The sequence below is a fragment of the Loxodonta africana genome, chromosome 3 (assembly GCF_030014295.1).
Source record: "Loxodonta africana isolate mLoxAfr1 chromosome 3, mLoxAfr1.hap2, whole genome shotgun sequence".
Lineage (NCBI taxonomy): Eukaryota > Metazoa > Chordata > Mammalia > Proboscidea > Elephantidae > Loxodonta > Loxodonta africana.
Genome location: NC_087344.1, coordinates 158623292 through 158911649, shown reverse-complemented (window position 1 = coordinate 158911649; position 288358 = coordinate 158623292). Strand labels below are relative to the sequence as shown.

General features: G+C 43.7%; 2 protein-coding genes across 3 annotated transcripts; both read right to left on the bottom strand.

The window, feature by feature from the left end:
- Positions 1 to 20515: 20515 nt before the first annotated feature.
- On the bottom strand, positions 20516 to 115737 carry CD58 (CD58 molecule). Of its 2 annotated transcripts, none has more exons than XM_064282373.1 (6): positions 115603 to 115737; positions 87032 to 87334; positions 78372 to 78635; positions 63701 to 63781; positions 61203 to 61262; positions 20516 to 20534 (listed from the first exon to the last, which is right to left on the bottom strand). In XM_064282373.1, the coding sequence occupies exons 1-5, from the start codon at positions 115667 to 115669 to the stop codon at positions 61210 to 61212; spliced, it is 768 nt and encodes a 255-aa protein (XP_064138443.1). In that variant the 5' UTR covers positions 115670 to 115737; the 3' UTR covers positions 20516 to 20534; positions 61203 to 61209. The 2 variants fall into 2 exon arrangements, with proteins under 2 accessions (XP_064138443.1, XP_010587901.1); XM_010589599.3 differs by lacking the exon at positions 20516 to 20534 and adding an exon at positions 59924 to 60540.
- A 27991-nt stretch (positions 115738 to 143728) lies between these two features.
- IGSF3 (immunoglobulin superfamily member 3) lies at positions 143729 to 267399 on the bottom strand. The gene is made up of 10 exons (XM_010589600.3): positions 266381 to 267399; positions 193487 to 193864; positions 191075 to 191485; positions 184579 to 184968; positions 180386 to 180787; positions 175867 to 176271; positions 160708 to 161118; positions 154711 to 155118; positions 149122 to 149586; positions 143729 to 147040 (listed from the first exon to the last, which is right to left on the bottom strand). The coding sequence occupies exons 1-10, from the start codon at positions 266421 to 266423 to the stop codon at positions 146790 to 146792; spliced, it is 3564 nt and encodes a 1187-aa protein (XP_010587902.1). The 5' UTR covers positions 266424 to 267399; the 3' UTR covers positions 143729 to 146789.
- Positions 267400 to 288358: the final 20959 nt, after the last annotated feature.

Sequence of the window (288358 nt, the reverse complement as noted above, 5' to 3'; positions counted from 1 at the left end):
TAGTATTTCTTTAATAAACTCCATGTTCATTTACCATTAGCTGGTGGTTGGAAAGAGCCAAAACTCCTGGCCTTTGTTCTTTGAGGTGAAAAGATTCTGCCAATTACTAAAATTCACCAAGTTCTACAAGTCTTTCTTGAGACCCTGGAGTTAATGAAGACTCCAGTGAGTCAGAATGTTGCCTGGAAGTTAGGAGTGAGCAGGATGTCTCCTGGATGGGTGATATTTATCTAGAACAGGGTCATGCATGCATTAATTTGTCACTAACCTCCCCCCGCAAAAAAAACCCCCAGTGCACTCAAGTGAAAATATGAGGGCTCTGAATATGACAGATTTTGATGTGAGGAGAGGTGGGTTGTACAGAAAATTTAAAACAAAAAGTTCATTAGAAGTCTGTATTTCACAGTCCCCAATCTAGGTATACACCCAGAAGAAGTGAAAGTAGGAATACAAACAGAAACCTGTACACCAATGTTCACTGCTGCACTTTTTACAATACCAAAAGCTGGGAACAACCCAAATGTCCATCAACAGACTAATGGACAAACAAATGTGTAGGTACATACAATGGAACATTACTTAGCCATAAAGAGAAATGAAGTCCTGACGCATCCCACAACACAGATAAGCCTTGAAAACATTATGCTGGGCAAAATAAGTCCATCACAAAAGGACAAATACTGTATGATCTCACTTATATAAAGTAAGTAAATTTATGGACACCAAAGGTGAAGTGAGGTGAAAGGGGAAGTTTTTGCTTAGGGGGCAGTGAGCTTATGTTGACGGTGCTGGGATAATAAAAAGATAGCCATAACAGCTGCACAACATGAGGAATGTAACTACTGAATAATCCATGTAGCACTTGCTGAATTAGCAAATGTTTTGTTGTATATATTTTCACCGCTATAAAAATAAAAAAAAAAGAAATCTGTGTCCTCAAACTCCAATTATCCGTTGCCGTCAAGTTGATTCCGACTCATCCCTCCTTCCAAATGGGGTGACGGCAGCAGCTCTGATACCTGCCTTGTGGGATGTGTTCTTGGGAATAACTGCTCCCCGATGGCTGTTGGATGATACGACCCCTTCTCATCCTTCACATCAAGGCTTAAATTTCACCATCTCCCAGTGGCTTCTTGGACGACTCTGTCTAAGCCAGATCCACCTGCTCTTCCTAACTAGGCAGAGGGGACAGCAGGAGCAAAGACTCAGAGGAAGCAAGAAAGAGCTTCACATTTCTAGGGTTGGCAGAAGGCCAGGGTGACTGGCCTCGGTGAGTGCTGCTGGGAAAAGTGACACAAAATAAGTTGGGAGAGTCGGAGAGTCGACAAGGACCCATCTGTACAGAAGCTGTGGGCCGTGGTAAGGAGTTTGCCCTTTATCCTAGTGTCCACAGCAGGGAAGAAGAACTTGCAAATTCCTTAAGCGTGCGTTGGTTCAATAGTTTCTGCCCTGATTCAAGCCGTGGTTCAGGGCAGCGCTCACCAAGCTGACTCCCCAAGCTCAACCATCTAGAGGGGTTAGTGGTCATTTAAGCAGATAAGCCCCTTCACAATGTGGCTCCAGCTACCAGGAGAGAGAGGGGAATAAGTAAGAGGGCTCCAGGGACCTCAGTCTTCTCAGGCAGCTTTAATCCTGCTCCTTCCTTTCTGGTGGCTGAAGAGACACCTGGTCTACCTTACCAGCTGTCCTGAGCTTTTAACCACCCCTGCTACCTTCCCCTTCTAAGATGCCCCACCCTCCTCCAGAACACAGAGTTCTCTGTGGACTCTGGGAGGGCCCCAGATCACGTGAGGGATGTGCTGAGGCAGGTGTGGGGGAAGAGAAGGAAAAGGGGAGGGTGTTCAAAGATGGAATGTAAGCAGAGAAAGAAATGGAACTCTTGTGGGATTTTCCCCTCACCCATGCTAACTTACTAAAAGCAAAGGAAGCAGGTTTTTAAAAGAAAATCAAATCAAATCGTGTTTGTTGGATCTGGCCAGGTTTTGTAATCCTACCTGACTTCTGCTTTGTCCATCTCTGCTTCAGTGCCACCACCTGTAGCAGCAACAACCACATAAAGTACCTAATGTGTGCCAGGCAGGTGGGACTAGGAGTTAGGATGGCCAACCATCCCTATTTGCCAGCTACTAAGGGACTTCCTGGGAAGCAAGGCTTTCAGTGCTAAAACTGGAACAGTTCTGGGTAAACGGGGGCCAGTTGGCCAGTTGGCCACCCTACTAGGACCATAGAGCAGATAAAAATATTTCTATTCTTAGAAAGTTATAAACAAGTTGGCATCACTTTCCATCGAATTTTGTTATATAGGGGTATCCATTAAGATTAGATTTGGTTGAATAAGACAGAAAACACAAAATGGAAGCTTAAACAAGATAGACATTTCTTTTTCTCTCATGTCAATGAAATCCAGATGTTGTTGGTCTGAGACAGGTCTGATGACTCCAAGCAGCAAAGTTAGTTGAGAGAAGGTAAGCCTCAGCACAATGTGATTTGTGGGGAGTGGCAGGAGAAATAAAGGAGCCTTGCGTGCCTGTCTCCAGGATGTCACCCGGGCCAAGCCACAGCACCTAGGATGGGCCAGGAGTGCTGTTGAGGCTGAGCTATCTTCGTTGTTTGCTTAAGGTTGTTCTCATTATATCAAGATGCCAGAGCCTGTCCACTAGGCTCCCCTAGGCGAAGGTCAGCTCAGGACAGGCTGGATAGCTTGCCCCTCAGGGCCTTTCTCTTGGTGACACGGACTCCGGCTTAGAACAAAGGCCCCTCGTTTTGCGTGGGTATGGTTTGTTGAACACGGGAGTGTTGCCACCTGCTGGCCACAGCAGCTGTTTTCGGTCGGAGAGCTGAAACCTTGGGTGGGAGGGTGGGCTGGTGAGCTCAGAGGCTCTGCTGCTGCCCAGGCCACAACGCTGCCTCCCAGAGTGTCCTGGGCCCGACCTCTAGGGAAAGAAGCTGGTGACCCCTAAAGAGTACACCTGAGGAGCACTGTAAGGCTCTCCAGTGCCAGAACTCTCTCAGGCTGGCCACGGAGTCCTAGGATTACCAGCTAGTGTGGGCACTCTTTTAAGATCTCTGGGTGGAACAAACAGTTTGCACTTGTACCCATGAAGCAGCACCACAGAAGAAAGGTCTGGCAATCTGCTTCCATAAAGATTATAGCCGAGAAAGCCCTATGGAGCAGTTCTACTCTGCAACGTATGGAGTCACCATGAGTCGGAATCTACTTGATGGCCATGGGCATGAGCACTCTTTTAGCTACAACTTTCTGGGGCTCGGTGGTTTGCTGGGACTGCCTGTGCTGGAGTTGATCATTAAATATTCAAAGATTTTACAAGCTGGTTCTTAGATGACTGGCAGCTTGGAGTTGGTCATGGTGGAAGTATTTACACCATGGAAATTGGCAAATGCTACAAATTAGCACCTCCCCACCCCCCCGCCCCCAGCTGGTTTGTCAGCACACCACTGCGGAGACCATCAAAATTCAATGCTATCCTCTGGGGGAGGTGTGAAAAATTCAGTCCATTAGCAGGGGTTTTCTTAGCTAAGCCACCAAGTATGGAACTGATCGTGGAGGACATACATTCTGATAAGAGGGAGGCCGTGGGGAAGGAATTTTTATTTTATTTTAAAAGAGCTGCAGGAATAACTAATGTAGTAGTGAAGGATCCTGGAATCAGAAACACTTAGATTTGAGCAACAGCTACTTGCTTACTGTGTGACATTGGGCAAATTGCTTCCTTTATAGCTACAGTTTCCCCATCTGCAAAAAGGGGATAATAGTAGTAGCTCCGTCATGGGGTAGTTGTGAGGTGATACATTTAAGTGCTTAGAATATGGCCAGGAACAAAGTCAGTGCTCAAAACACATTAGATATCATCAGCTATTGATTAGAACCTCAACCTCAGCATGTCTGAATCTGGTTTACCAACGCCCTACTAAGACCAGTTTCACCTTGAGATGTCTCTCACAGGATTGGGAGGTGGGGATTGGTCCATCCATCCTCCCCAGCAGCTGAAATTTGACATTAACCACACTTTTGGCTATTTGTTTGCATTTGTTCCCTGCAGTTAGTACATAGAGCTGAAGCAAGGTATCCCCCAGAACGTAGAAATAAGGGGACATGGTAATACCCTAAAAGTAATAGTATTAAGGATCTAAACAGTGGACGAGGGGTAGCCACCTGCAGAAGCAACCAGAAGATTTTCTGTCAATGTGTCACTGGCCAGTTAAGACGTCCAGCATGTAAGTTCAGAAAGGTCAGGACTCAAATCTGCTTGTAACTACAAGACCCAAATTCTCCTTAATTGTATGGCACCTGGTTTAAAGAAAGACTATGTTAACAAGAGGCAGGTTGTCTATATGGAATCTAGAAGAGGGAAAGTCAGAGAGCAGTGCCCTTCTAATGGAAGGAGACATAGGCTTAGAGGGCATGAGCTTTCTTATAACGAGAGAGAAGGCCTTGGTTGTACAGTAAGGAGGCCTTGTAAGGTTTCCATATAGCCTGATAAACTATGACTAGGGCCATGGCTATGGCCCTACAACTCTGTGCTCACCCCTCATTGTTGGATGAATAATTTGGCCTTTTGAGTGTTGAAATCCTTGAAGAAAGTGTCCCATAACAGATACAAATATTTCTATTCTTAGAACATTATAAATGAGTTGGCATCACTCTACTTTGAGTTTTGTTATATAGGGGTACCCATTAAGATTATTTTTGATTAAGATTAGATTTGTTTGTATAGGACAATCAATGAAATTCAGATATTGTTGGTCTTGGACAGATATGGTGACTCCACAAATCATCATGGTTTCTCATCTTTGGCTTCATCATTCTCAACATGTAGTTTTCACCTCATGGTTCAAGACGGCTACTCAAGCTCCAACCATCAAGTCTACCTTTTAGCCAGCAGGAAAAAAGTAAGTATTTTCCACAAGTCTGACACTTCTGCTTAAAGCCACTGGCCAAAACTTAGTCACGAGACCACACCTCCATGTAAGAAAGGTGGAAATGTCTTTATTGGGTGTGGGGATGAGAGGCATATGCGTGGCTAAAATTTAAGTGTTCTATTTTTAAGAAAGGAAGAGAAGATATTGAGGGACAACCCACAGTCTTTACCATAGTGGGTCAATTTCCCTAAGCTTCCTTGCTTCTTGACATCAAGGAACATCTGGACAACAAGCCCCTGGATAAGCTACATGTGAGCCCAGTCTGAGCAACATTCTCTCCTGCCTCCGTGTCACTTCAATCCCCACAGCCCATTGGTTGCAAAGCTCCACTTCAGTGCCTCAACAGCATCTTTCTAAAGTTTCCTCCTTTCCGATCCTGGCCTTACCACTCAAGTCCAGCCCTCCATGATGATGATAACCTCCCTCATTGTTCTTTCTGCCTTCACTCTTGCTGTCTTTCCAGCACCCCTGAAGACAGATTACCGTTCCTAAAATACAAATCCCACTATGAGCACTCTTCTGCTCAAAAATGTCCATGTTCTCCCAGCACCTGCCAAAAAGTCCAAATACCTTAGAATTCTGAAGACCTTCTATGAGTAGGACTCTGCCTTAACTTCTAGGCTCATCTCCCTTCTTCACACACTTGAAGCTTCAGCCACGAAGTGCTGCTGCCACTCCCGGAATATCACTAGTGTTTTCCTATTTCTTACCTTTGCTCCAGCTCTTCCCTCTGCCCGGCCTGCCCTTCCTTTCTCTCAGCATGTCTAAATCCTACCCACCTCACAAAGCTCAGTTCAAAGGCTTCCTCCTCCATGAGACCTTACCCATGCTAGAATTGATCTCGCCTCCCTAAGTGTTCTCACAGTACTTTGTTTCCACTAGGCCTCACTCTACAGGTATTTCTGCGTTCCCTACTGGAGTGTTGGCTTCTGTGGGGCTGGGGGCCATGCTTGCTTGCTCAGTTTTGTTTCCCCCACAGCAGATTCTAGCATTCCTGCCTGTCATGTCAGTGACATGCAATAGTTGTTTGTAGAAGTGAATTGCAGAATTCAGCTAGTGTTCCATGATAAAGGAACACTTGGGAACTAGACATGAATTTGAACAGCTCATGGAATGATGTGCCTAAGCCTACTGGGACTCAGAAAGCCAGGGTGACCATTTACACCCACTCTGGGAGCAAACATTTGGGCTGCATTTGAATATGCCAATGAAGAACCAAAAAACCAAAACCAAACACGTTGCCATAGAGTCAATTCTGACTTATAGAAACCCTATAGGACAGAGTAGAACTGCTCCATAGAGTTTCCAAGGAGCAGCTGATGGATTTGAACTGCTGACCTTTGGTTAGCAGCCACAGCTTTTGATCTCTGTGCCATCAGGGTTCCAATGTAGGTCCAAGTCCTCCTCAAAAGCGGGGCCCATTCTGGGCTTGTCTTTGAGGAGCTATGTAGGGGTTATGAGGTGGTACTTGTAAGGATTGCTCCCATTTCTCTCTTTTTTTTTTAATGCGCAAAGTCTAAGGGGCCAAGAAAATCAAAGCTTTTTTTTTTTTTAATATTTATTTCTATCGAAAGGAACATTTAAATTTTCTAGTTAACAATTCAATTTGCAGATGAGGAAGCTGAGACCCAGAGAAGCAAATTGGTTTGTCCAAAGTCACACAGAGTCCCAGTGTACTACTTTTTCTGCTCTATTTTTTTACCACACTAGCTACCCAGGGCAAAGACAACATCCATTCCCAAAGTCACATCTAATTTTGGAAAATAGGAGGTCATGAGGGTCAAATGTAGATTTCTGTGATGGTAATCTTTCTCATACTTGCCACTAGAGAGAGGTATGCAGTTAATTCTCAAAGTTTAAATTCCATTTTGCCATGTCTTTCCATCAGTTATTTAGATTTTTTTTCCTTTTCTGTTATCACCCTCTTGGGGAAGTTATCAAAATGGATTTTCCAATTATTTGTAGGGACTAGGAGGTCTGACTAGGCTGGCTCATTATCCCTCCAGTTTGTAACTGACTAGATTTGATTGTAGTAGATAAGACCTTGGACCCTCGACTGTTGAAAGGCCCTTTGTTTCTGGATTAGAAGCTGGTCACTCAGTTTATCCCATTTATTATTATTCATCCCTACTTTTATGGGTTGCAAGGTTAAGGCCTGGGGCAAAATGTTGGTGGAAGGAAAACATTAAGCACCAAGTTGTATGGTGTTTGTATTCATTCCAATCCACTTTCACCTCCCTTAGCCTGTGAAGGTTAGGACTACAGCCCAATTCTCTAGTGACTCACTCCAGGAAAAGACATGTGACAAGAACCAGGCTCTCATGGGACTGCTTGCCAGGGGTGCCAAGACAGAGATGGCATTGTTTGGGGAAGATGCAGGAAGTCAAACATCCGGAGACCAGTGTGCGTGGTCAACTCGCCCCACAGGCTAGAAGAAAACATATTCTTTATCCCTCTGATCAATCTGTGTATTTACCTCTGCAAGGGCACTCAGAGGACTTCTGGCATACCCATTCCCTTCAGTCTCAAATGCAGCACTCCCAGTGAGCCAGAGGGGGAGAGGGGACCAGCATGCCCTGAGGCCTAAGTGCTGAATGCCTTACCGGTTGTTGCATTTAATTCCATCCTCTCAATAGCTCTTTGAGATAAACACTTCTCCCATTTCCATTTTACAGATGAGGAAATATATGCACAGAGAAGTTAAGGAGTTTGCCCAGGCCTACCCAGCTACTCATAGCTCGAGTCGGAATCGACTCGACAGCACTGGGTTTGGTTTTTTTTGGTTACCCAGCTACTAAGTGGCAGACCCAGGATTCAATGACGACACTGACATTGAAGTGTGCTTCCAATGTCAGAGAAGGTTCTCATTTCCATGTTGCTGAATCAACTGGATGGCAGTGGGTTTGGGTTGTGGGTTTTTGCCTAGGCTTCCTCTGAGACAAGTGCCATTTGGTAGCAGCAACTGAGGAAGTTCTACTCTGCCCTATAGGGTCACTATGAGTTGCAATGGACTTGACGGCACTGGGTTTTTTTTTTTTTTTTTTTGGTACTGACGGAACGCTTCTGCTAATTTTGTCACTCTATTGTTTTTACTGCCTCCCAGACACGTCTTTGTTCTGATCTCTTTCTCTCCATAGATCTACCATTCAAGATTCAGTCAAATTCCACTTTTCCTCAGGAAGATTTCGTGATCAGCCAGTCCCAAGATATTGCTCTCTCTCTCTTTCATCCCTGTAATGCTCTCTGCTTGCACTCCTTGCTTAGCCCTTAAATAGATAAACTTTTCATGTGCATATGTAACTTCCAGGAGCCCTGGTGGCGTGGAGGTTAAGACCTACAGCTGCTAACCAAAAGGTCAGCAGTTTGAATCCACCAGCTGCTCTTTGGAAACCCTGTGGGACAGTTCTGCTCTGTCCTATAGGGTCACTATGGGTCAGAATCTACTCGATGGCAACGGGTTGGGTTCTTGGTTTTATTTAACTTTCAACTATACTCTAAACTCAAGGACAATGCCTCCAGTGATCCCTGAGAATGCTTAGTGTAGCAAATAATAGAGTAGTTACTGGTAAGGGAGTTCCTGGGTAGCTCAGTGTTGAGTGCTTGACTATCCAAAATGTTGGCAGTTCAAGCCCACCCAAAAGTGCCTCAGAAGACAGGCCTGAAAGGTACAAGGGAAAGATTAGTCCAAAGGACTAATGGGCCACATCTACCACGGCCTCCACCAGACTGAGTCGAGTACAACTAGATGGTGCCCAGCTACCACCACTGACTGCTCTGACAGGGATCGTAATAGAGGGTCCTAGACAGAGCTGGAGAAAAATGTAGAACAAAATTCTAACTCAAAAAGAAAGACCAGATTTGCTGGCCTGACAAAGACTGGAGAAACCCTGAGAGTACGGGCCCCAGACACCCTTTCAACTCAGTAATGAGGTCACTCCTGAGGTACACCCTCCAGCCAAAGATTGAACAGGCCTATGGAACAAAATAAGACTAAAAGGGCACACCAGCCCTGGGACAGGAGGGAACAGGAAAGCTGGTAATAGGGAACCCAGGGTTGAGAAGGGAGAGTGTTGACATGTTGTGGTGTTGTTAACCAATGTCATAGAACAATGTGTGTACTAACTTTTTGATGAGAAACTAGTTTGTTCTGTAAAACTTCATCTAAAGAATTAAAAAAAAAAAAAAAGAGAGACAGGCCTGGTGCTCTACTTCCGAAAGTTCACAGGCTCGAAAACTCTATGGAGCAGTTTCTAACTCTGCACACATGGCGTCACCATGAGTCAGAATCTACTCCAAGGCAGCTAACAACAACGACAACCATTGCTGATAAATATGTACTGGTTAACTGGTTCATTTTTAGAAGAAGCTATGGGAGTCCTGTAATTCTTTGAAGTAGGGAAACATGTAAGACAGGTGGTTGATATTTCTGTCTTCTCCTCTAGCCAAGGCTCTCCTTTGCACCACAGTGTATAATCCTTTTCCCAAATCTTTCTGGGTAGTTCAGAGGAGACTACAATTGCTCTACACTAACCAAGCCAAACCAAACCAAGCAAGTGCCTGTTGGGTAGATTCCAACTCCTGGTGACTCCAATTCCTACAGAGTAGAACTCCTCCACAGAGTTTTCAAGACGATGACCTTTCAAAAGCAGATCTTTCTTTCAAGGCACCTCTAAAAACAATACCTTAAACCCTCTTCCTGTTTTAGGGTAGACTGAAGCATCTTGCCCACTGTTCAGGAGGCTCAACTGAGCGTTTCAGGCTTTGCAGCAGCTTTTTCATTTCATGAGTTTTTTTCCGAAGTCCTCATCTGGGAGCCCACACCCAGCTCCTCCCCAGGCGGCCATTTCAGTCTTACCCCGGAGACTTAGTGACTATGGCCTAACCCCCTTGGCCACCAGCGCCACCTTAAATCTCCTCTAGTGACAAAACTGCCTGCATAAAACCCCAGATCTTGTCCTCTCCCCTCCTGGGATTTTGCCTAATTTCTTTCCCCTTAACTTATCGCCCCTCCTTCTCTGTGTGGCCTGTTTATCCCAGTTCTTTAAGAAGGAAAATTTCCAAGCATTGAATGGCAAATCTGCTCCTCCTGCAGATTCCTGGGCCATTTGGGGGCCTCCTCTGCGCCACTCCTCCACCCTCCTTGTACCATCCTCTCCAAGGCTGCCTTCTGCCTTTCCCGCCGGCTCTTCCCAGGTGTGGAGAGAGAGCTTTAACCACATTTAGAAACTGTCTTCTCCAGGCCCCGGTGCCCTCTACCCACACTTGGATATGAGCCTGTGTCTCAGGTGATCTGAGCATATGCCTACATGTCTCCCGTGCTTGGCTATGAGGGCCCCAAAGGCATCCTCACTTCTTTCTTCACCCCTGACACCGAGCCCTGTGATTGTCACATAGTAGGTGGTCAGTCAGTGTTGGTCAAATGCAGAAATGAATGGTGAATGAGTAAATTGTCTTGGTTCTGCTGTGCCTTGTGTTGCTAGTGAATGATCTGGGGGCTGGCCCCTTTATTGTCTGATTCTCAGATTCTTCAACAGACAGTTGAAGATGGTAATGCTTCCTTTATCTTCCAAAAAAATTATTTCAAGGATCAAATGGGAAAATGTACTTGTGTTTTATAAACTGTCAAGCCCCATACGAAATAACGTTGTATTATTATTTGTTCTTGATAAGCAAGCAAGCAACCAACCAGTTGCCATCAAGTAGATTCCAACTCATGGCGACCCCATGTGTGTCAGAGTAGAACTGTGCTTCACAGAGTTTTCAGTGGCTGATTTTCGGAAGTAGACCACTAGGCCTTTCTTCCAAGGTGCCTCTAGGTGGACTTGAAACTTCAACCTGTTGACTAGCAGCTGAGTACGTTAACCATTTGCACTACCCAGGGACTTCGTACTCATTGAATACTCAAATCAAACCCATTGTCACTGAGTTGATTCCTACTCAGCAACTCTGTAGAACAGAGTAGAACTGCCCCATAGGGTTTCCAAGGCTGTAAATCTTTACTGTGGAAGCAGACTGCCACATCTTTCTCCCATGGTGTGGCTAGTGGGTTCCAACCACTGACCATTCAGTTAGTAGCCAAGAGCCTTAACCACTGCACCAACAGAACACCATTTACTGATAGGTCGTGCTTATTTCTTTACCTGACACCTGCGTGTTTCCACCATCAGAAAGGGAACGCTCATAAATGTAAAACCACAATTTGAAATTTCTGGCCTAATCCTGTGTTCTTCAAGGTAAGACCTTCTGTCTCCATTTTCTTCTGTTTTTTCCTCTTACATCCTCCTCCAAGCTCTTCTCTGTCCTCTCCACATCCTCTTCCCCCTCACCCCCACACCAAGAAAGAAAGCAGAAGCAAATACGGTGGAAGGCAGGCCTTTCCCCCATGAGTATGGTAGCTACCTCACTGCTGGGAACCTTGGTGGAGTAGTGGTTAAGTGCTACAGCTGCTAACCAAAAGGTCAGCAGTTTGAATCCACCAGGCGCTCCCTGGAAACTCTATGGGGCAGTTCTACCCTGTCCAATAGGGTCGCTATGAGTCGGAATCGACTGGATGGCAATGGGTTTGGTTTTTTTTTAACCTGGCTGCTATCAGTCCTCACAAACCAATAGGGCTGCCCTCCTGTTATGTCTAACAGCTTTATTAAGATATAATTTACATACAGTAACATTTAATCACTTTGAATGTACAGCTTAAAGGAGCCCTGGTGGTGCAGTGGGTAAAGCGCTAACCGAAAGGTCAGAGGTTCAAGCCCACAAGCCACTCTGTGGGAGAAAGATGTGGCTTTCTGCTTCTGTGAAGAGGACAGCCTTGGAAACCCTATGGGGCAGTTCTACTCTGTTCTATAGGGTCGCTATGAGTCAGGATCAACTCGACAGCAATGGGTTTGGTGAGTTTGAAATGTACCCAGAAGTCCAGTGGCGTCGAGTCAATTCCAACTCATAGCAACCCTATAGGACACAGTAGAATTGCCCCATAGAGTTTCCATGGAGCACCTGGCGGATTCGAACTGCAGACCCTTTGGTTAGCAGCTGTAGCACTTAACCACTACGCCACCAGGGTTTCCTTGAAATGTACAGCTTAGGCAAATATCTACAGTCACACAACCATCACTATATTCAATATATAGAACATTCCCATCATCCGAAAAAGTTCTCTTATGCCCAAGGTGGGGGCGGTTTACAAACATCTTTGTCTCTGCTTTTTCCTCAACAGCCCCAACTATCTTTTTTTTTTTTAATTAACTTTTATTGAGCTTCAAGTGAATGTTTACAAATCAAGTCAGACTGTCACATATAAGTTTATATACACCTTACTCCCTACTCCCACTTGCTCTCCCCCTAATGAGTTAGCCCTTCCAGTCTCTCCTTTCGTGACAATTTTGCCAGCTTCCAACTCTCTCTATCCTCCCATCCCCCCTCCAGACAGGAGATGCTAACACAGTCTCAAGTATCCACCTGATATCATTAGCTCACTCTTCATCAGCATCCCTCTCCTACCCACTGTCCAGTCCCTTTCATGTCTGATGAGTTGTCTTTGGGAATGGTTCCTGTCCTGTGCCAACAGAAGGTTTGGGGACCATGATCGCCGGGATTCCTCTAGTCTCAGTCAGACCATTAAGTATGGTCTTTTTGTGAGAATTTGGGGTCTGCATCCCACTGATCTCCTCCTCCCTCAGGGGTTCTCTGTTGTGCTCCCTGTCAGGGCAGTCATCGGTTGTGGCCGGGCACAAACTAGTTCTTCTGGTCTCAGGATGATGTAGGTCTCTGGTTCATGTGGCCCTTTCTGTCTCTTGGGCTCATAGTTGTCGTGTGACCTTGGTGTTCTTCATTCTCCTTTGCTCCAGGTGGGTTGAGACCAATTGATGCATCTTAGATGGCCGCTTGTTAGCATTTAAGACCCCAGACGCCACATTTCAAAGTGGGATGCAGAATGTTTTCATAATAGAATTATTTTGCCAATTGACTTAGGTGTCCCCTTAAACCATGGTCCCCAAACCTCCGCCCTTGCTCCACTGACCTTTGAAGCATTCAGTTTATCCCAGAAACATCTTTGCTTTTGGTCCAGTCCAGTTGAGCTGAGCTTCCATGTATTGAGTATTGTCCTTCCCTTCACCTAAAGTAGTTCTTATCTACTAATTAATCAGTAAAAAACCCTCTCCCACTCTCCCCCCCTTGTAACCACAAAAGTATGTGTTCTTCTCAGTTTATATTATTTCTCAAGATCTTATAATAGTAGTCTTATACAGTATTTGTCCTTTTGCCTCTAATTTCGCTCATCATAATGCCTTCCAGGTTCCTCCATGTTATGAAATGTTTCACAGATTCATCACTGTTCTTTAACGATGCGTAGTATTCCATTGTGTGAATATACCACAATTTATTTAACCATTCATCCGTTGATGGACACCTTGGTTGCTTCCAGCTTTTTGCTATTGTAAACAGAGCTGCAATAAACATGGGTGTGCATATATCTGTTTGTGTAAAGGCTCTTATTTCTCTAGGGTATATTCCAAGGAGTGGGATTTCTGGGTTGTATGGTAGTTCTATTTCTAACTGTTTAAGATAACGCCAGATAGATTTCCAAAGTGGTTGTACCATTTTACATTCCCACCAGCAGTGTATAAGAGTTCCAATCTCTCCACAGCCTCTCCAACATTTATTATTTTGTGTTTTTTGGATTAATGCCAGCCTTGTTGGAGTGAGATGGAATCTCATTGTAGTTTTAATTTGCATTTCTCTAATGGCTAATGATCGAGAGCATTTTCTCATGTATCTGTTAGCTGCCTGAATATCTTCTTTAGTGAAGTGTGTGTTCATATCCTTTGCCCACTTCTTGATTGGGTTGTTTGTCTTTTTGTGGTTGAGTTTTGACAGAATCATATAGATTTTAGAGATCAGGTGCTGGTCGGAGATGTCATAGCTGAAAATTCTTTCCCAGTCTGTAGGTGGTCTTTTTACTCTTTTGGTGAAGTCTTTAGATGAGCATAGGTGTTCGATTTTCAGGAGCTCCCAGTTATCTGGTTTCTCTTCGTCATTTTTGGTAATGTTTTGTATTCTGTTTATGCCTTGTATTAGGGCTCCTAAGATTGTCCCTATTTTTTCTTCCACGATCTTTATCGTTTTAGTCTTTATGTTTAGGTCTTTGATCCACTTGGAGTTAGTTTTTGTGCATGGCGTGAGGTATGGGTCCTGTTTCATTTTTTTGCAAATAGATATCCAGTTATGCCAGCACCATTTGTTAAAAAGACTACCTTTTCCCCAATTAACTGACATTGGGCCTTTGTCTAATATCAGCTGCTCATATGTGGATGGATTTATATCTGGGTTCTCAATTCTGTTCCACTGGTCTATGTGTTTGTTGTTGTACCAGTACCAGGCCGTTTTGACTACGGTGGCTGTATAATAGGTTCTGAAGTCAGGTAGAGTGAGGCCTCCCAATTTCTTCTTCTTTTTCAGTAATGTTTTGCTTATCCGAGGCTTCTTTCCCTTCCGTATGAAGTTGGTGATTTGTTTCTCTATCACATTAAAAAATGACATTGGAATTTGGATCGGCAGTGCATTGTATGTATAGATGGCTTTTGGTAGAATAGACATTTTTACTATGTTAAGTCTTCCTATCCATGAGCAAGGTATGTTTTTCCACTTAAGTATGTCCTTTTGAATTTCTTGCAGTAGAGCTTTGTAGTTTTCTTTGTATAGGTCTTTTACATCCTTGGTAAGATTTATTCCTAAGTATTTTATCTTCTTGGGGGCTACTGTGAATGGTATTGATTTGGTTATTTCCTCTTCGATGTTCTTTTTGTTGATGTAGAGGAATCCAAGTGATTTTTGTATGTTTATCTTATAACCTGAGACTCTGCCAGACTCTTCTATTAGTTTCAGTAGTTTTCTGGAGGATTCCTTAGGGTTTTCTGTGTATAAGATCATGTCATCTGCAAATAGAGATAATTTTACTTCCTCTTTGCCAGTCCGGATGCCCTTTATTTCTTTGTCTAGCCTAATTGCTCTGGCTAGGACTTCTAGCACAACGTTGAATAAGAGCGGTGATAAAGGGCATTCTTGTCTGGTTCCCGTTCTCAAGGGAAATGCTTTCAGTCTCACTCCATTTAGAGTGATGTTGGCTGTTGGCTTTGCATAGATGCCCTTTATTATGCCCAACTATCTTTAACAGTGAAGATGTTTTGTAAAAGCTTCTACCTCCACTCCGAAAACATTCAAATATATTAATTGTCCAACATTGCTTATACTTAAAACTCGTAATTTCACTTTCTCTGCTTTGCATAATGCAACTCCTTTACTTCCTGGCTGACATAGTTTTTCATTTTCCCTGGTTAACGTTCATCTAAGTTTTATGACAGGTGGCTGTTAACCAACTGAACGAATCCCCTCAATGTGCACACAGCCAGCTCCCTTTGCCGCTGCCAGCTGGCCGGCCAAGAAACGGCTCTTGCAAAATGGTTTCCCTCCATACAGGCTCATGCCCCTTGGCTCAGCCATTAGTTCCAATCAGTTGTACAATCAGGGGCAGATTATCTAATAGTCATGGGCTTACTTGCGCTTACTTATGAATCTGTAGTGAATAATTTCACGTGACTTTTACCACGCCACATCAAAAAGTGAAACCCATGTGAAAGCGTTCACTACATATTAGTAAGTAAGCACAAGTAAGCCTGTGCTTGCCTTGCTTGTTGGATAATCCACCCCTGTGGTCAAATAACACCAAGCTGAATTTGGAGCCTCCTGATTTGCATTGCTAATTATTTAGACAAATACTGCTGATAAAGGGTTCCTTTTTACAATGTGTGAAAGGACACGCAAATGGCAGAAAAGCCAATGAAAAGAGGCATAATTACCTCTTATCGTCTGTACCTATCCCTCCTTCACCAACACATACACATGATTTACAAGTTTCATGATGACAGGTACCCTCTTAATTTTGTTGACGTTAGTGTCCCCAAACCCATGCATAAACCAGTTACCATCGAGTCAGTTCTGATTCATGACACCCCCATGGGTGTCTGAGTAGAACTGTGCTCCATAGGGCCTTCGTGGACTGATTTTTCAGAAGTAGATTGCCAGGCCTTTCTTCTTAAGAGCCTACAGCTGGACTCAAACCATCAACCTTCGACTACTGGCTGTGAGCGTTAATCGTTTACACTACCCAGGGACTCCCAGACCCCATGCATAGTTCTTAGATTAATAAATACCAGCTAAATGAGTTATGACTGCCAGAGTGTTATTTAACTGCTGAAGTGAACAGTTTTCAAGGACTGTGAAAACACTTGACGCTTTTAATGTTGTGAAGCCTACCTGTATGATGTTAATGAGGCAAGATTAGGGGCAGTTATGTTAACGAGGCAGGACTCAATCTGCACGATTAGGTTGTAGTTGAATCAATATCCTTTGAGATATAAAAGAGAAAATCAAGCAGAGAGGAATGAGATGTCCTACCACCAAGAATGAAGAACCAGGAGAGGAGTGTGTCTTATGGACCCAGGGTCCCTGTGCCGAGAAGCTCCTAAACCAGGGGAATATTGATGACAAGGAATTTCCCCCAGAGTTGACGGAGAAAGAAAGCCTTCCTCTGGAGCTGGCATCTTGAATTGGGACTTTTAGCCTCTTCGACTGTGAGAGAATAAACTTCTGTTTGTTAAAGCTATCGACTTGTGGTATTTCTGTTATGGCAGCATTAGATAACTAAGAAAAAAAAAAACACTGTCAAAAGCATTGCCTTATCCTGGCTTCAAAGCAATAGTGTGCTTTGCTCCTAAAATATCTTATAATTTAAACTTGCTTTTCTCCAAGCTATTTCTAATTAGTGAGGCTTGTACTTAGGCTACTAACCCCTATCTGGCATTGATGAGTCCTCCTTGAATACATGCATGCATGCATGAATGAAGAAATGAGTGAATGAAAGCTAGGATCCTGTCAGGTGGTGCTGGATTGGCAACTTCAGCAGTGTGACTTTTCCAATGACAGCATCAGGGGTGTGTGTGAGGTTGAGATGCTGCATTGAGGCCTGTCCTCCGCACATCACAAACCTGATATTGTACATCCCCGGCCTCCAACGTCCTTAATCTGACATAGACTCTTCCGGGCCCTCCTTGCTGGCATCATCTGTTGAATCTAGTAGGTTGTTATTGCTATTTTTAGCAAACGGCGGATGCCCGATGGAAAATTTAGCATTTGCTCATCCCTGTTCCATTTATGTCCTAGCTTGTACATCTTCTCTTCTTTATTAGCAGAGGCATTTACTGGAAAACTAGATGTCTGCTGTCACTGAGTGGTTTCATATGTTCCTTCTGTTTATAGCCCACCTGGAGTCAGAATCGTGACAGAACAATTGGTTGCTATGGAAATGGCTGTACCACCCCAGGCAGCAGCCTACTCCTGAGAGAAGGGGGGTTGCTGTATGTGGTTGGGGCAGGGTTAGGGGAGGTATTGCAGGCATCCTAAGCACGGCTTCTTATTGCTCCTCTAGTCCTCCTCTTACCCAAACTTTGTTAATGTATCTATATGTGTGTATATATGTGTGCGTGTGTGTGTGTATTGTTGTTGTTGTTGTTAGGTGCCGTCGAGTTGGTTCCGACACATAGCGACCCTATGCACAACAGAACAAAACACTGCCTGGTCCTGAGCCATCCCCACAATCATTGTTATGCTTGAGCTCATTGTTGCATCCACTGTGTCAATCCACCTCATTGAGGGCCTTCCTCTTTTCCGCTGACCCTGTATTCTGCCAAGCATGATGTCCTTCTCCAGGGACTGATCCCTCCTGACAACATGTCCAAAGTATGTAAGATGCAGTCTCACCATCCTTGCTTCTAAGGAGCATTCTGGTTGTACTTCTTCCAAGACAGATTTGTTTGTTCTTCTGGCAGTCCATGGTATATTCAATATTCTTCGCCAACACCACAATTCAAAGGTGTCAATTCTTCTTCGGTCTTCCTTATTCATTGTCCAACTTTCACATGCATATGATGTGATTGAAAATACCATGGCTTGGGCCAGGCACACCTTAGTCTTCAGACTGACATCTTTGCTCTTCATCACTTTAAAGCGGTCCTTTGCAGCAGATTTACCCAATGCAATGCATCTTTTGGTATGTATATATACGTGTGTGTGTGTGTATACATATATATATAATGTTTGAACATGTTATCAGGAGGGACCAGTCCCTGGAGAAGGACATTAGGCTTGGTAAAGTAGAGGGTCAGTGAAAAAGAGGAAGACCCTCAATGAGATGGATTGACACAGTGACTACAACAATGCGCTCAAGCATAGCAACCATTGTGGGGATGATGCAGGACCAGGCGGTGTTTTGTTCTGTTGTACATAGGGCTGCTATGAGTCAGGACTAATTTAACGGCACCTAACAACAACAACAACACACACACACACATCATTGCCATCGCCTCAGTTCTGACTCATAGTGACCCTAAAAGACAGAGCAGAACTGCACCGTATAGTTTCCAAGGAGTGGCTGGTGGATTTGAACTGCTGACCTTTTGGTTAACAGCCGAGCTCTTAACCACTGGGCTACCAGGGTTCTCTCCCTTTCTGTATACACACACACATATATATATATATATATATACACACACCTATATATACATGTATGTATATATATATATATATATTTGTTGTTATTGTTATATATATAAAGTGAAGTGCATATACAGTCCCTGGGTGGTGCAAATAGTTAAGTGTTTGGCTATTACCTGAAAGGTAGGTGGTTTGAACCCACACAGAGGTGCCTCAGAAGAAAGTCCTGGCAATCTGCTTCTGAAAGGTCAGGGCCATGAAAACCCTGTGGAGCGCAGTTCTACTCTGCAAAATATGGGGTCACCAAGAGGGTGATCGGCTCAATGACAACAGTATATGTGTATGTGTATATATATATATATATATATATTTCACTTACCCATATCCCCATATCACTGCTACTAACCACACCCGCCACATCTGCCCTATCTTCTCTCTGCTTCTAAACCCAACTTAGAGTTCACCTTCTCAGTCTTTGGTTAACCTGGCTCATCGCTCCTCCAGACAAAACCCTCCCACCTTCAGTGGCTTTGCATTTGATTTGTTTGAATGGAACTGCTTGCTTTGTTTCTCATGGTGCTGTTTTTCTCTTCTTAGCAAGCTCGACTACTTCATCATCCCAACAGCATCAGGGCCCCCTAGGGGCACATCTGGGCCAGGTGGTCTTTTCCTCTCACAGAGCCCGGCGTGGGCTTGCTTGATCACAGGGCTTGATGAGTGTCACTACCTGACTCACAGAGAGCTCTGCGGACGCAGGCCCCCGACCCAGCCAGTTAAACCTACTCGGTCCTATTTCTTGAGGGTCAATCAGTCTTGAGGAATAGGCAGCTCTGGATAGCATTTTGAACACTAACAGCCTAATGAAATGACAAAAACTCTAAAGCTTCTGTTGCCTAAAATACCCTCAAATGAAAAGTAAAAAATGAGAAAACATTGCTTTGTTATTTAGAAGGGTTTTATTTTTGTGGGTAGTAATTCATTTTTATGTTTCAAGTTTTTCTTTAGAACAATTGCCTGTCCCCTGGGACAAATGTGGAGAAACATTTTCTCCTGGGTCCATGAACCCCCTTAGGGTCAACGTGGCCGAGAGGCTCTTGAGCGTTTTTTACGCACAGCCCGGTGCCTATCTGCCCAGCCCGATGCAGCTGCCTCTTGGCTCAGAGAACCTGGACCTGCTCCATAGTGGTTTTTAAGCTTGCAAATGTGATGTGTATGGGTTTTGGGTCTCTCCTCACCAAATGGGCCCTGTCCCTCTCTCCTGAGCCTGGATGTGCTGGGTCAGTGAACACCCCTTTACCGCATGTATTGAAAGCAAATAGCTGTGCTGACCACATGGTGAAGGAGGCAAAGTTGATTTTGGTGTCCCCACTCTATTTCTGGAGCCTGGAGTCCCTGGGTGGTATAAATGGTAAATGTGCTCAGCTGCTAACCAAAAGGTTGGAGGGTCTGGTCCGCTCAGAGATACCTTGGAAGAAAGGCCTGGCAATCTACTCCTGAAAGATCAGCCATTGAAAACGCTATGGAGCACAGCTCTACTCTGGCACACACGGGGTCACCGTGAGTCAAAATCAACTTGCGGGCAACTGGTTTTTTGGGCCTTCATGTAGTCCCCCAAGGTGGGCGTATATTGAGAAGAGGTACCCCACTGAAGGAAGAATGAGGTGAAAGTTACAGAGCTGATTATTGTAATTGCTGTCAATAAGTCGTTCACCTGTAAAAAGTTGAACTGGCAAGAGTTGTGTGATAGATATATTTATAACAACAAAAAAGAGTAGATGCTAAGGCTGCTTTTGTACAACCAAAAACCTCATGGGATTTGGCTTCTTGGTTTGGAGGTTTAGGGCCATGGTTTCACGGGACATCCCAGTTAATTGGCCTAATAACATGCTTAGTGCTTCTGTTCTGCCTCCTAGTTCGGGACATCCCAGTTAATTGGCCTAATAACATGCTTAGTGCTTCTGTTCTGCCTCCTAGTTCGTTGCATAGTGCCTTGGGTCTTGAAAGCTTGCAAGAGGCCATCCAGGGCACAACAATTGGTCTGTATTCACCTGGAGCAACAGAGAAAGGAGAGTCAGGAATAAAAGGAGGATATGGAATATGGGGCTAATTTCCTCCATGAACAACTGCCTCCTTTGCCAGGAGACCAGAAGAACTGAATGGTGCCTGGCTACCATTACTGAACATTATAATCAAAGATCCTATAATAGAATCTTGATCAAAAGTGGGAAAATTTAGAACAGAATTTCAAATAGTCATAGACTCCAGACTTCCTGGAGCCATGAAAGTTAGATGAACTCCTGAAACTATTGTCCTGAGATGATCTTTAAACCTTCAATCAAAAATATCCCCTGAAGTCTTCTTAAAACCAAACAATAGTTTCTTAGTAAAATAAGGTCTGCCTTGAGCATTACCATACTTTTTGCAAATAATGTACCCCCACATATAACACACATAGCTTGCCTAGGAAAATAATACACAATTGTTGGCAAAATCATACAATGCAAGTGTTATTTGCATAAAATGAGGTATGCTGTTTTAAAAACTATATGGGATCAAATTAACAACAGGAGTTCGAAAGATTAGACTGGAAACTTAGGGAGCAGTGAGTTTATGTTAATGGGGGAGGAACAACCCAGAAAAGGAGGGTGAGGATGGTTGCACAACTCAAAGAATGTAATCAATGTCACTAAATGTTACATGTAGAAACTGTTGAATTGGTGTGTGTTTGGCTGTGTATATTCTCTCTCTACAACAACAGCAACAAAATAAATAAAATTTAAAAAGAAAAGAAAGAGGCAGCAGTCAGGGTACCTCTGGAGTGGAATCAATGCTAGAGCTGAACAACACATCACAGAGACCGTGAGGAAGAATCCCTCACCGTGCAGGCCAGCAAGGCTGCTCAGATGGAGCCAGCGTCAGAGAGAGCAAAATTCAGCTCTCCCCACACTAAGCCCATGGCTCCGTCCCCTCGTGAAGAGGGGCACCACGACTGGAAAGCACAATGAACCAGAGAAGTAATTCTGGTGTGGGGACAGGGCTGTGTGTGTAGGTAAGTATGGGCACGGGTGTGTGTGTGTCTGTGCACATGCCCAGTGGAGAGAGAAGACTTGGCTATGGTGGGTGCCTTTTTCCACTCTTGGGGCTGTTTCAGTGAAGAGGCGTCTCCCGGAGGCCTCAAGTGGTGTTGGGCAGGCCATTCTTACGAGGCAAAAGCTCAGAGCAAACCCTCAGCCTGTCAACCACTGTAGAACAGGTGGGCTGGCTCGCCTCCCCCCGCCCAGGTAGGAGGGCCCAGGAAGAGCTAGCTTTAGTCCAAGGTGGCTGAGAGAAGGACCTCTGGTAGGGAGACGTCATGAAGAAGCTATGACCTCCCCCATCTCATCCCAGCCTTGTCTCCCTTATGCCAGCAGGGAGACCATCGTGACTATACTTGTCCTTCCCAGCATAGGCCTGGTAAAGTGGGGAGAAGCCCTCTGACCCCCTTCTGCTCTGACTGAACTCTGTAGCCTGGCTTGAAGAGAGGGTTTGGATGGTCAATTTTAAGGTTCTTTCTAGCTCTACCCTGGCTGTAAAAGGGAAGAGGAACTGTCCCAGTGGCATTCCCCATGGAACAAAAGACCTGCCCGCTGCCCTCACTGGCTATATTTATTTAGCAGTTACTCACGGAGTCAAGTAGCCCTGGTGGCGTAGTGGTTAAAAGCCCAGCTGCTAACCAAAAGGGCGGCAGTTCAAATCTACCAGCCACTCTTTGGAAACCCTAGGGAGTGGTTCTGCTCTGTCCTACAGGATCTCGATGAGTTGGAATCAACTCGACACCAACAGGTTTGGTTTGGTTTTCAAGTTGTCAAGGGCCCTCTCCAAAATTGTCACTCACACCTAGAGGGCAAGGCTAGGCAGGTGGCAGTCGGGGCATTTCTGAGTTAGCCATTTTGGAAACAGAACCAGACTAGGGGTAGAGCTGAGTGGTTCTCACAGGGACTGACAAGCACTCAAGGCAGGCCTTCCTTCAGCATCTGGACAAGATGCATTGTCTTTGCCAAAGAAACAGTTTCAGTACGTTTTTCCCAGGTGAGAGGGAAAACAAAGCTCAAATACCAGAGTCGCAGAAATAGCCTGAGGCTGTTAGCTCTGATGGGCAGTGGTGCATCAGTCTCCAGTTGACAGCCCAGCCTCGGCCACAGACAGTGCAGGAAAGAAGGAGCCATCACAGCCAATGGGAGCTAGAAGCAAAATGTGCTTATTAGACTCTGGGGGCCCAAATCTAGGAGCTGAACACCACATCGCTGTGGTTCCTTAACAGCACATTCAGAAAGAAAGAAGAGGCAGGTTTAGAGGAGTCGAAAAGGGAGAAATGCAGCCAGGAAGAGGAAAAGGTCTGGAACCATGGGAGTACCTGCATCAGGTCTGGCTGGAGTTGGAGGTAACTACATTAAGGCAAAGACTGGAAGGTTAATATGAAACCAGCTGATACTGAAAGCGAACAATTAGGAAGGCTGAGGAGCTTAATATTAGATTAATGGCTGCTATTCTGGGTAGAGGATAAAGTCCGCAGCTTCCAGGAAAGAAGTCAGACTCAGAGAAATCTTCTTAGTTGATGGCTCTTGGTCCGTTTTCGTTGGGTTTTTTCCTTTCCTGTATTTAAGAGAAAATGACCATGCATTCACGTAAGATTCCTTCTCTTCTCTTCTCTTCTCTCTCCCCTCCCCTCCTTTCCTCTCCCTTTCTTTTACTTCTCTTTTTCTGTTTAGAGATGTCTCACTTTCTTCAGGTCCTAGAATGAATTTTGGGCCATCACTTGTTCAGTTTGCCTTACACCATATCATTTCGTCCTATAAGGGTTCTCTTCCTCGATGAGATTTGTGGCGCCCTATAAAAATATTTTTCTCCGTGCTCGTAGTATTTTTGAGATATTTTAGGCTAGTAAATGGATCAATAGTACAAGCCCAGGACAGGAGAGATTTTCTTTGACAATACGGGCTTAAACCAAGCACCGGGCAGCCAAGCTTATGGACTTCGGATGGGGTGGGAGTGGGGGTCCCAATGTTTCCAAACCTAGCAGCTCATCAATTTCCCCAGGCAGCTTTTTAACATAAAAATTCCCAGGCTAACAGAATTAGAATCTCCAAAGAGCCATCTGGGAATCTGCATATCCTCAAATTCCTCAGATGACCTAATGACTGGGAACGTATGGTTCAGGGGGTGCATGGAGAGAAGACAAAGCAAAGAGGGGCCATGAACTCCTTCATTGTTTGTACTTGGGTCATGTGTAGGATGTCGTATCTTCCATGACAGCTGGTGAGTTCCATGGGGCAACCACTTTATCTTACTCATCTTTATAACCCCTGCACAGAGTCAGTCGTATTCAACATGTGGGAACTGAATTAATTTTCAAAATTTCTCCTCTTCCCTGACCCTGAAACTTGGTTGTTTTCCAGTTGAGATCTTCAGAGGCCTGGCTGATGGAGACATGGAGACCAGGCCTGACCCCACAGAATTAGGTGCACGTCCCAAATAATCTAAGAGCACGGACGCCTGGAGCTGAATGGGCCCTTAGAGACCCTTCAGTCCAGTGGTTTCCAAACTATGTCCCTTGGAAATCTGGAGTTCCACAGAGGAGCCTCAGAGACCACTGAGTAGAAAGGGAGCAGGCCCAATGAGAGGGGCTTTGGGCCCTCCACTCACCTCCACCTTTTCAACCAGTGCAGCTCTGCTTTTGCAGCTTTGTATTAATATTACAATAACCTCGTAATTGGTTTCTCAGCTGCTCCCCTTGCCAAGGAGCTCTGGTGGTGCCGTGGTTAAGAACTACAGCAGCTAACCAAAAGGTCAGCAGTTCAAATCCACCAGCCACTCCTTGAAAACCTTATGGGGCAGTTCTACTCTGTCCTATAGGGCCACGATGAGTCGGGACTGACTCAATGGCAACGGGTTTACCCTTCCCAACCCCTATCCCCAACTCCTGCCTATTTTCCATTCAGTGTCCAGAATGATCATTTCAAAACATAAGGTTGGTCATGTCACTTTCCTGTTTAAGACCCCACTTTGGGTTTCCATTTCATTCAATAAAAACTCAAGGCCCTCACCACGGCCTACATGTCCCCACATAATCTCGCCTCACCTGCCCCTCTGCCTCATCTTCTTCCCCGCGCCCCTTACACGTCTCTTTCTGCCACACTGCCCTCTTTCAGTTCCTTGCACACTAAGCAAGCTCCTACCCCAACACCTGGACACTTCCTGTTCCTTTCACCTGAAACTCTTACCCAGATACCCACGTAGCTTGCTCCCTCTTTTCCTGACCACCCTGTGAAAAATGGTGCCCTGTTTCATCAGTCTCTAAATCCTTTATCCTGCTTTTTTGACTGTCTCCTGTTGTAGGGGAAAAAAACATCACAAAGTTTAGTAAAGCAAAAAGAAAGCTTTATTTGCCATATATTCAAAAAGGCAAAAGTGGGGAGCGGACAAGCATGTTGCTAGAGCCATGTCTGCCCAAGTCCAAGGAAATACTACAGAATAAGCAAGAATGGGAAAATGGACAAGCATGCTGCCACAGCCATGTCTGCCCAAACCCGAAGAATACTGCAGAGTCATCAGTGTGTATTAACACTACAAAATGGACAAAACCATGGAAAGCTTCATCTTTTCACAGATTGGCTAGAAACCGTGATCTTGTATTTTGAATTGCCTTTCTTAACAATCATCAGTACAGGTTTCAGTAACGACAGTCAGGAGGGTCTTCATTGGTCCAACAAATTTCTATTCACTAGATGCTAATAGAAAAAGATAAGAGTGGAAAGTCTTTTGTGTTCTGGCTTATGTGAAATGTTCCCCAAAAGATACCTTCCAAGATTATTTTAGCTATTGTTTTATATCTCAGGGCCAGGTCGATGTGTCCTTGTGAGTCCTTGTGAGCCCTTGTGAGCCCAGCTCCAGCTGGGGCATAGCCTCTATGCTCAATGACAGGGAATAATGACTCCAATATTATTTCCTAAATCACTCTCATGTTAGAATATAAGCTCCATGAGGCCAGGGGCTTTGTTTTGTTCACTACTCTATCCTCAGTGCCGAGAACAGGGCCTGGCACATAGTAGGTGCTCAATAGATATTTGTTGCCTGAATGATTCGTACTGGTTTTAAGTCTAGACTTTCAGTTTAAAATCATTCTGCACGTTTTCTTCTTCACATATTTCTGTTTCCAAATGATCTGCAGGAAGTACATATTACTCTTAGCGTCACAAAAAGCAGTAATAACATAGTCTTTTCTCCAGGACTATTCTTTGCGAGACCCGAAGCTGCTATAGAATGGCTTCAGAGGATGAAGGGGAGGAGATATATTTGGCTTAAGGTTAAGACAGGGCTTTCTAAGCAGTTGAAGCTGCTCCCTAAACAGGGCGATCCGTGAAGCCTGGACTATCCTTGTTTGGCCCCATCATGGCAGGCAGCAGTAGGTCCCTGGGCTCCAGTGTCAGAAGACGACACTGGGCATGGAAAGCAGCCAGGCTGACCTTGTACAGAAAACCCAGTGTGCAGAGAATGTCTCCAAAGGCTTTATGTGCACAAGAAATACTCCTTTGACAGGCTTGCTGGCTAGTCGGAGGGCTGTCCCCTAAAATACAAGTTTGGCATCTGTAAGCATTTAACAGTCATGTCATGTAAAGAGCTGCAGCAGTGCTCCCACCAGGGCCCGACCTGGCCTTGTATCCCAGAATCCCAGGGCTGCCACTTCCTCTAGATCAGGGACAACAGTGCCATCACTTGTGTGAGAGAGGCCTCCAGTGGACATTGGTAGTATTGCCGTCCCTAAGAGCAGCTCCTGAAATACCCTCAGGCTCCTGGGAGCCCCACTTCCCGGGCTGGGATTGTACAAGGCCATTCTTGTCTTTCAGTAACTGCTCCAGTCTTGGAGCTAAAAGAGTTCCGACCTTTTCAAGATCCTCCCTGAGGAAGGTTGATGTATGCCTGTTCTGACAATGTTACCATTTCACAGAACATGTCTGGAGTGCTTCCTTTGGACCAGGGCTTCAAACTGGTTCATTCTGGTTCAAACCCCTGTTGAGAATTTACATTTCCATCCCAGATATACTGAATCAGAGTCTACATTTTAACAAGATTCCTAGGTGATTCTTCCACATAATAAATTTAGAGAACCACTGCTCTACTAGTGGTTCTAAGAATTCGCCCCTCACTAGCAGCGTTGGGCGTAGTCTGGAAACTTATTAGACATGCAAATTCTCAGCAGGGGTTTGAACGGGAACAAACTGGTTCAAAGCCCTGCTTTGGACTTCCCTTCATGGCCTTTAATGTTCTTTTAGGGTCTTTTCTGTGGGGCAGGTCTGACTTCCCAGAGCAACTTGGCCTTTGTGGAGCTTTGTTCTAGCAGTCTTCAGTTCAGCTTTGCTCCAGGACCTGTTTTGTGGGTCCCCTAGAGGTATTAGTTTTGATTGTTGTTATTGCTTATTGTTTTTTATTTAAATTAGATGTCAAAATTAACATAAATCAGGACTCCCAGCATCTCTGGAAAAGTCATATCAAACAACACTTGCCCTGAGTGCCTTACCCAGCAGCCAATGGCTAAAGCTGAGGAGCTGCTGCCCCCTTTGGGCAGACAAGGATTCTCCAGTTTGCCACAGTTCCCACCATCCCCTATTTCTCTATTGTCTTTTATTACTTGCTGTGCTATATAGTTACATTACCTTTCTGGTCCCTATAGAAGCTTTATAGTTACATCACACATACAGAATAATTGCAGTAATAATAGCTGCCGCCACAGTTACCGGACCCTATGCTAAGCACAGTACATACATTCTCTCATTTAATTTGGTGAGATAGGGATCATTAGTCCCAATTTATAGATGCAGAAACCGGGGCTCAGCAGCCCTCAGCAGCTTGTCCATGGTCAGACAACGAGTACCTGGCCCATGCTGTAGTGGCTGTGGTCACCACCAACCACAAATGTTCCGCAGGTACCCACTGAGGTTATGGCAATGTACTCAGCAAGCAGTTAGACCAGGATTTAACTCCATGAGATAGTGGAAAATCAGATTACATTGACAGAAAATGTCTTTATAAGTCACAAGGGCTGAATTAAATTTCAACTATGCATATATATGCATTTTACCTTGTCAGGCAAGGGGCTCCTCTCATTGGTTTTGATGAGGTGACAGGCTTCACTAAGGCCCCAAACAATCACTAGGTTTTCCCTTTTTTCTATCTGTGATATATCCAAGAAGGCGCTCTTGTGGTACAGTGGTGAAGTGCTTGGCGTTCAAACCCACCAGCCGCTCTTTGTGGGAGAAAGATGTGGTAGCCTGCTTCTGAAAAGACTACAGCCTTGGAAACCCTATGAGGCAGTTCTACTCTATCCTATAGGGTCACTACAAGTCAGAATTGACTCATTGGCAGTAGGTTTTTGGTTTTAATACATTCAAGAATGGCTAGCCCTGGTCCCAATTATGAAGTAGGCAACGTATCTTTGGTGTTAGAGACACTGGAATGTTCCCCCTTTCTTCCTCAGGACTCCCTCTTCGCTCCCCTTTGAGCCAGGTGCCCAATTCCCTGAACTCTCCTCAAATGACCCAGGGACCCCCCACTATGACACTGTGCCTGAGCTTAAATTTTAAGATAGCACTTCAACCTTCTAGATTCTTTCCCATCTCATTTGCCTATTGAACTGTTCTTTGCCATGCCTATTTTTTCGAGCTGTCATGGATTGAATTGTGTCCCCCCAAAACATGTGTATGAATTTGTCTAGACCATGATTCCCAATATTGTGTGATTGTCTGCCATTTTGTCATCTGATGTGATTTTCCTATGTGCTATAAATCCTACCTCTATGATGTTAATGAGGTGGGATAGGCGGCAGTTAATGAGGCAGGACTCAATCTACAAGACTGGATTGTGTCTTGAGCCAATCTCTTTTGAGATACAAAAAGGAGAAGTGAGCAAAGAGACAGAGGGACCTCATACCACCAAGAAAGCAGTGCGGGGAGCAAAGCACATCCTTTGGACCCAGGGGTCCTCCTCGGAGAATCTCCTAGCCCAGGAGAAGATTGATGAGAAGCACCTTCCTCCAGAGCCAACAGAGAGAGAAAGCCTTCCCCTGGAGCTGATGCCCTGAATTTGGACTTCTAGCCTACTAGACTGTGAGAAAATAAATTTTTCTTTGTTAGAGCCATCCACTTGTGGTATTTCTGTTATAGCAGCACTAGATGACTGAGATACAAGCTCTGATTATATGACTGACAACTTGGTCTGATAAATAAATTGAGAGTTAAGGTGTTGAGGACTCATTAGTTCTTCCAACAACTACCTATTGAGTGTCCTTCCTCTCCTTTTAAAAACCATTCAAGGGCTTTCCTGTCCCTGTAGGGAACTGAAAGCTAAAATTTTTAGCATGGCCTAAAAGGCCTTTAAGCCCTGTGTCCTCTGACCCCTGCAGCCATCCTTGCCACCCTGTTCTCCACTCAACTTTCCCTCAGGCCTTCTTCCAGTTCCTCAAGGCCCCTCGACCCCTCCTACTACTGGGTCTTTACACTGACCATGTCCTCTGCCTCTTTGTCCTCCAGATCTCTGTCAGTCACAGCTTCATCAAAAAGCATTTCTTGACCCCCCTGTCCAGGTCCACTCCCACCATTGGTCACTGTGATGGTTAAGGCTGTGTGTCAACTTGGCTGGTCCAAGATTCTCAGTGAATTGGCAGTTATGATGTTGTTTGGCAGTCATTTGATGTTATGATCACTTCCAGGAGGAGATTTGATATAATCTGATCACCTCCATGATGGGATCTGCCATGAATAGCCAATCAGTTGAAAGAGAGTTTCCTTGGGCATGTGGGCTGCATTGAATATAAGTGGACATTCTGGTAAGGCTTATGGGTTTTTGCTCACTCTGGGTCATGCAGCCGGCTCCTGTTCATCGGAACTCTGGTGTTTGGGACGTGAGGTAGCAGCTAACCTGTGGTCTTGCCTGCCAGTCTTGGGATTCATTGATCTTTGTAGCCTATGAGCAAGAGCCCTGCTCTCTGACCTGCCAATCTTGGGTTTGCAGCAGCTACATGGATCCGGAGAAGCCTCTATCCTGACTCATAGATTTGGGATGTTCCAGCCTCTAGAACTGTGTGAGCCATTTCCTTGACGTAAATCTGTCTATATATATTTGTACACTTTACTGGTTATTCTTCTCTAGAGAACCCAGCCTAAGACAGTCACCACCAGTGATCCAAGTTTCCAAGGCCCATTGCTTTTCCACTATAAGACATTTTCCATTCTGGCATCATGAACCTTTCCTGGAGAGTACTCCTCATAGTTGTCATTTTCAATTGATTTATCTGATTAACATGATGCCATCATGGAGAGATGTTATCTGTTTCCCTCACTTTGGTATCCTTAGTCCCTAGATGTTTAATTCGTATTTGCTGAAGGAAGCGGGAGGTAGGAAGGAAAGAAGGGGGGAATTTCTATTGCCTTTCTATAATTGAAATGGAGAGAATCCAAGGTCACGGAGCTAGTTAGTGACAGGGCAAAAAGTTGGACTCAAGATTCCAAGGCCCATTGTTTTTCCATTCGCTTATATCATTCTGCCCTTCTGGGGCCTTCAATGACCTCTTTGGGCTGTGAAGAATAATCACACCTTGAAAATTATTATAGCCTTGGAGGCAAGCCCATGCTGGCTGAAGACAGATAGCACAATATAATTGAGCTGCAGCAGAGCCACTTTGCCAGGCACATGTAGGGACAGAGACAGCAGTGCTGGGCAGACCGGGCCAGATCTCTGGGTCTTATAAAGATGACTTCAACTTGACAGTATCCAAATGGACTCCTGGGGGACTACGACTGGGCTTAGCAGGAGAGTAAGATCTGGGATCATTAAACCCACTGTCTTTGAGTTGATTCCGACTCATAGCGACCCTATAGGACAGAGTAGAACTGCTCCATAGAGTTTCCAAGGAGCGCCTGGCAGATTTGAACTGCTGCCCTCTTGGTCAGCAGCCATAGCACTTAACCACTATGCCACCAGGGTTTCCCTGGGATCATTAGCCTGCTAAAAGAAGAAAAGCCACCATCTGTTGTGCCCTTATTATGTGCAAAACACTTTAAAGACACTATTTGGTTAATTCTGACAAAAGACCTGCCCAAGAAATATTATTTTCCCCATTTTACAGATGAGGAAACTGAAGTCCAAAGACTAAATTTCCCAGAATCACACAGCTAGTCAGTGTTAGAATGAGTTTTTAAATCCAAGTGTGTCAGATTCCTAAGCAAAATTCTTATTCCACTATGCAGCACAGTCTTGAGATAGAACAGAATGGTCACAGTACTTTATTAAAGTATGGAATATTCAAAAACCAAGACAACACAAAGAGGAAAGAGAAAACTAGAGGGAGTTAAGAATGAACAAACACTGTTGACGGCTCAGTGGAAGGCTGTGGTTTCAGGGAGCAGGGCCCAAGGCCCAAGGAGGAAAGGTTGGTTGGGCAGTAAAAGGCACAGAATGCAGAAGCCATCTGTTGAATCAGGAGGATAGAGGGGAGCTGGGACCTGGGCAGAGAAGAGCCTAGCCTAGAAGCTTAGAAGGCTAACCAAATTCAACATACTGTCTTCATTCTCAAGACTGTGCCCTTCCTCCTGTCCCCAGTCTTTTTAGCAAAAGGATTTATTATTTCCATTTTTCTATGGAAACATTAATTTCTGAGCAATCAGGTGTCCTAGATTTGAAAGAAAAAACTGGTGGCATCTCATACCACCTGAACAGTTAATAGGAAAAGGCACTGATGCTATCTCTGTTTTCAACGTTGTGTCTCTGACACTGGCTTCTTAGGGAGGGCAGATCAACAGGAAAGAGAAGCCTTGTGCTTCCCAATGAGGCAGAAAGGCTGAGGGGAAAGGGCATGGGCTGCCACCAGGCCCTCAGGTTTCTAACGTAGGGCACCTGATGCTCTGGGCTTCCATTTTCTCACCTGTAGATGAAGGACTGGGATCAGATAATCTTTAAAGATCTTTCATACTTTATGGCTTTAAACTTTTCCAACCTAGACCTAGAGGTAGAGGAGGAATGAGGTAAGAATTGAACCGTAGGGACCAGGAGTCATCAAAGGGATGGTTTAGGTGGCAACAGAGTAATCGAATAACGTGAGGTTATGTTTGAAGAGTATCTGTTCTGCATGTATTGTGCATCTTGAGATTTTCTTGTATTATAAGCAAGAAAAAATCATTGGAGATTTGAATAGATTCTGGGTGTTGTATTATAGAAAGGGCATAGATTTTGGTGTCAAGCCTAAGTTCAAAAGATAAGACCTTTGGTAGATAGCTTACTCTCTGTCTTAGTTATCTAGTGCTGCTATAACAGAAATACAAGTGGATGGCTTTAACAAAGAGAAATTTATTCTCTCACAGTCTAGAAGGCCAGAAGTCCGAATTCAGGGTGCCAGCTCCAGGAGAAGGCTTTCTCTCTCTGTTGGTTCTGGGGAAAGGTCCTTGTCATCAATCTTTCCCTGGCCTAGGAACTTCTCAGCACAGGGGCCCCAGGTCCAAAGGATGCGCTCCCTTCCTGTTTCTTTATTCTTGGTGGTAGGAAGCCTCACTTCTCTCTGCTCGATTCTTTAATATCTCAAAAAAGATTGACTCCATATACAACCTAATCTTGTACACTGGGTCCTGCCAAACAATTCAATCCGTAACAACCTCTATGAGTACCTGGTACCCTGTTTGTAAATAAGGATAGCACACACTCCACAGGGTGTCTGAGGGAATTAAATGTGTTTTATATATAAAGTGCATGGCACAGTGCCTTTTATCTGGTAGGATTCTTATAAATGTAGTCCATCCTCTTCCTCCTTTTGTTCTCCACCCCTTCCATTGGGGAGGCGAACAACCAAAACAGAGAATGGAATCAAACTGTGAATTCAAACTCACCAAGTACTTGTCAAGCATCTAAATGTGCTGTGCTAAGCACTTCTTAATATATAATATTCACAGCAACTCTGTGGAATAGGTGTTGCTTACTCTTCCATTGTACAGATGAAGAAACTGAAGGTCACAGAAGATAAGTGACTTGCCCCATGTTGCATAACTCATTAATGGTAGAAATGAGGTTTGAACTCTGGACCAGTGAACCAGTCTTTTCACTGACTCACAAATACATATCAGACGCCGACACTCTAGAAGAGAGATCCACTGGGAGGAGCTTCTGCTTGAGGAAGGCTTTGGAAAGTTCTATCGTGACATACAGTCATACTTGATACAGCCCCATGCTCTCATGTGTGGGGACCCTTTATTCTGGCTGGAATAGAACTGTTCATCACCTACCAGGGGCAAGAGCACCCCTCAACTTCTTCCTGTGGTTAGTTGGTCAAGGCTTTTATATCACCACTGCTTCAATTCATCATAAATGTTAATACTGATGTAGTGCTTCAATGTTCTATTAAGATTTCACACTGCTGTGAGGTCAATGGGGTATTACTATCATTATTTTGCAGTTTAGGGCAGGCTTGTGGAGGTTCCATGACTTTCCCTAGGCCACGCAATAAGGGCAGTGACTCAAGCCCATGTGGGCAGCCCAGACCCCACTGTCATGGATTGAATTGTGTCCCCCAAAATTATGTGATGTAAATCCTAACCTCTATGCCTGTGGTTATAGCCCAGTTTGGGAATGTGTTGTTTTTGCTATGTTAATAAGACAGGATTCGTGTATGGTATTTCTGAGTCAATATCTTTTGAGATATAAAGGAGATTAAACAATCAAGTAGAGATGGGGAAGAGAGATACCAAGCTACTTGAAGATCTTCCAGGAGCAGAAGCTCAAAGTGAAAAGGGCCTTCCTCCAGAGCTGACAGAAAATCTTCCCCCAGAGCTAGCACCCTGAATTTGGACTTCCAGGGTCCTAAACTGTGAGAAAAAAAAAAATTGTTAAAGCCACCCATTTATGGTATTTCTATTATGACAGCACTAGATTAGTTAGACAGAATTTGGTACCGGAAGAGTGAGACACTGTTCTAACAGATACCTAAAATGTGGAAGTGGTTTTGGAATTGAGTAAGAGAGACTTGAAGAGTTTTAAAATGCCTAATAGTAAAAGCCTAGATTTTCTCGAAGAGACTGTTAGTAGAATTATAGATGTCAAAGGCAATTCTGATGAGGGTTCAAAAGGAAGTGAGGCAAGCTATAGAGAAAGTCTCTATCATCTTACAGAATACACACGGTGCCAGCAACAGAATGCTGCTAGAAAATGTGGATGTTAGATGTGCTTCCAGTGAAGCTTTAAAAGAAAATGACGAACATGTGATTGGACAATGGAGGAAGGGCAATGCCTTTTATGCAGTAGCAAAGAACTTGTCTGAATTATGTTCAAGTGTTGGTGGAAGGTAAACCTTGTAAGTGGTGAACTTGAATATCTTGTTGAGGAAATTTCTAAGCAAGATCTTGTAGGGGCCACATGGTTGCTCTTTGATACTTACAGTAAAATGCACAAGGAAGGATATAGACTTAAAAACAAATTGTGCAAAGCGAAAATAGAACTTAAAGACTTGGAAAATTCTGTTGTAAAAACTAAGGACACATGTCCTAGACTGTTCACCAAGGATGTGGCTAAGCAATATTTTGTTAAAGAGATTAAGCCTGTGACTGATGGTTCGAACAAACTACCACAGCAGAAAATCCATCAGCTTAGATTGAAGGGGACAGAGAAAGAATGAAGGGAGGGAACACTGTCTGACTCTTGAAATTCTACAGGCAGGAAACAGGCCAAAGGAGCTAGATCTGTTGTCCTACAAGAAAAGAAAAGGACCATCTCTGGAGCAGCTCGGAGATCAGCAGAACTGTTGGAAGGAGCACGGAAAGCAGGACCTTCTCAGTTTCAGGGTGGGGCCATGGTCTTCTGGATCTCAAAGAGTGGGGCCACAGCCTCCTAGGTTTCAAAACATCAGGTCTTCTCCAACTTGGTTCTGGAGTGTGGGGCTGCCAGTCAGATGGACTAGGAGAATGGGGCTGCCCAAAGCCGAGGGAGCAGAGTTGCCCTCCCAGCAGGCCTGAAACTTGAAGCCCAGGGCTGAGGGGCTTCCACCCAGAATCCAGAGACCATAACCAATATCCAGAGTCTGGAGGGTGGGGGCATTACCCAGAAGATCTCACAGAATAAGGCTTGAGAGCTGATGTGAATTGTTCTACTGGGTTTGCAGAGCTGGCACCCTAAATTCGGACTTCTAGCCTCCTAAATTGTGAGAAAATAAACTTCTGTTTGTTAAACCAACCCATTTGTGATATTTCTGTTATAGTAGCACTAGATAACTAAGACACCCACATTCACCCATCTGCTGCTGCAGAAATGTCTCTTCCACCATTGCTGGGGCTGAGCCTGTGAGTTTCCTTCCTCAGGCTCTCTGTGCTTTGTCCTAGGCGTTCTTGTCACCCCAAGGCTGACAGGGGCCCAAGAGTCAGAGCACATGTGAATTCAGTGATAACAAGGCTGTTCATTCTCTGTTTTCAGGGACTAAGCCAGTAAGAGTAACTGTTTTTTAAATACACACTTCCCTCAACTTGCTGTGACATTTCACCATGATTAACAGCTGAGGGTGTGGCATGACATGAGGGTGATGAGTCACTTCACCTAAGTGCTTACATGTTCAGGATGGTGAGTCATTTCACCCAACTGGGTACTTACATCTGGGATCATGTCCTGTGATATCTGCACCCCTCCTGCAGGTCTCAGAACCTGAACAGCCTTACAGAAGTTTCCAACAAGGACTTTTCTGACCACCCCTGTTCCTCAGGAAACTGCACAACACAGGCTTCAGCTCTTCTGACATCTTTTCACTTCCCTTTTAGCATCTTCCCAGGTCTGGCTTAGAGCCCCCGTCTAAGGCCAGAGCTCTTTCAATGGCAGCCTTATCCACGCTATTTGCTCCTGAATTGTTCTCAGAACCAGTCACCTACCAGCTAAGGGCTTGGAGTCAGGCAGGCCAAATGTTGGATCTGCCATTTATTAGCTATGCAATCTTAACCAAACTACTATATCTTTATGGACTGTTTTCCCATCTGTATAATGGGAATAGTAGTACTACCTACTATTGATGGTGAAGAGTAAGGCAGCAGGCAAGGCACTTAGCATAGTGCTTGGACATAGTAAACGCTCAATGAATGCTAGTGTGTGGATGTGTTTTCATATCCCTGCTGAGTGCTTATTTTTTACCATATTTTATCACCACACACCAATTCATACACCACATGGTTCACATCATTTCCGTCTTAAGCATCCTAGTTTTTTGGTTCATCCCTCCTTTTTTCCTTGGTTTTCTAATTTCTTCTTCCATACTGGTTTTTCCATAGCCCTTTGTAGCTTTCGCTTCCTCTGTTCACTTCAAAGGGTTTATAATACCAGTATCTCAACATTTATAAAATTATTCCATGTTATCTAGCACAATAGAAGTTGGAAGCTGATGGGTTAATGACAAAAACTAATTAAAGCGGAGGTGAAGCCAAGATGGCAGGATAGACAGATGCTTCCAGCGAACCCTGTTTACAACAAAGACCAGAAAAAACAAGTGAAACAAGTATAGTTGTGACAAGCTGGGAGCCCTGAGCATCAAAGGCAAGCTTAGACAATGAACTGAGGGGCAGGGGGAGGAAGGGACTGTTCAGAAGTGGAGAGGAGTTACCAGACCTGAATCGCGGGGAGCCCTCAGACACAATTCCCGGAGCAGCGGCGGTGGCGGTACTAGCATTCAGTCGCAGTTCCCTCAGGGAGAAGCAGCCAGCCACAAAGCCTACTCACACCTCTAGAACCTGAGGAGAAGGGCGCTCTCAGCAAAAGCTAAGTACTTGTGTATATTTTACCGTGCCCCCCCACCCCCAAGCCGGCTTCACCGGCTAAATCCTGGGCCTGAGATAGACCCTGGTGAGCACCTAGAGCCACCCTCCCATCCTTGGAGAAGGAAAAAATTTGCAACTGGGGGAAAAAGATAATTTGCTAGTTCCATTAACTGGGGGAGCTCAGGACAGAAGTGGCTCCTGTCAGGCAAAAACTGTCCATGGACCTTGAGCACCTTTCCCTTCTGCATGGACCTGTGTGGGGCTATTTTGGGAGAATAGGCCCTTGTTGGTAAACTCCAACGATTTCAGCTGTGCGGTGGAGAGGTGGATGTTTGACGTTTGAGATTGCTTTGCCTATTGAACAAGGTTCTCACCTACCCACATCAGGGACCTAAGGGACTGGTAGCTCCACTCAGGTCACCCAGCCACCCCCAACAGGGGTCCAAAGATAACTGGTACCTCCCAGTCCTTACAACTAAAAACTTTGGGTGCCCATGGTCCCTCTGCAGAACCCACCTACCACCACGCTGTAGGGAACAGAGACATGTTTTCCTCAGAGACACTTGGGGGTCGGTTCTCAGTCCCCTGCCTTGTTCAGAGCGTGACCCCATGCTGCAATCAGATACCTGTATATATGCCAATCACCCCTGCCCCTCTAAGACTGTAGGACAGAGCCTGTACCACACACTTGATGATCAGCTACCTGGAAACCACAGCTGAATTCATACAAGAAAACCGAATGGACTCCTAGACTGATATACTTGATAACAGTTCTAGCCAGCTGGGGACAGGACGCCAGAGCTCCAAAGGTGAAAATAATCAAGCTAGCTCACTCAAGCAACCCACAGGGGTATACCAAAACAAAACAAAGCAAGCAGCTACGACACAGTAAGCAAGCACAAACGAATACAATACCTTATAGGTGGCTTGGGGACAACAGTCAACGTCAAGTCACATAAAGAAACAGACCATGATGACCTCAACAGGCTCTCAAAACAAAGAACCCAGGGATCTTCTAGATGAAAGTGCATTCCTGGGATTATCAGATGCAGAGTACAAAAGTTTAATATACAGAACCCTTCAACACATCAGGAAGGAAATGAGGCAATACACAGAACAAGCCAAGGAACACACAGATAAGGCAACTGAAGAAATGAGAAAGATTTTTCAGGAACACAATGAAAAGTTTAATAAGCTGGAAAAATCCATAGACAGACAGCAATCAGAAATTCAGAAGATTAACAATAAAATTACAGAAGTAGACAATTCAATAGAAAGTCAGATGAGCAGAAGTGAGCTAGAATTTCTGAACTCGAAGATAAATCACTTGACACTAATATATTTGAAGAAAAATCAGATAAAAGAATTTAAAAAATGAAGAAACCTTAAGAATCATGTGGGACGCTATCAAGAGAAATAACCTACGAGTGATTGGAGTACCAGAACAGGGAGGGATAACAGAAAATACAGAGAGAATTGTTGAAGATTTGTTGGCAGAAAACTTCCCTGATATTGTGAAAGACAAGAAGATATCTATCCAAGATGGTCATCGAACTCCACATAAGGTAGATGTTAGAAGAAAGTCACCAAGACATATTATAATCAAACTTGCCAAAACCAAAGATAAACAATTATAAGAGCAGCAAGGGATAAACGAAAAGTCACCTACAAAGGAGAGCCCATAAGAATAAGCTTGGACTATTCAGCAGAAACCATGCAGGCAAGAAGGCAATGGGTTGACATATTTAAAAAATTGAAAGAAAAAAATTGCCAGCCAAGAATCATATATCCAGCAAAACTGTCTCTGAAATATGGAGGTGAAATTAAGACATTTCCAGATAAACACAAGTTTAGGGAATTCGTAAAACCAAACCAAAACTACAAGAAATACTAAAGGGAGTTCTTTGGTTAGAAAATCAATAATGTCAGGTATCAACCCAAGACTAGAACACTGGGCAGAGCAACCAGAAGTCAACCCAGACAGGGAAATCCAAAAAAACAAAGCAAGATTATGTTAAAAAAAAAAAAAAGCCCAAAACAGGGTAACAGTGATGTTATTATATAAAAGAAGACAACATTAAAATAATAAAGAGGGACTAAGAAATGTAATCATACACCTTCCATATGGAGAGGAAGATACAGCAATACAAAGAAATAGAAGTTAATTCTAAATTTAGAAAAATAGGGGTAAATAATTAGGTAACCACAAAGGAGACAAACTATCCTACTCATCAAAATAAAATACAAGGGAAAAATACAGACTCGGCAGAAACAAAATCAACAACAACAAATATGAGGAAAGGACAATATATAAAGAAAATCTGTTCAGCACATAAAATCAAGTGGGAAAAAGAAACTGTCAACAACACACAAAAAAAGACATCAAAATGATAGCACTAAATTCACAAAATTCATACCTATCCATAATTACCCTGAATGTAAATGGACTAAATGCACCAATAAAGAGACAGAGAGTGGTAGAATGGATTAAAGAACAAGATCCATCTAGATGCTGCCTACAAGAGACACACCTCAGACTTAGAGACACAAACAAACTAAAATTCAAAGGATGGAAAAAAATGTATCAAGCAAACAATCAAAAAAGAGCAGGAGTAGCAATATTAATTTCTGACAAAATAGACTTTAAAGTTAAATCCATCATAAAGGAAAAGGAAGAACACTATATAATGATTAAAGGGACAATGCACCAAGAAGATATAACCATATTAAATATTTATGCACCCAATGACAGGGCTGCAAGATACATAAACTCTATCAGCATTGAAAAGTGAGATAGACAGCTCCACAATAATAGTAGGAGACTTCAACACACCACTTTCAGTGAAGGACAGGACATCCAGAAAGAAGCTCAATAAAGACATGGAAGATCTAAATGCCACAATCAACCAACTTGACCTCGTAGGCATATACAGAACACTCCACCCAACAGCAACCAAGTACACTTTCTTTTCTAGTGCACATGGAACATTTTTAGAACAGACCACATATTAGGTCATAAAGCAAGCCTTAGCAGAATCCAAAACATTGAAATATTACAAAGCATCTTCTCTGACCATAAGGCCATAAAAGTGGAAATCAATAACAGGAAAAGCAGGGAAAAGAAATCAAACACTTGAAAACTGAACAATACCCTGCTCAAAAAAGACTGGATTATAGAAGACATTAAGGATGGAATCAAGAAATTCACAGAATCCAATGAGAATGAAAACACTTCCTATCAGAACCTTTGGGCACTGCAAAAGCGGTGCTCAGAGGTCAGTTTATATCAATAAATGCACACATACAAAAAGAAGAAAGGGCCAAAATTAAAGAATTATCCCTACAACTTAAAAAAATAGAAAGAGAGCAACAAAAGAAACCCACAGGCATCAGAAGAAAACAAATAATAAAAATTAGAACTGATCTAAATGAACTAGAAAACAGAAAAACAACTGAAAGAATTAACAAGACCAAAAGCTGGTTTTTTGAAAAAATCAACAAAATTGATAAACCACTGGCCAAACTGACAAAAGAAAAACAGGAGAGAAAGCAAATAACCCGAATAAGAAATGAGATGGGCGATATTACAACAGACCCAACTGAAATTACAAGAATCATATCAGATTACTATGAAAAACTATACTCAAATTTGAAAACCTAGAAGAAATGCATGAATTTCTAGAAACACACTACCTACCTAAACTAACACAAACAGAGGTAGAACAACTAAATAGACCCATAACAAAAGAAGAGATTGAAAAGGTAATCAAAAAACTCCCAACAAAAAAAAGCCTTGGTCTGGACAGCTTCACTGAAGAGTTCTACCAAGCCTTCAGAGATTTAACACCAATACTACTAAAGGTATTTCAGAGCATAGAAAAGGACGGAATACTCCCAAACTCATTCTATGAAGCCACCATATCCCTGATACCAAAACCAGGTAAAGACACCACAAGAAAAGAAAATTATAGACTTATATCCCTTATGAATGTAGATGCAAAAATCCTCAACAAAATTCTAGCCAATAGAATTCAACAACATATCAAAAAAATAATTCACCATGACCAAGTGGGATTCATACCAGGTATGCAGGAATGGTTCAACATTACAAAAACAATTAATGTAATCTACCACATAAATAAAACGAAAGGCAAGAATCACATGATTTTGTCAATTTATGCAGAAAAGGCATTTGACAAAGTTCAATACTCATTCATGACAAAGACTCTCAGGAAAATAGGAATAGAAGGAAAATTCCTCAACATAATAAAAGGCATTTATACAAAGCCAATAGCCAACATCAGCCTAAATGGAGAGAGCCTGAAAACATTCCTATTGAGATCAGGAACCAGACAAGGATGCCTTTTATCACCACTCTTATTCAACATAGTGCTGGAAGTCCTAGCCAGAGCAATTAGGCTAGATAAAGAAATAAAGGGCGTCCAGACTGGCGAAAAAAAAAAAACAAGGAAGAAGTAACAGTATCTCTATTTGCAGATGACATGACCTTATACACAGAAAACCCTAAGGAATCCTCCAGATAACTACTGAAACTAATAGAAGAGTTCAGCAGAGTATCGGGATACAAGATAAACATGCAAAAATCAGTTGGATCCCTCTACACCAACAAAAGGAACATCAAAGAGGAAATCACCAAATCAATGCCATTTACAGTAGCTCCCAAGAAGATAAAATACTTAGGAATAAATCTTACCAGAGATGTGAAAGACTTATACAAAGAAAACTACAGTACAATTCTGCAAGAAACCAAAAGAGGCTTACATAAGCGGAAGAACATACCTTGCTCGTCGATAGGAAGACTTAACATTGTGAAAATGTCTGTTCTACCAAAAGCAATCTATACATTTAATGCAATTCCGATCCAAATCCCAATGACATTCTTTAATGAGATGGTGAAATAAATCACCAACTTCACATGGAAGGGGAAGAGGCCCCGGATAAATAAGGCATTACTGAAAAAGAAGAACAAAGTGGGACGCCTTACTTTACCTGATTTTAGAACCTATTATACTGCCACAGTAGTCAAAACAGCCTGGTACTGGTACAACAGCAGATACATGGACCAATGGAACAGAATTGAGAATCCAGACATAAATCCATCCACATATGAGCAGTTAATATTTGACAAAGCCCCCAAAACAGTTAAATGGGAAAAAGACAGTCTTTTTAACAAATGGTGCTGGCATAACTGGATATTCATCTGCAAAAAAATGAAACAAGACCCATACCTCACTCCATGCACAAAAACTAACTCAAAAAGGATCAAAGACCTAAACATAAAATCTAAAACGATAACGATCATGGAAGAAAAAAATAGGGACAATGTTAGGAGCCCTAATACATGGCATAAACAGCATACAAAACGTTATAAAGAATGCAGAAGAAAAACTAGATAACTGGGAGCTCCTAAAAATCAAACACCTATGCTCATCCAAAGACTTCACCAAAAGAGTAAAAAGACTACCTACAGACTAGGAAAAAGTTTTTAGCTATGACATTTCTGATCAGCACCTGATCTCTAAAATCTACCTGATACTGCAAAAACTCAACTACAAAAAGACAACCCAATTAAAAAATGGGCAAAAGATTTGAATAGACACTTCACTAAAGAAGATATTCAGGTAGCTAACAGATATATGAGGAAATGTTCACGATCATTAGCCATTAGAGAAATGCAGATCAAAACTACAATGAAATTCCATCTCACTCCAACAAGGCTGGCATTAATCCAAAAAACACAAAATAATAAATGTTGGAGAGGCTGTGGAGAGATTGGAACACTTATACACTGCTGGTGGGGATGTAAAATGGTACAACCACTTTGGAAATCGATTTGGCCTTTCCTTAAAAAGCTAGAAATAGAACTACCACACAATCCAGCAATCCCACTCCTTGGAATATATCCTAGAGAAATAAGAGCCTTTACACAAACAGATATATGCACACCCATGTTTATTGCAGCACTGTTTACAATAGCAAAAAGATGGAAGCAACCACGGTGCCCATCAATGGATGAATGGATAAATAAATTATGGTATATTCACACAATGGATAAATAAATTATGGTATATTCACACAATGGAATACTACGCATCGATTAAGAACAGTGAGGAATCTGTGAAACATTTCATAACATGGAGGAACCTGGAAGGCATTATGCCGAGTTAAATTAGTCGGTTGCAAAAGGATAAATATTGTATAAGACCACTATTATAAGAACTTGAGAAATAGTTTAAACTGAGAAGAAAACATTCTTTTGTGGTTACGGGAGGGGGGAGGGAGGGTGGGAGAGGGGCATTCACTAGATAGTAGATAAGAACTACTTTAGGTGAACGGACACAATACAGGGGAGGTCAGCACACAATACAGGGGAGGTCAGCACAATTGGACTAAACCAAAAGCAAAGTAGTTTCCTGAATAAACTGAATGCTTTGAAGGCCAGCATAGCAGGGGCAGGGGTCTGGGGACCATGGTTTCAGGGGACATCTAAGTCAATTGGCATAATAAAATCTATTAAGAAAACATCCGGCATCCCACTTTGAAGAGTGGCATCTGGTGTCTTAAACGCTAGCAAGCAGCCATCTAAGATGCATCAATTGGTCTCAACCCACCTGGATCAAAGGAGAATGAAGAACACCAAGGACACAAGGCGATTACGAGCCCAACAGACAGAAAGGGCCACATGAACCAGAGACTGCATCATCCTGAGACTAGAAGAACTAGATGGTGCCTGGCTACAACTGATGACTGCCCTGACAGGGAACACAACAGAGAACCCCTGAGGGAGCAGGAGAGCAGTGGGATGCAGACCCCAAATTCTCATAAGACCAGACTTAATGGTCTGATGGAGACTGAAAGGACCCCAGTGGTCACGGCCCCAGACCTTCTGTTGGCCCAGGGCAGGAACCATTCCCGAAGCCAACTCTTCAGACATGGATTGGACTGGACAATGGGTTGGAGAGGGATGCTGGTGAGGAGTGAGCTTCTTGGATCGGGTGGACACTTAAGACTATGTTGGCATCTCCTGCCTGGAGGGGAGATGAGAGGGTGGAGGGGGTTAGAAGCTGACGAAATGGCCACAAAAAGAGAGAGTGGAGGGAGAGAGCGGGCTGTCTCGTTAGGGGGAGAGTAATTGGGCATGTGTAGCAAGGTGTATATGGGTTTTTGTGTGAGAGACTGACTCGATTTGTAAACTTTCACTTAAAGCACAATAAAAATTTATGAAAAAAATTTAATTAAAGCAATGAATTTTTTTTTTTAAAAAAGAAAGTAAGAAAATGATCAAAGGATACATAGGCAATTCACAGGAAAACAAGTCCAGCTGGTCAAAAAGCATACTCAAAGATTTCAGACTCTGGTAATCTGGGAAATACAAATCTAAGTAGCAGGGAGCTATCTCTTCACCTCTATCAGAATGACCAAAACTAAAAAGACTTATAATACCTATTGCTGGCAGGGATGCAGAGAAAAGGTTACTTCAATAATTGCTCATGGATGTTATAGCCTTTTTGCAAAGCAATCGGGCAACATTTATTAAGTTTAAAATTAAAAATACATATACCTTTTCACCTATCAGTTCTACTGCTGGGAATCTACCCCACAGAAATAAAATACCAGAATATAAGGTCACATGCACAAGGCTGTATAACGAATTATTGTGTGTAGGGGAAAACAAACCTAGACACAAAGCATATGTCCTTCAAATAGACACTAGTTGAATATAGTATGACATACCATGGAAGAGTCTGCAGCTATTTTTTTTAATTGTGCTTTAGATGAAGGTTTACAGAACAAATTAGTTTCTCATTAAACAATTAATACACATATTGTTTTGTGACATTGGTTGCTAACCCCACAACGTGTCAATACTATCCCCTTCTCAGCCTTGGGTTCCCTAATATCAGTTTTCCTGTCCCCTCCTGCCTTCTCCTCCTTGCCCCTGGGCTGGTGTCCCCATTGAGTTTCATTTTGTTTTATGGGCCTGTCTAATCTTTGGCTGAAGGGTGACCCTCGAGAGTGACTTCAGTACTGAGTTAAAAGGGTGTCCGGGGGCCGTACTCTCAGGGTTTCTCTCGTCTTCGTCAGACCAATAAGTCTGGTCTCCTTGTGTGAATTAGAATTTTGTTCTACATTTTTTTCCAGCTCTGTCCAGGACCCTCTATGGTGATCCCTATCAGAGCAGTCTTTGGTTATAGCCAGGCGCCATCTAGTTGTGCTGGACTCAGTCTGGTGGAGGTTGTGGTAGTTGTGGTCCGTTAGTCCTTTGGACTAATCGTTCCCTTTAGTCTTTGGTTTATTCTCCCTTGCTCCAGATGAGGTGGGACCAGTGGAGTATCTTAGATGGCCGCTCACAAGCTTTTAAGACCCCAGACTCTACTCACCAAAGCAGAATGTAGAACATTTTCTTTATAAAATATGTTATGGCAATTGAACTGGATATCCCCCGACACAGTTTGCAGACTGAACACAAAAAAGTAGAGTTTTAGCAGGGGGCTCATAGAGATTCATGAATAATTGATGAGAAAAGCAAAATGTAGAAACGGGTATAAATTACCCATTTTTAAGAACAAATAATGTGGCCCCCTTACCTACATTTATGTATGTGAGCCAACATACATAAGCATGGAAGAAAAATGGGAGGATATAGACCAACCCATTAACATGAGCATGGGGGGTAGTCACTGCTGTGGTTGGATGGCAATGGAAGAAAATGAGATGCAGCGAAAGGCAGAAGGAAAAGAGGAAAAAGATTGCATTGAAATTAATCACATAAATACTCATATTTATGTATTAACATAAAATTATATATGTGTGTAAGTAGATATAATAAGAGAAGTTTAAATTATACGTAAAACCCATTGCCACTGAGTGGATTCCAATTCATAGAGACCCTATAGGAGAGAGAACTGCCCCACAGGGTTTCCAAGGAGCAGCTGGTGGATTCGAACTGCCAACCTTTTGGTTAGCAGCTGAACTCTTAACCACTGTGCCACCAGGGCTCCAAATTATATATACGTACCTTAAACTTATTTTTTTTTGTCAACCTAAAACAAGTAAATGTATATTCCTTCACCAATATTTTGACATAGAGCCAAGTTCTTTTCATTGAGAATGAGTCCATTTTTAGGACTTGGGCTCCACCCTGTCTTTCGTACAAAAATCACACACTTCATTCATCCTCTGCAGTTTCTAATTTCAATTTCTGAAGAGTGGAGTAAGAATGTAAAGACCCACACAAAGCAATTTTAGGGCAGGACCCTTCTAGATGTTCTGTTTTTAACCCTAATCTTTTCTGATGTCTTGCCTACACCCAATTCAACAGCAATCTTATTTTAGCATCTCCTCTTTATTAAGTCTTCCCAAAACTGTTCACTTGGGTTTTTTCTTAGATTAGGAAATATTTTTATTGAGATTAAGCAATTTGCCCATGTCAGTGAGTAAACAAGTTGGATTTTTAATTTCAGGGCCTGTGATTTCAAAGCCCAGTGTTTTTGTTTTGTTTTTATTGTGCATTAGGTGAAAGTTTACAGAGCAAATTAGAGTTCCATTCAATAGTTTGTACAAAAAGTGTTTCATGGAAATGGTTTCACTCCTCACAATGTGTCAGCACTCTCCCCATTTCCGCCCTGTGTTCCCTGTTTCCTTTTGTCTGGATTTTCTAACCCTTCTTGCCTTCTCATCTTTGCTTTTGAGCAAATACTGTCCTTTTGATCTTGTATAACTGATTGTTCTGAGCAGCATGTTCCTCTCGAGTGTTATTCTTTATTTTATGGGCCTGTCTATATTTGGCTGGAAGGTGGCCTATGGGAATGGCTTCATTTCCAGGTCAAAAGGGTGTCTTACAGCCATAGCCTCGGGGTTCCCCCAGTCTCTGTCAAGCCAGTAAGTCTGGTCTTTTTTGTGAATTGATTTTTTGTTCTATATTTTTCTCCCGCTCTGTCCAGCAACCTTCTGTTGTAGTCCAAGTCAGAGCAGTCAGCAGTGGTAGCCAGGCACCATCTAGTTCTTCTGGTCTTGAGGTCCTGTAGGCTGTGGTTCATGTGGTCCATTAGTCCTTTGTGCTAATCTCTGCCTTGAGTCTTTGGTTTTCTTCACTCTCCTTTGCTCTGGATGGGAAGAGACTGATAGCTGTATCTTAGATGGCCACTCGCAAGTTTTTAAGACTCCAGATGCTACTCACCAAAGTAGGATGCAGAATGTTGTCTTTATGAATTATGTTGTGCCAACTGATGTAGATGTACCCCCAGTCTACAGTCCTTTGCCTTTGAGCCAAGGAACTTCATCCTGCGAGGTGTTTGGTTATATCTAAGAGATTTCCCTGACTGAGCCCCCTTGTGTGCTCTATTGTCTATATTAATATATGAAGAGCACCTACAGTCATGTGTGTAGATATATCCACCACCAAACGTGTATCTTCTGGTAGGTGTGCTCTCTTAACATTCTCCCACGCCTCTTGGCATACACCCTCCCACACCTCTTGGCATATCTATCTACCTACGTATCCGTTCGTAAACTGGTGTTTGTTAAAACTATTGTTGCAGGATTGTCTAAGCTACAGTCATTACTGTAGTTTCTCTTTATTCTTGTGTTCCTCTCAGTGTCCTCTCTTGCCTTGGTCATGTTGTGCTGATATTGTGTATTGCCTTTCCCTTCACCAGTATTAACACGTGTCTTCTATTTGGTAATTTTTTCTCCCTCTCCCATCCCTGTTGTTGTTGTTAGGTGCCGAAGAGTTGGCTCTGACTCATAGTGACCCTATAGGACAGAGTAGAATTGCCCCGTAGAGTTTCCAATGAGCCGCTGGTGGATTTGAATTACCAACCTTTTGGTTAGCAGCCAAGCTCTTAACCACTACTCCACCAGGGCTCCCTCCCATCCCTGGTTTTTTTTTTTTCCTGTGTGTAAACCTTTTGTTGTTACCTTATAATAGCAGTTCCATACAATATTTTTTGTTTTGTGATTGACTTATTTCACTGAGCATAATGTCCTCCAAATTCATCCACACTGTGAGACATTTTGTGGATTCATCATTGTGTTTTATCACTGTGTAGTATTTCATTGCATGTATGTACCACAGTTTGTTAATCCATTCATCTGTTGATGGGCCCTTAGGTTGTTTCCATCTTTTCGCTATTGTGAATAATGCTGCAATGAACATGGGTGTGCATATGTCTATTCGTGTGACGGCTCTTATTTCTTTAGGGTATATGCATAGGAGTGGGATTGCTAGATCGTATGGTATTTCTATTCCTAGCTTCTTGAGGAAGCATCGTACCATTTTTCATACTGGTTGTACCATTTTACATTCCCACCAGCAGTGTATAAGAGTTCAATCTCACCAATATTTGTTAATTTCTGTTTTTTTGATTAGTGCCAGTAATGTTGGTGTGAGAGAGTGTCTCACTGTGGTTTTGATTTGCATCTAATTGCTAATGATGACTAGCATTTCTTCATGTGTTTGTTACCTGCCTGAATATCTTCTTTAGTGAAGTGTCTGTTCATATCCTTTGCCCATTTTTTAATTGGATTGTTTGTCTTTTTATTCTTGAAATGTTGAAGCTTTCTATAAATTTTAGAGATAGGTCTTATCCAAAAATTTTTTTCCAATCTGTAGATTCCCTTTTTATTATTTTGGAGAAGTCTTTTGTTGAGCATATTTGATTTTTAGGAACTCCCAGTTATCTAGTTTTCTTTTGTGTGTTCATTTTTAGTTATGTTTGGTATTCTATTTATGCCATATATTAGGGCCCCCTAGTGTTGTCTCTATTTTTTCCTCCATGACCTTTATAGTTTTAGATTTTATATTTAGGCCTTTGATCCATTTGGAGTTAGTTTTGGTGTACAGTGTGAGCTATGGGTCCTGTTTCATTTTTCTATAGATAGATAATCCAGTTTTGCCAGCACCATTTGTTGAAGAGACTGTCTCTTCCCCCATTTAATGAACTTTGGCCCTTTGTCAAAAATCAGCTGTCCATAAATGGTTGGATTTATGTCTGGGTTCCCAATTCTGTTCCATTGGTCTGTGTGTCTGTTGTTTTACCAGGCTGTTTTGACCACTGTGACTGTATAGTAGGTTCTTAGATCAGGTTGTGTGAGGCCTCCTACTTTGTTCTTCTTTCTTCAGTAATGCTTTACTTCTCCAGGGCCTCTTTCCTTTCCATATAAAGTTGGTGATTAGTTTTTCCATCTTGTTAAAGAATGCTGTTGGAACTTGGATTGGGATTGCTTTAAATCTGTAGATGCTGTGGGTAGTATTGACGTTTTCACAAAGTTGAGTCTTCCTGTCCATGAGCATGGTATGTTTTTCTGTTTATGTACATCTCTTTTGGTTTCTTACAGTAGCGTTTTGTAGTTTTCTTTGTATAGGTCCTTTACTTCATTGGTTAGACTTATTCTTAAGTATTTTATTTTGGGGGGAGCTATTGTAAATCACATTGTTTTCCTGGTTTCCTTTTCAAAGTTTTCTTTGTTGGTGTATAGGAATCCAACTGATTTTTGTATGTTGATCTTGTATCCTGCTGCTTTGCTGAATCCTTCCATTAGTTCCAGTAGCTTTCTTGTGGAATCTTTGGAATTTTCTATGATAGGATCATATTGTCTGCAAATAGGGATCGTTTTACTTCTTCCTTACTAATCTGTATGCCCTTTATTTCCTTGTCTTGCCTCATTGCTCTAGCTAGGACTTCCAGTGCGATATTGAATAAGAGTGATGATAAAAGACACCTTTGTCTACTTTCCGTTCTCAAAGGGAATGCTTTTAGGCTCTCTCTGTTGAGAATAATTTTGGCTGTTGGTTTTGTATAAATGCCGTTTATTATGTTGAGGAATTTTCCTTCTATTCTATTTTGCTGAGAGTTTTTATCAGGAATAGGTGTTAGATGTTATAAATGCCTTTTCTGCATCAGTTGAGATGATCATGTGATTCTTTTATTTATGTGGTGAATAATGCTGGTTGATTTTCTAATGTTGAACCATCCTTGCATGCCTGGTATGAATCCCACTTGGTCATGATGTATTACTTTTTTTTTTTTTTGATATGCTGTTGAATTCTATTGGCTAGAATTTTGTTGTGAATTTTTGTGTCTGTATTCACAAGGGCTATGTATCTGTAATTTTCTTTTTTTGTGTTGTCTTTGCCTGGCTTTAGTATCAGGGTTATGCTGGCTTTGTAGAATGAATTTGGGGGTATTCTTTCCTTTTCTTTGCTGTGAAATAATTTGAGTAGTATTGGTGTGAGCTCTTCTCTGAATGTTTGGTAAAATTCTCCACCAGGGCTCCCTCCTGGTTCTTGAATTGTAATTTTTTTTCTTCTGCATTAATACTTCATCAGTCTATATGACATTTATTAAAGTACAGCTGCATAAAAAAGGTTTGGGAACAAACACATCTCACAATAGGCAACACTCACATCAACAGGCAGAAGCAGGTGTATGAGGGCACCCTGGAAGGTCTGAGCACCCTCTTGGCCTCAGCATTTGGGGAGCCAGAAGTGACAGTATTTTCATAGAGAATGGACTGGGGGTAGGTAAAATAACTGATGAATCAGTTATTTTTCACCTAGCAATTCCACTCCTGGGAATGTACCCCATAGAAATAAAAATATCAGAACGTATGGCTATATGTACAAGGATGCATAATGAATTACTGTGTGTGCTGGACAACAAATAAAATCTAGAAACAAAGTAAATGTCCTTCAAAAGGGGAATGTTGAATATAGGTAGGACATACCGTGGAATACTCTGCAGCTATTGAAAAAAATAGAGACCTGGAACTTCATGGAAAACCCCCATGTGCTATGAGTTGATGAGTAGTTACCAGGCCTGTTGAGTTACATTCAGCTCTCTGATTATGTCACTCTGACAGTTATTCTGTGATTGAAATATCGAAGGATCTCAGTGGAGGTGGACATTGGGGGGCATGGAAGATTACATCTTTCTTTTTGTAACATATCATGTAGCTTTTTGCTGATACGTCAAAAAGTCTGGGGTAAGTGGCTTGGCTGGGGTGGGGTAGACCACCAGCTTACACTCCTTTCTCGGGACAGGTGATGCAGTGCCAGGACAGGACTCCGGCCCAGCTTCAAATCCCACCTTCTGCCCTTACCTGGCAGGTGACTTTGGACATGCCATCTTATGTCACTACGTCTATTTCCTTATCTGAAAAATGGGGTCACAGTACCTAATTCATGGAGTTGTTTCAAAACTCAAATGAGATGTTTATAAAAGTATTTGCCAAAATGACAGGACCATCTTGGGTTATATTCAGGCTAGTATATCTTGTACAACATCCATAGTCATGAGGTGAGGGACCCCATTCCTATCCCTACAACAAGCAGCAAGGTTCACAGGAATGAGCATATGTACTGGAGGCAAGGCAGACAGGGATCTGGGTACCACTTTCACCAGGAGTTCACTGTGCATCCTTGGGCAAGTCACTTAATCTTTCTGAGATTCAGTTTTGTCATCTGGAAAATGGTGAATAATAATAATGGACAACTAATATCTAACTTGAGAGTCCCTGGGTGGTACGAACAGTTAACATGCACAGTTGCTAACTGAAAGGTTGGAGGTTCAAGTCCACCCAGAGGCACCTACCTTGAAAGAAGCCCTGGCAATCTACTTCTGAAAAATCAGTCATAGAAAACCCTATGGAGCACAGCTCTACTCTGGCATACATGGGGTTGCCATGACTCAAAGTCAACTCGAAGGAAACTAGTTTAAGATCTGAAAGAAATGCAATGGCCTCATTTCTACAACTCGACATTACTCAGTTCTTATTTTGATTGGTTGGTGGAAAACTTAAACCCTAGCCATGATGGGGAGGACCCTGCCCTGGTGTTGTGAACCATGATTCCATACTGACAAAGAACTAGGGCTGGGGAGTGCTTGCCCTCCCACCCCTCATCCACACAGGTTGCTGCTGGGATGTCCATTGCCCTGTCCATCTGTCCTAGGGCTCTCTGTTGCTTCCAGGACATGCTTGGAACACACAATTATTTTCATGGCTGGAGGTGCAGAGCCAGGTAAACAAATAAGTGCAAGGCAATAGGGAGGAGAAGGGCCTGTGGTGAACTGAAGAGCAATGCCCATCCTAAAGCATCCAAATTCAAATTAAAACACCATGAGGACCAAATAAAATATCCCTGTGGGCTAGTTTAAAGGATCTCTGGTGGCACAGTGCTCTTCTGCTAACTGAAAAAGTCGGCTGTTTTAACCCACCAGCTGCTGCACAGGAGAAAGATGTGGTAGTCTGCTTCCATAAAGATTACTGCCTTGGAAACCCTATGGGCAGTTCTACTCTGTCTTATAGGGTCGCTATGAGTTGGAACCAACTTGATGGCAAAGGGTTTGGTGAGCTGGGCTGGACCTTTTCACTGCCTTGTGAATACGCCAGGCTTGCTCTCACCTTGGAACCTCTGCTGGGAATGCTCATTCCCAGATACCCCAGCTATCGCCCCTTCAGAGCTCTGCTCGTGGTCCCCTCAGTGACATGTTTCCTTGCTTGTTCTGACACTCCCCATTTCCTTCCCCATTTTATTCTCCTCTATAACCTTCCGTTCTCTACTTTTCTTATTCATCCTATTTAATGCTTATCTCTTCCCACTAGAATGCAAGTCCCATGAAGACATTTTTTTTCTTCATCTGTTCTGTTCACTGTTAGATGCCAAGGGTCCAGAATAGTGCCTAACACATAGTAGGCACTCAATAAGTATGAGCACAACGATGAAGACTCATTCATTTATCATGCAGCAGCATGATAAATGAATGAGTCTTCATCGTTGAATAAATTAACTGGTTTCCTTTCTTCCCTTCCTACAATATATGCAGTGCACTATCAGAAGATTCTCAGCAGCAGTGAGACAACAGTGAGATGAGTGAGGCATTCGCCTTGGACACAAAATTTAAGAGGAACAAAAAACTCAGTGATCAAGATAAATATTTTAAAGCAACATTTTTTTTTTTCTGTTTGCAAAAGCACGTTTTTGTAATTTTTTATTGTGCTTTCAGTGAAGGTTTACAAATCAAGTCAGTTTCTCATACAAAAATTTATATATACCTTGCTATAAAAAAAATTTTTCTTTTTTTATATACTCCTAATTGCTCTCCCCCTAATGAGACAGCACACTCCTTCCCTCCACTCTCTATTTTCGAGTCCTTTCGGTCAGCTTCTGACCCCCTCTGCCCTCTCATCTCCCCTCCAGACAGGAGATGCCCACATAGTCTCATGTGTCTACTTGATCCAAGAAGCTCACTCTTCACCAGTATCATTGTCCACTCCAATTCCTGTCTGAAGAGTTGGCTTTGGAAATGGTTCCTGTCTTGGGCTAACAGAAGGTCTGGGGATCTGGACCTCTGGGGTCCTTCTAGTCTCAGACCATTATGTCTGGTCTTTTTACATGAATTTGGGGTCTACATCCCACTGCTCTCCTGCTCCCTCAGGGGTTCTCTGTTATGTTCCCTGTCAGGGCAATCATCAGTTGTAGCCGGGCACTATCTAGTTCTTCTGGTCTCAGGCTGATGTAGTCTCGGTTTATGTGGTCCTTTCTGTCTCTTGTACTCCTAATTACCTTGTGTCTTTGGTGTTCTTCATTCTCCTTTGCTCCAGGTAGGTTGAAACTCATTGATGCATCTTAGATGGCTGCTTGCTAGCATTTAAGACCCCAGATGCCACTCTCCAAAGTGTGATGTAGAATGTTTTCTTAATAAACTTTATTATGCCAATTGACTTAGATGTCCCCTGAAACCATGGTCCCCAGACCCCTGCCACGCTGGCCTTCGAAGCATTCAATTTATTCAGGAAAATTCTTTGCTTTTAGTTTAGTCCAGTTGTGCCGACCTCTCCTGTATTGTGCGTTGTCTTTCCCTTCACCTAAAATAATTCTTTTCTACTATCTAATTAGTGAAAACCCCCTCCCTGGCTCCCTCTTTCCCTCCCTCTCTGGTAACCGTCAAAGAATATTTTCTTCTCTGTTTAAACTATTTCTCCAGTTCTTATAATAGTGGTCTTATACAATATTTGTCCTTTTGCAACTAATTTCACTCAGCATAATGCCTTCCGGATTCTTCCATGTTATGAAATGTTTCACAGATTCATCATTGTTCTTTATCAATGTGTAGTATTCCGTTATGTGAATATACCATAATTCATTTATCCATTCATCTGTTGATGGGCACCTTGGTTGCTTCCATCTTTTTGCTATTGTAAACAGTGCTGCAATGAACATGGGTGTGCATATATCTGTTTGTGTAAAGGCTCTTAATTCTCTAGGATATATCCCAAGGAGTGGGATTGCTGGATCGTACAGTAATTCTATTTCTAGTTTTTTAAGGAAGTGCCAAATCGATTTCCAAAGTGGTTGTACCATTTTACATTCCCACCAGCAGTGTATAAGGGTTACAGCCTCTCCGCAACCTCTCCAACATTTATTATTTTGTTTTTGGATTAATGCCAGCCTTGTTGAAGTGAGATGGAATCTCATTGTAGTTTTGATTTGCATTTCTTTTATGGCCAATGATCATGAGCATTTCCTCATCTATCTGTTAGCTACCTGAATATCTTCTTTAATGAAGTACCTGTTCATATCCTTTGCCCATTTTTTAATTGGGTTATTTGTCTTTTTGTAGTTGAGTTTTTATAGTATCTTGTAGATTTTAGAGATCAGACACCGACTGGAAATGTCATAGCTAAAAACTTTTTCCCAGTCTGTAGGTAGTCTTTTTACTCTTTTGGTGAAGTCTTTGGATGAGCATAGGTGTTTGATTTTTAGGAGCTCCCAGTTATCTAGTTTTTCTTCTGCATTGTTAGTAATGTTTTGTATACTGATTATGCCATGTATTAGGGTTCCTAGCATTGTCCCTATTTTTTCTTCCATGATCTTTATCATATTAGATTTTATACTTAGGTCTTTGATCTATTTTGAGTTCATTTTTGTGCATGGTGTGAGGTATGGGCCTTGGTTCATTTTTTGCAGATGGATATCCAGTCATGCCAGCACCATTTGTTAAACAGACTATCTTTTCCCCATTTTACTGACTTTGGGCCTTTGTCAAATATCAGCTGCTCATATGTGGATGGGTTTATGTCTGGATTCTCAAATCTGTTCCATTAGTCTATGTATCTGTTGTTAAAGCAACATTTTTTAAAAATCAAATAAATAATCAAAATTAACATGAAAAATTTGTGATGTACAAAATACTAAAATTTAAAATAAAAACAGAATCCCAAAGTAGTTTCAGTGAGCTTAAGTTCATTAAAAATTGTTTAAGATCTTCACTTGGTCAAGGAAAATTGTCAAACATGGCAATGTTCTCCATTAAAAATAAGATAAACAAAGAAGTATATTTAAAATTTTTTTATGAATGAGTTTTCTGCCATTAAAGCCAGTAATGTAAGATTATAATAAATTGTGTTTTTGGTATAAATAGAATATTTGAACTTAAAACAATGTTGTTTCAATATACACACTTTCTAATTTTTCAATATTTTTTCAGCTACAATAATTTTCTGTGGGAAAAAACCTTTAAAAAATACATAAAATATGTATATAGGGCGCCAAACCAAAAAAAAAAAAAAACCAAACCCAGTGTCGTCGAGTCCATTCTGACTCATAGCGACCCTACATAGGGCACAGCACACAGTTTTTCTTTTGCTTCAGGCCCCAGTACAGGTCAGCAGGGCACTAGGTTCTCAGTAAATACATGCTGATTAAGTGGCTTCAGGAGTCATCCCTTCTAAACAGGCTTTTGTGAGTTGTTGTTTTTTTTTTTTTCTCTTGTACTTTAAAGATTTCGAGAGCAAACTAATTTCTTACTAAACAATTAATACACATATTGTTCTGTGGCATTGGTTGCCAACCTCACAACATGTCAACACTTTCCCCTTCTCGACTTTGGGTTCCCCATTACCAGCTTTCCTATCCCCTCCTGGCTTCTCGTCCTTGCCCCTCAGCTGGTGTGCCCATTTAGTCTCATTTGGTTTTATGGGCCTGTCTAATCTTTGTTTGAAGGGTGAACCTCAGGAGTGACTTCAATACTGAGCTATAACGGTTTCCAGGGGCCATACTCTTAGGGTTTCTCCAGTCCCTGTCAGACCAGCAAGTTTGGCCTTTTTTTTCTTTTGGTGAGTCAGAGTTTTGTTCTGCATTTTTTCCAGCTCTGTCCAGGACCCTCTATCATGATACCTATCAGAGCAGTTGGTGGTGGTAGCCAGGCACCATCTAGTTGTGCTGGACTCAGTCTGGTGTAGGCTGTGGTACCTGCGGTTCATTAGTCTTTTAGACTAATCTTTCCCTTGTGTCTTTGGTTTTCTTCATTCTCCCTTGCGCTAGACAAGGTGAGACCAGTGGAGTATCTTAAGACGGCCACTTACAAGCTTTTAAGAGCCCAGGCGAAACTCACCAAAGTAGGATGTAGAACATTTTCTTTATAAACTGTTATACCAATTGAGCTAGATGTCCCCCAAGATCATGGTCCCCTGCCCTCAGCCCAGTAACTCGGGAGTAACATCAGGGAGTTTGGATGTGTCTATGAAGCATCCGTGACCTTGCCTTGGACAAGTTGTTCTGGCTTCCCCAGTATTGTGTACTCTCTTACCCTTCGCCAAAGTTACCACTTATCTATTGTCTATTTAGTGGTTTTCCCTCCCTTTCCTCCCCTCCCTCGTAATCATCAAAGATTGTTTCTTCTTGTATGTAAACCTTTTCATGAGTTTTTATAGTAGTAATCTCATATAGGCTTTTGTAACTTCAGCAGCCTGTCTAGCTTTCATCCAAAGAAGTGAGAGATGTGAAGATTTCAGGAGGCAGGTGAAGGAGATGGTCTCAACTGAGAGGCTTCTCTGTGATCAAGCCACATAGGCCTAGTCCACTTGGGAACTATTTATCCTTTGCATGGAAGGATCTTCAAACCGAGGGGAATATTTTGGATTGAACTGTCCTTCAAAAGATATGTTGAAGTCTTACTCCTGGTATCTGTGAACATGACCTGGTTTGGCAATAGAGTCTCTGAAGATGTTATCAGACAACACGAGGTCATGCCAGAGTAAGGTAGGTCCTGAGTGTTGTCCTTATAAAAGAGAAGAGACACAGAGAGAGACAGACAGGGGAAGACTTCCACATGAAGATGAAGATGCACCTACAAGTCTAGAAACGCTAAGAAATGCCTGGCACTACCGGAGGCTAGAAGAAATAAGAACCTTCCCCAAGAGCAGAAAGAGAGAGCATGGCTCTGCCCATGCCCTGATTTTGGAGTTCTAGCCCCCAGAACAGTGAGACAATAAATCTGTGTTCTTATAAGCCATCCGATTTGTGGTCCTTTGTTACAGCAGCCCTGGAGAAAGCAGGGAATGTTGAGATTGAGAAGAGCCTGGGGACAGAGAAAGGTCTCTTATTCCTCAGTAGTGAGATTTTATCACAGGAAGCCTGGGCAACCCACAGATTTGCTCGTTTGGTTTTCTTTTCTGTCGTCAACCACACCCATCCTGGACCTAGAGGAACTCATGCAGCCAACACTGGCAGTACCACAAACTGTAGCCAGGCCTTCTCTAAATGGCTCTAGTAGACAGTGCCATGTTTCCACAGGCTCATGCACCTGACACTTACCAGGTGGTTTTTAAAAACTAAGGGTGGTTGTTCAGAGGTACCCTCGTACTGTGGAAAGAGTGGTACAGTGGAGGTCAGAATATTGGGATTCCTCCTTTTGTCCTTCCTCTATGATACTTCAGTCCAGTTACCCTCTCTCTAAATGTAAGTTTTCTCATCCAAAGAAATCTCTGAAGATCAATCCTGCCTGAAGAGTCTAGAAGATGGCACAGCTCGATATAATATTTGGTGCTGAATGGGGTTCTGAGGTAGTGGAATCAAGAGTTTCTTGTTTTGTTTTTTAAAGACAGAAATGACACTATGTTTGTATGATCCAGTATAAAGGTAAAAACTGATGATGCAGGAGACAATGACAGGAGTAACGAGAGGAGGTGGGATCCTGTGCACAACGGAGAGAATGGCTTTAGGAAGAGCAAGGAGAATTTATCCATAGTATCAGTTGGAGGTCTGAGGGGAGGTGTGAAATAGTTTCACAGGACAGTGAGAAGGTGAATAGACCAGGGCAATTCAATGGGAAACAATAAGGATCCATTTAAGGTTTGTGATCACTGATGTGAAACCAAATCAGCCTGGTGGTGTATTTTCTCCAGGCATGTTTAGCAGCCCAGGTGCAGGGAGGGAACTGGTAGAACTGATTACAACTACAACTGGGATTTGGCCAAGCAAGAATGAACAATTGAGAGGGCAAGAGAGTGAAGGTGAGAGAGTAATGTTAATGATGACCCATGGAATCTAAACCAGGTAAGAAGGAAAAGTGAGAACTCAAAGGAGTTGAGGGCCACTGAAAAGTTCGTAGAATCGCTGGCTTCTAAGTTCTGGTGGGGTTGAAGAACTTTTGGAGTTGGGTCCCTCAAGGGAGCAATGGGAAGTTAGGAAGTGAAAGCTGGAGAAGAGAATGCTTGTAACTGAGGCTTTAGAGGGGCTGATGGAACCCGTAATGGAAAGGCCAGGAGTAGGATCACAGGAGCCCCGGTGGCCCTGTGGTAAGATGCTTGGCTGCTAACCAAAACATTGGCAGTTCTAATCCACCAGCCACTCCTTGGAAACCCTATGGGGCAATTCTGCTCTGTCCTATAGAGTCACTACGAGTCAGAATCGATTTGATGGCAACGGGTTTGGTTTTTAGGATCACAGGAGGGACTGGCTGAGAAAGGGTGAAGACAAGGTCCTTGGAGGAGACTGTATCTATTTCCTAGTGCTGCCATAACAAAATACCACAAATTGGACAGCTTATGAGAAAAGGAATTTATTGTTTCACAGCTCTAAAGACTACTAGTCTGGATTCAGGCTGTTGGCAGGGCCATGTTCTCTCTGAAGGCTCTAGGGGAAGAATCTTTTTCATCTCACCCAGCTTCTGGTAGCCCCAGGCATTCCTTTGCGTGTGGATGCAGCAAATCTCCATTGTCACATGGCCGGTTTCCCTGTCTGTGTCTGTTCTCGTTTATATGACACCACTCAGATTGGATTAGGACCCACCTACCCACATACTCCAGTATTGGAGCTCTGGTGGTGCAGTGGTTAAGAGCTACAGCTGCTAACCAAAAGGCTGGCAGTTCTGATCCACCAGCCACTCCTTGGAAACCCTATTAGGCAGCTCTACTCTGTCCTATTGGTCACTATGGGTTGGAATCTACTCAAAGGCAGCAGGTACTCTGGTATCACCTCATGTGATCATCTTCAAAGACCCTATTTGCAAAACAGGCTTCAACAAATATTTTGAAGGACACAATTCAATCCATAACAAAGACCATGCCAGAGTATTGGATTTGTAGATCTTGAAAGCAGTCAGGTATCTTGAAGGGAGTAGTGTGAGTGACTTTGAATCCTCTAAAACATTTAAGGGATGAGAAAAAACAGAGATAACCAGAAAAGGGGATGCCAGCGGTGATGTTCTGCTGGTGTAAGCATCGAAGCTGCAGGAGAAGCAACAGTCTGGAAGCAGGAAGGAGCAAGAACACCTCCCTTCCCTGTTGGCCCAGGATACAAAGACACGGGATAGAAAACAGCTACTCCTTTAGAGCGCTGCAGGAAGCAGCATCCTTGGAGACAGCTGGGTTTCAGTTACAGCAGAAAGGGGAAGGGGGCAATTGTGGAAGAGGCCGAGGATCTTGGTAATACTGCTGTTGGTGGATGGGGTCAGAAAGGAGGATACACAGAACTAAATAGGGACAAAAATCTAGAAGATGAAGGGTATTTGGGGAGTCCCTGGCTTCCTCTAGAGCCTGTATGGTTTGTTTCTAAGGCAATTTTGATAGGAAGCTACATCACCTGGAGGTAGGGGAGTGGGGAGATGTGCGGGTCTTCCGAGGAGCACTCAGAGCTCCAGGGACCCTTCCTCACTCTTGCTGAAGGCTGTAGGGAGGCTGGAGAGAGGTCATCTGATTGAGAACACATGTAGCCAGAGAGCCCCTTCTCACACACCAGCCTTGGAGTTAAGACACACATCCCTCCTTTTTCAGACTGAGACTCACGGGATGGAAATTCCAGAGGTCTTGCGGGCTGAGGAACTAAGGCCTTTGCATGTTGACTCTGCAGTTTATGTGATGGTGCCCGAGGCAACTGGGGCTATAAGCCTCCTTAATCAAGAGGAGCAGCTTTTCCATATTCATATATTACTTTATGATTGTGTCCTCTGCTCTTTACCTCCCAATGTGACAGCTAACAAATACAATAAACTTTTTTGTGTATGTGGGTTAAGAGATCTTAATGAGAGAAGTCTCAGTGCCGCACCCATGTGATACATCTGCATTTGGATGATGGTGATCTGATCTCTACGAAAGAAACAAGAAAAGGCCTACATGTTCACTTGCTGTCTGTCTGCCTGTCCCCTCCAGTTAAAGGGCATGGAACCAACAGGCAAACGCACTTGGTCCCTCTTCTCCCTCATTCCACTGCTGGTCCTAGAATGAATTCTTTTTCCTCTAAAATGAGGAGAAATGTAGTATAGATTCTAAAAAGCCTTCACTTTCCCTATTTTGTTTTTCTAACTTAACATGAAAAAGTCAAACCACTTAGTCACTTACATACAAAAACAGATTTATTTACAAAAATCTACACCAGTGCAATGAAAACAGTGACAATGCCATCGAGTTGATTCCTGTTACTTTCCAAATAGAAAAGTTAAATCCTTATTCATATATTCTCCTGGTGAGATAACAGAAGCTAATGCTTGTTAGTTAGTATTTCTGGACTTCCAAAACTCCTTCGAGGATGATGTAATGTTCAGGTCATAAATCGATGGCTTTTCAAAGTTATTTATGTCAAGAAAATCTGGTACTGTTAGGAGTTAAAGGAAAAGGAGTTTCACTGACAGACAATACTGTTCAAGAGGAGAGGGCATATATACATCTTTAGCTTAAAGTCCTTTGAAACGGGAAAGTCAGCCACTTGGCTAGGAAGAGTTACTATCTAGGTGACTGGAACCAGCTGGTTTGGTTCCTGACTACATTTTTTTTTTCCCAAGAACAAGTTGTTTACATCTTAACGCATCTGTCCCAAGTGGTTCACATTCTGACCTTTTGCTTCCTGAGAATCCATTTTGGTATTCTTATGTCGGTCACTCCGGCCTGAATCTTTCCCATTTCCATTTAATAATTTAGTTATAATACATTCTCCTTCATCTTCTATCAACTGGAGCTGTGAAAAATATTTTTGATATTAATAACTTGCAAAATGCAGTACATCTGTGCAGCAGACCAAGAGTATTACCCTCCTATTCTACTGGAGCCCTGGTGGCGCAGTGGTTAAGAACTCAGCTGCTAACCAAAAGGGCAGCACTTCGAATCCACCAGTGGCTCCTTGGAAATCCTACAGGGTAGTTCTACCCTGTCCTATAGGTCACCATGAGTTGGAATTGACTTGACGGCTATGGGTTTGGTTTTTTTTGGTTATTCTACTGTGAGTAGCCCTTTTGTCAAAGCCAAGGGAGACAGGGAGCAACCCTCATGGGAGCGTAGCTTGAGTTCCATTTGAAGCAAGACCTTTAGTATATAGCAATGTGACCCTGAGATGTTACCTGAATTCTCTGAGCCTCAAGTTTCTCACCTCTAAACATGAGGTAATAACACCCCCCACGCAAAACTCATTGGAAGGGTTCGATGAGATGATACGTGAGAAGTGGCTAGTGTGGTGCCAGGCACACGCTCAGTGCTTAATGAACCATGGTTGGTATATCTGCCATTGTTACTTCTTATTATGCTAAAGGAAAACAACAAATGAGTAGGATCTCGCTCTCCAAGTAATGAGCACTCTCCGTCAGGGCTGTTCTTGTTCTCCCACATGATACACAATTTACTCACTGCTCAGTCAATGGGGTCCTTGCTTGATTTCATGCGCTTTTCTGCGATTTCTCAGTATACCTACAAAAGAAGAAATTCCCAACTCAGTTAAAGAACTGAAAAGAGAAGTGGAAATCTGGGGCTACTGACTACCTATTAGTGAGAACTGAATTTAGAAAACTCAAAACCAGACCCCGGAGTTGGTATTTTCTAATATTCTAAATGCTCAAATCAAACTAGCTGCAGAGTTGGTACAAAGAGTTGTACAGAAATCTGCCAGGTGACAGAAAAACAATAACAACAACAAAACTGTTGACAAAATGGTCAATTTTTTAGTACTTTGTGCCTAAGGCTAAAGAAGAAAGGGAAGCTAGAATGGTTTGGACTAGCACTCCGCAACAGAAATATAATGTAGGCCACATAAAAAATTTAAAAATTTAATTGCCACCATAAAAAGTAAAAATAAGTGAAACTAATTTAATGACATATTTTATTTAACCCAATATAGTCTTATTGTTTCAACATGAATCAATATAAAAAAAATTCATGAGCTATTTTACATTCTTTTTTTTCATACTAAGTCTTAGAAATCCAAGTGCATATTTTACAGTTACAACACATCTCAACTTGGGCTTCCCACAGTTCCGTGTGGCTCGTGGCCACCATTTTAGAAGCTTAGGTTTGGACTTTAAGGCACTCATTCCTGCACACGTATTCCTCAATGTTCTCCCCATGAAGGCATCAGCCCCAGCCCAGAGCTATACTAGTGGTCCAGGCTTCTAGCCCACAGGGTTACCTGGGACTTCTGAGGCTGGTTGGCAGCTATGACTAGTCAGCTGGAGCTGTTCCCATCCAGCTCTTTCCCCTTCTGAGGGTTCCATGTCAAACACCTGATCATCTTCCAACATTTCTCAGTTAGTGACTTTAGGGCTGAGATGCTTCCTTAAGTAAGTATTTTTATGGGACAAAAATTTTCCAAGTTGTACAGGACTAACAGTACTGAACACTGGAGTAACTTTTCCTCTGCTGAATGAACTTTTTATTTTAAAAGCTAAATCAACTAATGCTTCTGAAGTTATATGGCACTCAGCTGTATCTCCTTTTCGCTTCAGGCGTCCTGGTGAGAGGCCCCCAACAACACGGAGGGAAAAATGATTTTAGTTTTTGGGACCAACCTGTTAAGGAGATGGTTAACTATAATAATGATATTTGGGGATTAAAAATGACTTTTTAAAAAACACTTGAACTCCCCAAATATTTTGGTCATTGGGTAATGATGCCTCAAAACTTTCCTCAGCTGATTTTTACAGCACTGTTCAGAGGAAAACCAGCTGACTAATAATCTATTACTTAGGGATTTTCATGGTATTTATAGCCTATAATATGGAAATGGCATCCTTGGAAAATTATATTCTAATGCCAATAGAATAGGCTAGGTCAGTACTGACCAAGAGAATTTTCTGGAATGATAGAATTGTTTTATATCTGGGCTGTCCATATATGCTTGGATAGCACTTCAAATGTGGCTAGTGGGACTGAAGAACTGAATTTTAAAGTTTATTTCACTGCAACTAATTAAAATATAAATTCAAATAGCCACATGTGGGAAGTGACACTGAAGAGTGCAGGTCTAGGGAAACTGGAATCTAGTTTGCGAACTTGATTCAAGGCACGAGTGTGAAATGAAACAGACCCTAGATGCCACCCACCTTGCAGAAAGTCTGTTCTTTCACATGCCTATGGCAGTGACAAATTAGTCTAGCAAATTTCCTTTTGGTGAAGGCTGATAGGAAACTGTTGGGACATCAAGAACATCTATTCTTCATATTCGCAGCCTGGTCAATGTCTGGGCACCTTCTCACCAGGAAAAAACAGGCTGGGAACACATCACCAGCTCTGTAAAGTGTATGGGTTGCTTTCTATGCTGGCCGGGTAATAACAGCATAGTAATTAAGCACTTCAAGTCATCCAACTCAACAAAAGCTCTTTTCCTACCTGGGAGCTCCACCTAAGCTAGAAGACATGGAAATTATGAAGATGGCAGGTAAGAGAAAGGAATCTTTGCAAACTCTGGTTTGAAGTAATTCATGGAACAGTTCCCAGGAACATTAGGTTGTATGTTCCCAAGCCTGTAAAGCTCTCTGTGGATTCATTTCATCTTAAGATAATGCAGAACCTTTGCAGGTACATGACACACTCGGCAATTCCAGGCAACAAATAGAATAAAAAATTTTGTTTCTTTTCAAAGGACTAAAATTTCAAACTTTGTCCTCATCTTTAAACTATTTATTTTCTGGCCTTTGAAAAACCAATTCAAGTTAGAAAACTTGTTTTTAAAAGTATACATAAGTTAACGGGGGAAGAACAACTCAGAAAAGGAGGGTGAGAATGGCTGCACAACTCAAAGAATGTAATCAGTGTCACTGAATTATATATGTAGAAACTGTTGAATTGGTGTATGTTTTGCTCTGTACATTCTCAACAACAACAAAATAAATGTTTTTTAGAAGTATACATACTTTTTCTAAACAGCATGAGTAGTAAAATTACTATTGATGTAACGACTGCTATTATAACCAACCACCTGTGCCTTGAGCGATCTGTAAAAAGAGAAAAGAAACACAATTAGCTAAACTGATCAAAATAGAGATTATTTCCAAACTCATACGCATAGAGTTGATACATATCAGGACCAGTGTTACTTATTAAGAGAAGTAAATATTCCACTAGAAGGTGGTTTCTGACCATTCCACGCTGCTGGGAAGCATAATTTGATATCCTGTCTTTGGCAGGGCAATTGAGCACTTGTATGTAAGAGCCTTAAAAATCGACATTAAAAAAAAAAAAATCAACATCATAAAGCAGCTAGGCACTGTGCTAAGTGACATACTTAAACTCTCACTGAATTATTACAATGGTGGGTAAGTGTCTTAACCACCTGGTACCTCAGTTTCCTCCTGGGATAACTGTAAATGGGACTAATAAATATACGTGCAGTTGTGAGCATTAAATGGGTTAATTCACTTAAGAAAAGCTGTGAGCTATTATCATTAATGTATAAGTACATACTACTGGTATCTCTGTTACTATCCTTTGGTTAAGCACTCGGCTGCTAACCAAAATGCTGGCAGTTCAAATCCACCTGCGGCTCTGCGGGCAAAAGGCCTAGCAGTCTGTTTCCATAAAGATTACAGCCAAGAAAATCCAATGGGGCAGTTCTACTCGGTAGCTATGAGTCAAAACCAACTTGATGACGCCCAACAACAACATTAATATCTCTTGACCCTGCAATTCCACTTTTGAGATATTAGGGAAAGCATCAGTAATGTGCCCCCCACCAAATAAAAAGGACCCAAAGATATTTATTGCAGGCCTTCTTACAATACCAAAAAGCTAAAACAACCTAAGTGTCCTCGAACAAAAAAATCTGGTATGTTCATGACGTGGACTTACCTAGCTAATAAAAATCCAAAGGCAGAATACTTAAAGATAAGGGAAAATGTTTACAAATGCAGTGCTAAGGGAAGGGCAAAACGGGTCAGTAACAGCAAGTGCTACATGGATGAGTGAGTGAGTGAGTGAGTGAGTGAGTGAGTGAGTGAGTGAGTGAGTGAGTGAGTGAGTGAGTGAGTGAGTGAGTGAGTGAGTGAGTGAGTAAGAGAGAGAATGGAAGGATGAGAATACAAACACGCTCTTTGCTCTTACAACACAGGTAGGCTGGAACAGACTGGCAGAGTCACCTACTGGTTTGATTTGAGAGGCCAGAAACTGCTAGCTGCCCCTCAACAGCCATTCTCCCCTCTTCAGGAACAGAATCCGGAATTTTAGCAGGGCATACTGCCAGCCACCCAAGTAAAGATGTAAGTCTCAGCCTTTCTTGCAGATTGGTTTGGCCACGTGACTAAGCACTAGGCAACGAGATGCAAGAAGGGTTGTGTGGTATTTCTGAAAAGTCTCCTTATAAGGCATGCCACTCTCCCCTTTCTGCATTCTGCTGCCTGAAATGGGATGTATGGGTGCATCTCTAGCAGTTACTGCCTCGGGAAGGCAGCAGGAGCTGGATTGCACCTGGCTCTGACAACTTCATAAAGCAGCAAGACACCTGGAGCTGCCTACCTCCAATTTTTTTTTTCTTTAAATGCAAGAGGAGCATTCTACACTTTTAAGCCACTGGGCTCTCCCCCCCACCCTACCCCCCCCCCTTTTTTTTTTCCAATTTTATGCAGCTGAACCTAACTGATACAGTCCCCTCGAAAACCTTCTCTCCCATGGGGTACTGCCCAATGCTATTATCCCTTAGATACAGCAGATATTTGAGGAAGATGACAACATTAAACCAAAAAACAAACCCACTGCCATTGAGTTGACTGACTTATTGTGACCTCACTGTAAGTTCTTAACTGTTCTTCCTTCTTGACCTGTCTATTGCATTGACAGTTGATCCCTCTCTTCACTTGGCTTCTGAGAAACCACATTCTCAGGGTTTTCTTCCCACCTCCCTAGCAACTCATTTCAATCTCCTTGATGGATCCTGTCCAGTACACTCCTCTCTGACATGTGTTCTAAGTGATCTCTGCTAGTTCTACGGCCTTAAATGCCCACTACACTCTAGTATGCCCAAACACATCTCTCTTGCTCTGGTCATACACCTGAGATTGACTCATAAATCTAAGTGCCTTACTTGACATCTCCATTTGAAGTCTAACTGGCATCTCAAACTCAATACAGTAAAATCTGTGAAACCCAGAACCTGTGTAAGGCAGAAACCTGTCAGAGAAGGAAAACTCAAGTATTTTCCTCTAATACCAAAAAAAAAAAAAACCCCAAACCCATTGCCATTGAGTCGATTCCAACTCATAGTGACCCTATAGGATAGAGTAAGAACTGCTCCATATGGTTTCCAAGGAGCGCCTGGTGGATTCGAACTGCCGACCTTTGGGTTAGCAGCTGTAGCTTTAATAGAAAGTGATTTAAAAAAAAAGTGGTAAGACTTCCTGTTAAAGGCAGAAAACTTGCAAGACGGGGAAAAACAAGGCAATCACATTCAGTTCCGGCTGTCACAGGTTTCACTGTTAGGTCCAACCTGGATTTTTTACTTCCTCCTCAAACCTGCTCTTCTCCAGTCTTCCCAGTTTTTGTACATGGTGACACTATTTATTCAGTTGCTTGGGCCAGAAATCTAGGAGTCATCTGAGTATTTCTTATTAGGCACCTCCCTGCACCACCCAAACCATTAAGAAATTCTCTTGGCTCCATTTTCAAAATATATCCTGAACTGAACCACTTCTCCCAACCTCCAATGCTACCACTCTAGTCCAAGACACCAAACTCTCTTGCTTAGACTAAGAGTTTCCAAATTGGGAGCATGAGCCCCAGGGAATACATAATATGATCCACTCAAAAAAATTAGAACCTCAACTTACGTTTATCTCTATCGTTCTTTGAAATTTTTTTTCCTATTCATATACGTTTTCAAATGGATGATTCAAATTATATTCATATAGTGGCACACTGTGGTAGAAGCTCCTATAGTACCCCAAGACCCAAACTTGCACCTTCTTCCTTTGGCAATAGAACCTCAGTGTTTTAACTGGACACATGACCAGCCAGCTGAAGAGTAAATTTCACAGCCTCATACCTCAGCCTAGGTGAGGCCATGAACTCAGCTGTGGCTATGGGAATATGCACGGAAGTCACGTGTGCGACAGGCGGTTGGCTCTTAATGGTAAGAGCTTTGCTCTACTCTTGTCTTTTCCCACTTGCTATGAAGCCCATAGAGACGTGAACCAAAAACCAGTAGATGTTCAGTTGACTCCAACTCATAGCAGCCCATGCGTGTCAGAGTGGAACTGTACTCCACAGGGTTTTTCGTGGCTGATTTTTTGAAGTGAAACTGCCAGGCCCTTCCTCTGAGGTACTTCTGGATGAACGCAAACTACCAACCTTTCGGTTAGCTGCTGAGCACGTTAACCGTTTGCACCGTTCAGGCATAGAGATGTGAACCCATCTATTTGACTCTGGGGAGCACAATTTTTAAGCCACAAATATTTCAGCATATATTTCAAAAGGTAAGGATTACTTTAAAGGCATGACCGTGCCATTATCATACCTAAGTGATTAATGTGTTTAATATAATCAAATACACACTCGCTGTTTAAATTCACCCAAGATTTTTTGTTTTGGGGGGGTGTTTTTATTTATTTATTTATGTTTGAATCACAATCAACGAAGGTCCACATTTTGCAATTAGTTGATATGATCCTTAAATCTCTTTATTCCACAGACCCCCAACTCTTTTTCTTCCCCTCAGAATTTATTTATTGAAGAAATCCGATCACTGGTCCTGCAGAATTCCCTACCGTCTGCAGTATCATTTAATATGTTCCCCTGACCACTGTATTTTGGCAATTTTTTGGCAATGATATTCCCAAAGAGGCTTTGTATCTTTCCACCAGATGGCATATAATGCCTGGTTGTGCTAACTGCCACTGCTGATCACTGTCTAAGTCCCTTATTTTACTAAGGGTTTACAAAAATGACAATAGTCTATCATTCCTCTTTATATATTAGCAAAAAATATTTTTATAATGAGAAACTTCCCCTCATCGACAATGTAGTTATTCTGAGGTACAGTTTGTATAAGACAGAATAAATGCTTGATCGCTTCTCTTTATTTACCAGTTTTCAAAACAATGAGTTGGCTCCTAGGCATCCTCTAAAGCTGACCAATGAGGAGTTTTATTTGATTTTATTTTTATTATGAACTCACAGACTGAACATAATTAATGTGTCTCAATATACTGTAGTTGGGATTCTTATCAATGTTCAAGCTGTCCCACTGGGCTGGTGGGAACTTCTTCACAGTGGCTCCTGAGTCCTGTTGATACGAGTCTTGGATGGCTTCTTGACTTGTGGTAAAATAAGAGATTCCAGGTTCATCTTAATAAGTTTCATGCCCCAGACATGGAATCAGCCATTTCTCAAACAAGCCTAGGTTTGTTTTGGTGGGAAATGATAATCAGAGATCATAAACTGGGCAAGGGTGACCAACCATCCTGGTTTTCCTGGGACTAAGGAATTTCCTGGGATGTAGGATTTCAGTGCTAAAACCAGGAAAGTCAGTTAATTGAGGATGAATTGAGTCATCCTAATCTGGGTGGAAGGGGCACACTAATTGCTATTGGATTGGTTCTTTTTTCTAGAACTTTTTAGGACAGAACTAGGAAATACGTAATTTTTTAGAAAGATAAAATACATCATGGGTTCATATTGGCATTAGGTTGAATCCTGTTCAATTGTCAAGATTTAACTGCTTTTGATCTCAGAAACAGAAATTTCATGATTCAATTTAATACTTCCAAATAAACCCAATCAATCTTACATCTAAAGCTTCTTTCTCCCATGACAAACCTCCCAGTTTTCAATAACACCAATATAACTATTCAGTTGCCTTTTCCTACGAGACACACTCAACAGTTGTCTCACAATATCAACATTACCATTAACTATATAATTACTGAAAACAGGTTATGATTTTTTCCTCTGAAGTTCTTTTTATCCTTAGAGTGTATCTCAATGGGGTGTGCAGTCAAATTACTATGTTTAAAAACACTTGGAATAGTTCCTCTCTTTGGGGTTATTCTACCAACTTAATTCACAGTTCAGTTCATTTGCTTCATTTGGGTTTATAATTTCAGGGATTATTTTTAATTCAATTTTGTTTTATAATTACATATTTACAAGGTCAAATCTAGCATAAATATTCAAAAGACGGCTAGCTTAAGTCTCTCTCCTCTCTATCGCAATCCCTACTCATACTATAAAAAACCAAATCTACTGCCATCGACTTGATTCCAACTCATTAGCAACCTTACAGGATAGAGGAGAACTGCTCCACAGGGTCTCCAAGCAGTGGCTGGTGAATCTGAACTGCTGAGCTTTTGGTAAGCGACCCAGATCGTAACCATGGCACCACCAGTGCACCACTCATACTAGAAATTAATTGCTGTTGAGGTGGTTCCAACTCATAGTGACCCAACACGACAGAGCAGAACTGCTCCATAAGGTTTCCAAGAAGCAGCTGGTGGATTAGAACTGCTGACCTTTTGGTTACCAGCTGTAGCATGCTGTAGCTCTCAACTACCGCACCAGCAAGGCCCCACTTACACTACAGGTGACCTTTTTAAAAAAAAGTTCTGGTTTATCCTTACATTTTTCTTTAATAGACTTTACTTTTTGAGCAGTTTTAGGATACAGAAAAGATGTACAGAAAGTACAGAGTTCCCATATACCCACCTCTGCCCTCTGCATACTGTTTATCCTATTATTAACACCTTGCATTTGTGTGGTCCATTTGTTACAACTGATGAACCAACACTGATACGTTACTATTAACTAAAGTCCCCAGTTCACATTTGGGTTCACTCTTTGTGTTGTACAGTCCCATGGATTTTGACAAATGCATACATAATGTCACATGTCCACAATTACAGTATCTCAGAGAATAGTTTCACTGTGCTAACAATGCCCTGTGCTTCACCTATTTCTCCCTCTTCTCCTCTCCTGGTAACCACTGATCTTTTTACTGTTTCTACAGTTTTACTTTTTCTAGAATGTCATATAATTGGAATCAAACAGTATATAGCTTTTTCAGACTTGGATTTTTTTAATATAAAGATATGCATTTTTATATACTACACACATACTAAGCACATATATACTTTTTTTTTTTCTTCCCTTTCTTAGATAAACTTTAACCTATGATACACAATTTTTCTCCAGCCTGCTTTGTCACGTAACATCATGCCTTGGTGATCATTCTACAGCAGTCTACAGAGATGTTCCTCATTTCTGTTTATAGCTGCATACATTCCATTGAGTGGATTTACTGTATCTTATTCAATCAGTGCCCTACTGATGGACGTTCAGGGAGTTTCCCTCGAGTCTTTTGCTATGACTAATGGTCATTCAATAAGAAGTCCTGTACATAGCCTTTTTGTATTTTTAGGATAGATTTCTGGAAACGGGACTGCTGATTGAAAAAGTACATGCATACGTAATTTCGTTCAATAATATTGATAAATTCCCTTCCATGGGGACTCCACTGTTCTGTATTCCTATCAGCACTGTATGAGAAGCCCTGTTTCCCCTATAGCCAGGCCAACCACGTGTGCTGAGTATAGTATCTCAGTGTATGTTAATTTGCGATTCTCATTATGAGCAAGGCTGAACTTCTTTTCATATGGTTAACAACCATTTGTATATGTATGTGTGTATATGTGATTGTCTATTCACACCTCTGATCCTTTTTCTTTTCCTACAGCATTGACGGTCCTTTCTTTCTGAATTTTTAAAAGCAGAGCCCACATTCTTAACCACTACCCTTCTCAGTGGAAAGTCAAAGAAGCCACAAGAGACCAACTCAACCACTTTAAAAACTTCCCTAGTACTGTTTCTGCCTTCTTCATGGTATTTGGTTCAAAAATTGTTCAGAAAACCTTTTTAACATTCTTCATATCAGTCTTCAAAATAGAATATCCTACTCTGTATTTCTTTCCTTCTTCTCCTTTTTCCTATTCTCCACATTTTTGTGTTATAAAGATGAACTTTTCCTTATCGCTCACACTTATTTTACGGGTATGACCAGAATGTTGTTACTGAGACTTTACCATCAGGCCCTTCAGGGACTCCCCAGAGGTAACACAATGTCCTCCCTGGCTATGGCAGGAAGACCACCTAGCTGACCTCAGAATAATGTTTCCTCTGAATAACTTCAGGTAAGAGCTAAAAAATGCTTTCTTTACATTTTTGGTCCATGAATGTGGATAACTGATAAGAAAACTCATGCCCTAAAGAATATCCTCCTGCCTACCCCCTCAAAAAACGTGCACCAGTTCATTTCCCCACTCTGCACTTGTCCTGGAATCTCCTTAGAGTACTTGCTAAAGTGGAAGGACTTATGCCACCCCATCTCTTCCCTCTTCCTAACAACTACCCAAGACAAAAGGTCAAAGGCCCTTGGGAAGAACCCTTGACTTTTTAGGTCCTCATATTTCTACTCTCTTTCCATCCTTTCACAGTTAAGCATATCAAAGAGATAAGCTATATCAACTGGCTTATTTGACACCTCTCCCTGCTTAACCCAGAAATCTGGCCTCTACCCTCATCCACTCACAAGACTGGTCATCAGTGACCTCCTAAGTGCCAAATCCACAGGCTTCTCCTATGTTATTCTCCTTGAACCCTTTGTTGAACGTGATGCTACACTGAGCATGCTCTCTTCAAACTTTCCTCCTATGCTTCCTGTATCATGAATAATAAATATACTTCAGTGACCAGCCATCATCAACACCGTTTCCCATCCATTATTTCACTTTATTCCCCTTGCCCCTGTAAAGTATGTATTATTACCCTCATTGTCTGGGTAAAGAAGCTGAGGCTCAGAGTGGCTTATGTGGCATCATTGCCCACATTCACACTGCCAATAGCAGTGAAAGTGGGTCTAGGACACAGGTCTTCTTGTTCCAAACCCCAAGTTGTCTCTCCAGTGGTTTCTCCTGCCTTTGACATCTCCATTTTCTGAACTGCGTAGGCCTGTCCATATTCAGGTGCTGCCACAACCAGCCTTCTGACCTTGCAGAAGCCATTTTGCCTCTCTGAGGATCTGTAACACGGGCATAAACCTTCATGCTATCTACTCTCAAGGTAGAGAAGGAGGAAATTAGACAGCATGATACAAGGAATAATCACTCACAGGCTTTCCTACCAGCTCCGAACACATCAATCCTCTGCTCTGTGACTTGCAAATGTTTAACAATTCAAATAAATGCCCAGTTTTGGGTCACAATTGCACATCTCTTATTCATCTTCACACTTCCACTTTACCGATACCCACTGCTGTCGAGTTGATTCCAACTCACAGTGACCCTATAGGACACAGGGCTTCCAAGGTTGTAAATCTTTATGGCAGCAGACTGCTACATCTTTCTCCCACAGAGCCACTGGTAGGTTCGAACCACCAACCTTTTGGTTAACAGCCGAGTGCTTAATCACTGTGCCACCAGGGCTCCTTCCACTGATACACAAGGGAAGAAATGGGTACTTTGTATCAGGATAGAGCTGGATGTCAAATCCTGGCTTCGCCTATGAATAAACATGTACCCTTGGGCAAGTGATTAGCCTTTCTCTGCCTCAAATTTCTCATTTATAAAACAAGGGAAAGAACCCTACTTCTTGGGGTTTTTGTGTGGATTACATGTGGTATACAGATGTAGGACATTTGGGAGAGTTTGACATAGAGCAGGCCTTCAGTAAATATGGGTTTCTTTACCTTCCTTGATAGATCTGAGGTGGACAAGAACCCTGTCTTGGGTCTCAACTGTCTTTAGCTTGGAAATTTTTTAACAACTTAAGTTTCTAAAAAGGTAATGACTTACATCCATTTCTGGGATGTGGTGACTGTATGCCAAAAGACGGTCATTTACCATGACCAAAATGACTACAAACCACAAAAAGGCCTTATTAGACAAAAGGTTGCAAGAAACAAAACAATGGGGTTGAAAAATTAACTTTTATCTGACCCGTATCTACATATATCAACACAGTATAGTTTTTTTACTATCTGATGCCTATGAATAAGTCAATTTTTTTTTCCTTAATTTGATTTAGTTTGAGACATGCAAAGTCAGGATACTGTTATGAAAAAATCTCAAAGACTTTCTGGAATTCTACGAACTAAATTTTATCTCCATTACTTAAGTGACCTTGGGAAATCACCCCACCTGGCTGAGCCTGTTTCCCCACTGTTAAAAAGTAATTAACAACACCTGTCCAGTCAATCTCAAATGGTGGCGAGGAGGGGCAAATGAGTGACTTATTTGGAAGGGTATGCTAAAGGACAGCAGGTATGTCGATGTGAGTTGCCATTACTATGGTTCATTGATAAAGCATTAGAAACCCTGGATGAAAAATCAAAACCTGAAGAAGTAAGATCTAGTATTTTAACTGTTACACCTCTAGTATTTTAAGTGTTACACCTTCATGGATTTACATCTGCTATGATGAATGGAAAAAATTTTATTTATTTATTTATTTATTTTTTAATGATGAATGAAAGGGAGTCTTGGTGGTGCAGTGGTGAAGTACTCGGCTGCTAACCGAAAGGTTTGTGGTTCAAACCCACCAGCCACTCCTCGGGACAAAGATGTGGCAATCTGCCTTGGAAGCCATATGGGGCAGGTTTACTCTGTCTTATAGGGTCACTATGAGTCGGAGCTCACACGACAACAACAGGTTTTTTGTTTGTTTTTTATGATACATGAGGCTCCACACAAAAGCATTCAAAACTTATCACAGAGAATAAAAAGGTCGTAGGATTTTACTGTTGAAAAGAACCACGAAGATCATTAAGGTCAGTCCTCTAGCTTTACAGAAAAGGAAAAGGTTCTCCAACATTTGGTTAGTGGAGACCAAGGACGGATCCCAGATGTTCGTTTCACATGTTGACATTACTCCAGGTTTTAAAATGACTGGAAAACTATCAAGCAGTGTTTCTCAAGCATTTGAAGCCATCGATTTTGGGAACTTTTTTAAAAAAAGTAAATCGCAACTATCTAACAGCAAAAGCGTTTGTTTTCAAATTAATAACAATGATTTCATATCAATGATAGAAATGTTATTGTGACAATCTACTACTAAGGTAGCTACAGAGAAGGGCATCCTACTTGGGGATTCAGTTCTACTGACAAGTGCAAAGTGAAAATCGTGCAAGGTCAAAATCTTTGAAAAATCCCTTAAAATATACCACATAATAATCCCTTAGTAGTACTGTTACAGGTTGAATTGTGTCCCCCCAAAATGCATGTCAACTTAGCTAGGCCATGATTCCCAGTATTGTATGACTGTCCATCATTTTGTCATCTGACGTGATTTTCCTGCTTTGTAAATTCTACCTCTATGATGTTAAGGAGGTGGGATTCGCAGCAGTTACAATAATGAGGCAAGACTCAAACTACAAGATTAGGTTGTGTCTTAAATCAATCCCTTTAGAGATATAATAGAGAGAAGCGAGCAGAGAGACTTGGGGACCCCATACTACCAAGAAACAAGAGCCAGGAGAATAGTGTGTCCTTTGGACCTGGGGTCCCTGTGCTGAGAAGCTCTTAGTCCAGAGGAAGAGTGATGACAAAGACCTTCCTCCAGAGCCTACAGATAGGGAAAGCTGTACCCTGGAGCTGATACCCTGAATTTAGCCTTCTAGCCTACTAGACTGTGAGAGAATAAACTTCCGTTTGTTGAAGCCATTAACTTGTGGTATTTTTATTATAGCAGCACTAGATAACTAAGACAAATACCACGTTGTTGTTGTTGGGTGCCATTGAGTTGGTTCTGACTCATAGCAACCCTATGCACAATAGAATGAAACACTGCCCAGTCCTACACCATTCTCACAATTGTTACGATGCTCGAGTCCTTTGTTGTAGCCACTGTGTCAATCCATCTCGTTGAGGGTCCTTCTCTTTTTCACTGACCCTTTACTTTACCAAGCATGATGTCGTTCTCCAGGGACTGATCCCTCCCAATAACATGTCCAAAGTATGTGAGACGTGGTCTCACCATCCTTCCTTGTAAGGAGCATTCTGGTTGTACTTCCTCCAAGACAGATTCGTTTGTTCTTTTGGCAGACCGTGGTATATTCAATATTCTTCTCCAATACCACAATTCAAAGGCATTAATTCTTCAGTCTTCCTTATTCATTGTCCAGCTTTTGCATGCATATGAGGCGAATGAAAACACCACGGTTTGGGTCAGGCGCACCTTAGTCCTCAAGTTGACATCTTTGCTTTCTCACACTTTAAAGAGGTCTTTTGCAGCAGATTTGCCCAATGCAATGTGCCTTTTGATTTCTTGACTGCTGCTTCCATGGCTGTTGATTGTGGATCCAAGTAAAATGAAATCCTTGACAACTTCAATCTTTTCTCCGTTTATCATGATGTTGCTTATTGGTTCAGTTGTGAGGATTTTTGTTTTCTTCATGTTGAAGTGTAAGTCATACTGAAGGCTGTGATCTTTGATCTTCATCAGTAAGTGCTTCAAGTCCTCTTCACTTTCAGTAAGCAAGGTTGTGTCATTCACATAACACAGGTTGTTAATGGGTCTTCCTCCAAGCCTGATGCCCCGCTCTTCTTCACATAGTCCAGCTTCTCGGATTATTTCTCAGCATACAGACTGAATAGGTATGATGAAAGGACATAACCCTGAGGCACACATTTCCTGACATTAAACTATGCAGTATCCCCTTGTTCTGTTAGAATGACTGCCTCTTGGTCTGTGTACAGATTCCTCATGAGCACAATTAAGTGTTCTTGAATTCCCATTTTCCACAATGTTATCCATAATTTGTCATGATCCACACAGTTGAATGCCTTTGCATAGTCAATAAAACACAAAACACCTTTCTGATATTCTGCTTTCAGCCAGGATCCATCTGACATCAGCAATGATATCCTTGGTTCCATGCCCTGATCTAAATCTGGCTTAAATTTCTGGCAGTTCCCTGTCAATATACTGCTGCAGCCGCTCTTGAATGACCTTCAGCAAAATTTTACTTGCATGTGATATGGATGATACTGTTTGATAATTTCTGCATTCGGTGTGGATCACCACTTTTGGGCATAGGCATAAATATGGATCTCTTCCAGTCAGTTGGACAGGTAGTTGTCTCCCCAATTTCTTGGCAAATACAGGTGGGCACTTCCAGCACTGCATCCATTTGTTGAAACATCTCAGTTGGTATCCTGTCAATTCCCGGAGCCTTGTTTTTCCCCAATGCCTTCAGGGCAGCTTGGACTTCTTCCTTCAATACCATCTGTTCTTGATTATATGCTACCTTGTAAAATGGTTGAACGTGAACCAATTCTTTTTGGTATAATGACTGTGCATTCCTTCCATCTTCTTTTGATGCTTCCTGTGTTGTTTAATATTTTCCCCATAGACGCCTTCAGTATTGCAACTCAAGGCTTGAATTTTTTTCTTCAGTTCTTTAAGCCCAAGAAATGCTGAGCATATTCTTCCCTTTTGGTTTTCTATTTCCAGGTGTTTGCACATGTCATCATAATACTTTGTCCTTTCAAGATGCCCTTTGAAATCTTCTGTTCAGCTCTTTTATTTCATCATTTTTTCCTTTTGCTTTATCTACTCGACATTCAAGAGCAAGTTTCAGAGTCTCTTCTAACATCTATTTAGGTCTTTTCTTTCTTTCCTATCTTTTTAATGACCTCTTGCTTTCCTCATGTATGATGCCCTTGATGTCATTCCACAACTTGTCTGGTCTTCAGTCATTAATGTTCAATGCATCAAATCTATTCTTTTACCATATTGGGGTATATTATTCACAAGCTATTTCCTTCAAGTATTTTGTCTCTTGGAATATTTGAAGCTTTTCAAGACTCCACCTTGCTTGTTCTTTCTGTATGTGATCATCTAGTTTTCTTCCTTGTGGGTCATGGGCCACAACCACCACATACATACCAAAAGCCAAAAGCACACTGGCTTGGGTTTTTTTTTCTTTGTTTGTTTTCCCACTCTAAAGCAACTATCTGCTAGCACAACAAATTGCATTTCCTTGGGTATGCAACTGGGTATGACACAACCTTGGGTATTATGTAACATCCAGCAGGTGGCATTTGATAAAGGAACTTTTGTCCGTACCTTGTACTGGTTTATCTTCAAGTGTAACAGCCATCATTAACTGTGCAGCTGGTTTTTAAACCTTCCTGGCAAGTGTATGACTGGTGCAAATGGTATAACTCTGAGTGACGCCTCTGTGGATTTGGTCTTTTCTCTGTCTCTAGGGACCAACTCCATCAGTTACACATTGAAATTCATTTTGCACTTGTTCTGGAAAAATCTGTTTGCTTCATTCTGCTACGTTTGAAAATGACACGGTAACTTTAAGAACTTTATGCCATTATTTGAAAAGTTACAAAAAGAACAATACATTGGGGACTCGGAGAATGGCTCACCGGTCAAATAATATCCAAGCCTTTCCCACTAAAGCCACACTCTGAATTTGGAATTCCAGCCTCCTGAATGGTGAGAAAATAAATTTCAATTCTTCAAAGGCAAAAGACAAATCCAAGCTCTACGAACTGCTAACCATTTGGTTAGTAGCCATAACTCTTAACCACTGCGCCACCAGGGCTCCATAATAATTACTATATTTACTAATTTCCCTTTCCTGTTTCAGCTGCTTGTTTAGAAAAACTTCATTCACAGATTCACCCTCTCCCAGCCCAAAGAGACTCACATTTTATATTTGTCCTGGAATCGTGTTCATAATTTACAATCATGATGTTATTTGGAATTACAGTATTTACTTTTTTCATCTACTTTTATGTTTCAACGAACCACGTTCAACATGCTGATCCTTTTGTTTGTAAACAGAGGATATAATGTAAAACCAAAAAAAAAAAAAAAAACCTGTTGCCATCGAGTCAATTCCAACTCATAGTGATCCTACAGGACAGGGTAGAACTGCCCCTCATAGGATTTGCAAGGAACGGCTGGTGGATTCAAACTGCCAAACTTGTGGTTAGCAGCTGTGCGCTTAACCACTCCGCCACCAGGGCTCCACATAACGTAAAACAGATAATAAAAATGACAAATTACAAATGTAAATAATACTTAACATAGAAAGATTATAGCCAAGACAGAGTGTCACACTTATCAACGAAGTATTAGCCTAGACAAGCAGATCAAATGCACATTCTTGTAGCATGTGTGAAACCTTTAAGAACATGAGGATCATGGGCTCTGCAACCAGATGGCCTCATTCAACACCAGGATCTGCATGTACTAGCTATTGACCTTGGGCAAGTAACTTAACTCCTTGAGTTTGGTTTCTCACTATACAATAAGGATAATTACTAGTACACAGCTCACAGCATTGTTTAAGGATGGAATTAACTAACACATGTATTAGGATTGTGCTTGGCAGAGAATGCTCAAAACCGTCAGCCTTACGTATATAATGGGGTTTCTGTGAAAGCTGTAACTCACCTTACATTTCAAATACATTTATGAAAAGTATGTTGGTCACATCTGTTGTCTGAAACCCACAACCCACCACTTGTCCATGGGCCCCACTTGTATCTAGTATCTCTGCCATGACCCATTTAGTTATTTACTTACCATCTGGCACACAGGTTCTCAAAACAATTGATGATTTCATTTTGGATACTTGATTGCTCAAGGTACATTGTATTTCCTTTGAAAGATCATTATCCTTTTTAAACTCCAGTTCAGGGTTCGAGGAATTTTTACACTGTTCTAAGGGGCAATCCCAGGAGTACTTTATAAGGTCAACATGCCTGTTGTAATGTTCCGGTATCAAACACCAGACTATAACTTTTTCATCAGTCAGTGTACAATTTAGAATCGGAGATGGAAGCGGCTCTGGAAAAAAAAAAAAAAAAGTGTACTATTTAGTACGGAAAAGAGCAATATTTCTACTCATTCTCTGCAAATTTATGAAGAACCTCCAACTTCCTTCTGAACTTGAAAAGACAAGCAGACCACCTCCTTCATCACCAACAGGGGAGAATTCTCTCTTCTCTTGGGTTAGACTTACCTGCTCAAGTTCAGCAGAATAAACATAGACCTCAATTCCCTTATTCTTGATTCTGAAATCCAGAAAGCTTTTAAAGCGCAAAGAGTTTTCACCAGTTAGTAGCAAAGTCATTTAGCTGTAAATCTTGATCTGAACTGACATGAGGATTTGTTTTTGCTTTTTCACTTCAAATACTCATTATCATGTTTCACCACAAAATACTCATGTGCTATATTACAGAGTGCTCCCCGTAACTTAGTGGGGTACTTTTGAATACACACACAGAAAATAGTTCGTATAAAAATAGTTTGCATACCTTTCTAAAGTCTATACAAATAAAAATTAATTTCCAAACACATTGGACCCAAAGAGTTTTGTAAAAGGTACTATGGGGCAATATACAATTTGGCTGGACCCTGGAAACTGGTTGGGCTGTACCTGCTAATAGGCAAAGGGGGTGTGGCACCTAGAGGCCTAGCTCCCAGCCTTCCTCTAGGAAGCACCCCCTACTGGCTCAGGCAACCTGGACCTACAAGGATGGATTAAGATGCTCACACATTACAAAGAAGGGGGAGAGTCACATTGTGCCATTGTTGCTCTCTAAAACCTCAAAGCTAATTAACTTGTTCTATTCATCTTTTTTTATTCATCAGTCATTTCTTTCTTACTTCATATGCCTTCTTGCATTTATTTCAACCTTCCCCAAGCAACTAACCATAAGAGATTTGAGAAACATGCAAAAATATACATAATACAAAAAGTGATCATGCATCAATAATGAAATAATTGAACGAAATAAGTCAATCACAAAAGGACAAATACTGTACGACGTCACTTACATAAAAAGACAAGAACATGCAAATGTATGGCGATCAATGTTCATTAATGGTTACCAGAGGCAGGAGGAGGGGGGAAAGAGAGTGGTTATTGTTTACGGAGCACTGAGTTTGTTTACCGTGATAGAAAATTCTCATTAAGGGCAATGATTGCACAACCAATTAACATAATTGATGTCAATAAGTTGTACACCTGTGAAGAGTTGAATTGACAAATGTTGTGTGATACATACTCTTACAAAAGGAAAAAAGAGCAGCTGTCGAGGCTGTTTAGGTATAACCAAATACCTCCTGGGATTTGGTTTCTTGGTTAGGAGGTTTAAGGTCATGGTTTCATGGGACATTGCAGTTAATTGGCCTAATATCATGTTAAGTACTCCTAATCTACCTCCTAGTTCTTGGAATAGTGTGTGTGGTCTTAAAAGGTTGCAGGTGGCCAACCAAGGTACAGCAATTGGTCTTTATTCACCTGGAGCAACAGAAGGAGAGTCAGGAATAGGAGGAAGATATAGAATGCATGGCTAATAGCCTCCATGAACAACTACCTCCTTTGCCATGAGACCAGAAAAACCGGATGGTGCCCAGCTACCATTACTGAAAATTCTCATCAAAGATTCTATACAAGAATATTGACCAAAAGGTAGAAAAATGCAGACCAGAATTTCAAATTTTGATGGAAGACAGACTTGCTGGATTCATGGAGGCTAGATGAACCCCTGAAACTATTGCCCTGAGATAATCTTTAAGCCTTAAACCAAAAATATTCCCTGAACTTCTTTAATCAAATAATAGTGTAGCGTAATTAGTAAGGGATGTCTGCCTTGAGCATTGTGCTCTTTTAAAGGGCTATCTATATGGGATCAAACGGACAAGAGCAACTTGAACGGTTACATAGGAAGCTTAGGGGGCAGTGAGTTTATGTTAATGGTGAAGGAACAAGAAGGAAAATGAGGGTAAGAATGGTTGCACAACTTGAAGACTCTAGTCAATGTCACTGAATTGCACACGTAGAAATCGATGAAGTGCTAAATGCTCTGTTTTGTACATTTTCAACAACAGCAACAAAAATAAATTACTTTTATAAAGTGGTCATGGTAGCATCTGGATAATAACTAAACTTTCAACATATACTAAACATCTATTAAAAAGGGAATTAAAGTAAATTAAGGTTCAGACAGATGATGAAATACTATGCCGTCTTTTAAAATTACATTTTCAAAGACAAAGGAATGCTTAAGCTCCAACTTTACTAGCAATCTAAAAATTGAAAGTATTGAACTCACCTTTCCCCATCTTCTCTTCCTCCTGAATTCTTTCAGTTATACAATGTGCCGGGTTTGCCTTGTTAGAGACCCAAGTCACACACTAACTTCCCTTTCTACCTGGGATTTCCTCAGTTTTTAGGTGTAATCTAGCTCATATAACTTCTTAGGGAAACCAAACCAAACCTGATGCAGTCAAATTGATTCTGACTCATGGAGACTCCATGTGTGCTGCCTTAATGTTTTTCTCTAGCTAAAAGAACTTTCAATCCTTTTTTAAGCAGTGGGAACCTTTCTCCAAATTAAATCGTAAGCAGCAGACCAATACACAAATGGATGAAAGCAGAGTTGCTCCAGTTGATTCAAAATTGGGGAGCATAGAGCTCTGCCCTCTCAACCTCCTCTGGTCTTGTTTGCCCACCAAACCCTCATGGGCACCCCGGGTACTTCCAAGGAACCTCCTGAGGCCCCTGAACAGTTCAGAAATGACTCTATTATACACTGCAAGTAGTTATGCCAACCTCTAAAACTAGAGCGGACATTTCTCAAGGGCAGAAAACCAAGCTTTCTACTTCTTTCAAAATGTTCTGTAGTATGTCTCAAATAGTAATGTACGTGAGAATCACCTAGGATGCTTGTTAAAAATTCAGGCTCCAGAACCCTGATCAAAAGGGGGAAAATACAGAACAGATTTCAAATTCTCATGAACTCCAGGCTTCCTGGAGCTGTGGAAGGTAGACAAACCCCTGAAACCATTGCCCTGAGGTAATCTTTAAACCTTACACCAAAAGTACTCCCTGAAGCTTTCTTAAAACCAAACCATAGCTTAGCGTAACTAGTAAAAAAGGTCTGCCTTAAGCATTATGCTCTTTTAAGAACCATCCATATGGAATCAAACTGGACAACAACTCAAAAGATTAGATAAGAACTTTAGGGGGCAGTGAGTTTATGTTAATGGGTGGAATAACTCAGAAAAGAGGGTGAGAATGGTTGCAGAACTCGAAGAATGTAATTAATGTCACTAAACTGTACATGTAGAAACTGTTGAATTGGTGTATGTTTTGCTGTGTATATTCTCAAAAGAAAAAAAATAGGGTAACCTGAAAAAAAAAAAAGAGAGAGAGAGAGAAGGAAAGAGGACATGGTTGGCTGTGTTGAACGCTGCCAAGAAGACAAGTAAGGTGAGGACAGGATAGCGAGCTTTGGATTGGGCAAAATGGAGGTCACTGGGGACTTCATTAGGAACAGTGGGTTGAGCAGAGAATGAGAGGAATGTGGAGGATGACTGGAGTCGGTTTCTAGACATTTTTCCATGAAGGAGAGTAGAGAAACAAGGTGACAGCTGGAGTGTCATGAGATGTCAAGAGAGTGTTTTTCTCATGGGAGACCCTAGAGCATGCAGATGAGTTAAAGGGAATGACTAAATAGAAAGAGGTATAATGATTCAGGAGAGACAGTGAATTTTAGGAGCAAAGAGCTTGAGAAGGTGTCATTAGTTGCTGTTAATTCCGACTTCTGGTGGCCCCATGTGTGTCAGAGAAGAACTGCTCCATAGGGTTTTCAAGAATGTGACTTTTCAGAAGCAGACTGCCAAGCCTGCCTTCTGAGGCACCTCTGGATGGGCTCAAACTGCCAACCTTTCGGCTAGTAGTCAAGCCCATTAACTATGTGCACCACCTGGAGATCCTCTAAGAAAGTGAGGAGTGGTATATTAGTTATCTACTGCTGTGCTGAAATTTATCACAAAATTAGTGACTTAAAACAACACTCGTTTTGATCAAAAATTTTGGGAATGCATAAGGGTGATGGTTGAACACGATGAACATAATGTCACTGAACAGTATATGTGAAGATTCTTGAAATGTCAAATGTTTTGTCACATATGTATTTACCACAATAAAAAAATGCAGGGCAAAAAACTTCCAAATATTAAAAAAAAAAAAATCCAGACTCCAGGCATTCTGCTTCAGTAGTATCCCAGGTGATCACACTCTCTATTCATGTGTTCATTGATCTAGTTCAGCCAATGTCTAGCCTTCATGAAATACTTGCCAAACAGGCCAGAGATGCACTATGAGTCCCCTCAGGCTGTGAGAGTTTGGAGGTAAAGACTTGGTATTATTCACCTTTCAATCCTCAGCACCTGGCATAGTGTAATACAAAGCACAGAGATTGTTCCTTGTAAGTACTGTTGAACAGGTGGAGGGGTGGCTGGACAGAGAGAGAAATTAAGGGAAAACAGTCTTCAAATTACTCTCCATCCTGTAAAATGCAAACTCCTCAATCAGCTCACTTCCAAAAAGGATTGGTAAGGCGGACTCAGGAGCCCCACTGCCTGGGTTCACATCCCAGCTCCACTACTACTAACCATTTGACCTTAGGCAAGTTTGTGCCTGTTTCCTCATCTCTACAATAAGGAATCAAACAGCATCTGCCCCGTAGGACTGGAGTGAGGATTAAATGAGTTAATATATGTTATAATTAATACATAAATTAACACGCAATGCCTGGCACAGAGTAAGCATTTAACAAATGCCAGCGATGTAAGGCAGCCCTGGTGGTGCAGTGGTTAAACCAATTGACTGCTAACTGAAAGGTCAGGAGTTCAAAACCACCAGAGGCTCTGAGAAAGTAGGATGTGCCTAGTCTGCTTCCATAGAGATTTATAGCACTGGAAACCCTATGAGGTCACTATGAGTCAGAATTGACTTGACAGTACTGGGTTTTGGTAATACAGCATAAAGCCTTTGGCCATGAGTGATCACCTCCAGGAAGCTGAGGCTCCCCAGGTGATAAGAAAAGAGTTGCCAGCTTTAGGAGGTTTGAGCCTTAGCTCTAGCTCCAACACTACTTGCTGTGTGATCTTGAGCCACAGATCTCTTAGGAGCTGAAAAACTTTTAAGAAATCATCCAGCTCAAACTCCTTATGCTCCTTATGCTAAATCTGTGTCTCATTTTCACCTGTAAAATACAATACTATGCTTTATAAGGTCATTGCAGAGGTCAAATGGAATAGGAAAATAATTTGGAGGAAAACATATGGAAGTGCTAGTATTATTATTAATTTCTATGTTCTTAGAACCCCCTAACTACACAGAATATTTTTCTAGCTGCCTCATTACACCACTGTGGCCAGGTGTCAAACCTAGAAGCGCTTTTCCAGCTCAGTGATGCTCACCTAAAAATAGCAAATTTTCCTGTAGTATTTGGGTTAGAGTCTCCCCCAATCAGATTTTTTCCTTCTACAAATCCTTCATGTTCTCTCACCTTCTATGGGACTCACCACAGCTACATCCAACAAACATGTTACATCTATACCTTAAGCAGCAGTAAACTGGTAAGGAATGTGCCTACTTCATCCCTAAGAAAATTTATAACTAGTCAATTAGTCAATTTATAATTAATGAATTCAGATCACTGTTCTGTAAGATATGAGAATTTCTTATGTATATTAGAAAATATTTTACAGAAATACGTGTATATTTTCATTATCATCATTAAAAGGTAGATTCTGACTCACAGCAACCCCACAGGATGAAGCAGAACTGTTCCACAGGGCTTCCAAGAAGCAGCTGGTGGATTTGAACTGCCAACCTTTTAAGTTAGCAGTCAAGCTCTTAACTACCGCACCACCAGGGCTCCATTTGTAAGGTTAGTTAATTCTACTTACATGAACATCACCATCCTCAATGTGATAAAGGTTTGTATGGCATGGGAGAGAATGAATCAACAATAATGGTAGAAATCTTGAGGGGGAGGGAAGACCAATCTCAGTTTACACATAGAGGGAAGCAGATGCCCTAAATGTAAGAGGTATCAGGAAACCCCCCTGACCAAAATAGCCTTGTTGAAAGTCTCCCTTTAGGTCTGATCTCTGGAACATTAAAACCATTTGCTGTGGAGTCTTTCCAATTCATAGCGACCTCGTGTGTGTCAGAGTTCTGTTAAATGAGGGTGAACATACCCTCAACAGGCTCTCAAGGAAGTATGACTTCCTCATTTCTAAAAAAAAAAAATAAAAAGATGACCCATCATCTTGTCATTCAGGTGTAAGACCTTGTGTCATCTTTAACTCTTCCCTTTTATGTCTTCTGACATTCAAAACCTAAATTTTGCTGACTCTCAGAAGTATCTTTTGCTTCTTTCCTTCCCAAATATTCATTATTAACACTTCTCTCTAGCTGCATGATCACAGTAACTTCTAAGCATCCTACTGGAATGCTAAGCATTCTAAGCATCCTCTCTCCAAACCATCATAAATACTCAATGTCAGGTTAATCTTCTAAAAATATATTCATCAAGTCCCTTCCCTGCCCTAGTAACAGATCCAATGACTCCCCACTGCCACAGGCTAAAGTCCCGATTCCCAAACCAGGATTTTAAGTCCCACGTTCAATACTATTGATATCCCTGACTCCTGATCAAAACTTACCTTCCCTGTGCTTTATGCCTCTGCAGGTCATCACTAAGCTTCCCAAGTACTAGCCAGTTGGTCTGACTGCCAAAACCAAGCACTTTTATTGAGTTACCACAGAATTTTAAAAACTAAATTATTTACAAACATTGCATTAAGTTTAAAATGAAAAACTTATTCAATTGTTTTGAACTCAGTTTTTCAAATTCAGTAAAAGGGTTGCTATAATGCATTCCATTGTTATCTAAATCCTGAATCAATCTTTTTGTTTGCTTGTCCTATAAACTGCCAGATAACCCAACCTCCGGGTTTTAAAAATTCAGCTTCTTCAAAAGGATACATTGGTCCTTCCCATCGGATGCCTTAACATCTTAACAAGTTTCAGTTGTCTACATGGAATTCATCATTTTCTGGGCAAATCAGCCACCCAGTCTGAGCACCGCCCCTCCAGTTCTGTCAATTATGCCACCCACCTCCCAGTCACCCAGTTTGATTGCTTTCACTGATATAACAAATACTTATTGAGTGTTGATTACATATCAGTTCCTCTGCTGAGCTCTGAAACTACAATGGTGAACTGGTAGTAGGAAGAAACTCTCCCTACCTCCCAATGTCTCTACTGGACCAGGTGAGTAGCGGCTGTTCTCCATCGCTTCTCACCCAGTTAGCCACCACATCTAGTTCCACTGAAACTACCTCAGACAGGACTTTCTCATATAGGACTTCTTGCCTTTTCTCTAGCCCCTGGAATCCATCTTACATACTCTGGCACTAGAGGAACCTACTTATGACAGCCTTTGTCATATAATAGCTAGGTCTAGAATTAGATTCACTGCTGGGATAAAACAAGTGAACCCGTGAGACTAGCAGAGACAAAGATGAGTACAGTTTCAGTTAGAGGTGAGGGAGGAAGAATAACCTAGGCACATCAATGAGAACTAAGGAAGAACCTCAAGTTTCAGTTTAAAGTTGTACGGGGAAAAAAAAAAAATCCACCACTTGTGTGGGTTGCAGGGGGAAGCAGGAACTCTGATTTATAGAGCTGTTGTTGCTGTTAGTTGCCATCAAGTTGTTTATGACTCGTGACAACCCCAAGTGTGCAGAGTAGAATTGCTTCATAGGGTTTTCAAGGCTGTGGCCTTTCGGAAGAAGATCAAGGCCTGTCTTCCAAGGTGCCTCTGGGTGGATTTGAACCCAGAGTAGTAGTCAAGTATTTAACTGTTTGCACCACCCAGGGACTCCTAATTTATACAGCACTAGCTATCAATGGAGCTCAAAGAGTTCTGAGCTAATCAACACCACTGCATCCTTTTCCAGAACATTCCTAGGAAGGGAAGTGATACTATTGTTCTCCCACCTCAGTCGGGTTCTCTCCTCACCCAGAGGATGACAAGGGAATTGAAAAGTAGTTCCTTTGCACCGGAAAGATAGGAAAATGCGAGCACCAAAAAAAACAAAACAAAACCCACTGCCGTCAAGTCGATTCCAACTCATAACGACCCTATAGGACAGAGTAGAACTGCCCCAAAGAGTTTGCAAGCAGCGCCTGGCAGATTTGAACTGTTGACTCTTTGGTTAGCAGCCATAGCACTTAACCACTACGCCACCAGGGTTTCCAACCCTGGCACAAGCACTATCTAATTCTTTCTCGTAAACTATTCATTTCTTTTGGTTTCTTAATATAGTTGGACATTTGCCATTTTAAACAAACCAATTAATAGAATACTTACCTAACACATAAAGGAGAAATGTAATGCTATCTTTAAGATCTTGGGATTCGAGTTCATAGAGATCCTCATCAGACGATGTTAAATTGAAGATGGTGAGTTCACCCGACGTAACGTTTAAAAAAATCCTACCCTGATATGGTGGGAATTCTCTTAAACCAGACCCTCTATACCACTCTACAACTTTATCTTTTTGTTTTTTCCATGTGATCTCCTTAAAAACTGTATCATACGATGGATTTAGAGTTACATTCCCGTTCATAATCCCAAATGGCTTCACAGGATCACAGCCAATGAAATCTAGGACTGAAAAAAAAAAAAAATTGGTTAGGAAGAACAGCATGAGTTTATTGATGATTAAAAAAAACAACTTCCAAGATGCTCTTTAGAAAAAAAAATGTTAAATTTAGTAGTAAAAATTATTCATCAGCTACTTTTTGTACTAAGTTGATAAATCGCTGACAGAAAGTGTAAGAAGTAGAACATCCTTGACCATGTAGACTTTACTCTTTGATAGGGATTTGGGGCTCACAAAAAAATCATCAAATTGATTCAACATTTATGGAAAACCAACTATGTGCCAGGTACTGTGGGCAATGCAGAGAACATGGCTGCAAACAACACAAGTATATCTCCAGGCCCTCAAGGAGTTACATCTCATGGAAAAGACGCCGAACAGGCAATACGCAAGGGGAGCCATCTAGTCAAAGGGCAAGGAAGCTCCCCGAAAGAAGTAATTCTGAAACTGAAAGGAAATAATGCTGAAATGACACTGAAAGGATACAATCAAGAGGAGTCAGCCAGGTGAGGGTTGAGGGGAGGAGAATACAGGATGAACACACAGATCAAAGAAACAGCACCTCCAAAAGCCCTGAATCCAGAAAGATTGGTGTGTCTGGGGAAGTGAAAGCAATTTCAAGTGGCTAGAGTGGAAAGGGCAAGGGAGTAACTGGTGGGGAATGAGGACGGAGAGGCACCAGGGGCCAGATGGCAGCATGGGCAGGGGTAGAGGTATCAGGTAAGATAGGCTAAGGGCTTGAAGCAGTCTCTGGGTGGTGCAAACACTTAAGTGCTGGTTACTAACCAAAAGTTTGGAGGTTCAAGTCCACCTAGAGGCACCTCAGAAGACAGTCCTGGTGATCTACTTCCAAAAGATCACAGCCATTGAAACCCCTATGGGGCACAGCTCTACACTGAACCACACGGGGTTACCACGAGTCAGAGCCAACTGGTCAGCGATTCAGTTTATTTGTTTGTTCGTTTCTGGTTAAGGTCTATTTTATTTTATTTTGGTTAAGGGATTGAAACTTTATCCAAATAGCAAGAAGGAGCCATAGAAAGGTTTTAAGCAGAAGACTGACATGATATAATTTGAGTTTCAATATGCAGCTCTGTCTACAGGGTGGAGAGTGGTCAAGAGGGGAAAGCATGAAGGCAGAGAAACCAGAACACAGTCATTACTACGGCACAGAAGAGAATGGTGGATTGTACAGACTAGTCCAGGGTCTTGGTAGTGGGGACAGAAAAAAGTGGGCAGACTCAAGAGGCATTTGAGGGATAAAATCAACAGGATTTAGTGACCGGATACAGGGGATGAGGAAAGGAGGACTTCATAGTGACTACCAGGTTTCTGTCTTGGCTAACTCAGAGGTGTCATTCATTAAAATGAGGAACAAAGGCAGAGCCAACACGGTACCCTACATAGACACACCATGCCATCTCTCTGCAGCAAAGACCCAAAAACGTCAACGCTGGTACCCTGAACATCAAATGAAGGGATAAAGTACTAGATCAAAAAACACTGATTGGAAGAAGAAACTGATGGAAAACAGAATGAGGAGTGATACGGAGTGGAGGTTCCCTGCCAATAACACAGCACAGTGTGGCCATCTTCAAACACAGCCAGCAATGACCTCAGACAGGGAGTAGAGGAAGGCAGCTTCACAGACCTCCCTACAGGACACAGAGCACCAGGTAACCAGAAAACATGCTTTCCCACACCTCACCCTTCTGATGAGTAGAAGCAAGAAACCCCCATTCCAGCAGCCCCTACCGCTGGGGTACCAGATATGAGCCCCACACCCCAGGCTTGCACCGTCTCCTCCCACCACGTGGCTTTTTTTTTCCTTTCTTTTCTTTCTCTCTCTCACCTAGCCTTATTGCCACCTCCCCTTCCTTTCCACTGGCACAACACATTTGCCCCACCCCACCCACCGGCTCCCACTGTACCACCATTTCTTTTTCTTTCTTTTCATTCTCCTCCCACCTAGCCTGTAAGCCACTTCCCCTCTCTTCCCACTGGCCGGTGGGCCTGCCTCACTCCCACATGCTGGCCCCCACCATGTTGCCATTTTTTTTCTTTCCTTTCTTACTTTCCTTTCTCCTTCCCACCTAATGCCAAATGCCACCTCCTCCCTCTTCCCGCTGGCACCTAGGACCACCCTGCACCCATCCACTGGCTCCTGCCAAGCCAACCTTTTTTTCTTTTCTTTCTCTCTCTTCTCTTCCTTCTCCCTCCCACCTAGCCCCGGATGCTACCTCCCCACCGTTCCCACTAGCCCCCACCATGCTGCTTCAGCTAGAGTGCCTGTAGTGCACATACCTGCCACCACACTAGTCTGCAACACCCCTCCCCTCCCACCACTTGACCACCTGCCGAACAGCGGGAAGTGAGCCTGTACCACTTCCCATCCGACAACCCCACCCATCTGGTAAGGGACAGTGAACACTTCACACTGCTGAACCAACATCAGGTGGAAGACAGTGCTTGCCCAGGCTGCCCGCAGCCACCTTGACAAACCAGTGTACAGTGAAGCAGGTTCTCCCTGCCTGCTGCTGCCTGGCCCACCAGGGCAAGGTAGTGAGAACTATCATGCCCACAGACAAGCAAGCAACAAAGCATGCCTGCATACATGTCCTGACAAATCAAAACAAAACAAAAAAGCAAGATTAAAAAAAAAAAATCAATAAATAAAGAAAATAATACCTTAATGTCTCAGAGACAGTGGACAATATCAAATCATATAAAAAAGGAAGACAATATGGCTCCAGCAAGTGACCACAACAATTAGATAAACTTCCAGTAGAAGAAAAGTCACTGAAACTACTTGGAATGAAATTCAAAAGACTAATATTTAGGGGCCTCCAAGAGATTAGGAAAGAGACCAAGAAAAACACTGAAAAAAACAAGGAAAAATAGACAAAATTATGGAAAACACAGATCAATAGAAGAATTAGGGAAATTATACAAGAACAAAACATCAAAATAAACAATTAGAAATCATACAAAAACAGAAACTAGAAATACAAACGATAAACAACAAAATTTCAGAGATAGACAATTCAATAGAAGATTTTAGGAGTAAATTTGAAACAACAGAAGACAAAATCAGTGAAACTGAAGACAAATCCATGGATGCCACTTTGAGGAAAAATCAAATAAAAGAATGAAGAAAACATAAGAATTACGTGGGACGCAATAAAGAGTAAATAATTTGCATGTTATCAGAGTTTCAGAACCGGGGGGGGGGGGAATGGAAAACACGCAGAAGATTGTTGAAGATTTGCTGGCAGAAAACTTCCCAACTACCATGAAAGATGAAAAGCTGAAAATCCAAGAAGCTCAGTGAACCCCACATAAGACAGACCCCAAAGGAAGTCACTAAAACATATCATAATCACACTTGCCAAAATCAAAGACAAAGAAAGAATCCTGAGAGCAACTCGAGAAAAATGAAGAAAATCACTTACAAAGGGGAAACAATCAGACTGTCATGGACTGAACTGTGTCCCTCCAAAATATATGTCACCTTGGCTAGGTCATGATTCCCAGTATTGTTATGATTGTCTACCATTTTGTCATCTGATGTGATTTCCCTATGTGTTGTAAATCCTGTTATTATGACATAATGTGATGGATTAGTGGCAGTTATATTGATGAGATCTACAAGATTAGATAGCGTTTTAAGCCATTCTCTTCTGAGATGCAAAAGAGAGAAGCAAGCAGAGAGACTTGAGGACCTCATACCACCAAGAAAGCAGTGCCAGGAGCAGAGCGCATCCTTTGGACCTGACATTCCTACGTGGAGAAGCTCCTAGACCACAAGAAGACTGATGACATGGATCTTCCTCCAGAGCTGACAGAGAAAGCCTTCTCCTGGAGCTGATGCCCTGAATTTGAGCTTCTAGCCTACTAGACTGTGAGAGAATAAATTTCTCTTTGTTAAAGCCATCCACTTGTGGTATTTCTAAACTCTGATTACTCAACAGAAACTAAGCAGGCAATAAGACAATGGTATGACATAAATAAAACCTTCAAAGAAAAAAACTACCAACCAAGAATAATAAATCCTGCAAAACTCTGTCAAATACAATGGTAAAATTAGGACACTTGCAGATAAACAGAAATTAAGGAGGTTTATAAAAATCAAACTAAACTTAAAAATAAATATTAAAGGGAGGTCTTTGGCTAGAGAACCAACAACATCAGACAACAATCTGAGTGTAGGACACAGGACAACATGGCCAGATACCAACCTAGGTAAAGAACTTTCAATATTAAAACATAACATAGACCACTCCACCCAACAGCAGCAAAGTATACATTCTTTCCCAATGCACATGGAATGTTCTCCAGAATAGATCACAATGTAGGCCACAAAGCAACCTTCAATAAAATCCAAAACATCAAAATAATACAAAGCATAATCTCTGATCACAATACCATAAAAGTAGAAATCAGCAACCGGAAGGGCAGGGGAAAAAATCAAAAACATGGAAACTGAATAACACCTTGCTTAAAAACAACTGCATAATAGCAAATATCAAAGACGGAATTAAAAAATTTCTAAATCAAATGAGAATGAAAACACATCATACCAAAACCTTTGGGACACAGCAAAGGCGGAGCTCAGAGGTCATCTATATAATAAACACACGCATGAAAAAAGAACAAGCCAAAATCAAAAACATTAGCCCTGTAATTTGAACAAATAGAAAGAGAATAACAAAAGAAGCCCACAGTCACCAGAAGAAAGAAAATAATAAAGATCAGAACAGAAATAAAAGAAATAGAGGACAGAAAAACGATACAAAGAATCAATAAGACCAAAAGTTGGTTCTTTGAAAAGATCAACAAAATTGACAAATCACTGGCCAAACTGACAAAAGAAAAACAGGAGAGGAAGTAAATAACCCAAATAAGAAGTGAGATGGGAGACATTACAACAGACCCAACTGAAATGAAAAGGATCTATCTTAGTTATCTAGTGCTGCTATAACAGAATACCACAAGTGGATGGCTTTAACAAAGAGAAATTTATTCTCTCACAGTTCAGGAGGCTAGAAGTTGGAATTCAGGGCACCAGCTCCATGGAAAGGCTTTCTCTCTCTGTTGGCTCTGGGGGAAGTTCCCTGTCATCAATTTTCACCTGGTCTAGAAGCTTCTTAGCACAGAGGCCCTGGGTTCAAAGGATGCACTCCACTCCTGGCTATTTTGCTTGGTAGTAATGAGGTCCCATCTCTCTGCTCCCTTCTTTCTCCTTTTATCTCTTGTAAGAAAAAAGGTGATGCAGGCCACACCCCAGGGAAACTCCCCTTATATCCAATCAGGGCTGATTAAGGGTTTTACATCCCACCCAAATCTTCTTTAATATTAACTAATCTTGCCCCATTAACCACAGGAAGATGTTAGGATTTACAACACAGAGAAAAACTACATCAGATCAGAAAATGGAGGACAACCACACAATACTAGGAATCATGGCCTAGCCAAGTTGACAAACATTTTTGGTGGGCACAATTCAATCCAAAACAGGATCATAACAGAATACTATGAAAAACTGTACTGTAACAAATTTGAGAACCTGGATGAAATGGACAAATTTCTAGAAACACAGTACCTAGGTAAACTAACACAAACTGAGACAGAAAGCCTGAACAGACACATAACAAGAAAGGAGACTGAAGAGGTAAAAAAAAAAAAAAAAAAAAAACCTCCCAACAACAACAAAACATCCTGGCCCAGGCTGCTTCACCAAAAATTCAGAGAACAGATCACGCCAGTACTACTCAAGCTATTTCAGGACATAGAAAAGTAAGGAATGCTCCCAAATTCATTCTATGAAGCCCACACAACCCTAATACCAAAATCAGGCAAAGATACCACAGAAAAAGAAAATTACAGACCAGTATCTCTCATGAATACAAATGCAAAAAAATCTCAAAAAATTCTAGCCAATAAAATTCAGCATTATATCAAAAAATAATACACCAAAACTAAGTGGAATCCATACCAGGTATGAAAAGATGGTTCATCTTTAGAAAATCAATCAACATCGTCTACCACATAAATAAAACAAAAGGAAATAATCCTATGATCATCTCGATCAATGCAGGAAAGGCATCTGATAAAGTCCAACACCCATTTCTGATAAAAACTTTCCATAAAATAGGAACACAGGGATAATTCCTCAACATGATAAAGGGCATCTATACAAAACCAACAGCCAACATCATTCTCAATATAGCTGTTGCCATCAAATCAATTTCAACTCATTGCGACCCTACAGGACAGAGCAGAACTGCCCCATATGGTTTCCAAGGAGAGCCTGGTAGATTTGAACTGCCAATCTTTTGGTTAGCAGCTGTAGCTCTTAACCACTATGCCACCAGGGTTTCCATTCTTAACACAGAGAGCCTGAAAGCATTCCCCCCTGAGAATGGGAACACGACAATGATGTCCCTTATCACCACTCCTATTTAACATTGTGCTGGAAGTCCTAGTTAGAGCAATAAGGCAAGAAAAAGAAATAAAGGGCATCCAAATTTGAAAGGAAGAAGTAAAGCTATCTATATTTGCAGATGATATACATACAGAATCCCAAAGATTCCACAAGAAAACTACTGGAACTAATAGAAAGATTCAGCACAGTAGCAGGATACAAAATCAACATACAAAAATCAGTTGGATTCCTATACATTAACAAAGAGAACTTCAAAAAGGAAGTCAGGAAAACAATACCACTTATAATAGCCCCTAGAGAGACAAAATACTTAGAAATAAATCTAACTGGTGACATAAAAGACGTATACAAAGAAAACTACAAAACACTATTACAAGAAACCAAAAAAGATCTACATAAATGGAAAAACATACCATGCTCCTGAACAGGAAGACTCCACATTATGAAAACGTCAATTCTACCCAAGGCAATCTATAGATATAATGCAATCCCAATCCAAACACCAACATCATTCTTTAGCGAGATGGAAAAACTAATCACTACCTTTATATGGAAAGGAAAGAGGCCCCAGATAAGCAAAGCAATATTGAAGAAGAAGAAGAACAAAGTAGGCCTCACACTACCTGATCTCAGAACCTATTATACAGCCATGGTAGACAAAATAGCCTCGTAGTAGTACAAGGACAGACACTTAGGCCAATGGAACAGAATCAAGAACCTAGATGTAAATCCATCCATCTATGGTCAGGTGATCTTTGACAAAGGATGAAAGTCCATTAAATGGGGAAAAGACCGTCTCTTTAACAAATAATGCTGGCAAAGCTGGAGGTCCATCTATAAAAAGAAATCAAAAAGGACCCATACCTCACACCATACACAAAAAACTAATTAAAAATGGATCAAAGATCTAAATATAAAACCTAAAATTATAAAGATCATGGAAGAAAAAATAGGAAAAATGCTAGGGCCCCTAATATATGGCATAAAAAAGGATACAAACCATAACTAACAATGTACAAGAACCAGAAGATAAACTAAATAACCGGGAGCTCCCAAAAATTAAACACTTATGCTCATCAAAAGACTTCGCCAAAAGAGTAAAAAGACAACCTACAGACCAAGAAAAAATTTTCGATTATAACATATCTGACAACGGTCTAATCTCTAAAATCTACAAGAAACTTTAACACCTCACAAAAAGACAAATAATCCAATTAAAAAATGGGCAAATATGAGCAGACACTTCACCAAAGAAGACATTCAGGTGACTAACATGTAGGAAATGCTTGCGATCTTTAGCCGTTAAAGATCTGCAAAGCAAAACTACAATGAGATACAATTTCACCCCAACATTGCTGGCACTAATAAAAACAAAAACAAAACAAAACAGAAAATAACAAATGTTGGAAAGGTTGCAAGGAGACTGGAACTCTTATGCACTGCTGGTGGGAACGGAAAATGGTACAACCATTATAGAAAATAATATGGCACCTCCTCAAAAAGCCAGAAATAGGAAATACGATACGATCCAGCAATCCCACTCCTAGGGATACATCCTAGAGAAATAAGATCCATCACACAAATAGACATATGCACACTCATGTTTACTGCAATATTATTTAAAATAGCAAAAAGATGGAAAAAATCTAAAGGTGTCCATCAACAGATGAATGGATAAACAAATTATGGTACTAATACAATACCATGCAACGATAAAGAACAATGAAGAAACCGTGAAACACTTCATAACATGGATGAATTTGGAGGACATGACGCTGACTGAAATAGGTCAACCACGAAAAGACAAATATTGTATGAGACCACTATTATAAAAACTCAAGAAAAGGTTTACATGCAGAAAGAAACAACCTTTGATGGTTATGAGGGAGGTGAGGGATGGGGAGGGGAAATCACTAGCTAGATAGTAGACAGGTATTAACTTTAGTGAAGGGTAAGAAAAAAAAAAAGGTAAGACAACACATAATATACGGGAAGTCAGCATAACTTGAACAAGCAAAGTCATAGAAGCTTCCTAGAAATCCAAACACCTTGAGGGACCAAGCTACTGGGGCTAAGGGCTAGGGACCGTGGTCTCAGGGGACATCTAGGTCAATTGGCATAACATAGTTCGTAATGAAAATGTTCTACATCCTACTTTGGTTGAGTACTGCCTGGGGTCTTAAAAGCTTGTGAGGAGCCATCTCAGATACATCTATCGGTCCCATTCTACCCAGAGCAAAGGAGAATGAAGAAAAGCAAAGAGACATGGAAAACATTAGGCACAGAACTAACAGACCACATGAACCACAGCCTCCACCAGCCTGAGCCCAGAAGAGCTAGATGGTGCCCAGCTACCCCTAATAACAGCTCTGACAGGGATCACAATAGAGGGTCCTGGACAGCGTGGGAGAAACATGTAGAACAAAATTCAAATTCCCAAAAAAAGACCAGACTTACTGGTCTGACAGAGACTGGAGGAACCCCTGAGACTATGGCCCCAGGACACCCTGGTAACTCAGAACTGAAGCCATTCTCAACGCCCATCTTTCAGCCAAAGATTAGATGGGCCTATAAAACAAATAATACATGTGAGAAAGGTGCTTCTTAGATCAAGTATACAAGACCAAAAGGGTGACACCTGCCCACAAGCAAAGACAAGAAGGCAGGAAGGGACAGGAAAACTGGAAGAACGGACATGGAAAACCCAGGGTGGAAAGGGAAAGGGGGAGAGTGGTGATACATTGTGGGGATTGCAACCAATGTCACAAAACAATTTCCGTATACATTTTTGAATGAGGATCTAATTTGTGCTATAAACTTTCACCTAAAACACAAAATTTTTTGTAAAGCATGTGTTTATGTAATACATTAGTGAATATAAAAGCAGACAGCAGGAAAAGAAGGGAAGGGAGTTATCAGCTGCTTTGCTGATGACAGTGAGTGGTCAGAAAAGGTACCACAGGGACACAAGCTAACCATACCAGGCTATGGAATGGTTCACAGGTCTAAGGTGAGCTCGTAAAAGCCTCCCCACAGCAGGCTTCATCAGTTGTCAGAAAGAAGTCATAAATGCCCACCACAAAAGATGGTTTAGAGGTTTGAATCAGATGGAGAGTCTTTATGCACTTGCTGGCCCACAGTAGGCTCTCAAGGGTTTGCCCTCTTTTTCTTTCAGTGAGTCAGGGCATTCACTGTGGTGGCCCTGGCTGTGTGCTAAGTGGGCAGGGAATGAGTTTTTGCTGTTTAAAATCAGAGAGAGGAAGAAAATTTATCAATGATGGCCTAAACAAATCAATTCTTTTTTTAAACTATTGGAGCTTTGTTTTAAAGAATCTTGAAGGAGCCCTGGTGGCGCAGTGGTTGAGCACTCTACTGCTAACCAAAAGGTTGGCAGCTTGAACCCACCAGTGGCTCCGCAGGAGAAAAACGTGGCCATCTGCTTCTGTAAAAGATTACAGCCTTGGAAACCCTACAGGGCAGTTCTACTCTGTCCTGTAGGGTTGCTAGGAGTTAGAATTGACTCAATGGCAATGGGTGGGTAATACCAAATCGGAGACCCTGGGTAGTGCAAACAGTTAACGCACTTGGCTACTAATAAAGGTTGGAGGTTCAGATCTACCCAGAAGTGCCTCAGAAGAAAGGCCTGGTGATTGGCTTTTGAAAAATCAGCCACTGAAAACCCTGCGGAGCACAGTTCCACTCTGACATTCATGGAGTCGCCACAAGTCAGAATTGACTAGACAGCAACGGGTTTCATTTTTGGTAATACTTAATCAGTCCGATACCTAAAGTGATCATATATCTAAAAACAGTTCCAATTTTAAATATTCGGTTTCAGTATTCTTACAAAACATCGTTGCTGTTGTGTGCCATCAAGTTGACTCTAACTCATCATGACCCTACAGGACAGCGCAGAACTGCCCCCATAGAGTTTCCTAGGCTGCACTCTTTATAGAAGCAGATTGCCAGGTCTTTCTCCCAAGGAGCCACTGGTGGGTTTGAACCACCCACCTTCCAGTTAGCAGCCAAGCACTTTAACCATTGCACTACCAGGGCTCCTCCGGAACATCATAATTACTATTATCACTATAATTAATCGCATTTTTTTTTTGCAGATGAGGTATCTTGATTTTTGGTTTAGAAAATATGGTCACCATATCTGTGGGGTTAATAGGAAGGGGTCCTCATCCTGGCCATGAGTTCCTCTGCAAAGTTTTACTTGGATCCTGGGATTTCGATTGACTGTTATTTTTAGTTTATTTGGAAACATCTTTATAAACCAAAAACCAAACCAGTCGATTCCGACTCATAATGACCCTGTAGGACAGAGTAGAACTGCCCCACGGGGTTTTCAAGGCTATAATCTTTATAGAAGCAGATTGCCGCATCTTTCTCCCACAGAGTGACTGGTGGATTCAAACCGCTGACGTTTTGGTTCATAGCCAAGCACTTAACCACTGCACCACCAGGGCTCCTTAAACATCTTTATAGCACTTACTATGTGCCAAGCACTGCTAAAAGACCTGTACGAATATGTACTCATTGAATCCTCTTGAAAACTGTATGAGACAGGTGCTATTTTTAATCCTATTTTGCAGATGAAGAAACTGAGCCAAAGGGAAGGTAAGTGACCTGCTCAAGGTCATATAGCTAGGTAAGTGATGGAACTGGATTTAAACCCAGATGATCTGACTCCAAAATCAGGGCTGTTAATCACTGTTTCTTAGTTGGCATGTGGCTATTAAAGACATGTGAGGGTGAGTGTGATGTGGTGCAGGGCTTCTCAAGACAGAATTTATAGAATATATTGGAATAGCAGGATGTTGGGAATGAGAAAGTCAAACCACTCCAGCTGGTGATCGAGCACACCTCTGAAACCTACAGATGAGTCAGCTAAGGGCCCAGAATCACTCGATGCAAGGTCCTTAGAGAACAAGAGTGCAGCCCGCATTTACATGAGGAAGTTGAGCATGCCTGATTGAGCAAGGCAGTGACAAACTCAAATTTCCAAAGGTCAACCGGAAGCCCAAATTCAAATCCAAGGTTGGTGATGATGGCTTCAGAAAAAAAAATAGGTATTTAGATATAACAAAAGAAAAAAACAATTTCCTAATAGAAGACCATTGTTGTATGACATTCTAGAAAAAGACAAAACTACAGAGACAGTAAAAAGATCAGTGGTTGCCAGGCGAGAGGAGGGAAGGAATGAATAGGTGCATTTTAACAGTAGTAAAACTATTCTATAGGACACTGTAATGATGGACACATGCCCTTATGAATGTCAATGCCCATACGATTGTACTGTTGTTAAAAAAAAAAAAAAAGTTGCCATCAAGTAGATGACAACTCAGGGCAGAGTAGAACTGCTCCATAGGGTTTTCAAGGATGTGAGCTTTTGGAAGCAGATCACCAGGCCTGTCTTCCGAGGATCCTCTGGGTGGGTTCTAACCGCCAATCTTTCACCTGGTAGCTGAGCGCTTAACCGTCTACACCACCCAAAGACTCCAGGATTGCACTACATAGAACGAACCTTAATTTAAACTATCTTGTGGTTGTTGCTGGTTGCTGTCGAGCCTCTTCTGACCAACAGCAACCCCATGTGTGCAGAGTAGAACTGTTCCATGGGGTGTTCAAGGCTGTGACCTTTTGGAAGTAGATCACCAGATGTGTCTTCTGAGGTGCCTCTGTGTGGGTTCGAATCACCAAAACTTTCACTTAGTAGCCAAGTGCCTAACCATTTGCGCCACCTTAGTTAATAGTTATATATCAAAAATTGGCTCGACAATTAATAACAGAAGTGCCACAAGAATGCAGGGCATTAATAATAGAAGAAACAGGATGCAGGGGGACAGGGATAGGTGGGAGCTTTGCATTTGCGCTTCCTGCACAATTTTTCTGTTAACTTAAAACTGCTCTAAAAAAAAAAGTTCATTTAAAAACTGAAAAAAAAAAAAAAAGACCATGGTTAAGTTGAAAGGAAGGCTTAAGAGTTTGCACTTGTCATGCATAATGGCAACTGAAATGTGAGATCTGAAAAGTGAGGTGGGGGAAAGAGGACAAAGGGAGACCTCCAGTGAAGGGAGGAAGAAAAGCCACAACAAAACATAAAATAATAAAAGCACAGGAAGCAAACAAAGAAGTCTGAAAGGAACAAACCCACAGGAGCCACCGAAAAGCCTGTGAGAACTGCTGGGATGACAGTGACAGATACAGCAGAGAGATAAATGCCAGCGATTCAGCTAACAGAGGCACACACGGGCCAGGTGTGGATACAGGGAGTGCTGAGGACGCTGCAGAACCCGTGAGGCTGTGCCCCACCCAAAGGGAGCTGCTCCTCAGCACCCACCCATGTGAATGAACATGAGGAAATGGGAGCCTCGTGTTGTCACATCTTCTCATTTTTCAAGAAAAGCTGGATATTCAAATCTTACGTGAAAACTCTTGATTCTTGAAAGTTGGCAACTACTTCAAATCATAGCTGAGGGGTATCCCTGAACCAGGCTAGCCCCCTGCGGACAAGGGAAAGGTTGATTTTACTCCGTATCCCCATGATCTGGCACATGACGGAGAGTCAACAGATACTGGTGGAGTGAATTATCTATGTTGTGGTTGTTGCTGGTTGCCGTTGAGTCTATTCTGATCAACAGCGACCCCATGTGTGCAGAGTAGAACTGTTCCATACAGTTTTTAAGGGCTTCCTGAGAGAACAGTAAAAATTTGATAGTCATCCCAACCCCTGAGCTTGGCAAGACCCCAAATGGCTGGGGCACATGGCTGAAGATCCATGACTCAGTAAACAGAAGTGGAGAAGTTTATCTGGAGCTGAAGGATAACATGACCTGCATGCCCGTGTGCATAGTCAAAAGACATCCCTTTCAGCTCCACTGACTGCCTCTATCACCAAAGCAAGACTGCAGCATCTGCCGGCCCCCCTTCCCCAGCCCCCACCCACACCGTTCCGTTGAGACGTTCCCCTTTGTCCACTGCTTTCTCCTTTAAATCCAACGAGGTTTCACCCCACTACACGTTGTGTGGGATGAAGGGCACCACACCAGAAGAGCTGGTACCCACTCATGGATGTCAGCCCTAATAAAATTTAACGGCTCTTCTAAGGTTTGAGGAAATGCAACTTGTTCACTGATACCATTTTCTTAGAGACGAGCTAACCACTCTTCTGGTTTTAGAGGAAAAGTTTTTCTTAGAAACAATGTGATTTTAGAATACTTCTCTCTCTCTCTCTTTGAAATACTTGTAAGGCTCCACATTGCTTTCAGATTTTAGCAGTTAAGGTTAAAAATTCATTTAATGAAAAAGAAAAAAATCCCCTAAATGTTTCAGTACCCAAATATATAAATCTTGGTATTTCCCCCCTGAATGTATGACACAGTTAACAATGATTCAGTTAAAGCCTTGTTCTAGCCAGGAGATAGCAGGGTCCCGGGGCATTTTTATACCCAAGTGAGCTGATAGGTTTCTCCTCCAGACGGGGGCTGTGACCACTGCCTGGCTCCTCTCACTTCTCCTCTGCATTATGCATATGCTAGCTGATATCCGGTTGGAGTATTAGTGTGTGGCCATTGCAGACAAGATCTCTATCTGCACACACACACACATTTACAGTACAGAGGATGGCCACTCTGCTAAAACTCTTGGCCAATACTAATACCACCCCTATCCTATTAAGCCCATAAATATTCTTATATTAGACCATATGTCCCACTTTTGGGGGTAGGAAACACACTCACCAGGTATATGGACTTACCACACAAAGAAGAAGAGTGTCTTTTTACTCAAGTAAGTTCAATGCACTGGTTTCTTTAATCTAGCTCTTGGTAAATCCAATTCAAATGAGCTCTAGACCATCTCGGTCTCAGTAATAATATTTAACAATAGCGACAGTACCAGCACAAATATTTACTGAGGGCGTACTATGTGCTGAGAAGCCCTGGTGGTGCAACAGTTGAACACTCAGCTGCTGACTGAAAGGTTGGTGGCTGAAACCCACCAGGAGTTCCTGACAATCTGATCCTTAAAAGATTACAGCTTAGGAAACCCTATGGGGCAGTCCTGCTCTGTCACATTGGGCTGCTAAGAGTTGGAATCAACTCGACAGCTATGGGTTTGTTTTGGTTTTTGGTACTCTATGCCAGGCACTTGCTCCAGGGGCTTTATGTATATTAATGCATTTAATCTTCAACTTTACTCTGTGAGACAGGCCTTATGATTCGTTTATTTGTTCATCAAATACTTACTGATTCATTGAAGGAGCATCCAATTCATGCTATCAGTTTGATTCTGCAAAAAGCACCTACCCTACCTACTGCCGTCAAGTCGATTCCAACTCATAGCAACCCTACAGGACAGAGTAGAACTGCCCCATAGAGTTTCCAAGGAGCGCCTGGTGGATTCAAACTGCCGACCTTTTGGTTAGCAGCCGTAGCACTTAATCACTACGCCATCGTAAATAGCACAGCACCTAATATTTCTGTCACATGCTCTGTTTTGAAGACCAGTGCTCAAAGTGGATTTTGTTCTTGTAACAGTATCCCAGCAGATTTGATAATATTTGTTGGCTTGAGGTCTGATTTTTTTAAAATAGATTTAAGAATTCTAATGTCGAAAAAGTGTATCAATTTGTATGAGAAAAAAAGCCTGGCAAAATGACAACTACAGATTGGACAATACAGAGGAAGGGAAATCCTGGTGGTATAGTGGTTAAGCGTTATGGCTGCTAACCAAAAGGTCAGCAGTTCGAATCTACCAGATGCTCCTTGGAAACTCTATGGGGCAGTTCTACTTTGTCCTATAAGGTCGCTATGAGTCAGAATCGACTCAACAGCAGTGGGTCTGGTTTTTTTGGTTTGGATACAGGAAGCGACGCTTTGGTGCCATGTTTCTCTCTTCACAGTGTTGCGACAAATCAGTTGAAATGTATTTCTGTACCACAATTTATGCTTCAATAAAAGTTTACTTAATTCCTTAAAAAATATATATTTATTGAGTCCCTCCTATGTCCTAGGCACTGTGATAAGCATGGAGGATACAGCTGTGAACAAAAGAGAGCAATCCCCTGCCCTCTTAAGAGTTTATGTTATAGTGGGCAGAGGCACACAATTTTTGCGGGGTAAAAACATCACAAAGTTTAGTAAAGCAAAAAGAAAGGTTTATTCAGCGTATATTCAAAAAGGCAAAAGTGGGAAATCGGGACGAGTCTGTGGCTACAGCCATGTCTGCTAGAGTCCAAGGAAATATTACAGAATAGGCAAAAGTGGGAAAAAGGGCAAGCATGCTGCTAGAGCCATGTCTCTAGAACCTTACAGAATCATCAGTATATATTAACATCACAAACAGGTGAAACACTAAAAGCTTCACCTTTTCCCTGATATGCTAAAAACGGCTAGATCAACATTATTATACATTTTGAATCATCTTAATCATTTGTACTGGTTTCAATAGAGACAGTCAGGAAGATCTTCACTGGTCCAACGAATTTTCTATTCACTAAATGCTGATAGAAAAAGATAAGAGTAGAAAGTCTTCTGTTTGATTGGTTTATGTGAAAGGTTCCCTAACAGATATTTTCCAAGACTGTCCTAGCTATTACAGCAGTTAAGTGTTACAGCTGCTAACCAAAAGGTAGTCTGAATCCACTAGGCGCTCCTTGGGAACTCTATGGGGCAGTTCCACTCTGTTCTATATAGTTTGCTACGAGTTGGGTTGTTTTGTTTGTTTTTAATTGTCTTTATATCTCAGGGTCCAGTTGATGTGTCCTTGTGAGTCCTTGTGAGTTCAGCTCCAGCTGGGTCACATTCTCTATGCTCAAGGACAAGGAATAATGACTCCAACATTATTTTCTAAATCACAATAAACAAAACAGTAAATATCTTATATGTTTGATGGTGCTAAGTGCTCTTGAGAAAAATAAGCAGGGTATGAGGATGAGGAGTACTAATGACGAGGGGGGTTGTACTGTATATGAGGTGGTCATATGGTGACATTTCAGCAGAGCCCTCAAGAAGTGAGGGAGTGAGCCTGAGCATCTCTTGGGAAGAACATTCCAGAGAGTAAGAACCAGTAGGTTACAGATGAGACAATGGGTGCTCACAGAGGTTAAGAAGCTGGTGAGGTCGCTCAGCTAGTCAGGGGCACAGCTCGCATTCAGGCAGGCAGTTCCAGAGCTTGCAGTGTTAGCCACAACGTGAGATGCCAGGAGTGTGGCCATCCCTCCCTCTTTCTTTGTCAGTTTCACCCTTAGCCAGTCCCAGTCAATGATTTCCCTCAGTTTCCATTGAAAACTACTGGTTTCAGCTACACAACCACTACTTCCCTACTTCATCTATTTTAGACGGAAACTGCAGCCACCTACCACCCAACAGGCAATGAATCCCCTGGTCTCCCAGTCCAAAAAACTCCCGGGAACTCCCCTAACACTGTCCTCCAGCTGCATGATATTCCTTGCCACCTCAATGAGTTCACCCAGAATTAAGAGGTTGGCTCCCCAATCAACTTCCTTTTGAGATTTCCTGCCTTGTCATGCTAAAACACTCTCCTTTTATTCTCTGTTCTTGCACTTAAAGTTCTTCCCCTTTCCCAAGATGTTTCCCTCCAGACCTGTACAGTCCCACACTAGTCTAGAGTAGTGCTGTCGAATAGAAAGGTCAGTCTAGAGTAGTGGCTACCAGCCACGTGCAGCTAGTGAGCACTTGGTATGTGGCTAGTCCAAATCCTGATGTGCTGTATCAAAGGAGCCCTGGTGGTACGGTGGTTAAGAGCTCAGCTGCTAACCAAAAGGTCAGCAGTTCAAATCCGCCAGTCGCTCCCTGGAAACTCCATGGGGCAGTTCTATTCTGTCCTATAGGGTCACTGAGTCAGAACAGACTCAATGTCGATAAGTTTGTAACCTGGTGAGTAAAAATACACAACAGATTGTGAAGACTTAGATGAATAAAAGAATGTAAAATATCTCAATAATTTTTTATATTGGTTACATGTTAAAATGACAACACTGTGGATATACTAGGCTAAATAAAACGCATTATTAAAATTAATTTCACCTGTTCCTTTTTATTTTTTTTATGAATAACTGGAGCCCTGGTGGTACAGTGTTTAAGAGCTTGGCTTCTAATCATAAGATGAGCAGTTCAAACCCACCAGCTGCTCCTTGGAAACCCTATGGGGCAGTCCTACTCTGTCCTACAGGGCAGCTATGAGTTGGAATCGACTGATGGCAATGGGTTTGGGTTTTAGGGTTTAACAGAAAGTTTAAAATTACATATGTGACATATATTACATTTCTATTTGATGGCACTACTCTAAATTGACCTTTCCAGGCACCCACACCCCATCATGCTCAAAAGCCACATTTCCCTCTGACCATTCTTTTGAGCCCAGGTGGCACAGCAGTTAAGAGCTCAGCTGCTAATCAAAAAGGCTGGCAGTTCAAATCCACCAGTAATTCCTTGGAAATGCTATGGGGCAGTTCTATCCCTCCTATAGGGTCGCTATGAGTTGGAATCAACTCAACAGCAACAGGTTTGGTTTTTGGGGTTTTATTCTTGTCTTAGGATATATCTGAAATCCACAACGTATTTTAGAATATAAGTTTTTTTTTTTTACTAGAGCCATTTAAGACTCCATGAGTCTTTTTAAATCCATTTTCCAAGGTCTGATTCAAGGTATTTCAATACACTGTTGATAATGTCATTAATAATCCTTTATAACCGAGCCCAAGAGACAGAAAGGGCCACATAAACCAGAGACTACATCAGCCTGAGACCAGCTGAACTAGATGGTGCCTGGCTACAACCGATGACTGTCCTGACAGGAAACACAATAGAGAATCCCTGAGGGAGCAGGAGAGCAGTGGGACGCAGACCCCAAATTCTCTTAAAAAAGACCAGACTTAATGGTCTGACTGAGACTAGGACTCTGATGGTCATGGTCCCCAGACCTTCTGTTAGCCCAAGACAGAAACCATTCCCAAAGCCAACTCTTCAGACAGGGATTTGACTGGACAAAGGGATAGACAGTGATAATGGTGAAGAATGAGTTTCTTGGATCAAGTAGGCACATGAGACTATGCTGGCATCTCCTGTCTGGAGGGGGGATGGCAGGGCAGAGGGGGGTCAGAAGCTGGTGGAATGGACATGAAAATAGACAGTGGTGGGAAGGAGTGTGCTGTCTCATTAGGGGGAGAACAATTAGGAGTATATAGCAAGGTGTACATAAATATTTGTATGAGACACTGACTTGATTTGTAGACTTTCACTTAAAGCAAAATAAAAATAAAAAAAAAATTCTTTATAACACCTATTATTTTTCAGTTAGTCAATTCATACTTGAGAAATTCTACTGCAACTAATTTATGACATAGCCTTATTAGTTACTTATTAATCTGAATTTCTTATTTTTATGAATATGGATATTGTTGTTGTCAGGTTCCAACTCATAATCACCCTATGTACCACAGAATGAAACACTGCCCAGTCCTGCACCATTCTTATAATCCTTGTTATGCTTGAGCCCATTGTTGCAGCCACTGGGTCAATCCACCTCGTTGAGGGTCTTCCTCTTTTCCACTGACCCTGTACTTTACCAAGCGTGATGTCCTTCTCCAGGGACTGATCCCTTCTGACAACATGTCCAAAGTATGTAAGATGCACTCTCGCCATCCTTGCTTCTAAGGAGCATTCTGGTTGTACTTCTTCCAAGACAGATTTGTTCATTCTTTTGGCAGTACCTGGTATATTCAATATTCCTCGCCAACACAATTCAAAGGGGTCAATTCTTCTTCCCTCTTCCTTATTCACTGTCCAGCTTTCACATGCATATGATGTGACTAAAAATACCATACCTTGGGTCAGTCTTCAAGATGGCGTCTTTGCTTTTCAACACTTTAAAGAGGTCCTTTGGAGCAGATTTGCCCAATGCAATGCAACTTTTGATGTCCTGACTGCTGCTTCCATGGGTGTTGATTGTGGATCCAAGTAAAATGAAACCCTTGACAACTTCAATCTTTTCTCTGTTTATCATGATGTTGTTCACTGGACCCGTTGTGAGGATTTTTGTTTTCTTTATGTTGAGCTGTAATCTATACTGAAGGCTGGGGTCTTTGATCTTCATTAGTAAGTACTTCAAGTCCTCTTCACTTTCAGCAAGGAAGGTTGTGTCATCTGCATAACACAGGTTGTTAATGAGTCTTTGTCCAGTCCTGATGCCCCGTTCTTCTTCATATAGTCCAGCTTCTTGGATTATTTGCTCAGCATACAGATTGAATAGGTATGGTGAAAGAACACAGCCCTGACACACACCTTTCCTGACTTTAAACCACGAAGTATTCCCTTGTTCTGTTAGAATGACTGCCTCCTGAACTCTGTACAGGTTCCTCATGAGCACAGTTAAGTGTTCTCGAGTTCCCATTCTTCGCAACGTTATCCATAATTTGTTATGATCCACACAGTTGAATGCCTTTGCATAGTCAATAAAACCCAGGTAAACATCCTTCTGATATTCTCTGCTTTCAGCCAGGATCCATCTGACATCGACAATGATATCCTTGATTCCAAGTCCTCTTCTGAAACTGGCCTGAATATCTGGCAGTTCCCTGTCGATATATTGCTGCAGCCATTTTTGAATGATCTTCGGCAAAATTTTGCTTGCATGTGGTATTAATGATGTTGTTTGATAATTTCCGCATTCTTTTGGATCACCTTTCTTGGGAATAGGCATAAATACGGATCTCTTCCAGTCGGTTGGCCAGGTAGCTGTCTTCCTGATTTCTTGGCACAGGCGAGTGAGCACTTCCAGCACTGCATCTGTTTGTTGAAACATCTCAATTAATACCGTCAATTCCTGGAGCCTTGTTTTTCACCAATGCCTTCAGTGCAGCTTGGACTTCTTCCTTCAGTACCATCGGTGACTGATCACATGCTACTTCTTGAAATAGTTGAATGTCAACTAATTCTTTTTGGTACAAGGACTCTGTGTATTCCTTCCATCTTCTTTTGATGCTTCCTGCATCGTTTAATACTTTCCCCATAGAATCTTTCACTATTGCAACTCAAGGCTTGAATTTTTTCTTCAGTTCTTTCAGCATGAGAAACACTGAGCATGTTCTTCCCTTTTGGTTTTTTATCTCCAGCTCTTTGCATGTGTTATTATAATACTTTACTTTGTCTTCTTGAACCGCCCTTTGAAATCTTCTGTTCAGTAAACTTCATTTTTTTTCTTATAATTGTCATGGGAAAAACACTCAAAAACTAGACCACTAATCTCAACAGACATTTAGGGGAGCATTCTGAAGAGGAAATGAAGGTCACTAGGACCCAACAGGAGCCCTGATGGCATAGTGGTTAAGCGCTTGGCTGCTAACCAAAAGGTCAGCAGTTCAATCCACCAGCTGCTCCTTGGAAACCCTATGGGGCAGTTCTACTCTGTCCTATAGGGTCGTTATGAGTTGGAACCGACTCCACGGCACCTAACAACAACAGGACCCAAAGGGGGTTCATTCCCTGAGAATAAGCCTGTCAAAATAATTTGATTCCCTCCAATAGATACTTAGTTGAGAGATTAGATAAAGGTCACAAACAACAGACCTTTGAATAAATGGCCTCCAATTGCAGGCAGGGAGCAGACATGAATTTATTTCACTGATTCCTGGCATGAGCTTGCTGTCACTTCAACTGGCTTCCTTTGATCAGACTAACAGCTCACCAGCACAGGGTCCAGCAGCAGCTAAGAAGAAACCAAAGGGCACAAAGGGACACAATAAAAAAAGGAAAGTGTCTGGACAGCAACCGACAGTCATTTTCCTCCCAGGCTGGTGGGCAGGCACTGAAGGCAACCTCCAAAGAGTAGCTGCTAAAACGTTTTCCAGTACTTTTCTAGACTCATTATCTGATGGTCACAGTTCATATTCAAACTTAAACCTGTCTAAGAAAAGGGAAAAGGTTGAATCCTGGTTTCACTCACAAACCTGAGATGGTAGGTTTGATTTGTGACCACAGAAACTAAGGGGCTGTGCCCTCGAGTAAAAGCTTCTCATGGCTCCTTTGGTAAAAGCTTCAAAAAAAAACTTTTGCACTTGAAAAGAAACAACTTGAGAAGACCTCAAAAGACCCAAAACTCCTGCAAGTAAGAGCTGATTCATGTAGACAAACGTTATACTTTTTAAGTGTAGAGAAACCAATACCTACCCTCAAAGCCTATATAACGGATACACTAAGGTGTCAAAAAGAGGGCAATAAAAAAATGATTAGATCACATTCCTGAAAAGTTAAAATGTGGTTCTAAGTCTCCTTCAAAAGTTCTAGAAGATGACTGTCAAAATCAAACCAAAAACATAGCAAAAATATGAGTAAATTTTGATTTTTTTTAAATAAAAAGTCTTGTCACAATGGGAAAAATTTGAAAATGGGTGGAAGTTAGGTAATATTGTGGAAATACTGTTAATTTTCTTAGATATTATAACACTATTGGAATTATGCAAAAGTGTATAACAGTGTTGCAGAGAAACAGTGTAAATAGGGAAAATGTTAAAATAATAAGAAACAAATATGTAAGTAAACCAAAGAAACCATTCTGAATTCTATGGGCAAAAAAGCCTCCCAAAAAGGTTTTCTTGTTTGTAATTTTTTAATGTTCTATTATAGACTATACGGAACCCTGGTGGTGTAGTGGTTAAAGTGCTTGGCTGCTAACTGAAAGGCCAGCAGTTTGAACCCACCAGCTGCTCCTCGGGAGACAGATGTGGTGGCAGTCTGCTTCCGTAAAGATGTCAGCCTTGGCAACCCCATGGGGCAGTTCTACTCTATCCTATAGGGTCACTATCAGTCAGAATCGACTCCATGGCACATGACAACAACATATAATTTCACGAGCTTTAACAAAATTATATTGTGCAATGTATACATTCATTTATAACAGATCAATTACAGTTGTACCAATTTCTACAAAAACCTGGCTCTCTATCTGATCTTGAGTTAGGAATATACCAGAGTGGTTAAGGTTAAGCTGGGAGTCAGCCGACCCAGGTTCAAACTCACTCTGCCACTATGTGCTGTGTGAACTTCGGCAAAATACTAATCTGTCTAAGCCCTATTTTCCTCTTTAATAGCCTCACTCTATTAAAGCTGTTGTAACAATTAGATGAAAAAAGAAAGTCTAAAAATATTAAGCACAGCAGCAGACACAGACCGAGTGCTTAGTTCATGTCTGCTATTATTATTCACACCCCATTATAACACACAGGGTCTGGTTTTTCCATAGGAATATGCAACACTATTTTGACCTAGATTCTCTTTTAGAAATAAAAACACACAGACCATCTGAACTTTGATTTCTGCAAAGCATACGAACCAGACTCAGATAAAATCCTTGTGTTAAAAATGGAGAAATGCTTGACACTATATTATCTAAAGCCTAGATCTAAAAATTTGTATTGTTAAAATTTTTAAAAAGCAATTTTTCTTAAGGATATGACTTAGTTCCTTTAGTTCTTGCATACAAGGAACTTAAACTCCAGCTGGGGAGATAGTGGGCAAGATAAAAGATCTATAAAAGGTAAACAGTCAAGTAGGGCAGGCTTTGCTAAAAAGGCCTAAATAAATAGTCAAACAGTTTGTATTTTTGAGCACTAGTTCCTTGCCCGGCACCACTCAGTCCCTGTCGCAATTCAGCACCAAATTCTGCCGGCTCCGTCTTCTAACCACATCCAGATCGCTCACTTCTCAGCCGGGCCCCTCCCTGCCCTGCCCCAGGGTACGTCATTTCTCACTCACATTGTTCCTGTGGCTTCCTAACTGGTCTCCCTACTTCTGCCTTCGCTCCCTTTGGAAACTATTCTCCACTTGGCAGCTAGTGTCATTCTTTTAAAAACTCAAGTCCTCATGTCTGAAACCCTCCGACGACTTCCCATTTCACTCAGGGTAAAAAAACCGAAGTCTTTTACAAAGGCCCTGATTACTTTTACAGCTTCATTTCCTATTACTCTCAGCCTTGTTTACTGGACTTTGGCCACAGTGATCTCCTCTGAAGTTCCTTAAGTGCTCGACACTGACCTCAGGTTTTTTATGCCCCAGCCAGCCCCCTGCCTGGAACACTGCTCCCCCAGCATGGCCTGTTCTCTTGCTTCCTCTAAGTCTATGCTCAGCTGTCACCCTGTTAAAGATGCCCTTCTGACAACACTATAAAACACTAGCCAGCAGACAGTGGTTGAATGAACCATCATATAGTCACCCGCATGGAGTACAATGCAGCTATATAAAAAAAAGAAACTCTATGATCTGCATGAACTCAACTGACACAGAATGATTTTCAAAATACATGGTTAAGTGAGAAAACCAAGGTGCAGAAGAGTACATATACTATGTTATCTGTTGTTTAAGAAGCAGAGTTAAAAATAAATATATGTATCTGCTTATAGTTGCAAAAAGAAACAAAGGAAGGAGAAAAAAGAAACAAATGATATCTGTTTCCTGAAGGGAAAAGGGAGAGGGTGGAATTAGGACTTCTCTGAGCTTATCTTTTTAGATAGTTTTGATTGAACCATGTCAATATCTTACATTTTAAAAAATTAAATCAAGAAAAGAAAATGCTAAAATTGAATAGAAACAGAAACAAATCTATGAAACTGTGTATCAAATTGATAGCATAACTACACAGAAGGGAAAAAGATTAATCAAGTAACTTTTAAATACAGTGTTCACTACATCTTCAGCGGAATATATTGAATAAAAATAACTGCAAAGAAATCTTGAACTGTATTTACTAAGTCTATAGTTGGTAGTGCTACTGGTACAGCAATTGTGAAACTATTTAGTATTTAAAGATTAGGAAAATGCATTGATGCTACTACAAATGTATTTTGATCCATGGCAAAAGAGATACAAATATGAATGGAGGTATCAGGACTTTGAGGTTTCAGGATGAACTCACAGCTTTATAAAAATTCTATTTCCTAGATCTAACAACTGACGGGGCCTAGAAGCAATGACGCCAGTAGCCTTGAGCACACCTAGCACCCAGATCTTAGTTTCTACATACCATCCTCCATTAAAAAGGACCAGAGAATTTAATGATTCCAAGACTAGGCAGGAAGCATACAAAACGAATCCCGACTATCTTTTTGTACCAGAAAGTACAGAAGTGCTCCAAAACTGACAGGAACATGTCAAAAATACATCAAAGCCCACCTGAAGGGGTTTCAACCTGAAAAATCCAGAATAATTGAGCATCAAAATGAACAATGACAGGAATGGATTATAACACTTTTGTTTGTTTTTAGAAAAAGTCATGAAGCCATACTAACACTAAAATAAAAGCAGCACATATGCAAATGCTCTTCTTTACTGAAGAATGCCGATTAATAAATGTGCACAGAAAAACAGAAATAGAAAATTGCTGTTTATAAATATTTTAGTAATACTGATTCTGGGAAGAATCACCATTGGATACTAAAACCATCGGGTGAAAGATTGTTGGGGAGCAGGAAAGTCACACAATCTCAAAGTATCACTTAATAAATCACATACTACTTAAAAAGGGGAAAACATGCCTCTACAATGGAGAAATCTGGTGGATATCACCTTAACCGAATGACGAAACTCAGCGTCGCTAATCACAGGACAAACTGCCTGCATCTGCCTCCTGGTGTCTGTGATGCACTGAGCAGGCATCACCTAGGAAATACTCCTGCCGGAATAGTTTCATCTAGAATCTAATCATGAGGAAACAACCAGACAATCCAAACTGGAGGACATTCTGTACAACAGCTGACCCAGGCTCTTCCAAAATGGCGATGTTATAAAGTACAAAAAAAAAGAGCATGCAACAGTTTTAGATTAAAGGAGACTAAAATGAGATGACTATAGCCTGCGATCTAGGACTGGCTTCCATACTCCATATTAGAAAACAGTATTGGAGCAATGCTAAATTTCATGAGTGTGATAATGATTTGGGGACTTGTTAGAGGACGCTCGTAGGAGATAAACGTTGGTTGGGGTCAAGTGTTATCAGGTCTGGAAGTCTCAAATGATTCAGAAAAAAGTGTGTGTGTGTAAACAAAGAGAAGTAAAACAAATGTGACAAAATGTTAATAACTGGTGATTTGAGAAGGTGTGCAAGTATTCATTGTACCATTTTTCCAACTTTCTCCAAAATTTAAAACAAATATATGCCACTTCCATTTCCCTTTCCTTTGCTTTACTAATCTTCACATTAGTACATGTTTACTTTGTCAACCTGCAACACTTATACACTTACCTATGTATTTACTGACTTTCTACCCCACTATGTGAGTTCCATATATTTTTTTTTTATGTGAGTTCCACATAGGCCTTGTAGGACAAGGGTTAAAGCGCTCAACCATGAACCAAAAAGTTGGCGGTCAGAAACCACCAGCAGCAGATGAAAGATGTGGCAGTCCACTTCTGTAAAGATTACAGCCTTGGAAACCCTATGGGGTCGCTATGAGTCAGAATGGACTCAGTGGCAGTGGGTTTGATTTTTGGTTTATGTGAGCTCACAACAGCTGGGGACTGTTTGTTCTTTGCTGTTTCCCCAGTCCCTCCTAAAGCTCCTAACACCTAGTAGGCACTCAATAAATATTTGGTGAACGACTGAATGTTTACAATAATTTGATGAAGTAGGTACTATTATTATCCTTTCTCTTGCATGAGTGTGTTCTCTCTCAAAAGGGAAAGATACTGAGGCATACAGAAGTTAGGTAATATATACAGGTTCATAACTCAGGTGTGTGGGTAGGGGGCAGGGTTTGAAGCAAGGTATCTGATTCTAAAGCTGAGGCTGTTCATCACACTGTGGTGTAGCTTCCCTAGTGAAGCTCCGCCCCTGAAGAGCTCACCTTCTACAGGGCTGTACCATTCAGTCTTGTCCTTAAGTTGATGCCCACTCAGGCTGGGTGATAAATACACACTTGATGAGTGAAATGACCTCTGAATAAATGTATGAGTTAGGCGGGAGAGACCACCACGGGAGTCTGTTCAGGGAATCTTCCTGGAGGAGGTAGAGCCTCCCTGGGGTGTGCACTTGCAAGAGAGAACACAGAGCCAAGCAGCGGTGGCCAGAGGTGCATCCTGGGACCAAGGAAGAAGACCAGCTCTTCCAGAAAAGAGTGACCCCATCCATTCAATCTCTGTATGTATCTTTTCTCCTCCTTTCCCACAGCCACCAGCGTATGGAGCCATCACAGCTCTTGAGCTCTGTAATGGTAGTGCACTCTGGCCTCTCTACCTCCAATTTCTCATGACTGCAATTGTTTTCTCTTTATTGCTGCCAGATTATTTTTCCCAAATGCATGCTTCTGATCCTATCAGCCCAGAAGCATCTCTCCTTTGTCTGCGGAAAAGAGTCCAAACTCCAAGGGGGTACTCCGGGGTCCACCACAGGGCCTCAAGCTCCCTTGGGCACATCTACTCTCCAGTTATGCTGAATGACTATTGCCCAAGGTCACCTTGAATGCTCTCACTCCTTGCTTATCTGGTCTCTCGGTAGTTTTCCGACATCATCCCATGTCCACATACTACCTGTCCTCAGACTCCTGGTTCAAATACCCCGCTTTCCATGAAGCCTTTGCAGGTCACAAAGATGTTTTCTTCTCTTCGCACTAGCACTTTAACCTCACAACACTTATTTCTTTATAGCATAATGTAGGTACTTTTGAGCATATCTCAATACCCCCCAAACGCCAGCTAAACCATACTCCATAGATATATCTACCCCACAGGCATTCAAAAGACGTGGAACAGATGAGTGAATGGAGATAGAAGATTGATCTGGAGCTCAGTACAAAAGGGCCCACAATGAGGAAACGGCAAGGAAAGAAGAGCTAGTCAGGGGGTCCTTCCCATAAACCAAGAGTCTAGTAATGAGTTGACTAGGGGCCAGTGTGTGGTGGAGATTATGAGGGTGGGGAAGTAAAAATGGGGTCAAAGGTTACATCTTTCACGGAGCTGTTATGACGACTTAACTAAAGCGTGGAAGGGATGAACAGGAGACTAACACTCCCACGTTAGTTCTTTTATGTTTTAAAGGGAAAAGTGCACCAGTCACACTACCTAAGGAATTCCGAAGCGAGGCCACCGTCTACCGAAAACGCTGCCCCCAGTCCCGTCCCCTGCCCGCTGCAGAGCAGTCCTGAAAAGCCTCCAGCAGACACCCAGAGCGCAAGCCGCCGCGGGGCGGGAGCGGAAATCGCCGGCTCTCTCTCGGAGTTCCGATGCCCCAGCCCGGAGGGCGGAGGAGGCGCGCGGGCTAGAAAAGCCTCCTCCGGGCAGGTGGGAACGGGCTGCCACACTCTGGGCGAGTTAACCGACTGGGGAAGCAGCGAAGTGCTCGGCTCTGATTTTGGGCGACGTTACGTGGAGGCCCAGGAAGCATAACTTTGGAGTCATTCGACTGTTCCAAGAGGCACGCTCTTCCGGAAAGCACACTGGGTGGGGAGGCGAGCGGAGCGAGGGTGGGGGACTTAGGACAGCTCCCTAAAGGAAAGAAAACGCCGCCGAATCGGGCCGGAGCGGCAAGCGGGCTAGGGCCCTGTCCGTTTTCGTGACAAATAGGATGGAAGAGCCTCGAGGCTAAAGCTTCTTCCCGACTATGTTGGGGAGACTCGATGAAATGACAACCTTCTCTCCCTGAAAGCCTCCCGCTGGCAGCGATTCTTTTCCCGGGCCTCCGCGTCCCGGCCCCACCCCGCCCACCCGGCCCCGGCACCCCGAGGGCGAAGGGTCCCCTGGGGCCACGGACACCCCTGGCGCTTGTCAATACTAGCGAGCCGGCGCGGCGCGAGGGGGCGCGGGGAAGACCTCCACTCACCTAACCCGAGGAGCAGGAACACGCTGAAAACCCTTAGGGCCCACCCAGGGTCACTCCCTCCGGCCATGGCGCGCCCAGCAGCCCGGGATGGAGCACCCTGGCTGGGCGCAACCACGGTTCGCTAAGTGCCGCCCCGCTCCCTGAGCTAAAGTACTGCCCCCTCCGCCCCGCCTCCCGTCCGGCCCCGGCCTCGCATCGGCCCACCCGGCTGCGCATCGGCCCACTCGGCTGCGCAAGCGCTCTCGTCTCGACGCAACTTCCGCTCTTACGTAGACGCTCTGGGGCCCCGCCTTCGCCCCGCGCGCGCCCCTGCTCTTTTCTGCGCATCCGCACCCCGCTTTCGGGCTCCCAGGCGCGCTCCCGGGGCCTGGCTCTGCCCGGCGTTTGCGCAGGTCTTTCCTCTTTCCACCGAAGTGCACCGTGCAGTTCTGCCTGGTTCACTCCCGCCCTTCCCGCTGCCGGCAGCGTCTGCTCTGTAAAACGCCCCTTTAAAACTGGCTCGCGTTTTTAAAAACCAGGTTTATCTTCGTTCCTCCCGCACCTCTAGCGTTTTTCCTTAGCATTTTCGATGTGATGGAGACAACTCCGTAGCTGGGGCGGAGCGGGGGCGAGTGGACAGGGGCTGTCGCTCTCCGAAAGCCGCGTCCCTCTGGGCTGGCTCTTGAGGTGGCTCGGCCAAGGGACAGGGAGGTTCCGAAGCAGTTCATTCCTTCAGAGCTTTCTGGCAGCCCCAGTAGCAGTGAGGGGCTTGCTTTTCCTGCCAGTTAACTAAGCTGGGGGACCTTGGGCAAGACACATGTCTTTGGACCGTTTGCCTCGCATATTAAAAAGAACAAAAGGAAAAGAGACATTTTAGATAGCTGTTAGCATGTTAGGGGTTACTTGGTGCAGCCCTTGCAGGGCTTGTTTTTGCTCATTTATGTAGTTACGTGAGATGCCACCTTTTCCTTAAGCCTAACCCGCCAACGCTCCCTCAACCCAGGAGCTGGAATTTCCAGCGTTGGTTTCTCCCTTCTCAGTTTCCTCTTTGTTTTCCTCTTTCTCCGTCTGGGCTGCGGACTTTCCCTCAGGCTCAGACGTCAGGAGCATTCACTCCCTCACTGTGTGGGCTCCCAGAAGTTTATCTGGCCTAAGCAGCAGCAGCAGGAACCTGGAACTGTCCATCTTAGTGGATAGCCCTCCCCTCAAGTTTATCAGATCCCAAATCAAATTACTCTGTTCCCAGAACGATCTCCTCACATCAGCCTCCGTGTTCCCTTTCTTTTGAGAGAAGCACCAAGATCCCCTGCACAGCCTAGGAGTTAAGAGAAAAAACTCTTGGTTGTCATGTGAGAATAAGTTACCTCTTCCCATGGAAAGTCCTCCTGGTGGCCCTTGCATATTGTGAAACTAAGTGGAAATGCTATTTATTGTTGCTTGTATCTCCATCATCGTAAAGTAAACCTGTTGCCCTGGAATCAACTCCAACTCATAGCGACCCTGTAAGACAGAGTAGAACTGCCCCATAGGGCTTCCAAGGGTGTAATCTTTGCAGAGGTGCCCTGATGCTGTACTGGTTAAGTGCTCAGATGCTAACTGAATGGTTGGTGGTTTGAACCCAGCAGATCCATGGAAGAAAGATAGGCAGTCTGCTTCCACAGAGATTACAGCCTTGGAAAATCTATGGGGCAGTTCTACTCTTTCCAATAGGGTGGCTATGAGTCGGAATCGACTCCATGACAAGTTTAATCTTTATGGATGTAGACTGCCACATCTTTCTCCCGCAGAGTGGGTGGTAGATTTGAACCTCTGATCTTTTGCTTAGCAGCCGAGCGCTTAACTACTGTGCTACCAGGGTTTCTCCATGCTGAGGTAGGGACACCCAAACCACTAACTTGAGCCACTTGAATCATATTGCAAACATTCATGAATTATTCTTAAATTAGCCATAAAATCCAAAAGATATCTTTATCAATGAATTTTCTGTGATCAACAGCCTGCATCATGAAGTCTAGTACCTTATGACATTCCCTTTCATCAATAGATAATTGGGAACACAAGAGCAGATGTAGTGTGTAGTAAAAATGTGAGAAAATCAAGTTTCTCCTCTGTCCTGGGCTGGCAGGAACTTAGGCCAACTTGGAAAGGTAGTATGGGGTCAGATTGTGACCTTCAGACACTAGGGAGACACTGAAAGTTCGTGAGCTGGGAAGTGATATAGTAACAGCAAACATTGGTTGAGCACTTATTACAGGCCAGGCGCAGTGTTAAGGGCATTGCCTGGATTAATTTAATTCTTATCCTGTGGAGAGGTACTATTGCTGTCCCTCTTTTTTACAGATGAGGAAACTGTGCCTCGAGGAAGAACATACAGTTAGGGGCAGAACTAGGATCCTGTCTTAGTCACCTAGTACTGCTATGACAGAAATACCACAAGTGGATGGCTTTAACAAAGAGAAATTTATTCTCTCACAGTCTAGTACGTTACAAGTCCAAATTCAGGGTGTCAGCTCCAGGGGAAGGATTTCTCTCTCTGATTTCCAGGGGAAGGATTTCCGTTCTGGAGGAAGATTCCTTGTCATCAATCTTCCCCTGGCCGAGGAGCTTCTCAGGCACAGGGACCCCAGGTCCAAAAGACACGCTCTGCTTCTGGCGCTGCTTTCTTGGTGGTATGAGGTACCCAACTCTCTGCTTGCTTCCCTTTCCTTTTTTTTTTTTTTTAATTTTTATTCTGCTTTAAGTGAAAGTTTACAAATCAAGTCAGTCTCTCACACAAAAACTTACATACACCTTGCTACATACTCCCATTTGCTCCCCCCCTCAATGAGATAGCCCGCTCCCTCCCTCCACTCTCTCTTTTGTGTCCATTTTGCAAGCTTCTAACCCCCTCTACCCTCCCATCTCCCCTCCAGACAGGAGATGCCAACATAGCCTCAAGTGTCCATCTGATGGAAGAAGCTCACACCTCACCAGCATCCCTCTCTGTCCCATTGTCCAGTCCGATCCCTGTCTGAAGAGTTGGCTTTGGGAATGGTTCTTATCCTGGGCTAACAGAAGGTCTGGGGGCCATGACCACCAGGGTCCTTCTAGTCTCTGTCAGACCATTAAGTCTGGTCTTTTTATGAGAATTTGGGGTCTGTATCCCACCTCTCTTCTGCTTCCTCAGGGGTTCTCTGTTGTGTTCCCTGTCAGGGCAGTCATCGGTTGTAGATGGGCTCCACCTAGCTCTTCTGGTCTCAGGCTGATGTAGCCTCTGGTTTATGTGGCCCTTTCTGTCTCTTGGGCACGTAATTACCTTGTGTCCTTGGTGTTCTTCATTCTCCTTTGATCCAGGTGGGTTGAGACCAATTGATACATCTAAAATAGCCGCTTGCTAGCATTTGAGACCCCAGATGCCACTCTCCAAAGTGGGATGCAGAATGTTTTCTTAATAGATTTTATTATGCCAATTGACTTAGATGTCCCCTGAAACCATGGCCCCCAAACACCCACCACTGCTACACTGGCCTTCGAAGCATTCAGTTTATTCAAGAAACTTCTTTGCTTTTGGTTTAGTCCAGTTGTGCTGACCTCACCTGTATTGCGTGTTGTTTCCCGTCACCTAAAGTAGTTCTTATCTACTATCTAATTGGTGAATAGCACTCTCCCACCCTCCCTCCCTCCCCCTTCTCATAACCAACAAAGAATATTTTCTCCTCTATTTAAACTACTTCTCGAGTTCTTATAATAGTGGTCTTATACAATATTTGTTTTAAAAGTGACTAATTTCACTCAGCATAATGCGTTCCAGATCCCTCCATGTTATGAAATGTTTTCACAGATACATCACTGTTCTTTATCGATGTGTAGTATTCCATTGTGTGAATATACCATAATTTATTTATCCATTCATCCATTGATGGGCACCTTGGTTGCTTTCTTCTTTTTGCTATTGTAAACGGTGCTGCAATAAACATGGGTGTGCATATATCTGTTCATGTGAAGGCTCTTATTTCTCTAGGGTATATTCCAAGGAGTGGGATTGCTGAATCGTATGGTAGTTCTATTTCTAGCTTTCTAAGGAAGTGCCAAATCGATTTCCAAAGTGGTTGTACCATTTTACATTCCCACCAGCAGTGTATAAGTGTTCCAATCTCTCCACAGCCTCTCCAACATTTATTATTTTGTGTTTTTTGGATTAATGCCAGCCTTGTTTTTTTTGGTTGGAGTGAGATGGTATCTCATTGTAGCTTTGATTTGCATTTCTCTAATGGCTAATAATCGTGAGCCTTTCCTCGTGTATTTGTTAGCTACCTGAATGTCTTCTTTAATGAAGTGCCTGTTCATATCTTTTGCCCATTTTTTAATTGGGTTATCTTTTTGTAGTTGAGTTTTTGCAGTATAATGTTTAGAGATTTTAGAGATCAGGTGCTGATCAGAAATGTCATAGCTAAAAACTTCTTCCCAGTCTGTAGCTAATCTTTTTACTCTTTTGGTGAAGACTTTGGTTGAGCATAGGTGTTTGATTTTTAGGAGCTCCCAGTTATCTAGTTTTTCTTCTGCATTGTTAGTAATGTTTTGTATACTGTTTATGCCATGTATTAGGGCTCCTAACATTGTCCCTCTTTTTTCTTCCATGATCTTTATCATTTTAGATTTTATATTTAGGTCTTTGATCCATTTTGAGCTCGTTTTTGTGTGTAGTGTGAGGTATGGGTCTTGTTTCATTTTTTTGCAGATGAATATCCAGTTATGCCAGCACCATTTGTTAAAAAGACTGTCTTTTCCCCATTTAACTGCTCTGGGGGCTTTATCAAATATCAACTGCTCGTATGTGGATGGATTTATGTCTGGATTCTCAATTCTGTTCTATTGGTCTATGTATCTGTTGTTGTACCAGTACCAGGCTATTTTGACTACTGTGGCAGTGTAATAGGTTCTAAAATCAGGCAGAGTAAGGCTTCCCACTTTGTTCTTCTTTTTCAGTAATGCTTTATTTATCTGGATCCTCTTTCTCTTCCATATGAAGTTGGTGATTTGTTTCTCCATCTCATTAAAAAATGTCATTGGAATTTGGATCGGAATTGCATTAAATCTATAGATTGCTTTTGGTAGAACAGACATTTTTATAATGTTAAGTCTTCCTATCCATGAGCAAGGTATGTTTTTCCACTTATGTAGGTCTCTTTTGGATTCTTGCAGAAGTGTTTTATAGTTTTCTTTGTATAAGTCTTTTACATCTCTGGTAAGATTTATTCCTAAGTATTGTAGATGGTATTGATTTGGTGGTTTCCTCTTTGATGTTGTTTTTGTTGGTGTAGAGGAATCCAACTGAGTTTTGCATGTTTATCTTGTATCCCGATACTCTGCTGAATTCTCCTATTAGTTTCAGTAGTTTTCTGGAGGATTCCTTAGGGTTTTCTGTGTATAAGATTATGTCATGTGCAAATAGAGATACTTTGCGAATCTGGATACCCTTTATTTCTTTTTCTAGCCTAATTGCTCTGGCTAGGACCTCTAGCAGAATGTTGAAAAAGAGGACATCAAGGGGAATGTTTTCAGGCTCTCTCCATTTAGGGTGATGTTGGCTATTGGCTTTGTATAAATGCCCTTTATTATGTTGAGGAATTTTCCTTCTATTCCTATTTTGCTGAGACTTTTTATCATGAATGGGGGTTGGACTTTGTCAAATGCCTTTTCTGCATCAATTGATAAAATCATGTGATTCTTGTCTTTTGTTTTATTTATATGATAGATTATATTATATTTATATGATTAAAAAAATTACATTAATTGTTTTCCTAATGTTGAGCCATCCCTGCATACCTGGTATGAATCCCACATGGTCATGGTGAATTATTTTTTTGATATGTTGTTGAATTCTATTGGCTAGAATTTTGTTGAGGATTTTTGCATCTAAGTTCATGAGGGATATAGGTCTGTAATTTTCTTTTTTTGTGGTGTCTTTATCTGGTTTAAAACCTAACCTACTGCTGTCAAGTCGATGGCACGGGTTTTTGGGTTATCTGGTTTTGGTATCAGGGATATGCTGGCTTCATAGAATGAGTTTGGGAGTATTCCATGCTTTTCTGTACTCTGAAATACCTTTAATAGTAGTGATGTTAACTTTTCTTGAAAGTTTGGTAGAACTCTGCAGTGAAGCATCCGGACCAGGGCTTTTTTTTTTTTGTTGGGAGTTTTTTGGTTACCTTTTCAATCTCTTCTTTTGTTATGGGTCTATTTAGTTGTTCTACCTCTGTTTGTGTTAGTTTAGGTAGGTAGTGTGTTTCTAGGAATTCATCCATTTCTTGTAGGTTTTCAAATTCGTTAGAGTATAATTTTTGATAGTAATCTGATATTATTCTTTTAATTTCTGTTGGGTCTGTTGTAATATCGCCCATCTCATTTCTTATTCGGGTTATTTGCTTCCTCTCCTGTTTTTCTTTTGTCGGTTTGGCCAATGGTTTATCGATTTTGTTGATTTTTTTCAAAGAACCAGCTTTTGGTCTTGTTAACTCTTTCAGTTGTTTTTTTGTTTTCTATTTCATTTAGGTCTGCTCTAATTTTTATTATTTGTTTTCTTCTGGTCCCTGAGGGTTTCTTTTGTTGCTCTCTTTCTACTTGTTCAAGTTGTAGCAATAATTCTTTGATTTTGGCCCTTTCTTCATTTTGGATGTGTGCATTTATTGACATAAATTGACCTCTGAGAACTGCTTTCATTGTGTCCCAAAGGTTCTGATAGGAAGTGTTTTCATTCTCATTGGATTCTCTGAATTTCTTTATTCCATCCTTAATGTCTTCTATAATCCAGTCTTTTCTGAGCAGGGCATTGTTCAGTTTCCAAGTGTTTGATTTCCTTTCCCTGCTTTTTCTGTTATTGATTTCCACTTTTATGCCCTTATGGTCAGGGAAGATTCTATGTAATATTTCAGTATTTTTGATTCTGCTAAGGCTTGCTTTATGACCTAATATGTAGTCTATTCTAGAGAATGTTCCATGGGCATTAGAAAAGAAAGGATACTTGACTGCTGTTGGGTGGAGTGTTCTATATATGTCTCTGAAGTCAAGTTGGTTGATTGTGGCATTTAGATCTTCCGTGTCTTTATTGAGCTTCTTTCTGGATGTCCTGTCCTTCACCAAAAGTAGTGTGTTGAAGTCTCCTACAATTATTGTGGAGCTGTCTATCTCACTTTTCAATGCTGATAGAGTTTGTTTTATGTATCTTGCAGCCCTGACATTGGGTGCATAAATATTTAATATGGTTATATCCTCTTGGTATAAAAAAAAAGTGCCCCTTTGATCAGTATATAGTGTCCTTCCTTATCCTTTGTAGTGCATTTACCTTTAAAGTCTATTTTGTCAGAAATTAATATTGCCATTCCTGCTCTTTTTTGATTGTTGTTTGCTTGATATATATTTTTCCATCCTTTGAATTTTAGTTTGTTTGTGTCTCTAAGTCTAAGGTGTGTCTCTTGCAGGCAGCATATAGACGGATCTTGTTTTTTAATCCATTCTGCCACTCTCTATCTCTTTATTGGTGCATTTAGTCCATTTACATTCAGTATAATTATGGATAGATATGAATTTAGTGCTATCATTTTGATGTCTTTTTTGTGTGTTGTTGACAGTTTCTTTTTCCCACTTAATTTTATGTGCGGAGTAGATTTTCTTTATATATTGTCCTTTCCTCATATTCGTTGTTGTTGATTTTGTTTCTGCTGAGTCTCTATTTTTCTCTTGTATTTGATTTTGATGTGTAGGATAGTTTGTCTCCTTTGTGGTTACCTTATTATTTACCCCTATTTTTCTAAATTTAAACCTAACTTTTATTTCTTTGTATTGCCTTGTCTTCCTCTCCATATGGAAGATCCATGACTACATTTCTTAGTCCCTCTTTATTCTTTAATGTTGTCTTCTTTTACATAATAACATCACTGTTACCCTGTTTTGAGCATTTTTTTTTTAATCCTGTTTTTTTTTTTTTTTTATTTCTGTCTGGGTTGACTTCTGATTACTCTGCCCAGTGTTCTAGTCTTGGGTTGATACCTGACATTATTGATTTTCTAACCAAATAACTCCCTTTAGTATTGAAGTTTTGGTTTGGTGTTTGCGAATTCCCTAAACTTCTGTTTATCTGGAAATGTCCTAATTTCACCTTCATATTTGAGAGACAGTTTTGCTGGATATATGACTCTTGGCTGGAATTTTTTTTTTCTTCAAATTTTTATACAAATCATCCCATTACCTTCCTACCTGCATCGTTTCTGCCAAGTAGTCTGAGCTTATTCTTATTGGCTCTCCTTTGTAGGTGACCTTTCATTCATCTCTAGCTGCTCTTAAAATTCATTACCTTTTGTTTTGGCAAGTTTGATTATAATATATCATGGTGACTTTCTTTTAAAATCTACCTTATGTGGAGTTCAATGAGCATCTTGGATAGATATCTTCTCATCTTTCACGATATCAGAGAAGTTTTCTGCCAACAAATCTTCAATAATTCTCTCTGTATTTTCTGTTATCCCTCCCTGTTCTGGTACTTCAATCACTCGTAGGTTATTTCTCCTGATAGAGTCCCACATGATTCTTAAGTTTTCTTCATTTTTTAAAATTCTTTTATCTGATTTTCCTTCAAATTATATTGGTGCCAAGTGCTTTATCTTCAAGTTCAGAAATTTTGCCTTCCACTTGCTCAATTCTGCTCCTGGGACTTTCTATTGAGTTGTCTACTTCTGTAATTTTATTGTTAATCTTCTGAATTTCTGATTGCTATCTGTTTATGGATTTTTCCAGCTTATGAAATTTTTCATTATGTTCCTGAATAATCTTTTTAAGTTCTTCTGTTGCTTTATCTGTGTGTTCCTTGGCTTGTTCTGCATATTGCCTCATTTCCTTCGTGATGTCTTGAAGGGTTCTGTATATTAATCTTTTGTATTCTGCCTCTGGTAATTCCAGGAATGCACTTTCATCTAGAAGATCCCTGGGTTCTTCGTTTTGAGAGCTCATTGAGCCAATCATGATCTGTTTCTTATGTGACAATATTGACTGCTGTCTCCGATCTGAGCCATCTATAATTTATTGTATTAGTTTATTTTATGTTTGCTTTACCATATCATAGCTTCTTCCTTTGTTTTATTTGATCTGCCCAAGTGGGTTGCTTGAGTTAGCTAGGTTGATTATTTTCACCTTTGCAGTTGTGATGTCCTGTCCCCAGATGGCTAGAGATGTTGTCAGGTATATCAGTCTAGGAGTCCATTCACTTTTCTTGTATGAATTCAGCTCAGGTGTCCAGATAACTGATCATCAAGTGCATGGTACAGGCTCTGTCCTACAGTCTTAGAGGGGCAGTGGTGATTGGTGTAGGTACCAGTATCTGGTTGCAGCAGGGAGTCACACTCTGAACAAGGCAGGGGGCTGAGAATTGTCCCCCATGTGTCTCTGTGGAAAGCATGTCCCTGTTCCCTAGAGTGTACAGGTGGGTGGGTTCTGCAGATGGACCATAGGCCCCAATGCTTTTGCTTGTAAGGACTGGGAGGTATCAGTTATCCTTGGACCCCTGTCCCAGGTGGCTGGGTGACCTGAGTGGAACCATCTGTCCTTATGCCCCTGATGTGGGTAGGTGAGGATCCTGTTTAATAGGCAAAGCAATGTCAAACATCAAACACCCGCCTCTCCACCGCACAGCTGAAACAGTTGGAGTCTGCCAGCAAGGGCCTATTCTTCTGAAATAGGCCCACACAGGTCCATGCAGAGGGGAAAGGTACTCAAAGTCCATGGACTATTTATGCCTGGACAAGACCCATTTCTATCTTGAGCTTCTCCCGGTTAGTAGAGCTGGTAAATTATCTTTTCGCCCAGTTGCAAATTTATTCCTTCTCCAAAGTCAGGAGGATGACCCTAGGCACTCAACAGGGCCTACCTATCTCAGGCCCAGGGAAGTCAGGCACTGAAGCCAGCTTGGGAGTGGCGGGGGTGGGGGGCTTGGTAAAAGTATACGCAAGTACTTAGCTTTTGCTGAGAGCTCCGTTCTTCTCTGGTCCTGGAGGTGTGAATAGGCTGTGTGTCTGGCTGCTTCTCCCTGAGAAAACTGTGGCTGAACGCTAGTTACCAGTACCAGCCCGCTGCAGCCACTCCTGGGAATGGTGCCTGAGGACCCCCGGCGATTCAAGTTCAGTAAGTCCTCTCCACTTGTAAACCATCTCTTCCTCCCCCTGCCCCTCAGTTCGTTTTCTAAGCTTGCCTTTGATGTTCAGGGCTCCTAGCTTGTCATAAATATACTCGTTTCACTTGTTTTGCCCTGTCTTTGTTGTAAGAGGGCTCACGGAAGAGACACATGGGGGACAATTCTCAGCCCCCTGCCTTGTTCAGAGTGTGACTCCCTGCTGCAACCAGATACTGGTACCTACACCAATCACCACTGCCCCTCTAAGACTGTAGGACAGAGCCTGTACCATGTCTATTCCGCCAAATTGGCTCCACCTCTGCTTCCCTTTCCTTTTATCTCTTGAGAGATAAAAGGTGGTGCAGGCCACACCCCAGGGAAACTCCCTTTACCTTGGATCAGGGAGGTGACCTGAGTAAGTGTGGTGTTACAATTCCACCCTAATCCTCTCAACGTAAAATTAGAAGCACAAAATGGAGGATAACCACACATGGCCTAACCACATTGATACACAGGTTTTGGGGGGAACATAATTCAACCCATGACCGATTGCAACCAAAGCCAAGTCCAAAGCCCCCACTCTTGCCCTTTCCTACAGGAGCAAGATGTATTAAAGAGGTTGCTTTCAGACTGACAAGGTCCCTGGGCGGTGTGAGCAATTTGTGATTGTCCACTAACCTAAAGGTTGGTGGTTTAAACCCACCCAGTGGTGCCACTGAAGAAAAGCTTGTTGATCTGCTTCTGTAAAAATTACAGCTAAGAAAACCCTGTGGAGCAGTTCTACTCTGTAACACGTGGAGTCGCCGTGAGTCAGAATCAACTCAACAGCAAGAAGTTTTTATTTTGTTGTTGTTCAGACTGGCAACCATGTTGCAGTTTGAACTGACCAGCAGGAGCTGTCAACCGTCCCAAGAGCAGGGCTGAGGAAAGGACTACCCACTCACCTGGGTCTGGGGAAGTACCACCCAGGTCATGATGTGCAGGCATTGGATGAGAAGTGATTCACTAGGCCTTCCTTGGAAGGACTTTCCTCTGACAAACAAGCAGTGCCAGCACGTGCAGTCACATGATACTGTGCTTCCATCAAGCATTTTTAGAAGTGCCTGTATGCCTGGTCTAGTCAACTTAATGAATCAAAAGTGGCTTAGAAAGGCTGGACCTACAGCACTAGGCAGATAGCCAAAAGGCTGCTTTCATCAAAAGGATATACTTCTCATCCTGTGACCAGCATTGAGAGGCCAGTTTTATCTTCTTTTCCCAGTAGATGTCACTCACTGTGATGGTTCAACTTGTGTGTCAACTTGGCTAGGCCGTGATTCTCAGCGGTTTGGCAGTTATATAATGATGCAGTTTGGCAGTTCTGTAACGATATATTTTGGCAGTTATGTAGTGATGTAATTTGGCAGTGATGTAATGATGTAGCTGGCAGTGATGTAATGATGGAATTTGGCAGTTATGTTATGATGTAGCCATTCTCCATGATTTGTGGTCAGCCAATCAGATATAAGGAGAGTTTCCTCAGGGTGTGGCCTGCATCCAAAATATATATGGATGTTCTGGCAAAACTTGCTTGCTTGCTCTGGATCTTGCCTCCAGCTCATCATAATTTACCTCCGGTCCTTGGGACTGGAGCCAGCTGCCTGCTGTATTGCCTGCTGATCTTGAAATTCATCAGCCTCTGCAGCCTGTGACCCACGAGCCTGCTGTCTGACCTGCCAATCTTGAGCTCGTCAGCCCCTGAAGCTACCTGAGTCAGAAGTCTCCAGCCTGACACCTGACCCATGGAATTGGGACTTGCCAGCCTGTACAACTACATGACCCATTTCCTTGAGATAAAGCTCTCTTTATATATATACGTATATACATATATATGGAGCCCTGATGGCACAGTAAGAGCTTGGCTGTTAACCAGAAAGCCAGCAGTTCAAATCTACCAGCCACTGCTTGGAAAGCCTATGGGGCAGTTCTTTTCTCTCCTGTAGGGTCGTTATGAGTTGGAATCAACTCAACTGCAACAGGTTATATATATCTCAGCTGCAACAGGTTATATATATATGTATATATGTGTGTGTATGGAAACCCTGGTAGCATAGTGGTTAAGTGCTACAGCTGTTAACCAAAAGGTCTGCAGTTCAAATCCACCAGGCACTCCTTAGAAACTCTATGGGGCAGTTCTACTCTGTCCTATAGGGTTGCTATGAGTCAGAATCGACTCAACCCCAACGGTTTTGCTTTTCGAGAGAACCCAGCCTAAGACATTTGTTACTGAGAGTGGTTCTAGAGAAACAAAATTGTAAGGATTAGTTTTCTAAATTGGTTCTCAAATCTGACTAGTCTTAGAAGCACTGATGACTCTACCTCCTGTAGTAAAGAGGGTGCTGCTAATCCATGGTGTGAGGTGGCAATATTAATACAGAATATATCACCACCAATAGATCAAGTGTTGGTGAGAAGCAAGGCTCTGGGTGATAGCATGTTTGATACTTTTTTACAATTTTGTCAGAATGAAAAATGTAGGGAAGCTGGTTGGTTGGTCCTACTTTCACTAGACAAAGTAGTGAAAGAAAAAGGTGAGCTCGGGTCTTCAGAGTCACAGCTGTGGTATTAAAGACCTCAAGTGTGGTATTAAAGACCTCAAAGTTCCACATGTGCCCTGAAAGAAAGCCTTATTTCTTGTAGTAACAGAGCTGATGTTGCCAAAAACCAAGCCCAGAGTCTTATTGTAAGAGTGACCAAGTTATAACACCAACTAATTCCCAACCTCAAATAGTGTCTGAAGTTCAAGTGAGGGTATTGATTGGGAAGAAATGGGACCCTGAAACTTGGGGTGGGGACATATGGGCAGATCATCAGGAAGTTGGGGACACTGAGCCCCTAAATTCTGTTGACTCACTCCTGCCAGCAGAAGCAGCCCTCTTACTCCTATCTGAAGAGGTTGCTCCATCTTTGCTAAGCTACCCTCCCCAGTAAAACCTGATCTGATGAGATTAATCCAGCTATGTCTGAAGAGGCTCTGTCTGAGACATTTCCTGAGGTGGTATCTGAGGCATTGCCTGGGGCATTGCCTGGGGTAGATACCTTAAAATACATTGCTGAATGTTCCCAGCACCCACCCACACCACCCATTTTTGCTTCTAGACCTATAACTAAATATAAATCCCAGCAAGTTCCAAAAGGTAAAGTACAAAGTGTGGCCCTGGAGGAGGTATGCTACACTCCAAAAGAACTTCTTGGCCTTTCTAATATGTACCAACAAGAACCTGGGGAATATATGTGGGAAGACCTATTAAGGTCGTGGGCTAATGGTGCAAGGAACATAAAGTTGGATCAGGCTGAGTTTATTGATATGGGCCCCCTAAGCACAGATTCTACATTCAGTGTTTCAGCTCAAGAGGTTAGGAAAGGATCTAATAGCTTATTTGGTTGATTCACTGAAGCATGGATTACAAGGTGACCTACACTAAATGAAGTTAATGTTCCAGACCTGCCTTGGCATACCGTAGAAGAAGGTACCCAAAGGCCTAGGGAAATTGGCATGTTACAGTGGATTTGTCAGGTTAGGCCCACAGACCCACACACAGAGTGCCCAGAGGACACACCTTTTACCACAGCGGTGAGAAGCAAACTTGTGATGGGAGTCCCAGCATCCTTGAAGACTGCTGTGATTGCTATTTTATGTAAGTCAGATTTGACAGCGGGAACTGCCCTAACTGAATTAGGATACCTAACGACAATGGGGCTGATTGGACCCTACCATGGTAGGGGCCAAGTGGTGGCACTCAATCGAAAAAGACAAGGTAGGTGTGGTTACCATAATGAACATCGGAGTCAAAGCAGTAATCAGAACAGTGACTTGTATGGACTTATGGCATTGGCTCCTTAGTCATGGTTTCTCCAGGAGTGAAGTAGATGGGAAATCTACTAAATATTTACTTGATCTGTACAAGCTGAAGAATTCTAGGTCAAGTGAATGGTAGTCTAACTCAAATTACCAGAATAGAGAATCACATCCTGTTATGGATTGAATTGTGTCCCCCCAAAATACGTGTCAAGATGGCTAGGCCATGACTCTTAAGTATCGTGTGGTTGTCCTCCATTCTGTGATCTCATGTAATTCTGCTATGTGTTGTAAATCCTAACCTCTATGATGTTAATGAGGCAAGATTAGAGCCGGATACGTTAATGACGCAGGACACAATCTACAGGATTAGGTTGTATCTTGAGTCAATCTCTCTCTTTTTTTAAATAATTTTTATTGAGCTTTAAGTGAACTTTTACAAATCAAGTCAGTCTGTCACATATAAGCTTATATACACCTTACTCCATACTCCCACTTACTCTCCCCCTAAAGAGTCAGCCCTACCAGTCTCTCCTTTCGTGACAATTTTGCCAATTCCTAACCCTCTCTACCCTCCTATCTCCCCTCCAGACAGGAGATGCCAACACAGTCTCGTGTCCACCTGATACAAGTAGCTCACTCTTCATCAGCATCTCTCTCCAACCTATTGTCCAGTCCCTTCCATGTCTGATGAGTTGTCTTCGGGAATGGTTCCTGTCCTGGGCCAACAGAAGGTTTGGGGACCATGACTGCCGGGATTCCTCTAGTCTCAGTCAGACCATTAAGTATGGTCTTTTTGGGAGAATTTGGGGTCTGCTTCCCACTGATCTCCTGCTCCCTCAGGGGTTCTCTGTTGTGCTCCCTGTCAGGGCAGTCATCGGTTGTGGCCGGACACCATCTAGTTCTTCTGGTCTCAGGATGATGTAGGTCGCTGGTTCATGTGGCCCTTTCTGTCTCTTGGGCTCATAGTTGTCGTGTGACCTTGGTGTTCTTGTTCTTCATTCTCCTTTGATCCAGGTGGGTTGAGACCCATCGATGCATCTAGATGGCCGCTTGTTAGCATTTAAGACCCCAGACGCCATATTTCAAAGTGGAATGCAGAATGTTTTCATAATAGTATTATTTTGCCAAGTGACTTAGAAGTTCCCTTAAGCCATAGTCCCCAAAACCCCGCCCTTGCTCCGCTGACCTTTGAAGCATTCAGTTTATCCCGGAAACTTCTTTGCTTTTGGTCCAGTCCAGTTGAGCTGACCTTCCGTGTACTGAGTATTCTCCTTCCCTTCACCTAAAATAGTTCTTATCTACTAACTAATCAGTAAATAACCCTCTCCCACCCTCCCTCCCTCCCCACCTTGTAACCACGAAAGTATATGTTCTTCTCAGTTTATACTATTTCTCAAGATCTTATAATAGTGGTCTTATACAATGTTTGTCCTTTTGCCTCTGACTAATTTCGCTCAGCATAATGCTGTCCAGGTTCCTCCATGTTATGAAATGTTTCACAGATTCATCACTGTTCTTTATCGATGCGTAGTATTCCATTGTGTGAATATACCACAATTTATTTAACCATTCATCCGTTGATGGACACCTTGGTTGCTTCCAGCTTTTTGCTATTGTAAACAGAGCTGCAATAAACATGGGTGTGCATATATCTGTTTGTGTGAAGGCTCTTATTTCTCTAGGGTATATTCCAAGGAGTGGGATTTCTGGGTTGTATGGTAGTTCTATTTCTAACTTTTTAAGAAAACGCCAGATAGGTTTCCAAAGTGGTTGTACCATTTTACATTCCCACCAGCAGTGTATAAGGGTTCCAATCTCTCCACAGCCTCTCCAACATTTATTATTTTGTGTTTTTTGGATTAATGCCAGCCTTGTTGGAGTGAGATGGAATCTCATCGTAGTTTTAATTTGCATTTCTCTAATGGCTAATGATCGAGAGCATTTTCTCATGTATCTGTTAGCTGCCTGAATATCTTCTTTAGTGAAGTGTGTGTTCATATCCTTTGCCCACTTCTTGATTGGGTTGTTTGTCTTTTTGTGGTTGAGTTTTGACAGAATCATATAGATTTTAGAGATCAGGCGCTGGTTGGAGATGTCGTAACTGAAAATTCTTTCCCAATCTGTAGGTGGTCTTTTTACTCTTTTGGTGAAGTCTTTAGATGGGCATAGGTGTTTGATTTTAGGAGCTCCCAGTTATCTGGTTTCTCTTCATCATTTTTGGTAGTATTTTGTATTCTGTTTATGCCTTGAATTAGGGCTCCTAAGGTTGTCCCTATTTTTTCTTCCATGATCTTTATCATTTTAGTCTTTATGTTTAGGTCTTTGATCCACTTGGAGTTAGTTTTTGTGCATGGTGTGAGGTATGGGTCCTGTTTCATTTTTTTGCAAATGGATATCCAGTTATGCCAGCACCATTTGTTAAAAAAACTGTCTTTTCCCCAGTTAACTGACACTGGGCCTTTGTCAAATATCAGCTGTTCATATGGGGATGGATTTATATCTGGGTTCTCAATTCTGTTCCATTGGTCTATTGTTGTACCAGTACCAGGCTGTTTTGACTACTGTGGCTGTATAATAGGTTCTAAAATCAGGTAGAGACCTCCCACTTTCTTCTTTTCAGTAATGCTTTACTTATCCGAGGCTTCTTTCCCTTCCATATGAAGTTGGTGATTTGTTTCTCCATCTCATTAAAAAATGTCATTGGAATTTGGATCGGAAGTGCATTGTATGTATAGATGGCTTTTGGTAGAATAGACATTTTTACTATGTTAAGTCTTTCTATCCATGAGCAAGGTATATTTTTCTACTTAAGTTGGTCCTTTTTAGTTTCTTGCAGTAGTACTTTGTAGTTTTCTTTGTATAGGTCTTTTACATCTTTGGTAAGATTTATTCCTAAGTATTTTATCTTCTTGGGAGCTACTGTGAATGGTACGGATTTGGTGATTTCCTCTTCGATGTTCTTTTTGTTGATGTAGAGGGATCCAAGTGATTTTTGTATGTTTATCTTATGACCTGAGACTCTGCCAAACTCTTCTATTAGTTTCAGTAGTTTTCTGGAGGATTCCTGAGGGTTTTCTGTGTATAAGATCATGTCATCTGCAAATAGAGATAATTTTACTTCCTCCTTGCCAATCCAGATGCCCTTTATTTCTTTGTCTAGCCTAATTGCTCTGGCTAGGACCTCTAGCACATTGTTGAATAAGAGCGGTGATAAAGGGCATCTTAGTCAATCTCTTTTGAGATATAAAAGAAAGAAGCAAGCAGAGAGGAGAGGAACCTCCTACCACTAAGAATGAAGAGCTGGGAGTGGAGCACATCTTTTGGACCTAGGGTCCCTGTGCTGAGAAGCTCCTAGACCAGGGGAAGATTGATGACAAGGACCTTACCCCAGAACCAACAGGGAGAGAAAGACTTCCCCTGGAGCTGGTGCCCTGAATTTGGACTCCCAGCCTCCTAAACTGTAAGAGAATAAATTTATGTTTGTTAAAGCCATCCACTTGTGGTATGCCTGTTATACCAGCACTAGGTAACTAAAACATGGCCCCTCAGTTAATTCCCAGAGCTGAGCAAGTTTACAGACCCACAATACCTTGAAGGAAGGGGAGGCCAGGTCCCCTTGAGGAAGGACCCACTGCACTGGCAAAAATCTTTCTCCCAGCACTCGCCAAAGGGATCTATGGCCTTTCACAAGAGTGAATATTCATTGGGAAAAGGAAATAATCAGACTTTTGAGGGATTACTGGATACTGGCTCTGAACTGAAACTAATTCTAGGAGACCCAAAAGATTACTGTGGCCCACCAATCAGAGTAGGGGTGTATGGAGGTCAGGTTATTAATGGACTGTTGCTCAGGTTCATCTCACAGGGAGTCCAGTGGGTCTCCCCGAACCCATCCTGTAGTGATTTCCCCAGTTCAGTTCTCTCACAAGTAAAGCAAGGGCTATTATGTTAGGAGAAGGCAAGTGGAAGCCATTAGAACTATCCCTACCTAGGAAAACAGTAAACTAAAAGCAATACCACATTCTTGGAGGAATTGCAGAGATTACTGCCAGCATTGAGGACTTGAAGGATGCAGGAGTGGTGATTTCCATCATAAAAAAAAAAAAAAAAAAATTTTTTTATCCCAACTCAAATTGCCTATTTGACCTGTGCAAAAAAAATAGATGTATCTTAGAGAATGACAGTGGATTATCATAAACTTAACCAAGTGGTGACTCCAATTGCAGTTGCTTTTCCAGATGTGGTTTCATTGCTTGAGTAAATTAATTCATCTCCTGGTACTTGGCGGAGCCCTGGTGGTGCCGTGGGTAAGAGCTTGGCTGCCAACCAAAAGGTCAGCAGTTCAAAACCACTAGCCACTCCTTGGAAACACTATGGGCAGTTCTACTCTGGTACCTGGTATGCAGCTATTGATCTGGCCATGCCTTTTTCTTAATTTCAGTTTTCAAAGAAATACCAGAAGCAGTTTGCCTTCAGCTGGCAAGGCCAGTGTCTTAGGCTGGGTTCTCTAGAGAAGCGAAACCAGCAAATCATATAAGTATATACAGAGAGAGATTTATGTCAAGGAAACATCTCACCCAATTGTAGAGGCTGGAACTTCCCAAGTCCATGGATCAGGATAGAAGCTTATCTTGATTCATGTAGTTGCAGGGACTGGTGAACCCAAGATCAGCAGGTCAGAGAGCAGGGTTCTTGCTTACAGGCTGTGAAGATAAACAAATCCCAAGATCGGCAGATAGACTGATAGCTCAAGTCCCAAGAACCAGAGGTCAGATGAACAGGAGACAGCCATAGGATCCAGAGTGAGCAAAAAAGCCAGAACGTCTGCTTATGTTTGGATGCAGTCTACACCCCCAAGAAAATGCCCTTTCAACTGATTGGCTACTTACAGCAGATTCAATCATGGGAGTGATCATATATAAACCCTGAGAATCATGGCCCAGCCAAGTTAACACACAATCTTAACCATCACAGCCAGCAATATACCTTCACTGTCCTACTTCAGCACTATATTATTTTTCCAGCCCTATGTCATATTTGGAGCCCTGGTGGCGTAATAGTTAAGAGTTTGGCTGCTAACTAAAAGGTCAGGAGTTCGAATCCACCAGCCCCTCCTTAGAAATCCTATGGTGCAGTTCTGCTGTGTCCTATTGGTTCGCTATGAGTTGGAATTGACTCGATGGCAATAGGTTTGGTTTGAATTATGTCATATTTATTCTGCAGGAAACTTGATCACCTTTCCTTCCCACAAGACATCACAGTGGTCCAATACATTTATGACATTATGTTGACTGGACCTAGTAAGGAAGAAGTATCGATGACTTTGGATATTGGTACATTTGTAGGGTGGGAAATTAATCTCACAAAAATTCAGGCACCTTTCATCTCAGTGAAATTTCTAGGAGTCTAGTGGTGTGGGGGCATATTAGAGATATTCCTTCTGAAGTGAAAGGATAAGTTGTTACATCTGGCCCCTCCTACAACTAAAAAGGAGGCACAATGCCTGGTGGGCCTCTTTAGATTTTGGAGGCAACATATCCCTCATTTCAGTGTGCTACTCTGGTCTATTTATCAAGTGGCTTGAAAAGCTGCTAGTTTTGAGTGAGGCCCAGAACAAGAGAAGACTCTGCAACTGGTTCAGCCTGCCATGCAAGCTGCTCTTCTACTTGGGCCATATGATCTGGCCGATCAAAGGATTCTTGAAGTGGCAGTGGCAGAGATGCAGCACTCCATCATTAAATGGAAGTCCTATATGTGAGATCAGGCAGGACCTGAAGGCACAAGTAAGTTGCATGAGGAAGTGGCCCAAATGCCCATGGTCTCCACTCCTGTCATATTACCTATCCTCTCCTAGTCTGCACATACGTCCTCATGGGGAGTTCCTTTTGATCAGTTGACTGAGGAAGAGAAAACTCGTGCCTGGTTTACAGATGGTTCTGCATGATATGCAGGCACCACTTGAAAGGGGACTTTGGCAACACTGCAACTCCTTTTTCCCTGAAGGACAGTGGTGAATGAAAATCCTCTCAATGGGCAGAACTTTGAGCAAGGTACCTCATTGTTCACTTTGCTTGGAAGGAGAAATGGCCAGATATGCAATTGTATACCGAGTCATGGATTGTAGCCAGTGGTTTGGCTGGATGGTCAGGGACTGGGAAGGAAAATGATTGGAAAATTGGTGACAGAGAGGTAACAAGGTGGTATGGGGAAGTGGTATGTGGATAGGCCTCTTTGACTGGGCCAAAGAAGTGAAGATGTTTATGTTTCATAGGAATACTTACCAAAGGGTGACATTGGCAGAGGAGGATTTCAACAATCAAGTGGATAGGATGACATGTTCTGTGGAAACTAGTCATCCTCTTTCCTCAGCCACTCCTGTCATTGAGCTCATGAACAAAGTGGCCGTGGTGGAAGAGATGGAGGCTATGCATGAGCTCAGCAACATGGACTTCTCCTCACCAAAGCTGACTTGGCTACAGCTACTGCTGAATGCCAAATCTTCCAGCAGCAGAGACCAACAGTGAGCCCCCGATATGGCACCGTGCCATGAGGTGATCAACCAGCAACATGGTGGCAGGTTGTTTACATTGGACCACTTTCATCATGGAAATGGCAGGATTTCATTCTTACTGGGATAGACACTAACTCTTGATATGGATTTGCTCTGCTTGCACGCAATATCTCTGCCAAAACTACCATCTGTGGACTCAGAATGCCTTATCTACCATTCTGGTATCCTACATACATTGTCTTGGATGAAGGGACTCACTTCACAGCAGAGGAAGTACAGCAATGGGCATGCTCATAGAATTCATTGGTCTTACCCCGTTCTCCATCATTCTGAAGTAGCTGGTTTGATAGAATGATAGAACGGCCTTTGAAAGGCACGTTTATGGTGCCAGCTACATGGCAACACTTTGCAGTGTCGGGGCAATGTTTTCAAGGAGGCTGCATATGCTCTAAACCAGCATCTAATATATGGTGCTGTTTCTCCCATAACCAGAATTCACAGTTTCAGGGATCAATGGGTGGAAATGGACTGGCACCACTATTACCCCTAGCAACCCACTCGAAAAATGTTTGTTTTCTATCCCTGTGATCCTATACTCTGCAGGCCTAGAGGTCTTAGTTCCAAAGGGAGGAATGCTACAAACTAGAAACACAAATGACTTCCATTGAACTGGAAGTTAAGCATGCCACCCGGCCACTTTGGCCTCCTCTGGATCAACGGGCAAAGAAGGGAGTTACCATATTGGCTAGTGTGACTGATCCTGATTACTCAGGGTAAATCAGATTGATGATGCATAATGGCGGAGTATGTCTGGAATACAGAAGATCCCTTAGGGCGCCTCTTATTACTACCATGTCCTGTGGTTAAAGTCAAGGGAAAACTATAGCAACCCAATTCTGACATAACTACTAATGGCCCAGAACCTTCAGGAATGAAGGTTTGGGTCACTCCACCAGGCAAAGAACCATGACTAGCTCAGGTGCTTGCTGAGGGTAAAAGGAATATGGAATAAGTGGTGGAAGAAGGTAGTTCTAAATACCACTTATGATCACGTGATCAGTTGCAGAAATGAAGACTGTTATTGTTGTATTTATTATATATATAGCAATTGTTTTTGTTTTCTCTCCTTATCCCATTGCTTATAAAATATAAGATGTGAACAAGGCTAGTGCGTTTTCAGTTGTATGTGTGTTAGTTGTATCATGTTAGGCAAAAGTATGACTTTGTAATTGTCTTTATTTATACATTGCATATGGTTTAAGGAGGCAAGTACAGTTGCCAAGTAGACAAGGCGTGGACTGTGATGGTTGAGGTTGTGTGTCAACTTGGCTGGGCCGTGATTCTCAGAGGTTCAGCAGTTATGTGATGATGTAGTTTGGCAGTGATGTAATGACGTAATTCGGCAGTTATGTAATGATGTAATCATTCTCTGTGATGTGATCAGTCAATCAGTTATAAGGAGAGTTTCCCTGGGGGTGTGGCCTTCATCCAATATATATATGGACATACTGGCAAGGCTCACTTGCTTGCTCTGGGTCCTGCATCCAACTCGTCATCATCTGACCTCTGGTCCTTGGGACCTGAGCCAGCAGCCTGCTGTCTTACCTGCTGATCTTGGATTCATCATCCTATTTTATTGACTATGCAAAGGTATTCGACTGTGTGGATCATAACAAATTATGGATAACATTGCAAAGAATGGGAATTCCAGAACACGTACTTGTGCTCATGCAGAACCTATACATAGACCAAGAGGCATTCGTTTGAAAAGAACAAGGAGATGGTACGTTGTTTAAAATCAAGAAAGATGTATGTCGGGGTTGTATCCTTTCACCATACTTATTGAATCCATATACTGAGGAAATAATCTGAGAAGCTGGCCTACATGAAGAAGAACACAGCATCAGGGTTGGAGGAAGACTCTACTAACAACTTGCGATATGCAGATGACACCACTTTGCTTGCTCAAAGTGAAGAGGACTTGAAGCATTTACTGATGAAGATCAAAGGCTACAACCATTGTTATGGATTATGCCTCAACGTAAAGAAAACAAAAATCCTCGCAACTAGACCAATAGACAACATCGTGATAAATGATGAAAAATATTGTAGTTGTCAAGGATTTCATTTTACTTGGATCCACAATCAACGCCCATGGAAGCAGCAGTCAAAAAAAATCAAATGACATACTGTATTGGGCAAATCTGCTGCAAAAGACTCTTTAAAGTGTTGAAAAGCAAAGATGTCATTTTGAGGACTAATGTGTGCCTGACCAAAGCTATAGTGTTTTCAATTGCCTCATATGCATGCGAAAGCTGGATAATGAATAAGAGTGAAGAATCGATGCCTCTGAATTATGGTGTTGGCAAAAAAATATTGACTATATCATGGACTATCAGAAGAACAAATAAATCTGTCTTGGAAGAAATACAGCCAGAATGCTCCTTAGAAGTGAGGATGGTTAGACTTTGTCTCACGTATCTTGGACATGTTATCGGAGGGACCAGTCCCTGGAGAAGGACATCATGCTTGGTAGTAGGTCAATGAAAAGAGGAAGACCCCTCAATGCGATGGATTGACACAGCGGCTGCAACAATAGGCTCAAGCACAACACCAATCGTGAGGATGGTGCGAGAGCAGGCAGTGTGTCGTTCTGTTGCACATAGGGTTGCAGTGAGTTGGGACCATCTTGACGGCACCTAACAACAACGATTTGCCTTCAACTCCAATTCATGGCAACCCCATGTGTGTAGGGTAGAACTAGGCTTCATAGAGTTTTCTTTTTTATTTATTATTTTTTATTGTGCTTTAAGTTAAAGTTTACAATAGTCTTTCATACAAAAATTTATATACATCTTGCTATGTACTCTTAGCTGCGCTCCCACTAATGAGACAGCACACTCCTCCTCTCCATCCTGTATTCCCGTGTCCATTCAACCAGCTCTTGTCCCCCTCTGCCTTCTCATCTCGCCTTCAGACAGGAGTTGTCCACATAGTCTCATGTGTCTACTTCAGCCAAGAAGCTCACTCCTCACCAGTATCATTTTCTGTCTTACAGGCCAGTCCAATCCCTGCCTGAGGGGTTGGCTTTGGAAATGGTTCTAGTCTTGGGCTAACAGAAGGTCCAGGCACCACGACCTCTGGGGTCTCCCTAATGTCAGTCAGACCATTAAGTCTGGTCTTCTTTACGAGAATCTGAGGTCTGTATCCTAGTGTTCTCCTGCTCCACCAGGGATTCTCTGTTCTGTTCCCTGTCAGGGCAGTCATCAGTTTGTAACCAGGCACCAGCTAGCTCTTTCATCTCAGGCTGATGTAGTCTCTGGTATATGTGGCCCTTTTTGCCTCTTGAGCTCATAATTACCTTGTGTCTTTGGTGTTCTTCATTCTCCGTGGCTCCAGGTGGACTGAGACCAATCGATGCATCTTCGATGGCTGCTTGCTAGCATTTAAAACCCTAGACACCGCTCACCAAAGTGGGATGCAGAATGTTTTCTTAACACATTTTGTTATGCCAGTTGACCTAGATGTCCCCTGAAACCATGGTCCCCAGGCCCCCATGCCTGCTACTCTGGCCTTCGAAGCATTCTGTTGTATTTAGGAAGCTGCTTTTGGTTAGTCTAGTTGTGCTGACCTCTCCTGTATTGTGTGTTGTCTTGCCCGTCACCTAATATAGTTCTTGACTACTATCTAATTAGTGAATATCCCTCTTCCTCCTTTCCCAACCTTGTAACTAATAATATTTTCTTCTGTTTAAACTATTTGAGTTCTTATAATAGTAGTCTCATACAATATTTGTCCTTTTGCACCTAATTTCCCTCAGCATAATGCTTTCCAGATTCTTCCATGTTATGATTCACAGATCCGTCATTGTTCTTAATCGTTGCGTAGTATTCCATTATGTGAATATATCATAACTTATTTATCCGTTCATCCATCGATGGGCACCTTGGTTGTGCCCTTCTTTTTGCTATTGTAAACAGTGCTGCAATAAACATGGGTGTGCATATATCTGTTCGTGCGAAGGCTCTTATTTCTCTAGGATATATTCCAAGGAGTGGGATTGCTGAATCGTATGGTAGTTCTATTTCTAGCTTTCTAAGGAAGTGCCAAATCGATTTCCAAAGTGGTTGTACCATTTTACATTCCCACCAGCAGTGTATAAGTGTTCCAATCTCTCCACAGCCTCTCCAACATTTATTATTTTGTGTTTTTTGGATTAATGCCAGCCTTGTTTGGGTGAGATGGTATCTCGCTGTAGTTTCGATTTGGATTTCTCTAATGGCCAATGATAGTGAGCATTTCCTCATGTATCTGTTAGCCACCTGAATGTCTTTGGTGAAGTGCCTGTTCACATTCTTTGCCCATTTTTTGTGTTATTTGTCTTCTTGTTGTTGAGTTTTTGCAGTATCATGTAGATTTTAGAAATCAGACAATGATCAGAATTGTCGTAGCCAAAAACTTTTTCCCAGTCTGTAGGTAATCTTTTTACTCTTTTGGTGAAGTCTTTGGATAAGCTTAGGTGTTCGATTTTTTAGGAGCTCCCAGTTATCTTGTTTCTCTTCTGGTGTTTGTGCACTCTTAGTAATGTTTTGTATACTGTTTATGCCATGTATTAGGGCTCCTAACATTGTCCCTATTTTTTCTTCCATCATCTTCATCGTTTTAGAGTTTCTATTTAGGTCTTTGATTCATTTTGAGTTAGTTTTTTTTGCACGGTGTGAGGTATGGGTCTTGTTTCAGTTTTTTGCAGATGGATATCCAGTTCTGCCAGCACCATTTGTTAAAGAGACTGTTTTCCCCATTTAACAGACTTTGGGACTTTGTCAAATTTATCAGCTGCTCATATGTGGATGGATTTATGTCTGGATTCTCAATTTTGTTCCATTGGTCTATGTGTCTGTTGTTGTACCAGTACCAGCCTGTTTTGGCTACTGTGGTGGTGTAATAGGCTCTAAAATCAGGTAGTGTGAGGGGCCTCCCACTTTGTTCTTCTTTTTCAGTAATGCTTTATTTATCTGGGGCCTCTTCCCTTTCCATATGAAGTTGGTGATTTGTTTCTCCATCTCATTAAAAAATGTCATTGGAATTTGGATCAGGATGGAATTGTATCTATAGAACACTTTGGGTAGAATAGACGTTTTTACAATGCTGAGTCTTCCCGTCCATTAGCAAGGTATGTTTTTCCATTTATGTAGGTATATTTTGGTTTCTTGCAGTAGTGTCTTGTAGTTTCTTTGTAAAGGTCTTTTATGTCTCTGGTTAGATTTATCCCTAAGTATTTTATCTCTTGGGGGCTGCTGTAAATGGTATTGATTTGGTGATTTCCTCTTCGATGTTCTTTTTGTTGGTGTAGAGGAACCCAACTGATTTTTGTATGTTTATCTTGTATCCTGATACTCTGCTGAACTCTTCTGTTAGTTCCAATAGTTTCTTTGAGGATTTTTTAGGGTTTTCTATGTATAAGATCATATCATCTGCAAATAGAGGTACTTTTACTTCTTCCTTACCAATTCAGATACCCTTTATTTATCTAGCCTAACTGCTCTGGCTAGGACCTCCAGCACAATGCTGAATGAGTGGTGATAAAGAGCATCCTTGTCTGGTTCCGGAAACCCTGGTGGCATAGTGGTTAAGTGGTACGACTGCTAACCAAAGGGTCGGCAGTTCGAATCCACCAGGTGGTCCTTGGAAACTCTCTGGGGCAGTTCTACTCTGTCCTATAGGGTCACTATGAGTCGGAATTGACTCGACGGTGCTGGGTTTTGCATGTCTGGTTCCCGTTCTCAAGAGGAATGCTTTCAGACTTTCTCCATCTCGGATGATTTTGGCTGTTGGCTTTGTATAAACGCCCTTTAGTAGCTTCATAGGGTTTTCAGTGGCTGATTTTTGGAAGTAGATCACTAGGACTTTCTTCCGAGGCATCTCTGAGAGGACTTGAACTCCAACCTTTTAGTTAGTGCTGAGCGTAACAGCCATTTGCACCAGCTAGAGGCTCCTATGATGGGCTGGAGGGTTACGAAAAAAGGGCCCACTCCGTCTGCTCGCATGGCTGGGGGCTGCCACTCTTCCTAGCATGCCGCTCTCTGGTAACTGAGCTGTAGTTTCTGCCAAACTCTTGGAACCACCCCCAGGAAGCTTGGGAATCCCAGATCATAGTAAGCAAAAACACTGCTTTTAATCCTGTATAAATGAAAATTGTCCTTGCCTCATCCATTCACTTCATTTATGTAAACAACGGGCAGATTTGTACAAGTGCATAAAGGGGTAATCTACTCCATAATACTCTATTTCCCTTTTAAAAATGTTCCCTGGCAGAAAGAGAGCACTTGGAAAAAAATTAGGCAAAAATAGCACATAAGACTTAACACGGAACCATTCTGGGTACTAGAGGGATAAACACATTTTCAACTCCTGGCCAAGCCAGCAGCAGCAAGAAGTTGATAAGGATGTGGCAAACAGGGCTGGGAGCAGAGGAATGCACACACTTAAGCTTTTGAAAGGCTTGAATTTAAAAAGAAGGAACACCTCCTTCCGCTTTTTCCACCCTCTAGTTCCTTTTGCATGTTCTTCTGTGAATTTTAGAGAATTACAGATGGTTTCTGACTAATCACATAGCATAGCTGTGACTTTAAGCATTCTGTTATTCTTTTGCACTCACGGACATGGTGAATGCCTCCTAACCATCCCAGCATTTGAGCCATGGAGGGACCAGGGACTGGTATGCTGTGCAGTCTCACAGGAGAGGAACACACAGCTCCTGCTCTGGCCCCCATCCTGGACAATGTTGCTGAATATGCCACAGTCAGGGCAGCCTTACACAGTTGGAGGAAGATGGTGTGGTCTTGCTGCAAAGGCCCTTGGTGGTCAAGGAGAAGGCTGTCCCATGTTCCTGCTCTCCTTCACCAGTCCTCTCCTCCACCTCCCCACACCCCCCAGAAAAACAAATAAACAAAAAACAACTGGTGATTACAAGGTCTACATTCTGAACCTGGCCATCACGCCTCCAGGTGTGTTGTGCACTGCGCAATGCTAGGGGCGGAATAGGGGGGTCCCTGGGTGGCACTAACAGTTAAGCGCGCAACTACTAGCCAAAAGAGTGGCAGTTTGAACCCTCCCAGAGGCACCTTGGAAGGGAAGACAGGCCTGGTGATCTACCTCTGAAAGGTCCCAGCCTTGAAAACCCTATGGAGCAGTTCTACTCTGCACACATGGGGTCACTATGAGTCACAACTGACCCGACAGCAACTGACTCCAACAACAAAGGGGCAGCAAGGCCTTCACAGTCAGCAGGGTGGTTGCTGTTAGCTGCCTTCCAGTCAGCTCCGAATCATGGAGACCGTACGTGTAACAGAACAAACGGTGCGTGGTTCTGCACCATGATCCTTGGTATGTTCCATCAGAACAACCATGCATATTCAGTATGATCCATTTTCAGCAGATGGCAGTACAGTGTCATGAGGACGGAGTGTTTTTTATAATTTGTACAAAGGCACCATTTAGGCTGGGGATGCATCAGGCGTGATCATAAAGGCTGTGATTCACGAACCTTAAGCTGAGCAGGCCAGTGCCAAGGACAGGACTCCAGGCTCCGGGGCACAGCTCCTAAGAGGGCAGTGCTGATTACTGAGGGAGGGGAAAGAAGGACAACACACTCCAGTAAATGTAAACAGCCGTATTTTCAACATAATTTACTACAGGTCTCTGAAGTGTATGTAAAACATTTTAGTGCAACTTCTTACAAATAGTTTTCCTTTAAAAAAACAAAAATGAACCAAATCAACAGCTCTCTACATCATGCATGTTTAACTTTCTTCTCCTATCTCCTTGTTTTTCTTCAACCCTTAACGCAGAGATACCATTGTTTGAAAAGAATATGAAAACTTTTTACAGAAACACCCTGGTGAAAGAGGATGTGGTCATATCCATGTCTTAGAATGGGCCTGGCACAGTGTAGTTTTTCTAAATGCAAAACATCGTAGACGTAGGTAAGTCAAGAGCGTGTTCAGCAGTTTTCCTCTCCTGGCTCCAGAGAACTAAAGCTCCGGTAGGCAACTGCGATGAAGTCGTGCAGCCACTGGAGGGCACCATTACTATCCATCTGACACTCCATTTCCATTCAAATGGCCAAAGAAAGAAGGTCCTGGGATTTTTCATAGAAAGCTGAAAAAGCTCAATTTTTGATGCAGTCTCCCCAGTCCAATAGAAAATACACAGAAAACAACAATTACTAAAATACTGGCTTCGGTTTCTTTTTTCCTTTCAAATTTTCTGCAACTGCTTCACGTAATTACGTGCGACAACTCCTTATCTACAACTGTGAACCAACACAAATGCAAATCTTATTTACGTTTCCCAGCTCCATCCAGCCCTCTGGCATCTTTCTATTCAGACAAAGGAACAGTACATCATCTTCTCTCCCTGACTCAGTCTGAAAACGAGGAGTCAGCTCTTTCTCACTGGAAGCCCACACCCCTGAAATGAAGAAATAGGGTAAAAACTGCTCTCTTCCCTCACGACTGAGCCGCTTCTGTACCTCAAACATGTTGATGCAGCATAATAAATGAGAACGAGCGTGGTAGGCACCAGCGGGATTAAGGTGGTGGTGCCCACTCCTTGTCTCACAGCAGAGTACTGGAGAAACTGGAAGAAAAAGAAACAGGGCTACATAAGCCTGTCGGAAAATGCTGGCTAAGCAATTCCCTGGTGCTCCCTCAGCTGTGGCTCACCCAAGCCTGCAGTGAGCACCCCAAGCACCTGCACGCCTTCAGACTCCTAATAAGGATCAGAGGAGTCCTGGTGGCACGCATGGTTAACGCTGGGCTGCTAAGTGAAAGGTTGGCGGTTCAAACCCACCCAGCAGCTGCATGAGACAAAGACCTGGTATCTCCTCTCGTAAAGATCTCACCATAGAAAACTCCATGGGACAGTTCTACTGTCACAGGGGGTTGCTTTGAGCCGGAATCGACTCAACAGCACCCAACAAAAACAAAAAGGATCAGGGCCCACATGGCTGGGGGAGTCCCACAGCTTCCCCTGGAGCCTGTTCAGTTCCAGAATCCCTGGTGGCTTTTTCCAAATTGGGAGCCATCATGGGATTCATGCACATTCACAAAGGAAGGGAGAGTGCACTGTTGGCCAGCAAAATGTGGGAAAATAAGAGCATAAAACATTGCAATGGGGTGAACAGTGGATATTGCTCCCAAGTAGCCAAGCACCTTGTCCAGTAGTGTAAGATAACAGGGTGGCACCTGGCCCCTGCTGGGCTTAAGGGGCACTGAAATTAAAAAGCCACCATAACAATGAACCACCAAGTAACCTAAAACCACACACAAGATCCAAGAAAGGGAAAGAAAAAAACCCACAGACAACGCCACGTGATCACTTTCTGTGAAGAGGCAGTAAGCCGAAATGATTACCGAGGGACTGAGTCTGGACCCTCCCCTACTCTGATATTCTTATGGCAGTAAGACATGGGAAGAGACAAGTGATGAATAAGGAAGATGTTAATATTTTTGAGGAAAACCTAACTGGAAGGAGGAAGCAAAACCTAGTCTTCGTACCTCCAGGGAGGTCGTTATTTCTCCCCACTCTCCAATGCCAGGCCCTGGATAGCCCCCTCCCAGCTCACCATCACGCTTTTCCCCAGACTGCGCTGTGGCCACCCCAGTGCCCTCCTTTGGGTGTATACGTGGCTGCTTCAGCCCCTTGTGCTCAGCTCAGCACTGTCCCACTTCCGGCTAACTGGATACTTCCCTTACGAGTTTGGCAAAGCACCTGAAGACAAAGCCCACCTTCCCAGTTATCCGTGAATGACTGCCCTTGCAGAACCACTCAAACCAACAGCAGCTTTCTTTTCTAATCACTGGCTTTGATCAATCTGAAAGTCAGTAGCTGCCAAAAACAGCCCTCAGCCCACTTTAGCTTGAAAGTGTGTGCTGTCTGGTACTTTTGACTTGTTCTCTGAGAAAGTTTTCTTATTTTCCTTGACAGATAGGCTGGCCGGCACCATCTACTCCTAATGGGGTTATGCAGGATTTCGCCTGTATACACACAGTTCTTTGAAGCAAAAATTCAATGGTTTCATCTTGACTACAAAGTGGTTCCAACAACTCTGGCTGAGGGAAAAGATAAAATACAAATTGGGCCCATGTGACACACAATTTCAAGTCTTGTTACGAAAAGTAAAAAATGTTTGGGTGTGTTTTGATCCATGGGTGGCATTTTCAAGTGTGCAAAAACAAAATGTCTTAGAAGCAATTCTTTGTCGCTATGAAGTTCATCCTTCCTTTTGCAATTGGTTGTATATAAGAGATTGTCCATAGCCTTACGAAATCCAAAAGGGGTAAACCAAAGGGCTTTAAAAAAAGAGTACATTACAAAGAATAAGAACCCCTGTAACATCTAGCTGAGAATACTATATAAATCCATGAGTAGACGTGGCACCTGGAGCTACTCACTACGTTACCAAAAACAAAAACAAGAAACCTATAACGGCAACACCACGGTATTTGCGCGCAAATAGCTAACCAACCAAGACTGCCGGCTGAAGGCAGCCTGTCTCTGTGACTGATCGGGAACTTTTAAAACTTCTCCAATCTGACCATTCTCTGCAAGGACACTCCAGAGTTTGGCTGCTGCCAACTGTCCAATCACAGAGAAAGAGGCAGCGAGGGAGAGCCCCAGCTCCTCTGTGGCCAACGTTCGTTGGGGCTTCCTCCTTAGTCTATGGCTCCTGGGTGGATACTGAGCACAGGCGGCTCCAGGCAGGTGGGGGAGTAGTTGAGGTGCGGTTCTTTAATCCACAGCAGGGGCACCCCATTCTTCCCATCAGAGTTCTTGCTGGAGTTCCGGCTCTTGAAGCGCACCAGCAGGATGGTGATGATAAGGATGCCGAAGATGGGGAAGGGGTAGAAGAAAATGAAGTAGAAGAGTGCATCATTGGAGCAGATCATGGACTGGAGGGTGGAACCTGAAAAGGACCATGAGGGAGACAAGACAATGAGGACTGAGACACTGGATGGTCAGCCTCTGTTCCTGAATAACTTGCCCAACCCAATGGAGGCCACTTGCAGAGTTCCTACACCTGCCCTCCCTGTCCTACTACCACTAATGGCAGGGAAGTTACACTTCTTATTCTCACACCATCCCCTCTTCTAGTTCAAACACAGTTGGGAGCTCAAACAAAAGCAATGCTTCCGTTTTCCATTGGGATCCATTACTACTGCTTGGAAAGCCATATAGTAACAACTAGCTCACTGATTGTGAACTCAACTGCATCTACGATGGTAAAGAAGCTGACTCCAGTTCAGTCTGTACCTCCTGCGTGGTTAGATTCTGTGTCCCCTCGAACTCAGCTCCGCTACAAACGTCCTTCTCTGAGAAAATTACACGTACCATCTCCCCCAGCTTCTGAGAGCCGCCTTACCGGAAATGATGCTTTCTTGATTAATGTTCTCAATTAAAATGTCACTATTGACCATTTTCATGTATCCACAGTGTGTCTGTGGCTGCACAGAGCATGGTGTTACTTATACCTAGATACGGAGGAGAAAGAAACGAGGTATCTAAAGACCAGACTTCGGCAGATGCCCAGCCTGGGGGAACCTATGTTTTTCTCTGTAAAATAAGGCTGATGATGGTCTCTATGCTCTGTTAAGCTTAATAAATATAGACAGCCACAATGGGCAGATAAAATGTGACCTAAACATCTTCCCTTTAATTTTTTTACAGTATGTTATTCAGTAGTTTGTTAGTTGCCCTGTGTGTATGGATTAGATTTTACTTGCTTTCCCTCTTACTATATAGCTATTGTTCATCAGAATTTTTAAGAAAACTTAACAGCCACTTACACTTAGTAGGTTTCTGATATATATGAAATTGCTAATAGTCAACCACATCTAACCTACAAAAACTCAACTTCTTCTAGTCGAATACAATGTAAACTGAAGGAGATCAAGGAAAAGAAACTTTGACAAAACTCAAACCATGATTATTGGGTAAAATGTTTGGAGCTCTTCTAAAAGAAGTTGAAAGTTGTAGCAAAAAAAAAAAAATTATTTAAAAGAAGCTGAAAATTCTAGCAAAAAAATTATTTCTACGTTATGGGCTAATTTTATTATAACAAGCACCATTTTTCAGTCCGATATATTCCACATTCTGACAGACGGCCAACTAAAAGCGTGCCTTGTTAGAAGAGATCAGTCAAGCCAGCAAGTGCTTCCTCCAGTCTCTGTTCACCATCAAAGTCCCTGAGTATGATGAAAACTCTGAGTTCTGGGTCATTCTGTAGCCACGGTGGATGGCGAGCTGGACTATAGCTACGCTCATTGCAGCTCTTCTGTAACATTACTGACCTTCTAGGATGATCTTGGAGCCACCAGGGCACAGTGGGTAAGAGCTCGGCTGCTAACCAAAAGGTCGGCAGTTTGAATCCACCACCCGCTCCTTGGAAACCCTATGGGGCAGTTCTACTCTGTCCTATAGGGTCGCTATGAGTCAGAACTCGACAGCAACAGGGTTTAGGATGGCCTTCCCAATGACCATGCAAAACCCATCGAAACCCCCGAGTCATGCTCTGAAACAAACAAACAAAAAAAAACATGGGGCAAAATGTCCTAGGAGTTTGAAAGAGTGACAGTGGGGTATTAGGGTTTCATTTCTTTCTTTTTATGAGTCTGAAACACTTGTTAATTTACTAAAGAGAAACAAGGTTCCATATCCTACAGAGTAACAAAGTACTATCTAACACTGTGCCTGTATGATGAAGTCGTACCAAAATGGAATCTGGAAGAACATCAAGTTTATTACAAAGATTACATGATATATTATAATTTTCACTCCTATCCCTATTTTTTGCATGGCTAATTAAGGGTCTATCATATGAACTGACCACTGGTATATCAAATCCTACCACAGTTCAAATCCTACTAATAAATACCCACAATAGTTCAGAAAACTGCTTATTAACCCAGAGTCAAGCTCTGAATTTATCTCCCAGACGTACATAGAATCAACAATGACATCTCTTCTCCATAAATGGGGAAAACTCACTTGTGTCCAGGACACGGATGCCGATGGGGGCCGACTCCTCCTCTGTCAGCCGGTACCACTCTTTCTGCGGGCTGGGTAGCCACTCCTCCACGCGGCAGGAGTAGTTGCCTGTGTCGCGGGGGCTGGCCTGCAGCACCGTGAGCCGGTAGAGCAGGGGTGAGAGCCTCTGGAAGCGAAGCCTGCCCTCCCAGGGGCCGCCCTCTGGGCCAAAGACAGCATCTGGGCCCACGCTCAGCAGGGCCGTCCGCTCTGCTGGGTCCTCCTCTTCCTCCTCACCCTCTTCCTCCTCTTCTTGCAAACCAGGGCTACCCCTTTGCCCTGCAGCTTTAGTCCTCAGGGAATACCAGGCCACAGCAAAGTGCGAGTCCTGGCTTGAGCGAGAGACAATGCTGCAGTCCAGCTGGAAGGCTGCCTTCTCTGCCACTGTGGTGTTGGGGACCACTGTATCCACCTGCAGGGCGGCATCTGGGGAAGGAGGAGGGACACAGAAGGGTGAAGAGGCTGCTTAAGTTCTTTTCTCAACACAACCTAAATGTGAGTTGGAATCAAATCGACGGCACTGGGTTCTGGGTTATGCACCTATGGAAAAGAATATGGCTCAGTGGTGGTTTAGTGGTAGACTTCTCACCTTCCATGTGGGAGACCTGGGTTTGATTCTCGGCCAACGCACCTTATGCACAGCCACTGCCTGTCTGTCAGTGGAGGCTTGCATGTTGCTATGATGCTGAACAGGTTTCAAGCAGAGCTTCCAGACTTAGAAGGCCTGACAAACTACTTCTGAAAATCAGCTGATGAAAACCCGATGGAAGTGGTCTGATCTACAGCTGATCATGGCGATGGCAAAGGACAGGGAAGTGTTTCATTTCCTTGTCCCTGTCCCCATGAGCTGGGGGCCGATTCAATGACAGCGAACAACTACAGCAACATGGAAAAGAATGAGCCTGCACTATGTGCAGAGATGTGGAAGGAGACTCAAGAAAATTGGTTAAGGTATAGAACACTTCACTCTATGCTATCGCTGTATGCAGAAAAAAACATTATTTTATTCATGCACACATATCTGTCATATTTCCGTAGAGTATCTGTGGAAGAACATACAAGAAGCTGCTACAGTGGGATGGAGACCTCAAATTCTCATAAAAAGACCAGACTTAATGGTCTGAGACTAGAAGGACCCCAGAGATCATGGTCCCCAGACCTTCTCTTAGCCCAAGACAGGCACCATTCTCAAAGCCAACTCTTCAGACGGGGATTGGACTGGACTATAAGATAGAAAATAATACTGGTGAGGAGTGAGCCTCTTGGCTCAAGTAGACACATGAGGCTATGTGGGCAGCTCCTGTCTGGAGGTGGGATGAGAAGGTACAAGGGGACAGAAGCTGGCTGAATGGACACAGGAATACAGGGTGGAGAGGAGAGCGCTGTCTCATTAGGGGGAGAGCAAGTAGGAGTACATAGCAAGATGCATATAAATTTTTGTATGAGGGACTTGATTTCTAAACTTTCACTTAAAGTGCAATAAAAATTAGAAAGAAAGCTGGTAATGTGGCTGCTTATGGGGATCTGAGGAGGGAGGGACAGTTATTTTTACTGTAAGCCCTTTGACAGTATTTGAATAACTGTGTACACAGATCGCTGTGCAAGCCACAGTGAACGCCAAGGAGATGCATACTCTCTCCAGGGACCTAAGCCAAATGACAAGCAGTGAACCTGGACAGGGGCCTTACTCAGAGCATGTACCTCTCAGGTGGATGCATCATGGGCCTCATTTGACAGAGTCCTCCTGACATAGGTGGGAGAAAGAACAGCCACTGACAGGTAGTCATCCATCAGTCATCTCACACAGACACCAGATAGGCTACAATCTCTTCCTTTCTCTTTCTTTCCTGCTTACTCTCTCTCTCTCTCGTTCTTTTGCTCTCTCTCTCTTTTTTGCTCACTGATGTAGGTTATAAACAAATAATTCACTCCCTAGCTCCTAAAAGGCCTCCCTTTGGCTCTGTTCATAAAACCTTCCCAGAAGATGCCAACGTAACATCGACAAAAGTAGAGATACCAAGTCAAAGTCCACTTGGATGAAGACCAAATAGCATTTCCTAAGCACTGTCCTGGGTTTCTGGTGAATTGGCTTAATGTTGCTCCCAGGTGAACACAAGCTGGAGTTCCCACTGCTTTTGTGTGGCTCTGCCAAGCCCCTCCGTGTCTCCCACGGCCCATCTGGCATCTCAGTGTGCACCGGAATCTCGGTTTAGTAACCAGCTGCAGGCAGCGGGCAGAGCATCAGCCTGACTCTCACAGGGAGGAGAATACGCTAGAGGGCGAGGACAGCAGGATGGGGAATCAGTTCACAGGTGACCCAAACTCCCCCAGTCATGGCTGATCTTTCCACAGGGCATGGCTGATATGTCACCACCAAAGCCATGAGAGAGCTATATGAAGGACTGGGGGCGGTCTAGGGTGCTTTTTGTCCTCCAGAGTCTAAATCAGTGTCCCAGAGCTGTTGGCGACTGGCTAATGTGTCAGAGGAGTGGCTCTGGGTAATGTGATGAGATGGAACCTATCATGGTGAGGTGGCAAGATGGTCAGAGATCTCATCAGACACTTGGTTCCCCTAGAAGGGCCCCTCTCCCATCTACTCTCTCCCTTTGCCTTCTTCTTGTCTGCCTGCTTACAGTTTGTCCCTGACCCCTACAAGTGCCACATCTGTGTTCCTGACTCAATCCAAGTTTTTTGAATGAAATGAATTTCTACCTTCCCACAACCTCCCTCGCCCTCAACACACCTCTTTACCAACTTGCTTCCTGTTCCCTTCTTGAACAGGCAACCCTCCTACCTGTTCATCCTTTAACACCCTTTCCTTTCCCAAGAATGAGTCACAAGAAAGGAGTTTGTTTACCTCTCTCCTACACATTACTGAACAGTTCCCACAGTTATTTCCTTGACCACTGATTCCTGGTCTGGGTGTGATGAATGTGGTTTTCCCTCTTCCCCAGTTGTCTGAGTGAAACACAGCTACCAGTCTACTCAGTTACAACCTCACTGAAGGAAGGAGCCCTACATCTTATGTTTTATACCATAGTAAACGGCTGACCCTATTCAACAGAATGTGATTATCTTCTTAACGTAACTCTTGGAATTATATTATTTCAAGTCTTCCCTATATTCCTTGAAAGTACATCCTTGAAAGTACATCCAAAAAATGAGTATTATACAACCAAGAAAAAAAAATTCTCTGCCGTCGAGTCAATCCTAACTCATAGCGACCCTACAGGACAGAGGGGAACTGCCCCACAGGGTTTATAAGGCTGTAATCTTTACAGAATCAGACTGCTACATCTTTCTCCACCTAGTGGTTCAAGCTTCCAACCTTTCCGTTAGCAGCCGAGCGCTTAACCATTGCACCACCAGGGCTCCTTCCCTGGTAAAAATGGGGGTTATGAAATGCTTTTAATGACATGGGAAAATGCTCACAAAAGGCTGAATGGGAAAAAAAAATCACATAAAAGTGAGATTCTAACTTAGACAGACAAGCACAGAGACTATGAATACATAAGGCAAAGATCAAAGAATAGACATCAAATTATTAACAGTGGATATTTGTAGTTGGTGAGATTATAGATGATTTTTCTTTTCAATACTACACTTTCCAAACATTTTATAACTAGCACGATCAACTTATATAATCAGAAAATAAGGAAGGGAGGGAAGGAGAACAAAAGGGTGGGCTGACAGACAGACAGACAGATGGTTGGTCCAGACAAGCTCACCTGGCTGAACACGAGACAGTCAGACATTCAGGTTTAAGGGCTACAATGGGAGTTCATGGTGCAGCAGAAAGGAAATTTGGGTGACCACGCCCATCTGCTCTTATTAGCTTCGCTAGTAAAAGAGGACAGCAACGTCTACCACTCAGGTTGTTACAAGGGCTGAGCATGAAGCTCCCAAGTGTGGCTGGGAATCAGCTGGCACTCAGTGAATGTCTGTCTCCTCCCACTCCACCTGGGGCCCTCAGAATGGTGATCTGGAAAATGGGTGGGAGTTGGGTGAGGAGGCTGGGTTGCCGTATCTCTGTAATTTTACCTTTAGTGGGAGGAAGCAGCAGTTTCTAGGCAAGGAAGAAAGAAAGAAAAAAAAAGCCCTGGGTATGTTCTTTGTTCAGCCCATGGGAAATATGAGTAACTCAAGTAGAGGTGATTTCCCCTCCAATTCAGGTGAGACCCAGGCGAGGGAGAGTGCACGGTCTGAGCTGCACCAGCACGGCCCCTTTCCTGTAATAAAGGGCATATTCTCCTCACGGCAGTGTGTTCCCTGACATGGTACAACTGCAAAGCTCTAGTGCTCCACCAACAAAACGAGCTGCTCTACTCAAACGTGAAACATCACGAAAATTCTCACGGTACCAAAGACAACAAATTTGAACATCAGGATGCTCAGGAAAAACAGAGTTCATACTGATGTAGGTCACAAATTCATTTATGCTCAATGTCCTTCGAGAGACCGTTGACTTTTGACTGTTACGGATGAATGATGTTGTGATTCTCTGAAGGACGGACGCGGGACTCCTGCATATACACCTTGGCTTTTCACTGTGTCTTCACGTGCATAGCTGCGATTAGACACAGTAATTACGTGCAGTTAGGCGTGTTAGCAACAAACAATGAAGAAAAGCAAAGGGCCACAGAGAACAGTCATTAGCATCAGTAACAATTATTAGGACGTGAGAGTGAAGGCTTCAGATGATTCTTTTTCTTCTATTGAAAGCATGCGAATCAGTTCTTTTCCCCTGAAAATCCACAATTAATAAAGCTTAATTTTTTGAAGCACATGGCTATTGTTTCAGGATTCTTGTTATATCTACCACATGTCCAAATTGGGATGTATTGTTTAAAAATAAAATGTACTATGCTCTGGAATAATTCATTGCCAGATTTTTCTCTAGTTAAACAGTCACCTTAGGCCAAAACCAGATGTGCACTTTTCCATTCACAAGAAAATAAAATAGAGAGAGACCATTTTGAATACAAATGTATAACGTCAATGCTCATAGAATCAACTGCACATAACTTATTAACGCCACCACCAGGTGCTGTCAAGCTGATCCCGACTCGTGTTATCTTGCATGTGTTACAACAGAACTCTGCTCCACAGGGTTTTCAATGGCTGATTTTTTCAAATCGCCAGGGCCTTCTTCTGAGGTGCTTCTGGGTAGGCTTGAACCTCCAACCCTCTTGGTTAGCAGCCAAGTGCATTAATTGTGCTACCCAACCCATTAAAACCCATTGCCATCAAATCAATTCCGACTCATGGTGACCCTATAGGAGAGAGGAGAACTGCCCCACAGGGTTTCCAAGGCTGTAAATATTTACAGAAGCAGACTGCCACATCTTTCTCCCAAAGAGCTGCTGGTGGGTTGGAATCTCCAACCTATCAGTTAGCAGCCAAGCACTTAACCACTGCGCCACTAGGGCTCCTTCTGTACCACCCAGGGACTATTAACTAATAAACAGTCGTTTTATCCAGAGCATAAAATATTACACTTAAAGTGGAAACACTGCAGGGGACGGAGGCTTGGGGAACAGTAACCCTCACCTGGTCGCATTACTGTGACAGCTGTCTGCCCAGAAGTGTCCTCTGCTCGTTTATACCACATGCCGCTGGGGCTAGACAGCCACTCCTCCACGCGGCAGTTGTACGTCCCGCTGTCCTGCACTGCCACGTTCTGGATGAAGAGCCGGTACACGCCCAAGGAAGGGCTTTCCAAGTGCAGCCGCCCCTTCAGGTTGTTCTTGGCTGCCTGTTCTCCATAGTGGAAGGTGGCTTCACGGCTCAGGCGAGCGACTGTCTCCTGCTCTGGTTGGTTGGGTTTCCACACAAACCACTCCACCACGAGCTGGGAGGCTGTGCTGGTGCGGTTCAAGACTGTGCACTCTAGCTGCACCTGCTGGGTCTCCAGCACAGACAGGTTGCCCTGGGCTTGGCTGAGCTTCAGGCGGCTGTCTGGAAGAGCAAGGAAAGAGATGTCAGCGACAGGAAGACAGTAACCCATGCACACACATCCTTTCTAAGTGCAAGTAAACTGGTGCTACGGATAAGCAGGTACCTTCCAAATACAGAGGGACAGCAGCCTAGGCTCAACCAACAGAAACATTTCCCAGGTGCACCACCCTAAAACATTCTGAGTTGCTTGATCATGTGTCTGGAATGCTTAGGTTTCAAGGACTTAGATGTTATGGTGACAGCTGTCCCCATTTCACAAGCCGCCTCTGTTCAGATGCTGAGAGGACTACAAGCATGAGCTGTGTGTGACTGCACATCCAAATGACAGCAGGCCCTGAGGCGTGTGGCTGACTGGTGGGGGTGGCCCCGGTGGAGGGGAGGTGGACGTGAGGTGGTGGGGGCATGGTGAGAACTACTCTCAAGACTAAGAGTCAACTTTTCAAACTGACCAGATGACGGCTAGAATGTGCACAAAAGAACTGCAGAGGAAACCCAGTTTAACATGCTCAGAAGTAGGCCCTGAGAATTACAGTTCTTACTTTCCTTTAAAAACAAACAAACAAGCCATGCTGGCTCCCTCAGGGTGGGAACAAAACTGATGAAAGACTGACACTGAAGAAAGTGGATGGTCTGAAAACTCAGCCAAACAGATTCTCCTTCAGCTAAAAAATGCCATTGATGATGGCATATTGGTAATTTCGTAAAAGGCCCCTAATGAGACTATTTGGACCAGAAGGATGGAAAAGCTATGGAGTTGTAAATGCATAGAGGAGCCTCGGGAAAGACACAGCCCTGAGTGACATTTGAGGGGGCCGGGGGCACTCTCTTTCACTTTTTAACTTTCTACGCTTCAATACTGTCTGTATGTTTTACAATCCATATGATTACCTTTGTAATTAAAAGGTCTAAGAAAAAAAAAACAGAAAATACAGTTTAAATAACCAATTTCCCTCAAATGCATCATGTTGTTATTGTGTGCCGTGCCGTCACGTGGATTACAACTCATAGCGACCCTACAGGACAGAGTGCAACTGCCCTGGAGGGTTTCCAAGGAGTGGCTGGTGGATTTGAACTGCTGGTCTTTTTGTTAGTAGCTGAGCTCTTAACCACCATACCACCAGGGCTCCAAAATCAATCAGTCAATCAATCTCTCTCTCTCTCTCTATCTCTCTAATGTATATAGCTGGACTCAGAGAGGAGGTAAAGTGAGGGAGGTAGAGAGGGAGGTGGGGGGGAGGGAGAGGGGAGGGGGATGATGTTACCTCTGGTTATCTCTGGGGTAAAAAGTTACTTTCTTCTCTGTTTTTTTGTATTTTCCAAAAACTCTTATATAGGAAAAAAAAGAGGGGGGGGGGCTTAACGTATGGAAAAAAAAAACCCCAAAAATTCCAAAACAAAAAATACACAAACCGAAACTCTCAACTAAAAATGAGAAATGTGTTGTCTGAATCAGTGTCCTGTGAGTTTTCTGTTGAGAGTGTTAATACTTACCACAAACAGAGATTTCACTAAACGTGTTTTGACAAGCATCTTTTAACAGTCTTTTTGTGTTGTTCCGGTTAGCTTAATGTAAGACTATAGATGAAGAAATCCCCTTGATAAATTTAAGAATCCACCAAGGTCTCTGGGTGGTGCAAATGGTTTGCTCCGGGCTACTAACCTGAAAGTTGACAGTTTAAACCTACCCAGTGGCCCCATGGAAAAAAGCCCTGGAAATCTGCTAATTCTGTGAAAATTACAGCCAAGAAAGCCCTATGGAGCAGTTGTACTCTGTAACACACGGGGTTGCTAGGAGTCGGAATCGACTTCACAGCAATGGGTTTGGTTTTTCGTTTTTTTTTTTTTAGGAATCTATTCGTTTTGGCACAAATGAGGAAAGGGAAAGGACAAGAGATGACTAATGAGGAACAACAGGGGTGGAGGGCATCATTTTCTTCCGGGAGAGAAAATAATTGGAAACGAAAACAGAGAGGAAGAACAGGAACCAAAAAGAACACTTGTGGGTATAATGACAACCTTCAGTTTCTAAAAGCTCCAAGGACTTGCCGCAAGTCAGGATTGGCCACTGGAAATGGCCACAGGAACCACTGGAGACCAGAGCTTCCTTTGTGGTGCACCGGCAGAAGGCTTCGCACAAACGTCACCTGAGAACCCTTGCGCTGGGGTGGGTTTAGAAACATGGCATTCCCGGAAAAAGCAGGGGAGCAGGCCCACTGCACTCAGCATGGGCCAGGCCACACATGGAGGGCCGTGTCTGGCTTCATCTGATTTCTGAATGAATATTTATTGAGGCCTCCTGAGAGACAAGAAGTGAGGATACACGCGCGCGCACGCGCGCGCACACACACACAAAACCCAAACCCGTTGCCATCAGGTCAACTCCGACTCACAGCGGCCCTACAGAACAGAGTAGAACTGCCCTACAGGGTTTCCAAGGGCCGGCTTGTAGATTCGAACTGCTGACCTTTTGGTTAGCAGCTGAGCTCTTAACCACTGCGCCACCAGGGCTCCAGTGAGGATACAGTGGTGAAGACAACAAAGTCCCCGTACTCACTCATGGAGCTTAAATTCTAGTGGAAAAGACCAACAGGAAAAACGAATGAATAAATATACAAATCTAATACCAAGTAGTGATACGCAGATGGGAAAAGGGGATATAGGGTGCTGTTGGTGTCGGGTGCCATCGAGTTGATTCTGACTCACAGCGACCCTATATAATCCTGCCCCATAGAGTTTTCTAGGCTGTAATCTTCGCAGGAGCAGATCACCAGGTCTTTTCTCCCTTGGAGCTAACTACCAGTGCATTCATCTTTCTGTTAGTAGCCAAATTCTTAACTATTGCACCACTAGGACCCCTTACATGGTGACTAGTGAGTATTTCAGTTAAGATGATCAAGAAACACCTCTCAAAGGAAGAGCAAAATAAATGAGGACCTCTGATCAACATGTTCTAGAGTGAGGGAACAGCAAGTACAAAGGTCCTAGGGTGTTCAAGGTGTGGTGCAATGATTTACTTAATATGGTCCTTCTAGACATAGTCTTTGTGACTCAGTGAGAGGCACTATGCAAATAAGGTATATGGAACCTGTGATGGTTGGGTTTGTGTGTCGGTTTAGCTGGACCATGATTCCCAGTATTGTGTGGAGTACTGTGTGGCCATCCTCCATTTTGTGATCTGATGTAATTATCCTATTTATCTTCCATTTCATGTGTTATAAATCCTAACTTCTTTGTGTCAATGAGACAGAATTAGTATGGGGTGTTCTTGGAGCCTCGCAGGAGGACATGACTCAAGTCCCACCCTTACTCAAGTCAGGCCCTTTCCTGGGGTGTGGCCTGCATCCATTGCATATGTGTGGGTGCTCTGGTGGGGCTCTCTCTGCATCTGAGTCCCGTGTCTGGTTTGTCACTATTTGACCTCTGGTTCTGGGCCCTGAGCCAGCGGCCTGCCATCTGACCTGCTGATTCCAGGATTCACCAGCTTCCGCAGCCCCATGAGCCAGTAGCCTGTCACCTGGCCTGCCGATTTGGGTTCGTCAGTCCCTGGGGCCATATGAGTCAGGAAAAATTTGTACTTGACCCATGGATTTGGAACTTGCTAGCCTCCACAACCACGTGGAGCCATTTCCTTGATACGGTTCATGATTTCTGAGAGACAGTGCAGTGAATTACCAAACCTAAAGATGAGATGTAGACTACCGAGGGGAGGAGGAATAGTTGGTGTCAGAGATGAAGGAACGGGACAGCAATTTGGAAAAGTTGGACATCTGGGACATCTTTAACCTCTGCCTCGTAGGAACCACCTTTGTCCTGATCCTTATGAAAGAATTTATTCATTAGAAGGAAAGCAACCATTTATCCATTCATTCAACCATGATCTTTCAAGGATGCCATGCCAGCAGCTGAAGACTCAAGTGCTTGTGGTGTCACAGCACAGTGGAGAAAGAACACAAGCAGACAATTCTGCAACTGTGTTTTATAAGGACCCCTAGTGATATGGGGGAAGTCAGGAAGAGCTTCTTGGAGATGATGCTGGGGGACATCTAGTATATATGGGGAAGGGGTGAAGACAGGTGAGCCAGGTAGGGGAGAAGCAGCAGGAGAGGTACCTTCCAGGCAGAGTGGACAATGTAAGCAAAGGAGATGGGACTTGGATGGTCACACAGTGCCCCCACGGTCAACTGGAAGGGCAGGCAGTGACAACAACAAAGCATAGGGCCTGCAAGAGTGAAGACAGGACACTTAAGGCTGCGTTATGCAAGGAGATGCTAAAAGAACTGAGCTCTTTAAGAAGGAGAAAGGGCGAGAGACAGGCACATAGCACCCTTTACATATTAGAAAGGAGATGACCTAAACTTATCTTGGGATGGTCCGGGGCACATCTAAAACCTGAGAGGGAAATTACAGGGACGTGAGCACTTTTCACATAAGGGGTGTCTTAGGCTGGGTTCTCTAGAAAAGCAAAACCAGTAAAGTGTATAAATATATATATAGATAGATTTATATCAAGGAAATGGCTCATGCAGTTGTAGAAGCTAGAACATCCTAAATTCGTGGGTCAGGATACACGTCCTGATTCACGTAGCTGCAGGGGCTGGTGAACCCAAGATCGGCAGGTCAAAGAGCAGGGCTCTTTCTCACAGGCTGCAAAGATTGACGAATCCCAAGACTGGCAGGCAAGATGGCAGGTAAGCTGCTAGCTCAAGTCCCAAGAATCGGAGGTCAGACAAATAGGAGCCAGATGTAGGATCCAGAACAAGCAAAAAACCCCAGGCCTTGCCAGAAAGTCCATTTATATTCAATGCAGTCCACAGGCCCAAGAACACTCCCTTTCAACTGATTGACTACTCACAGCATATCCCATCATAGGGGTGATCACATACCAAATCTAAACAGGGAAGTGATCACAACAGTATATGACTACCAAAACACTGCAAATCATGGCCCAGCCAACACACAGTCTTCACCATCACAAGGGGGAGCTATCAACAATGAGGGCTTCACAAAAGTGGAACTAAGGCCTCTGGGGTTGTAAGTTCCTCCTTCCCTGGAATGTCCTGGCAAAGGATGGGTGCTATCTTTCAGACAGCAGAGTAAGGGCTGCACCCACGGGGATCTCAGAGGGCACTGGAGAGGTGATTCAGTTTGGGGAGACAGGAAGGGCTTGCCCTTACTGGGGATGGGAGATAAGGAAGAAGGCGGAAGCAGAGACAGAAAGCTCCTAGACAAGAATCATGGGTGTGGAGCTGAGCTGGTGCCAGCCTGAGGACCAGGGCGCAAACTGGAAACCCAGGAGACTCAAGAGCTGCTGCTGGTCCTGCTTTGCTGCATCTTGCTGACCACAGCTGCCCTCTCAGGCCTCCTTCTTGGAGAAGATGCTGGACATAGGAGCAGAGTCCAGGATGCTCGTGAGTTTGCCGCCAGCATCAGGACCAAGCCCAGGTAAAGTGGAAAGACCCATAGTGCGCTAGGATGATGGTGCATGTACCTGCATCCACATGCAGTGTAGACCTTACAAAGCCCGCCTGGCCCTTGGCAGTCTCTGCACCAAACCCCCTGGCCCATGATGGCTGCACCCTCAGTTCTTACCTGGCTGCTTCACCGTGACTTCTGTGCGCCCGGAAACCTCCTCCGCTAGCTTGTACCAGGCATAGTTGGGGCTCAGCAGCCACTCCTCCACGTGGCAGTAGTAGCTGCCGCTGTCACTAACCTCAGCTCTCTGGACAGTGAGACTGAACAGGCCCCCGGACACATGCCTCTCGAACTGGAGCCGCCCGCGCAGGCCCTCCTCCTCGGCGTAGGTGCCGTACTCAAAGGCAGAGTTGTGCGTGGTTTTCAGGATGAGCTTGCCGTCGGCGTCCGAGGGCTTGTGTACATACCAGAGCACGGCAAAGTGGGAGTTCTGGCTGGTCTGGGACTTGACGGAGCAGTTCAGCTGAATGGGCCTGTTCTCCACCAGGGTGAGGGTCCGCTTAGACTTGCTCACCTGCAGCTTTGTCACTAAGAAGTAAAGTGGGAAACTCAGCAGACGGACTGCACACTCCTGGACATGTGGCCCTTCCCAAGCCCCACCTCCAGACTCTTGAGCCTGGTTCTGCCCAGCACAATCTGAGAGGGCTTAACACTAACAGGTTTCCTCCGAAACATGCCTCGGGGTGAGGTGAGCAGCAGGGAGCTGTTTTTACTCCGAGCATCCCTCCTCTGTCTCCTGCTGCACCCCAGCTGAGGCCCTCACCTTTCCTCCCCTATTTCCTGCCCACTGTCTCTGCCACCACATGGCCTACAGGTAACACAGCTAAAACACAAACCTGACCCGCATCATTTTCCTGCTTAAAAATGTTTAATGGCTCCCAAAAGCCTAGAGAATATACAGAAAGATATTCCTTTTCATAGTACAAAGTCCCCCTAGGATCTGGACCTCAAACAACTCTCTACACTCATTTCCCATGACTCCCTTCTCTACCCACCCCCATGACGTTTCTCCTTCAGACCTTGGTCCTCGCCTTTGCTGTCCTCTCTGCCATCTCCCCTCACCGCCCTTTCCCTCTATTCACCCTTTAGTCCCCACACCTTGCTCCCACCCCACTGGGCTCAAAGCTCCTGCCCTGTGTTTTCCTCAGCAGCCTCTATGTATCTTCATCTGCTCGCCAGGCTGTGGTCCTTACCTTTCTCTTCCACCCTGGACTGTAAGCTCCCCAAGGGTGGAGACCAAGATTTTTTCTAATTCAATCAGCCAATATTTACGAAGTGCCTCTTCTGTGCCCGACATGATGCTACGTGCAGGGGATACCATAACGAGTAAGACACACACCAGCCCGGGGCAGGGACGAGAAGGCAGGAGGGGACAGGAAAGCTGGTAATGGGGAACCCAAGGTCAAGAGGGGGAGGGTGTTGACATGCTGTAGGGTTTGCAACCAATGTCACAAAACAGTGTGTACATTAATTGTTTAATGAGAAACTAATTTGCTCAGTAAACCTTTATTTAAATAATAATTTTAAAATTATTTAAATTAATATTACTTTAAAAATAATTAAAAAAAAAGAGAATAAGACAAAGCACCAGCCCCAACGGAGCGTATTTCCTAGTAAACGTACTCTTACCACACCCTCTGAGCCTAGCACAGTGTTAAGGTGCTCGATCAATGTTTGCTGAAACATGTGCGTGAGTAGGTAAGTGAATGAGAGGATGAGTGACTGACAGAGGATTGAAGAAATATGTGGTGGTTGTTAGCTGCTACCAAGTTGGCTCCCAACTCATGGCAACCCCATGCACAAGGAAACAAAATGCTATCTGGACCTGTGCCATCCCCACGATCAGTTGTGGATCGGACCGTTTAAACTCACAGGTTTTCATTGGCTGCTTTTTGGAAGTAGATCATCAGGCCTTTTTTCCTAGTCTCTCTTAGTCTAGAAGCCAATGAAATCTGTTTAGCATCACAACACACAAGCCTCCACTGATAGATGGGTGGTGGTTTCACATTACGGCATTGGCCTGGAATTGAACCCGGGTCTCCTGCACTGAAGGTGAGAATTCTACCACTGAACCACCAAAGCCCCACTGGAGAAATATAGTAGTAGGTAACTAGGGGATGCTGGGGTGGAGTCCTAGGGGAAGTGAGAGGAAGAAGGCTGAGAAGATGACAAGCGATGGGACAAAACAGAGCCAACTCCAAAAATCTCCTCTTCCCCTGGCCATCCTGCTCCAGAAACAGAAGAGACGGCCACCTCAGGAGTGCTACCCTACCTGCTAAATAATGACTGTTCACTGCTAAGGTGGCAAGAAGCCAAGGTCTCATGAAATCTATCTTATGAAGATAATTTGAGATCTCACCCACTCCATCATTATCATACTTGGCTTTGCTTTCCCCTACGCACTCTCCTCCTTGCTGGTGGGGGGGGTAAAAAAAACAATTATAAATTCCTTTCAGGGAACTGATAGTAAAACTATCATTCCGTCTCCACTCCTCTCTTTACGCTTAGCTTTTCAGGCATGGGGATCGAGTCACTAGCCTGGGGTGAAAGAAACTCAGGCCAAGGAGCAGACTACACAGGGAGAGTACATGGGCTCCCCCACCCACCAGGCTGGTGCCCAGAGGGGAGGGGCAGGGCAGCTTAGCCTCCAGCGCCTCCTGCCCGGCAAGTTTGTGTTCTTAAGGCCAGGGCAGGACTTCAGGACGAAGAACTGCTCCAGACACTGGGCTGACCCGAATGGCTGGGACCCTGGGCCTCTTCTACCAGCCTTGGCTGGCTCACTTGGTGAGCTTGGTGTAGAAAGACAACAGTCAGGATTGAGTCCCACGTACCAAGTCAATCGGAACTTTTGAAAGCCACAGACTGTCACTTGACCCCGCTGGAAACACATGACAAGTGTTTCGAATGGCTGAGAGGAGTTAGCAGACTAAAGTGTGGCAGGTCCAGATACTTAACACTGTTACAGCCAAAGCAGCTCGGAAGGACTCCTCTCCTGGTGGTAAATCAGGCAGTATTCTCTTACTCCAAGAATGCTGAGTTCACATGCCTACAAAACCCACTGCTGCCCAGTCGGTTCTTGCTCATAGCAACCTTATAGGCAGAGGAGAACTGCCCCATAGAGTTTCTAAGGCTGTAATCTTTACAGAAGCAGACTGCCACATCTTCTCCCATGGAGTGGCTGGTGGGTTTGAACTGCCAACCTTATGGTTAGCAGCTGAGCACTTAACCACTGCACGCACCAGGGCTCCTTCACATGCCTACGGACCTTCTCAAACCATCGAGAACACACCAAGCATCCATTTGTGAAGAATCCCATGTCCCAGGGCCCCACCCTCCTGGTCTCATCTCTTTTGTTCACAAGCCCAGTCTTCTGCCTTCCTCCCTCAAAAGCAGAAAGCCCTTCAGAGCACACTCAGAATCCAGGGCAGGGTTTAGCATGAGCCTCCTAAGCTCTGGAAACCAGATTCCCATTAGCTTGCCAGGCGACTTTTCCGATCAGATTCCTGTAATACTTGAAACAACCAGCTCCCTTTCATTCCTTTCCAACCCAATTCACCGGCATGCAAATGATATCTGTATCAGTGCAAACAACACCACCTGAATTATCTGGTTCTTGGCCAAAAAAAAATTGGGTTGTTCGGGGTAGAGTAGAAAGGGCTTTAAAATGTATTATTAATTGGGGCCAGATTATTTTTTGCAACTGTTACTAAGGAAACCTCAATTGCTATAGTAACTGCATATGTTAAACTGGAATCCTATGACTCAACTTCAATTCAGTCACATGGTCTGAGAGCAAAAATCCAAGGAAGAGGAATGTTTCAAAGCGCTTCCATTTTTTTTTTCTTTCCATGTCAAAATATTGTGAAGTGTTGAGTAGCTTGAAAAAGGCATTTTTGGAATTTAGAACATGTCTGATAGGTGGACAAGGGGTCAGTTCCTATTCTAGCTCTGAATTTTCTCCCACATCTCAAGGGCAGGGAGGACCTGTCGAGAAGCCCAAGGGAAACCAGAGCCTCCTCCTCTAATTAGGAAGCACTTAGAGGCTTCTGCCACAATACTGCTCTGGGCAGTGTCACCTTCCTCCTTAGAAAGAGGACAACCCAGCCCCCTTAGTGACCATAGATGTTTTCATCTGTAAAATGAGAACGCTAGTAGTGTCTATCTCATAGGAGTGTTGGAAAGATCAAAGGTCATAATCTACAGAAAATGTTTATAGCACAGAGTCTGGCATATAGTGAACGCTCAATACAGTCTAGCTATTCCCATTCCCTTTTGGTTTCTGTGTCCTGTCCCAAGTTCAAGGCTCACCATTAGATGGCGAACTGTACAGTAAGTAGCCATCTGGCTACTAAAAGTGCTGTCTATGGAAAAGCAGCAGGGCACCACCTGGGAGCTCGTTAGAAAGGCAGACTCTCACACCCCACCCCAGACCTAGAGAATGAGAATCTGCATTTCAACGAGATCCCCAGGTGATCTGTGTGCATTAAGGCCTGAGAAGTCCTGTGCTTGGCTGGGTGATTGAATGGATATCAACGGCAATAAACACAGAGTGAACGAAAAGACGCTAGGGACTGAGACTTGGCTAATCCCCAACAGTGAAATCACCAAGAGGAGGAAAGAATCCAAGGAGAGGCAGGAATAAAGGTGAAGAGAGGCTTCTGGGGGATGCCCTACCTTCAAGAGGAGGCTTGGGCTCAGGCCAGCGAGTGCCTTCTTGCACCTTGGGACACCTAGAGCTGAGGCTGCGCCCTGGCTGAGGGTGTGGCCCTTCCTCCCTGGGCCTCTGATCAAAACATGGAAGAGTTTTTCTAAAAATAATACATTGCTGTGTTTTCGGTGAAGTTTACACAGCAGTTTAGATTCGTATCCAACAATTTCTACACAAAGTTGTTCGCTGACACTGGTTACATTCTTCACAACATTCTCATGAACATTCTCATTATTTCCACTCTGGTTGTTCCATTTCTGTCAACGTAGTCTTCCTGCCCCCTTATATTCGCATCTTTGTTGTAAAGTAATTGCTGACTGTCTGGTATTTAGCCCTGGTGGGGTAGTGGTTAAGAGTTCAGCTGCTAACCAAAAAGGCTGGCATTTCAAATCCAGCAGCCACTCCTTGGAAACCCTATGGGGCAATTCTGCTCTGTCCTATAGGGTCACTATGAGTTGGAATTGACTCAATGGCAATGGCCCTTGGTCTTATATAGGTGATTTTTTTTTTTAATTGTGCTTTAGATGAAGGTTTACAGAGCAAATTAATTTCTCATTAAACAATTAATACACATATTATTTTGTGACGTTGGTTGCTAACCCCAGGACATATCAACACTCTCCCCTTCTCAAACTTTGGTTCCCTTTTACCAGCTTTCCTCTCCCCTCCTGCCTTCTTGTCCTTGCCCCTGGATAGGAGGAGAGTGAAATGGTACCCCAGGCAGAGGGGCAGGTGAGCAAAATCAAGGTTGTCTCTGTGTCATCTTTCAGGGAAAAGCAAGAGTTCAGGTGTGGTGAATGAAGTTAAGATGATTAGCTTTAGCCAGCTTGCGAAGGGCCTGGAGTTTGCACTTGATCCTGACCACCAGTGACTCTCAGGGTGTGATCCGTGGCTCGCAGCATCAGTGCCACCTGGGCATTTGTTAGGGGCTAGTGAAACAGAAATGCTGCAGGTGGGGCCCAGTAACCTACATTTCACAAGCCCTCCGGGTAAGCCTGAGGCACTTTGAAGCTTGGGAAACCACTGGCGTGAGGCCACTGGTAACTCTGGGGACAACAGTTCTGTTAGTGGTGAAAGCAGAAACCAGAGGGTAGAAGTGAGGAGGGGTAGTGGCAGTGAGAGAGTACAGAGAGGGAATCAAACCAAATCCACTGCCATGGAGTCCATTCCAACTCACGGCGACAACTGCAGGGTAGAGCAGAACTGCCCCATAAGGTTTTCAAAGCCCTAAATCTTTACGGAAGCATACTGCCACATCTTTCTCCCAAGGAGCAGCTGGTAGGTTTGAACTGCTGACCTTTTGGTTAGCAGCTGAGCACTTGACCACTACACCACCAGGGGTCCTTAGAGGGAGAGAAACAAGACATTATTCTTCATTTAAGATAAACCAGTTGTCATGAAGTCAATTTCAACTCATGGAGACTCCATGTGTGACAGAGTAGAACTGTGCTCTGTAGAGTTTTCAATGGCTGGGGTTTTGGAAATAGATTGTCAGGTCTTTCTTTCGAGATGCCTCTGAGTGGAGTCCAACTGCCAACCTCTGGTTAGCAGCTGAGTGCATTAATCATTTGCACCAATTAAAGATACAGTAAAACCTGCAAAACCCAGAACCTGTGTAAGGCAGAAACCTGTCAGAGAAGGAAAACGCAAATATTTTCCACTAAAACGAGCAACAGAAATGTGGTAAGACTGCACTCTGTCAAAGGCAGAAAAACAAGGCAGTCTTGTCGAGTTCTGGCTCTCACCAGATCCACTGTTTATGACAAAGATGTTGGGGGGGGGGGCGGCCTGTGGCTTGGACAGGAGAGATTTTTTAAATCGAAGGAAGCAGGTAAGGCAAGAGACTGCGAAAGGATGTAAGAAACTGCCGATGAAGGCCTCCCCATTCTCCGGGAGGAGGTGCAATGGCACCAGCCAGTCAGCCAGTTACTACACTGTGGAATCTCTGCAGCCTTAACATTCTTTGGCTCCCTGCTCGCCTCTCTCCCCACGGTCATGCCCTGTCTCAGCCCCGAATAATCTCTTTTTCAGGCTTTTATAATCAGTCTCCATATGAGTCCCACTACCTTCAGCTTCAGCCACAGCCAGCGAGAGCTTCCTGAACTGCAAACAGGAGCATGTTAGAAATTCGAGGGCAGAACTTTGGTTGTCACATTGAGGGGGGAATCCAGTAAAAGAGCTGCCTTGAAGCTGATTCCAACTCGTGGTGACCCCTTGTGTGTGAGAGTAGAACTGTGTTCCACAGGGTTTTCAATGACTGATTTTCTGGAAGTAGACTGCCAGGCCTTTCTTCCAAGGCACCTCTGGGTGGACTCGAACCTTCAACCTTTCCATTAGCAGCTGAGCGCATTAATTGCTTACACCACTAGGGATTCCTGAGTGAGGATAGAGGAGTGTATTTAATGGACTAGAGCTAAGCACAGATATAAAGCCATATCTGGGGCAGCTCCATGCAACAAAACTCTGCCTTGCATTCTGTATGACTTTCAAATGGCAGTCACTGGGCGGAAAGTCTTTATAATTATCCAAGCCCAGAAACCTAATTTCATATTCCTATATAAACAGATTTTTTAAAACATGGTTTTAATATATGCCATGTAAATTGGGCAAGACTTTGTTTTGTTCAGAATTGCAGCAAGATTTATTCTGGAATTTGGAAAATTCTCTTGGATGGCATTGCTGCTTGTGGCACCCAAGTTCCTGACACAGCAGTGTGCAGTTACGAGTCTGCATGGCCGTGGCAGCATCTGCAGCGTGTCCGCTAGCTGTCGCCTCAGACTCTGTTATTATACCTCTAGTGTAGCTGTTGCACAGCACTTACATGTTGAATACATGATTTTATTATGAACTACTTTCTAAAAATTCCTTTTATTCTACAATTAGGCCATTATATCAGTTTTTTTACAATTAAGTGTGGAGGTGTATTGTCTATGAATTTCATTTCAGAGTAGTTAAGGGAATATCACAATTGTTATAAAAAAGGAGTATATGATCTGAGAGGTCTGCAGGAAAAAAAAAAGTCCTACTTCCTCAGCTTAGGGAATTCTTATTTATACAACAAACTTTTATATAGCGCTTTCTATGTGCTAAGCCCTATTCTAAGCACTTTACAAATATTTACTATTTGGTCCTCACTAACTCTATGAAAGGAATAGATGCCATTATTACCCCCAATTTTATAGATAAAGACACTTGCCCAAGGTCACACAGCTAATAAGTATCTAATAAGTGTCACTGAGCTGGGTGGGATTCAGACCCAGACCGTCTGGCTCCGAGAGTCCCTGCTTTTAACCATTACTTACATGCATGTGAAAGCTGGACAATGAAAAACGAGGATCAGAAGAACTGATGCGTTGGAACTGTGGTGTCCACGAAAAAATACAACCAGAATGTTCCTTAGCAGTGAGGATGGCAAGAATTCAACTTACTTTGGAAACATCATCAGGAACGACCAATTGCTTAAAAAGGACATCACGTTTGGTAAAGCAGAGGATCAGTGAAAATGAGGGAAATCCTCCATGACATGGACTGACGCGATAGCCACAACCACGGACCCAAACACGCCAGTGGTCATGGAGACAGTACAGGACTGGGCAATGTCTCATTCTGTTACACACAAGGTCACCGTGAGTTGGCATCGGCTCAACAGCAACTAACAGCAACAACATGGTGACTCCCCAGGCTTCTGTGTACACAAGGGGCTCTGCTGGCTACTGCCCACCGCCCTGGGTGTGAACCCCTCCCAGACCCCATGCTTCCGTCACATCGAAATAAACACACTGCTTCTTCCCTTCCCGTCTTCCATTATTCACCCTCTTCTCGGTGCTGAAATGCCCTATTCCTCCTCCTCCCCCCACCCCAGCCCTATTCCCTCCTAATGCCTGTAGTCCATACCTCCTTGTGCTTGGCTCTGCCACCACACCTGTAACCCTTTACCACACTTCTCTGCTCCCAGCCCCACTTCCTCCTTCAGACAGCCCTCCAGGCAGGACCTGCAACACATCCATCTCTGCACCTTAGCGCCCAGCCCAGACACCTGCACAGAGGAGGTGTTAAAACATGTTTGCAGAAGGGACAGGGAGGTGGGACAAGGGAAAAAGGGCAACAGTTAGGATGAGGTGGGAACAGGTAATTCGGGGTAACCGAGACACACCCTGCCCTGTCTCACCTGTCTGCAGACAGGGCAGTAACCCTGCTCATTGACTCCAGTAACAGACATACCTGGTGTCACCATGACAACAAGGCTTCAGGAGAAGGGGGAGGGCTGGGGACTCCTATGAGGGCTCTTGTGCTCATAAGCCATCTTTGAGCAGAGAGCAGGCAGAAGCCACAGCGGATGGAGGAAAGGAGAACTCAAGGTTCTCCTGAAAGCCAGCAGAAGGGGTAAGGCAGCCAGTCCACCTGCTGGCCTGTGACAGGGAGAGTCAGCGTTCACATGCCCTGGATTCACAAATGTCAAAGAAAAAGCCCTACACTCTCCCAATCTGCCAGGTCAGCAATAAGAAATAGAAGAAAACTGATTTGGCCACATCTAGAGGGTATAAAATATTCATCCTGCCTACCTATCAGTGAAATCCCAGCAGAATACAACCTCTGACAAGTCGGCTTTCTACCACCGGAGGCTGTCCTTCTGGAAGCTTATTCATTGCTTTGTCAATTTTAATATGAGATATTTAATAGCCAGACCAAGTGATGGCTGTAAACATTTGGAAAAATGAGTGCTGACATTTTCCTTATTGCCTCTGTATTTAGGGAAATGTAATTGGAGGGTGGTCTGGGTGCTAAATAAAATCAGAGGGAAGCAACAACGCTTCAAAATTGAAAAAGCAAAAAAATAAAAATAAAAGGGGAACGAACTGATTAAGAACTAAAAATCGAATAGGTTGGACTGGCTTAAAGTCTGGCCAAAGTGCCCCTTGGGGGTCACACCACACAATCAATGGGAGTAAGACTAAGCTAAATCAACAACAAAATGCAAGTGACGACGTTCCTACAAGATTTCCTTAGGGAAGTGTGCAGAGAGAATGGGAAGCATGCACACAGAATGAACGGTCAATAACAGATCCACAGCAAGTCTGGTGTGCGAGCCAACCAGAGGTGTTTCTGATGAAGGCAATGTCCACTGAGTGGTCAGGGTCAGCAGGTAGCCCAGGCAGGGACTGGTCTGGGGCACAGAGCACAGATGACATCACAGCAGCGGAAGGCTGATGATAAATGGGCCAGTGTGGGCGAGTCAACAGTCCCTGGGTTTCTATTTGATTCTGTTAGAGTTAAAAACATTCGTTAAAAAAAAAAAAAAAGGGGGTGGATAGGGGCTATTCCTATGGAAAATAACAGTGAATCCACGTTTGGAGGGGCAAGGTGTACAAACAGAGGAGAAAGAAGCCGGCACTGGCTTTGTGCTCTGGTGTCCTCAAGACTTACAGCCATTTTGTGGGAGAAGTTACAAGAAAAAGGAGACAGAAGAGACACAAATTAAGCCCCAACACAATTAGCAAACTGTGTCTCAATGAACTTCCACTTGTGACCCTCTTCTTCCAAAACACAAATTTAAGATTTGCTAAAAGGGGTCCTGGTGGCATACTGGTTAAGAACTCGGCTGCTAACCAAAAGGTCGAGTTCAAATCCATCTTGAAAACCCTACAGGGCAGTTCTACTCTGTCCTACAGGGTCACTATAGTTGGAATGGATTCGACAGCAGTGGGTTTTGGGTTTTGGTTTTTTTAAAAGGGGTCAGGATACCAGAAAGATGACAGACTAAATAAAAGTGCGTGTACCAAAAAAGATTGCTGAGAAGAAAAACAAGTAATTATCTGGAGAACACTGTAATATAATAATTAAGAGCTTGGACTCTGGAGCCCAACTGCCTGCCTGGATTTGAATGCTGGCTCTGCCACTTGCCATGGATCCTTGAGCAATTTATTTAACTTCTGCCTCAGTGTCCTCACCTGTAAAGTAGGGTGAAACAGTGTCCCTCATGGTGTTGCATGGATTAAGAGTTAAGTAAATCAAAACCAAAACCAAACTGTCGCCCATTAAGCCAATTCCAACTCACAGAAACCCTATGGGCAGAGTAGAACTGACCCCTAGGGTTGCCAAGGTTGTAATTTTTAGGTGGCACATTGCTTAAAAGCTACAGCTGCTAACCAAAACGTCGGCAGTTTGAATTCACCAGCTGCTCCTTGAAAACCCTATGGGGCAGTTCTACTCTGTCCTATAGGATCGCTATGAGTCGAAATCAACTGGGCAGCAAAGGGTTTGGGTTTTTTTTTTTTTTTTTGGTTAATCTGTATGGAAGCAGACTGCCACATTTTTCTTCCATGGAGCAGCTGGTGGGCTCGAACTGCCAACCTTTCAGTTAGCAGCCAAGCTCTTAACCACTGCGCCATTGTATTAAAGCATTCAGGATGGGAATGGGCATGCAGAAAGTACTCAATAAATACTACTACTACTACCGACAAGATAAGACCATGCTGAGAGTCCTCTACATCAGCTGTCTACAAAGAGAAACCTCTTCCATAAGTGAGGCCACGAACTGCACACAGAAAGAATAATTTCTGATTACGTGGCCTTAAAAAAGGCCAACATCTCCCTTTTGCTCACTCTAATTGCTTTTTAATAAGGCAGACTTGGTTCAAATCCCAACCTCCCCACTCATTATTTATCTGACTTTAGCTAGTCAGACCCTCTCTGAGCCTGTTACTCCATTTATAAAATGGGAAGACCATACCTTCCTCCCCAGGCTGCAGTGAAGATTAGATGAGATAACCTACACCTAGTGTCTAGTACAGCCTCCAGCATGTAGTCAGCCCTCAAGAGATGTATTTTTCCACTTCTGCTTCCCCCAGATAAAAGCACCAGTACCAACCACAGTGTGTATGAAAAAGAGTAAAAACAGGCATGAAGCTCTTTGGAAAATATTAAGTGCTAAATACATAAATATTTAATAAAGGCGAGATAGTAACACTTAAGGGGATGCACTCTCACTGTGCCTCAGCCACTCCCTGGGAGCCACAGGGGCAGCCTCAAGCACCTACTTCACCCCAGAGGGCCCTGGATATGCATTACTGCCACACCTTTAAGAGAGGTCTCATAACAGCCCGCTGACAGTGTTTCTTGTAACTCTCCTGTGCCAACAACTGGAAGCTCCCACTTTACAGTGAAAATATAAACAGAAACGCCTCATTTTAGGCCACAGAGGACAGTCCTCATCACAACTACCACAGCTTTCACCAGACTGAGTCCAGCACAAGTAGATGGTGCCCGGCTACCACCACCGACTGCTCTGGCGGGGATCACAGTAGAGGGTTCCAGGCAGAGCTGGAGAAAAATGTAGAACAAAATTTAACTCTCATACACACACAGACACACACAAAAGACCAGATTTACTGGTCTGACAGAGACGGGAGAAACACCGAGAGTGTGGTCCCCGGACACCCTTTTAACTCAGTAGTGCAGTCATTCCTGAGATTCACCCTTCAGCCAAAGATTGGACAGACCCATAAAACAAAATGAGACTAAATGGGCACACCAGCCCCGAGGCAAAGATGAGACGGCAGGAGGGGACAGGGAAGCTGGTAACGGGAAACCCGAGGTTGAGAAGGGGAGAGTGTCAACATGTTGTGGGGTTGGCAACCGATGTCACAAAACAGTATGTGTATTAGCTGTTTAATGAGAAACTAATTTGCTCTGTAAACCTTCATCGAAAGCACAATTCAAAAAAAAAAAAAAAAAGACAGTCCTCAGAGCAGATCTTGGGTGTCCCAACTCTCCAGTTACTCTTTCTACCCACGAGGCAACAATATGGTATAACTGAAAATGTAGACATATGCACTTCGGAGAGACCTGGGCTCCAATCTCTTTTTCTACTTAACTAGCTGGTTTGCCTCAGTCAAGGCTCCTAACCACTCAGCCTGGTTTCCTCATTAGCAAAAAGGGGATATGAACTCTATACCATTAGATTACTGCATGAATTTAAAAAGAAATCGTAAGTAAACTATGAAGAATAAAGCCCAGCACCCAAGACGAACTGAATATATTTTGTCCCTTTCCCCTTTAGTAATACCATAAATTAACCAGAATCCAAATAACCAGAACCATCAATGAACTAATTCCTTATTCATCCACTAGACTCCCCCGTCTTGGATTCTAAATAGTAACAGAAACAAAGATCAGGGGTTTTCTGAAAAAGGCAACGTCAGGCAAGGTCTTGGGGTCAGTGCTTCTTCTGCCTTCTACAGTGGCAAACCCATGTGACTGGCACTGCGGCTCGGAATGCTGACCTTGTTGGTCAGAGGAAGCAACAAAAAGGTGCAATTACAACCATTATGTTCCACTCAATGAGGCAGGCAAGTGGGTACCCTCAGCATTTTTCACAACAAGGGTTCACACAAAATGGGGTCTCTGCTTACCCATCAATTAACCTGAAAATCCACTTAACCACACCAGTCTCTTCCCTGAGCATCCTGTCAGTTCAGGTTCGGGCTCTAACTGGCCAAGGGAACAGAGTCATTATTTACACTCACAGCTCACCTATTCCAAACTCTGGTCCAGAACAGGACTTCTGTTGTGGAGTTAGAAGAGGTGAAGGATAAACTCAGCAATTATCTTCATTTAACTCTACATTGCGGAAAACAACGTTGCAACCCTGAGATGGTCAAGACAAGGTTGGGCACTAACCATGGCTGTTAGAGGGCAGAAAGCTTTTTGGCAAGGCGGTCAAACCATCTTCGCAAAGTGGGTGGGTCAGAGAGTCAGAAAAGAGTCTGCAAAGTTACCTCCCACCCAACCCACACTATTCATTGTGTTGTACCTCCTCTCTTCTGTGTGTGGCCCGGGCTCCACCCTCCATCAGCTTCCAACCCAGCAGGAGACACAGAAGGCTGCAAGGGCAGCATGAACTTAACAGCTCACCTGTGTTAGGGGAAGAGCCTGATGAAGGTGAGTGTTGGCAGAAAACCCCAGTGACTTATGCTGACAAAATTAGTGCATCCTTATCTCCGTTTTTGTATTGAAGGCTAACAATGCATTATCAACTGCTCTGAGAGGGACTAAGCCTCAATGGGAAGAGGAAACTCAAGCTCAGAACACCTGGGCAGGGCCTGGGTCAAGAAAATAGCATTGGGAAAAGGCAGACAAGGGTTATCCCATTTATTAGCTATGTGACCTTGGGCAAGTCACTTAGCCTCTCCTAGGGCTACTGTGAAATTCCAATAAAGTACCCGACCCTAAGCACCTAGTGCAGAGCAGGTGTTTGCTAAGTGCCTATTACGTGCCCTCTCCTCTCTGAGTTTCCCTGTCTGTAAATAGGGAACAATAATGACTCTTTGGCATAATTGTTGTGAGGATTATAGTAGATGAGGTTAAGTAAAGAGAAACCGGCTGGGACACTTACAAATATCAATTCCATGTCTTAACATTAACGCACACACATGCACATGTACACACGATACACACGTAGGCTGCGGGATTACTCTAGGCTGAAGACGTCTCAAAGATATGACAACTAAATGTAATGTGTAATTCCTGATTGGATCCTGATTTGGGAGGGAAAAAAAAAAAGTATAAAGGACAATATTCCGGACAACTAGGAAAATACAGGTAATAGTACTACGTAGTTGTCAGTTGCCCTCCAGTCGATTCTGACTCATGGCGACCCCAGGTGTGCAGAGCAGAACTGCACTCCATAGAGTTCGAGGCTGTGACCTTTCGGAAGCAGATCGCTGGGGCTGTCTTCCAAGGCACCTCCGGGATGGTTCAAAACTGCCACTCTTTCAGCTAGTATCTGAGCACTTAATCATTTGCACCTCCGATGGTACTATAAAAAACCTGTTGCCATCGAATTGATTCCAACTCATAGCAACCCTGCAGGACAGAGCAGAACTGCTCCACAGGGTTTCCAAGGAGTGGCTGGTGGATTCGAACTGCCGACCTTTTGGTTAGCAGCCGAGCTCTTAACGACTGTGCCACCAGGGCTCCAATGGTACTGTAATAATGTTAACTTGCCAGAGTATGATGATAATATTGTAGTTAGTAAGAGAACATCCTTGTTCTTAGGAGCTACAGACTGCAGTGTTTAGGGGAAGCATCACTGATGTCATGGAGCCCGGGTGGTGCAGTGATTAAAGTGCTTGACTGCTAACTGAGAGGTCGGCAGTTCGAAATCACCAGCGGCTCCGCAGGAGAAAGATGTAGCAGTCTGCTTCCGTAGAGATTGACAGCCTTGGAAACCCTATGGGGTCACCATGAGTTGGAATCAACTCAACAGCACTGAGTTTTGGTTTTGGTCATTGATGTCTGCACCTTATTCTCGAAAGGTTCAACAACAACAACAAAAATACACACAAAGGGAGAAAACATATGTGATAAGATGTTAACCATTGGTCGTTAAGGACAGGGTTCACTGTACAACTAATTCTTGCAATTTCCTACAGACTTGAAATTTCTCAAAATAAAAAGCAACTCCGGAAGCTGGATACATGCACTTTCTTCTCTCCGCAGATTTTATCACCCAGCATAAGTGCACGGGCCTACAGATCCCAGAGCGACCCTGAGCCCACAGCACTCACCTGGCTGCAGCACCCTGATCTCTAGCAAGTTGGAGGTTCTTTCCGCCAGCCGTGTCCAGGTGTTGTTGTAGTTCTTCCGCCACAGTTCTGCCACACACTGGTACTTGCCCGCCTCCGTGTCACTGGCTCGGCTAATGCTCAGGCGCACGTTGTTGCTGGATTCAGCTTTCTCGATGGCAGTTCGGGTTCGGAAGCTGGAGGACCTGTCTCCCCACTGGACCCCTCCATCCCGAGTGAACGTCACCAGGTCATGGAACTCCACGGTGCCCACTGGCTGGAACCGCCACGTCACTGACACAGGGACCCGGGCCGGGTAATGAGGTTTGATGATGCACTGTAAGTCAAATGATTCGCTGTAGGTCACCCCCGGCGTACGTGAGATGGCTGTGACCGCAAAGCCCGTTTCTGGAGGGAGAAGAAAGAGGTTCAAACCAGAGGAGGCACTTGGCCTCCTCAGGGCAGTGTGATGACATCAGTGATGGGCTACAGAATAAAGCAGACCCAGCAGGACAAAGGCTAGCAGGTTTCTCTTTTTGGCTCTTTCTTTTGATACACAGAGTCCCATGGATGGTGCAAAAGGTTACAGGCTCGACTACTAATGAAAACGTTGGCAGTCTGAAGTCCGGGGACCATTATTCCCACTCTGACACACATGGGGTCTCCATGAGTCAGAATCAACTTGACTGGCAACTGATTATTCCCACCTCACCTGAGGGCACTACCTGCTAAAGATCAGTCCCTCCTGCTTAGGCCCCTCACTGCCTCTCCTCTGGATTTCCTGAGGAAAGTGGGAAAGGCAGGGGTGGACTGTCCAACAGGCAGGTAATCGTGGTGCTTAAACCTGTGAAATTGTTCACTATCGATTAGTAAGTAAGCTTGTGTTTACCTTGCTTACTGAGTCATCCACCCCTGTCAAGGACTGTAAATTTGAAAAAGAGGCTTTGATTTTGTAGGAAGGTGCTGTGGTGGGGGAGAGACAGGTGCCAGCTATACCTAGAAGCAGAATATTTGATGTGGTGAAAAAATGTGAAATGGTTCACTACAGATGATCTGGTAAGCAAGGTAAGCACCGTGCTTATCTTGCCTATTGGATAATCTGCTCCTGCTCAAAGCCAAGGTTCTGTAGTCTCAGCGGGCTGTGGGTCTCTCAATATTCCTCACTGAACTGGCAGCTTCACTAACCCCTAAAACTGAGTCCTCCGTATTAGTCTCTCAGAGTTCCTTCAGTCTTGAAATACTACTTAAAAATATTACTACACTGATTATAATCATAAAACAAATAGCCGGTATTTACTGAGTAATATCTATGTGCCAGGTATGGTGCCAACTGCTTGTTTTCACTACACTTTATTCAATCCTCAAAACGACCAACGACCTTGTAGGCAGGTATGTTTGGTATCCCCCCTCCCTTTTTTTAACAGATGAAGAAACTGAAGCACAGAGAAGTTAAATAAATTGCCTGATATCAAACTGCTAGTAAATAACAGAATCAGGCTTCGAACCCATGTGTAACTGATTCCAAAGCACACCTTTAACCATGGGCATTAACAGGCTGCTCCACCCATGAGGAGCATAACATAGTGGTTAAGAGCATAGACTCTGGAACCTGCCGCCTGACTTAAACACTTACTAGCTGTGTGACATTGAGCAAGCTACCTAACTTCTCTATGCCTCAGTTTTCCCATCTGTCCAATGGGTTCTTATGAAGATTAAATTAATTTGTAAAATAGAATAGCAGGCACATGATGTATACTACATTTTGTTAAATATACACTTTGTTAAAGACAATAGACATAGAGGAAAGTACTTTAAACTCTGTAGGTAAAGGACTATGCTTTATATGGGGAGGTATACCAGCAAAGAGTAGGCATGGTCTGCTGAAAACTCTGGATCGTCAACTTGGATTTTATAAGCTATCTTTATGTATCTAAAAATAATTTTCTTAAGACACAGAGGCCCATCCTTTACATTAAGTGGTTGTGATGGTCACTTGTGAGTCAAGGTGGTCGAAGTGGCACCATGAGGGTGCATCTGGGCATGGTTACTTGTTGTCATTAGAGTGGCGCAGCACAGAACCTTGGAGGACAGACCTGCACCCTGGCGTTCCTGGTCTCCACATCAAACAAGGGCCAGAGAGCTTCTCAGAGCTCGTGACCATGTCCAGGCCTGACACAGCCTTTACCAGGATGACATACCACAGGGCACACAGCAACAGAGCTGCCTGACTGAATAAGCACCATTGCCCTTGTGTACTGGAAGCACCTTCTCACCTATTATCTCAGCTGGTCACCTTGTCACTGCTACCTCCCTGCTAGCGGATCCATACCTAATTGGGTGTGTGGATACTTAGAAAGAAAAGGCAATCTTCCACTGGGTTGCCCTAATACCTTTTGCTCTCCCACCCCCATGAGGCTACCCTGATTTTGGCGTTAGCCTGAAGCATCCCAGAGGTGGAGAACAGGTGGGCAGAGCCAGGTGCCAAGGATCCCAAGACAGAGTTTCTTATGACCTCTGGCTGTGGAAATATCCAGACACATAAAACCAAAACCAAACCTGAACTCTTTGCTGTTGAGTCAATTCCGACTCAGAGCGACCCTACAGGACAGAGCAGAACTGCCCCACAGGGTTTCTGAGGAGTGGCCGGTGGATTTGAACTGCCAACCTTTTAGTTAGCAGCCGAGCTCTTAAGCACTGCGCCACCAGGGCTTCTCCAGACACACAGTGAGTATGAAAACAATCAGGGGATAACCGGACCCAGGAAAATTCCTTCTAGAGAAATAATCCTGACTAACTCTAACTGCTCCTGAGACATTCCTAACCTTACAGGGTGGAAAAAAACTACCACCACTGGACACCCAGAACATTCATCCTAAGTTCTGTTTCCACAGGTCCACACTGGTGCTGAGTATAGTTATACAGATTGAGCTATCAGGAAACCTAATCACCAGATGAAGTTTCTAGAGACAGAAATTGGAGCTGTATGATTACTGCAATCATTGGGATTAAGCCTTTAGGAAGTAAATGTAATTCTAATCTCATAGGGGGAAGAAAACAGAGGACTCTGTCTAGGGCAAAACCAGCCTGGGCTGCCATCTTTCCTATATCTGAGAGCACCACATCACCCCACCCATGAAGGAAGCAGGGTTACACACACCCCGGAAGCCACAGTTTCCTAATAAATACAAAGACCTAACATGAAGAGTTATTTTCTCAGCAAAGTAGCAGAACGGTCTTTTAAAACTTAATATACTGATTATATTAGACAGATAAATGTTGACAGAAGCTTCTTTAACCACCCCTGAGAAGCAAATCTAATGTTCTTTGGTTTTGGCAAATCGCAAGGTATCTTCTAATTTCATCCTAATGAGGAAATGACTTTCTTAAGTAGGGGCCCTCTAGATGAGTAGACTAAAAACAGAGGTTTTGGAAAGAAAAAAAAAAAAATTAAGACAAACTGCTGGTTTCCTGGGTTGAGACTATGGGTTTGTCATTTAAAAACTGCAGCCTCAGGCAAATTATTTAACCTCTTTCAGTTCCAGTTTCCTTGTCAAACAGGGGTATCTACTCCTTGGCTGCATGAGGATTCAATGGTAGTTACGTTTAAGAGCTTTGACTCAGCCAGAGTAACCAAAAACCCACTGCCGTTGAGTCGAGATTCCGACCCATAGCGACCCTACAGGACAGACTAGAACTGCCCCATAGAGTTTCCAGGGAGCGCCTGGAGGATTTGAACTGCCAACCTCTTGGTTAGCAGCCGTAGCACTTAACCACTACGTCACCAGGGTTTCCCAGCCAGAGTAAGCACTATCTAAACGGCAATTGTGGTTTTCCGCCCCTCTGCCCTGCTCTGAACTGCTTCAGGTGGGTTGGGCTTCCGGGCAGCACCGGCAAAGACCTGGGGACCAGAGAGAGAGAGCGAAGCTGCGATACTTGATCCCTTGGCTCCCTCCCTTCCAGACCACAGTTTTGGAGGTGACCACGCGCCTCTACTTGGGGCTACAGCTCCTGCTGGGCAGCCTTGCTCCTCTGCCCTTTTTTTTCTTCTTCCAGTTTTTGTCAAGTGGATCCTAATGCATGGTGACTCCATGTGTGTCAGAGCACAACAGTGCTCCATAGAGTTTTCAGTGGCTGATTTTTCAGGAGATCACCAGGCCTTTCTTGTGAGGCACTTCTGGGTAGACTTGACACTCTAACTTTTTGGTTAGCAGCCACACATTAACTGTTTGCCGCACCTAGGGACTCTGCTCCTCTGGCTACAGTTTTTTACCTTGACCCCCTACCCTACCCAGGCCTAGAAGTGGTAACAGCTTCCAGCTCTTGCTAGTCCCTGGTGCCCCACCATCCGCTGTTGGCTGCCTTAACCCCGCCCACACGTTCACAGAGTCCCTTCAATTAAACCTTTTTTAAGCTGCCACCTGTTTTCTACCAGGACTCTGACTAATAGAAGTCAGGGTGAAGTTCTTGACATGGAGCAGTCTCCATCATGGTCTCACCAACAGGCTGCCTGCCAGATGCTTACCGAGAGCCGTGATAGAGACGGGCGTGCTGGCCCGGCGCTCCCCGACGATCTGCCACTCGCCGTCCACCGCCCGCACCCATTCAGTCACGTGGCATTCATACTGGCCCTCGTCCTCCTTCCTGCTGTTGAAGATACCCAGAATGAACGAGTTGGGTTGCACCTGCTCCATCTGGACGCCCCCAAAGCTGCTGCGCTCCCAGTAGGACGCGCCTGGCTGCACAGTGCCATCCCGGTCCAGCCACATGATATTGCTGCGGCGGTTCTGCCTGTCCACGAGCTGCCAGATGACGGAGAAACGGCCCTGCTGCCTGCCCGCCGTGCGGATGCTGCAAGAGAAGTGCAGGTTCTCGCCCTCCAGGATGACGCTGGCATTGCTGGCCACCTCCATGGAGATGCTGCTCTCTGGGGAGAGGGAGAGAGTGGCAAGGTGGGGGCTTTATGGTCTTCACGGCACCCTCCCCACAGGTATAAAAGGAAGATGGGGCAAATTTAATCTCATTTAGGTACTATGAACCTCAGAGAGTAAAAAGCATTCTGATGCTTGATGTTGCAAGTCCTGGTGGTCCTGGGCACTGTTTCCTGGGATTTGGCTCTGGTAATCTAGGAACCTCTTTGCTGTGTGCAAGGATTGGGATATGACAAGGTTCTAAAACTTGAGGCTGAATCGGAATCAAAGAAAACGTAACACAGTGATATTACATTGAGGACATAAAACAATCTATCGGCTAAATCTATTTGGCTGGAGTTCAGGACTTTTCAACTTCCATTTTTAGTAAATTGAGTAATATCAAAATTCTACTTCATCTCCGCCTTCCCACCACTCAAAGCAATGGCAGTCAAATAAAAGCTGTATCCATAACAGGCCACTTGATTCCTTCAGGGCAATACTGGAAAGTAGGAACAAATGATGAAGTATTTAGAAGATAAAGTGTGCTTGAGTATGAGTTATAATGGAGCCCAGATGGTCGAGTTTTGCAGAGTACATGGGCAGAGAACGTTCATCCTTTCATTAACAGAGAGGAATAAACCAAGGCCGGTGCCTTGTCATCCCTCATTTGGCTGCCTGTCTGCAGTCAGCCCTGGGGCTGGCTCCCTTGTTTTCTACTGGAAACATTCTGCCAATCAAAGTATGGGGTAAGGGTTCCACTAACTTTACTGCCTCCATCTAGTCTTTGCCACTCATTAGCTAGAAGAACTCACTCAGTCAAATTATTTAACTCTACGTGTCTCAACTTCTTCTGTAAGGTAGGGAGAGTGCTGCTTATATTGTGAAGTTTTTAAAAGATTAAAATGTGAGACAATGTACATAGATCACATGCAGATTTTCAAAAACTGGTCGACATCATATTGAATTAATTTTACTATTCCCAGTAACTATTTTTACAAAATAGATACTCTGATCTATTTTAATTATGCATACAATATTCTGTACAGTTATTTATATTAAGTTCAAAAAGCCCCCAAGTCTTAACGCAAAGAACGATAAGTAATTTGACTCCAATCTTTAGGGGACCCCCCACATGAAACACATATGATCATTTTAAACCAATCAATTAAATCAAATCACAGATGAAGAGGCATACCCAGTTACCAAGGGGAAACACACACATATCGATGTGCCTGAATTAATCTTCTCTCCCCTGGATTTCCCCCACAAGCAGAAACAGACAAAGGGGAGGACTCAGCCTGAGCAGTTAGCTCTTTTGAGAGTGAGTATGCCCGCTACCTGTTCTGGATTTGCTTGTTTCAAGTGAAGAAAAAGTCTGGACAAGGTGGGGAATAGCCATTTCCCCAGGAAGGTAAGCTCCCCAGGAGTCACAGCAGGATGTTTTGGAGATGCTGGGCTCCTAACTGGTCACAGGTACAGCACTAGCGGTTAAATGTGGGGATTTGGAGATGGGCAGACCTGGGTTCTAGGCCCAGGTCTACTCTTTCCTAACTCGGTCATCTTGAGATTCTTACTTACCCTATACCCTATCTCTCGGGCAAAAGGAGACAGTAATAGTTCCTACATTAAGAGAATTAGATGGGGTAATTATTTTTTATCATCATCATTAATAATATTCCCCTTTCAGGTACAGACTCATCCCCCCTGCTATCAGTTCAGAGGATGGGGTTAAATGTGGCAACTTCGGCATCAACGGAAAAAAATCCCTTTGCTTGCCTTCAGCAGAGAACGACTTGTAGGACACCACTCCCGCTCCTTCCTGTCACCCCAAATGACTCTTCTATAAGCCCTGACTTGTTTATCATGAGGGCTGTTGCTTGGGGCTCTGTTGCTCAAACACGCCTGGAAAAACTGGGTAGTTAACAGTATGGACCTCTGAGAAGAAAAGTCCTTCCGGCAGTCCAGGCAGAAGCAAAAGCAGACCTGGTATTGTCTTGCCCATTGAAATTATTTATAAGAGCTCCCAGGCCTAAGAAGAGGCAGCTGACAATTTAAAACTGTCTGGATTAAGTAAAAACTAGGACAGAACTAATCAGAATCTGAGTGCATGCTCGCAAATGAAATTTCAAATCAGGAGGGTGACGGTGCAGCATAGGCCAGGCGCAGAGCAGTGGGTTTGGAGTTAGAAGCAAAGGGTGCTAAGGCAATGCAGGCTCGACCACTAACTGAATAAGTCACTCAATCACTTCCCTATACAGAGCTCTGGCTTCGTCATTCATAGAATGCATACAACGCTGGCCTCTACAGGGATCTGAGGGATGAGAGTGGAGGAGGAGATGATGTATGCAAAAGCACTTTGGGCTCTTTGGAGCAAAGGCACCATTAAAATCCAAGGCATAATCACCATTACCAATGTGATCATTGTTCTTTGGTAGACTTACCCAAGTGGCCTTGGGGCAGGATCTGGTGGTGCTGGGGGACTTTAACTACCCAGTTATCTGCTGGAAAAGCAATATAGCAGGCCACAGATCATCAAACAAGTTCTTGGAAGGGTTTGGGGGAAATCTCTTAATACAAAAGGTATAAGAAGTAAACAGCGTGGCTGCCCTTCCCTGTTCCTTACAAAACAATGAGGAATTAGTTGCAGATTTAAAAGTAGAGAGGTTGTGGTTAGGGCAAGCATGGACTGACAGGAGAAGTAGTCAGGAGAGTGAGCATTCAACTCAACAATTTCAATTCTACAAATACTCAGCAAGCACCTACTTTATGCAAAGCCCCATGCTAGGCAAGGCAGGGAAAGAGTCAAAGAAACAAAAAGATTGTAAGATAATTAGGAGTCTTTTTTTTTAAAGCCATGAAAGAACATAATCTTGTTCATGAGAAAAGAAGAAAGAGTGGCAAGGCCCCAATGTCTATTTTTTTCTTCGAGTTTGAAGAGAAGTATTTTTAAAATGTAAAAGTGTAAATAAAAATGTCAAGGAAATCATTAGGAGACTAAGAGAAAGAGCAGTCTGAGGAGTTGAGAAAAAGTTAAAGGTTAGTTCATCGTCTTGTTTAAAGTAAGGGCATTGTAAGTTGTTTTTTTTTTCCCTCTCTATTAAAAACAGAACTATGAGGTAAATCAGATATTAGAGGAACATTCTGTTACCATGGGTGATTAAACACAACATGAGCAAACAGGTAGTCTCTGGAGTTCCCGGCAATGGCAGTTACCCACCCAGACAGGCCAGCTTACATGGAGGCAGGGGGCCCCCTACGCAGCCCTGGAAGTCAGCTAAGCTTCAAAGTCCATGCTCCAGGAAGACTTGCCAGAGCCTAGTCACTGACTTTTAAAAACATTTCAATAGAGAAGAGATGATTAGGGATATGTCAAACTTTATACCCCAAAACACCAGACAGCAAATGCTTCTGAATAAGGCACTTTATGATTTAAAATCCTCCCATAAAAGACCAACTCTCCTTAAGTGAGATCTCTAGATAGGTGTCTACCCACTTCTTCTGGGACTGAATTGCCATCCAGGAGAAAACAATGTTCCTGGATTCCTGGTTTTCCTCCAAGCTGAGCTGGAGCAGGGATCAGCTGAGGTCCAACTCCAGCCTGCAAACACACCCCTGAAGCTCTGCTTATAAATGCGGGGTAGGGTGGGGTGGTTGCTGCTAAGTTGATTAAACCTTTGGGTTCCACCTGCACCCCACCCTCAACACCAGAGTTACTCTTCTCTATCCCCTACTGCACTCATAAGATGCTAGCTGTTGAACCAGGAAGCAGGAGCAGCAGAAGAAAGCAGCCCATCTCTCTACTTACTGAGCGGGAGGACTATGATGGGGATGTTCTTGGGACGCTTGCTCTCCTTGTCAATGAACTTCCCAGTGACCGTTTTCTCCTGCTCAGTCACACGGCAGTTGTATTTCCCACTATCTTCCTGGCGGAGGTGGTAGATCTTCAGCACAAAGACACTGTCGCTCTCTTTGGCCACTTTAAGCTGTCCCCTGGCTTCCCGGTGGGCGAATTCACTGTTGAGGACCGGCACAGCGTTGGGCCCCACACTGGCAATGAGTGAGCTGTTGAAGGCCCAGGAGATGGCAAAGTAACGGTCGGGAATGCTCTGAGCCTCCAGGATGCACCTGAACTCCGCCGGCTCCCCGACCGTGTACAGGCGCTTCTCCGTTTCCAGCCGCACAGCAAACTCTTTGTCTGGGAACACATGTAACAAAACAGATGCGCTCTGGGTGAATCGAACCGTGTCAGCAAATCCCCACAACCCGTGCTCTTCTTCACAAAGCTACCTACAGGTATCACAGCACTCGTCTTAGAGGGAAAAAAACCAACTCAGACCCAGTAATCTGAGGCCCCGAGAAAACTGCAAATACCACAGACAGAATTCCAAGGTTTATTCAGGTAGCTATAGATCCAGACAGTCTTAGGAGTTTATTACCCCTACCACAGCCAATGGGGCTCTGTTTTAAACTTTTAAGGCCCTAGACTGGACTACTGAAGGTCAGTAAGGAACTCTGTGTGTTGTTAGTTGCTGTTGAGTCAATTCCGACTCACACGACCCTGTGTGATAGAGTAGAATTGCCCCATAGGGTTTTCTAAGCTGTGATTTTTATGGGAGTAGATGGCCAGGTCTATCTCCTGCAGAGCCGTTGGGTGGGTTTGAACTGTCAGTCTTTCAGTTAGCTGCCAAGTGCTTAACCACTGTGCCACCAGGGCTCCTTATGGAATTCCTAACATCCCTTATATTGTAGATCACTAGCATCTAACCCTGGTATACACCCTCTCCCAGATCTCCATTTTTTGAAAGACAAAATCACAGAGAAGCCTGGGTGGTGACCCCAATCCTAATACTCAAATTTGAGTAATCCAAATACTCAGAGATGAATATATTCAAATACTCTCACTACCCCCATGTGAATACTAAAAATAAGGAACAGATAAGAAAATTTTGTCACCCTTTGCCTGGATGAAGGAAGTCCTTGGGTGGTGTAAACAGTTAACAAACTCAGCTGCTAACTGAAAGACTGGAAGACCGAGTCTACCCAGAGGCACTGTGGAAGAAAGGCCTCGTGATCTTCTACCAAAAAAAAAAAAATCAGCCATTGAAAACCTTTTGGGGCACAGTTCTACTCTGACACAAATGGGGCTGTCATGAGTCAGAATCGACTTTATGACAAACGGTTTGGACTAGATGAACAAACCTACTTGGGACTATGCACGTTACCTGCTAGATACTGGCTCTCTGGTCAACCAAATTACAGTAATTTATCACCCAACATGAGTAATGGAAAAGTACCTCTTCCATGTAAATTCTGCTGAAGACACGCAAGAGGCGCCCTAGACCTCAAACCTTCCCATTTCCTCACAGGCAGGCTGTGGCTTTCTTCTCCTGGCAGCTAAAGCCTCTTCTTATTTCATGAGAGTTCCTACCCATTCTCTCAGCTTGGTAAACCCTTCATGTTCCCAGGCTGAAGACAAAAGAATTACAATGTACGACCCCCTTTTCTGCACAGCAACTTGCTTCTTGGTCATACCCAGTCAATTAAATCTCTAGAAATTGATGCATGCTTTTTCCAATACCCCCTCACTCCTCGGCTCACTGAAATCTGGCTTCTGGCCCTTCTCCCACATGTCACTGAACTAGCAAATGTTACCAGCAATCCTTCCCCACCCCCTCACTCCCTTACTGTCACAACCACAGGCTTTTCTTAAACCCTGTCCTATGGGTTTCATCTGGCCCTGCTCTTTCCCTTGGGTTCCATAATACCCTCCCTCCTGCTTCGCCTCTTTCTTTCCTGACTATTGTCTCTCTCTCTCTCTCTGGAAGAACCTGGTCCTCCAACCACTTCTTACTGTTGCCGTTATCTTGGGCTCTTCTCTATTTTTACCCTATTGGTTTTTCCTGGGCCCTTCATCACTCCCCAGTTCAGCGCCTAACTGAGCTCCAGAGCCCTTTGTCCCATTCCCATGACACAATGGGTGTTTCACATATTGAGCTTCTTCCTCTACAAGAGTTTGCTTAAAGGATGGACTACCCGATGAAAAATTTAAAATATAAAAGTCAGTCAACGCTGCCACTACTTGGGGAGGCAGAGGCTTTCAAGCAGGGCTCTGCACTTCCTCATTTGCCTTTCTACATCTCCCTCTCCCCCAGTTCAAGGAGCCACTCATGGGCCCCACCCTCAGGGTTCAGGGCCAGAGGGACTCCTCCTTCCACATGCTCTCCATCTTCCGCTTCTAGTATCCATCGTCTGCTTTCCAGACCATTGCCACTGACCTAGTCCTGGCCTTATGGGTTCCTTCCTGTACTATAATGTCCTAGGAGCCCTGAGAGTGTAACATTTAAGCACTCGGCTCCTAATAGAAAGGTTGGCTGTTTGAACCCACCCAGAGGCTCCAAGGGAGAAAGACCTGGTGATCTGCTCCTATAAAGATTACAGCCTAGAAAACCCTGTGGGGCAATTCTACTCTGTCACACAGGGTCGCTATGATTCAGAATCGACTCGACAACACCTAACAGCAGCACAATGTCCTACCTTGTCTCTACTTCAGACGTGGTCTGTTGAATCAGCCTCCAGGTAACCTCCTTTTTCCTTCCCTTTTCAACTTCTGCTTAAAAATCTCTACACTCTACCCCAACTGTCTGCAGCAGTGGTTTTCAAACTTGCTTTGTCGTTAGAGGGAGGAACAGGGCTTTCTTTTTTCAGATAAAATCTTTTTTTTTTTTTTAATTTTGAAATGATTTATTTTACTCAGCACACAAGCTCAGTATTTAAAGCAAGATAGATCTGATTTTATAATCTTTTTGCCATTTTAACTTTCATTGATTCAACAAATACTTAAGTACCTACTCTATTTCAGATACCATTCTGGGTGCTGGGAAGCCAACACCGAGCAAAGCAGCCTTAAATCAATAATCCTTAGGGAGAACATGTTCTAACCAGGTTTATTTGGCCTTTTTACCATGTTAAGCAGTCTTTGAGACTGTTCCATAAATAATACCTAATTTAAATTGATAGTTATTAATAACTCATAATAAAAGCTCACGATAACAGTTCATCACATAGGCATTTTTTTATAGTTGAAGTTTACCTCGGATTTGTAGTTTTAAATACGTTTGATTTGTTATCTGTGTTAGTAAACAAATTTGTTTTGATTTTCTTTTAGCAGAATTTTTCGTAAATAGATTTTCATAACTAAAACTCTACAAGCTAAATTTGAAAGCGAATTTAAGCATGCTTTCAAATTTGTTACTTTAGGTGTTTAATTTTCATTTTTAAACAGGTTTTTAAATACAGTCTCTTTAGGTATACAGAAGAGAAGCAGAAGAAAATGGGATTGTTATGGATGCTTCAAAATGAAGGCATTACCCATGCAGTTAAAGGCATTATGGGACATGAGGTCTGCAATTACTTCTGGAAAGTCGACGTTCGCAATAACTGGGAAAGTAAGCTGTCGTTATTAATATATTTTAAACAGATAACATCTTTTGATGCCCAATATATAAAAGGTTTGGTTGAAGCAAGGGTGGAACCCTTAGGCCCTCATACACCTTCCCCACCACTCTATGGGGTGCATACACACCCCACATGAATCCTCCCATGCACTTTTAAGGGGCTCCTAAGGTTCCATGAAGAACAGTTTGAAAACTTTTGGTCCAAAAGAGTCAGAGGCAAGCTCCATGTCACAGCGTATGGGGCTCCAGGCTACCTTCCCTTTCTCTTCCCATCATGCATGCCCAGAACTCAACAACCTTCTCCATGCTGGCCAAACAACTGTATCCCTTTACATTTCTCCTCCCGATGTCTCATCAAGCTTGAAGCTTAGCTTAAGCCACCAAACTTGGTTGGTTTTCCTGGACTTGTCTTAACAACTATCCCACCTGGGTAAAACTTATTGTTGCCACGGCACTCCATTATTTACTGCGATCCCAGAGCACTTCATACACAATGCAATCATAGCACTTGGCATACTCCACTTAGTCACTGGCTTTCACATCCACATATTTCCCAGTGTAGGGACCAAATATTGGAGCTCCCCAATGCCCATCACCACGGCCACCGTGCTGTAGAGACTCACTATGTGTTTACTGAAATGAACTACGAGAAGCGCAGAATCTGGGATGCAAACACTGAGCCTGAAAAGCACAGGGACACGGAGTGAAGTCATCAACTTTTTTTCTTTTCTTTTGGTTTTAGCAGAAACTTTGCTGGCTTACTTCGGACACATTTAAATGAAAAATGTAAAAAGTCCTAATTTCAAATTATTAAGATTATAATAAAGAAGAGTAATTGATGTAACCTAATTCAAAAGCATTAGGACTCAATATTTGAAGCCGACCTTAAAACCATCCAGGATCGAGAAAGCTAAATACGAAATGAAGTCCCTTCCAGAGGTTTCCTAGTATTGGAAGATCCAGAAGCTTCTAAATTCTCTGGGCCCTGCAGAACAAAGTACCCATTCAGGAGCCCCACCCCTCTTGTAAAAGCCATTAGCTATCCAGAGAATCATATCTGCCTTATTCTCTCTAGAGCTGTGCGTGACAAATTACAGCAGCATAAGAATCACCTGAGAAGCATACTAGAAATTCAGCTTCCCAGGCCCCACCCCAGGAACCACTGCTCTAGAATAAATGATAGACCCACAAGAGGCAGAAGAACTATGCAATGACCAAGACAGCTGACTGCAGCAAGTGGGATAGAGGGTGGGTGGGTCAAGAAAGAGGTCCTGTAGGACAGAACCCACCTGTACCTCAGGCTTCCGCAGCTCATTGCCCATAAACCACAATACCACTTTCCTGGGCAACTGCAGCGCCTCACCAGGGACGAGTCTCAACACAAGCAAAGGCTCTCAGGCCACTTACTCACCCTGATGACGGCACCAACAACCACCCTCCAACCAAACAAGGGGACCAAAGCCCATGCAAGAAATCTGTTCCCCAGCCCAGCTAAGGCAGCCAGCTAGTTGTTAGTCCCAATCTGGAGCCTGGCTGGACTTGGAAGTCTAGAGCGTGGACTCTCAAGATCTTGGGAGAATAATACAAGAGAGTCAGGGAGATGCTGCTAATACTTTTCTCCAGCTCTAAACAAGTCACTCAGCCTGCTCAGAGAACTCCCTTTCCAGGTCTTTCACTTGACAAAACATTGACACTGAACCTGGTACTCTCTAGTCTGGCCTCATCAACACACCCTGTGACTCTCTCTGGGGACACCACGCAGCAATCTGAATTGAGGAGCCTCACCTGTAAAATGAGAATACTGCCATCTACATACCTCACAGAGCTTCTGAAGGGATCGGTGAAGTAACACGTGACAAAGCATTCTGGAAATTATGTTGTCAGGTGCTGCGAGCTGATTCCGACCCTATATAACAGAGTAGAACTGCCCCATATGGTTTCCTAGGCTTTTGTAATCTTTATAGGAGCAGATTGCCAGGTCTTTCTCCCACAGAGCTGGATGGGTTTGAACCACCAACCTTTTGGTTAGCAGCCAAGTGCTTAACTGTTGCACCACCAGGGCTCCTTTAGGAAATTATAAAGCACCACAAAAACTTATTACACATAGAAATAACATTAATTTGTGCTGAGAAGTTTTTCTTTGTAAATTGTGTGTTCCTCATTTTCATAGTAGTTGAATTTTTTTTTTTTGCTCAGTCGTTATGTTTATCTTGGTTTTTATTTTGAAGCATGGAATTGTTAAAGCTCTTTGTGGTTACCTTAATATTTACCCCTATTTTTTAAGTAAAAACCTAACTTATATCACCCTATATTCCCTTGGTTTCCTCTCCATATGGAAGATCTATGCCTCCTGTATTTAGTCAGAAATAATACTAATTTAACCCCAAATTTGTCTACTTCATAATTTTTTGTCTATGAGGGACGGCTCATAATCCCAAATGTCTTGTACAAATGGAGCAGGAATGGTACCTGAAGAATGCAGACCCCATCAAGGAAGGGGGGCCACTGTGTAAGTGGGAATGGGAACTCAGAGTCATCGATACAGATGGCTTTATGTAATATCTCCAATTTTTTAAAAAGATGGTTAACTAATTCAAGAAAATGTAAAATACCATGCAGGTCATAGAAAACATGTCTGTAGGCAGGATTCAGTCTGTGTGGCACTTCTCTGTGACTCACCAGACAGCTAGGTCTTAGGATACCTACCCCCTCTACGTCCCTTAGCTTCCTTTGGCCCTTGGGCAGGACCATCTTTAACTTCACGTGAAAGCCTATTGTACTGTAGACATCGCCAATGTCCACCCTTGCCACCCAGTACATAGGGACAAGAGGCTCAGAGAGACTGACCAGTAGGTTGGACGTTGACCACGGTTCCCTCGGAACGCTTTCGGGTCATGGCATACCACGATCCATCTGGATCCTGGATCCACTCGGTGGCCTCACAGTAGAACTCGCCCTGGTCAGAGGGCTGCAGGTGGAAGACGGTGAGGCGGAATGTGGTCCTCCCCAGCTTGTCCAGCCGCACCTCCCCGAGGCTCTGCCTCTGGGCATATTCACTGCTGGAGTGCAGCACAAAGTCTCGGCTTAGGGAAATGACCTCCACGGACTTCTCGCTGCCTCTCTGCCGGAGCCAAGACACAGATAGGTGGCTGTGCTGGAACGTCTCAGTGGCCACCTCACAACTCAGTTCCAGAGGGTCCTGCTCCACTTTGTGCAAAGTTTGGGGTATGGCGGTGGTCTGCAGAGTGTCGGGGATCACTGCAACAGCAACAAAGAAATGTCCCAAGAACGCACTGTCACAAAATCACAGAATCTTAGGACTTACAGGGGACAGAGCACTCATTCCAAGCAGATTCATGGGTACTGTGGCCTTAACAGGGTCAGCCTTTAACAATTAAAGCAAGGCCACAGACAACTCCACATGGTACATACACCAAAAGAATTTTCTGTTCAACTTTGGAATATATTTTTGGTACTTACCTGTTTGGTATTTTAGTAACACTCCCATAAAATGTGGGTTGTATTTCATTTTACATAATAAACAAATTTTCTGAAAATACTATACAAGGTAATTTTCTTTTAGGTCAAATAAGATTTTGTTGTTGATTTTGGTATAGCTTTGAACTATTTTAATTTCTCTTCTGTTATGGATTGAATTGTGTCCCCCCAAATATGTGTTGGAATCCTAACCCCTATGCCAGGATGTGATCCTGTGTGAGAATAAGGTTTTCTTTGTTACATTAATGGAGCCATATCAGTGTAGGGTGTATCCTAAACCTAATCACTTCTGAGTTATAAAAAGAGCAGATAAGACACAGAAGAAAGCAAAAACAGGGTGAAGAAGATGATTCCAGGTGAAGATCGCCAGGGAACCGAGGAATACAGGGGCTACAGGAGTTGAAAGAGACAAGAATCTTCCTCCAGAGCCGACGGACAGAGAGCTTTCCCTTACAGCCAGTGCCCTGACTTTGGACTAAAAACTTCAAGAACTGTGAGAAAATAAATTTCTAAAGTCACCCACTTGTGGTATTTCTGTTATAGCAGCACTAGGAAACTAAGAAAACTTCTGATTGATGTTCAGATGGAAATGGCTCCTGGAACTTATAGCTTTATGTTTCTATAACTTCCTTGTCTCCTCACTTTCCCTCCCCCATCCTCCAACTTACTTCAGCAATGCAACTCTAGGAAAGTTTTTTTTTTTTTTTTTTCAATGTATGGTAGAGGGAAGAATCATCATCCCCTATTTGTAAGTAAGTTTGAATTTCATACAATTCATCTGTCAAAGTGGTCCACACTGGAAGGAAGATGTAGTATGGAGACCTGATGAGGTAAGTGAAAGAGATTTCCCTGTGTTCTCTTGGTCAGAATTTTACTCTGATCCTTACATCTTTCTGGAGGTAAAACAGCAACACCTCTCTGACTGATGAGGGCAACTCAATTACGATTAGTGTGTGCTTGCTCACTGGATTCATATCTGGATTGGGTGAAATAATGAATTGTTTGGGCCTTAAAGGCCTCCTGTTGGGATGATCTTAAAAGCTTCCTATTGAGATGCCAATTTGTCAGGGAAAAGAAAATTAAACAAAGGACAGTGCTTGTGTTAATAAAAGAACTGTCAATACCCCTTCGTGGCCCTCAAGTTAATTGTGACAAGAAGAACTTGAAATTAAGACTTGGGCAGAAAAATAGAACAGCTTCGTTATTTTTAAATTTTCACTTCGGCGAGCACAGTGGCAAAGCTCCCCACTGCCTCTCCCTCATGCTTCCGCCTTCCTTAGGGAAGCACCAAGGTCAAGGGCAACAGCTAGCTCGCAATTCCTTATTCATGGTGCCAAAGGACCTACTAACGCAGTCGAGGTCTGGGCAAGGACCTGCAGCCACATTCCTGCCCCACCCACGTCAAAGCCTGTTCCAAGGATGTCGTCTATCTTCCACCTAATGTCATACACTTCATCTCTCTCGTCATTTCTTCAGTTCATCTACCACAAATGCCCTTGCCTTATACTTTCATAGACCCTTTCACCAGCCCGAGGGTTAGCCTTCCCTGAAATTCTTAACATCTACAGTTGGTCCTTTTTAAGTTTCGACCTCACTCTTCGATAATTTACAAGTTAACACACAAATGCTGCCCACTTTGTGCTGTGCTGTTGACCTCTAAAACATCTGGGAAGTTTTTGTGTTTTTTTTAAGTCAAGCACATGGTATAGAACCAAGTGACACAGAAAGAGCCCCGGCCATGTGACAACAGTGTCTCCTTACCCACTAGGTTCATCTTGGCACTGTAACTCCCAAAGAATTGGTCGTCTGGGCTGGGCGTGTGGCATTCATACTCCCCCACGTCCCGGGCCTGGAGATCTGTGATATGCAGTAAGGCTGAGTTTTCCTGGACTCTCTCCACGTAGATCTTTCCACTGCGCACACGCTGGGTATAGATGGCATACGGGAAGGAAGAGTCCGTGGTGCTGACGATCTGTACCTCGCGCTCTGGGGCGGAGGGCAGGTAAATGGACCACTGGAAATTCTGCACGGAACGCCCCTGGTAGCCACTCACGTTGCACCAGATGGTGATGTGGGAGCCCTCTGTGCGGTACAAGGGTCCTTCCTGGACGGTGACCTGCCATTGTGCTGATACTACACCTGCAGGCAGAGAGGCACACACAACACACTCGCTTACTTCTCAGACCAAAATGCAAGATAGGCAGCAACCTTCAAGGGGTGTATTATTATTGTGACATGATAATAATACAAAGAGCTTACTGGCCCTTTCAGAGGTGCTCGGTGATTTACAAATACTAATTAAAACACTCGGTGGTAAAACACCATCCCTAATTTACATATATGGGAATTTGATAGTACAAGGGTGTGTTTTCCTTACTTGTTCAATGGCTGACCCTTGGGAAAATAATTTAGTCCCTCGGTTTGTCATTTATGTGGCAGTTTTATATCTATTAATGCTGTTTATATAGTTTTTAATAAAATGAACAGGAAAAGTAGAATCCTTGGCACGATTTCACAGGGAAACAAAAGCAACCGTCTTCCAGTCTGGCTGAAATGAAACCGTTCCTTCCTCCGCAGAGGGCTGGCGGAGACTGGGGCCCTGTTTCTGGTACTGCACCCTCCGTTTTCACATGTGGGCCCCCCCCCCGACTCCACACCATCCTGAGGACATTCCCAGGCTCCTCTTCCCTATCAGCAGAGGCAGAGCTAAGCTCCTGCAGGCTGAGCCCACACCACCTGACTGAGGGAACCGAAGCAGAGCCCTGGTGCTCGATCCCACACACTGACAACGGGCAAATCTGCCACAAGGACAGTCTGGCTGCCCTTGAGCTCACAGCTCTGATTCACCCACTGGCCCCCCGCCTTCTGACTGGGATGTGGTTCTCCAATGGTCACTCTGCTGCCTTCTCTGTGTCCTTCATAACATGGTGTCTATCCCCTTGCAGACCAAGGAGGGGGGTCTAAAATAGGATGAATTTCATTTCTCGTTCCAGGCCAGCACAACATGGATCATGCCTGACCCACTCAAAAGGTGGCAGGGGACACACTCCTTTGTCTTCCCCCTGGGTAGGAGCAGAGCACAGCAGAGAGAACAACTGTCTGATAGAAAGAGCAGGTGAACTCTAGCTGCAGCTCTGCCGTGAATTAGAATTGGCAGTGTCCTCTTCGGCAAAGAGCTTTTCATCTCTGGACCTTGACCTCACCCATAAAATGATTTAGAAAAAGGCTTTAAAATTCCTTGGTGGCACGAACAGGTAAGCTCTCAACTACTGAACGGTTGTTGGTTCAAGTCTACCCAAAAGCACTTCAGAAGAAAGGCCTAGCAATCTACTTCTGAAAGACCACAGACATTAAAAACCCTATGGAGGAACTTCTAAGTCACTTGGTAAAATAATTCTATTAAGAAAACATTCTGCATCCCACTTTGAAATGTGGCGTCTGGGGTCTTAAATGCTAATAAGCGGCCATCTAAGATGCATCAATTGGTCTCAACCCACCTGGATCGAAGGAGAATGAAGAACACCAAGGTCACACGATAACTATGAGCCCAAGAGACAGAAAGGGCCACGTGAACCAGAGACTTACATCATCCTGAGACCAGAAGAACTAGTTGGTGCCCGGCCACAATCGATGACTGCCCTGACAGGGAGCACAACAGAGAACTCCTGAGGGAGCAGGAGATCAGTGGGATGCAGACCCCAAATTCTCATAAAAAGACCAGACTTAATGGTCTGACTGAGACTAGAGGAATCCCAGTGGTCATGGTCCCCAAACCTTCTGTTGGCCCAGGACAGGAACCATTCCTGAAGCCAACTCTTCAGACATCGAAGGGACTGGACAGTGGGTGGGAGAGAGATGCTGACGAAGAGTGAGCTACTTGTATCAGGTGGACACTTGAGACTGTGTTGGCATCTCCTGTCTGGAGGGGAGATAGGAGGGTAGAGAGGGTTAGAAACTGGCAAAATCGTCAAGAAGGAGAGACTGGAAGGAGGGAGCAGGCTGACTCATTAGGGGGAGAGTAAGTGGGAGTATAGAGTAAGGTGTATATAAGCTTATATGTGACAGACTGACTTGATTTGTAAACTTTCACTTAAAGCACAATAAAAATTATTAAAAAAAAAAAACAAACCCTATGGAGTACAGTTCTACTCTGACACGCATGAGGAAGCCATGAATCCAAATTCACTCAATGGCAACTGGTTGTTTTTGTTTTTTTTTAAGAAGGCTTTGGAGTGGATTGGTTTGTGTTCCAATGCTGGCTTTGTCACTAGCTGTGCCTTTGGACAACTTACTTAACCTCTCCGAGCCTCAGCTTCCTTAACTGTAAGGTGAGGATGATAATGTGTGCCTCAAAGAGTTATTATAAAGATTGAATAATGTCTGTAAAGCCCCCAGTGCAGGGCCCCGCCCACAAGTAGTCCTCAATAAAGATCCCTTCTGGTTGGAACATTCTGTATCTCTGGATCCAGAGAAGACAGGTCTTGGCCCGTGATCACTCAAGGACATTTCAATGGCCTCTTGATAATGACACCATCTCTCAGCTCACAGCTGCAGCCCACCTCCCTGGAAGCTCCCTCTTCTCCCCAAAAAGGGGAATCGCAGCTGCCCCAGCATAAACCTATCTGAAGTGGAGCCAGCTGGTGAACAGCCGGGACTACTGAAACATCAGTGGCACACAGCTCTAAGCTCAGCTGGGTGGTGGTTGTGTCTCAAAGCCAGCTGATCTAATCTGCAAGATGAGGGACCTCAAAGAAGGCTGAAGGGAAGACAAGTGGAGCTGGGGTCTTCCTTTGAGGTACTACTGCTAACCCTTGGATGCACAGTGCAATCACCTGGAGGACTTTACAAGCTCACAGTGCCTGGGTCCCACCCCAGTGTAACTGGTCAGGGGTGCAGCCTGCACATTACCAGTTACTGCTGAGTGTCAAGTCAATTCTGACACATGGTGACCCCTTGTGTTGCAGAGTAAAACAGCATTCCATTGAGTTTTCAAGCCTGGACATGAGGGTATTTAAAAACTCCCTAGGTGATTCTAATACAGGCGTCTCTACCCACATGGTGCCAGTCAGGTGCCCAAATAAAACAACATACGGTCCAATGGTTAAGTGGTTGGTTGCTAACTGAAAGGTTGGCAATTCAAATGCACCCAGTGGCTCAACGGGAGAAAGACCTGGCGATCTGCTTCCATAAAGATTACAGCCAAGAAAACCTCATGGGCCAGTTCTACTCTGTCACATGGGGTCACTATGAGCTGAAATAGACTCGACGGCACCTAACAACAACAGTATCGTCCTAACTTCAGCTTTCAGATCCTCAATAGTGGAAGCCTCTCCCTTCTTCAAAGACTACACTGATTAGGTTCAAGAAAGTTTGATCCTCCTCTAGCCTTCTGATGGGCAGAAGAAAGCAGCTGAGATCCAGCAGATGCTGGCTGTTGTGACGCAATAATGAGCTTAACAAGAGAGCCTTCTATTTACACACCTTACAAAAGCACTTGATCAGTAGATAACACACATTTTACCTCTGGAAGGTAAACAGCGTCAAGTAGCTTGAGTGAGCCAGAGCCTGAACCAAGCAAACCTGTTACCTTCGAGACAATTCTGACTCATAACAACCCAACAGGACAGGGCAGAGCTGCCACATAGGGTTTCCAATGTTGTAAATCCTTGTGGAAGCTGACTGCCATATCTTTCTCCTGAGGGGCAGCTGATGGATTCAAACCACCGACCTTTCAGTTAGCAGCCGAGCTCTTGACCACTACACCACAGGACTCCTTTGAGAGGAGTCAGGGCATCAGGATCAGAAAAACTTGCCCAAACCTTAAGACAGTTATAAACAGTCCTGACAAATAAATACAGGTTTCCCCTGCTATCCAAAAATAGAGCATTCCTGTGAAAACGTTCGTAAGCTGAAATGTCGTAAAGCAAAGAAGCAATTATCATTAATTTATATATGGCAAAAATTTTTAAGAGTTCCCAGACCCAAAAAATAACCTACCAAATCATACCAAATACCATGCAAAACCTAAAATAACACTAACATATAGTAAAGGTACGGATGATACGATAAATACACAGCCTATATAAACTAGAAGTACATAGGTACAATGTAGTTTCACTCTTGATGCTCAGGGTGCACGATGGCTGTTTTAACAGCTGGCAGCAAAACAAATGCTAAACGCTATTTCTGCTTTTCATCTTTTTTCGTAAAAACAAAAATCCTCTTCATATTCCTTTCAGTTAGCGGTAACAGGCACTAAGGCAGGCCTTTCGTAAAAGTGAAGAGGCATAAAGGGAACTTTTGAAAAGTGAGGGATACCTGTACTTTTTGGACTTGAACCACACATATTCACACATTTCACTGCACCTGTTTATTAAATATCGCCATAATTTCCTACCCTCCTCCAAAGGGCCTTTGACCACTGAAAATAACGCTGCTCATAGGAAGTGGACCTGATCATAGAAATAAAAGTTAACTTTCTTCTCAGCTGTTTAATTCCCCCAGCCGCACCCACTCTCCTCATTTGGTTCTGAGTCACTGCTGCCTTCCCACAGGTCTCTCTCCCAACCCTGAGGAATCTGTCCCCCAACCCTGAGGAATCTGTCCCCCACCCCTTTCACCTTCTTCCACAGCCTAGAAAGGAAGGCTTCTCCCAGGCAAGGATAAAGTTTTTGTGAATTTTTTTTTCTTCCTTTGGGCATTCCTGTACTCTTTGAATTACTTTGCAGTAAGTATTGATCAGTAATTTAAGAAGAAAATATTTAAAATGTACATAATATAATGTTCCCAGGGTGGTACAAATGGTTAATGTGCTCAGCTGCTAACAGAAAGGTTTGAGGTTCAAGTCCACCCAGAGGTGTCATGGAAGGAAGGTGTGGAGACCTACTTCTGAAAAATGAGCCACGGAGCTATGGAGCACACTTCTACCCTGACACACACGAGGGCACCATGAGTCAGAATCAGCTGGACAGGGGCTGGTTACCTGTACCTATAGCTCTGAAAAAGGACTAGAAAGAAACACTGGTTACAGGGTTACAAGTGATTCTTATTTTCTCCTTTATATTTTACTCCACCCCTCCTCTCTCAGTCCTCTGCAATGAGTATGCACTACATTTCCTATTAGAAAAAAATTAACCCCAAATAAAAAGAATACGTCTGCTTTATAAAATTTAAATACTAGAGAAAGGCAAAAAAAAAAAAAGGAAACATACCAGCTACAATCTGATCACCCCGTGATAACTCTTACCATTTTGGTATCTATCTGGTCTTTTTTTTCCTAGGCATATATACCTTTTTAGTTGAAATTGAAAAAATGGGATTATACTGTATATACTGTCTCATAACTTGATTTTTTTCACTTAACATACCTTTAATATTATTTCATGTTATTAGGTATTCTCCTACAAAATCTTTCAATATATAACAGGGCTTGGTAAACTTTTTCTGTAAAGGACTATACCGTAAATATTTTAGGCTTTGCGGGCCGTGCAGTCTCTGTGGAAACTACCCGGCTCTGCCATTGTAGCACAAAAACAGCCATGGGCCATACATAAATGAGAAGCATGGCTATGTTCCAATAAAACACTACTAACAAACACTAAAATTTGAATTTCAAATAATTTTCACATGTCACAAAATATCCTTTCAATTTTTTTTTCAACCATTTGAAAATGTAAAAACCAAGCTTTGCTCTTGCTGTCCATACAAAAATAAGAGGCTGATGAGATTTGGTCCATGGGCTGTACCTTGCTGACCCCTGCCATAACCCGTTGCCGTCAAGTCGATTCCGATTCATAGCAACCCTATAGGATAGGGTAGAACTGCCTCATAGAGTTTCCAAGGACACCTGGTGGATTCGAACTGCCAACCTCTTGGTTAGCAGCAGCGGTAGCTCTTCACCACTACGCCACCAGGGTTTCCAACCCCCGCCATACAGTCCCATAATTTGTGTAACCAATTTTCCTAACTGGTCCTCTATCTTCTTCTCTCTGTCTCTCTTCACCCACTCTTTTTGCTGTTATAAACAACAATGCCCAGAATATCCTTGAAGCCAGAATTTTGTACGTTTCAATGAACATTTGCTTAGTGGCATTCCTAGCATTCTTCCAGCCACATTTCCACAAGGGGAATCAATGCCAGCCCCACCTCTCCTCCTGGAGGCACGTGCCTAACAGAGCATTTGTTCTCATTCCCAGCTCTGGGATCTCAAGGAAGATTCTGCCTGTGCTGCTCCACCTTCTCAACAGTCTTGCCCACTGTAGCTTCAGGTACATATTATTCCCTGAACTGAACTACCTCTCAACAGCTTTTTTCCTCCAAGCTGTCCGCATTTGACAGCCACTGTCTTCATCTGGAAGAGTGTTTCTAAACTCGTTGTGGAGATTCACAAACACGTCAGTACACTTAAGGCTCCAAGAAGTCAAATCTAGGAAAGAAGCCTACTGATTTTGTTTAAGGCTTAAACAAATTTATTTGTAGGCTAAACTTTTCCCTTAGACTTCTGCTCACATCCCTTAAATGGGTTTCTCTTGGCATCAGTCTGGGAAGTGCTGGTAGATTTTTTTTTTTTAATTGTTTTAGGTGAAACTTTATAGCGCAAATTTAGCATCTCATTCAAAATTTATACACAAATTGTTTTGTGACATTGGTTGTAATCCCTGCAATGAGTCAGCATTCTCCCTCTTTCCCTTATACCCCGGGTTCCCCATGTCCATTCGTCCCGTTTTCCTGTCCCTTCCTGCCTTCTCATCTTTGCTTTTGGGCAGGTATTGCCCATTAGGTCTCCTATACTTGACTGAACTAAGAAGCATGTTCCTCACATGTTTTATAGGCCTGTCTAATCTTTGGCTGAAAGGTGGACTTCAGCAGTGGCTTCAGTTCTGAGTTAGCAAGGTGTCCAGGAGCCATAGTTTCGGGAGTCTCTCCAGTCTCTGTCAGACCAGTAAGTCTGGTCTTTTTTTGTGAATTTGAATTTTGTCCTACATTTTTCTCTCACTCTGTACAGGACCCTCTATTGCGATCCCTGTCAGAGTGGTCAGTGGTGGTAACTGGGCACCATCTATCTCTTCTGGGCTCAGGCTGGTAGAGGTTGTGGTTCATGTAGTCTAGTCCATTGGTCCTTTAGACTGATATTTTCCTTGTGCCTTTGGCTTTCTTCGTTCTTCTTCGCTCTGAACTCGATGGGACCGATAGATGTATTTTACACGGCTGCTCACAAGCTTTTAAGACCCCAGATGCTACTCACCAAAGCAGGATGTAGAACATTTTCTTTATAAACCATGTTATGCCAATTGACCTGGATGTCCCCTGAGACCATGGTTCCCAGCCTTCAGCCCCTGTATCTCAGTCCCTCAGGTGTTTAGATATGTCTTGGAAGCTTCTATGACTTTGCCGTGGTTGAGTTGTGCTGACTTCCTCTAAACTGTGTGTTGTCTTTACCTTCACCAAAGTTACCACTTGTCTACTACCTAGTTAGTGATTTCCTCTGTTCACCTCTCCTCCCTTGTAACCATCAAAGATTTTTTTTTTCTCTGTGTAAACCTTTCCCTGAGTCTTTATAATAGTGGTCTCATACAATATTTGTCCTTTTGTGACTGACCTTTTTCACTCAGCAAAATGTCCTCTAAATTCATCCATGTTGTGAGATGTTTCACAGATTCATCACTGTTCTTCATTGTTGTGTAGTATCCCATTGTGCGTATGTACCATAATTTGTTTATCCACTCATCTATTTATGAGCACTTAGGTTGCTTCCATCTTTTTTGCTATTGTGAATAATGCTGCAATGAACACGAGTGTGGATGTCTCAGTCATCTAGTGCTGCTATAACAGAAGGACCGCAAGTGGATGGCTTTAACAAAGAGAAATTTATTTCTTCACAGTCAAACAGTCCATATTCAGGGCATCGGCTCCAGGGGAAGGTTTTCTCTTTCTGTCAGCCTTCTCATCAGTCTTTCCCCAAACTAGGAGCTACTCCACGCAGGGAGCCAGGTCCAAAGAACACGCTCTGCTCCTGGCACTGCTTTCTTGGTGGTATGAGGTACCCCCCTCTGCTCCCTTCCCTTTCCTTTTTATCTCTTGAGAGATAAAGGTGGTGCAGGCCACATCCCAGGGAAACTCCTTTTACATCGGATCAGGGATGTGACCCGGGTAAAAAAAAAAAAAAGGGTGTTATAATCCTACGCTAATCCTCTCTGACATAAAATTACAATCACAAAATGGAGGACAACCACGCAATACTGGGAATCACGGCCTAACCAAGTTGACACATATTTTGGGGGGACACAATTCAATCCATGACGGTGGATATGTCTATTTGTGTGATGGTGCTTATTTCTATAGAATATATCCCAAGGAATGGGACTACTGGATCATATGGTATTTCTATTTCTAGCTTTTTAAGGAGGCGACATATCGTTTTCCATAATGGCTGTACCATTTTGCATTCCCACCAGCCATGCATAAGAGTTCCAATCTCCCTGCAACCTCTCCAACACTTATTTTCTCTTTTTTTGACTTGTGTCAGTAATGCTGGTGTGAAACGGTATCTCATTGTAGTTTTGACTTGCATTTCTCTATTGACTAAAATGATCACAAGCATTTCCTCATGTGTCTGTTAGGTGTCTAAATGACTTCTTTGGTGAAGTATCTGTTCATATCTTTTGCTCATTTTTTAATTGGATTATTTGTCTTTTTGTTATTGAGGTGTTGAAGTATTCTATAGATTTTAAAGATTAGACACTTGTCAAATATGTTGTAGCCAAAAGTTTTTTTCCCAGTCTGTAGGTTTTACTCTTCTGGTGAAATCTTTTGATGAGCATACATGTTTAATTTTTAGGAGCTCCCAGTTATCTATCTTCTGGTGTTTGTACATTGTTAGTCATGGCTGGTATTGAATTTATGCCATGTATTTGGACCCCAAAGACCAAAGAAGAATTGACGCCTTTGAACTGTGGTGTTGGCGGAGAATATTGAGTATACCACGGACTGCCAAAAGAATGAACAAATCTGTCTTGGAAGAAGTATAGCCAGAATGCTCCTTAGAAGGATGGTGAGACTATGTCTCACATACTTGGACTTGTTATCAGGAGGAACCAGGCCCTGGAGAAGAACCGCATACTTGGTAGAGGGTCGGCAAAAATGAGGAAGACCCTCAACAAGATGGACTGACACAGTGGCTACAACAATGGGCTCAAGCATAAAAAGGAATGTATGGATGGCACAAGGCTGGACAGTGTTTCGTTCTGCTGTTCACAGGGTCGCTATGAGATGGGACCAACAATGGTACCTAACAACAGCAAAGTGTTGTCCCTAATTTTTCTTTAATGATCTTTATCATTTTAGGTTTTACATTTAGGTCTTCGTTTGATACATTTTGAATTAGTTTTTGTGTATGGTGTGAGGTATGGGTCCTGTTTCTTTTTTTACAGATGGACATCCAGTTTTGCCAGCACCATTTGTTAAAAGACTGTCTTTTCCCCATTTAATGGACTTTGGTCCTTTGTCAAAGATCAGCTGACCATAGGCAGATGGATTTACATCTGGGTTCTCGATTCCGTTCCATTGGTCTACGTGTCTGTCATTGGACCAGTACCAGGCTGTTTTGACTACCGTAGCTGTATAGCAGGTTCTGAGATCAGGTGGTATAAGGCCTCCTATTTTGTTCTTTTTCTTTCATAATGCTTTGCTTATCCGGGGCCTCTTTCCTTCCCATACAATGTTGGTAATTAGCTTTTCCAACTCAATAAAGAATGCTGTTGGTATTTGGATCAGGGCTATGTTGTAACCGTTTATTGCTTTGGGTAGGACTGACATTTTCACAATGTTGAGTCTTCCTATCCATAAGCATGGTATGTTTTTCCATTTATGTAGGCCTCTCTTGATTTCTTGCAATAGTGTTTTGTAGTTTTCTTTGTATAGGTTTTTTTAAGTCCGTTAAAATGTTAGATAGGAATGGTGATGAAGAGCATCCTTGTCTTGTTCCCGTTCTGAGGGGGAATGCTTTCAGTTTCTCTCCGTTGAGAATGACGCTGGCTGTTGGTTTTGTATAGGTGCCCTTTATTATGTTGAGGAATTTCCCTTCTATTCCTATTTAATTGAGATTTTTAATCAGAAATGGGTGTTGGACTTTTATCAAATGCCTTTTCTGTGTCATTGATTGAGATGATCATGTAATTCTTCTGTTCTATTTCTGTGCTGGATTACACTGATTTTCTAATGTTGAATGATATTTGCACACATGGTATGAATCCCACTTGGTCGTGGTGTATTATTATTTTTCTTATATGACACTGAATTGTATTGGCTAGAATTTTGTTGAGAATTTCTGCACCTATATTCATGAAAGCTATTGGTCTGTAATTTTGTTTTTTTGTGGTGTTTTTGACTATCTTTGGTATCAGGGTTATACTGGTTTCATAGAATGAATTCAGGAGTAATCCTTCCTTTTCTACCCTCTGAAACAGTTTGAGTAGTACTGGTGAGTGCTCTTCTCTGAATGTTCGGTAGAATTCTCCAGTGAAGCTGCCTGGGCCAAGGCATTTTTTTTACTGAGACTTTTTTTTTTTTTTAATTGCCTCTTCAATCTCTTTTTTTGTTACGGGTCTGTTCAGATTTTCTGTCTCAGTTTGTGTTAGTTTAGGTAGGTAGTATGTTTCTAGGCATTTGTCCCTAGGTTTTCAAATTTGCTGGGGTATAATTTTTCATAATATTCTGTTAAAATCTATTTTATTTCAGCTGGGCCTGTTGTAATGTCCCTCATCTCATTTCTTATTTGGGTTATTTGCTTCCTCTCCTGTTCATCTTTTGTCAATTTGGCCAATGGTTTGTCAGTACTGACAGATTTTTAACCCCTCCCTGCTAACTCCCTGAACCAGTAGATCTCCACCTTGACTCTGAAGAAGAATCACCGGAGGTACCTTTTGAAATACAGATCCTTGAGCCACATTTCACACCTTCTAATTCCAAAGGTCTCAGCTGGGACTCTGGAATCTACAGATAATTTTCCAGGCACATACCCTTAACTGTATTTTAAGAACAACTGCCTTAAATCTTAATCAGGATTCAAAATAAGGCCTGTGACTGGTGTGAAACACGGGTACCTGATTTGGGATTTTATCAGCTGATAATCACCTTCAGCCTCCTGTGTTCCCCCACACTGCCCCCAAAACCCTCTTCCCTTGGCCATCTTTTTTATATTCACCCAAGTCTGTAGCCTCTTAATTTCCCTTGCTCCCTTCCCAAAGCAAAAATGTGTTTCAATTTTTTCCCTTCCCCTGCGAGATATGATAAACTATGTCCCACTTTAACTGCCACTTCTATGAAGTCTCCTCAAATCCCCTACATCTCCTCTCCATGCACCCAGCCAAAGAAAGGAGTATCTCCTCCTGTTTTCCCAACTGGTTCACAGAGTTATAAGTACCCTTCTCATATTACATTGTAATTATTTACTTAAGGTATTTGTATTTCAAACTGGTTAAGAGATACAGATGTTAACCAAAAGGTCAGTAATTCGAATCCACCAGCCACTCCTTGGAAATCCCGTGGGGCAGTCCTACCCTGTCCTACAGGGTCAGTATGAGTCAGAATTCACTTGATGGCAATGGGTTTTTGGTTATCCCAAATTAGATGAGGGCTCCTCAAAGGGCAGGGGCTGTGTCTTATTTGATTCTGAATGTAGTCCTCAATACAATGCCTGACTTATAGTGGTAGAAGAATAAATATTTGTTGAAGGAATAAACATTATAAAGATTTCTTGTTCCTTAATTATTTGCTTGAGGTTTCTTTATACTAGAGAGGAATCTGGCAATGGGCGGCATGATTCAGAAGTTAGTGACCAGGGAGGGGTCACCGTGCCTGTGAAAGCCAGCTTCTCATGTGTTTTTGGGAACATGCCTGGGCCCAGTGACCTAAATCTCCAGGCACAGGACCCAATTTATATGCTCAAGATGCAGGACTGAGCATGTTCAAGGTGTCAGAAGGATCGACCTCACCGTTCCACAGCTCCTTTTCCAGGTGTGGCCTCCATGACTATCACAGCTCATTCAACGCACAGCTGTCACGATTCTGCACGTGACCTCCGCCCCACTAGTCAATCTCTTTATCTACAAAATGGGAATAATGTCACCCACCATGTATCAACCTCACAGGTGACTTTAGAGATCAAATAACACTGTGAAAGTCACCAAAAAAAGATTTTAAAATTCCTTCTCATTTCCACTGATGTGAGATACCAACCTATAAACAGGAAAAATCTTTGTAAGTTACAAGAATATTAACGTTCAACTTTAAGTTAAAATGGAAAACTGTATATGCAGTAAAATTATGCCAAAACAAAAGAAACAAAAAAAACCCTGTACCTAGAAAAATAACCAGAGACAACATGAATGATGCTGGGCTAGATCTTTGAGTGGTGAGATGGGTGAGTTCCTCCACTCTCTTTTCCTTTTCTCTAGTTTCCCACTGTTTACAAAAACAAGCCTGTGTTGCCTTTAAATGAAAAGATAAATGACCATAATGATTAGCCCTTTAGTGCACCAGGCGCTGGCCTAACTGTTCTGCACAAATCATCTCATTTAATCCTCGCAACAACTAAGTGAGGTCGGTTTCATTACAGCCACATTTATCAGAGGAGGAAATGGTCTTCGAGGTTAAGCAACTTTCTCCACAACACAGAACATGACTAATAGTGTCCGTAATCTGTGGCTCCTACTGAATATGCTTGGTGAATGAATACCAGTGACAAATAATGATTAATCACCAATTGGGTCTTCTTGCCCACCTGGTCTTATAAGGCTATGGGGGATCTGTACGGCCTCAGGTTTAAAATACCAGGCACCAAGGGGTTGGGATCTGCTAAGATGGAGACCAGGCCAGCCAAGTGCCTCATAAAACGTAAAGCCTCCCAAAAGAGAGCAGTCAGGAAAGCCACTTCAACTGCACATCAAGTGACAATGTCTGGGGACTGCCACCCTTTAGCCTTCGGCCAAGAGAGGACAAGAAGCGGTGAGAGCTATAAGATCCTCTGTCTGACCCCTTTCAGGCCCCAGCACAGGCAGACACAACAACAGCCGCCAGCACTTGCTGAGCCCTGACCAGGAACCCGGCACTGTTCCAAGAGCTTTACGCGCATCAACTGACTTTAACCCTCACGACAACCCTATGAGGTATATATATCCTTCACTCTACAGACGCAGAACCTGCAGCAAGGAGTAGATGAGTAAATGAAGCCGACACCTGCACTATGAGAAGCACTTAACAAAGATGGCTCACCTAGGTCAATGTCCCCACCCTCTGGGGACAGACTGACCAAAGTCCACGCGGCATGGACGGAGTCACAGAGCCAGGACGGTTCTCAGCTCAGCTTCCCAAGACTTCTCAGACACACAAGAACTTATACCTAGGGTCTTACCTCAATCACAAATGGCCCCTTTAACAGCCAACATGATGTGAAAGTGCCACAATTCAGCAGCAACCCTGAAGGCTGGAGCTAATTCCAGAATCTGCCACCTCGTTAGCCTCCCACAGCCTTGGCAGCAGCTGTGAAACCTTGGGCTGACTACTTTACCTCTCTGTGACTCAGTTTCCTCATTTCTAGTTGGGATGAGTTTAGACGTTGTTTTGACACTTTATAGAGTATAAAGTTCATAGGGTTGAAGGATCACACAAGGTATCACTTTAAAACACTTAGTACCTGGCACATAATGAGCGCTCAATAAATGTGAAGCCACCAACTGTAGCAGCAGTGGCTGTTGCTGGGTGCTACCAAATTGACTCTGACTCACAGCAACCCCAAGTGACAGAGTGAACTGCCCCACAGGGTATAATCTTTAGGGAGCTAATCACCAGGTCCTTCTCCTGTGGAGCCACTGGGTGGATTCCAACTGCCAACCTTCCAGTTAGCAGCTGAGCACTTAACCATTGTGACATCAGGACTCCTTAATAGTAGTAACCAAACCAAACCCACTGCTGTCGAGTCGATTCTGACTCATAGTGACCCTACAGGGCAGAGCAGACTGTCCCATAGGGTTTCCAAGGAGTGGCTGGTAGATTTGAACTGCCAACCTTTTGGGTGGCAGTAGTGAAGTTACATTTTCTAAACACAGCACTAACGAAATCTCCAGTCCCACGTGATCTTCTACGATGTGACTATGCCACACCCCATCAAGAGGTGGAGTTTACTTCCACTCTCTTTGAATCTGGGCAGGCTTATGACACTGAGTGACTTCTGAGGCTAGGTCATTAAAAAGTGATGTCCTATGCTGCCATGTAAGAAGTCCGACTGTCCTGAGGATGCTACGATAGGAGGAAGCCCTAGGTACCCGGGAGGCTGTGAGAGGCACTCTAGTCCAGAACCCAGCAGGGCTCCCAATCAACACGCAGCATCCGCTGCCAGCCGTGTGAGTGAGCCAGCCTTCGTAAGACTGCAGGCCTCAGCTGTGAGTCGCCTCCCAGTCTGGGAGTCTTCCCAGCTGAGGCCCCAGACACTGTGGTGTAGAGAGAAGCCAGCCCTGCTGTGCCCTGCCCATATTCCTGACCCACAGATTTCGTGAACGTAATAAAATGGTTTTGGAGCAATTTCTTACACAGGAAAGATAACCAGAGCATACACTAAACTTTCAACCAACTTTTTTTTGAGTACCTATTATAAGAAGGGGATCCCTGGTGGCGCAGTGGTTAAAAGCTTGGCTGCTAACCAAAAGGTTGGCAGTTCAAATCCACCAGCCACTACTCTGTCCTACTCAGCAATTCTACTCTGTCCTATAGGGTCGCTGTAAGTTGGAATAGACTCAATGGCAATGGGTTTTACTATACGAAGGGTACTAGGACAGAAACTGTAAAGGAGCAATGAACAAGACGTAGTTTTACCCTAATTGGACAATTTCAAGAGAAATATACATACCAAAGTCCCTACGTGGTGCAAATCATTTGCGCTTGACTGCGCACCTAAAGGCTGGCAGTTTGAACCCACCCAGCAGTACTGTGGAAGAAAAGGCCTAGCAATCTGTTAAGATTACAGCAAAAAAATCCTACGGAGCTCAGTTCTCCCCGGTAACACAGGGGGTCACTATGAGTTGGAATAGACTTGACGACAACTAACAACAACAACAAACTATTATTTTACAATAGGATACATGGCAGCGAGGTGCCAAGTACAAGGTTAAGAGAAGGAGAAATGAAGTCTAAACAAGCTTCACGAAAGCCTTTAGAGCTGGGTCTTGAAGGATGGGAGACGGGAAGTCCATGCCACCTGAAAACCCTGCAGTGTGTTCCAGGACTACCAAGAAGTTGCTGAGTCTGTTTTGGCACGTGACTGAAGGGTAAATCAGTGCCAGGAGGTAAAGGGCAATGAAAAGTCACACAGATAAAGCCAAGCACCTCCTCTGGGAAACAGCAAATTGAGAAAGGGATCAAATCTGTGTTTTTGTATCATCACTCTGGTGGCTGGTGGAAGACAGACCAGAGAGCAATACTGGAAGCCAGGAGACCAAATTAACACTCAAGTGAGACAAGATGTGAGCCTGGCCTCATCAAGGGCAAAAATATCACTCATTTTTTCTTTCTTTTTAAAATTCCATGTGATGTCAAAAATGAGCTGGTCTAGAGACAATGATTCATAAATGTGAAATTATTGATGCCACTTCTAAGAGGGTACGACTACCAGCAACCAAACCAGCAAAGAGGGCTTTAAACCCAAGGATTCACTTCACCCAACCCGACTTTGATCTCTCCGACATCGGCACTGCTGAGTCACCAGACTGCCTGATTGCTCTAGACCAAGACATTTAGCTACTGCGCCCCTGGGCTGGGTCCCCGCTTCCCAGCTACTGCGCCCCTGGGCTGGGTCCCCGCTTCCCAGCTGTTGCTTAATTTACTCATTACTAACTTTTGAAGCTGTCTTCTTTAGAGGACTGGTAAACCATGATGGCAAATTCTGACTTTAAAAAAATTTTAAAATTATAGTATTTACTTAAAATAGAATATTTAATTAAAAAAAAAAAAAAAAAACACTAAATCACAAACCGTCAATCTCTTCCTAACTACCACTCCCAATCTTCATTTCCCCAGAGGATGACATGGCTATGATTTAGGGATGTATCACGCCAGACTTTTCTTTTCTTTTTTTTTTTTAAATACTTTTACATGTAACCATTGAAAATAAACAGTATTATTCAGCTTTTTTTTTTTTTTTTTTTTAACGTAAATCCCACACACAGACTTAGGCTCCTTGGTTTTCCTCCTCAATGATTTGAGAGCAAATATAGTGCTTAGTTCTTTCCTTTTACACGACTTTATAGTAGAATCCTAACATATGGTTACACCACTGTCAGGTTAATTTTACCAAAAGAATTTGGTCTGTGTCCTTGGTTCCTGAGAGACATCTAAAACCTTGGAATCTTCTGGGTAATTCAAGTGAACTGTTATCTAAGAGGGCTCCAGGCCCTTAATGTTAATGAGGTGACTCACATGGAGGGTGACTGGGCCAGAAAGCCCCAACGCCTATTAGCTGACTGCATGAGAACTGGGCTGATTCAATCAATCATGACCATGAAAAAGCCAATAAGGGCTCTGAACTGGAAAGCTCCCTGGGCTTCCTGGCTGATGAAGACATCTTCGTATGGGGGAGGGGGTGGGGGATAGTGCATCCCTTTCTGGAACATGGAAGCTCGAAGTTGGGAACTCTATGTCTCTTCATTTGTATCTTTTTTCTTATAATAAAACTGTAATCACAAGTATAATGCTTTCCTGGGCTCTGTAAGTCATTCCAGCGAATTACCGAACCCAGGGGAGTAATGGGAGCCAGCAGGTAGAAGTTTGGGGACTGATGACCCCTGAGTGTACAGCTGGTACCCTGAGGGGTTAGAGGGAACTCCCAAGTTTGTAGCCAGAAGGTCAAAAGTGAGGGGATCCCTAGGAACCCCCAAGCTTATGGCTGGCATTCTAAAGGGGTAATGGGAACAAAAAGACCAGACTCACTGGCCTGACAGAGACTGGAGAAACCCCAAGAGTATGGCCCCCGGACAGCCTTTAAGTTCAGTAATGAAGTCACTCCTGAGGTTCACCCTTCAGCCAAAGATCAGACATAAAACAAAACGAGACTAAAGGGGCACACCAGCCTAGGGGCAAGGATAAGAAGGCAGGAGGGACAGGAAAGCTGGTAATAGGGAACCCAATGTCAAGAAGGGGAGAGTGTTGACATGTCGTGGGGTTGGTAACCAACGTCACAAAACAGTAGGTGTATTAATTGTTTAACGAGAAGCGAATTTGTTCTGTAGACCTTCATCTACAGTACAATAATATAATTAATAAATAAATAGAGACAATTGGAAAACCCCAAATTTTTGGCCAGCAGGTCATAAGGAAGGGTGTCATGGGGACTCTCAAGCTTGTGACTGACGTCTGAAGTCTTGTGCAGACTGCGCAGTCTGGAGGGCTGTCCCCCTTAACCTGTGAGTTCTGATCTAACTTTGAGAGCTTAGGGTCAGAGGAAGAAACGTGGCATGCACAGCTGCTGTCAGAACAGAAGCAAAACAGAGGGGCACTGAACTGATAATAAATTGATTTGGGCTGATCAACGTAGCTTAGTGTCAGAGAAGTGAAAAGTAAGCATTTGGTATTTCTTCCATTCAACCACGTTTTATTTATTCCCATGCTGATGGGTATTTAGGCTGTTTGTAATTATTTCCCCTATAACCAACAACCCTTTTCTTTTCACATAAATCTCCTACCTCTTGTCTTCTCCTTGCCTGAATTTATAGAAGTCTCCAGCTTCCTTCTCCATGACCTTGTTACTGCCAGGATATCAGGGCTCTTTCACCCTACAGCACTACCAGTTACCAGCTGCCATCCAGTCACAGTGGAAGTGTTTTTCAGTGGCTGATATTTTGCAAGTGGATCACTAGGCCTTTCTTCCAAGGTGCTGCTACATGGACTCAAACTTTCCATCTTTTGGTTACCAGTCCCATGAACTAGCCCAAAGACCATACCTCCCTGCTCTTCTATCTCTGCCCCTACTCGCTGCTCACTTACCTCTTACCACCACCCTCCACGCCTTTTCCTAAAAGATAGGGATAACGACCCAAAGTCTTACCCACCCTTTCACAGTCCTCGCCCACATCCCCAGCCCTCCAATCCTAAGGACAGCAAGGATGCAGCATCTGGAAGGCAAGGCAGCAAGGAGGAGCCCTGCATCCTGCCCTAAACCATGCCCACGCCCACGGTCACGGTAACAGATCTCCTCCCAGCTCCGCCTGGATTCAAGGCACCAATCCAACTGAGAAGGCTTATAATTGCATATAAGTACCCGTATTTGTCTTCTATTTTCTGGAACGGAAAATTAAAAGATGGCATCAGGTTATCTGCCTGTAAATGCTCTCCCTGTAATTACCCTAGATCAACTGACCACTGCTTCTTTCCATCCGGTTTCAAAGGTAATGGAAATGAGCTGAGTGTCAGACTGATTTGTTTTAAGGGGGCAGCCTCGCAGCACAGCTCTCTCTGCTAAGTCCTGTGACTGAGTGAATCACAAGCTCAGAGTGAGTTCCAGTAAAAGGACCATCACTCAGAACCAGAAATGCTTTGCTCCTTTTCACTAGTACACATTTCAGAACCGCTACCAGCTGCCATCGAGTCAGTTTTGACTCATGGCGACCCCATGTGTGACAGGGTAGAACTGTGCTCCACACAGTTTTCACTGGCTGGTTTTTTGGAAGTAAATCGCCAGGACTTTCTTCTGAGGTGTCTTTGGATGTCCTCAAACCTCCAACCTTTTGGTTAGCAGCTGAGCACATTAACTATCCGAGAGACTCCTACTGCTATGATTTTAGGCTCTGTTTCCCAGCTTAGGATACCCTGGTTTCTCCAGATTCTCAGTCTGGTAGAGAGGTCTCAGCAGGATTGCAAGCCAGTCTCTTTACTGGCCACCACCGTCCTCCTCCCCAAAAGAACCAGAATAACTCCTTCAATTAGCTGCTGTCACACTCAGTCCTTCCTGTTCTTCCTCCTGGAAGCTGGCAAGGTTCCATCTGTGTCCCCTCAATGTTCTTACGAATCCAGGATGAGGGCTACTAAGTCCAGGTCCTTCCTGAAAAATGCCAGAAGGGCTTCTTCAGGCAGCATCAGGATATTAGCTCACCTGGGCAAGCTGAGAGACGGAGAAGACCATGAGTGGTCCTCTCAGGTGGCATCAGGAACAAGACCTGGGAGATAAAGGGGTACCCAGCAAGGCTGCAGTGAGTTCATGAGAAGTTGGTCTTCCATGTGCTTTAACACAATACCCACCCCCCTACTCTGTCTCCTATCACCTAGGTCACGGAGATGCAAAGCTAGAAAATGGGGCCACCTAGCTGCCAAGCAATCCTAGGCTTTGAATCAGGTGGTCTTCAGAGGAGCCTCAGAGAATTTCCTACTCCAGGAGCCAGCTCCTCCAGCTTTCCCCCTCGGACAGCACAGCTCATGCAAAACACTACCTCTCCTCTTCTTCTGACTTCACTGAAGCTCCCTCCAGCCAGAGCTTCTTCATGATGCTCCTTTGGTCTCATGGAGGCAATGCCGTGTCACACTCATTGGTGGAATCACTAGACTATAAACAACTGTGTTTTCCTTTGTGTCTCCCCAGTGCCTAGCTCAGTGCCTGGTACTTCATAGATGTTTAAATAAATGTTACTGGATGAACAAGTGAATGAGCCAATGCATCACACAGGGAACTGGCTCTATGTGTCCACTTCTTAAAGATTAGGGAAAACCCTGAATTTTTGGTTCCAGATATCCCAAGCCAGCTTTCTGCAGAAAAAGGCAGGTGGCTCGGGAGCTGGGGCTGGCTGCGCTGGACAGTAATGGACGCAGCTGGGTTGGCAGTGGAGATGACCATCTTCCTCTGTCATGACCATCTCCACTCAAATGTGCGTTGTCCTTTTGGATGTCAGCTTAGACGATCACAAGAAGCAGAGGCCCACTGAAATAACTCTCATGAGTGTGTGATGGTGTTGGAAGTGAGTAATGGTGTAGAGAATGGGTGTGAAAAGACACAGCAGAATTTCAGAGCAATTCAGGAGTATGAATCATAGCACTGCTAAGCCTTGGAAAGAGGGGAACTGGAAAACCTTGACCGTGGCACCCTCCTCGGGACAGCTCAGCTCTGCTCTTCAGGGATGGTTGCCCTCTACTTGGCCAGTTTCCGCACTCCAAAAATTCAGCTCACATATGCCCGGTGTTGCTGCTGCACTTCCCCGCAGCTTTCTACCACGGCTCTCGGTGCAACTTCCAAACACAGCACTCTCACTGGCTGCACTTCTTTTTTTGTTTTTAACCAGGCCCCCAAATTTATTAATTTGGAAGCCTTTTATGATATGCATTCTCCCCGCATCCAGGTCCAGCCAGACTTGACCCGATGGGCACTGTTTTCCATCACGTAGCACGCAACCACTGTCTTAGTCATCTAGTGCTGCTACAACAGAAATATAAGTGGGTGAATTTAATGAACAGAAGTTTATTTACTCACAGTTTAGGAAGCTACAAGTCCGAATTCAGGGCACTGGCTCTAGGGGAAGGCTCTCTCTGTTCACTCTGAGGGAAGGTCCTTGTTTCTTTTCAGCTTCTATGCCTAGGTTCCCTGGTGAGCATATGGCATGTATCTCTTCCCTTCCAGTTGTTTCTGCTTGTTTGCTTGCTTAATCTGTGCTTTCATATCTCAAAAGAGATATAAAAGAGATTGATTTAAGACATACCCTATACTAATACTGCCTCACTAACATAACGAAGAAAACCTATTCCCAAATGGGATTATAACTACAGGTATAGGAGTTAAGATTCACAACACATATCACTGGGGGCACAATTCAATCCATAACAACCACTCAGGACACAGAGTCCATGGGTGAGCCTCTGCCTGCTGTGAGCATGGGTGGACCAAAAAAAAAAAAAAAACCAAACCCAGTGCCGTCGAGTCGATGCCAACTCATATGGGTGGACAAAAAAAAAGTGGACAGGCACCTTGAAATATGTCTAGCACACTTATAAAGCACCAACACCTCCACTTAACCAAAAATAAATAGTGCAGAGCATTGATACTGCTTCTGGAGATTTTCCCAAGCACCCGAATGGCTGTAATTTATAATAACGATCCATGGCTATCGCTTCTTTCCCAGCTTGGACTTTCATTTTTGGTGGCTCAGTCCTTTGCCCGTGGCCCTCACCTGTGGGTAGACCCTGAGTTGTACATTTTCCCAGTTCAAGGAACCTGCTTTGAGAATGACTTTGAACAGGTAGTGAGCAGTGGCTCCCTGTTCATTCATCCTGGGAGCCAAAGACAAAAAAGCATCACCGATGCACAAAACAGGACCCTGGAGGCAGAGGTTAATTCTACTAGAGCCCAGAGAACAGAACTAGGAAAGAGTAGCAATCTGAACAGGGCATTGCAGATGTATTGGACCGTGCTAGGTAGAGAGGGTAGACGCCTTTCAAAGGGAGGTAGAATGAGCAACATACCATGAGCCGGAGGCGGGGGCAGCACACAAAAGCAGGGAAAGCCTGGAGGTTTGAGTCTATCCAGAGGTGCCTCAGAAGAAAAGCCTGGCAATCAATGTCCAAAAAATCAGCTACTGAAAACCCTATGGAGCACAGTTCTACTCTAACATACACAGGGTCACCAGGAGTCGAAATCAACTTAATGGCAACTTAACAGCCGTCAGGATTACAGATTCTGAATCACGCCTTGGGAAGGTGGCTCTGAAAGGAGTGATGGGAAAGGGCCCAGGCAGATGGTTCCTGCAGTGATCCCGATGAGAGCTGCTGAGGGCCTCGACTAGAAAGGAGGGTTCATTAAGTAAACTCTAGTACTTACTTCCCCTTGTGGTGAAATATGACACAACCATTAAAAATTACAAAGAAAAACATTTATGAACACTTATAAATATTGAAAGTACATTACTAACTCAAAAAGGGATATAAAAGAGTTCAAAGGTTTTTTTTTTTTTTTTTCTAAGAAAAGCACCCACGCATTCACCAACACATACCTATAGATGTATGGAAAAAGTACTGGGCTATAGGGCACTGTTAAAGGGTGGTAGGGTAGTAAGTGTTTGTTTTTCCTTTGTACTTTGTGTTTTCTAAGGATTCTATCTCTGCATGGGTTACTTCTGGAATTAGGAAAACAAGGTTGTAAACAATTTCTCATGCGACCTTCCTCCTTACCCTCACAAAATGACTGCAAGGAGTCACAGGGGGTGAACATTTTGGTGCAGATGAATCCGAGGTTGTGTAAGTCAGAAAAGGGCGCTGGCCAAGGGAAGTGGGGCTGCAGCGGGGCGGGACAGGGGGTGCTGATGAGAAACAGGGAAGGCGAGGAGAGAGAAGGATGGTAAAAGCAAATGGGGGCCGACTGGCCAGGTGAACCTTGCAGGTGTGAGAAGTGTCAAGTGGTTAACCCCATTGCCATAGAGTAGATTCAGACTCATAGCGATCCCACAGGACAGAGTAGAACTGCCCCCATAGGGTTTCCAAGGCTATGATCTTTACGGAAGCAGACTGCCACATCTTTCTTCCTCAGAGCGGCTGGTGGGCTCGAACTGCCAACCTTTCAGCTGGCAGCTCAAGGCTTAACCACTGTGCCACCAGGGCTCCTAATGGTTAATCAGATGACCTCTATTTGAACTACTTACTGCTCAGGGACTTGGTGGAATATGTTGGAATTCATCTACTTTTTTAAAAAAACTATTTAGTGGCTTTCCTAAAAACTCGTTATTTTCCAAGTTATTAAACTTTCATTTCCATGTTGATCCCTTTCTAGTCCTCTAAAGCATCTATTCTCTTGCTTCTTCCAACTGGATACCTTTACACGGTATTACCAGATACCTTAAGCCCTAATGAAAATCACCCTCCCAGGCTACAAAGGAGGCACCTGAGTGACAGATGGCTTGAGGAATCCTGAGAAAGCAGAAGTTCCGGCATTAGCATGCAGGCTGCCTCGGACTTACACAAGGTCAAGGACACCGCACAGAGTAAAGAACTAATTCAAACTTCCTATTGAGAGAGAGGGGGGATGGCGCCATGCAGGGCAGTGGAGAAACCTTGAGGAACAGAGATTTCAGGATGTGGGCTTTGAACATTTGCTGTATGGTCTGACAAAGCAGTCAGGATTCATAGACCTCTGCCCCCTGGTGGCAAACCCGGCCCAGATGCTGTGAGATGCTCCCCAGGCACACCCTGCTAATTAGGGGCAAGGTGGGAAGCCCTCTACGGAAGGGGACAAAAGATAAAGGTAGTAATGAAATCCATTATCCTGAAATTGAGGTTTTCTCCCTGGTTATCACCAAAAAAGGGAAATAGGACTGAGCACCTACTAAATTCCAGGAACTTGCCAAAAAATGTACTGGCGTTTTCATAGGCCTGGCGATCTACTTCCAGAAAAATGAGCCGCTAAATACTGAGCACAGTTCAACTCTGACACTCACGGGGTCATCGTGAGGCAGAATCAAATCGACAGCAACTGATTGGTCTTCTCATTTTACCTTATACAACTATCTATGAAGGAAGTATGCCGTTGTTGTGAGGTGCTGTCGAGTCGTTTTCAACTCATAGCAACCCCCTGTGACAGCGCAGAACTGCCCCACTGGGTTTTCTTGGCTGTAATATGGAAGCAGATCTCCAGGTCCTTCTCTCACAGAGTTTCTGGGTGGGTGTGAACTACCAATCTTTCAGGTAGCTGTCGAGTGCTTAACTGTCTGCACCACCAGGGCTCCTTGAGGGAAGTAGACTGTCCCCATTTTAAGACGAGCAAATGAAGGTTCAGAAAAATTAAGTGTCACAGTGGGATGCAAAGTCAGCACCAGAATTTACAATCTCTGACTCCAAGCTCCTTTCTCATTTATTTCACAAATAAGTACACTGCCTCTTCTTTGCCAGGCCTGTGCTACTGACGAACTACAGAACCAGACCCTCAAGTCTAGGAGAGGAAGACAGGTGTGTAAACGCAGGATGCGAAGTGCTTGTGGTACGGAAAAGGACACACTGGCTACCATTGCAAGAGGCCCTTCTAGCCATGGGGAGTCAGGAGAGGCTTTAAAGAAAAGTTCCTTGAACCAGGTATTAATGAAAATGAGAAGTATTTCTGCTTGATGAGGGGTAGAGTAGGGGGTGTGGCGCAGGAGTATAGGCAGAGAGCATCCTGAGTATCTGTGGAGCTACATGAAAGAGCTGGAGGGTCCAGAGACCTGTAGCCCTTTGGCATTGATGGGTTGTGGGGTACACAGAGGGGTAAAGAAAGACAAAGGTTAAGCAGCAGAAAGGGGTCAGATCAGGGTGGAGCCTGGGTGCCAGGCTGGAGTATGGGCTTCAGGCCGAGGGCAGTAGACAGCCACTGAGGGGTGTAAGGGAGTACAGATTCTGAGTCATGTCTTGGGGAGGTGGGTCTGGAAAGAGTGATGGGAAAGGGCCCAGACTGAAGATTCCTGCAGTGATCCAGGTGAGAGCTGCTGAGGACCCAACTGTAGTAAATCACTGGGGGTGCGGAGGGGGGCGTCGTCTGGCACAAGAGATACTGAGGAAATGCAGTCAAGAGTACACAGAAGGTGGGAAAGGGAGCTGTTGGGGGGGCCTCCAGGACCTGGTTTGAGTGACTGTGTGGGCGTGGGTGAGTGGAAGGGGATAGTGGAGGGGCAGGTTTGGAGGAATTTGACGAGGTCATCTTTGGACAGAGAATCTATTCCCTCGGCCTATCCCACTCTCAAAGAAGCCCTGGTGGCGCAACGTTTAAGCACGCAGCTGCTAGCCAAAAGGTCAGTGGTTTGAACTCATCTAGTAGCTCCATGGGAAAAAGACGTGGCAATCTGTTCCAGTAAAGATTAAAGCCTAGAAAACCCTATAGGGCAGTTCTACTCCATCACATGGGCTTGCTATGACTTGAAATCAACTTGACAGCACACAACAACAATTCAACTTTCTAGACCACCCCGCCACATGCAGCTAGAAATCACGTCTCCCAGATACCCCCCTGCAGCACGGAGCGGGCAGTGAACAACAGTCACAGAGCTGGCGGATGGCAAGCATTCAGACAGAGGAACTCCACAGGCCTGATACCCCATCGATCAATTTGAGAAAGATGCCAAGAGACAGTTCATTTGGGGCCGCATTAAAACACCTGGCATTCATTCCTCCTAGAAGTCTCCATCCGCTGCAGACCCTACAGCTCCCCAATGGCTTCACTCGCCACAGAGGTCAAGGCAGAGCAAAAGTCAGCAAGGGCAGAGCCCGTTCCTGGAAGGCAGTCAACCCTTCAGCAACTCCACTGATGAAGGGCTTGGGCAGATGCAGAAAAGTTGACAGAGAAGGGAGGACACCACAGGCCACCAAATGGCCTGAAATAAAAGATAGTCCCATTAATGAGGGATCTGATGATATAGTCCTAAAGGTTATCACTTTGCTAGAGTTGCACACTGAAAATACTTTACAGGGTGATCAAAACCAGATCAAGCTGACCATGGCCAAAGGTCTCCCAACCCATCTACCGCTGCTATCTACAGTTATCAGCTGCCTTTGGTGTAGGGCCAGAGTAGATAAGGATCTGTGCGTGTGTAGTGGGGGAGGGGTGCCTCTCAGCAGTAGCCTGTCATCCCATGGTGACATATTCTCCAGGATTTCGGCAGTGTCTCAGAAACCACTATCAAGATAACGGCTAAATAACCAGCCACACAGCATACTGAATAAGGAGGCCTCTGTGTGGATCTGGTGCAGGGAAGAAAACAAACAGGCACGGTGAACTGAAGGATTAGTTTTTAATCCAGCCCACCAATCCTTTTCGACCATATATTTCTGTCTCCCCAAATTTAGGAAGGATATTGAAGGAAATCTGTGCTCAAGGGGGGAAAAGGGATTGCTCTCATTAACTCAGAGCTGACCCTGTCTGACAGGATTAACTCACCATACCTGTCTATCCAACAGAACACAGCCCCAGTGCATGCGGGCACTTTTTAGGGGCACAGAAGCTACTGCTTAAAACCACATCATAGAATCTCCAGTCAACTCCACAAAAATAAAGGGCTGTGGTGAGGGACAAGGGAGGGAGCTGACAGAAAGGGGCTGTGAAAAAGTTTTAAATCCTCACGGGTAAGGGCGGTGACATTTGTCTGTTTACAGAGCATTTTATTTACTTGCAAAGGCAAGGCTCCAGGTGTAAGACCCAGGGGCCTGAGTGGAGAGCTTCTTCACCGCAGCTAGCCCTGCCAGGCTCATTGTAAAGTAATGAATTTTGTGGACACTCAGAGAGAAGAAATAGCTCTAAATGCTATGGATCGATGCTGTGCACTGCAGAGACACAGCCTCTGATTTCCACAAGCTGTGTTTGGGTACTGCACCGAGCTCAGCTGCAATCTGTCCCTCTGAAGGCCAACTAAGGAGAAGTCGGCCCCAGGCCTGGGCAAAGAGCTAGTGTCCCCACATTTGAACCATTTGGGATACGCTGGATTAAAGCACTCACTCCTGCTCACGGGCTGGACCAGGTACTTCCCAACTCCTGCTCCAGGGAATCAGGGGGTCTTAGGAGGTAGCCATTTATTCCAGGAAGAACAGAAGAGATATTTTGGGGGAGAGTATAATCTGGAGACTTTAGACAATCTTTTAATCTCCTCTCTAGGGCTGAATTCCCTACATTCCAAAAAAAAAAAAAAGGGGGGTTTGGGGGAATAAATAAAAATTGAGAGAAAACACCTGTGTGTTAGCTGCTGTCAAGCTGGCCCCAACGCATGCTGACCTCATGCACAACAGAACTAAACGCTGCCTGGTCCTGCATCATTGCCATGATTGGTTGTGGATCTTACCATTGTGATCCATAGGGTTTTCACTGGCTGGTTTTCAGAAAAAAAGATTGCCAGGCCTTTCTTCCTAGTCCATATTAGTCTGGACACTACACTGAAACCTGTTCAGCATCATAGCAACATGAAAGCCTCCACTGTTAGACAGGTGGTGGCTGCATATGGGGTGCACCGGCCTGGATGAAATCAAACCCAGATCTCCCGCATGGCAGGCAAGAATTCTACCGCTGAACCACCACTGCCCCATTAGACAATCCTCGAAGTTCCTTTTCAGCTTCGAGATTGTGTGTACTGATCCCAGACAGAGCAGTGGGGGCGGGGGGGGCGGGAATGTAGAACTTCAGTTTCACAAAAAAAACCAGACTTACTGGTCTGACAAAGACTGGAGGAACTCCCAAGACTACGGCCAGCGGACACCCTTCTAACTCAGAATCGAAGCCACTCTAGAAGTCTGCCTTTCAGCCAAAGATCAGACAGTCCTATAAAACAAGCAATAATACATGTGAGGAACATGCTTCTTAGATCAGTCAAGTATACGAGACCAAATGGGCAACACCTGCCCAAAGACAAAGGCAAGGAGGCGGGAAGGGGCAGGAAAACTAGATGGAGACATGAGGAACCCAGGGTGGAAAGGGGAAGAGTGCTGACACATTATGGGGACTGCAACCTATATGAGAAAACAATTTGCATATACATTTCTGAATGAGAAACTAATCTGCACTGTGAACTTTCACCTAAGCACAATAAAATTAAAAAAATAATTTATAATTGATGGAACCAGTAGATGTATCTTAGGTGGCTGCTCACAAGCTTTTAATACCTCAGATGCTACTCGCCAAAGTAGGATGTAGAACATTTTCTTTATGAACTATATTATAACAATTGACCTAGATGTCCCCTAAGACCACTATCCCCAGCCATTGGCCCCAGTAACTTGGGTCCCTTAAGGTGCGTGGATGTGTCTTAGAAACTTCTATGATTTCGCCTTGGTCAAGTTGTGCTGACTTCCCCTATTATTGGGTGTTGTCTTTCCTTTCACCAAAGTTAACACCTGTTTGCTATCTAGTTAACGATTACCCCTCCTCAACCCTTCTTTGAATACCCTGGTGGCACAGTGGATAAGAGTTCAGCTGCTAACCAAAAGGTTGGCAGTTCGAATCCACCAGGCGCTCCTTAGAAACCCTATGGAACAGTTCTACTCTGTCCTATATGGTCACTGTGAGTTGGAATCGACTCAATGGCTAAGAGTTTGGTTTGGTTGGTTTTAACCCTCCCCTCCTTAGTAACCACCAAAGTTCCCCCGCCGCATGTAAACCTTTTCTTGAGTTTTTATAATAGTGGTCTTATAAAATATTTGTCCTTTCGTGATTGACTTATTTCACTCATCATAATGCCACCTAGATTCATCCATGTTGTGAGATGTTTCTCAGATTCATTTCTCAGATTCATTATTGTTCTTTATCACTGCATAGTATTCCATCCTGTGTGTTGCTGTTGTTACAAAAAAAAAAAAAAACCCTACCAAACTCGCTGCCAACTAGTCGATTCTGACTCATAGCGACACTACAGGACAGAGCAGAACTGCCCCATAGGGTTTCCAAGCAGTGCCTGGTGGATTCGAACGGCCGACCTTTTGGTTGGCAGCATAGGTCTTAACCACTATGTCACTAGGGTTTCCCTTGTTGTTAGGTACCGTCGAATTCGTTTTGACTCATAGCCACCCCATATACAACAGAATGAAACACTGCCTGGTCCTGCGCCATCCTCATAATCCTTCCTATGCTTGAACCCATTGCTGCAGCCACTGTGTCAATCCATCTCATTGAGGACCTTCCTCTTTTTCACTGACCCTCCACTTTACCAAGGAAGATGTCCTCCTCCAGGGACTGGTCCCTCCTGATAACACATCCAAAGTAGGAGATGAAATCTTGCCATCCTTGCTTCTAAGGAGCATTCTGGCTGTACCTCTTCCAAGACAGTTTTGTTTGTTATTCTGGCAGTCCATGGTATAGTCAATATTCTTCACCAACACCATAATTAAAACGTTATCAATTCTTCTTTGGTCTGCCTTATTCATTGTCCAGCTTTTGCATGCATACGAGGCAACTGAAAATACCATGGCTTGAGTCAAGCACACCTTAGCGCTGAAAGTGACATCCTTGCTTTTCAATACTTTAAAGAGGTCTTTTGCAGCAGATTTTCACAACAATACGTCATCTGATTTCTTGATTGCTGCTTCCATGGGCACTGATTGTGGATCCAAGTAAAATGAAATCCTGTACAACTTCAATATTTTCTCCATTTATTATGATGTTGCTTACTGGTCCAGTTGTGAGGATTTTTGTCTTCTTTATGATAAACGTAATCCACACCAAAGGCTGTAGTCTTTGATCTTCTTCAATAAGTGCTTCAAGTCTTCTTTGTTTTCTGCAAGAAAGGTTGTGTCACCTGTGTATCACAGTTTGTTAATGAGCCTTCCTCCAATCCTGATACCATATTCTTCTTCATATAGTCTAGCTTCTCACATTATTTGCTCAGTGTACAGATTGAATAAGTATGGTGAAAGGATATAACCCTGATGTACCCCTTTCCTGACTTTAAACCATACAGTAACCCCTTGTTCTATTCATACAACTGCCTATTGGTCTATGTACAGGTTCCTCATGAGCACAATTAACTGTTCTGGAATTCTCATTCTTGCAATGTTATCCATAATTTGTTATGACCCACACAGTTGAATGCCTTTGCATAGTCAATAAAACACAGGCAAACATCTTTCTGGTATTCTCCGCTTTCAGCCAAGATCCATCTGATACCAGCAATGATATCCCTTGTTTCACATCCTCTTCTGAATCCAGCTTGAACTTCTGGCAGTTCCCTGTTGATGCACTGCTGCAACTGCTTTTGAATGACCTTTAGCAAAATGATTTTGCTAAGGATCCACTGTGTGTACGTACCATAATTTGCTTATCCATTCATCTGTTCATGGGCACTAAGGTTGTTTCCATCTTTTTGCTATTGCGAAAAATTTTGCAATAAGCATAGGTGTGCATACGTCTATTCATGTGACAACTCTTATGAGAAATAAGATATATTGCTAGAAGTGGGACTGCAGCATTATATGGTATGCCCATTTCTGTTTTTAAGGAGGCACCATATCATTTTCCATAGTGATTATACCATTTTACACCCCCACCAGCAGTGCATAAGAGTTCCAATCTCCCCACAACCTCTCCAACATTTGTTATTTATGTTTTTATTAGTGCCAGTAATGTCAGAGTGAGATGGTATCCCATTAAGTTTTAATTTGATTTTCTCTAATGGCTAATGATCATGAGCACTTCCTCATGTGTTTGTTAGCTGCCTGTCTTCTTCAGTGATGTGTCTGTTCATATCCTTTGCCCATTTTTTAATTGGATGATTTGCCTTTTTGTCATTGAGGTGTTGAAATATTCTACAGATTTTAGAGATTAGATACTTGTCAGATATGTCATAGCCAAATTTTTTTTCCCAGTCTGTAGGTTCTCTTTTTATTCTTTTGGTGAAGTCTTTGATGAGCATAACTGTTTAATTTTTAGGAGCTCCCAGTTATCTAACTTATTTTCTGGTGTTTCTGCATTGTTAGTTACAGTCTGTATTCTATTTATGCTATATATTAGGGCCCTGAGCATTGTCTCTATTTTTTCTTCTATGATCTTTATCGTTTTAGGTTTTATATTTAGGTCTTTGATCCATTTTGAGTTAGTTTTTGTGTATGGTGTGAGGTATAGGTCCAGTTTCATTTCTTTACAGATGGACATCAAGTTTTGCCAGCACCATTTGTTAAAAAGACTCTCTTTTCCCCATAGGCCTTTGGACCTTTTTCAAAGATCAGCTGTCCATAGCTGGGTGGATTTACTTCTGGGTTCTTAATTCTGTTCTATCGGTCTATGTGTCTGTCATTGTATCAGTACCAGGCTGTTTTGGCTACCGTGGCTATATAGTAGGTTCTCAGATCAGATAGTGTGAGGTCTCCTACTTTGTCCCTTTTCTTCAATAATTCTTTGCTTATCCTAGGTCTCTTTCTTTTGCATACAAAGTTGGTGATGAGTTTTTCCATCTCGTTGAAGAACACTGTTGGTATCTGGATCGGGATTGCATTATATCTGGAGATTGTTTTGAGTAGAAGTGACATTTTTACAATGCTGAGTTTTCCTATTCATGAGCACAGTATCTTTTTCCATTTACGTAGGCACTGGGTTTGGTTTTTGGTTTTTTACAGTAGAGTTTTGCAGTTTTATTTGTATAGATCTTTTACGTCCCCGGTTACATTTGTCCCTAAGTATTTTATCCTTTAATGAGCTATTATAAATGGTATCATTTTCCTGATTTCTTTTTCAAAGTTCTCTTTGTGTATAGGAATCCAACTGATTTTTGTATGTTGATCTTGTATCCCACTACTCTGCTGCATCTTTCTTTTAGTTCCAGTAGTTTTCTTGTGGAATCCTTGAGGTTCTCTCTCTATAGGATATCACCTGTGAATAGGGACAGTTTTGCTTCTTCCTTTCCAATTTGGATGCCCGTTATGTCTTTTTCTTGCCTTACTGCTCTATCTAGGACTCCCAGCACGATGTTAAATAGGAGTGGATAAGGGGCATCCCTGTCTTGTTCTCAGTCTCAGGTGGAATGCTTTCAGCCCCTTTGAAAAGATGCTCATAGTTGGTTTTGTATAGACATCCTTTATTATGTTGAGGAATTCCTGTTTTATTGAGAATTTTTATTCTATTCCTATTTTGTTGAGAGTTTTTATCAGGAATGGGTGTTGGACTTTATCAAATGCCTTTTCTTTGTTGTTGATTGAGATGATTATGTGATTCTTTCCTTTTGTTCTATGGCTGTGGAATCAGTCTGGGGAGGAGGCGTTGGCTCTGGAAGGGCCTCCAGGCCATGGAGGCTAAATCACAAATCCAAAGTGCGGGAGAGGAGAGTGGGTGGGCCCTGCTGGTGTGTAGTTAGCGTCAAGAAAGCAATGATTACAGAGAGTATTTCCAGAAGGATACACATGAAATTGCTAAGAGTGGTGGTCTCTGGGGGTACAGGATGAAACGCGGACTTAATTTTCACTGTCTACATCCTTTTGAATCCTTTTTAATTAAACACACATGTATATTACACCTATTCAAAAGTAAATGAATAAAAACGTATGCTATGCAAGGTAAAATGTGGGGACAACAGAAGAAGACAAAGATAATTAAAATTCCCCCCAGTAAAATTTAGTTTAAAAACTCAAGGAGAAAAAAAGACAGAAACAGTGGGGTGGGAGTAGGGGCTCAAGTTAATAGAGAAAACAGCTAAAATCACAAGAGCCACGTGGTCCTGCCAAACCCACCTCTTTCCTGTTCTCACTTGTTCACATTTGCCTTTGAGCACCCACAGCAAGGCTAGCTTCATGCCCAGAACATCTCCTAGTTCTCCTCGTCCATCATTTGCTGCCTCTACTCCTGCCTTGGGTGGTGGAAATGGTTAAGCACTAACCGAAAGGTTGGCAGTTCAAACCTACCCAGAGATACGTCAGAAAAAAGGCCTGGTGATCTGCTTCCAAAAGGTCACAGCCTTGAAAACCCTATGAAGCACAGTTCTACACTGCACACATGAGGTCACCATGAGTCAGACTCCACTTAACAGCAACTGGTTTGATTTTAAGGAGCCCCAGTGGTGCAACAGTGGCGTAGTGATTAAGAGCTACAGCTGCTAACTAAAAGCTCAGCAGTTCAAATCTACCAGCCACTCCTTGGAAACCCTGCGGAGTAGTTCTTCTCTGTCCAACAGGGTCGCTATGGGTCAGAATCGACTTTACAGCAACAGGTCTGGTTTGGTTTTGGTGATGCAATGGTTAAGCACTCAGCTGCTAACTGAAAGCTCAGAGGTTTGAACCCACCAGTGGCTCCGCATGAGAAAAGACCTGGCAATCTGCTGCTGTAAAGATTTCAGCCTAAGAAACCCTATGGGTCAGTTCTACTCTGTCATACAGGGTCACTATGAATCAGAATCAATTCAACAGCACACAGCAACAACTCTTGCTTCTTGTCCATTACTTCTGATTATCCACTGATCTCAGGTGGTTCCACTGACTCTCATCTACCTAGAATCACATTATCAGGGAGTTCACCTGTTCATGCAATTTCTCCACCTGTGCCCAAGTGTGTGTCCCAGACTTGGCTGCAACAATACTTTTCTCATCCCACCTGTTCTTCTCACAATGTGACTTTGACACTCCTCCCATTAAGAGGTGGGATCCATGTTTCCCTTCCTTGGATCTGGGCAGACTTATGACTATGCCAGAAGCGACAGGTAAGGAGTTTGACTGCTCTGAGCCCCCCATACTACAAGGAAGCCCAAACTAGCCCACAGGAGTGACTACATGGAAGGGCCTGAGGTCACTGAAGAGAATGCCATGCCAAACCCTCTCTACCTCCTCCAGCTCCTGAATGTCCCCGTCCCCATACCAGCCACCACAGGACTACAATCTCCTGAAAGTGCCTGAGCCAGAACCACTCAGCCACATCCTTCCTGGATTCCTGACCTACAGAAATCATGGAAGAATAAAATGGTTTTTTGTTTTAGGCCACTAAGATTTGGGGTGATTTGTTATGCAGCACTAGATAAATGGAACAGCTGCCTCTCAACAGTAGAATCCCAAATACACAGGCCCTGTCTCAAACTCACTTCATTTTCCTATTTACCGAGTTTAAGCCACTTTTATGGATTGTCCTCCAAAGAGATATGTTGAAGTCTTGACTCCCTAACCTGTGAATGTGACTTTCGTTGGGGTCTTTGAAGATGTTATCAGTTAACATGAGGTCATACTGGACCTCTAGTCTCATCTGAGTTCTGTCCGTAACAAACACACACACATTTTGTGATATTTAACCCTGCTGGTACAGTGGTTAAGTACTACAGCTCCTAACCAAAGGCTGACAGTTCAAATCCACCAGGCACTCCTTGGAAACTTTACTGAGCAGTCCTACTCTGTCCTTTAGGGTCACTATGAGTCGTAATTGACTTGATGACAAAGGCTTTGGGTTTTTTAATGCAGTCTCCAGGTGGTGCAAAGGGTTAAAGTGCTTGGCTGCTAATCAAAAGGTTGGACTCTGTTTGAGCCCACCCAGAGGTTCCTTGGAAGAAAGGCCAGAAAATCCACTTCTGAAAAACCAGCCACTGAAAACCCTATGGAGTTACAGTTCTACTGTGATACACAGGGGGTCGCCATGAGTCAGAATCAACTGGATGGCAACTGGTTTGGTTTTAGGAAACTGATACAAGCACTGAGCTTGACCAAGCCCTCAAGTCACCAATTCCAGATAGTTATTTAAATAAACTCATCGTGTCTACCCATACTGCCTATTCGTCAAAAGCAATCCCCACTGTTGTCTACCTTCCCCAATTCTCTTCTGTCTTAATTTCACCCTAACTCACTGAACTGTCCCTCAGTTCTGCTTATTCCTAACAGCTCTCAGCCCCACCAGTGGCATCACCAGGGTTGCTGTCACCCAGTTCGGTAACTCAAGATATCATTCCCCCATGTTAATTACCACAATATTGTAGCTAAAACCCCAGAGAATTTGATAAAATCAGTGACTATAAAAAACACCAGAAACAATGGTGATTTGAAGCGTCAATGTAATTGGTAATAACGACAGCTCTGACCAGAGGGCATTAGAAGGTCCGAAAAGTGAGCAGAGAGTTTTAGCCTTGTAGGTATATTGATACATGAAAGCTGGGCTTATGAAAAATGTTTTTGTTGTTATAACTAACTACAGGGATATTTTTATAAAGAATAATAAATTTCTGCTGAAACACTGCACAAAAATTTTATAGACAGTCATTTCAGCATCACCCCCACCCCTACAGTGTCACGAAGGGTAGTCTGTACACCCCGGCCTCCAGCCCCACCAACTCCCCTAGTGATGCCACTAAGCCCACCCTTCCTCTCCCTTCCCCCATCTCGGCTCCATCCAGTTCTCCAGGCCTCTGCACCTGGGGCTGAACAGCTGCCTCCCAGCCCATCACCCTTTCCAAATTCCCCAACGCTGAGCAAAAAGGGCTGTTTTATGTTTTACGCCCACGTTGTTCCAGAAAAGACTTAAGGCAGCTGAAGCACAAAGAATTCTCATCCTCAGATACTGTAATGGCCACCCTCATTCTTAGATACTGAAGTATATCCCCCAGCATACCAAGAATAAAAGGAAAAACTCCTGGTTAGGAGGTCTCTGGCCTCCACTCACAATATGAAGGCAAAGTCATAAAGTATTCCAAATCTCTTTACCTGGAATGCTCTCCCCTCTACCCCACACCCAGCCAACTCCTATTCACACTTTAAGGCCCAGCCTATTTGTCATCTCTGCTGGGAAACCTTCCCCACCCCTTCACGCAGTTAGTCACTCTCTCTTTGTGTGCCTGCACCACAATGAAATTTATCTCCACACCAACCTCCCTCATGAGACTTAGGGTACTGAGGCCAGAGCCTTATCTTAACTCATCTTTGTATGCACTTCTGCATTTCAGACAGTAGAAAAAACCAAACCAGCTGCCGCTGAGTCTATTCTGACTCATGGCGACCCCATGTGTTTCAGAGCAGAACTTTGCTCCACAGAGTCTTCATGGCTGTGATCTGCTGGAAGGAGATCACCAGGTCTTTCTTCTGCGGTGCCTTTGGGTAGATCCGAACCACCAATCTTTTGGTTAGTAACTGAGAGCTTACTAACTGTGTCACCCAGATACTTCTCTTCAAACTACCAAAACACAAAAAACAAAACCACCACCAAACCTGCTGTCATTGAGTTGATTCCAACCCACACCTAAGAAATGTTTGTGGGATGAATAAACCGGTTATTCTCCTGGACCTCCCTTTATCAATGCACTTGCATTCCAAAGATCACTGCTTCTCCTCAGAGACACTTCACCTCACCCCTCACCCCAACTCTGAAGGCCTCCCTCAGCCTATCATCCAACTAAGCCTCTTGCACTCCTGCGAGCCCCACTCCACAATTATTCCCCTGGGAATAACTCCTTCCATCAGTTCTTACAATTCCCACAGTGATCAAAGGTGCTTTTATAAGGATCTGTCCAGCTATTTAGGTCTTCATGGCTTGGTTTCTCACACACTTCTGAGTTGGTCCTATGTCCCTTTTTAGACCTCAAGCACATCTAGAGGAAGGCTGGTGACTAACTACTTCCTCTGCGCTCACAACAATTTTCATGCACCCACTTCTGATGCCTGGAAGAAATGCTCCTCTGCAATAACATTAGAGATGGATGATGATGTTCTTAAGCGTCCTAGGTCTTAAAACTAGGAAAATGCATTGGTACCACTGGATCCCAGCTCCAGGAGCAGTGCCTGGTGCATAGTAGGAGCTCAAAACTGTTAGCTGAGTGAATGAAAGAATGGAAGGTCACCTGCCCTAGCCTCTTGTTTACCAGTTTACCAGTTGCCATCAACTCGATTCTGACTCATGGTAAACCCACATCTGCAGAGCAGAACTGTGCTCCATAGGGTTTTCAAGGCTATGACCTTTCAGAAGCAGATTGCCAGGCTTTTCTTCCAGTGCACCTATGGGTGGCTTTGAACTACCAACTTTTGTTTAGTAGTTGAACACTTAACCATTCGCACCCCCCTTTGTACCAGGCAACCAAGGCCTGTGTTGCTTGACTTACCCAAGGTGATTAGCAAGTTAGCCAGGGGAAACTGGAGCCCCCGTGTCTTGGCTCCCAGCACAGGGCCCTCCTCCCCAACACTGGCATTCTCGCTACCCATCCCTTCCACATTCCAAAGACAGCATCTCCACAAGAAGCTCTGGACAGCATCCAGGAGTATTTTTTTTTCCTGGCTTTAAAGCAAATTGTGACAAATGGCTCCACAGATCTACTGGGCCGTGGAACTGAGCAGATGGAACTGCAATTCACACTATTAACTTAAATTCTATCTGATGCTGCTTCAAATTAGTGCATTTTATCTAGAAATTATAAAAACCATTGCGTGTGTGGCGTGGGGGAATGCAACTAGTAAATAAGCTTGTCGGAAGATTCATTACAAACCTATATGCTCTGGCTGCCCTCACCCACCACAGATTTCTTATTTATTTATTTTTTCATCTGCTCTCCCATTTTCTCCCTCCACCAAAAAGTCCTGACTCATGCCCAGAATGAGAGGTTCTTGGGGACCATTGGTCTAACTGCCCACCTAAGCTTGAACCCCCTGGACCTACAGAGATTCTGCCTGTGGACGTGGTTTTCACTGACAGCAGCCCATATGGCAAAGCTCTATTAGAAAGTTCTTTACTTTGAACTGAAATTGGGCTCAGGGGTCCTGGATACAGAACAAGTCCAATCTCTTACTTATTTGCTCAGCAGACAATAATTGAGTACAGCCTAGATACCAGACGCTGAAGTAGGCACTAAATTTACGGAGAGACGCCTAAGAACAGTCTTTACCCTCAAGGAGCTTACAGTCTAGTAAGGAAAACAGAGAAGTTTACAAGTCTCTCCCTCTGAAGCATCTCCTCTCCAGGCTGAGCACCCTAGAGGCCTTTAATGGTCACACATAAGGCATGGATGCAGTTTCTGTCCCCATCTCTTACAAACAGGCTCCAGTTGTCTCTGTCCCTCAAAGTATGTCACCCAGAACGGAGTGCCATTCCTCACATGTGGTCTGACCATCATCTCCTTGGCTCTAGACACTAATTTCTGTCAGTGCAGACAAGACAGCTTTGTTCTTTGGTGGCCACATCAACTGGTTGACCCTGGCCAACTACAGCTCTAAACCCTTTCCTCAGCATCCTGTTCCTGTACAGCTGGATCCTGGACAGAAGAGCAAACTTGTTGCCGTTGAGTCGGTTCTGACTCATAGAGGCCCCACAGGGTTTCCAAGGCTATAAATCTTTATGGAAGCAGACTGCCACATCTGTCTCCTGCAGAACAGCTGGTGAGTTCAAACCCCCAACCCTTTGGTTAGCAGCCAGGTGCTTAACCACTGTGCCACCAGGGCTCCTTTTGGACAGAAGTGCAGGGCCTTGCATTTATCCTTATTCCATTTCACCTATTAGGATCCAGACCACCAGCCTACCTGTCAAGACCATTCTTTATCTTACCTGTGGTAAAAATGGTGTGGGACGCGGTGTCTGACATCCTCCAACTTCACAAGCGGGAAGGAGAACCAAGACTAACAGCGCAAGGCTGGCTCCCCTGAGGCAGAGGCCAGACAAACCTCCTCTCTCCGGCATCTGACACCAACCGTCCCTCGCACAGCACTCTCTACTTCTCTGCTGGGTTCGATAATTCATTGCAATGGCCACAGAGAACTCACAGACCATACTGACGATTATGGGGTTTTTAAGGGAATTAACAGTTACAATTCAGGCTCAGGAACACTCAGGATACAGTTATTCCATCAGGACAGCCTCTTCCCAGCCCTGCTCATAGACACCTCTCCCTGGCCCTAGGCCTCTGCCCAAAGACAATCAGCTTTCTCTTTCCGTTGGCGGGAAAGCCCACGGCTCCTGCTGCCAGATCCCCCAGGCCGGGTCTCTCCTGCCACACTGCCTTCTTGCTGTCTTTAGAGTTACAGCTTGCTCTCTCTTGGTCTCCTGCTTCCAGGAACTTCTCAGCACAAGGATCACAGAGCCAAAGTACGCGCTCTCCGCTCCTGGCTGTTCTTTCTCAGTGGTGGTAGGATCCTCCTCTCTGCTCCAGAATTGGCTCTCTTCTAAAGCAAAACTGACCAATCCCCTTGGTGGGCCACGATTACCCCATCACACAGTCCCGACCAATCACCTGCGTGGGAGTTCCAAGATCCTGACGCGGAAGTCCATGTTAAGTAGTCCATTACACCGCACCGTCAACCAACATACACTCTGTGGCTTCTTGCTTTGAAGTCACGTAGACAGCAGTGGTGGTTCAGTGGTAGAATTCTCGCCTTCCGTAAAGGAGGCCTGAGTTCTATTTTCTGCCAGTGCACCTATTCACAGCCTCCACCTGTCTGTCCGTGGAGGCTTCCGTGTTGCTATGACGCTGAACAGACTTCAGCAGAGCTTCCAGACTAAGGCAGACTAAGAAGAAAAGTCCCGGAGATCTACTTTCTAAAAAATCAGCCAATGAAAACCCTATGGATCACAAAGGTCCAATCCCTAATCAATCACGGGATGGCACAGGAATGGGCAGCATTTTGTTTTGTCATGTGTGGGGCTGCCATGAGTGTGGGGCCGACTTGACAGCTGCTAACATCAACATGACCTTAAATGGCATTGATGAGTATGATGTCTATATTCATCAAAGACACTATCATAATAGAGCAAGCTCAAGGACAGAACCCTATAACGACCTAGTCCAGCCAGAGAAACCTGAAAGCAATGCTTGGGCACATGATCTCCCTGCTGATGGACTTGGATTGGTCTTTCTCTGCTCTTGTTCTGCCTGTACATCTATCAGATCACAATGCCTCTTGGGGCATTCACAGCAGGTATACTCAATAAATACGCCAATCTGCTGCCAAATTCTAAGCCATCCCACACATAGTAAAAATAAAAATAAAAACGTGTTATCCCTGCCACCTTCACTCTTTTTGTCATTCTTCCAGTATCCTTGGCTAGAAATCTCAGAGTCCAAGATGGCGCCTCCTCCTCCTCTGTTGCTTCATCTAGCTGCCAAGTCCTGCTCTTTTCTCTCCTGTCCCACGCCTACTGACACCAGCCCAATCCAGGCATTCTTCTCCACAATCGTAAAGGTCTTTAGTATATTTTAAAACTGGCCTCCTTGCTGCTACCCTCTCCATCTCTGCACCCACCAATCTACCCAGTAAACTACTGCCAGACGAGTCTCCTATAGCACTTTCACCATATTCCGCTCCCCCTAAAAGCAACGCCCTTGTGGCTCCACTTTGCCACACTGGGCTTTGCAAGCTCAGGGTGGCAGGTCCATACTCCTCCTCTTGCTATTTGTTACTGTTGTTAGCTGTCGTCTGAGTTGGCCCTCTACTCATGAAGGCTCCCTGAACCATGGAAGGAAATGCTGCCCAGTCCTGTGTCATCCCCATGAGAGGCTGTGGATCTGACCGCTGTGATTCATAGGTTTTCACTGGCTGATTTCCTGGAAGTAGATCTCCAGGCCTTTTTTCTCGGTCTGTCTTAGTCTGGAAGCTCTACCGAAACCTGTTTAGCATCATAGCAGGACACAAGCCTCCCTTGACAAGACAGGTGGTGGCTGTCCATGAGGTGCACTGGCCGAGAACAGAACCCAGGCCTCCCACTTGGAAGGCAAGAATTCCACCACGGAGCCACCAGTGCCTCACTCAACCATACCACATACTGCCCAAATCGCTCTGCAAAGTTGATGCACTAATTTATATTCTCAAGAGCAATGTTAAGTGTTCCTGTTGTCCGTGTCTTTGTCAACTAGTATTGTCTGCCTGTTACAGTTTCACCAATCTGATGGGGAGAAATGTTACTCCTTGTTAGTATAAAAATTAATTTTAAATGGAACAAAATCACTAACAATTGCAGTTTAGAAGACAAATGTTTTCAAAAACACATGGAAAGGCAGTCATGCAGTGCATAATGTCCATTCAGGCAACATCCAACCATAAATACATCTGTAGTCCTATAAGGTTAGAATAGAGTTCAGAGATCTCAATCAGAGAACAGGACGTAGCGGGTGTATCCAGACGTAGGGAACACGACAGCTTACCGCACGCAACACACGTATCTCACATCTCTTATAGAGTGACTGCATAAAATGGTACAGTACATACATCACCTGTAACACACGTCTTACTAGTCATAATACACACCTATGTGACTTTTTTTTTTTATGTGACTGGCTTATATATACACTGCACTGTATTTTCTATTGTTCTTTTAGGGTGAACTTTCCCAACTTACAAATAAAAAATTGACCATGTAACAGTGTATGCTTCGACTCGTAGGCAGCTGCATCCGATCTTGTGTATCGCGAGTCTCTTGAGTATTGCAGCGTTACCGCTCTACTTTCTTTGGAAAATTTACCATGAAGTGCATCATAGCTCCCCAACACAACAAAACCAGTGCTAGTGACAGCAGCAGTAAGAAGCAAAGGAGAAGTAACGATTTGGAAGTGAAACAAAAGGTATCTCATATAGCTTTGCTAAGTACAAGCAGACATCATTTTATTGCGCTTCGCTGTATTGCACGTCACTGTACCGTGTTACGCAGATATTGCATTTTTTTTTTTTTTTTTTTACACAAATTGAAGGTTTGTGGCAACCCTGCATCAAGCAAGTCTATCGGTGGCATTTTTCCAATAGCATATGCTCATATGTTGGTAATTCTTGCAGTATTTCAAACTTTTTCATTACTGTTATATCTGTTGAGGTGATCGGTGATCAGTGATCTTTGATGTTATTATTTTAATTGTTTTAGAGTACCACAAACAGCGCCCATATAAGATGGCAAAACAAATCCATAAATGTTGTATGTGTTCTGACTGCTCACCGACTGGCTGTTCCCATCTCTTTCCCCCTCCTACTCCCTGGGATATGAAAATACTGAAATTAGGCCAATTAATAACCCTACTATGGTCTCCAAGTGTTCAAGTGAAAGGAACAGCTGCACGTCCCTTACTTTAAATCAAAAGCTAGAAATGATTAAGCTTTGTGACAAAGGTATATCAAAAGCCAAGACAGGCCAAAAGCCAGGCATCTTGCGTCAGTTAGCTCAGTTAGCCAAGTTGTGAGTGCAAAGGAAAAGTTCTTGAAGGAAATTAAAAGTGCAACTCCAGTGAGCAATCCAATGATAAGAAAGCAAAACAGTCTTACTGCTGATAAGGAGAAAGTTTCGTTGGTCTGGATAGAAGATCAAACCACAACATTCCCTTTAGCCAAAGCGTAACCCAGAGCAAGGTCCTAACTGTCTTCAATTCTGTGAAGGCTGAGAGAGGTGAGGAAACTGCAGAAGAAAAGTGTGAAGCTAGCAGAGGTTGGTTCACGAGGTTAAGGAAAGAACCCATCTCCATAACATAAATGTACAAGGTGAAGTACCAAGTGCTGATGTAGAAGCTACAGAAGTTCCCCAGAAGATCAAGCTAACTGAGGAAGGTGCCTACACTACACGACAGATTTTCAATGTAGACCAGATAGCCTTATGTTGGAAGAAGACACCATCTAGGACTTCCGTAGCTAGAGAGAAGTCAATGCCTGGCTTCAAAGCTTCAAAGGACAGGCTGGCTCTCTTATTTGGGGCGAATGCAGCTGGTGACTTTAAGTTGAAGCCAATGCTCATTTACCATCCAAAAATCCTAGGGCCTTTAAGAATTATGCTAAATCCACTCTGCCTGTGCTCTATAAATGGAACAACAAAGCCTGGACAACAGCACATTTGCTTTATGATATGGTTTACTGAATATTTTAAGCCCACCACTGAGACTTACTAGTCAGAAAAAAAAAATTCCTTTCAAAATATTACTGCTCGTTGACAATGCACCTGGTCACCCAATAGCTCTGATGGAGATGTACAAGGAGGTTAACGTTGTTTTCATGCCTGCTAACACAACTTCCATTCTGCAGCCCATGGATCAAGGAGTAAATTCAGCTTTCAAGTCATATGATTTAAGAAATACATTGTGTAAGGCTATAGCTCCCATAGACAGTGATTCCTCTGATGGATCCAAGAAAAGTAAATGGGAAACCTTCTGGAAAGGATTCACCATTCTAGGTGCCATTGAGAACAGTCATGATTCCTGGGACAAGGTCAAAATATCAACATGAGCAGGAGTTTGGAAGAAGCTGATTCCAACCCTTATGGATGACTTTGAGGGGTTCAAGACTTCAGTGGAGTAAGTACCTGCAGATGTGGTGGAAAGAGCAAGAGAACCAGAATTAGAAGTGAAGCCTGAAATGTAACTGAATTGCTGCAATCTCATGATAAAACTTTAATGAATGAGGAGTTGCTTGTTGTGAATGAGCAAAGAAAGTAGTTTCTCGAGATGGAGTCTACTCCTGGTAAAGATGTTATGAACATTGTCGAAATGACAACAAAGGATTTAGAATATTACATAAACTCAGTTAGTAAAGCAGCGGCAGGGTTTGAGAAGACTGACTTCAATATTGAAAGAAGTTCTACTGTGGGTAAAATGCTATCAAACAGCATCACATGCTATAGAGAAATCTTTCGTGAAAGGAAGAGTCAACTGATGCGGCAAATTTCACTGTTGTCTTATTTGAAGAAATTGCTACAGCCACCCCAACCTTCAGCAACCACCGCCCTGAGGAGTTATCAGCCGTAGGTAAGACCCTCCACCAGCAAAAAGATTATGACTCGCTGAAGGCTCAGATGATGGTTAGCGTTTTTCAGCAAGAGTACTTTTTAAATTATGGTACATACTTTTTTTTAGAGATAATGCTATTGCACACTTACTAGACTATAAAAAAAAAAAATAGTACAGTGTAAACATAATTTTTACACGTACTGGGAAACCAAAAAATTTGTGACTTGCTTTATTGCAATATTCGCTTTACTGAGGTGCTTTGAAACCAAACCTACAATATCTCCAAGGAATGCCTGTACACAATACGGTGTTCACACAATGTTCAAATCACATAACGTCCTATTTCACAGAACGTACTGTGGACATTAAGTGACATGTGACTGTGTAATAACAGCGTTCCTTGGGTTTTCTTCAAAAAAATACAGGAAGGACAGGCAAGTAAGGTTATCAGCAAAACAAGACTGGCCATGAGCTGATAATTGTTGAAACTGGGTGATAGGTGCATGGGGGTTCATTATGCTGTTCTCTCCACTTTAGTTTATGTGGAATTTTACAAAATAAGAAATTAAAAAAAGAAATACAGCAGCAACGGCAGCAGAATCTGAAATAAAGAATGTCCAAAAAAAGAGCACTGATAGCCATGAAAGGCCGAGTTAAGAATGGGCAGAGCAGCAGAGCTGGCAGGCAATGGAGAACAAAAGGAAAACAAGGAAAAGGAAGCAGGGAGGAAAGCTTTTGAACTGTGCCATGATATAAGTTAGAATAGTGGGGAAGGTTATTTATCAAATTAGTGGTTCTAAAGACCCTTTCCACCACCCGTCTGTCAGGTTGTTGTACTATGGTGGCTTGCGTGTTGCTGTGATGTTGGAAGCTATGCCTCCAGTATTTCAAATACCGACAGGGTCACCCGTGGTGGATAGGTTTCAGCGGAGCTTCCAGCCTAAAAAAGACTAAGAAGAAAGGCCTGATGATCTACTTTGGATATTTAGCCAATGAAAACCCTATGGGTCATGCCAGAACATTGACTCGCTTGCTTTGGTTGGAAACATCATCAGGAGGGATCAATTGCCGGAGAAGGACATCATGTTTGGTAAAGCAGAAGACCACAGAGGGAGACCCTCGGTGAGGCTGACTGGCACGACAGCCTCAATGATGGACTCAAACAGGCGTGCGATTTTGAGGATGACACAGGACCAGACAACATTTCATTCTGTTGTACATAAGGTCACCGTGAGCCAGAGTCAACTCAGTGGCAGCTAACGACAACAACACAGACTCTATTATAACATTAAGGCAACTAAAAACAGCAACAGCAGCACCTAATAAAGGTTATCAGATTTTAAAAGTACTATTGGTATTGGTACAATGAGCAACATTAAAAATTACTCAAGTTTTGTTCCATGAAGTTTTTCTTTGAAATATAGAACATGTCATTTGTTTTCATGCCCACAAAAATCTCTTTTGTAATATCTGCATGATTACAAAACACAAAAATTCTTCTTATTTAAAAAAAAAAAAATTGGTCTTTAATTCCTTTTTTGTTTGTTTGTTTTTTGAAGTCTGGATGGACTGCCTTAAGGATAAGAAGTCACACGTGCTTTCGAGCGAAACTGAAATCACGATTAACCACATAGGACTCTCCGGAACCCCTGAGCTGCTAAATCATGGAGGACCTGAGGTAGAGTCTCCACATTTAGAGGCAAGGATCCAGGCACTGGAGTTAGGGCTCCCAGGATGTGAATGATAAACCTGAGAGAAATAGGCACAAAATGTCATCTGGGACAGAGCAAAATTTGACAAAGGAAGGAGCTAAAAACTTGTCACACCGGTAGGGAGAAGCAGATTCGATTAACAGAATAGGAAAATGTGGAAAAAGAAAAGCCTCAACAAGGAGAAAAGTCAGTGGCTTGGAACTTGGGCCTCAGAGGCTGTCAGCTGAAGAAATGTCCTGGAACCAAAGGGCGGGGCCAGGTGGCATCACCGAGTGGCTCTGGGGCAGAGATGCAGGGCTGCAGCCTCATCAATCATTGCTCCACGCTGGGCCCTACCAGCTTAGGGTGGCAGGTATCAGTAGGGGACCACCAGGGCCACCTGCCAGTGAACGGATGACAAAAACTGCTCAGCAAAGTCATTTTCAGATTCCTTCACATATTATTGCGCAAAATCATCTCTCCACAGTGGAACCTATTTGTCCCACCCACCTTGACTTGCTGTCTTCACCACCCCTCTGCTTCTGCCCCTAAAGAAATTATTCATTGACCACGGGTTTACCACCCAGGAAGAAAAGAGGCTGAAAAGAGCATTCTGCACCTTGCCCTGGTCCAAAAAGCACCGTGCCCTGGTGAGAGGCACAGGCTCCGTCTGCGGGGTCTCACTCTCCACATGCAATACGAAAGCTGGCGCTGGCGCTGGCTCTGGAGTGGATTATCCGGTCCAGTCCCCTCATTTTACGGAAAAGGAAATCGAGGACCAGAAAGGTCATCCTGTCCAAGGTCACATGGCTAGTTCTTGATAACTGACTTAGACCCTAGGTCTCCGGACTCCCATCAATCCTCCTGTCCCTCCTACCTCTCCTCCCTCTTCAAAAGCTCTATCAGTGGAACCTCCTTGGTGTTGGGATCCTGGCCTTTTCTCTAGTCACACCTCTGAGTCAGAGTAATCCGAGTCCCATTTAGGATGGACACTCATCGAGTGAACTTCAGAGTCCCTGACTCACTCCCGACAGTCCTTTGTGTCCTGACTCCTGGCTGCTAGTCGCAGCTCAGTCCTCTTTTGTGCATTTATTACTGTCGCTTTGAGGGAGGCAGGCAGGAAGTTTCCCAATGTCCAGTGCTCGGAGGCCGCCCAGCTCTCAGCTAACAGTCACCTGGGGCTGTCAGCCTGCCTCGGTCACTCCCATCTGTACCTGGGTCCCCTGAGAATGAACACATAAGAAAAATCAAAAAGCGAACCCATCCCAGTCAAGTCAGTTCTAACACATGGCGACCCCGTGTGTTACAGATTAAAACTGCTCCATACGATTTTCTTGGCTGTAATCATGACGAAAGCAGACTGTCAGGCCTTTCTTCCGTGGTGCTGCTGGGTAGGTCTGAACCACCAAACTTTAGGTTAAACCAAAAAAAAAAAAAAACCAGCAAACTGTCAGGCCTTTCTTCTGTGGATGCTGCTGGGTAGGTCTGAACCACCAAACTTTAGGTTAAACCAAAAAAAAAAAACCAAACCCGCTGCCGTTGAGTCAATTCCGACTCATAGTGACCCTAAAGGACAGAGCAGAACTGCCCCATAGGGTTTCCAAGGAGCGCCTGGTGGATCTGAAATGCCGACCTTTTGGTTAGCAGCCCTAGCATTTAGCCACTACACCACCATAGTTTCCACCCATAGGTTAGTAAACTATAAAACCAAACCCAATGCCTTCAAGTCCATTCCGACTCACAGCGACCCTACAGGACAGAGTAGAACTGCCCCATAGGATTTCCAAGGAGTGCCTGGTGGATCCGAACTGCTGACCTTTTGGTTAGCAGCCATAGCTCTTAACTACTACACCAGCAGGGTTTCCTTTAGGTTAGTAATCCAGCGTAATCATTTGCACCTCCCAGGGACCTTAGACACATGAAAGGTCATGCAAAAAGGCTGGCAGGCACAGGAGAGGAAGAGAAGGTGGCTTCCTGGTGTTGGTGTTGTGTCCCCAGCCACTGCACTCTGGGGAGCAGGGGAAGGAAGCCATGTCTTTATGTGTAGAAGAAGGGCCCTATCGTTTACTGGAGGCTTTCCCATGTGCAGTGCAGCTGAACCCTCTCAATCCCCTGTGGAATGGGATCACTGTTTCTATTTTGCTGTGAGGAAGCTCCAGTCCAGAAAGGTCAGGTGATTATTCCAAGGTCATCAATTAAGTACGAATCAGAGAAAGGGGAAAACCCAAGGCTCCTGATTCCAAGTGCAGGACTCTCCTCAGCACAGCAGGCAAGTTCACCCACAGGTCTCTGCCCTGCCCCCCGAACATGTGGTACCAATTTGGTGAGGCCACTCCAACAGCATATATGCTACAGGATAATCTTTGTGCTCAAAGCTCTCACTCTGTGCCAATCCTTTAGGAAAAAAGGGACTCACGTTTTCCTCATTCATACCCCTAATGAAAAAACCAAGAACCAAACCCATTGCCATCAAGTCAATTCCAAATCATGGCAACCCCATGTGTTACAGAGTTGAATGGCTCCACAGGGTTTTTTCTTGGCTGTAACCTTTACAGAAACAGATTGCCAGGCCTTTCTTTCGAAGCACCATGGGGTGGGTTCAAATCACCAACTGTTTGATTAATAGCCAAGCGCAAACTGTCTGTGCCACCCAGGGACCTCTATCCCTAACCAAAGGATACGTAATGAGCAATCATTCCCTACTCAGAAAATGCCGCTGCAAATAGAGAAAAAAGTAAACCGAACTGCATGTTCCTCAAAGTCCTTCTCTTCATTACATGGATGCCACACAAGCACAGATTGGTAATCTGATAGCATCTTTGTTCGTTTTTGGCTCTTTAAAAACATTGGGGGACGTAACAGGAAAGCAATGCAGGAAATGGCAGTAGTGTGACTGCTCATTAAGGAGAGCCCCGAGCAGCAAGCTCCAGGCTTGTGCTAGACCATAAACCAGCAAGCCCCAGGCCACTTCAATGATGCCGAGGGGGTGTCTCCACCACTCCCGATGGCTTCTGCACTTGGCTTCATTTGGGAGAAGGCATCTAAACCAACTCTGGCCAGGAGCTAGCATCACTAGGCTTACGCAAGCTGGGGAAGTGAGCAGCACAGGCGTGGAATATTCCAGTGTCCGCAGGCTATAAGCAGGCTCCTGTTTCGGCAGCGGGTATTCTACGGATGAATTTTCATTATGAACCAAGGTGTCAGCAGAGAGAAAGCCAGCAAAGGAGAATATCTGTGTAGTGGTGGGCTGTAATCAGGAGATGTTGCCATATACAGGTGACTAAAAGGTCTCCTCAAGAGAATCTCTCCACCATCAAGAGGCCCCAAAGGTTGATGCTTTCCCAGAAATCCACTTTTAAAAGAGCAGGGTTGGGAGATATTTGTGTGATCAGCCATTAACACCTCAGCAGCTAGTAACACTGATACAACGGGAAAGGCCCTCAATTAGAAGTCAAAAATTCCGGGTTTCCTTCAAAATACAGCTGGCAGGAATGTGGGATGGTACAGCCACTCTGGAAAATAGTTTGGCAGTTTCTTACAGAGTTAAACATACCATAAAACCAAACACCAGTTGCCATCCAGTCAATTCCAACTCAGGACGACCCCACATGTGTCAGAGTAAAATTGTGTTACATGGGGTTTTCAATGGCTGATTTTTTTTAAAGTAGATCACCAGGCCTTTCTTCCAAGGTGCCTCTGGTTGGACTCAAACCGCAACCTTCAGTTAACAGCTGAGTGCTTAACGATTTGCACCACCCAGGGACTCCAAACATACCATAAAATCCCATAAAAATCTGTTGCCTTCAATTCCAACCCACAGCAACACTACTGGACAGAGCAGAACTGCCGCCCAGGGTTTGCAAAGAGTGGCTGATGGATTAGAACTGCCAACCTTTTGGTTAGCAGCTGAGCTCTTAACCACTATTCCACCAGAGCTCCAAACATACCATATGACCCATGAATCCCAAACCTATTTACCCAAGAAAAATGAAAGCCCACGTCCATGCAAAGATTTGTACGTGTAATAAGCAACCTTTTTCATAAAAGCCAAAAACCATAAACAGCCCATATGGCCAACAACCGGTAAAAGGAAAAATAAAATGTGGTATAGTCATATCATAGATCCCTGGGTGGCACAAACGGTTTGTGCTCAACTACTAGCCGAAAGGTTGGCAGTTCAAATCTACCCCTCAGCATTGCAGAAGAAAGACCACCTGGTGATCTACTGGAGTAAGATGACAACTGTTGTCATCAAGTCAGTTCCAACTGATGGTGATCCTACGTGTTAAGAGTAGAACTGCTCCACAGGGTTTTGTTGCTGTAGTCTTTACAGGAGCAGATCGCCAGACCTTTCTTCCACAGAGCAGCTGGGTGGGTTCAAAGCACCAATCTTTAGGTTCCGGAACAGAGCAGAATGGCCCCATAGGGTTTCCAAGGAGCAGCTGGTGGATTCGAACTGTCAACCTTTTGGTTAGCAGCCGAGCTCTTAACCACTGCACCACCAGGGCTCCTTTAGGTTCGCAGTCAAGTGCAAACCATTACGGAGCAGAGGTCTACTCTGAAATACACAGGGTCGCCAAGAGTCAGAACGGATTCCATGCCAATGATTATCCATACAATGGGATACTACTCAGTAATAAAAAGGAATGAACTAGATGCACACAACAACATAAATGAATCTCAAAAGCTTCATACTGAGTGAGAGAAACCAGATTCAAAAGGCTACATTCCGAATGATGACATGTGTACCACATTCTGGAAAATGCAATACTGCAGACAGAAATCAGATCTGTGGTTGCCAGAGATGGGGGGAGGAGGCTGCCTGCAAAGAGGCCCAAGGGGACCTCTTGGGTTGATGGACATGGTTTACGTTTGATCGTGATGGTCGTTACAGGACTGTTTACATTTGTTCAAACTCACCAAACAACACACTTATAGTTGATTAATTCTGCTGTAACTAAATTATACTGCAATCAAGCAGATGAAAAAACAACTACACTGGATTTCTTTCCCTTAACCAGAACTGGTGAGTGCTTCCTGCTTGCTGTAACTTGGAGGGACCATATAACCTGCCTGTGCCTCATCTGTAAAGGGGGGGCTGCATAACACTCCCCTCTCCAGGTAACTGTAAGAATGAAATCAGATGATGCTAGTGAACATACAAAGCCAGGAACGCTATGAGAATTCAATAAATGTCAGCTTCTGCCCTCCTTCCTTGGTGTAGGTAAGTGACCCGAAATGATCCATAAACCTTTCAACTGGCACAGGTCAGGAGATGAGTCGGAGAACTCAGAGAAGTACTAAAAACCTGGAGAAAACCAAGGGGCAGAGGCTGCACATGGCCAGACCTGGGGGGCAGCCTGGGTGGGGGTCAGGAGACTGGAGACAGAGGACAAAAGGGGAGCGTTGTGGCAGACTGCTGCCCAGCTGTGGCCTCCTGGCCTCTCATTTCCTCTACCTTAACTAGGGGTCAGCTGAGTGCCTTCCCATAACTGCAGCAGCTCCCTACACCCATCATCTTCAGCTTAAATACAGAGCTGAGCTTCAGTGGGACAAAGTCTCCTTTATAGCACGCTGTGATTTGTTCCCACTGTCATTTGAACCCTTGGGCTGCAACAGGAACACAAGTCTCAGCGTTCTCTGTCATTTCCCACAGCCGCCGGGATACACAGCATTCCTCTGCCTGGCTGCTGGTTAAATGCTATTATCATTATTTTTAGGAGAAAGATGGAGACTTTGGGGGGATGGGGTTGAAAAGAGAACGCATCTGAAAGACTTCTAGGAACTTTAAAAGGCTTGGAAGTGAATGGCGCCAGTTGTTTATCAGGTCTAATTTTACTCCAAGGTTCCTTTTAGCATAACACAGTTACTAGCCAAGGCAGCGTTAGTTTTTGGCTCAGAAATGGTGAAAGAGAGAGTTTCTTCAATTCACTGGACTAGAACTGGAAAGAGGCAGAAGGTGGGGTTGAAGAGTAATCACAGGCAACCAAGACTGCCAGAGGCAGAATCTAGGGAGTTGTCAGTGGTGAAATACACAGCCAGGCAGAGAGCAAAACAGACAACAAAGAAAGCTGAGGAGACAAACTCTGCGTCCTTCAGGTCCTTGGGCCACTGCCACCCATGAGGGAAGCTTGGTAGCTGACCAGCCTATTCTTGCCCATTAGATGCCTGTGTTTTTAAACCAAACCAGTTGCTGTCAACTCTTACTCATGGTGACCCCATGTGTGTCAGAGTAGAAACTGTGCACCACAGGGTTTTCAGTGGCTGATTTTTTTGTACATAGACATCGCTGGATGGACTTGAACCTCCAACCTTTTGGTTAGAAGCTGACCATGTTAACTGTCTGTGCTACCCAAGGGCTCCAAAAAACCTTATTAGACAGGTGTTATTTTTTAATCCTTATTTTTCAGATAAGGAAACTGAGGCACAGAGCGGTTAAGTGACCTCCCTAATGTCACACAGCCAGTTAAGCGGTGGAACTAGAGTCAGACCCAGACAATTTGATGCCACCCACAGACCTCAAGTGATACTAATTCAGGTAATACAGCTATCTCCCTCTCCGTGGTCTGCCCTCCTGTGATAAATTACTTCCTTTTCCCATGAAGCCTCTAATTCAATACTCTACCACTATCTTACACTCAAATGGCTAATGCAGGTTCTTTCCCTCACACAAAGCACGGCACACAAGGCAACTTCAAAATCAAAAGAAAGGAGGTCCTAAGGAATAGGCAAGAGAGCAGTAGTACTGACAGCAATAGGAGCTTGACAAGGTGGAGAAGAGTAGGACTGAAAATGTTTAAATGTTAACTCTCAGATGTTGGTGAGTCATTCAGAGGGAAAGGTGTGTCACGTGGCAAAACAGGTGAAACTGAAGGCAGGTGAGACTCAGGCAGAAATGCACAATCAGGTGAGGGATCCCCCTCGAAGCTGCCCGTGCTTTCAATGTCAACTTCAAGGCTGGGTCAGTGTATGTGGCCAGTGTATATGGCCATTGGCTCAGACATTTCTGGAGCCCAGCCACAACAGCTCTGCTAATACTGAAGCAAGAACGGCAAGATATCCCGAGGAAGGTGACAATATGGTCCAAAGTCCATGCCTTTATGGCTCAACAACTATGTACTGTGGCCTAAATCTAATCTCCTGATGGCCACACTGTACCTAAGGCCGCCTGTGGCCAGTCAGCTAACCAGGGTGGCAACCCCAGCCCTGGGCACCTACAGCAAGAACTACCATTTACTGAGCACTTACTGTGTGACAGGCACTAAGCTAGACGCTTTTTTCAGACGGTCCCATTTAATTCTCACAATAACCTGGATGAGTGGCTCCTATTATTTACAGACGAGTAAATGGGGGAAGCTTAGAGAAGTTATCTAACTTGCCCAAAATCATACTGCTAGCTTAATAATAAATGTTTCTGGAATGCTGGTTAGGTGGACAGATGTGGATGGATGACTGGATGGACAGACAGACAAATGAAAGTATGAGCTGACAGGTGGCTCCAGTATTCTCTTCCTGGGACTAGACTTAAACCTTCTAGGGCTGTGAGAAGCAGGTAGAACAATGGGGAAAATAAGAATGGCTGACTATAACAGAACGACATCAACAAATATTTACGGCACCCTTGTTTGCTGGAGAGGAAGTAGTGGTGGTTCAGCGGTAGAATCTTGCCTTCCACGCGGGAGACCCGGGTTGGATTCCTGGCCAGTGCAACTCATGAGCAGCCACTGGTTTCAGTGGAGCTTCCAGATTAGGACAGAGTAGGAAGAAAGGCCTGGTCATCGCCTTCTAAAATTCAGCCAACAAAAACTCTATGGATGACGACAGCAGGATCCCGTTGTGCATGGGGTGACCGTGAGTCGGTGCCAACTCAATGGCAGCTAACAGTAATATTTTGTAGAAAGTGGAGGAAAAAACAGAAAGCCAACTCTCTATTAGACACAGAAACAGTCCTATTACTGTCTTTACATTTTCAGATTCATAAAGGAAAGCCCTGAAGTGGCCAACGCTAGCTGTTTCTTCTGAACGGTTTTCTTTTGGGTATTTACGGAGTCAAGGGGTTCAGTTAGATGAGAAACAGGGCACACCAGAGATCACACATAAGCAGTGGAAGAGGCGCGCCTTTCACTGGTGTCCAACATTGTTTTGTTTAAAGTCAGATCAGATTCAGCATCTGCACTTTTACTTGCTGCCTGATGAAAACCAGATGCCAAATGCCTCCCTGCTCTGAACAGGGGCCCTCTGCCCTTAGGAAAATAACTTGAGTTAGCCAGGCAAAATGAATACAACACTACAACAAAGAGCCTGTATACTTGAACTGCCCAGCTCCTGACTCCCAGGCTTTTAAGAGTCTTTTGAAAATGGGACAGATTTTTTTTAAAAAAATGGACTTTGCACCTCATTTCCTAGTCTAGTCTAGAGATCTGAAACTTTACTCCTAAAGCTCCACTTTTAGCCAGGTAACTGAGATGCTCAACCTGGTCAGCAACAGAGACCAGCCACCAAAACATTCCCCTCTGCGAGCCACTTGACATTCTGGTGACGTGCGGAGGGAGCAGCCACCTCTCTTGCAGACCTCAGGACCCAGTATCCCTCCTCTGGAAAGGTAAAGGGCTTTGGGGCACTGTTATGGGCTGAACTGTGTCCTCTAATCGTATGTGCTGAAATCCTAACCCCTATGCCTGTAAATATGGCCCTGTTGGAAAATAGGGGCTTTCTTTTGCTATGTTAATGAGGTCATACCAGAGTAGGATAGGTCTTAAACCTAATCACTTCCAGGTGGTGTCTTATAAAAACAGCAGAATAGACACAAGACACAATAGGCGCGCACACACACACACACGGGGGAAAACAGACGCCACGTGAGGACCTGTCTACAAGTCAAGGAACACCAAGGACTGCCAGCAGACACCACAAACTAGATTGTGTGTCAACTTGGCTAAGCCATGATTCTCAGTGGTTTGGCAGTTATGATGTAGTTTGTCAGCTATGTAATGGTATAACCATTCCATAATAAGATCTGTATAATGTAATCGCCTCCATGATGTGATCTGCTATAAACAGCCAATCAGCTGAAAGGGAGTTTCCTTAGGGGTGTGGCCTGTATCCAATATAGGTGGACTTTTTGGCAAAGCTCACAGGCTTTTGCTCACTCTGGATTCTGCAGCTAGCTCCTGCTCATCTGACCTCTGATTCTTGGACTTGAGCTAGCAGCTTACCTGCCATCTTTCCTGCCAATCTTGGGATTCGTTGGCCTCCAGAGCCTGTGAGCCAGAAGCCTGCTGTCTAACCTGCCGATCTTGGGTTCACCAGCCCCTACAGCTATGTGAGTCAGGAAAAGCCTCCAGCCTGACCCAAAGACTTGGGCCTTTCCAGCCCCTACAACTGCATGAGCCATTTCCATGATCTAAATCTCTCTATATACATATACTGATACGCTTCACTGCCTTTGCTTCTCTAGAGAACCCAGCCTAAGACACCAGGAGAGAGGCCCCACAGAAGGAATCAACACAGCGGAGACCCTGATTTGGACTTTTAGCCTCCAGAACTGTGAGAAAATAAACGTCTGTTCTTTAAAGCCACCCACTTGTGGTATTTTTTGTTACGGCAGCACTAGCAAACTAAGACAGGCCCAGAGAAGTAAACCTGCCTTCTGAAAAGCTGAGCCCTAGAGGTCAAATGAAAGTCAGCCAGCAAGCTTCTAATCCTTCAATGCAGACCTCTGAGAAAATCAAATCAGGAGGAGGGGAAGACTTTAACCTGAGGACCATATACCACCTGGATCCAATGGCGAATAGCAGTTAGGAGTGCCATTCCTTTACAGCTTCAGATTCCACTTTCAGGAGGTTTTCGTGGCTGACGGTGGACCAGTCCAATCTGATGCTGGAATGGGGGCCTCCTTCCCTTGCAGCACCATCTGGAACCCTGGAACCCAGGTTGCTATGGCATGGGAAGGGAGAGATGGCAGAGGTACCCAGCTCTTAGCTGCCACAGGCAGGAAACAACACCGATCACTTCCTCTCCCATTTGATCACTAACACTCATCACATGGACCAACCAAACTGTGAAGGAGGCTGGAAAATTTAGGAGTGTGCACATATCTGGTAAGTTTTTGCCTCTGTCTCACCATCTTAAGCCCTGACCTCTCATTTCAAAGTCTAGCCCATTATTTTCAATTTAATTCATGGTTTTATTTCTCCCATGATCACCTCAAAACCCCAGTGACAACAGCCAAACAGCATCTTCCAAAAATCAACCCACTCTCCCAAATTTCCAGACTGTGTCATTTTCCAAAGTCACCAGGCTCAAAATCTGGGAGTCATTTTCCAGTCTTTCCTTTTCCTCAACATTCAACCCACCCTTCTTTCACTAAACTCCACCCCTTCATAACTGAATTATTCCAGTAGCTTAAGCTGGTCACTTGGCTTTTACATTCTTCCCATTCCAACCGACCTGATACATGGCTACCTAATCCTTCCTCCCAAGGTCTGCTTTCATTAGTTTCTCCACCGCTCCAGGACTCACAGTGATTCCCCACTCTATAAATCAGGGGTCAGTAGCTACGCCTGCAACTGGAGGTGCTGCAGACTCTGCCTCTGGAATTAGTCAGGACATAATCTGTTCTCTGGCAGTGCCACGTCCACTCCTACCTGCACAGGTTTGTTCATGCCATGCCCTCTTCTTGGAATGCCCTTCTGCTCTTCCGACGTAAACACTAATCTTACTGCAGGACCCACTCCAAATACAATCTCCTCACTCAAGTCTTTCCCACTAACATACTTACCTCCCTCCTTTCTGACTTACCACAGTGCTAAGCACTGGCTCGGAATACTATGCTTTTCGATGATATTTTGAATTGCGCAGCTTTCTAAGAATAAATCCTATTTTATGCTGTTTGAGCATATAATATATGAGGAATGTGTAAAGTAGGCTGCCTTCAGCTAGAAGTAGTAGAAAACACTAACTCAACTGGTTTTAACAATGAGGACAAAAAGTACTGAGGTAGAGAGCTGCTAGGTCTTCAGTGACTCAGTAGCCAAGGTCCCCGGTTCTTCACATCTTCTCCCCTCTAACAACCTCAACAGACTTGAGGTAAGACAGCTGCCTCATTTCCAAGAATACAGTGGAAGAAAGGAGCCCTGGTGGTAAAAGTGATTAACAGCTACGGCAAGCTACAGTTGCCAACCAAAAGGTCAGCAGTTCGAATCCACCAGCCACTTTCTGGAAACTCTATGGGGCAGTTTAGGGTTGCTACGAGTTGGAACTGACTTGACCTTTGCTATGAGGTGGAAGAAACAGCTGTTTTTTTCCTTCTGTTTCTATTTAAAGAGGATACATCTTTCCTGGAATCCCCCCACCCCAGGTGGACTTATCACATCTCCTTTGTCAAAACTGTGTTGTACACTCAACATCAAATCACTGGTGAGGGGTATGGACTTCCATTAGTTTAGATCAATCAGCATTTACCCTGGAGCTGGAAGCAAGGTCACCTTTCCTTAAGTCTCGTAGGGCAGGGGTGGGGCCCAAACTAAACTGTGGCTCTGCCTGCAGAAAGCAGAAAAGAATGGCTGTTGTGCAGGCAGGCAACCAGCCGTATCTGCCACAGGCAGGGACCAATGACATGTATCTTGTGTTTTCCCTCCCTGTCACCCCCATCCTGTGCTGGCACATAAGAATGCTCAACAAATAGCTGTGGAATTCAGCTTAACTAGAAATTATCCTGTGGGTGTGAGAAAAGAGTGAGCATTATAACTGGGTGGCACAATGGGACATTTATGCATAGAAGCTGCAAAGAAGGCTATAAAATCCGAACAGATGCACAAACATTTTTAGCAGAGGTCTGGGGAGCTCTGGTCCAAGCCCCAGCCTGGGCTCAGCTCCCAGTTCCACCGTGAGCTGGGCTGCTCCCAGTAGGACCTTCTCCTCGGTTCACCCTTGCCTCCCACAGGCCAGTGGTCTACAGTCCAGCCACAACCCGCCAGGCAGAAGTTCCGGTCCCAGAGGAGGCTCAAGGTCAGGAACATCAGAGCCTGCAGGTAAGTAACTGACCGTAGCATGAGCACACAGAATCTGCTGAATGAGTACATGAGCGTGTGAGCTCTGGGCTGGAAAAGTGTTCCCTTCACTCACCTCCTTCAGCTGTTTGGATGCTTCTCTTCCTCTCCAGGCCACCCTGCTCCTATCCATGCCCCGCCCCCACCTCAGCTTTCTACATACTCTCTCTGATCCTCTGGGCTACCGACAGGACCTCCGACTGAGGCTGGGAAACGTACCAACCATTGCGTAGAAAACATATTGAACACCAGGCTCTCAAGCCCCACTGATGCCAAATATCTATACTGCACGTCCACAAGTTTTAGCTCTTTGAAGTTTTGGAATTGTTTTTCAAATACCAAGGCTGGCATTTCCTTGGCTAGAGAAAATGGTGTTAAATGCAGCCTGCTGTAGGGCTTCATTGATTACGACATGCATTCGACATTCAATACATATTGACTGAGCAACTATTAGGTCGAACCACGCAACACTGCTGATACTCAATAGTTTCTAACTTACAAAAATGGCAACGTCATACAATTCAACCTAATGCTTACTCTATGCCAGGCAAAAGGCAAGGAGGGGCTTGGAGCACAATGACATACAACACAGACGTAATTCCTAGCCTGATGGAACTTACAGTCTAGTGCACTAAATCATCAATGACAAAAATAATGTCAAGTCTAGCTTCACTACTATACTTCATGTGCATATTTGCTTACTCTTGACTTCTTTGCTAGTCTGTAAGCTACACAAAGATGACAGCTGTGCCACCTCCATATAACACAATGCTGACCACACAGCAGACACACATTAAATATTTGTTACATTTATTAATTCACGTTACAACACACTAGTTAAGATGCCATAACCTACTAGGACATAGGACAGCATGCTCTAACCTACTCTTAGGAGGCCGGGGGATCAGGGGCTTCACTAACTTAAAATTTCTGATATTGCTGGTAAAGTTGTGTTATGTCTTCACAAAACAGGTCTTTATACAGCTTACAAATCACCGGCATACACAGGGTTTCACAGGGACTACTTAAAATACTTCAGAGAACAAACTGTTTTCCAGCACGAGGTAGTATTTCGGCAACCCCATTTACATAAATAATTGGTACAGATAATTGCAAATCATTCATATTTCTCTACGAAAGCGGGCTCCCCCAAGGGTCTTTATTAGGCACTCCATTAGCCTAGCCTGAGTGAGAGTATTTACTTAAAGCAGTAACAGTGAAATCTGTGAAAAATATTTGGTAATTCAGACATTTTACTAATTCAAACTAATCCTCATTAGTCCACGTTGTTAGGGATTTTACCATCGCATAAAGAAAAAGTATCAAAGGCTGCACATAGAATAATAATCTCCAAATTCTCTCACAGGACATTTTGATAGCCAAAATGGAACCCGAATTAACATCGGAAGGCGGGCGGAAACAGAAAATAAAGAAATAACTTGAAGGGTAACCGTAACCCAATTTAATTCAACAGACGACATATTACATGAATCACGTTCAAATTAAAAGCAATGTATATGAGAGTTTTAGATCATGTACCTCAATCTTTTGATAAATCTGATATAACTTAAAGTAAAATGCTGGTAAACGCCACTGACCAGCAGGCCTCTTATCTATTTTGCAGAATTTCCCTAGGAGCGAGCCCTAGGACACACAGCAGAGGCTTCAATGAGCTTGGGCAGGGTCCCCGTGCGTGTTTGGCCTGTCATTGTTCTCTGCACCAGCACAGAGGTTTAGTCACACACCGGTCACATTCATGGAGCATCCTGAGCTCTCTTGACACAGCAAAGGATCAGCAGGCCCTGTCCCCTTCCTTGCCAAAAGCAGACAAAAACCTGTCGCCAACAAGGAGGACACCCGGCCTCTATAAGGATGCCAAAGTCCTGTCCTGCGCCTTTACAGACCCTTGCAATCTCTGGGATGCAGGCAGGATGATCACTGGCTCGGGGAGATTACGTTCTGAATGTCTCAAGAGATTAGTTACTTAAAAATCCTCCACATGACTTCAGTCAGCCCCATTCCAGATCACAGAGTAAAAGCCTACTTGATGAAGGCGGAATGGCTATACATTTGTGAAAGGGAAAATATGCAGAAGAAAACAGGAGTCAGATTACTGATGGGCACAGCACCAGCTCCAGGATGTCAGGGGCTGCTGAATAAATTATGACAAGGAGGCACATAATCATATATTCACCATAAATACCATAGCCTTCCAGCTCTCATATTTACTGACTTTCCCCCAAAGCAGAGATTGAAGCTGGCCTTACCCTCAAATGAGGCCTGACTCTCCCTGAATTCCAAATATGGGAAATTACAGCTCTTCGGCGGTGGGGGTGAGAATGAGAAGGAAAATGTTTTTATTGCATAATGCTTTAATTAAAGCCAAGCCGACATAACACCCAAGTCTGTTGCTCATTTGCTGTTAAGGGCATTTTCTAGTCCTCCTTCCACTCTCCCTTCATCCCATCCATTAAATTCTTTTCCTCACCTGCAGAATAATTCATCTTTAAAATAAGAGGATTAAACATGCCACCCATAACAATTCTTCCAAAATAAATTCAAGTTTAACCAGAAAACCAGTTCCCACTGAGTCAACTCTGACTCATGGTGACCCCAGGTGTGTCAGACTAGAGCTGTGCTCCATTGGATTTTCAGTGGCTGATTTTCTGGAAGTAGATCACCAGGCCTTTCTTCCAAGGTGCCTCTGGGTAAACTAGAACCGCCAACCTTCTGCACTTGTTCTCGATCTACTTTTTCTTTTTTAGAAGTTCACTGCTGGGGTGAAATGCTCAGAAGAGCTGGATTCTTGGTAAAAATATGAGAAATGAGTTATGGATGCCATTCCTCTCAGCTAAAACCAAAACCAAACCCACTGCCATCGAGTTCAAGCCAACTCATAGCAACCCTATAGGACAGAACAGAACTGCCACATTGGGTTTCCAAGGCTGTAAATCTTTCTTTTTTAATTGCACTTTAGATTAAGATTTACAGAACAAACTAACTTCTCGTTAAACAATTAGTACACATATTGCTTTATGACAATGGGTACCAACCCCACCACATGTCAACACTCTCCCTTCTCAACCAGCTTTCCTGTCTCCTGCCTTCTAGTCCTTGCGCCTGGGCTGATGTGTCTCTTTAGTCTCATTTTGTTTTATGGCTGAAGGGTGAACCTCAGGAGTGACTTCTGTACTGAGCTAAAAGAGTGTCTGGTGGCCATACTCTTGGGGTTTCTCTAGTCTCTGTCAACCCAGTAAGTCTGATCTTTTTTTGTGAGTTATAATTTCGTTCTACATTTTTCTCCAGCTCTGTCCGGGGACCTCTATTGTGAACCCCGTCAGAGCAGTCAGTCATGGTAGCCAGGCACCATCTAGTCGTACCGGACTCAGTCTAGTGGAGGCCGTGGTAGATGCGATCCATTAGTCTTTGGACTAATCTTTCCCTTGTGTCTTTGGTTTTCTTCATTCTCCCTTGCTCCAGACAAGGTGAGACCGTGGAGTATCTTAGACAGCTGCTCATAAGCTTTTAAGACCCCAGATGCTACTCACCAAAGTAGAACGTAAAACATTTCTTTATAAACTATATTATGCCAACTAAGCTAAATGTTCCCCAAGACCACGGTCCCTACAGACTTCCAAGGCTGTAAATATTTACAGAACCAGACTGCCTCATCTTCCTCCTGAGGAGCAGCTGGTGGATTTGAACCAATGATCTTTCAGTTAGTAGCCAAGCACTTAATCACTGCGCCATCAGGGTTCCCTTTCAGCCAAAGAGGTGCAGAAACACCCAGCAAGCTGCAATCACCCATTCTGACCGAGGTAAGGTGGGAGACCTGTGCAGAAGTGCTCGGAATATGATCTTTGTAACGATATACCAAAAGACAGATTATAAAACTGTTCAGCAAATCACTTTTAAACAGTGTCACAAAAGTGTTGTCTAGTTTTGGGGTGAGCCTAGGATAGGCTAACAAATCCATCTATACAATCACTCCTCTAAAAACCTAACAATCATGTCCGTCTGAGAGGCAGAATTCCCAACAGAAAACCATCTCCAAATCAACACAAAACCACTGCCAAGCAAAACTGACTGGGAAAACCAGGAAGGCCTCTGGGAAGTGTTGCTTGTGGCACAAGCATGGCCCTGCACATAGGCTACTGGAAGCAGCAGCTGCCTGCTTCGGCGCTATGGAGATTTCCAATGGGCATGGTTTACAAGCCTGCCTTGGGCCTGTGGGCCTAGGGACTGCAGGGGCTGGGGTCGGGGGAAGTAGGGGGAGGAGCATCTGGTACTTGTGAGGTCACTTGAGAGTGACAAAAAAGTGAGAAAAGTGCCTATCAGTGCCTTCTACAGGGTAAACCCCAGGTTGGGGAAGGTACCTGATATGCTACAGACCCAGAGAGGCCTAGCCCCCTCTGAGCTGATACAACCACTTCTAGAAAACAGGCCCAACAATGGGGAGAACCCTGAGCTATGTCTACACAGCCCCCTCTTCCTTGGCTTCCTGAGCGGTCACGCTGTAGACTTTGTAGGGAGTTCATAGGAGTCCCTGAGTGGTGCCAACAGTTAACACTCACCGCTAACCAAAGGGCTGGCAGTTCAAATCCACCCAGAGGTGCCTCGAGAGAAAGGACTGGCAATCTACTTTCAAAAAATCAGCCACTGAAAATCCTGTGGAGCAGACTTCTATTATGACAAACATGGAGTCACCAAGAGTCCACAGCACACAGCTGGTTTGGTTTTTTAGGAAGGCAGAGTACCAGGTGAGGGGATGAATCAACCTTACTACCATCACAGCCAACTCCCACACACCCCGATATAAAGGTCCTCAGAAGAAAGTCTCCCATCTGATGCGAAATCTGTGATTTTTCTCTCTTTTGTTCTGGCTTCCCAGAAATTCAGAGCTAAATAAATTCCCGTAGACAGACAACGTCCCTAGCTGTTAATAAGGACATTCTACATACCCAGGACTTCAGATATGAAAACTGCCTATTTTCAAGAGAAAGGCTGGACCTCGTTTTACCACCATCTCCTCCGTCTCATTGGCCTTTATTGTCTTGCTCCTAACCATCCTATATCAGAGCAGTCCAGAGAATTTGTAACCAGCCCATGGCTACTAAGGTAGAGTTGAGAACAAAATAAGAAGGAAAGATGTTAATTAACAGCAAAAAAAAAAAAAAAAGACTCACTTGGATAAAATACAGTTCCCTAAAAAAAATTTTTTTAATTTTTTTTTTAATGTCAAAGTGTTTTCAATTCATCTATTTATTAAACATGAAAAAATATATACTGGATGGCTCTTTAAAATGTTCCTCATGATTTTAATTCTGTAGTACTCGGGATAATGGAAGAAAGAGTGCATGTAGTAAGCACCCCAATATTTCTCAAATAAATGAATGAAAACCTTTTTAGGAAGAGTTACAAGTAGACTGCAACAGAAAAAAAGCTACCTCCAGTGGTCTCAGAATGGGTAGTAAAGGTCAAACCCCGGGCTGACTATGGTATATGAATCTAACAACCATCCGTCCAAAATAGCAGCTATTTTAAAAATCAGGTCTAAAAGTGAACCATCCAAGAAACCTGCTTTTGCTCCTGGAGTTTTAAAGAAAGTCATACCAGTGACCTTGAGCAGTAACCAAACACTTTGAAATGATCATCTTTTTACAGCAAGAGTTGCTTCCACAGGGCTACTGGAAAAAAAAAATGCTCTTCCTTTGGGTTAAAGTCTTTCTTAAATGTCCAGCTGGTAGCAAGCAACCTTAGATGTTATTCCAGTCCAATTCGTTTTAAATGGAGGGATCATTTGTGAACTGAAAAGGCAGGAAACCTCTTTTTTTTTCCCTAGTCTACGAACAAATAGAACACTTGATTGAATGAGACACAAAACCCAAGACAGTCAATGGGTTTTAAATATGGCTCATTTTAAATCAATAATTTCAAAATAATAACTAAAATAGTGGATAAAATATATATGTACTTAATTTGTCAAACTTACATGTTTTTTGGAGAAAATGCCCAGAATAAACAAGTCAATTTTCCTCATTAAATGCCATTAACAGTGAAGGGTAGTGTTTTTATTATGACCCTTGCTCTCCTAATACAGCAAGACAAAATTACTCTGACCTGTTAAGTACTGAATGAGCCTCACTATTCCCAACGATTTCACAAATAATAGCTTCAGCTAGGTATAAAATAACCAAATCTGTTCTAACATGGCCATAAAATTAAGCCTGAAAAAGAAAAGTGAGGTAAATCACCCCTTTCAAACCAAGCTGTTGCAAAATATGTTCTATGTGATTCCATTTATGGCAGAAAACAATTTATATGTGTTTGGGCATATGCCTAGAAATTTATAGAAAAAGGTGTAGGAGAATATATATCTAACTGTAAAGAATATATATCAAATTTAGTAAGGGGTATGAGAGGGGAACTTCCACATTTTACTCTATATTTCTGTGCTGTGTGAATTTTTTACACTAGGACTACATTCACCTGTTACCTCTATCATAATATTGAAATTTAAAAAATAAAGCAAACAAATGCAGTTACCTTCTAAAACTGAAATCAGTATGTCATACCTTATCTGTATATAACACTTTATCCTAAAGCACTTTATTTGCTGATTTAAATAATTACTAATTCAAATCAAATCTTCAGTGAAAATCAAGATTTCCTGATGGACCTGTTGCTCCTAGAAGGTTGTGAAATTTCATTCCCTAAAAGTGTTAGAATAAAAAACGAATAGGTTGGACCTGGTTGCCAAAGGGTAGGTGTGGTCTGACCTGAGGCAAAAGAAGGTTGCTCAACTCCACTGTTCCTCTTCCTATTGAAAGTCTTTCCAGGCTAAGTCAATCAGTCAAGGTCACCAAGGCAACCAATTACATATTGGGTCATTAAGGAGGCCGTGGTGGTTCAGTGGCAAAATTCTCACCTTCCATGTGGAAAACCAGGGTTCAATTCCCTGCCAATGGCCCTCATGCACAGCCACCGCCTGTCTGTCAGTGGAGGTTTCTGTGTTGCTATGATGCTGAAGCCTTCAGAGGAGCTTCCAGACTAAGACCCACTAAGACAGACTAGGAAGCAAGGCTTGGCAATCTACTTCCAAAAATCAGCCAGTGAAAACCCTCAGAGTCACAAACGGACAAAATGTTGCCCAGCCCTGTGCCATCTCCACGATGGGTTGCCATGAGTTGGGGGCCCACTCGACAGCAGCTAACAACAACAACAATGGGCAAACACCACCTAGGGTACCCACGGTCCCTATGGCTCCCAAAGGGTAGCACTTGGGGTATGAAAGCAGGAGATTCTGAAGACATGCAACAAAGATGCCACTTTCCCTAAGCTCAAGGGGCAGGGCTAAGGTCTCTAAATTAAGTGTGTGCTTTGGTCAGAGGCAACCCAGAGTACAAAAGTAATTTCGCTTTGGGGTTGGATTATATTGAGTGTGAGTGGCCATACTGGTTATCCCATAGGAAAAACAGATTAATCACTATTTAATAAATGCTGTCTGTCTGGGAAACAAAAGATTTCAAAATATGGAACTCCTTGGGGGAAGAGGGTTTAATAAAATGGATCCTTCCAAAGCGGAAATAGAAAGCACGTCCTGGGCTGACAACATGGTGCCATAAACATCAATGCCACAGGCATGGGTCAGGGCCCTGCTGAGAGCGGAGGCTGTGTTCTCAGAGGTGGACTCAGGGCAGGAGGTGGCAGGCTGCATTCTGGAGTATAAGAAAACGGTGTTACGAATAAAAACAAAATTAAATACACAACAATAATACCATCTTAAAGGCAAACCTCAGAAACTCTACTACATCAAAGAATCATAATCAGAAAGAATACACAACTAGCATCAGATTCCCTCCCCCCCTCCCCCGCCTTTAAATAAAGGGAAGGCCTAGGGAACCGAAAGTTGGTGGGAAGAGGGCACCACTAAGGGGACCTCTAATTCTTGGAGTTGACGGTTTTGTTAGAATCTATCTGCCCTGATTACACTGATTGTTTCCATAACACACAAAAGCTCCTCCTTTGGTACAGGAACATGCCACCCTTCACTTTCTAGACTCCCCAACTTCAATAACATCTCCTGCCCTTTCTGGCCACTTCTCCCAGCAACACGACTAACAGTTCTTATATGTCTGGAATCCTGTCCACCAGTGGACCTCCAGGATACCTACCTACAGCTTTCTGGTATCTTCCATCTATCGCTGGCCCAAATCCACAGTCCTCACACCAACCCAACTGCTCCAATTTCTATCAACCAGCACCTTCAGGTCCCCGACTCAAGACCCACTGACACTCAGGCTTCTCCACCCCTTTAGAAGTCTTCTCAAAGCAGCCCCGTGTGCTGAGAATACCCTGGAATTCTACCAGGCCATCGCTCTCCTATTACTTAAAAAGTACCCAAAAGTCCAACTCTTCCAGGAATGCTTTCCAGACTGACTACTTGTGAGCTACCCTGCCTTATCCCTCTCTCCTGGACAAAATCAAATGTGCTTTGCCTCTCCCTCTGTAAGAGACACATCCTCTGAGAGAATATGTCAGTCTCTGTCCATTTGCAAATTGATTCACCGTTTGCCTTACCATTGGCCTTAGGTTACCATCTCTTAGAGGACAGGAACTGGGGTTGTGTTCAGCAAAGCCTGGGTCACCTCGATGACTGAGAATAGAATATCCAGTAAATTTAATTAGAGGGTTAATCGAGGGTGAGGCAGAAACTTTGCTTCAACTCTTCTTCTTATATAACCTATTATAAAGCTTTTTAAAATACATCTGACCACTTTCCAGCCCAGCTAGAGTTAATATAATTTAATCTTTCATTTGGGATCTTGCAGTGCCCCAGGCTCATCATTTTCTGCTGCTTCTATAATTATAGATGCGGAAGATGTAGAGACTGGGCTGACAATTGCTTGGAAGCTGCTAATTTCTAGAATAAATCCCTGCTACTACATCTTGTGATTTTTTTGCCCTTCTGAAAGTGGAGTTCAAAAATGAAAACAAAGTCCCACTTAATTGGGGATTCCAGTTAAGGGAGGTTCATTGCCATGGTCTTTGTCAAGTGTCTGACACTGTGGCCCACAATTAGTCACTTAATAAAGGGTTCTTGATGAGGGAATTTGGCAACATGTGATTTTCTACAAATACAAGCTTGATTTTGATGCAACCGCTCATTTCTTTGAAAATCAGGGGGGCATTCACACACAGGTGTCCTAAATTTCCTCGAAATAAAAAAATTTAAAAAAGAACCTTTTATAAGGAATAGTTGTGCTGACTTCGAAGCAGCAAAGAAACAGGTGGCCAACTACGGCAACTGAGGATACTCCCAAAGGAACCTAAAAATATTAATTAAGAGGCCGCAGCTCAGGATTCACAGGGCACCCAAGGCCAGGGACTATGGGAAGTCAACAGTTGGAGCTACTGCCTCCAGTTCCCAAGCCTGGGGTCAGTGCAAGTGGTCAGGATGGCTCTAGGGACCCAGTCTAAGCCCAGGTCCCGAACTCATTAGAAACTAAGCCAGTTCTCTGTGTGCAATATCATCCCACCTGAACTGGGCCTTAAGACTATTGAGAGTCGTTGTCTCCAATCTCTAAAAGGCTGCTCCACAGCCATTAGGGCTGTAAGTTCTCTGCATTACCAGGACCCTCCTGGGAAGAGAATGTCTTCCCACCCAGGCCCTGCCCATTTCTCAAAGTCCAGCCAAGTCCTTTCCCGCAGTGTGTTCTCCAACACCCACTGCCTACAGTGAACTTGACTTTGAATTCTGCAGGGACCTGTGAATAGAATTCAGGAGGTCTGTGCATTTGGACAGAAAAAAGAAATTACATCTTTATTTTCACTAACCTCTAACTGAATTTTAAACATTCCTTTGATGATGAATACAGGCAACCAACATAGTAGCATTTCCAGTACCTGTGACTTTGTCACAACAGAAATCACACAGGCTTTCATATCATATCACGGTTGATGAAAAAAAAAAAAAAAACAACTGTTGCCATCGAGTCAATTCCGACTCATAGCGACCCTACAGGACAGAGCAGAACTGCCCCATTGGGTTTCCAAGGATTCAAAGTCCCGACCTTTCAGTTAGCAGCCGTAGCTCTTAACCACTGCACTACCAGGGCACCAGTTGATGCAAGTACCTCAAAGTATCATTTACACTCGCCACTACTTCAAAATTACAAAAATTTTTAGACCTGTTGTTGTTGTTAGTTGCCACTGAGTTGATTCCAACACATGGCAACCTCATGCTCCACAGGGTTTTCAAGGCTGTGACCTTTCGGAAAGCAGATCGCCTGGCCTGCCTTCTAAGACGTCTCTGGGTGGGTTCAAACTGCCAGCATTTTCAGCCAGTAGTAGAGCACTTTCTTGTTATCTGTGTTATTAAGGAAGCAAATTGCTATACTGCGACTTTTTAAAAACATTTTAATAGCTATATTTCAATATGATTGGTTTCCTCTGTCATTTTATTATGTCATTTTATGTACAAATCTGTCTTGGAAGAAGGACAACCAGAATGCTCCTTAGCAGCAAGGATGGCAAGACTGCATCTTACATACTTTGGACATGTCAGGAGGGATCAGTCCCTGGAGAAGGACATCATGCTTGGTCCCTGGAGAAGGACATCATGCTTGGTAAAGCACAGAGTCAGCGGAAAAGTGGAAGACCCTCAACGAGATGGACTGACACAGTGGCTGCAACAACGGGCTCAAGCATAACAACAATTTTAAGGATGGTGCAGAACTGGGCAGTGATTTGTTCTGTGGTACACAGGGCTGTTATAAGTTGGAACCGACTGGACGGCACCTAACAACAACAACGAATGCTAAGAAGGGATCCAGAGGCTTCAGACTGTCAAAGGATCCATGGCACAAAAAAAGGTTAAGAACCCCTACTGGTGAAGTGAATAAGAGCTCAGACAAAGGTCTGACTGCTAGGCTCAGTCAATTTCTTGCTCTTTTCCTTTCAACAAAATTACTCAATCTCCCTGATCCTTCAATTTTCTCATCTTGATAAAGGAAAGCAATACATAAACAACACCTACGTCAGGAAATGATTCATTCATCAAAAAATGTACTGAACACCTACTGTGTGACAAGCACGAGACTGAGTTCTAGGGCTACAGGAATGAGCGTGACAAATACGGTCGCTAAGCACTTATACAGAAGATGATGCTATACAAAGTATTTAACACAGTGACTGGCACGTAGTAAACACTATAAACACTACAGTATTTACAGCTAAAACCACAACATTGAGTGCTTAACTATATGCTGATTTATGTTGCTTCCCACATAACAACTGTTGGTTTATCTAACTCATGCCTTCCCAACAAGGCTTCTTAGAGGCCAGGGGCTGGGCCTCATACTCACAGAGGGGGCAGCTTGTTAGATGAAAGAACACAAGATTTAGAACCGAATGGTCCTGACTTCCAAACCCTGCTGTGACACTGACTAGCTTTGTGACTACGGCAGAGACCAGTCGTTTTCCCTTAAAATCTGTTCTCTCTTTCCCCTACAATAACAGAACCCCCACAGCGAACAGAATAAGGATAACATTTCCCAGCCTTCCTTGCAGCTAAGTATGGTCACATGACCAAACTGTAGCCAATAGGGATGTAAGCAGAACTGATGTGCACAATTTATAGGGCATGGCCACCCCTTTCTCTCCTCCTTCCTGATGGCTGGGGCTGGTCCATCTTGGACCAGGAGAAGACCTTGGGAATGGAGGATATGCACACGGAACAACAAGATGGGAAGAGTCTGGGTCCCTGACACTATGGATCACCATATTGACCTGCCACAGTAATCTACCTTAGGCAAGTTACTTAACCTCCCTGGACCTCAATTTCCCCATCTATAAAAAAGTGATAACACAAGTATCTACTTTGAGGGTTGTTTTGAGGACTGAATCAGATGGGACTTGGTTCACAGTAAGGGTTAGAGTTAGGAGAACTGGTATTAAGATAGTTATTTTCTTGCTGCAATGAAAAATGTAGGAGATTGAGACATCTTAAAACAGCCCCGGATGCTCAGAGGTAGCTCAGTGGTTTGAGATGAAAGGCATGCTAGCTGGTTTAATCCTCCTGGCAGGAGTTCCTTTCTCCAGCACCCTTGTCAAATGGTCCCCAAGGAAGCCAAATGCACTACCTCTGGGTCAAATGTGGGGACAGTCAAGTTTGCGCATCTATGAATCATGAGCCTTATCCTCTTCCTTCAGAATCCTTCTCATGACTGCCCCAAAGCACTACACTTCTCTCCTCTGCCTGTTCCTCTATTCTGCCTTTGATCACCCTAGTCCTGCCTCTGAACTCTCTCCCATCAGTACATCAAAGTTTCTTTCAACCTCTTTTAGAAGCACCATCTCCCCCTCAGAAACCTTCCCTAACTAACTGGGAAGTCAGTAATCGCTTCTGCAGACCCATCCTAGTCAAACTCTACAAATGACCTTCTCTCCAGATGGAGAAGATTGCCAATGATCTCCAGCCACTTACAGGTCCTCCATCTCCTCTATTTTTCACTGCTAACACTTTTAAAGCTATTTCCTCTAGCTGCAACATCAGCACTGGTCTGCGAGGCATTAACTCTTCGTGGACTATTTAAAGTTGAAACTTGCTTTATGTGTCTAAAGCTTGTATGCATCCTTCTGAATTTGTCCCTTCCTGTTTGTGAAGATGCAAATCCTATCCTATTTTTCCCAGATTGTTATAATTTTTCCATGTCACCGTCACTCACACGAGCTTCTCCCAGGCACAGCCACAACCACTCTCTTCCTCTCTTCTCATTCCCTCTTTTTACAATCATTCCACATTCACACATGCCCCTGCTCTTTCTCTCCTATCTCCCAAGCCCCTGGTTCCACTACATTCTCACAGTGGAGACTTCACTATCTTTATGGCTCAGTTAGGCCCAGGGTAGGATGGCTTTAGAATTGGAACAAGGGTTGCGTGGGTAGCCAATGGCTCCTGCCTTGGGTGAGTCACCCAGGGCTGCAACACAAGGAAGTAAGACACAGTGGTCAAGAGGGCAGGTACGAAGCCATGGAGCTTCAGCAAGACAGAGACTGGAGCAAAGATCAGTATGCAGACAGGCAGAAAAAGAAATCTGATCCAAATCCTAGACACTGGCAAAGCAAGGAGCAAAAAAGCACAGCTCTAATGATGTCAACAGGGTTGCAGGCGTCTCGGAAATCTACCCCGCGTACCCCCGCACATAACTGTCACAGGGTTTTCTAACTCAAACTGTCAGTTTTACAGGCCACCACTTGTATCACTCTCAATTTGCAGAGCACTTAGCCTTATCCAACTTTTTACAAACAAAATTTTATTCCAGGGATGTGACTCACAGGGACATAAAACCTTGGGATTCTTTGCTATTGTAAATTTACTCATTAAATACACTGCCCTCAAGTCGATTCCAACTCACAGTGACCCTATTGGACCCACAGAGTTTCCAAGAAGCGCCTGGTAGATTCGAACTGCCTGCCTTTTGGTTAGCAGCGGTAGCACTTAACCACTATGACACCACATCACACATTAATTGACATTACACAGCAAGAATGCCAGCGCGTGAATCAGACCATGCCAAACTGCAAGCAGGGAACAAGACCGCAACTTGGGTGCCATTCCCTCCCCAAACACCTTCTGCTTCTCCGAGGTTAAGAAAGGAATAGCAGGCTCTCCCTCCCCCAAACCCATCCTAAGAGCCATCAGGTGATGAGAAAAAATGAGGTTCCAGGAGTAGGCCCTCAAATCAGGTGGAGATGAATACGCACATCCACAAGCCCAAACCTTCTCCCTTCACCCACATCTGGACTTCTGCCACTGTTTCCCTTCAAGGCCACTCTGACCCTCATTTTCCTCCATGACACCTGTTTATACATGAGGGGGGAGGGGAGGGTGACACCTGGTGCCAGACCTGAGCTCTTCGTCCTATAGTGGCTCAAAGGATGAACAGCAGGGGGACCGGCAGCCAGCCTTACATTTCTTGAGCAGCCAGAAGAAACAAAAGGCACAAATGTCACAATTTCCTTGCTCTCCTATTGGCGGTTCCTTCTCCTGCCCTCAGCCCCACCCTTTCACTCAACCCTCTTTCCCGCCTTAACCACACACTCCACCCCACATCCAAACCTCCCCAGGGCTTCCCTTGTTTGTGTCCTCTTATCCCACATGAATCACTAATGACTGATTCAAATCCAGACAGTAAGTGAGTAACATACACCGTATAACAAATACCAATACTGTAGTTATGGACTGGTGAATGGAGTGCTACCTGCCTTCTTGATGACTGTGTCTGAGCATACAGGAGACATGGAGACAACGGCCTACATCCCACCCACACCTGGGCAGAAGACTGAATACACTTACTGCCAGGCTGGTGTATGTGTGGGAGGGGGGTTGGCACTACTGACCCCACGCACAGGCTCTCAGACTCAACTACACATTGGAATTACCAGGGAGACCTAACAGACTGATCCTTGGGTCCCTCCTCCTGGAGAGTATGATTTAATTTAATTGTTGCTCAGAAACCAGGATTTTTAAAGGCTCTCCCAGTGATTTCAATGTGCACCCACATTTCAGAACCACTGAATTAACATATTTACTATGTTTCAGACATTATTCAAGGCAGTCGAAATGTTTACAACCTTATATCCCTTGTCACAACAGCCCCTGGAGGTATCATCCCATTTAATTGAGACTCTGACCTCAATCATGGTGAGGTTGAGATTTGAACCCAGGTCCTGTAAGTCCGAAGTGCATTCTCTTTCCATTCACCTGTTAACTCTTGCAAGGGGGTAGGCAATGCATAAAAGCAACCTCTGCTGCCCACAGATCACAAATAAACCCTGTAAAGGCAAGACACCTAGATTTGGAGATGCAAAAACCACTGGCAGCAGCGATGACACCTTCTTAATTCAGAGGACCAAGTCATATGGGGTGTGCTCACGTGTGAGGTTTGGGGAGACGGGGAGATAGAATTCATCTGATCCCAGGTGGGAAGTGTATCCAAGATGTGAGATGTGTTCTAAGATACCACACTTAAGTTGGCACTCAATGACACAAGACGTATTTTGGATTTTGAGAATGGATGAGTGTTGGAATGAGGGGCCTCTTTGATGGGGAGGGAATCCTTAAGAGAAGTGACAAGGGTTCACCTCTTGGGGCCACAGTTTCCTCTTCCCTCTCTAAGCATTCTGACCTTCTGTGGGGGCAAAAAACCCAATCCTAACAAATCTCCTAGCAGGCAGTCTCTCTTCTTTCCAGAATATGATCTAAGTTTGTTTTGTTTTGTGTGTGTGTGTGTGTGTGTGTGTGTGCATATGACTAGTACCTTCAAGCATATTTAGTCTACAGGCCACTTACACAGGGCAAGGCATTCCTTCAACTCACTATTCTACCCATTCCCACTTTCCTCTCAAAAAAAAGTCACCATTATAACCACCAAACCAGCTTTCCCAGCATAGTCGGAACAATGTTGGCACTTTCTATTAGGAATGAATGTGGGCCAATACACAAATGAAGACACTGGAGCATCCATGCTTGTAATACTACAAGACGAGCCCACAACCCACAGGGGGTCCCTAAATCAGGGACTTGTAGATGGGTGACCTCACACCCCAAGGCACCAGACAGAGACACTGTAAGAACAGCAAATGTTCCCTTTTAAAGACAACAAGCAACATGGCACCATTCCTCCTAGAGGACCCCTGGGTACTCTCTTCCAACACACACTGGCTGCCTCCTGGTGTCCCCTAAAGCCTGGTGTTGATGGGAAAGAACCACAAGGAATTACAGGAACTAACACAGGTTAAACTTCCACATCGATCGCACTGATAAGCTGATCCACTTACCCAGCACCGCCAGACAGCTCAGCACTGGGAAAAAGCACTTCATGTCAGCAGCTGAGAGAAGACACAACACAGGGCGCTTCCTCTTCTCCCAACACTTAATCTCTCATTTCTGGCAATCCACTTATAGCTCCAGAGGAAGGTTCTGGATACAGAATTGAACTCAGAAAAGGAGGGCAGGTTAAAGAGAAGAGATCAGCAGGAGGGGACTGGGGGTGGCATGTGTCTAACTCCCCTACGGTAAAAGGAGGGTCCACACCAATTCTGAAGGTGCTCCAGGCTTCTGCCACATCGTGCGCCTTGCTGGAATTGTAGATTTGTGAAGGATTAATCCTCAAGGAAAACGGAAAAAAGTCTGAGAAAATCCTTTCATCCCCTGATTATACAGAAACGTCCTTGGCTTCCCAATGAAGGTGTCTGTAATCTTCCTCACTCAGATTCCCCAAAGGGAACAGGGCAGGTTTTGTCAAAACCTATGAGAGCCAAATCAACCTAGTGGGCATCCACTGTTTGGGTTTCTTCATCAAAAAGTCCGCCTTCATTCATGGTGGTAGGTCACCGAGCTGCCACCTGCCCCACACCTGCCCAGGACACACGAAGCAAGTTGGTGCTTGGCAGCCTTGAAGAGGTCCCACAATGCCAGCAGATTTCTAAAACAAACACACAGAGATTTATCAAAGGCAAACACAACCGCTGCAAAACCTAGAGAGCAGAACGCTGGGCTGGTCCGGACACCTGGGTCCTGTACCTGGGCAAGGCCAGTCAACCTTCGCTTTCTGACCTTGGGTAAATCTTTACATTGCCCTGCGCCTCAGTTTCCCTTTCCAGAGCAGGACAACTGTGGGAAGCCCGATTGTTCCTGGAATACTTTCACGAAATGCTTCACTCCTGGGAACCCCCTTTGCCTCCTGCTGAGCCCCGGAGCCGCGGGTAGCCCCATCCTCTGCGGGGGCAAATTGAGAAAGGGCTCCGAGCTGGGGCCGGGACTCCCGGGTTCCACCCCGGCCCCCGCCCCAAACGTGGGCACTCTGCGCGCGCCGCGTCCCAGGTGGCCCCGCTATTGTTTTACCTTCCCGGGTGTTTATTTTTCGCTGACTGGAAAGAAAGGAGACCGGGTGAGAAAGAGAGCAGGGGCTCCGCTTTTCGCTGCCGCTGCGCATTCACCGCGCTCCCGACCGAGCAGAGGAGGGGTCTCGGGCCCGACCCCGAGCGTAGCCGGCGCCGGGCCCGCAGCCGTCGCCCCTCCCTACTTCCCCCCACAAGCTCCCGGATCCCCCTCGCCACCGCCCCCTCACCGGCACCGCCCGCGGCCGCCCAGCACACTGACCTCGCCCCCAGCCCTCTCCCTCCGCGCGTCCGTGCGTCCGTCCGTCCGTCTGGGCGCACGCCTCTGGGGACGCGCCGCTTCCTCCCTCGCCTCCCGTAACAGCACCAGCAGCCGCGCTCCGGCCCCTCCCGAGTCCCCGCCCCCTCCAGCTCCAACCCGGCCTGCTGCACCCAGGCGAGCCGAGCTCCGGGCGGGGGCGGCGGCCACGGCAAGCGGCCCCGCCCCCGGCCCCGCCCCTCCCCACCGCGCTCGGCCGCCGCGGGTCAGTCCGGGGCCTGGCCCGGCGCGCGGGGCAGCCGTCGTCGCGCTCCGCCCGCACCTGCCCGTGCCAAGGGGGACCCGAGGACCTGGGCAGCCCTGAAAGTTAATCAGAGGGCCTCAGACTCGGGGGCCGCCAGCGAGGTGTATCGGTTCTTCCCAAAGCCCCGCACAGGACACCCCCGCGCCCCAGCCTAGAAAAGGACTGCACGAGAGCGCGTCCTATCTCGGAAAACACACACTAAGCCCTTTGCAGGAGACTTGAATCTGTTCATGTAGTGGAACCCATATTGCCCTTCACTTTAGGATAGAATTCGCTAGAAGTCGAGAGCATGGACTCTGGAAACAGCCTGGGTTCTAACCCCCATTCCTCCTGTTACTAGCTGCGGACCTTGGCTGAGTTACTTAACCTCTCCGCGCCTCGGTTTCTCCATCTGTTCAATTGGGAAATCAATCTATTTAATAGGGTTATGGGAAACCCTGGTGGCATAGTGGTTAAGTGCTATGGCTGCTAACCAAAGGGTTGGCAGTTCGAATCCGCTAGGCCCTCCTTGGAAACTCTATGGGGCGGTTCTACCCTGTCTTATAGGGTCGCTATGAGTCGGAATCGACTCGGCAGCACTGGGCTTGGCTTTGGATTAATAGGGTTATGTGAGATGCCCATGACATACTTGTAAAGCGCTTAGAATGGTGCCTGACAGACACATTGTAAACAGTGAGTGTAAGCTATTAGTATTTTATGAGGACCCGTGCCATACAAGCTAACCCACTGCTGTCAAGTCGATTCCGACTCATAGCGACCCTAAAGGACAGAGTAGAACTGCCCCATAGGGCTTCCAAGGCTGTAATCTCCACGGAAGCAGAATGCCACATCTTTCTCCTGCACAGCGGCTGTGGGTTCAAACCTCTGACCATTAGGTTAACAACCAAGCGCTTCATCACTGCACCACCGGGGCTCCTTCCCATATAAGCTAGTGCATTTTAATTCATTCAGTGTTATTGAACGTGTAATGTACTAGGTAGACAACCTGCCAGGCCCTGGGGACGCAAGGGAACCGAGACAGAATGAGACAGTTCTGCTGCGGCAGAAGTTGCAGTCTAGTGGAAGGACAGACAACAACAGGCAGGACAGGAAAAGTACAGAGGTTGGAGGAAGTACACGCAAAAGGTCTAACCCCGTGCTATGGGGGTGGTGGGCACGGAAGGGTGGAAGGGGTTTTGGTCAGGACAGGTCCAGTCAGGGAAGGCTCCTTAGTGGAAATGAAAACTAGGTAGAATTCAAAGGAGAAGAAGGAGTCACAGGCCCTGGAGACAGCAAAGGTCCAGAGGGTAGAGAGAGGGTGGCCCAGTCTGAGGACTGGAAATCTCTGTTGGGCCAAAACTAGACTGTAAGAAATGAGTGGCAAGAAATGAGCCCAGAGAAGAAAGCAGGTACTAGAACCTGGACAGCTTCATATGGTGTATTAAATGGTTTGGACCGGAGCCCTGAAGGTTTTGAGTAAGGGAGTATGATTATCAGATGTACATTTTAGGAAAACTGTTCTGGCCTAAGTGTAGGGGATGGGTGGGAGGAAAGTTCTACAGGAGGCTGGAGGGTGCCTCTGAAAATCCAGAGGAGAAATGATGGTGGCCAGGACCACAGAAGTGGCAATGAGGAGGGAGAGGAGCTGGTAGGTCTTCCTGATGTCTGGAGCTGATGGTGAGGAATGGAGCAGAGAATCCAGTTGCAGCCTCAACAGCTGAGATCAGGGTACAGCGGATAAGGTTGGAGGAGTTGAGACACCCATGAACCACCCAAGTGAGGATGTCCGAATTGCAACTGGAGGGTTTGAGTTCAGAATTCAGAGAGGAGTTGTGGGTTTGTAAGGTGTTTTTCATCCCATTGGGTAGTATGACAGTGCAAACAAAATATTGGTAATTCACTTACTTAAAAAAAAAAAAAAAAAAAACCTCTCAGTGTGCAGAACAATGAAGAAATGCAAAGATAACTAGGGAGTCTTACTTGTCCTTGCCCCACCTGATAGACTAAGTTCCGTGAGGGCAGGGTCTGCACTTTAATTATCATTTATCCCAAACACCTCTTGGCATTGTGGCCTGTATATAGTAGTTGCACTATAAATACTTCCATTGAATTGAATTATATTAAATATTCAGCACATATTTAAATTAGTGTATTGAAATACCTCTTCTTATGCCTTAAATATTGCCTCTTTCCTCCCAGGACAACTCTGACTCTGGCATCTTTCACTTCTCCCTGTCTGCTTGATTCGTTCATTTAGTTATTGAACATTTACTGTGTGCCAATAAAAGTCTCTGCTCTTGTGGAGCTTATATTCTAGTGGGAAACAAAGACAATGAAACATATAAATGTATAGCATAATATGACACATGTTCTGAAGAAAACTAAACAGGCTAAGGGAATAGATCGTGTGTATGTGGTGGTGGTGAGAATTCTGTTCTAGGTCGAGTGGCCAGGGAAGATCTGTCAAAGGGAATGACATTTGAGGAAAGACCTGATTAAAGGGAGGGAGTTTTGGAGATTTCTGAAGGAAGAGCATTACAGGCTTAGGCGACAGCAAGTTCAAAGCCTGTTAATATTCTCAGAGAATAAAAAGCATGTTAGTCTGTTTGAAATAGCATGAGAGGTAAGAAGAGAGAGGAATGTGATCTAAAAGGTCACCAGAGATCAAAACCTGTTGGACCTTATAGGTCAGGCAAGCAGTTTGGATGGTGCTGACTACCAGGGGAGAATAGTTTGTTGGAGGTAGGAGTTGAGGAGGGACACTGATTAGGAAGCATTTGCAGATATCCAGGTAGGATGGTAGGGGTTGGACTAGGGTGGTAGATATGCAGTTGGGAGAAGTGAGTAGAGCCTGGAAGTATTTTGAATGTAAGTTCAATGGAATTTTCTCAAGAACTGGGTATACAGGGGGAGAAAAAGAAGAGAGTCAAGGAATCTTCCAGAAGATCCACTTCATTCCACTTGGGGATAAGCTCTCTGACCCGACTAAGCTGCCCAAGCACTTCTCCATGAGCACACGCTCAAGGGTTCACTCCCTAGACCTCTGCCTGCGTCGCGTCCTCTATCCTTGAACCCCTCCCACCAATTATTTCTTCTCAGTTCTTCCCTTGTGTCTTAGTTATCTAGGGCTGCTATAACAAAAATCCCACAAGTGGATGGCTTTAACAAAGAGAAATTTATTCTCTCATAATTTAGGAGGCTAGAAATCCAAATTCAGGGTGCCAGCTCTAAGAGCAGGCTTTCTTTTTCTGTCAGTTCTGGGGGAAGGTCCTTGTCATCAATCTTCTCTTGGTGAAGGAGCTTCTCAGCGAAGGAACCTTGGGTCCAAAGGATGTGCTCTGCTCCCAGTGTTGCTTTCTTGGTGGTATGAGGTCTCCTTGTCTCTCTGCTTACTTCTCTTTTTTATATCTCAAAAGAGATTGGTTTATGACACAGTCTAAACTTGTAGATTGAGTCCCGTCTCATTAACATAACTGCCTCTAATTCCACCTCATTAACATCACAAAGGTAGGATTTACAACACATAGGAAAATCACATCAGATGACAAAATGGTGGATAATCACACGATCCTGGGAATCATGGCCTAGCCAAGTTGACACACATTTGGCGGGGGGGGGGGGGGGGGGGACACACAATTCAATCCATAACACTTTCTCGGTTTATCTCACCTCCTACCACCTAGACTCCTTGAATCTTTCTGGATGATCTTTCAACCCTTGACTTCCAACACCACCCCCAGATATCTTACAGCTGATTCTCAGTTTAGTGCTCTTTATCATTTCCACATTTATAAAACATCTAAGATAGGCAAAGAACAGTGATAACTGTTGGGCGGGGAGAAAAAAAGCACAATTAAGAGAATGCCTCACCCTCCAGACATAGAAATGATTAAATGAAATAAGTGCTGAACACTGGCCATTATGGTGGCCCCTTAAGGAAATCAGCAGCAGACAGAGAACTGAATTGGAAAGAGGAATCATACGGGAAAGAGAGGCATCAAAGGAGAGGCAGGAACAGAAGCCCCCAATCAGCAAATATGCCTGGAGCCCTGGCTGAACATTAGCAACAGGCTTCAAAAATTTACATTTGAATTTCTAAGCTTCTCCTAGATTGACCTAGAACGAAGTAGACATTTTGGACATTTCGGAAGATTCCTCAATCTTCTCCATTCCCATTGAGTCAATTTTGACTCATAGCAATCCTAAAGGACAGAGTAGAATTGCCCTATGTGGTTTCCAAGGCTGTAACCTTTACAGAAGCAGAATGCCACATCTTTCGCCTGCAGAGTAGCTGGTGGGTTGGAACCAGTGACCTTTTGTTTAGCAGCCTAGCACTTAACTACTACATCATCAGGGCTCCTGAATCTTCTGCATGAGTAGGTTAAACTGAAAAACAAAAAAACCCATTGCCATTGAGTCAATTCCAACTCATAGTGACCCTACGAGGCAGAGTAAAACTACTTCATAGTGTTTCCAAGGAGCGGCTGGTGGATTCAAACTACCACCCTTTTGGTTAGTAGCCAAGCTCTTAACCACTGCACCAACTCAGAAGCCTACAAAGGCCAAGCTGAAGCACAGCAGTGGGGAATGCTGGAGCTTGGGGCGGGTGAGAGAGCACAGCTGACGAAGCTTCAGTCAACTATCACCTGATTTTCCTACTTTTCAAGAGAAGCAGGAAATCCAGATTTTTGTTTGAATTCTTCCAAATTTCACTCAATGGAAACTAGTGTTTGAAGATAAATTTAATAACATGTGAAAATAATATAATAAAATGTAATAAAAATATAAAAATAGATTTAGTAAAATTAAACTAACGCTTAAAATAGCTCATTTAATAATTTGATAAAATCTAAAAATAATTTAATAAAAGTAAAAATATAAAAATAAATTAAACTATTTAATTAAAAAAAGAACAACAACAAGAAAAAAACTGTGAGGTTCAACAAAAAAATTGTGAATAGGGTATATCCAAGTGATTCTATCAGTGTGACGTGTCTAATATAAAACCATGAGTGGCATAAAAGTCCATTTTTTTTAAAGAGGGAAAAGGGAGAGTGTTCGCCAAGTTCTCCATTGTCAACTGAAAGAAAGTTGAGGGCAAGTCATTTTGTCTAAAGATAGCCTGGCTCTCTGTGTTCACAAGCTGCCATTGTTAATTTCCCTTAATGCACTTGGAAGCCAAGTGAAAAGAGCAAAGTCTCCTTGCCTCACAAAACAGCCAAGTCAGAGCTAAAAGTGTGCCGCTGAACAATTCTCCTGATAGCAAGTTTTCTTCTTGGTGACTACCCTCCTAAATAGGCAAGGGTCCCCAGAGTTAGAGACCAGGAATAGCTTATACCAGATACCATCCGTTTTAACAACAACAAAAATGTTGACTATTGTATCTTGAGATCTGGGTGGTGTGCGGGTAGTTCCCAAAGGCTTTATCCACAGGTAGGCTCTCAGAACGCCATCTAGTGCTAAAGAAGGCTCTGGGCTAGGACCCTTCTGAATCAGAAATTCTCATCTTTAGTCAAGACTCTGCTGTTCACACCATGTTTTGATCTCTCTGGGCCTCTTCCTTCTTCTGTCAAAGGAGGTTGGTTAGACTAATCAGAAGGTCCCAAACTGGCTGTGCATCAGTGACTCCAGAAGCTTTTTTTAAAATACAGATTCCTAGGCCCCGTCCTGAGAGATTCTGGTTCACTACATTTGTGTGAGACTAGACTAGGTGATGTCTGAGGACTCTTCCAGCTATAACTTTTAAGATGTATTTTTCACAAATCTAGAGCCCTGGTGGTGTAGTGGTGGAGGGCTCAGCTGCTAGCTAAAAGGTCAGCAGCTGGAATCCACGAGCCACTCCTGAAACCCTATGGGGCAGTTCTACTCTGTCCTATACGGTCACTATGAGTCTGAATTGACTCGAAGGCAATGGGTTTGGTTTTTTTTGTTGTTGTTGTTATGATTCCATCTCATCTGTCCATTTCTGATTTTGATTATAAAGCCCCTCAACTACGTAGCTTATCATCTAGTTCAAAAAAAGCGGAATAGCTCAGCTTTTCCACCAATATTTCATTCTCAAATTAGTCTTTAGCATGGTCAAGAGGCTTCCATCCTGCCCAGTCCCAAACCTCGAGTATGTCATTACTCTCCATTCTCCTTTCCCAAGGTCTCATCAAATCCTGGCTTATTTTTTAATTGTTTTCATTATTATCATTTCCACCCAAACTTTTAACTTAGTTGGTGACTACCCTCCTAAATAGGCAAGGGTCCCCAGGGTTAGAGACCAGGACTTAGTTGGTGACTACCCTCCTAAATAGGCAGTTAAAAGTTTAACTTAGTTAAAAGTTTAACTCTTAACTTTTTTTCACTTAGCATCGACAGTGAACTGCCAGAAATTCAGGCCAGATTCAGAAGAGGATGTGGAATGAGGGATATCATTGCTGATGTGAGGTGGATCCTGGATGAAAACAGAGAATTCCAGAAAGACGCTTACCTGTGTTTTATTGACTATGCAAAGGCATTCGACTGTGTGGATCATAAGAAATTATAGATAACATTGCAAAGAATGGGAATTCTATAACACTTAATTGTGCTCATGAGGAACCTATACATAGACCAAGAGGCAGTCTTTAGAACAGAACAAGGGGATACTATGTAGTTTAAAATCAGAAAAGGTGTGCTTCAGGGCTGTATCCTTTCACCATTCTTATTCTATCCATATGCTGAGCAAATAATATGAGAAGCTGGATTATATGAAGAGGGACCTGGCATCAGGATTAGAGGAAGACTCATTAACGACATGTGTTATGCAGTTGAAACAACCTTGCTTGCTGAAAGTGGAGAGGACTTGAAGCACTTACTAATGAAGATCAAAGACTACAGCCTTCAGCATGGATTACACCTCAAGTTAAAGAAAACTAAAATCCTCACAACTGAATCAATAAGCAACATCATGATAAGCAGTGAAAAGATTGAAGTTGTCAAGGATTTCATTTTACTTGGATCCACAATCAATGCCCATGGAAGCAGCAGTTGAGAAATCAAATGACACATTGCTTTGGGCAAATCTGCTGCGAAAGACCTCTTTAAAGCATTAAAAAGCAAAGATGCCACATTGAGGACTAAGGTGCACCTGACCCAAGCCATGGTATTTTCAATTGCCTCATATGCATATGAAATCTGGACAATGAATAAGGAAGACTGAAGAAGAATTGATACCTTTGAATTATGGTGTTAGCACAGAATAATGAATATACCATGGAGTACCAGAAGAATGAACAAATCTGTCTTGGAAGAAGTACAGCCAGAATGCTCCTTAGAAGTGACTTAGTCTTAACATACTTTGGACATGTTATCAGGAGGGACCAGTCCCTGGAGAAGGACATGCTTGGTAAAGTAGAGGGTCAAAGAAAAAGAGGAAGACCCTCAACGAGATGGATTGACAAAATGGCTGCAACAATGGGTTCAAATATAGGACTGGGCAGTGTTTCATTCTGTTGTACATAGGGTCACTACGAGTCGGAATGACTCAGACAGCACCTAACAACATTGAAGTGAAATTAACACAGCATACAATTAACCATTATAAAGTATATAGTTCTGTGGCACTTAGGATACTCATAGGCTCTGCAACCACCACCTCTCCCTACTTTCAAAACTTTTTCATCGCCCCAGAAAAACCCTTGTCATGGATTGAATTATGTCCCCCCAAAAATGTGTGTATCAACTTCACTAGGCCATGACTCCCAGTACTCTGTGGTTGTCCTACATTTTGTGAATGTAAATTTATGTTAAAGAGGATGACCGTGGGATTGTAACACCTTTACCCAGGTCACATCCCTGAGCCAATGTAAAGAGAGTTTCCCTGGGGTGTGGCCTGCATCACCTTTTATCTCTCAAGAGATAAAACGAAAGGGAAGTGAGCAGACAGGGGGACCTCATATCACCAAGAAAGCAGGGCCAGGAGCAGAGTACGTCCTTTGGACCCAGAGTCCCTGTGCAGAGAAGCTCCTAGTCTGGGGGCAGATTGATGAGGAGGCCGACAGAGAAATAAAGCCTTCCCCTGGAGCTGACACCCCAAACTTGGACTTCTAGCCTACTTTACTGTGAAGAAATAAATTTCTCTTTGTTAAAGCCATCCACGTGTGGTATTTCTGTTATGAGGGCACTAGATAACTAAGACAACACTCAATACCTATTAAGCAATCACTTCCTTTTTTCCCCTTCCTCCGCTTCCTGGTAACCACTAATCTGCTTTCTATCTCTAGGGATTCACCTACTCTGGATATGTCCTATAAAAGGAATAGTATAACATGTGACCTTTTATATCTGGTTTCTTTCACTTAGCATAATGATTTCCAGATTCATCCAAGTCATGGCATTTGTCAGTTATTTTTTATGGCTGAATAATATTCCATTGTACACATATACCAAAATTTGTTTATCTATTCATTTGTTGTCGGGCATTTGGGTTATTTCCACCTTTTGGCTATGATGAACAATACTGCTGAATATGTAGAAACTAATGTACAAGTTTATGTGTGGGCATATGTTTTCATTTCTCTTGGGTAGATACCTAGGAGTGGAAGTCCTGGGTCATATGGTAAGTCTATGGTTAACTTTTTTGAGGAACTGCCAAACAGTTTTCCACTGTGCTTTTTGCTAACTGAATAGTAACAATTAATTCCTTTTTCCACTGTGGCTATGTCATTTTTTATTCCCACTAGTATTGTGCCAGAATTCATTCCTATTTCCCCACATCCTTTCCAATACTTGTAATTTTCTTTCTTTCTTTTTTTTTAGTTAAAGCATCCTACTTGGTATGAAGTTGTATCTCATTTCGGTTTTGATATGTACTTCCTTAACTCTTCCTTTCTTTTTTTTTTTTTCAACCTAACAGGCTTGGATCTGCTTCTTACACCCAGCTCTGGCCCATAGCCTATATTCTTTCCTCTATGGGCACTTTCTCTTTGCTAAAGAATTGAAATAATCCAGAGTCTGTGGGTACGTAATGATTTAGAGTCCTGGCTGAGTGCAATGGCACTGGTCACATTGGAGTGGTTTCTCCTAGTTCGGTTGGTTGATCCTTAATCTCTCTCTCTGTCTCAATGTTTCAGGGCAGCTGGTCTGTGTGCCCAGAGTGGCTGCCCCTTTCAACCATGTGTGGTTCATATGGAGGGCTCTTAAGAACTTGGTTTGGCTTCTTCGGTGAAAAAAATGTTAATTTGAACACAGAGCTCTGTCCTGCAAAAGGAAAGAGGTCAACAGAGATGTGGAGTCTAAGAATCAAAGCAATCATGAGCACAGTGCGGAGCAGAGTCGAGCAGGCTGCCTTCTGGATGTGAGGGTGCACTCCCTGAGACATCTGTTACCCCACTGATGGCAGAACTATCTGGCCTGATCTGGTTGGCGTTTTGCCTCTCTCTCTAGAAGAGTGCAAAAACTTTGGCAAATCTCACCCAAATATATACGAGCCTGGCTGACAGTTTCCAAAAGTTCACTTGGAAGTTAATTATTTGGAACTCAAAACATATTTTCCAATAACAGTAATAAAAAAAATGGTGATTATGTTTCCAGGCTGATATGCAAGCCTATTTAACCCTTCATATGCTTGAATTGCTATGTATTTAAGAGGAAAAAAAGCAGCAAACCCCTGCCCCCCAAAAACAAAACAATGCAGTTGATATACCAGTGATTAAACTAAACTAAAAATTAACATTAGGAGAAGAATTTCTTTTCCTTTTTAAAAAGAATTAATTTAATTACTATTCAGTTAGCAAAAAGCACAGTTCTATGCCCTGAAGTAGTGAATAGAGTAAGCAATTTTCCTATCCTTGGAGTCTCTGGGTGGTGCAAACAGTTAATATTCTCCACTGCTAGCCAAAAGGTTAGTAGTTCGAGTCCACCCAGAGGTGCCTGGGAAGAAAGGCCTGGCGATCCACTTCCGAGAAATCAGCCATTGAAAACCCTCTGGAGCACAGTTTTAGTCTGACACACATGGGGTTGCTGTGAGTCCAAGTCAATTGGTTCCTATCCTTGTGGAGTTTACATTCTGTATTTGCTTATCTGTTTATTTTCTGTGTTGCCCCTGAGAATTCAAGCTCTCTGTGGCCTGGAATCTTGTCTTTCTTACTCTCTAGTCTATCTCCAATGCCTAGAATAATGCCTGGTACGTAGGAAGTGATCAATAAATATTTGTTGAATGAATGAATAAATTCAACTTGGGGATGCAGACAATAAAAAAGTAAACAAATATGTAATTAAACGTCAAACAGTAATAACTGCTACAAAGAAAAATAGAGCAGGCTTGGTGGATACAGCATGCAGAAGTGGGGTGGCTGTTTTTGATGCAGTGGTCTGGAAAGGCTTCTCTGAAGAAATGATATTTGCACGGAGATCCAAATGAAGAATGAAGTCATAGAAAATTTGGGGGAAGAAGGACTGCTACTTTTGGTAATATCGGACCAGGGAATTTGGACCAGTGTTCCCATTGAGTTCAACTAAAATGCCTGGACAAAATTTAAACAGTGTTAAGGTGGTGAGGAATTGGTAGGTAAAACTTAGGAGAAGAGGAGAACCATCACTCGAAGTCACCGTTGCCCTGAGTATATCTATGGACGTGGAAGAAACAGCTACAAAATTGAGCTGAGTTTGTGGTGGCCTTATAAGGCAAGGGGACAAAGGTCACAGCCCAGGAATAAGATGAGGACTCTGAGAAACGACCCCTGACTCGAAGCTGGGATCCCTGAAGAGCTATGCCCTCAGGGTAACACTGAGCAGGAAGTAAACCTGCCTTTATTCAGACTTGCATCCTGGCTTCACACCATCTGGATGATACAGGAGACCTTGAGCCTGGAACTTGGAATAAAGTTGTTCCAGACTGGGAGTAGCACCAGGTGCCTTGCAGACACAAATGAAAATCCTTTCTGGAGGAAGACACTGTCATCCTGGGCCTCAAATTATTCCAAAATAATCTTTCAAAGGCAATTTCCTGCATACAGTCAGATATAACCAGGAAAATAAGACAGCATGAGTAAGTGCCTTAGGCTGGGTTCTCTAGAGAAGCAAAACCACCAAAGTGTATAAATATATAGACAGAGAGATCTATATCAAGGAAATGGCTCATGCATTTATAGAGGCTGGAACGTCCCAAGTCCGTGGGTCAGGATAGAGGCTTCTCCTGATTCCCATAGCCACAGTGGCTGGTAACCCAAGATCAGCAGGTCAGAGAGCAGGGCTCTTGCGCACAGACTGTGAAGATTGATGAATCCCAAGATTAGGAGGCAAGACCGCAGGTAAGCTGCTAGCTCAAGTTCCAAGAATCAGAGGTCAGATGAACAGGAGCCAGCTGCAGGATCCAGCATGAGCAAAAAGACCCCAAGCCTTGCCAGAATGTCTGCTTATATTCTGTTCAGGTCACACACCCAAGGAAACTCCCTTTCAACTGATTGGCTACTCACAGCAGAGCCTGTCATGGAGGTGATCACATTATATCAAATCTCATCATGGAAGTGAACACATCATACAACTGCCAACTCACTGAGAATCATGACCGAGCCAAGTTGACATACAATCTTTACTGCAGAACCAACAGGCAACTGAAACAGGCCCACAAAACCTTGAGATATTGGATTTATCTGACCCAGCCAATAGAACAACAATGCTTACTATGTTCAAACAAATAAAAGTCAAATAGGAACATTTTGGCATAGAACTCGAAAGTGTAGAAAGATTGGGGGGAAGAGCATTCCAGGCTGAGAGGACAAGTGCAAAGGCCCTGAGACATGAAAAAGCTTGACACGTTTGAGGGACAGAAAGTCAGTTTGGCTGGAGCAGAGTGAATAAGAGGGAGAGAGGTGGAAGGTGAGTGCAGAGAGGAAGGCAAGAGTCAGATCAGGTAGGTCTTATGGGACTTTGGGTTTTGTTCTATGCATCAGATGGTTTGGAGCAGCAGAGTGTATGACTTGACTTATATTTTTATAAGGTCTATGTGGCTGTTACGAAGGAAATAGACTATAGGGAAGCAAGGGAACCAGTTAGGAGATTGTCTTAGTCATCCAGTGCTGCTATAACAGAAATAACACAAGTGGCTGGCTTTAACAAAGAGAAATTTATTCTCTCACAGTCTAGTACGTTGCAAGTCCAAATTCAGGGTGCCAGCTCCAGGGGAAGGCTTTCTCTCTCTGTTAGTTCTAGAGGAAGGTCCTTGTCCTCAATCTTCCCCTGGTCTAGAAGTTTCTCAGCACAGGGACCTCAGGTTCAAAGGACTTGCTCTGCTCCTGGTACTACTTTCTTCGAGGTATGAGGTCCTGTCTTCTCTACTCACCTCCCTCTTTTATATCTCAAAAGACATTGACTCAAGATACAACCTAATCCTGTGGACTGAGTCCTGCCTCATTAATATATAATGCTACCTCTAATCCTGCCTCATTAATATCATAGAGGTAGGATTTACAACACATAGGAAAATCACATCAGATGACAAAATGTAGACAATCACACAATATGGATAATCATGGGCTACTGAGTTTGACACATATTTTTGGGGAACACAATTCAACCCATGACAGAGATTATCGCATGGTCCAGGTGAGAGGTGATGGAGGCTTAAACTAGGGTAGGGGAGATGGAGCCAGTAAGAAGAATATTCAAGATATAATTTGAAGGGATGATGACAACTCTTGCTTATAGACTAGATATAGAGTGTGAGAAAATGATCAGAACAGCCCCCTCCCCCAAAATGTGCTCTCTGGATGACCCCCTTTTCTCCCCACCCCCACATAGCTTCTACTTCTCTCTCTCAGTAGACAACTCCTTAATCTGTATTTTCGGCCCAGTCCTTTTTTCTGAGCTTTACATCTACAGAGCTAACTGCCTTCTGAAATGTTTTACCTGGAGGCCATCAGACTTTAGACTGAACACATCCAAGCCTCAGCTCATTATTTTTGCCTCTGAACTATCTCATCAATTTCCTATCACAGTTAATGATACCACTTTTCACTCAATCACATAAGCCGGAACCTTTGGGTTAATTTTAGACTTTTCATGTTCCACATCTCATTGGTAACTATGGACGGCCAATTCTATATCCTTAACATCTTTTGAAGCAGTCTGTTCCTTTCTATTTTGATGACTTCTGCCCTAGTTCAGGCCTTCATCATGTCTTTAAACTGTCATCATGGTCTCTTCTCCTGGTTTCCTGGGGAATGATCTCACTCCCTGCCCACCTACCCTTCTTAAGTGCGCATTCTTCTAAAGTCCAGATGTGACCCTTCTGGGGCTTCCAACTGCTTACAGAAGATTCCAACACTTTATAATGGCTTGCAAGTACCTCCCAACCTCCCTTGATCTTTCTTTAGCTTTTCTATGCTCTCAGTTGTTCCCATTCTTTCACTTGGCAACTGGTCTTATCAGTTACCCATTGTTTCCTTTATACATGCTGTTACTCTACTGGTTATGCCCCTCCTCTTTTTACTACCCATTGACTTGGCACACTCCCACCCTTCTTGTAGGAACAATTCAAGCTTCAGCTCCTCTGTGAAGACCTTGCTTCCATCTGCTTATAGGCTCCCAGAATAGAGTTGATCACCTGTGACAGCATTATGCTTAGTGTAGACCTCTAGGATAGTGCTTTTCCACAGATTTAGATTATTTGCTTACATGCGTAAATTCCTTGAGGTCGAGACTGCCTTATAGAACTGTGTCTTCTGCTCCTGGCACTGTGCCTGGCACATAGTAGGCACTGAACTAAAGATTTATGGAATGGATGACCAAAACTCAAACCCATTGCCGTTTAGTAGATTCTGACTCAGTGACCCTATAGGACAGAGTAGAACTGCCCCACAGGGTTTCCGAATCTGTGATCTTTACAGGAGAAAAATGCTTTTATCTTTCTCCTGCAGAGCAGTTTGTGGGTTCAAACTGCCGACCTTTCAGTTAGCAGCTGAGCGCTTTACTACTGTGCCACCAGGTCTCCTTATGGAACGGAAGAAGGGCTGTTTAAATGAATGAATACCTTGGACTATACACTAAAGCCCACAGAGTGGATCCCCAACCTGGGTGTCCAACACATAAAAAGTTGCTGAAGCCCAGGCTAAGGGCTGTGTGGACCATGGAGTCAGGGAATATCTAACTCAACTGGTATAATACAGTTTATAAAGAAAATGTTCTACATTCTACTTTGATGAGTAGAATCTGGGGTCTTAAAAGCTGGTGAGTGGCCATCTAAGATACTCCACTGGTAACCAAAGACACAAGGGAAAGATTAGTCCAAAGGACTAATGGACCACAAGTACCACAGGGTTCACTAGACTGAGTCCAGCACAACTGGATGATCCCTGGCTACCACCACTGACTACTCTGATAGGATCACAATAGAGGGTCCCAGACAGAGCTGGAGAAAATTCTAACTCACAAAAATAGACCAGACTTACTGGCCTTACAGGGACGGGAGAAACCCTGAGAACATGGCCCCCCGACACTTTTTTAGGTCAGTAATGAAGTCGCTCCTGAGGTTCGCCCTTCAGCCAAAGATCAGACAGGCCCATAAAACAAAACGAGACTAAAGGGGCACGCCAGCCCGGAGGCAAGGACTAGAAGGCAGGAGGAAACAGGAAAGCTGGTAAGAGGGAACCCAAGGTTGAGAAGGGGAGAGTGTTGACATGCTGTGGAGTTGGTAACCAATGTCACAAAACAGTATGTGTACAACTGCTTAATGAGAAGCTAGTTTTTCTGTAAACCTTCATCTAAAGTACAATTAAAAAAAAAAAAAAGTTGCTGCAGCCCAGGGCATTGCATGAGTTTTCATCGAGGTGAGTTTGTCCCCAGTGTCTGCCTCTGCATAGCTGCTTTGGATGGATGGTTCATACAAACTAGTATTGTTATTGTTAGCTGCTCTTGAGTCAGCCCCCAACTTATGGTGACCCCATGCACGGAGGAACAAAATATGCTTGGTCCTGTGCCATCCCCATAATCAGTTATACAGCAGACCATATGACAGCGGACCCTTGTGATCCATAGGAGTTTCATTATTGACTGATTTTTGGAAGTAGATATCCAGGCCTTTCTTCCTAGTCCATCAGCCTGGAAGCTGTGTTGACATCTGTTCATCATCACAGCAACACACAAGCCTCCACTGACAAATATGTGGTTGCTATGAGACAAGACGCATTGGCCAAGAATTGAACCCAGGACTCCAGCATGGAAGGCGAGAATTCTACCACCGGAATAGTAGATCAAACTTTTTGTTTCTACTTGGATCCAAGAGCTTTAATTTCTAATTACCCTCTTTAGTTCCAACCACAAAGGCCTTTGGCAATGAATATCTACCCTTTTCCAGGGTAGTTTGCCTGGGATCCCCAAATTCCATACCCCAACCTAGACCTCATGGCCTTTACCACTTAACCAGGGACAGCATCTCCACTGGGGCTTTAGGTGAAGCTGACAGTATTTAGGAGCCCTTAAGTTCATAGCACAAATTACTTTACATGGATGTTAACAAGCTTCTTTCATAATCATTGTAATATCTACAAAACTTCTATGACTCCCTCGTCTTTCCCTTTTCTTCCCCTCAGTTATAACTTCCTGTTTATGGAATAGGGAATGGAGAAGGCAGAAATGGAAGAGCTAGAAAAAGAGAGTGAAACAAAAAAAGGAAAATTGGGAAGTGGAAGTGCAGGACGGAGGAACAGAAGGGAAAGAAAATGAGAAATGGAGGGGAGGGGAGAGGGAAAGAAAGAGAAAGAAAAGAAAGAAAGAACCCTAAATTTAAAAACCACACATGGGTCTGTGAAATATATCTGAAGTATCTCTACTTAAACAGCAGGAACCTCATAGTAGATATTAAACATTTAATTGACTAGAGAAACCAATCATAGAACAAAGCCCCTTTTCTTTGTGGGCTGTCATATGATAATCCAAACACAGGAGTTGCTGTTTTTCTCCAGACGCTATCAACCACAGCCGTCTGTCTTGGTCCTAGACTGTTTAAAAAAAAAAAAATTTTTTTTTTTCTTTTAAAAATATGTGTGTGTGCCTCAGCCACAAGGCCAAAGCAGCTTCCACTGCAACAATGGATGACTTATGGAATCCAGCAGTGACCCCCAGGTCGCTCCTGGCAGCCAGATGTCAGACGGCGTGGTTCCTTTCATCCTCACCCACTGCAGAGCCCGGTTCTGCCTGTGGTCAGAGCTAAGTGAGGGAGGGAGAGCAGTTGGAAATGAGGTCAGAGAGGTAATGGTGCATTTGTGGGGGAGGGAAGGGTGGCAACACGGAGTGCAATCATGTAGGAACTTGTTGGCCATTGTAAAATCTTTGGTGAGTTTTTAAGGAGAAGAGTGATGTGATCTGATTAATATTTTAACAGGATCACTCTGGCTGCTGTGCTGAGAATAGATTGTAGGGGTCAAGAGTGGCGGTAGGGAAACCAGTTAAAAGGCTAGTGCAATGATCCAGGTAAGAGATGGTGGTGGCTTGGAGCAGGTAGTAGAAATGGGTGGAGGGGTTGAATTCAGTACATATTTTTTAAGAAGAGCTGACAGACTTTTGTTTGTTTGTTTGTACATTTTATTTTTGTTGTACTTTGGATGAAGGTTTATAGAACAAACTAGTTTCTCATTAAACAGTTAGCACACATATTGTTCTATAACGTTGATTAACAACCCCACAACACGCCAGCACTCTCCCTTCTCTACCTTGGGTTCCCTTTTACCAGCTTTCCTGTTCCCTCCTGCCTTCTAGTCCTTGCCCCTAGGCTGGTGTGCCCATTTAGTCTTGTTTTGTTTTATGGGTCTGAAGAAGAGCTGACTGAATTTGATGAGGTATTGGAAGTGGGGTATGAAAACAACAGAAGAGTTCAATAATGACTCTGAGGTTTTGGCCCGAGCACCTGAAATGATAATGTGGCCACGTGCTGAGGTGGGAAAGACTGTAGGTGGAGCAGAGTTGGGTATGTGTGTGTGTGGATGTTATGAATTCTGTTTTGGACATTATGGGAGAGTACAAACTTAATGGTCCCCAATGAATCATGCATTATAGCTTGCACATTGGGGCATGTCCAATGATGTGCTTAGAATGTTGCCTCGACCATGTAAGAAACCTAGGCTATTCTGCTGGAGAGAAATGTGCAGGACAACCAAGGCACCCTCTTCAACAGCCTCAGTTAATGGCCACGCATGTAAGTGAAGACATCTTAAACCATCCAGCCCCAATAAAGCCTCCAGAAGACTGCAGTTGCCTTTGTGACCCCAGGCAAGACCAGCAGAAAGAACCACCTAGCTGAGCTAAGCCCAAAATGCAGAATCGTGAGTGAATTAATACCTGTTTTAAGTCACTAAGTTTTAGGGTCGTATAGGGTCACTATGAGCCTGAATCAACTCAAAGGCAATGGTTTTGTTTTGTTTTGTTTTGTTTTGTTTTAATGCAGCAGTAGATAACTGGTACAATCAGACATCCTATGGACTTTCAAAGTAGGATATCAAGTAGGCAGTTGGATGTCTGAGTCTGGAATCCAGAGATGTCCAGGCTGAGAGTACATATTGGGAGTGACTAGCATATAGATGATAGTTCAAGCCATTAGCCTGATAAAAGCACCAAGGAAGTGAGTGTGGGTAGAGAAAATAAGTCCAAGAAGTGAGCCCTGGGGCATCACAACATTTAGAAGAAGAATTTGCAGAGAAGGGGCAGCCAGTGCAACAGGAAAAAAAAAAAAAAACAGGCATGTGTGGTGTCCTAGAAACCAGGTACGGGAAGTGTTTCTGGGAGATAAGAGGAATCGATTGTGTAAATTGCTGCTGATTGATCAAATGAAATGAGAACTGAAAAGCGATTACTGGATTTAGCCAATGGATGTCATTGGGACCTTGAGAAGAACAGTTTTAGCCAAGTGATATGTATGGAAGACAACTTGGAGGAAATTGAAGAGGGAGTAGGAAGAAAGGAATTGGAGCCACAGCTACAGATAACCCTTTCGAGGAATTCTGACATAAAGGGAAATAGAGAAATGGGGCAGTAGTGGGAAGAGTGTATGGAGTCCAGAGAGAGTGTTTGATAAGGTTGGGAGCATGTTGCTTATGGGTAGGTATGATCTAGAAGACAGAGGAAATTTGAATGAAGCAGAAGAGAGAGAGAGTTGCTGGATGATGCCCTCGAGTAGTGAGTGGAAATGGAATCTAGGGCACAGGTGGAGGCATTGGCCTTGATGGGTGCAAGGATGGATTACACACATGTAGGAGAAAAGGCAGAATAGGTGGCACTGATGTAAACAGGAGAATGTAGAATTTCCTTGCTTACATTTTCTCAGCAAAATCATTGGCTGAGCTTGAGGAGAAAGGGGTCATGAAATTCTTGTCTAGAAATGAATAGTAGTCATTGTTATTATCTCCTATTGGGGGTGACTGAGCCCTGGTAGCACAGTGGTTAATCACTCGGCTGCTAACAAAAATGTCGGCAGTTCAAACCCACCAGCCATTCTGCAAGAGACAGATGTGGCAGTCTGCTTCCAAAAGATTTACGGTTTTGGAAACCCTATGGGACAGTTCTACTCTGTACTATAGGGGTCGCTATGAGTCAGAATCGACTTGACGGCAATGGGTTTTATAGGAGGTGAGGGTTCCCATCCTATCCATTACTATCCAAGGGCTGAAGACTGCTATTCTGTTGGGCCCAGGCTTTACGTAATCTGTAACATAGGCAGAGTCTCTGAGCGGTGCCAACAGTCAATGTGCTAGCTGCTAACCAAAATGTTGGAGTTTCGAATCCATCCAGAGGTGCCTCAGAAGGAAGCCCAGGGGTGATATACTTCCCAAAAATCAGCCATTGAAAACCCTGTGGAGCATAGTTCTACTCTGACACACATGGGGTCGCCATGAGTTGGGGTCGACTTACTGGCAACTAGTAATATAGGCAGACATTGGCTGACACTATTGCACCTAAACAAAGTTACTTCTTCCTTCTTTCTTGACACAGAATCCAGTTTTGTTGAGATATATGATGGCCATGTGCTTCAGGGGAGTCTGGGTCTTTTCTCTGACCAGGGTGGTGAATCTTGATTAGTCTGAGTCAATCAAGGTAATTCTGTCCCGTCTGCCAATGATGGTTTTAGGCATGGACATGCATTGTGGTTCTGACCAATAATATGTGAGACAAGGTCTGCTGGATGCCTTTTAGGAAGGATGTTCCTTTATGATAAAAAGGGAATGATCAAAGGAAATGGTTTCTTGTCTTTGCTCCCCATTGTTGTGTCTGTATGTAGTAACTGCGGCAACCACCTTGTGACCAGGACTAAGGGCAGTCAAGGTGCTGAAGATGGCTGGATCACTGAATTCAATGTCAGAGGTTTCCTCCCTCCAAACTTCCTATTATGTGAGATAACATTATGTGTTTCCCTTATCAACTCTGTCTTTTTGTGTTGGGTCATCTGTGGTTTGCAATTAGAAAAATTCTGATGCACAGAACATCAGCAAAATAGATGCAGAATTCAGCTTGGCTTTATTGAGGACACAATTTCAATTCAATGCAGAATAGATAAAATGAGAGTAATGTGCCAGGCATGGTATTAGACACAGATGAACAAAACTCCCTTATCATGAATATCTTATAATAAATATGTGTGAGTCTGTATTGTGGGCTGGCAATAATAAAACAAAACATAGAAGATACTCTTCCAGAAAGCAGAACATGTTAATAGCTTTGATAAAGTTACATGAGGCAAGGAAGATAGTGGTAATATCCATTTGGGAAATTCTGATATTCTCCATTAAGGAAATAGAATGTAAGCTGGGTCTTGAAAAGTAGGTAGGCTTTTTGGAGATAGAGAGGAAGTGAAAAATGGCCCAAGGCTAGAAAATAGGGAACGTTAATAACAAAGGTAGAGGTAATAAAGTGGACTGGTCTGGAGCACCAGGTGATAAATTTCATCCAGCTGAATTATGGAGTGTGTGCAGAAGAGTAATGGAAATAATTGGAAAGTTACATCAGGTCAGGACTGGAGCGGCCTTAAATAGCAGGCCACAGAATTAAGGTTTGCTTAGGTTGGATGGGAGCCCTAGTGGTGCAGTGGTTAAGAGCTCGGCTGCTAACCAAAAGGTCAGCAGTTCAAATCCAGCAGCCGCTTCTTGGGAACCCTGTGGGGCAGGTCTACTCTGTCCTATAGGGTTGCTAGGAGTCAGAATTGATTCAACAGCAACAGGTTTTTTTGTTTTTTTTTTTAAAGGTTGGGTATGGAAGAATAACATGGTCAGAGCCGAACATGGGAAGATTCATATTTGCAGAGGAACCAGAGCATTTCTCTTTTATCCAATAATACCTAATTGTTTTAGTCATTTACCACACCCTGAATCTACACAGACATTTAATATAGATATACCTATAGCCTCAACAAGAATAAACGAGAAAG

Bases quoted from the DNA above. Each gene is read 5' to 3' on its own strand.
- CD58 (XM_064282373.1), bottom strand. From the start codon at position 115,669: ATGGCCGGAGGGAGTGACCCTGGGTGGGCCCTAAGGGTTTTCAGCGTG. The intron at 78,636-87,031 runs GTAAGTATTCTA...TTTTTTTTCCAG, and splicing joins ATTTCTCCTTTATGTGTTAG to AGCCGCTTCCATCTCCGATT. The intron at 61,263-63,700 runs GTATGTATACTT...CTTCTTTTGTAG, and splicing joins ACTCATGCTGTTTAGAAAAA to GTATACTGAGAAATCGCAGA.
- IGSF3 (XM_010589600.3), bottom strand. From the start codon at position 266,423: ATGAAGTGCTTTTTCCCAGTGCTGAGCTGTCTGGCGGTGCTGG. The intron at 180,788-184,578 runs GTAAGTAGAGAG...CCCTCTCCCCAG, and splicing joins CATCATAGTCCTCCCGCTCA to AGAGCAGCATCTCCATGGAG. The intron at 176,272-180,385 runs GTAAGCATCTGG...TTCTCCCTCCAG, and splicing joins CGTCTCTATCACGGCTCTCG to AAACGGGCTTTGCGGTCACA.